General features: G+C 37.2%; 6 protein-coding genes across 10 annotated transcripts; 2 read left to right on the top strand and 4 right to left on the bottom strand.

The window, feature by feature from the left end:
- Positions 1 to 4,718: 4,718 nt before the first annotated feature.
- LOC139144538 (zinc finger FYVE domain-containing protein 26-like) lies at positions 4,719 to 57,164 on the bottom strand. 3 transcript variants are annotated; one of them, XM_070715236.1, is made up of 42 exons: positions 56,812 to 57,164; positions 52,807 to 52,888; positions 50,784 to 50,876; positions 49,813 to 50,463; positions 49,049 to 49,216; positions 47,736 to 47,824; positions 45,862 to 46,043; positions 43,420 to 44,631; positions 39,111 to 39,185; positions 38,024 to 38,199; positions 36,834 to 37,878; positions 36,131 to 36,233; positions 35,228 to 35,457; positions 34,194 to 34,429; positions 33,080 to 33,258; positions 32,324 to 32,409; positions 32,018 to 32,118; positions 31,479 to 31,571; positions 30,635 to 30,860; positions 28,978 to 29,900; positions 28,324 to 28,545; positions 27,306 to 27,371; positions 26,280 to 26,459; positions 24,724 to 24,819; positions 24,137 to 24,305; positions 23,108 to 23,332; positions 22,133 to 22,398; positions 21,552 to 21,691; positions 20,690 to 20,748; positions 20,007 to 20,221; positions 19,445 to 19,605; positions 18,646 to 18,822; positions 17,431 to 17,596; positions 15,887 to 15,982; positions 13,462 to 13,521; positions 12,481 to 12,627; positions 11,995 to 12,192; positions 10,683 to 10,945; positions 10,273 to 10,426; positions 9,428 to 9,487; positions 8,870 to 9,103; positions 4,719 to 8,405 (listed from the first exon to the last, which is right to left on the bottom strand). In XM_070715236.1, exons 1-42 carry the CDS (start codon positions 57,006 to 57,008, stop codon positions 8,181 to 8,183), a joined length of 9,726 nt encoding a protein of 3,241 aa, XP_070571337.1. In that variant the 5' UTR covers positions 57,009 to 57,164; the 3' UTR covers positions 4,719 to 8,180. The 3 variants fall into 3 exon arrangements, with proteins under 3 accessions (XP_070571337.1, XP_070571339.1, XP_070571338.1); XM_070715238.1 differs by lacking the exon at positions 23,108 to 23,332; XM_070715237.1 differs by lacking the exon at positions 39,111 to 39,185.
- A 37,898-nt stretch (positions 57,165 to 95,062) lies between these two features.
- Positions 95,063 to 117,949, bottom strand: LOC139144544 (cholesterol 24-hydroxylase-like). 2 transcript variants are annotated; one of them, XM_070715246.1, is made up of 14 exons: positions 117,639 to 117,949; positions 116,109 to 116,186; positions 113,865 to 113,946; positions 113,426 to 113,586; positions 111,634 to 111,772; positions 110,780 to 110,893; positions 109,967 to 110,123; positions 109,651 to 109,719; positions 109,062 to 109,134; positions 107,935 to 108,019; positions 106,955 to 107,065; positions 98,635 to 98,723; positions 98,111 to 98,177; positions 95,063 to 98,002 (listed from the first exon to the last, which is right to left on the bottom strand). In XM_070715246.1, exons 1-14 carry the CDS (start codon positions 117,779 to 117,781, stop codon positions 97,847 to 97,849), a joined length of 1,524 nt encoding a protein of 507 aa, XP_070571347.1. In that variant the 5' UTR covers positions 117,782 to 117,949; the 3' UTR covers positions 95,063 to 97,846. The 2 variants fall into 2 exon arrangements, with proteins under 2 accessions (XP_070571347.1, XP_070571349.1); XM_070715248.1 differs by having other exon boundaries at positions 113,426 to 113,512; positions 117,639 to 117,942.
- Positions 117,950 to 118,178: 229 nt separating this feature from the next.
- Positions 118,179 to 125,235, top strand: LOC139144562 (tetratricopeptide repeat protein 9C-like). The gene is made up of 4 exons (XM_070715272.1): positions 118,179 to 118,311; positions 122,718 to 123,120; positions 123,392 to 123,580; positions 124,718 to 125,235. The coding sequence occupies exons 2-4, from the start codon at positions 122,790 to 122,792 to the stop codon at positions 124,834 to 124,836; spliced, it is 639 nt and encodes a 212-aa protein (XP_070571373.1). The 5' UTR covers positions 118,179 to 118,311; positions 122,718 to 122,789; the 3' UTR covers positions 124,837 to 125,235.
- Positions 125,236 to 128,497: 3,262 nt separating this feature from the next.
- LOC139144294 (Fanconi anemia group M protein-like) lies at positions 128,498 to 175,712 on the bottom strand. Its single transcript, XM_070714980.1, has 21 exons — positions 174,917 to 175,712; positions 165,030 to 165,202; positions 164,494 to 164,571; positions 163,758 to 163,916; positions 161,545 to 161,676; positions 160,263 to 160,626; positions 155,788 to 155,972; positions 154,682 to 154,888; positions 152,600 to 152,828; positions 152,074 to 152,225; positions 147,704 to 150,389; positions 141,500 to 141,678; positions 140,597 to 140,782; positions 140,236 to 140,404; positions 138,547 to 139,450; positions 136,324 to 136,582; positions 133,677 to 133,806; positions 131,293 to 131,372; positions 130,736 to 130,833; positions 130,237 to 130,331; positions 128,498 to 129,729 (listed from the first exon to the last, which is right to left on the bottom strand). The coding sequence occupies exons 1-15, from the start codon at positions 175,587 to 175,589 to the stop codon at positions 139,215 to 139,217; spliced, it is 5,808 nt and encodes a 1,935-aa protein (XP_070571081.1). The 5' UTR covers positions 175,590 to 175,712; the 3' UTR covers positions 128,498 to 129,729; positions 130,237 to 130,331; positions 130,736 to 130,833; positions 131,293 to 131,372; positions 133,677 to 133,806; positions 136,324 to 136,582; positions 138,547 to 139,214.
- A 2,062-nt stretch (positions 175,713 to 177,774) lies between these two features.
- LOC139144559 (serine/threonine-protein phosphatase PP1-beta catalytic subunit) lies at positions 177,775 to 199,167 on the bottom strand. Its single transcript, XM_070715269.1, has 9 exons — positions 199,084 to 199,167; positions 198,783 to 198,897; positions 198,360 to 198,491; positions 194,758 to 194,988; positions 192,021 to 192,125; positions 184,441 to 184,512; positions 183,626 to 183,777; positions 182,050 to 182,184; positions 177,775 to 181,301 (listed from the first exon to the last, which is right to left on the bottom strand). Exons 2-9 carry the CDS (start codon positions 198,835 to 198,837, stop codon positions 181,203 to 181,205), a joined length of 981 nt encoding a protein of 326 aa, XP_070571370.1. The 5' UTR covers positions 198,838 to 198,897; positions 199,084 to 199,167; the 3' UTR covers positions 177,775 to 181,202.
- A 21,629-nt stretch (positions 199,168 to 220,796) lies between these two features.
- Positions 220,797 to 237,922, top strand: LOC139144293 (protein starmaker-like). 2 transcript variants are annotated; one of them, XM_070714979.1, is made up of 11 exons: positions 220,797 to 221,119; positions 222,818 to 223,243; positions 224,139 to 224,323; positions 224,906 to 224,936; positions 225,429 to 225,515; positions 225,789 to 225,915; positions 226,559 to 226,589; positions 230,499 to 230,607; positions 231,243 to 231,351; positions 232,187 to 232,293; positions 234,490 to 237,922. In XM_070714979.1, the coding sequence occupies exons 2-11, from the start codon at positions 222,844 to 222,846 to the stop codon at positions 234,696 to 234,698; spliced, it is 1,395 nt and encodes a 464-aa protein (XP_070571080.1). In that variant the 5' UTR covers positions 220,797 to 221,119; positions 222,818 to 222,843; the 3' UTR covers positions 234,699 to 237,922. The 2 variants fall into 2 exon arrangements, with proteins under 2 accessions (XP_070571080.1, XP_070571079.1); XM_070714978.1 differs by having other exon boundaries at positions 220,805 to 221,132.
- The last annotated feature ends 6,911 nt before the right edge of the window (positions 237,923 to 244,833 follow it).

Below are 244,833 nucleotides of genomic sequence, written 5' to 3'. Positions count from 1 at the left end.
ATCTTTTGAGACAATTACAGTGAGCAGCAGTTTGAATCTTCAGGGTTGCCAATGTTTTTACGGATTTTATTTACATTATTTTCCCAATACTTTCGTACCTTGATTGTAATGAGTGCAAGACAGCCGAGCGGCCACAGCCATGCTTTGGGTGCTGCTCACTGTATGTCTCAAAAGCCACCTGCATGATTTCTGTTTGCACAGTTATTAATAAAATTCATGTTTCACCATTCAATGACAGACAAGTGGTTTAAGTATACAGCAGAGCTGAGCAGCCACAGCCATGCACTGCACTGATGGGCACTGTTCACTGGATGTCTCAAAAGCTGTCAGCACGATTTCTGTTTGCACAGTTATTATTAAAATGCATGTTTCAACATTAAAAATACAGACAAGTGATTTTAAAATTCGCTGTGCGCCTATGCTTTGGTCAACATTTCCAGAAAGCACTTTTCTCACTTGGTTCTCAGAGATGAGTTTATTCAGAATTGTTCAAATGAATGTGAATATTCAAGGGCCAGTTTTCTCCTCTTTGTTGAAAAGATCATTTTCTCAATGAGCATCAATAAGATTCAAAGTTGGTGTGTAGATTTGTGGGAATGACTTTGTTCAGGTGCTTACTGGTTTTCATAAATTTATTAGGATTGGTTTTCTCCTTTTTGGCTAAAAATTTTCTGTGAACTAAATGTCGAGACTTGCCAGGTGCCTTAGTAATGATCTCACTCTGAGATGTTCAATCCATGCAGAATAAATGTGTTTAGTTTTTACTGCCAATTTGGTAATTTTTTGTTGAACAACGTCTTCTGGGGAAACCATGCACTGAATAAATTTACAGCGATTACAGATATTCATCCATTTTACCTGAAAAATTTTTCAGTAAAGAAATTTGCATACGTAAGTGTTAAACATCAACTCTTTTTTAATCAAAAGTCAGTGTTAATTTGTTAAAAAATCATCAGTAGAGTGACTGGATGAGACTGGCCCTCCGATTCCTTAACAATGGTGTTGACGTGACGAAAACTCTGAAAGTGAATGCTCGAAATCGAAGGCTATAAAGTGGGGCTCAGTTAGTGATAAGTTGTACAAATTCACCTTAATTATGCAACAGTTGTGCACATTTATGTTTGTGAACAAGGTAATGGCAACAAAAAACTGAAGTTTACAAACACACTTTGTCAAACGTCAGAGGGGACGCCATCTTGGCCGCAATGAGAGATTGCATGAATTGAAATGGTTGTATTTCAAAGTGAATGTTGTGAAGACAAGGAAGTCAAGATGAGTGCAAAAATTTTCCAGAAACATCTTTTTTCTTCCGAGAAACTGCTGACGAAATTTTACTTTGAAATGTCTATGACTTTTGGCATTGTTTTCCAAGAAGGGAAGGAATGGCCATGCGGGCAAATTGTTACCTTAGACACTTTTCTACTGGTTCTATGCTCTAAACAGGCTTAGCTATGCAGCTCAAATTAGCACCCACGGTTTTCCCAAAGCAGGAAGTAAGGGTTCACAATAGTGCCATACTTGATCAACATGCTTTTTCACCTGTGCACACCCGTTGACCAGAAACAATGGCTTGTATCCATGATACTGGAAACACAAAGGTCAGCGTGAGAACAATCTTCTATTTTCTTTCACTGGACTTATCTACCTATACAATATTCTCAGGGAAATAATTTGGAACTATAAATGCACCTTTCACTGGACTCATTATTTTACAGTTAGTCATCTTTCAGCCATTTAAACCATATTGGGTCCGATTTTTGGTCACACTGTCTCATTATTCCTCATTACAATATTCTCAGGGAAAGAATTTGGAAACTTTGATTTTCCAAAGGCTGCCAAATTGTGATTATGCTAATTAGCCAAATTATTTTTCCAGATTTGGACTTTATACCAACACTTTCAACAGGTACCATCAAGATTTTGGCAAAAGAATTCAGTTTTAAAAATCGTCCGGTCACCCTGTCATCAGTAACCTGTTTCAATTGTCTCCCTATTTCATTTTGTGGCATTGCAGTATAAACTGATTCTGTTTTTCCTATGAGAATTTCTTAATTCTCCAGGCAATTCCTCCACGCACACCTTCCCCTCCACCCATAAATAATGATAGCTCCCTCAGATTGCTTCATAGTTGGGCAACGTTTGTTCATTTTTTTGTACCTAGAATATTCAGTATTTGATAAATGCACTGAATTTATCACAATTCGTGTGGCCCTGCCTGGGAAGACACTATGCTACTTTAATCCAGAAATTGTGTGTGGAATACCAGGGTGGAATATGACCAGTTCTGAGAAAGTAGCCAGGAGATGAAATTGTCTAAACATTATACAAGACTACTTTATTACTAATTACAGTGGTTTAGAGAAGGTACAATGTTGGTTTAGATTCCAGTCCAATGATGTGAAGTATCTCTGTTGAAGATAGAAATGATTTGGAAAGGCGTCGAGGTATTCCCGTTGATAGAGCAGTTTTGGTGGGAAAAGTGAATGAGTGATGAGAAAGGTACATGATGAACCTACCTCCAAACCACAGGATCGAAATAACTTTCAAAAGGGGACGTTGCGTGGGTCCATACACGCAAAACTAAAATCTGATTCTGATTCTTACTTTAATGAAGCCAGTATCAATTTCAGCATCAGATACAACACGGCCCGTTATTTTCATTTTGTTTTGAGAAAGTTAATCTTTTATGCCTCATGGGCAAGGATGCATTTCATTCTAAAAAAGGATCTGCATAAAAAATTGCTGCAAATGCAAAGGGTGGGTGGCATTAGCACAGGCATGGTAGTTGTTGCTGTGGTTCCGTAGCCCTACTAGTACCACTTCCTGGCTGGTTGTTTTGGGGAGTGGGACAACAACCAGCCAGGGAGTGGTAGGGCTATACGGAACCGCAGAAAAGGTAGTTTATAAAAGTGTATTTCATGCTGTGAGAATAATGCTATATGAGCAGATAAACTGGGAAATGGCAGTATTATCGTCGCCTATATATGTATTGAGCGACGGAATCACGGTCAGTTTCCGAACGTTTTGACTAAAATTATAGGTCTTCTCGATCAGTGCACAGTCTAGAAGAGTCACTAGTCTTTTCTGCTAAACATACAGACATTACATTGACTAGTATCTAATGTGACATTAGATGGATGGATGGATGGATAAAAGCTAAAATACCATGGGATACAACATAATGGGAAGTGTTATTCAGACAAAATCCAATAATATGAAGTTTGGAAGGGAACCCTCACCGATATTTTAGGCCTCAAGACTTGCAAACTGTTGCTTCAAATTTGCTGGAAGCTTTGCAGTAAATTAGCAGCAAATTAGTTCCAATCATGTTACCAACATTTCATTAGTTGGCACTTCTCAGTGGCCTGAACATAGTGTGTTGGATTTGATTAAGAAACTGGAAAGGGTGGTTTACCCATCTGTTTGAACTGTTTATGCCTTTATTTTGGAAATTAGTTGATTCGCTTATTTATAATCTTCAACAATAACAAACTCAGGGTTCAAATATGTACACAGAAGTTGTGCAGACATGGCCAATGATATGATTGAGCATGAATAGCTGACAAATCTTAAGGCAGACTGTAGGAAGCACAGACATCACACATTTTATCCAAGCAAGTTCTGAAATACTAGCTTCACAAGAATCAGAGGTGAATGCAAATAAAGTTATTGTTATAAAGACAACAGAGAAGCAAAATGTTAAATTCAATTTGTCAGTGGTAAAGTTGTCAAACAGAATAGAGAAATGTTTCTGATGAAAGCACCAAACAGGAATGGAACTAATTCGGGATAAATGGATGGTGAAGTAATGCCGATTTACTTCTATAAATGTAATCTCATCTGCTTTTCTTCTTACATTACACACTTGAGTTCTTCTTTACATACAACTACAGTCACTCGCCTTACAGAGTACAGTGTACCTGTGTTACATTCTGCAGCTGGCAGTGCAGGGCAAATTTTCGGCTTTAACTCTGTGTGAGCTGGCTTCAGCAAGGAACAGGAGGAACCGGTATGTGGCTGGTGTGTCCCTAGTTGCCCCCAAGTCAAAACAATTAACCTACCCGACAGCTTTTGTCACAGGGCTCTAGCTAACTGGTTCCATAATGCGTTGCCCACTGTGTTATACAAGGTGTACGTCACTCATAATTAAATGGGGGGGGGGGGGGGGGGGGGGGGAGATTATGGTTCATCACTTCCAATTTTGCAACTCAGAAACCAGTCATCATGTTGGACAGGTCTATGCCAAGAATAAATTGGATGGATTTCTGCACACTGTGTTCTGAGTACTTTTGTCCTATTTTATAGAGATGGAGACGGATGTTTCTCTCAAAGTGAATAATACTGATAAAATATCAGACAAATAGTTGTCTTACATATAATTGACTGTTTGCTGCTGCTGGCAGTGTACACCTAAACTTACAGCTCACTAGTTACTTTGATTTCATTTCAAAAACATACGAGTAAAGCTAAACATGTCTAATTGTCTGGTAAACACCTGTACCATGGGGTTCATATTGTCAATGTATTGTTCTATTTCACAATACTGTTACATGTATTAGGTATTGACTTCCATTTTATGATTTATGTCTCAGCGTAAGCTTTAATATCGGATACAATGTTAATATGAAATATGAGAGGTACATACTAGGCTAGTCAAAGGCTATTTACTTTTCAAATGACAACATTCTTGTTCACAAAAAACTAACAATATGAGAAAATTGGTTATTTACTTATTTATTCCACTAATGCCTCTTTAATTCAGAATTTGAAGCAAATTACAAAAGAAGGGTATCAAGTGATCTTGCCATAACAGCCAAGGTTTAAGACTCAACTCACTTGTAAATTCCTAAAGAGCTGTGTTTGCTTGTCCATAATCACAGCTGTTCATTTATCAGGATGTGATATGCAGTTTTATTGGATACATATCAAAATACTTATGCATGTGAAAGATTTATCTGTCATGATATGTGCTATTAACAAATAGTAATGATGGAAACAAATAGACATAGACACAGGAAAAGGAAAAATATTCTTTTCATCTCAAATTCAATCAGAATCAAGACAGACAGTCATTGCTAAGGCATATTGATATATTTAAATATATTTGCAGATTGGTATGGGAATTATCATCTCTTTGCTTTCCTCAATTATCCTATTCTGTATGTTTCTTGTTTGTGCCCAATTCTAAAGTTACCATAGAAACAACCAATTCAATTATGTAAAACAGTGTGTGAACTACAACATCACTTATTGGCCTTTTTGAAATCAAAATTCAAAAAATTCTTCTGCAGAAAATAAGCTAACTGAAAGTATAGTCTTAACCCATAAGTATTCATTATCACTGGTGAGAGTAACTTGTCTTAACCTTTAAGATCAACGCCAAAATGTAAATATTTGAACTTGGGAAACAAAACTGCCAAGAACAGTGTAACGATGGAAACATACATCTTAGAATTATGTACAATGTTTCTTTTGTCTTCAAATTGTTATAAATTTCACCTTAAATCATATCATATGACATATGCAAACTATATACATTATCATGGTGCTAGTGCCATTATCTTTGATTGTGTCAGCTGAAACCATTCAGCTGGGTGGTTGTTCTTGTACAAACACTGAGTGCATTGACTACACACAAAAAAAATGCTGCTTGTGTTCAGTAACACTTCCATTACAGCATGGCTCATAGTCTTACTTGCTTCAACAAGTCAATTTCATCGTTTGGCCGATTGAATTCACCAAAGTTACAGGTACTATCTCAAAAACTCATCGTTGATGACACAGTCCCCACTTGTTAATGGGTACTTTGATACCTGTCCTCAGAGAGGATAGAGTCATCTTCATTAATTAGGTCTGTGATAAAAATACTGCGATACAGATGGTGCTCAATGGCCAAGAATGAGTTCCATGGTGATGAAATCATAAAACCAATGTAGGCAACCATCCTAAAGTTCATAAAATGAGTCAACTAGGAATTAATCAACAGGATGTTGTAAAACACTTTTGCATACAATCCTAACACTTAACAGATTATCACTGTTACCATATTTCTTGATGCAGTATTTACAACACTATGAGATCAACATCTGTATCAAGGTTCATCAAATTTGACGTTGTATTAATTTGTGGCTATATCACTCTAATTAGGAAAGTTCATTACTTATGCAATTAAAAATTAATGAAAATGACACTGATAAATGTCTTTTTCAATGTTAAAGCAATGTGAGCTTAACATCTGTACAAAATTTCATGAATTTGATGCAGTATTTCTTGACATATCAGCCTACTTACGAAACTTCAATAATTGACATGTTACTGCTACATGACGTGAAACAAATTGACGAGCATATGTATGAAATAGGTCAATGTCCTTGTACCAACTTTGAATGATACTGGTGGAAATATGTCTGAGTTATGGCTCTGTACATTCGAAAATTGTAACAAAATCACAGCCATGCAGCGATATTTGATCTTACTGTTTAAAAAATCAACACGTATATGTATAACATAAGTCAAAGTCCATGTACCAACTTCGAATAAGATCAGTTGAGACTTGCCAGAGTATGGCTCTCGACATGAAACAACCATAACAAAATTGCTACCATGTGGCCATATTGGACCATCTCGTGAAACAAATCGACATACATATGTATAAATAAGTCAATGTCCTTGTACCAACTTTGAATAAATTTGCTTGATACAAGTCTGAGTTATGGTTCCGGACATGAAAAATTCAGAAAAAAATGGCACCACTGCGGCCATATTGGATTGTATCACAAAACAAATCAATGTGCATATGTATGACATAGGTCAATGTCCTTGTACTATGTTTCAATGAAATCCGTGAATAAAATCAGTTGAGATGTGCCCAAGTTTTGGCTAAGGACATGAAAAAATTGTAACAAAATGGCTGCCATGCAGCCATATTGGATCATATCTGAAGCAAATTGACGTACATATGTTTGACATAGGTTAATATCCTTGTACCAACTTTGAATAAAATCGGTTGAGATATACCTGAGAATTATGGCTCTGTACATGAAAAAATCGTAACAAAATGGCCGCACGGCAGCCATATTGGATCGTATCACATAACAAATTGACATGCATATGTATGACATTAGTCAATCTCCTTGTACCAACTTTGAATAAATTCGCTTGATACATGTCTGAGTATTATGGCTCTGTACATGAAAACATCGTAATAAAATGGCTGCCTGGCAGCCATATTGGATCGTATCACAAAACGAATCGATGTACATATGTATGACATGGGTCAACGTCCTTGTACCAACTTTGAATAAAATGGGTTGAGATATGCCTGAGTTATGGCTCCTTACATGAAAAAATCGTAATAAATTGGCCGCCTGGCGGCCATATTGGATCGTATCACCAAAACAATCAATGTACATATCTATGACATTGGTCGATGTCCTTGTACCAACTTTGAATAAAATCGGTCGAAACATGTCTGAGTTATGGCTCTTTACATGAAAAAATCGTAATAAAATGGCCGCCTGGCGGCCATATTGGATCGTATCACAAAACAAATCGACGTGCATCTGTATGACATATGAAGTAATCCTTGTACCAAGTTTGAATGAAATCGCTCTTTGCATCTCTGAGATATCTGCGTGAACGGACGGACGCACGCACGTACAGACGGACGCACGCACGCATGGACATGACCAAACCTATAAGTCCCCCCGGACGGTGTCCGTGGGGACTATCTCAAAAACTGGCCATGGAGACTTTTCTTGGTGGTAAAGTGATTGCATAGACTTGAAGAGATTTTGCAATATTGCAACACTGGTAGAAAAATGCATTGGAAATCTACCTTCCACAGGGTCATCCAAAACTTTTAATAGCAAAGTAATTTTCAATACAAGTACCTGTGAAAAACAAATAGACTGTTTTCTGCAGTATCCACTTTGAACTTGAAATCCTCTGTCATTCTGACACATTCCTTCTCTATGGATTCCTCTACAAGCTTTACTGTACAGACATGTTCTAATCAAGGTCTGGGTTATGACCTTGTAACAAAACTCTACCTTTCACAAAAATGTTTTTTTTTGTAACAAGTCACAAATCAGTCACTTCTGTGTTCTTGCGTAACTCTGCATCTGTGTTTCTGCCTAACTGTGCACATTCACTGTCCACTCGAGCATCTCTTTCCTCAACTAAGGTTTTTGTTTTGATGCTCTTAGCAAAAGTTGTTGTTGTTCTAATTCTTGCTGACGTTTTTGTTCTTGTGATTGTAACCATCTATCACAGATATTTCTGACAGCTCCTTGTCCCATTTTTTGAGCTGCTGAGGATATTCTCCTGACATCGTCAACTCTCTCTCCTTGCACAGCGATCAGATAGGCAGACTTCAACTTGCCACATAAAATGTATGCATTGATCTGAAAGAACACCATACCATCATACTTGGTTAACCCTTTGAGCGCCAAAGTCAATTTTTGTCACCTTTATAAAATGTGCCCCAGTCAATTTTTTTCAGATTTTTGTCAAAATTTTGGTGAAAAACTGTAGCCAATGAAATGTGATGACCATTTGATCTAAAATTATTTAAAAAGTTACCGAAAAATTCATAAAAATTGGTAAAATGTTACACTGAAATTTTGGTGGGAAAAATTACAGCACTCAAAGGTTTAATGTCAACATCCAGGCATGTTGTAATATCTTACACTCAAAAACTTTGTCATTGAGTAAATTTTTGAAAACTGAATGATTCTACCATCCTTTCCTAGAATGAAGAAAACATGAACTCTGTGATCAATATAGAGTATTCAGGTACTTCTAAAATGTTGATAATATCACTTGATAGCTGACAAAGAGACCTAAAAATGCAATTAGCTCTACATACCTTGCTTGTGTCACTTTTCAACAACTTGATGAAATTATCAACTTCTTTTGTTTCAGAAGATTCATCTACAATGACACTGATACTTGAAGAGATAACAGCATCACACATCTGATCATCTGATAGGCCAGTTTCTTTGATACATTGATGCAGCTGACGGATTTCTTTATATTTGTGTCTTTGGGCTAACTGCTTGCTGGTATGGGAGTATACTGATATGGCTGGTAGCCGGAAATCCTTTGAATGAAAAAAAAAATATTCTGGTTTGAGTTGAATGCTGGTTTTGTATTAAGTATACAAAAATGAGTATAGTGTGATTTAGCAAAAGATAGCAATATAGGATAGGTCATCAATACTCACTGAGGAAAGTCATAACAACAAAATCAAATCAAATCATGAAAGCTGTGATGTAGTAATCTAAATGACTTCTGTATGTCTGTGTAAGATGTTTGTTTTCTACGAACCAGCAATTCAATAATATGCAACATAATTAATCCTTTTCTATTGTCTGCAAAATACATTCATGAAAATTTTAGAAATGTGGTTTAGTAAGATTCTCACCTGGATGATTTTAAAGGCAAGCTGAAAACCTTCAGAAATGGAACTACTACTAAGTAATATCTGCAATGAACATAGGATTCAAATGAGATTAAAAGTCAGTAATCAGTTCCATCTATCAGATTTTTTGAAACAGATCAATAGAAGTTATTGGATAACAAAACATTTCTAAACTCTTCTTTACTACTGATAAATCACAAATTGACAATTCATGGACAACAACATAACTGATGGTATGATTCCCACATAACACAGTTCTGCAGTAATGTACCAAGACTGCTACAATGCCATGTCCAAATATTTATAAAATAATGTTAAATTGTGCTCCAAGTTGATGGATATTGAGTCAGTATTGGAAAGTAGGATGGCCAGTCACACATCTTTACAAATCTATACATACACTTTAAATCATTTTTTGATATCGCTCATAAAAACCTTTAGAAAACGGGTCTTTTTCACAAAATTTTGGCCAGAACTCTGCTAATTGGTCAAGTTCAACAGCATTATTGATTACAGAGTTGTATACTGAAGTGGAAGAGGATTTGATTTCTCAACATCTAAGACTCAAACAGCATTAAAAGATTCACTAAATAGGATAGAACATCTACAATGGCTTCTTTCACATTTTGCTTGTCTAACGTTGTATATGAGTAAATAGTTCTGAATATGGCAAACTTGAAAGATAATTTGTCTATACGCTATATACAATATACATGTACAAAAATTGATATGTCAGATACATTTGTGCATTTATCATGGCATATCAAAGAACAAAGTTTGAGAATAAAGTAATTCACAGAAACCACTGTCAACAAGATGTGATTTCATCAGAATACTATGATACATACCATGCTGACAACTTCTGCCTTGATCTTACTATTACCAAACAATGTTGGTAATTGTTTCTTTGGAGATAACAGTTGATTAATTCCAGCTTTACTTGTCAAACAGCGATGAAGATACTTTGTCACTTCAATCTGTAGTGTGATAGTGTTTATATGCCTGCCAAAGAAATAAAAAACAGTAAACAATTGTATCAATACATGATAAGTGTGTAGATAATGCTAGTAAGAACAAGATCAGTTACAACCTTTAATGTTTTCATTTTTGTCGTGGAAACACTTATTCATAATAGAGTGCTCTATGTCTACTTTACAGTAACTAATTTTAACATCTAGGGAATGTTTAACTCAAAATCATCACAAATGTCATTCATGACACAGGGCTACTTTAATTGGTGACAATACATTGTACTCACTTGCTGAGTTCAGATGGCGACAGTACCAATCTCATTCCCGTTGTTTGTTCAGTCTTTGTAAGACCTCCAGCAACCTCAGCTGCAGTTTTACTTCCACCAAGCATGGCAGGTCGTTGTACCATTCCCCATTTCTTCTCATCCAACACCTCCTTCATATGTGTCTTTGCATTGTTTAAATGATTTAATCTATCAAATAATTCTGCATATGACGTGGCACCACTTTGGAAAAACTTGATACAAGTCATGGCTGCACGGATGTAATCCTGCCAGGAACAACAAAGTTTGTGTAAGTCGATATACACAAGTCATCGTAAATTACACAGTCCCCACATGTATTTTATTATGGTATTTACTTAGATGTAACTGAACTGTAGTCAAAATAATGCATCAATCAGAATGTGTGAATGGTAAACAAAGCTATAAACATCATAGCACCTTGTATTTGTGCCAAGTTTAAATGAAATTGGTTTTGGTATATTTAACTAATGGCTCCAGCCTGACAAAATTTAAAATGGCCGCCCAGTGGCCATATTGAATCCTATCAAATGACAATTGACATTGAATCTGTGTGTAGTTTTGTTTCAATGTTGATTCACTAATCCAACTACAGTGATGATCATGCACAGCATGAAAGGGAAGTGTAACATAAGAAACATCAACATGTACAAGGAAATTCAAAGCACGAGTCATTAACTCATTCATTTAGGATTTACAATGAAGAGGTGTTACAGTATTGCTGCCAGGAATTTTAGATCAGGGGACACTGTGTCTCACTACCATTTATTTTTGGGGACATTTTGTACATTTTGGGGACAACGAGCACTTCTCAATCAAATTTTACATTTTTTCGTAATACATTAGTTTCACTGAACAAATTTCAAGCTATTGGGACCGCGTCGCTATGCTTGAATTTCAGGCAATTTTGAGCAACAGTATTCTATATCTGCTACAAATCAGAGCTCAGGCGGACTACAGTGAAGCAAAGTATGTTATCAAGTGCAGCATTTTAATTACTTTTAATCATATAGCCAGCTCCGAAAGTATGTTGTGTAAGCCTCACAATAATTATGCAAAACAAAGATCATCGTCAGTAACAGATATTACTTGTAGACTACACCCATCACAGTCAACTCACGAATGTGCCCAAGGTGACCGGCAGTACGCTAGAGCGCAGGACAATGGGTTCCGCTTTGGGGACATTGTCGCAAGGGCGCGTCCTGGCGGCAACACTGGTTTTATGGCAGAAACATAAGTTAACAGACAAGACTTGATGCTTTGTATCATGATTGTATCTAATGGCGCAGTTTCTTACCTTCATGAATATCTGGAAATGATAGAGTACATGGTTGTAAGATTTTTTGATGAGATATCTGCATGAAGCATTGAGGTAATTATTCCATTTCTCCAGACTTGGATCATAGATTAACATCTGTTCTTGTAACTGTGACAAATCACCACCTTTGATACTGGGTAACAATAATCCTTCTATGAAGATCTCCGTTGAACATTGCTGCAACATAATTCAAAGGAAAAGACACTGAACTTAAAGGTATACTGTCACCTGTTCCAATTTTGCCACAGTTACCATGGAAAGAGAAAATCTAACCAATCACAGATTTTAAGCAGGTGGCCACTTTTTAAAAACAGCGCCCTCACATGGGCATTCTGAATACCAAGGAACGCCCCTTTGACCATATATGGGCATATTTAGATTACAGGTGACTGTATACCTTTAACGTTATTCACAAAATGAATTTCTAATGTTGTATGGTCTACTAATGACTGGAACTAGTCTTACCTGTTCAACAATGTACTGGACTGCCTTGGGTAGAAAATTGTGTTTTTTGTAAAATTCAACGATAGAAAGATGTGAACCGTAGGATTTTAGATAATACAAACATTCTTCTAGTTGTGCTGCATCAAGTTTCCTGTTGATCAACATACCCTAAAAATAATAGGTCAAAGTATTTTGGTCAAAATAATGTACAATTTATGATAAAATCAATATTAATCTTTAGTATAAACAAAATCCCAAATTAGTTTAATCTGCATGTAACTTATCAAATTCTCATTTATTCTGGAAATTTCTTTGATACATTAAAATTCTGTACCAGTGTCATCTTCCATGTTGGTAACATCTGACAGATCGTCTGACTTGGGATTAGGTAACAAGTTTGTTCACACCAAATAGGAAATTTTTGTTGGAGTTCAATTATATACTTTCATTTTGCATGGCCTGGCCTGGCGTGAACTATCATTGACTTGGTTTTCAAGTTCCCTAATTTGCTATTAAATGTATTCAGATAGACTTCAATCTCAAAGAATTATATACCAGTATGTTTGCTATAAGTACACAAAATTATAAACAGTTGGTGAAGGACCATATGTATACTTGTGTATCTTTCTATGATGTTTTTAAACATAGTTTGTCACATGCTGAGTTCAACAAGGCATTGAGCTGATTGATATCTACAGTACAGTAGCTGTTATTCACACCATTGATCACCTTTATACTTCCAAAGGTTTTTCATAGCACTGATTTAGGGGAAGAACTGCTCATTACTGAAAAAGTATTTGCAGCAGAATATTATTGCAGATTGATAATAGCATCATATCTAGATACAAAAATAAACATTTTAACAGGAAGAAACTTTACTTCAATGAGTTTTAAAAAACAGAGAGAGAGAGAGAGAGACAAAGTATATGTGAAAAGAAATGTCAATTCATTCTCAAACAACATTCTAACAATTTTCTCATAATCTTTAGGAGATTAGCTTACCTTGGCTGGATCACTGATCAACTCTTTCATGGATTTCAGAGGTGCCAGTAAAGACTCAGCCTGTAAAAGAACAGCAACAGCATACATCATCAATCAAAGAAAGGCTTAGAAACAAAATAAAATAAGGCAGATCTCTCATGGTAGTTCACTTTAGAACAGCACATTTATATAAATATGGGATAGATCTGTTATGAAAGAGATCAAATGAGTAATCACGTGTTAAGATGAGGAAATATAATAACACGCCACATGCTCATTCTAAGTTACAATTCACCAGAACAAAGTCATTTAATGACAATATAGATAAGTCTAGTGCCCATTGGCTTGCAAAAAGTATCGTCAAAGGAATATTTTGATTGTGTGACCATGTGCAGAGTGTAGTCTGCAGCTTTGAGACAATGGCAGACGGTTAGAGTGAGTTGAGTGACCAGCCTGCAAAGTTAAAGCAGGATTTTCCATTCCAACACTCAGGAATTGGAAGAGCTCATTGAACACGAAATTTAAGAGCAAAAGAAGAAATTTAGGATATTTTTGCTTCTTTTTTTAATTTACTAGAAACTTGTACTTCTTTGACAGTTATGGAAAACTCATTGGGTTTACTTCTCACAATGTATTGTTACAGAGTATACATGTATGCCAAAGCACATTAAAAACAATGAGCATATGAAGCTTATTTATAGTTGTTATCTCTTCTTCAGAATCTCTATTTCTTTCGACAAAAATAATTTCAACCAAATTTCAATTAGAGCTAGAAAGCATTTGCAAGCAAAAGCGAAGTTCCAGAGACCAGAGCAGCGGAAGAAACAAGAGAATGTGTGACAAAGATAGGTGCAGAATGAAAGAGTGCTTTGGATTTTAATATTCAGGGGTGATAGCATTAGCAGTAAACACCATAGGCCTAATACAACTAAAAGCAAGGCAGTCCGGGGAATTACAGTCCACAGATTACAAATGCCTACATGTAGCCTACGGTAAAAACGCAACAGATACATACGGGGGCGACAACGCACGGAAATGTTTATCAGACAACATTCTCCCGAGCCAGAGCAATAACTTTCGCTCCACTGACCTACGCAAAAATCAATCGCTTGACAGGTAGTGCTGAGTTGTTGCCGTAAAGAGGCATGTGATTTACGACGATGATCAGACGAGAGGAAACATCGGACCTAGGCCGTTGAAATTGAGCCACATGCATTTTCATTTGATTAAAAGCACAGACTAAAACAATTTTCATTGCTATGTCGCTGTTTTCACAAGATACTGACCGTTTGATCTTGGAAAGTTGAGTTGCTTTTACGTGCAGCCAACGCATGCCGGTGCATGACAGACAGTACGTTCACTATGAATGCCTAGCTCTGCATGGCAGGGCTGTGTGTCACCGGCGTTAAACGGCTTCCCACCACAGCCCCGCAGACTTATATAGGAAAAACCGCTGGTGGCTCCTCAGAAATACGGCGGGCAGTTTCTCCGCCAAAACAGCCGATTTTGAGTCCAAATTTTGCATTGATCATCGTTTTCGAGCACACCCACCTCGCCTAGGTACACGATGTGCCCAGCCGCGCTTGTAAACTTAGGGAAAGGCTACTTTTCTCTCTATGTGCGAGCGAAGCGATCGATACGGTGCCATTGTTAATGTGCCATTCAACCCATGAGCATTCGGGCGAAACAGTATAGCGCCACGTACGGCGAGTATTTAGAGAAAAATAAAATCAAAAAGCAACAAAAAACAAAGCGAAAGAAAACTAGAATTATTAATAACTGAACGCAATATGATAGTTGAGCAATGCCAAATAAAAAATAAATAAATAAACAAACAAGAAATGCCCGTAAAACCCATCCGAGCTGAGCGATGACGTCATAAGCGTGTCGCAATGCATTCTGGATAATTAAGGTAAAATTTGTGTATAGCATGTCCTATGGTAGTAAAACCGGAAATAGTGAAAGAAAGAAAGAAAGAAAGAAAGAAAGAAAGATAGAAAGAAAGAAAGAAAGAAAGAAAGAAAGAAGGAAAGTGAGCAAAAACTAACAGTTCCAGAGCTGGTCTCTGGAACTAATTATTTGGAAATATGAAATAAATCCACAAAAGTGTTGATCACGATTTCAGATTTGTTACTAAATATAGCTGCACGCGTGCAACTTTCGGACAACACTGCCTAAAATTCGGACAAACTTTGTTGTTGCATGTGTGGCTGTTTGTTGCAGCGTGTAGTCTGAGCCATAAAATACCATGAACTAGTGTGACTTTTAGTAACTATTGTAACGCTAGCAGGTTTTATGTTTGTCGTTTATGCGGAAAATGCAGACAAATATTTATTTATGAATATTAATGAGAGAAAAACATGACGTCATTTGCGATCAGTGCTATTAATAACCATATACTGAAAAGGCAGCCAAGTTGATGATTGAAATGAACTGTAAAACATACCAAAGGCATATCAGATCTTGGTGCTCCTTCCAAGAAACTGATTATTTCAACCAGCAATGGTGAAGGTTTCTGCTGTTGATTTCTGTCCGATGGAGTCTGTAAATAAATACACAGATGAAAAATAATGAGCTGTACTCTTACCCAGATCTCAGAAATTAACCCTTTCACTACCAAGGTCAATTTTTGTCTCCTTATAAAAAATAGTGCAGACAATTTTTTTCAGTTCCTGACTTCTTTTTCAGATTTCCCTGAACTTTTGATCAAAAACAGTAGCCTATGAAAAGTTGTATCCATTTGGTCCAAAATTATCAAAAGAATTGAAGAAAAAGTTATGAAAATCGGTAAAATGTTGCACAAAAACTTTGGTGGGAAAAATTACAACACTGAAACGGTTATTATGGATATTACTACCGGTATACACTAGGAGTACAGAGACTTATAAAACACTGTCTGAATTTTCAAAATTAAAATCAAATGATAGAACATACTATGAAGCTTGATAATATAGTAAAATCGTGGAAAACTTTTAAAAGATGTAAAAACTGCAACTGTAAAAGAGATGAAACTACGGTCCTGGGAAAAACAATGGATAAAAATGGTGCCCCTTATGGATAAAAAACACTGGGTGTCAGGAGATTAAAACAATAGACATTTCAGGTTTGACAAAATTCACTGACAAAGGGTCAAACCATAGTTATATTTCTTAATATAATTTGGCATTTCACAAATTAGGCAGTGTTTATGTGTTCCTGATTACAAGAAGGTTCAGTGATGCAATATTTTGGCTGTTGAGAAAAACTCTGGCAAGACTTTTCTATGAAATGGGCAAAGGAAATAGATTTTCAGATTAGAAAAATAATGTGTTCTGCATATGATGGTATGATAAAAACCCTAGGTCACTTTTAGGTGCATGGTAATGAAAGTGATTAGGATTGTAGATATCAGAAACAATATGCAAAAAAAAAAGTCTAAATTGAAAATTCCTTTCATATCGTTTTTTTAAAGCTTCATTGCTCTGCCATGTCATGCACCATACATAGAATGAACAGCGTGTTTGGATTTGACTGACTAACATTGATTACATATTCATAGCTCCAATTATCAGTGGTACTCAAAGAATTATTTCCAAATATTACGATAAACTCTATTTATCTTGATCAAATGCAACAAAAAATAAATTCATCATTTGTTTTCGTTGTCTACAACTAAAACACAATGCATGTTGACACTCTGACAATATTACAAAGCACATTAGTATGTATAAAGAAAAGATGTTGTTAACCTGATATTGAGAAATTTGATATCCTACCTACGTCTACGAACACTATACAAATATAAACCTGCAGCATTTTGGTTGAGTTCACCTCTTTAAGAAATTGTCACTAAAGAAATTTGAGATTCTGCATAACTTCAAACAAAAAGTAAAACTAGAACATGACTTGCCTACAGTTATACAGTATGCTCGGTCATCTTATCAGTTTACCAGGCTGATTATTAGACAACATGACATGAAAAAATCTTGAGAAGTAAACTTGACAGATTACCTTCAAACATCTACTGAATTTTTCTCTGGCTTGTTGATATTCGGCTGCCTTCAGATGGGCAGTTCCCCAAGCTGACCAAACTGCAGTGCTGTCTAAACCACATTTTGTAGATACTTCCATTGCAAGATCTAATCTCTCCTCTTGCAGTAATTTATCTCGGATACGTCTAAAACAAAACCACATTAATGTATTAGTAGTTTCAATATGATGTACATTGTAAAGAATGAATATTACTGGGTGAAGTATTCAATTCTCAAAATAGAGTCATGCTTTCCCGTTAGAATTACATGAAAACTTACTTTAGTTTATGGGAAGGTTGTTTATTAGCTTTATCTCAAAACAAATTGCTTAGCTTGAAAAAACTTACAAAAGAAAAAAAGGAACAGCACATGTAAATTGTCACAGTCAACACAAACTAATGGTGAAAACCAGGAATTGAAAACTGCAGCTTTAATGAGGGAATGTGGACTGCAGTTTTAAACAGGGACTGAAGATTGTACCTTTAAAAACTCTATACAATGTTTGAATAAACACATACACATATTAACCCTTTGAGCGCCAAAGTCAATTTTTTTCACCTTTAGAAAATATACTCCAGTCATTTTTTTTCCAGGTTTTTGTCAAAATTTAAAAATAACTGTAGCCAATGAAACGTGATTAGCCAATGAAACGTGATGTCCATTTGGTCCAAAATTATCAAAAAATTTCAGAAAAATTCATAAAAATTGCGGAGGCATCATGGGCCAGTGGCTAGAGCAGTGGACTCACGATCAAAGGATGGCGAGTTCGAGCCCCGGCATGGCTGTGGTGTTGTGTCCTTGGGCAAGGCACTTTATTCCTCATTGCTTCTCCCACCCAGGAGTGATGGGTACCTGGTAGGACAGTGGTTGTTATGTGTGTGTTTAGCTCTGCTGCGCTTATTGGCTGCACATGTGAGCTGTTGCTTGCTCCCCAGGGAGTTGAGTGGTATCATATTAGGTCCAATGACCAGGGGTAATAATAATTGTAAAAGCGCCTTGATCACATGTAGTATTGTGGATATGTGCGCTATATAAGAACCCAATATTATTATTATTATTATTAAAATGTGGCTGTAAAATCTTGGTGGGAAAAATTAGAGCATTTAAAGGGTTAAGACTGTTCTGGATGTTCAAACGATTTATAAAGTTATTAAGATAGCGGTACACAGTCAGAGTGACTCTGTGTTAAACTTACCTTGCAGAATCACTTTTTATTAGTTCTTCAATGGTTGGAATGTTTTTATAATTTGCAGACAGCATCAGAGTCAGTATATCCACACGACTTAGATATGTATCACATAATGCCACACCTGAACTCTCACCACATTTCATATATCGCACTTTGGCATTCAATAATAATGTCTGTATCATGCTGCAATAAAGAAAACAATACCAGATAATATTGGTTAGCAAAGTTTATGATTTTTTAGTTTTTTATCTATTCAATTGTTGAATTTTTTATGCACCACTTTAAACAGAATATTATGTGTGTGGGGCACTGCAAAAGGTCAATGTTATGGAATTGGATTTCTCTACATTTGCTGTGGAGAAAAAACAATTCAGAACCTATGGTATTTCTTTACTTTGCAATAAATTAAAAATTGTAAATGTGATTCATGATATTGTTCATTTACACTGTAAATCAATAGTTCAACATTTAAACAGTTGACAAATTCAAACACTATAACTGAAAATACCACATTTTGAATTCACTTTGATGAACAGCGTGAAATAAAGCCAGTTTAAGTGTAAAGTCTTCCAAGTGTCTGAAGAGTGAGTGCCTCATCTAAGAAAAATTAAAATAATTCATTATCATGATGTTCACTTTAGAAATACCATAGCAATGATTTTGAACTCAGTGGTTTCTGCTGCGTAGTTATATTAATCCTGAGTGAGTGCAAGGGTTTCCTATGACTGTGACACTCAAAAGCTGACGGAGATTTGTATCTGTATCTGTAATTCAAATGAAAAAATACAAGACAACTTCTAATTACCTAATGACAAGGTTATAATCCACTTCAGGGTTTGGAATACCTGGTCTAATTGGTTTCAGATACGCAGACACATCTCGACAAAGTTCTAAAATTTGCTTGGCACATTTCAATGGTTGACTATGCAGATCCAATATGGACATACATAGAGACGTACTGGGAGCCTGAAATGAAAATGAAATTTAGCTATGAGTGGAAACATAGTCATTGTGCATGATAATACAGTAATCCCTCGCTCTAACGACCACCAGTAGTATGAATTATCGGTTATAACGTATGTATAATGTGTCCCCTGAGAAGGCTAGTCTGGATTTGAATTCCCTCATTTGAACAAACACCTCAGTTTAACGAACGTTTTCTGTCCCCAAGCATGGTCGTTTACTGTAACTATGTTGGCAATAAAAATTAAGTCCAAAATACTGTTTAAAAGTATTTCAATTTCCTTTAATGGTGTAATGAAGAAAGTTGTCACACAAGCTGACACATGACAGCAGACAACCCGACTATGAATGCATGACTTCATAATTCTACATTGGTTATTACCATGCTACCATACATAAATTACCTGTTCATAATAGAAGTCATCTCTAATTGTATCATTGTAAATATCATCTGATGTCAACTTCCATTGTTGCCGTGGTTTCAATTCAGCATACCAGTCGTCAGGTTCCATCAACTCCGGAATTTCCGTGGCAGCTATTGGAGTAGCACCACTACCAGTGCCATGACTGGACAGGTTTGGTGTTAGTATCTTTGGACTTCGATTTGAAAAGAATGTACCTGATAGATACAAGAATTATCATCATCATCATTATTATTTAATGGTATGATCATTTTTGAAGTGAAATTCAAAATATATTAACAGCAAACACAGAAAGAGAAAGAATCTTTCCACTCAAGATTATTGGTTTATGAAAGAAATGTCATTTGTTTTCTGAAGAATCTCTTCACAGTCAAACTCACAATGTTGAATGAAATACAATGGCTTGTTTGTAAAGATATCAAACACGCTAACTATTTTTCTAAAGTTTTAGTTACTTTCTAAATCTTCTATTTGCATTACACACATTTCGAACACTGATGGAATTCACTATGTAAAACAATAAAAAGTGGAGAAATTTCAACAGAGAGATGTTTCCATGGTTATTATTATTATAAATTTCTTTTGTATTCAACTGAAAATATTATAAGCTGCCCTGAATGGCAAAATACATTGTGAAAGAATAAGTCAGTGTAGAAAATCCAAACCTGATAATCTTTCTTGCAATTTTTGCTCCAAAACTTCTGGTGATACTCCGTAACTGGACCTATGAAAATATTGAAATTTAGAGGAAATAAAAGACTTTCGAGAGAAAATTACACATGTAATATATGAATCATATCAGGCATATGTATACAACACATGCTTTGATTTGATTCATTTTCTGTAAGAATTGTTGTTGCTGTGACAAAATAACTGGATATTTTGATAAGATTCATTTGGATATACCAGTAACCAGCTTGTGTCAGCCATATTGTCTTTTTCAGTTCTTTCATACAGTTTGTTGTTTACCTGGTGTAGGTTATTTTTAATGTGTATTGCTTGGGTTTTATCCGAAATAAACTTCAACAATAATTCAATAATGCCAATATCAATGTACACAATGACATGACCTTTACTGTTTTAACCCTTTGAGCGCCAAAGTCAATTTTCGTCACCTTTAGAAAATATACTCCAGTCAATTTTTTTCAGATTTTTGTCAAAATTTTGATAACAAACTGTAGCCAATGAAATGTGATCAACACTTGGTCCAAAATTATCAAAAAATTATAGCAAATTCATAAAAATTGGTAACAATGTTGCACTAAAATTTTGGTGGGAAATTATTACAGCACTAATGTTTTAACATGGGATACTGATATCAGAACCAAATTTTTGTTGAAAGTGTTTGAAAGATGCAGCAACATACAATGTGGCAAATTGAATACAAAGGTAATGTACTTGTTCATTTAGCTTTTAGCACTCCATTGTAGACTATCTATTGATACAATAGTGTACTTGAGAAACAGTGAAGTGAGCTTTACAGGATGTTTAGAATACAGAACAACAACAAAGGTTGATATAACTTACTTTTTTGTTATGAATTGATCATAGCAATCATCACAAATCCTGACTGGGATATCACCATAACCACGGACTATTGAGGTTCTTTCAGAACATGAGGCACATACAACTCGACCACATCGACGACAATGATGACGACGATTGAACTGAATGACAGAAATATGGGAATAATCAATCTTTTATAAAATGCAATTGATGAAAGAAAAATAAGTTGTGGCTGACATGATGGTAAATAGGTCTTTACATTTTTTGATGTACACGTAATACATCTAGAAAGTTGATATAATCCCAGATAATGATTTTGATGATGAAAAGTTGATTCAAAAGCTAAGCATATGATACTGCTATGATATGCAACGTAAAATCTTGCAATAGAATATGTCAACAACTTGAAAAAAGTACTATGGCATTTATTCATACAATATCTGGGAAAAACATAACTTTCATTGTTGGATTGGACGTTACTGTTACAACACTCATAGACAACATACCACTTATTTTCTTGATAAATAATAATTTGGTTCAACTGTTTTTAATTGGATTCCAGAAGATTGATTTACAGTCTGTGATAACCACTTCAAACTTACCATACTAAATCTCTCCACTTTACACACCATACAGTGAGAAGCAGCACTATCAGGCACCCAATCATTTTGACTTGGTGGAACTAAAGGTAAATCTTTGACTCGTCTATCTCCAGTCATCTCTGATGGTATCTGTACGCTAGATCTTTTACTGACAGATCCAATGGGACTTGCGTTAAGACTGCTTCTTTTACTGAGTGAACCACTGGGACTTACTTTACCATCAGCTGAACCCACTGATTTCACATAACTCAGTGGGGGACTTCTTCCTACACGTACATGAATACAGCAGTCACAAAGCCATGCAAAATTACACCCAATGAAAAATACATTTTTACAAAATACCAGAAAACCGGAAAGTTTTGTTTTGTATATAATGATAAACAACTCATAAACCATTCACTTGTGATAAAAAGTAAAGTCGACACAACTATTACACAATTTACAAAATATTTATTACTATGAGGGATCTCTCTCTGTCGTTAAGACATGTATTGTTAGAGTGACATACCACCAAAGCAACCAGCACACCAGGTGATTTTGACGAGTTCACAGTATATACCCAGTATGCATGAGTGATAGTGAGTGCATATATGGAGTGAACTAGTCAAAACCAAGTGGTATTCCCATTGCTGAGGTGGTTTATTTCCATTTGCCATCATGATATAAGAGTATTGAAATACTGGTTTGAAAGATCACAAAATGATTTTTACTCTAGCTACTGTTACAGCTTGCATGTGTTCCAACTATGCTACATCATGAACATAGCACAGTTATTTTCACATCTCAACCAGTCAGATGGCTCTATTTCCATGATCAAAATACAAGTATGATATAATAAAAAAATAACAAATGCATGAGTACATGCAGCAATCAAAAGTAAGAAAGCGTTTTTAGCATGAAAGAATAAAGGGGGATGGCATAGGTCAATGACCTTAAATCAGGACAGTTCAAAGGTCAAAATGTATGAAGCAGTACCTCGACCATCTGGTGCTTTGCGAATGACCTTTGGAGTTGAAAATGTTGTGATGTTGGAAGCAGTTGATACACCTGATGATGTGATTGGTTTAATTGATGTCACAGGTGTTGTGACAGCAATGGATGAAGTGAACAATGATTGAATAGAAATAGATTGTTCCAGTGTACTCAGTATGCTGGACTGTGGAGTGGAAGCCATGCTCTGCATTAATGTGCTTTCCAGATCTGTATGCAAAAATTACATGAATAAATTATAACCATTACTTTACATGTACTGTTAACAAACTCATCATAAATATGAGCAGAGCTGAATTTGTTCATTGATACATAAAAGCAAGTCATAGCTGCAAATACTGCATACCCAACACAAATGATCATTTGGTATTATCATTGTTATATGGCAATATTACACTTTGGCATTGCATTGATGAATAACACAATTAATGTTATTTTTAGCATGGACACTCATTGATCTGAATTAACCATGGCCCTGACTAGAAATCACAAGAGGTCATCAAATCTTTCACTCATATTTTTACAAAGCAGATGGGAAGTAGCCATGGAAACATGCAATCCTCAAGTATCCATTTTAATGTCAACATTTTTCAGTTTGTATGACTTTAGAAACCCTTGACTATAATAAAGGAACAAGTGAATAATATGGATTGATGTAATCTCCACTTATACAATTGATTAATTTTTTAGGTTTTGGATTATGGGAGCAGATACAGGTAAATGCTAAACTCTGCCTGATAAAATATTTTCCTGAACTGAAGGAATTTTGCAATGAAAGAGTAAATCCTTCATTTTTGTCCCATATACAGTCACAGCCAGTAATAATTTCCAATCAAGCTGACTTAGAAAATATGATTATCATTCCTTATCAATTCCTTGCTAAAAATCATCACCAAGTCTTTCTGCTTTTGAATTAACTCCACTACTTTTGACTCTTTCTGCAGTGTATGACTTGATCTTTTCAATGATTATTCACAGACTGCATTCAAGATGGGGGATTATTAAATTTCCTACCTGAGAAGTCTTCTTGCTGTTGTTGTACAACAGGGAATTCCAATGCTTTTGCTGCATAGCTCAACACTAACTCATCTAACACATCAACTGAACATCTATCAACTGTCACCCCATTTGGATTTCTGATTTCTTTCTTCAATGTCTCAATTACTTTCTCTGCTAATTCAACCTAGAATCAATGGAATTGAAATCAGCAGTCACCTTCCTAGACAATTGTAACTTTTCTTAAGTCACAGGTAGATTTGTTGAAACTGTTTAACAAATATTGTAATGCCAATTATCAATTAAAGGTGGGCTCTATTCAAAGTTAAAGGTCTTATCATTTTCTGATTTTTACACATGTTGTGCTCTGATCAGTTGTGACGACAAAGTTCATGAGAAACAAGGGTTCCCGTCTTACTTTCAAGTTTGACAGTAGATATTTCATGACAGTATGAGTAAAATATTCATATGTCAAGGAATCACAGATCTTCATAATATGAAGGACATCACAAAACAATACAATAGGAAATAGAAGACAGTAGTCCTTGACAATGAACAAAAGCCTGGCATAGAGCACCATATCTGTATTTAAAATAATGTGTTACCTTCATGTTCATGAAAAGTTGTTCCAATATCAACTGTGGCTTTGATATTAAATCTTTGTAATCTTGTTGTGTTGATTCTGGAAGACATAGCAGTGCCTAAAACACACAAAACAATCAATGTTCAATGTTCATGTACTGATATGAGGATGATGTACAGTAAAGACCATTAACCTGAATCTCTTATTAGTTTATTGACATCAAGATATCTTGAAAATTTCTAAAAATACACGTATTCTTTGAATTCTAGCCATTAAACGTAGCTTGCGGGTAACGCGAATATTCGTACTGCGCTTCGTATCTGCGCACGCGTACGAACGTTCTTTCTGCAAGCGTTCTTTCCGGAAGTGGTCTTTTTGTCGCGATATAGCATATAATTACTTTGAGGTGCGACTTTCAAATTTGGTTTGTCAAAAGAGTTCACCCCAAGATAGCAATTTTGTGTAACAGGCCCGTTTTAAGTGTGACAAATAAGGGATTATTCGCAGTATTTGAGTGACCTAAACTTTATTTCATACCTATTAAAGCAAATTTTGAATATCATATTAAACAGGGATCTGTCGCTAGAGGGCGCTTCAGTGTAGCATTTTTTTGTATTAAAAAAGCCCATATCTTAAAAAATTGTGCGGTGACCCCCATTTTTTTCGTTAGATTCGCAATCCATATATTGTTGGGCTTAATTTACGAGAGTTTAAAGAAAACGTAGATTTCAGATCATGACATTTGTAATGAAAATATCACAATTTGGCCAAACTTTGCTCTTTTTATAAAAGCACTATTCATGGAAACGTTGCTATAATGTCTGATATTTTCAAATGCAGATCACAAAACTAATACAATACAATACGGGGACATGTGTTGTATAAAATCTGTTAAATTGTTTTTACTATATTTCAGTTTTATTATTTAATAACACTAGATAATCGAATAATACAACATTTTAACCAATTTCAGCTAAATGTTTTCGCGGGACAACATAAAGGGCGCCATATCTCCAAAATTTGCATGGGGACCCCATCTTTTTTTCTCATTTTTTAACATTTCATCTCATCCTAGACATCTCCTGAAAGTTTCAGAAAAATCCTGATTAACGTCACTGTTACCCGCATTCCACCTTAAATGAAATCGCCTCTGTGCTTCATTACAACAACAATCCTCTGTGACACAATGGGCAAGTCAATTTAACAGTTTCATTTCAATTACTTCCTGCAATTTTTAAATAATGGTGTTATTACAAATAAAAAGATATTATTACAACATCTAAGCTGAGGACATAAACTACTGTCTGTTCAAATGAATGAAAATGTTGTTTCTGTGAGAATTCAATTTCATACACTGATATGCACAACGTCCACCTTTTTTGATACATACATGTATTTTGCATGCAAGTGGCTGTATATTTCTTGTTCAATTATCATGTTCAACCTTACACATGGAGTTTTGGTCTTCACAGCAATCTAGTAATATGAACTTCCTTTTCTCTGATGATGAAGTAACTGTTTTAACTTCAGGTAATATCCAAGCTCAGGAATTTCACTTCATTTAATGGGAAGACTTACCTTAGCACCAAGATTTACGGACTGTATTTCTTCAAGTTGTTGTATTGAGAATTGAGATTTGAGTTGTGTCAGCATGTACTGAGATAGAAACACTGTAGATTGGAAATTCTCATTCAGACTTGGTAACGCTGCTTCACAGACATTCTGACATTGCTTATCATCAGAGATTTCTTCCAGTATCTGGGAAATAAAATCCATTTTTGATAAATAAAGTAACTGGTGAAATTTGTACTATCGTGTTTACTTGTCCTCTCAGATGACTCCTACCTGCACAGTTCCTGTATTTCATTCATAAAGTTATCACAGAATGAAGACTTTGAAACCTGCCAATAGTGTTTATTCATTTTTTAAATAAAACCTTCGATGTCCTCTTTACAACCAGATGACTCATAAACTAGTAAAATGATCCGATAACTTGAGTCTCTTGAGGTCAGGTAGTAGCAGGTTTGATTTTCTGATCACAGGACTCTCACTATTCATGTGATTAAATTATTGAAATGTGACAATATCTAATTCTATCTCATATAATTATTAATTTCTCTGTGGTTGAAATTCATACAACATCAAGCTTGAGACTGAACACCACTGCAACAGTTTCTATACTGTGGTTTCCATATCAGTGGGGACACTTGAAAATGTAACTACAGAATAAGTTGGATACTGGTCTGTCTTACCGTACCAGTAATTTCACAATTAATTTTTGATTTGTCACTTCGGACATACTCACATAATGGGGATTTCAGAGAACGATTCATAAACAGTAAATACTAAATACTATATTGTTAGCAATAGTATTGCATCACAACCTTCACAAACTTCAAATAATATGGAATTACACTCTATCTGTTGACTTTTACACAGTACAAAAATTTTAATTGGGTCACTGCATAATAAATGACTTTTTCATTTTGTTACATACTAACTTCTATGATTGAACATAGCTGGGTTCTGTACATGGAACAAAATGACAGTGTTCAAGCCTAGAAAGCAGTCATTTTAAGAAAAGAAACAGCACATACTACCTACCTGGTAAGCCTTCATAATATTGTTGTGATCCGAGAGAATATGAATCAGAAATTTCTCTTCAATTGTCTGAAATAATCAGAGATATCAAAATTTGCAACATATCATAATGAGTTCAACATTTTATTTTGTCTGTAGACTTATATCTGATTAGGGCTGGTATGGACTCCCTAAATATAACACTTTACCAGCTATGCAGCAGCCATGATTAAAAGTCTTCAAATGTACAGTTATACAGTTCATTTGAACTCTAAGTGATCAGCCTAGAGATTGGTGTTATGATTGAACTGGTAAAAGCTCTGACTGTTTTGTAAAAGGCATCAGCATTGCCTTTGTTATGTTTTATCAAACTGCTGTTCTTTAAAGTCATATTGAAACAATTGTTCTGTATTTCCTTTGGAACTGGAAATAGGGAAATCATTTCACAACAATTTTAGACCAAAAATCCACTAAATTAAAGGATTAAATAACAAAGGCCATTATTACTATACCATAAACCATTAATGAATTATACAATGTATCTTGCAAAGATCATTCACTGTTCATGTTAACCTTTACAACACTGATAATGCTATCATCTATTGCTATAAAAGAACAATATCTACACAATACTTCAAAATGTTATTGATTAAAAATGCAACATTATTAGACCTCCATAGAGGTTAATCATAGAATAGCAAGCAAAATTTACAGTATACATCGTGTTAACTTAACCTTCTCATTCCTAAACCCCTATACAGGAGTCAATCTGGTAAGTTATCAGAAAGTCAGATCTGAAAGGGTTAAGGGTTGGAACACGTAGGTAAACTGCTTGTTTGCAAACTATAAGGGTATTTTCTATCCATCAACACATTACCAGCAATTGTTGCCTTGGTAAACTGTCTGAAATTCCAGTAAAGGGATTGACAAAACCTGGTAATATCACCACTTTTATTTAACCATCTTGAACAGAATGCACTGCATATACAGAGTATATATGACCATTGCAAATACCTGTAGACAATATAACTGTAGCAAATACCTGTTTGAGGCTGTCTGGTACTCTGTGACTTTGAGCCCATTGCCTGGCAACGTTGAATTCTTGACAACTGATTAGAACATCCATGACTCTGTCAGGGTTATTCTTCATCTCCATGGCAACAAAGCACCATTTTGTTCTGGTAGAGGTCTGTGGTTCATCTCTGAGAGTCAATGTCAATTCAAAGGCATCGTCCAAATTTATCTTACTAGTGCACTCCAAAACCTACAATGAAAGGTCACAATCAACATTACAGTATTCACTCTTCTCAACCTTGTTCTCTTTGTTCAGTTATGTGACTAAAGATCTCTTTCAAAACAATACTGCAGGTCATTTATCCTTAAGATTCAATATAGATCACAGATTTCTCAACTGAAACCAACAATGTCTGATTCAAAATTACACAACGCTACAGAATATGTAAAAATGGTGATTGTTCTCTTGTCAAATAATTTGTCTGAATACATTTTGACTTTTTTAACTGTAGTGACACATGCTTTAAGCAAATAAACTATTAGCAAAACTTTCTGATGCCTTAACTGTACAATGTGATTGGAAGAAACAGTTTTACCACAAAAACAGAAAGCTCAACAAAACAGAAATAGACAACATTTATCGTTGACAAAATGAATTCTCAAGGAAACAGAGTTGAATTACCTTTTGATAAACTCTCATCTCCTTCACTTTCTTCTGAACTGCATCACTTAGAGATTTGTTTGTTGGTGGATAAGCCAGTCCTTGCTCCAGTAAGTGTACACAAACATCTACAGGCCAAGATTTAAGACAAGCTAACACTGTATGTGCATAAAGATCCCTATCTGTTAATCTCAGAAGATACTTCCAGTTGTCATTTTGTTCTGCTGATGTACCTGTACCAGCACAACAAAGGATGAAATCTTTCAGAACAGTTTGTTCAGTTAGGTTACTCTCTTGATGACAAACTGACTGCAAAAGTTCCACAGCGTCTGTCCATCTCTTGGTACACAGCAATTGATTCATGGTGTGTGACATCAACGTCTTCAGTTCATTTGCCTCCAAACCAGACAAGACACATCTACCAATGTCCTTTTTCCACATTTCTGAGAATGGATTGCATGAAGGGCCTACTTTCATTTCATCACTCACTGTGATCAATGTTGCCATGTAAGTCTTTATGTACCTCTGTATGACAGGGTATTTCTCCACCATCATTAGCATTTTGTCCAGCATTGTCTCTTCATTTCTTTTTTCAATGCCCATTCCATTCTCTCTCTCTTTACTTTCAGATGAAGTACTTGCTTGCTTGAAGCTTTCAGTTTTTGATGAAAGCAAAGAGACCAGTGATGCCACAAAAGTAGACTTTCTCTTCAAGTATGTCATCATTGCATCTGTCATTTTGTACAACGGCATTACACTTGGTTTTCCAATTTCAACAGGTGTGATGTTCCTTGGCAATGATGAGTGTCTTCTGCGTCTAATGCTTGAACTGACCACATCATCACTTGCATTGTCATCAAGAAGATATCCATACTTGTAGTTGTAAGGTTCTATCTTGATTTGAAAGGTGGCAGGTCTAATTGGTTCTTCCTCTTGCTGTAAGCCTGTTATTAGAAAAACAACAATGATGTAACAGGTGAACACTCTATCCTAACCAGGCCTAAAAACATAAAGTGAAAAACAATTCATAAAATCTCAATTAATAAAATGATATTAATGGGATGAGTTCAGTGAATTTTGAACTTACTAAATTTATTATACTTGAAAAAAATGTGTTAGACAAATACTATTATAATTTCAAACTAGAATACCGTTATATCAACTTAAGAGTACATGTACTTTGTTTCAGTCTCTCTGCTGAGATGTTTTGAAATATCATTATTATTGACAACAATGCCCAGTTAAAGAGACCAAGGCTTTTCATAGAAATAAAGTTGCACACTGCTAGCTCAGTGGCTATGAGGTATTCCAAATAGAAAATTGCTATTGCTGTTGCTTTGGTAAATCACATCTAGCTTCTATATGAATATGGCAAATTAAGCATACAAAGGTTTCCTATATCAGTTCTTTAACCCCTTTCAACACTATACTTTAGAATGGCCTTATCATTTGCTATGTACAAGTTAGACAAATATGAAAGCTATCATGGCAAATCAATGTCTTAGTAACATCCACATCAGTCTGGGCCATTGTTCTGCAAGCATGTCATAGTTCAGCTTCTTCAACACATTATCAGTGCAAAGCAAAAAACAAAGTAGACAACACAGCTTCTTTGACTCTTTGAGATTCAAAATTTCAATCTGTGTAGTTTTCCATGGTTTATGAGCACATACTGTACCTGAAAACAGACTCCTCCGTGCCACCTTGGGACTGATTTCATAGTTGATTTGTTCAGCTGTACTACTAAACATCAATGCATCTAGCTTAGACCTCAACTCTGTACTTGTGTATGGTGAGATGAAATTCAACAAGCCTTCATTCAGTAGATTACTATCTATGTTATCAGTTTCACCCATTGTAACAAAGTCTCCACAGTACCAATACAGTAATTCTGGTATGCACACCTATAGAGACAGCATAGCATTGATATTGGTAGGAAAAACAAAATTACTAGTATATTATTTATCTGCAATATATTGAGACCTTCCTTGAATGGAGTTTCAACTCTAGCAATTGCCAAAAGTGTAGAGTTATTTTAACTAGGATACTTTAGAATGATATACATTTTTACGAAATTTCACAATCACAAATGCAACATGAATATTTGAAACAGGTTAAGATTTCATGTAAATCTTTGGTATGTTTACTTTCTAATCTCCAATTTAAGTATGAATTGCACATGACAGTCAGTAATAGCCTTTGAACTGGTAACAGTTTTCTAAAACAATGAGTATTGACATTTACATTGACAAAGGTTTAATGATTGTGCTTTGTAAAATTCTGTTTTGAATTTTGATTTTACAATAAAAATGCTTTGTTGATGGATCCACTTGCATTCAAATTCAAAGCCATGACAAATGGTACAATGTGTCTGATTTCTTCATGCCATGTAATCGGTGAATGTAATGTCTTCATAAAAGTAGTAGATCATGTTGTGTATACTAGCATATACACACAAATTAAGAATTATTAGCACTGCTAAGGAGGATTAAGCATTTAGGTATAAAATCTTGAATACTGACCTGCTGTTTATCAAGATTTACAGAGACATTCACATTCATGTATGCTGACATAGACTGTGACAACTGCTCTTGTAACTGTCTGGGTTTCAACACCTGTGAAAATTACAAGTTTATAATTACAGTCAATCTACTGTAGTTTATCCATTCTATTTAAAACTCTAATGCTCCTCTGTGGTTCATTTTTTAATGTTCATGTAGTTTACTTGTTTTTTATAATCAGCTGTCATACAAACTTGAGTTTACTGGAAAATGCTATAGATATATTACAATGATAATTTGTCAATTGACAATTTTCACCATGGTACAACCATCACTTCACCATTTGCTGTAATAGGGCTTCCCTTCCACTCTGCTGCTGACAAGCAAACAAACTGTCTTTACCAAACAACTCTAGGGGAAGTATATTTTCCCAATGAGATGTACACACAAAGATATAGATCAAGTTACTCCAAATCCTTGATGTATCCATGGTTCACAAAGAATTGGAAGGAAACTGTACACTTTGAGTCACATATTATGTTAATTGTGTGTACGTGTACCTTGACAGTTGGTGATGAGACTGTTCCAGAATTGATTACAAATAACAACCTTGCATCCAATGGTGGAATATAGGAATTCCATGGATCACTCTCTTCTAAGACTGAAAAATCAAGAGGAAAACATTTTCAGTCTGTTCAGAGAAAGTGACTGCATTATTAAGACTTGTAAAGTTGAAGACCAACCAATCCTAGCTGTAAGTGAGATAACGTACGTTGGATTTCAGACCATTTCAACAGACACCAGAAAGTAATTATTAAAATGATGAAAAATGAATTTTGAAACAGCAATGCACAAATTATACTTACTGTGTATCCTGCTTCTTAAAATGTTGTCAAATGTACTTGGAGGAGGAAGACCATTTCTGAGGAATACAAATCTCAAATCCAAGGCACTGAATAGTTGGAAATATAAACAATGAAATACACACATTATTGAGTTGATTCAGTGTTTTCAAGTAACTGTCACCAGGTTTCTTCACTCTGCAAACATGAATTCCCTTTGTTGTACCAATCACTCTTGGGATATGCAAATTGTCACCAAAATTCCCAACCATTTTTAACAGAAACCTATGCAAAAACACTTGTAATGTAGGTATCCATGTGATGTTACAATGATCTACTACCTAAAGTATGTTGAGATACCACACTGTTGAGCTTATGAACTCTGCCTGTACATGTGTAGACTGCATTGTTAATATTGACGAGTGAATTCTGGTTGGGACATACCGAGTTCAAATGAAAACAATACCAATGCATTTTACACACACAACACACAGACACTGTGTTGACAGACTACCGGTAAATAGTTGGTCTTTCACAACATGGTATTGGGATTAGAACAGGAACTTGTAATTGACATACAAAAAAAAATTGTAAAAAATTCATCAAGAGTTACAGCTATTGGTCCTTTACAACTGCAAATTTCCAAAATGATTTCAGCAATTTCAATGCAGCATTGTATCCCTGGCTGTGTTTAATTATTATTATTGTTACTGGCACAGATTAAAGGTGTTCCTGTGACAAGTACTTAGACCAGCAGAGAGTAGAAAACAACAACCTTACCTGACAGTTCCTAGCTGTCCAATTTGATATGATATCTTAGACATGTAAGTCAGTCTATCTAGAGTTGATGATGAGGTGTGGTATGGCAGAGGTAACTCTTGGGATTGTGTCAAATTCAAATCCATTTCTGTACCTTTACTTATCGATGAGTGCCTTGAATGATGTGGTACAAAACTTTCCTGCAGAATAATGGACAGTGGGTGAATGAGTTTAAACAGGAACTTCCCCTATAAAAGCTGGATTATCATGAGTCTATGCAAATGTAAAAAGCCACGCTACTGATCAGACGTGCCGTGTTTGGTCCCAGAATCCCATATTTTTGTCATGTTTCAGGCATTCATTGTTATTGAATCTTGCATATGATGTCTGTGAATATATAGCGACTACACTTGAGTCGAAAATAAACTGAAGAAATGTTCCGTTTTTTGTCGGAGAACGCGTATGTTTCAAAATGTGTTCCCTCTACGACCATTTGACCCCTCTTTGCATATGTCACGAAAGTGTCCATCATGATTATTCAAATTTATCATATGGTCAAAGCAATGCTATGATAATTAAAAAATTCCTGCCCAGTGTATGCAAATGGCTGCGTCATCAGTAATCCCCTATTGTGCGCCCATGGTCCTGTAAGTTCCTATTTAAGTACAATCTTCAGTCAAAAAATTTGTCAGGTTAAAGGTTGATGTTGAATATTGTTTCAATGATCAAGAAAATGTGGCTTTTCTTCTGTGAAAGCCTGAAACAAACATTCCATGTGTGTATGAATGCAATGAGCAGACATGACATGCAAAATTTACATGTGGTCCATAAGGACAGTTATTACAGTACATACATTATAAATTGCGGATATTTTGACAAACATCTGTGTGTGAAGACAAACAGAGTTCTTATTACTTCAATGTTGTTACTTTATCATCCTAGCTATTGTCTTCAACTAGATTGCTTCTTCAATGGGATATTGAACTTTAGACTCAAAGGGAAAAACAAGTTACATATCACTTGGGTCATCTGACAAGTAAGTTGTTCAATTCTTCAATCACAAGTTTATGATAAAGTTGTAACAAAAACAAAACCTTTGAGACCTGTGTCTAAAAGCAATGAAGAGTTGACTGACCTGTTGGTTGTTCTGTGTGTATCTCTGAATGTGAAACAATGAGGCATGGATAATCATCATGTTGAATACATTGGTATAGAAACATATCTTCTCATTTCTGTTTTGTAGTTGTTTCAGATCCACATTTACCAATGCGTGTGTTGCATTGACAATGTCTTTGTATTCTTCTGATTTCACAGCATGGATAGCACTTGTCATGTCAAAGATACCATCAGCACCAGCATGTTGACTGTGCACTGGTAAGAAGAAAAGGTCAATCTTAAAGAGGCAATGTCCTTTTGTAACATCTTTGGAAAATGTTATTATAACACCAATAGTCTTTATTTAACTTTGTGCATATGCACAGATCCCACAAAGTTGATAAATGATCAACGAAGTTTTCAGAGAAGTTTGCAATTCAACAGTCCACTGTATTTTAAGTTCCCAACATTGAGCATACATCTGAAACACTAATTATTGGAAACTTGTAGCTACTATGACAGCGCATCTTCAGAGTAAGTCTACTCAAATTTGGAAATGGTTGAGAGACATCTGATTTGGAGGGCAATGCCCTGAAACCATCTTTTTTCAGTTTTATACAATTCACTCAGAGTGCTAGGATGGACTACTGTTTGTGTTTATAGAAAATGCTTCAAGCAGACAACTTGAACTTTTACTTTCACAAATCATTCCACATAGCTGAATGCTTGCATGGAGCCTACTTGGAAATATGACATTTGATGGCAGTGAAAAAGATGAGTTTCCATGATTGGAAAAATACTCTTCCAGTGTTCAGAGTAACAAATATTACAATATCAGTGTCCATGGGTCAAGAATCAATAGGCAACTTTTCCTCCGTACTGTTTGATTTTAAGTAACTTTGATGATGTGAACAAGTCTCTTTACAACAATTTTCAAGATTATACAATAATACTTTTTGTAATACACTAAAAACAGCTCCTGTGGAATACTAATAGGGATACCATTACCATTGAACTTCATCTCAGAACATGTCTCTGTCATTCATATAAAAATAATAATTGACCAAAAGTTACCTCTCATTAAATTCAACATTCTGTTCAACAGTTCACTGGCAATAATTTCAGGATTTCTCCTGTCATTAATATTTCCAGTTCTGTTCAATACCAATCTTCCACATGGATCCAAATCTAAATCTTCACTCAGTGATGGTTGAGTAAGCTGTTGGATTGGAATGCTTGGAGCACAGATTTGAACGACAATGTGAACCAGATTCAGCTTCAACTGGCTGGCAACATTTTCAAGCCTGAAAAGTTAAAAGAAACAATAAGATACCTTTCATGGTCACGCTAGAAGGCTACATTACGGTATGTGAATGTGGTATGTCCTCATCAAAGAAACAATTTCTCTCCCAAAGGAATCCTAAACCCTAAATGAAATGTCATTGATAAGTGTTTTTATATAGTGACAGACACCAGAAGGGATGAAAATGAAAACGCCATACATTCAGATAGACAAACATACACACTCTACACTATGGAATTGTGTTTATAGAACTGTACTATTGGAACATTTGGCAAGCGCTTTGCCATACTAGAGTTGTCACTTTTTTTGTCATCTACTTCACTTCTACTGTCACAGCTAAGTAAGCAAGTAATGTACAAACGTTTACATTGATTTTGCATTGACGTCCATGTACTTAATTATTTGATTGAATAAATGGAATTTTAAAACAATACATGGAATTTTATAAACAAACCATTGTATTTCCCTGTTATCTAAAGAACCTCACTTTCAGCAGTAACATTCTGTTTGTTGAGGAGCAATTTTAGCATCCGTGTGACTACTTTACCACACTCAGAGTGAGTTCATGACCAATTAGAATGACCCATTGACATACTTCAGGCTCCATACTTTGCATAATGTTCAATCGACTACATGGGAGACAAAGCTAGCATAGAAGTCCTGTACAGTATTACCTTGTTGGTGGTATATGTTGCTCAAATATCATCTTGCCAAGTGTACTTGTAAGCCCTCCATTCAACACTCTGAATGGATTTGGAGATTTCACGCCGGCTGAACCTGTGAATGTAGTGAAAACAGAGACAGAACTCAGCATTGTTATCCAAGTCTATATTTGGCAAATGAGTGTTTTTAATAATACTTCTGTTACAGATACTTCTCTTCAAATTTTGTTGTTACAGTGGTGGAGTTGTGAAATACAACAAAGTTAGATAACTCACAAACATTTCATGAAAGTCATGAAGTTTGCTGTAAAAATGAAATCATGCCTGGCTGACACTTTTGATATGTGAAAATGGGGGAAGGGAACTACTTAAAGGCCTGTGTAAGGCGTTAGATGTCTAGTCTGGAAATTTCTTTACCAGACTACAATGTCAATGGAAAACATAGCTATGACACCTCCATAATCCTCTTACACACTAGAACAAACTGATCCTGTGGATCAAGTCTCAGGCCTTTATAGAACAGAAGTTGCATATTTTAGGAAAGACAATTATGAACAGTGTAGTCTTGCATGATTCAGCCATTAATCTCCATGACTATGAAAGAGGAAAGACCAAAAAGAGGATCTGTACACACATCAATACATGTCAGCATTACAATTAGGAAAGATAGTGACTGATTCATCCTATGTAGTGATAATTCAAAGAACACACTTACCAGCAATGACATTAGCACTGTCCATTAACAGAGATGCTAAGACATCAACATGATGATATAAACTTGTCAGATAATCTGCTTTGTTGCTGTCATTTCTGCCACTATCTTGGTCTCTCAGTATTCTGACAAAAGCCATAGTTTTGTTTCTACCATAGATTTGGATCAGCTGTTTCATCGTCTGTCTCACCAATGTTCTATTCACAGACTGTCCAGCTGTAATCACAGAAGATTTCTTTAATCTCTCCACACCATTTGGATCGTCAGTATTTCCTGTCACTACATCATCTCCAGGACCACAGTAGTCCATCAGTATTGTCTCCAGTTTCTGCATAGCTCTGTCTTGTTCTATAGCACTGTTCAAGTGTGTCTTGAGACTTTCTGCATAGACAGGAAGTGTACCTGTGGTCATTACATCCAGTATGCTCCTTCTGTAAAACTTCTGAAGAAGTGATGAGCGAATGGTTGTACTGGTATCATGAGTACTTTGAGCAATCAAATCACACAGTTGCTGCATGATAACCATTGGACCTTTCAAGATTTTACTTTCTTTTCTGACGTTTGCTGAGTTTGTATCTTGTTTGCCAATTCCAGGGATCTGTCCACCTTGAAGTGACTTTGAACCCATCATTTGCAGTTTATCTGTGCTCATTTGAAGCAGATCTTTGCACACATCCCAATTGTTACTTGACGTACAAGCTAGATCCAATATAACCAATGCCGGAACTTCCTGGTTAGTGGCAAACCTCTCCAGCAGAGCATCACAGCTCCTCCGATTTTCTTTGGTTGTGATGACTGGTAGCTGTGATGTACTGAGTAGTTCATCCACTATGCTTGTTACTGATGAAGATGCCATCCCTGACGCAGCAACATTAGCAATGGCACTGAGATTTGATCTGACCAGTGATGTTCTATTTACTACTTTCTCACTTGTGGTTGGCTTCTTGGGTTCCAGAATTTCAATTTTTTTCATAGCAATGTCAAGGTGTTGAGCAAATGAAACCTCTACAACCTCACTCTCATCTTCTATCTTCAGTAACTTTGTTACCTAGGTGACAAGTCAAGAAAAGGTTGATAAATGTTCATATAAATGCCAATCAGATATGTCTGAGTAAATGTTAATGTATGCTGTCAAATGATAGCAAAGCGAAATTGTCCCAAATTGTTTGGTAGGTTCACCATTGTATTCCTACCTGAGTGGCTTGGGTGAAGTTAGTTTTTCTCAAACTCATTCTCAGCAGTGTTTCCGGAGATGAAAGCATTCTGGATATAATACCAGAATTTGATTTCTGAAGACTTCTGCGACTGCCTCGCCTTCGATGTCGTCTTTTCTTTCTTCTTCTTCTATCTCTGCTACTGACACTGGCATCTGATACCAACAAACAATAATCATACTCTGTTGAACCATATCACTATTACTCTATAATTATAGTCAATTCATTTCACCACAGACCTACAATTATTGTCCATTTATTGTTTTTTACATATTTTAGTACCGGTACATCCAAATAGACATTTAGTGAGATTATCAATTACAGTGAACATTACAGTCCTATAAAGTTATTTTTATAGAATAATACAGTTTTACACAATATTGACACCTTACTTTAACACAGTATACTGGTATGTACAATGTACTGGTAGTTACAAAGTACAAATTTTGAATTACATGTTGAAGTTATAAAGTGCAACAATAACTACAGATTATAATGGCTAAACTGGTATGTAGTAACTTTGAAATTTACTTTCATATATGTATGACAAGAAATTCAATCAAACACACAAATGTGTACTTTACTCCAATCTGCCATCTATGAACCCAGCATTATTTTTGTGATTTGAATGGTTTCAGCAGGAGCTTCATTTGTATCTGTTTACAACGTGATTGTTATGACTGTATCATGATCCACATCATTGTGTTAAACACTGTCCCTATAGATCCATCACCAGTGAACACAATGGGTTAAAATCCACAGTACATGTGCAGTAGTGAACTTTTCATGTCAACCATTCACACTGATTCAGGTACTGAACAATGTCCAGTACATAAGTCTCACATGATCATGAAAAGCAATACAGTTTAACTAGAAAGTGAATGTTTGGGATCAGTAATATACCAGCAGTTACTGATACAGTATATAACTATATCAAATAGCAAAGTGAATGGTTTCCAAGAATGAAATGACATCTTGTATGTGCAGACTATCATGATTTAAAGCTGTGGTGCTCATCATGCAGTATTGGCAAAATTCAAAAATAAATGATGATACGCAATGTTACCTGATGGTGGAAGTTCTAGACTCCGTTGTGAGCTAGTTGTATGTGAACCGCTCTCAACACCTGAACTATCCCACACTGTAGTAATGACAAGGCAAACACACAAACAACAAAATAAAGCAACAATTCAAAAAGAGGAAGGGGAAAAAGTCAAAATCAGAATCAGAAATCTTGAGTCATGTGACCTATTATTTGGATTATGATGGTCACTGATATCCCCATCTGATTCTTTATGATTACAAATGACAGATTATCAATTCATACAAAGACAGGTAAATCACAGGAATTTGCTGTATAGACAGACAGAAATTTACAAGAACACATCATTTAGACATGGAGACTATCATTGACCTAAGTTTGATTTATGAAACACTGATCTCAGGGAAAACACATTTTCTTTTTCAAATGTTCAAAATTTCTTGCATGTTTTGCATGTAAAATTTTGGATCCAAATCAAAATGAATGTTGGCTTCACATCTGCTGTGATGAAATTTTCTCTTTTTTTTCTTTAGTTGATTCATAGAAAATTTCAAATATTAAATAAACATAAAACAATTTGTTTGAAAACAGTCATTACAGATTATTATTTGTTGATAATTTTCTAAAATTTTACTCTGAATAAGAGAGTCACATCGGTATTAGGAAATGCAAATATTTCCAATGTTAGTGACAAGCTTTCAAGTATTTCTTATTCAGAGTATGATATTTAGTTACCAGGGTTCGAAATTCAAAATTTTACTTGGTGGTCCACTTGGACCACCAAGTTTGAATTTTGGTGGTCCATTACAGCAGATAAGTGGTCCACCACATTTTAGTCAGTGTCACTGCCAGATTCATCAGGTGCTTCACGTGGACCATACGGCTGAACAGCTGGTCGTCTTCTTCCAGCATTCCACCAGGCCTGGATTACAGGCTGGGGATTAAATAGGGGTAATGGCGGACCTGTTAATTTGATCCTCATTAGTTTATCGAGAGTTTCTGTTCTTAAATTACATCGCCAGTCTGTCTTGATTTTACCCATTATGGAAAATCCTCGTTCACACTCACTTGTGTGGATGGGAATTAACAAGATAATTTTCACTACAGTGAGTATATTTTTAAGAGAGTCTGGCTGTTGCCGTAGTAGCCGTTGCCAAAAGGCATGATAGGTCAGTGCTGGTTGATTTACTAGAACATCCCTAGTGGTCAGTTTCAATTCTGTCCATTCTATCGGAATGTCATTTGTGTCACATTGTTCTCTATTCAGAAGTTCCTCAAAATGTGCAATTAAGTTCTGTAACTCCACATTTCCATACTGATTCAAAGCATTGATATCATCAACTGGCCAGTTCCTTGGATCAAATATTCTACTGTTATTCATGACTTCATTGTTTTCAAATGGTTGGTACCTTGCCTCTAACTGTTCAATCGTATTTTGGATGAGTACAACTTTGTCACCATTTACTGCTTCATCATACTGTTCTCTTGGAAGTGTAGCACCTCTCTCAGCAACTAATTGGATACCTTTGAAGGTGACATTTACACCATCTTCATCCACTGTCACAAGACCATCAAATTCGATTTCTCGGGGACCAGGATTGGTAATTAGATCCCGCAAACAAGCTACTGCCACTCTGAAACACGTCTGCACTGTTTCAACTGATGTAGTGTTTTTTTGAAATGTCAGTGAGAGACGACTTAGTACTCTATATACATCCATCAGAACGTACAAAGATTTCACAAACCGGTATGACTTTAGGTGTCGCACGAAACCTCTAGCCTTATTCTTGGCATCAGTTGACTGGCCCGTAAGTACAACTTGTTCGAGATGGGTAACCATTTGTAGGTAATCCTTCACAACGTTGATGATAGCGCGTTCATGGTGTCCGATCCACCGTGTCCCTATCACATTGGATGGTTTGTATACTCGCTCATTCATCGTTTCTCCGCACAATTGAAGACCCGTCCAGTTTAATGGCGAGTTTGTGTAGAATTTATAAATGTTAACAAAGAAATCTTCAATGTCTTTAAAATACCGACACTTATTCAGAGCGGTTTTAATTGCTAGTTCGAGCCGATGTGCTACACAGTGGACTGATATCAAATGAGGAACGTCATTACAAATGAGTGAAGCAACTCCGCGTCGATGTCCAAAATTAACCGCAGCTCCATCTGCTCCGAAGCCAACTATTTTATTTCTCCATTGTTGTTGATCTAGATCAAGTTTCTGGTTAAAAGCAGTATCAATGGACCTGAGAATTCCTTCACTGTTTGCACGCGCGAGTTGTTGTAGTGAAAAATATACTGTGACTGGAAGACCATCATCAATCAAACGTAGATACATGATCTCTTCGTCAATGACAGCGACATCTGTTGCAGAGTCAATCAAAATAGAAAACAAACTGCTGCCATGTAATTTCCGCTTCAGTTCTTCTCGCTGCATCTCGATATATAGTGAATAAATGTCATAGCTTGTTTGTCATTCCTGTATGTTTCACCGAGGTTGACGTCGTTACATTCTTGAAGTTCGCACAGTCGGGGAAGTCGGTAAATGGTCGTTCAGCTATGGCCAAGTAATATGCAGTACGGAAAAGTTTTTCTAATTTTACGATCTTTCCTTTTCCGCATTGATCATGCACTTTTCCATCGGAGTACTCTCGTTATCAGCCAAATTACGTACCGCATTAGCACCAGCAGCCTTCTTATGACTCTCGCTTTTCTCGTGTTGATACAACGTATTTACACGGAAATTCGTGCATCCACGATAAAATGCATTTCCTGTGTCACGGCCGTACTCACGGCAGTAAGAGCAATACATAGAACCATGTTCGGAATCATACTCAAGCCATGGCCGACCAATTTTCCAATTTGGAGCAAATTTTTTGCTGACTTTTTTTTTCTTTGCCGGTGAATCAATCGTCACAGACTCACCGTGGTCGTCTTTCGTGTTCTGAATTTGTTTTTTAGATGTCGTACTTGGTGTTTCAACTTTGCTTGATGACTCTTGGGCTTCATTTGACGATTTCGAAGTAGCTGTTTCGGAACTCTGACTGGAAGTACCGGGAGAAACATCGGGGTTGTCCTTAGCCGCCGTCTTCTTAAAACCAAACTTGAATAAAGTATTCATACTTTGCATTTCAAACAATAGTTTGACACCATAGAAGACTAGGTCGCGAGGTCGTGTATAGACTATTGCTGTATTGTATTCAACTGCCCTTTGAACACGTGCTAGACTTTTAGATTATGAATATTCACAAGCTATGTTTTAACCAATCAAAAGCACGGATCAACGTGACGTCTACAAAATAATTATAAATTCAAATTATTTACCCTACAGTTTCTAGACTTCCATTCCATATAGCTAACATGATTACTGGTTTTGATTTCCGTGCATCATGAAACCGTCTCTAGCCAGCTCCTCTGTCATGTACACGCTACAACTGCGACGGGTGAGAACGGAAAGATTGATCGATCGCCAACCCAAACCTTCTCATCGGCGACGGCACATTACTTATCAGAAAAAAATGGTGGTCCATGTGGACCACTAAAATTCAAATTTGGTGGTCCAAAGTGAAAAAGTAGTGGTCTTTGGACGCAAAACCACCATTATTTCGAACCCTGGTTACAATAAGATAGAAGACCTTTGGTATTGGATTGATTTCAACTGATGGTTACATTAGTAGTGATAATGAAATGGACCATATAATTGGCATCGGAATCTCAGACACAAATCATATCATGCCTGAAATTTGATTTAGCTATTTTAGTATGATGGTTATGAAAAATTTAAAATTTTAGATCAATGTAATGTAGTTTATGATTCTTTGTGATAAATTATTGGTTGTGGTGATCTGAACTGCGCACAGTCAATACTTTCTAATAGCTGTATATATCAGTAAGCCATGGGAATGGTCACACATACAATGTACTGTACTTGATTTATGGCAAAGCATGGACAAATGAATGAAATGAAGGCTTTTGCTGCATTGCAGAGGTCGACAAAAACCATCTCACCAATATAGTGATGTCATCATCTCTTCATTGCATTTTACGAGTACCGATATGTACACAAATACTGAACATCAATTATGTGGAAAAATAGCTCTGATAGATATATGTTGATTGTTTTTTTTGAGTAAACATTACAAATTAAACAAACAAATGAAACCGAAGTACTACAGGAGTTTGCAAATACTGGAGTTACACAAACCCTTACTTCATTTTAAGAAATCATATCTTGGAACACAACTGAAGATAATACTTTACAATAATGTGCAATAACCTCATAGTAAGATACCATGGCAAGAACACATTACAGAACACAGATACTTACCAGAAGAACTTCTGCCTTTCAAGTCACCAGACATTCTTCTTCTCCTTCTCTTTGACAATCTGTCTTCTCCATCTGAATCACCATAGTAACTGAGATCATCATCATCAGTGTAGCTATCATAGATGTCCTCTATAAGTTTTGTTTCTTGTTGTTGTTGTTGTTGTTGTTGTTGCATTGATGTTTGTGACACTAACTGATACCTCCATTGTGCTTCATTGATGTATTGACTCAGCTTTGCCAGTCTTTGCTGGAAAGTATTAGTTGACACTGAACTACGTATGTAATTTGTCAGATCTGATTGGTTTTCTGTTTGTCCATCTCTAGCACTGCTTTCTGTCGATGACTGTCCCTTCTGAACATACTTTGCTGTACTCAATTCTATCAAGCATTCCTTCAGCATGCGTAATACATCTCCTGTAACTTGGCTATTGCTGATGTAACCTGTTTTAATTTCCCAGGTCAATGAACTCCTTCCACTCGCATTGTCAGATTTCAATTTATCAGTACCTGAATCAGTATGAATGGTTGGCATGACAACAGGTGTCTTCTTGATGAAGTCATCATTTGTACTTGGATGAAGATGAGCAGACACAGTGACATCAGGTAACTCACTACTTTCAACAGCATCACTGTTTATCTCCATAGATCTTTCTAATACCGGTGTCATTGGACAGTCTACAATCTCACCACTGGATCTAACTTGTCTGGGATATACATCTATGTGATCTTCTTCACGTTCACTTCCACTCTCTGAATGTATAGGAGAGTTATCTCTAATGTCAGAGTGTTTGATGAACAACAAGGAAAATATATTTTCCAGTGTTTCAACCCTGTATGTCAGTGGATAGAGTTGTGATAAATGTTGTTTGACAGAGTCAAGTCTCTTATTGACCTCTTCATTATAGAGCTGTGTTGGTGCATTACTTTCTTGCGATTCATCTTGTCTGCTGGAAACATCAACACAAAGTGATGGATCATCTCTGGCTTCTGGTTGGTCATGGAAAACATCATTTCTACCATGGGTACAAGTTTTTGTGAAATCCTGTTTGCATAGGTGGATGACATCCATGATAAGTTTCAAGGAGCAGAAGCTTCTATAGATCATAGTATCACGTTCTTGTTCAATGGACAGTTGTCGTGTTTTATTATTGTCTTGCATTGGTGCAAACCTAACAGATTTTTTCTCCTTGTTCTCCTCACTACCTTTCACATCTGTAAATGGATCAAAAGTTAAGACGTTGGTCACAAACAGAAAAATTGACAGAATTGTAAAAGGAGGCTCATTGTTTTGATATGGTGATATTTTGAAAATGTCTGTAACATTATGTGATCAAAGATGTACAATTCATAATTTTTTCAAGCCATAGAAGTCTATGGAGTACAGTATGTGTATCATTGTGTCAAGAAATGATTACTAATGGGCTGCTAGTCTGTGATGCCATGCAGATCCCATCAAAAATAAAATTTCAAAAGTATCACGGAAAATACTCATGTAATCTGTTGAGTTAGTACATTGTATTGCATTTGATACTCCAAATCATTTCACGACTGAAAGGTTTTGGATGCCTGTTGGTAAAATGTGTTTCTTTATACCGGTATGTCCATTTATATGTACTGATAAAATACCCATCATCTCACAAATAACAAACATTACATAGTGTATCTTCATTGCATGATGTACGGGGTAAGTCTAAATTGCACTGTGAAGTACAAATGACTATGACTACAGAAAGACTATCTGTCATATTTATAGCAGAAATGTCAAATCTCATCAGATGATATCAACAACATGTAATGGCAGTTACCGTATGCTCTATTGAAGTAAATGTCAACGTTTCAAGTTTCACTAACACTCTCATTACAATAAAATACAGTATCTTTTACAGTTAACAATTTTTTATTTGCTGTTTACCCATTTTTGTCTTTTACTAAAAATTCTATATGCACGTAATATTTCATGAGCATGACATCTGGGAAATAAAAGAATATTTTTTATAGTATACTTTCACTGGGCAGTCATATAAACATGTTTTAAAGTTTTAAAATTAAGCTGTGTATGTAAAACTAATGGTCAAGACATAGAAACTAGTTTTGATAAATTGTCCAATTGCTGTTTTGCTGTGCCATAATTTCACGGACTCCTTGCATTTATGTAGTGTGTTTAAGTTGCATGCTTGACTTGGAATTGTTTCATTGTTTTTATGACATGAAATTCCATTTATTGCCATAAGATAGCATTGCAGTAATGATCATAAAAGTTACCAGTAGTACATGAGACATTCAACCAAACTTCTGATTGCACTTGTGTTTGGTTTTGTGCTTTGCTGAAATTTTAAACATTCTTTCATACAAAACTAAATACTTCAATAAATTATGATTCTATAAAGAGAATGTGTTATGAAGGTGGTTTAACTCTGAGCTTTACAAATGACAGGTACTTACCATGTACAGCTGGAAGTACTGGCCTTTCACTCAGGATATCAAGGACTAATTTCTGATCTAAGTCTGCTAAGTAAAGGGATTGATGTAACACATAGAGAACAGAATGTGACTCCAAACCATGGAACATGTGACTGGCTCTTTGATGTAGAGTGTTAGACATCTCATTGGCAGTAGATAATGGCCTATGATGAAACACAATAAAAAACTCCAGTCAGTTGAAGTTAGTGCCAGTCAGTTGAGGAATAAGCCAGTCATTTGAGAAGTATGCATGTCAGTTGAGGTTAGTGCCAATCAGTTGAGGTGTGTGCCAGTCAGTTGAGGTGTGTGCCAGTCAGTTGAGGTGAGTGCCGGTCTGTTGAGGTGTGTGCCAGTCAGTTGAGGTGTGTGCCAGTCAGTTGAGGTGTGTGCCAGTCTGTTGAGGTGTGTGCCAGTCTGCTGAGGTGAGTGCCAGTCAGTTGAGGTGTGTGCCAGTCAGTTGAGGTGAGTGCCGGTCTGTTGAGGTGTGTGCCAGTCAGTTGAGGTGTGTGCCAGTCAGTTGAGGTGTGTGCCAGTCTGCTGAGGTGTGTGCCAGTCAGTTGAGATGTATGCATGTCAATTGAGGCTAGTGCCAATCAGTTGAGGTGTGTGCCAGTCTGCTGAGGTGAGTGCCAGTCTGTTGAGGTGTGTGCCAGTCAGTTGAGGTGAGTGCCAGTCTGTTGCGGTGTGTGCCAGTCTGCTGAGGTGTGTGACAGTCGGTTGAGGTGAGTGCCAGTCTGTTGAGGTGAGTGCCAGTCAGTTGAGGTGAGTGCCAGTCTGTTGAGGTGAGTGCCAGTCTGTTGAGGTGAGTGCCAGTCTGTTGTGGTGAGTGCCAGTCTGTTGAGGTGTGTGCCAGTCTGTTGAGGTGAGTGCCAGTCTGTTGAGGTGAGTGACAGTCTGTTGCGGTGTGTGCCAGTCTGCTGAGGTGTGTGACAGTCGGTTGAGGTGAGTGCCAGTCTGTTGAGGTGAGTGACAGTCTGTTGCGGTGTGTGCCAGTCTGCTGAGGTGTGTGACAGTCGGTTGAGGTGAGTGCCAGTCTGTTGAGGTGAGTGCCAGTCTGTTGTGGTGAGTGCCAGTCTGTTGCGGTGTGTGCCAGTCTGTTGAGGTGAGTGCCAGTCTGTTGTGGTGAGTGCCAGTCTGTTGCGGTGTGTGCCAGTCTGTTGAGGTGAGTGACAGTCTGTTGAGGTGAGTGCCAGTCTGTTGCGGTGTGTGCTGTTTCTATTCCAAGTCATCAAAAATCAATGAGAATCACCATCACTTTGTCAATCACCATCACTTTGTTTAAATCATGGCTGATTGATCCCTGCAATGGTATTGATGAATGCAAACAAGGTAAAGAGCACATGTAAATGTGTAAAGTAAAGATGAAACAACCATTGCTGATTCACTTTCTAAATACCAAATATGAGATGGGATATTGAACAGAATATTGCTGGTATATAGATATAAAAAAGTGAAAATATGTGTTGGTTGGAACCCAATTTGAATGAAATTGCTAGACGAAAGATAGATAACCATTCTTGATTTGTCATTTTGAAATGTGGAAAGTAAACTCTTAATAAAAAAGAGTTTACATCAGCATCAGAATCAAAACCACCTCTGCATGATCAAATTCAGTGGGTTACTGATAGGAAAGTACCTTATGTAATTTGGAACATCAAACAAGTGAAGACGTTTTACTGTCATAAAAATAATAATGATGTCAAAAAAGTGATAAAGTGATAATTTCGGATAATGGCGGGCACTCAGTTAAGGACTGAGTTTCAATTTAACTAGTGTAGTAGGTTTGCTGAAAGGATTGTGTCTTCAAGCTTCTGTTGTATACTGAACTGTAATAAAAACTTATCAAGTATACTTACTGTGCCTTCTGTAGACACCATTGCACTAGTTGAACTTGATAAGCAAGTTTATTACATGCTTGTTCAAATAATGGTTGAGTTTTTATATCCTGTAAAAGAAAAACAATGGCATTTGAACTCTTGATGACTTGTTTATTATGACTTTTTTTACAGAATAAGAATAAAAGGAAACATTGAAAGATTTCTTAGGTCAATAAAATCAGATTTATAATCCAGAATCGCATTTGAAAGCTCTTAGATGTTTCAAGGTTATTTAATGATACTGAGGCAAAAGGAAACATTTACCAGTGTTAAGGTTTCGTAAGATGTGTAAAATACTTACAACCTTTGTATGTAATGTAAATAAATCAACAGTGATAGAAATACTGTGAACTTTACCACAGTTCTACAAGACATGCTACAATGTTGTTATGAAATTAATGATAACCATTCTGTTAAACCCAGTGCCAGTTCTATAATACCTAGATAAATAATTTGGCACAATCAATGGGTAAAATATAATAACAAAGAGTCATTCCTCAAGGAATGGATTGATTCTGCAATTACACACATGTAGCAAGTTTATTGGTCACTGCAGACTACTTGACAGGTGTTCGCACCATTAACACACTGATTAATTGTTTAGTAACTGATGGCAAGAAATCGTTGTGTGAGTTGACAAGGAAGGGATCACTGTTTGAAGATATTTTTACCATTCAATAAAACCATAAATGGATAAAGAATGAGGAACAATTTAGCAACATACCAGAGGACCTTGACACATTAACAATAAAGAATGAAAATACACAGTGTTGAAACTTCAATGGGTTGTAAATCAGTCACTGCAGGCAATGGATTAAAACTGGAATTGATTAAAACTGGAATTCAAATGGACCATGGTACAAACACAACCACATGCACAAATGTGCATAAAAATATATGATTTTGTATTTCCGTATGTGTTTGTAGACACAGGTTACTTTGTACCGCCATCATGTGGTCTCTTAAGATCTTGGGTGTACTGAGTATGTAGAATGCTGCACATCCTTTTTATTCCAAATAGGTATGATTCACATTAACATAATTCTGACTTTAATCATCACCGCAACGTAACTGCATTTTTAATAATACCTCACAAGCTTTGTCAAGGCAATTTCAAGAAGTTTATATCTGTGAACAATTTAAATCATCAAATACAAGAATCGTATGAAGTTATTGCATACCATTTCCATTCAGGTAAACAGACAGACATACATACTACAAGCATAATGAATATAAAAAATACATCAGTTACATCATACAATCCCATTATAATACATGTTGATCCAACTTACTTGATTTACCCACAATGCATCTAGAAGCTGAGTTGCTGTTACACAGTTGAAGCAGTAGTTCCATCCAAACAACAACACTAATGGTTTCAATGGTTTGAAATCTGATGGTTCCAATAGCGACTTCAAGTCATCAAATAATCCTTCTTTGATCAGCTCCAAGGCAGTTTCCTGGTGACAAACAGATGAACAACATGGAATCTTTGGGTTGTTTGTTTGTTCTTATGAGTTGGATTAATTGCATCAGAATACAAGTGAATGATACAATTATTGAATTAAATTGCATGTTACCAATGTTGTAAAGTCATCAGTTTGTATGAAAATGTTATTTTTCCTAAGGCAAATCAATTCCCCTGAACTAGGCTGAAATATACAATCAGTATATGGAATGTAAATTTCAAGGAATATGCTGACATGATCTTTCCTGTACATTAGGGGAAGACTGCATTAACTTGCATGGTACCTGAAACCCGAGTCCTTGCCAGGCCAACTCGGGTGACAAACAGAAGACTTTTAATCCCCCAAGGTGTGAATGTTCCATTGTTATGTTTATCTAATCCAGCTGGTGCTATTGTAGTGTCATTGTAAGAAAGGCAGGTCTGTGAAATTGATCCTCTAGAGAAGTAGGGTATTCGTAAGTTAATGGAGCTTTCCCGTAATGATTCTGGTTTGTGTTGTTACAGACATTCCAAATAAGCTTAAATTGAATACAAAGCTATCATCACGAAATTAGTTTTCCATATCATCAATACCTGGTTATTACTTACCACTGTACTTTCTAACATGTGACTCTCTGACTTGACACACATATGAAACATATCCTTCCATGCATTTGTACGATTTTCACATTGAGATAATTGTAAATTCACTCTGACATCCTCCTTCACAGATGGCCTGCCACTTGTCTTCAGCAAGTCTGACCTGAATTCATTCTGTACCAGACAATACTGCTGCATCAGAAAGCTTGTATCTCTTCCAAGAAGAGCTGAATAGATATCCTGCTCTTCAATTATTTGATGGTTTTGGATCAGGGTTGAAATTTCCCAGAAAAGTCTCTGGATTTGAAGACTATTCATATCCTGTGTTGGATCAAATAACATCAGAGTCTGGCACAAATGATTTGAAGTCACATTTACTTCAGTTGATGAGGTATCTTTGCTATCACATTGACTTTTCAAAGCTGCCAAATCTTCAGTGATGGAATCTACATATAACTGTTGCAGAGCTGTATTGTTTTCCAGATGGTCCACATTTTTCTTAGTGAGGTAGTTGATGATTGTGTGTGCTAACACTGGATCTCTCTGCAGTGTTTTCTTCAGCACAACCAGACTAGCTGCAGTTAATGACGGAATATCTCCCACTGACTTGCTACTACCATCTTCACATGCAAGCACGTGATTATGGTAGTTGTACAGACCCTACAAATACATACAAAGATAGACATTAATCTCCTGAGCTTTGTCTAAATACCTTCATCTACCTCTAAATATGTTAGGATTTGTGCCACTTTATTTGCAAGATTTTTCACTCCGCTACGAAAACATCTCCATAGCTGGCAAACGATTTTTTGAACCAAAATTGTTTTGTTGTTGAAATTCTAGTCATAGCTTTCAAACAGGCCTGAAGTGGTTTATGGTAAATGTATGCTAATGTTTGTCATCGTTCTGATGAAAAAACAATTTATAAATGTGTGAATAATTACATGTAAAAGGTGAACAATTCACTGACCAAGACTTACCTTCAGAGCTTCAGACGTTATATCTTCATGACACAAACAGAACAAAAGAAGTCGGAACTCAACATCTTTGTGTATCAGCTTTGGAAGGACATCCTAAAAGGTATGACAAAAATACAAATGTCATTCACTGAAAGACAAGTCATCGTTGATGACGCAGTCCCCACTTGTTAATGGGTGCTTTGATTACAGGTCCTCAGAGAGGATAGAGTCCTCTTCATTAGGTCTGTGATAAAAATACTTTTGAATAAATTCGCTTGATACATGTCTGAGTTGTAGTTCAGGACATGAAAAAATCGTAATAAAATGGCCACATGGTGGCCATATTGGATCAAATCACAAAACAAATCAATGTGCATATGTATGACATAGGTCAATGTCCTTGTACCAACTTTGATTAAAATCGGTTGAAATATGCCTGAGTTATGCCTCTGTATATGAAAACATCGTAATAAAATGGCCGCCTAGCGGCCATATTGGATTGTATCACAAAACAAATCGACGTGCATATCTATGAAATTGGTCAATGTCCTTGTACCAACGTTGAATAAAATCGGTTGAAACATGTCTGAGTTGTGGCTCTGTACATGAAAAAATCGTAATAAAATGGCCGCCTGGCGGCCATATTGGATTGTATCACAAAACAAATTAACATGCATATGTATGACATTGGTCAATCTCCTTGTACCAACTTTGAATAAATTTGTTTGATACATGTCCGAGTTATGGTTGTGGACATGATAAAACGTAATAAAATGGCCACATGGTGGCAATATTGGATCGTATCACATAACAAGTCAATGTGCATGTGTATGACATAGGTCGATGTTCTTGTACCAAGTTTGAATAAAATTGGTTGAGATATGCCTGAGTTATGGCTCTGTACATGAAAAAATCGTAACAAAATGGCCGCACGGCGGCCATATTGGATCGTATCACAAAACAAATTGATGTGCATAGCTATGACATTGGTCAATGTCCTTGTACCAACTTTGAATAAAATCTGTAGAAACATGCCTGAGTAATGGCTCTGTACATGAAAAAATTGTAATAAAATGGCCGCCTGGCGGCCATATTTGATCGTATCACAAAATGAATTGACGTGCATATGTATGACATAGGTCAATGCCCTTGTACAAACTTTGAATAAAATCGGTTGAGATATGCCTGAGTTATGGCTCTGTACATGAAAAAATCGTAACAAAATGGCCGCACGGCGGCCATATTGGATCGTATCAAAAAAAGAATTGACGTGCATTTCTATGACATTGGTCTATGTCCTTGTACCAACTTTGAATAAAATCAGTTGAAACATGCCTGAATTATGGCTCTGTATATTAAAAAATCGTAATAAAATGGCCGCCTGGCAGCCATATTGGATCGTATCACAAAACGAATCGATGTGCATCTGTATGACATATGAAGTAATCCTTGTACCCATTTTGAATGAAATGGCTTCAGGCATCGCTGAGATATCTGCGTGAACGGACGGACGGACGGACGCACAGACGCACGCACGCACGCACACACGGACATGACCAAACCTATAAGTCCCCCGGGACATGTCCGTGGGGACTAAAAATATTAAAGAAAGTATTCTTACACTTAATTCTGACTCATGGCATTTTCTTGAAATTTTTAATGCTTGATCTGTAATAATCACTATCAGCTGAAATCCCCGACAAACTTTTTTTGGATATTATTTGCAATACGTATTAAAGATACCTAGGATTGGTAGAACTAAAGTTATTGCAGTCTTATCAACTTTGACTACATGTATTCTTATTAGTTACATCGGTCAGACTATTAAGAACTTACTTCCCAGAAGTTCTCTTCTTCCTCTGGATGTAATTTCATATAATTGTGTTTACACTCTGTTTGAGAATACAATTGCTTGATGTCAAATCTGATTGGAAATATAAATTTGGCTTTTGAAGAATTTCTATTGCTCATTGAACTGCAATTTAGTGCTGTGGTCCATCACAGCTGACACAAATTGTTTGAATAAATTTAACATCACATGTACCTTAGTTGTTCCAATTCTTTCATATTCTTGCAAACATAACCATGACAAGTGGTTAGGTGACAGCAAACTGAAAGAACCATAACTGAAATACAAACATGTACATCATGTAGGGCTAATATAGCAGCAAACTTTTAGCTCTTTGGTGAGGCGGTCAGTGAGTTTTGGTTTTTGTGACCTCACTCACCAGTAGCCCTACAATGCCAAAGGTGCTATAAATTGGAAAATAAGTGCTACACCAGTGTAGTGCACCTACAATATGCAAATACCAGACGTGTTCAACTCAAAGCGACACACACATGATGATTCCTTTTGGCAATGATCTTTGTCCAGTGCAATCGCTGTGTCTCAGGTGATTTTTAACCCCCCTCCCCATTGACAAGGTTAATCACGGTAGTGTAGACGATTCTGGAGTATTCTTTTTTGATGGATAGGTGAAATGATACACAGTAGAACGAGTACATTTGGTACCTTGAGTACACTACACTGATGTCGTGCTCATTTTCCAGTCTATAGGGCCTTTTGCATTGTAGAACTACTGGTGAGCGAGGTCGCAATAACCAATTCTCACCACCTCACCATAGAGCTACAAGTTTGCAGCTAGGGATAATACATCTAGGTTTGGATGTCAATGACTCTGTGTGTGTAGCTGAGCAATAAAATGAAGTGCACTGCAATGAAAGACTTAAACATTTTCTAAAACTTTCCCTTTCGAAATCAAGAATAAAAATCAGGGGGTCACTTTGCAAGTTTTGTTACACAAAGTGTTACATCTGAAATTAAAAATGGAGCCGTCCATGTGCCCATGCTCCAATGGAGAAGTTACATATTTTTCTCTTTTCACAAAAGTCGGCCAGTAAATACTTTATGTACTCTATTAGCTTCAAAATGAGCCCTCGCAAGTGATAGACTAAAAAGGTATTGTAAAAATTTGAGAATTACAGTCAACTTGCACTTTTTCAAACCCGCCCTGAACCAACTCGCCCGATTCCAACTCGCCCGATACCAACTCGCCTGACGCCAACTCGCCCGATGCCAACTTGCCCGTTGTTTTGAGATGGGGTGTAGTTGTAGATTCCATGTACGCTAACCCGATGGCCCAAGGCCAGCTATTTTCATATCATGCCGGGCCAGTAACTTGTGAAAGACGGTCCTGCTGTTCCTAAAGACGTGAGCCAGTATAACTGCAGTAACTATCCCTATACGTAAAGAAGCCGAACGAAATTTATTTTTTTCAAGAGATTTGCAAAACGTGAAATTGGCAAATAAAAAGTTTTCCGTGTTGGCACATATTTTTAAGCCACACCTGTGGTTCTCAATGTTAGAAATATTTGTTGCACAGGCGCTCCTTAGCTGGGTAGTCTGCTAAGTAGATGATTTTCGGATCGATTTATTGATCCCGTAGTCGATATGCCCGGCACTGCAACCTAAATACTCACATGTCACCGCGCTCGGTCTCAAAACACGGCCGATTTCTTCAAGATGATGCGAGTAACACTTTCATAAGCGTGATTATCGAGGAGATGGTGAAATTTGTGATCCAACTAGGTATATGGGAGTGTAGTTCTGAATGTTTTGTGTGAGCGCATGGCCAGTTGTCAAATCAGATGGTGTGTTTTTAGAGTGATTCTGTTGCACACCTTGTGAGTATTTAGATTGCAGTGGCGGGCACATCGACTACAGGATCAATAAATCGATTTGAAGATCGATCTACTTAGCAGACTACCCAGCTAAGGAGTGCCTGTGATTTGTTGTTAGAAATAAAACGTTTTATAAGTACCAGGTACTCATTAAATTGCAAAATAGTATTATGCGAGTTGGCATCGGGCGAGTTGGTATCGGGCGAGTTAGAATCGGGCGAGTTGGTTCTGGGCGGGTTGGAAACAGTGCGAGTTGACTGATACCCAAATTTGAGAGGCCGTTTATCTGTCCCCGAGGCGCACCTTAGGGGAGAACCATTTGATTTCGGGGGGGGGGGGGATATGGAAGATTTTGAGAAAAAAAAAATTGTCACCAGGTGCAATAGAAAAAAAAAATCGATCCTGCCATGGCCTGAGAAAAAAAATTGTCGTAACAGACAGAAGTGAAAAAAAAAATTGTCACAATGCACAAGAAATGCGCAAAATTTGGAAACCTTATTCTCATGTATTCTTTGTTGGCGCGCCGCCATAGGCGGTGCAAATGTTTTTACCACAAGCAATTCTTATGTTTTTTCCAAGCACTTATGATATAAGCATGCACTACATAGGTCTACTTTACACCTCAGTGCACTCAATGTTTTCCTTCCCTTTTCTGACTTAAGAAATCATATTTCAGGATTTCTGTTGCAATATCCCAATGGCATAGGCACTATCTAAAGGGGACTATTTGACTTCTGTAAATTGTGAAAATTTGAAACACAAGACAGGAGTCAATAAACTAGTGTTAAAACTAATATATTATTTTCTCAATATAAATTGTCCGTTCCTGTATATATTTATTTGTCTTCATTCTCTGGCAAACAACACTACAACCATTTTCAGTAATAGAGCGCAAAACCACTGCAGTGAACTGCAATAAAACTGCTTACACTAATTAGTTTCAGCTGTAGCAGTGGCCACTCTGGTGTTGAACAAGGCTACTTGATACAGACAAAAAGTCTGCTTGTACAAAGGCAAAACTAGCTCTGTCTGAGGCTCAAGTTGTAAATGAGAGTTTACGATTGGCACCCTGTGTTCAAGATTAAGATACAATGTAACATTACCATGCACTGGTCCATGTACAAATCTTTTTTTATTTCAACTTCCCCAGACAAACTGTCTGCATGGGACATACAATGTTGTTGACTTTGCCAGCTGGCCACAGCTGAAACTAATTAGTGTGAGCAGTTTTATTGCAGTTCACTGCAGTGGCTTCGCGCTCTATTACTGAAAATGGTTGTATTTTTCACAAAGTGCATTGTCATTGTTTGGATGTTGAATATTGTGACTCAAACACTGATCACGCAAAAAATGTAAAAAATATCAGTGTTCAATGTCATTTTCAAACAGTTTTACCGAGTGCAAAATAAACTGAAACTCCTCTCAGAATTTAAACACATCAATTTCTCAAAATTTCCAATACGAGAGGGGGAACCGCCTCTCGTGCTCTCCCCCTTGGGGTGTTCTAACTGTTTCACTTATCAAAAAACAATTAAAAACACCTCTCAGATTGCACCAGACTGCACCATAGCATACATCAATATCTTAAAAATTTCCATGCAAGATAGGGGAAAGCCCCTGTAACACTTTCCCCCTAAGTCTCTCGCGTGTTCTCCCTCCGTTCTTTCAAATTCTGCCCGGTCAGATATCCTAGTGAAAACCCTGTCATAATACCCATCCAAATTAAACAATATATTATATGGTTAGATACTGGTTATAGCGTGAGCTTTTACATCTCTATTTTATTGTGACTTTGAATTTCATTTTGATGGGTTCACACCTTTTATGAACCATCATGAGATAACTGACGATAGTCTAGCAGAGTACATCAGGATTTGAAAGGTCTTTACTGTTGCTGTATTTTGTAAATTTTACAATTACATGTATTAGTATTTAACTTTTCTAAGTGTGGGGCGGGGGGGGGGGGAGGGGTCAGTCAAAATTTCAGAGTTAGAGAGGGAGATTACTCAAATTCATCATAGTTGGCGGGGGCGGGGGGGGGGGGGTCACTGAAATTTCAGAGTTTCAGGCAGTAAATAATGACGGCTCCCTTATATACAACGAATTATAAACTTGATGACCAATAAAAAAATTTGCACTGCTAATCCATTTGAAAAAAAAAATTGATGCAGGTCTGACAGTAGAAAAAAATAAATTGCTGTAACTTTGACAGGAAAAAAAAGATTTGCTCCCATACCCACTTCCTCCATATGCCCCCCCCCCAATCAAATGGTTCTCCCCTTAACAGCTACAAACCATTGTCAATTGCCATTGAAAGATCATAACGCGCTAGCAGACACACAACACTAAGTAATAATAAAATGAATACCTGCATGCATATGGACATTCTATAACAGTCTTCAGAATATCTTTCACATTGGTTAATCTTAGTCCTTTCGTCTGCTCTGTCAATTGTGTAACGCACGAACTAGCCAACTCCCACTGTCCAAGGCTCAAGTTGTTGCAGAAAAATAGGAAACACTGTTCAGTCGAAACGACCGCCTCGTTTCCAAAAGGATGAGACATTTTCTTTACATCAGAAATATACGTGAATATCGCAGTACATCCGGCAATACTGAAAAGTCTGGGAAATCGGAAAAATTAAGGACAGAACCACAGACAAGAGTCGCGCAACACTTGTTTTGCAGCTGCCGTTACAGTTAGTCATCTGATAGCAGTGGTAGTTGTACAGAAACCGATTCGGATTCTATTCTTATCTGTTCTTTGAACTCTTTGAACTCGTAAGGGGATCTACAGGAAAAAAATGGTTAAAGCTTGCTATCAAACATGTAAAATGTACATCTTAGTCTATGGAGTCTCTTATATATTATAAGAGTATCTGTTATCTGCTTGCGAAATATCCTGATGCAGCAAGAACTTGAATCTCAAGCTGTAACTGTAATAACCTTTGACCCCTGACCTTAGTGGGTCAGAAATAAACAAGGGGGCGTTACTGCGACGTGATAGAAGCGAGATACACGTTTACAGGAGACGTATTTGATTTTCTTGGGAGATGAAGGGGAAAATTAGAAGAGAAAAAAATAACTTAATCCTGTATGGCTTGAGGACAGTTGTTCCAACTGGCGGATGTAAAATGAAAATAAATTCAACCGATCAATTTCTACACAATAAGCTTATACATCGAGATGCATTACAAGAGTTTAAATTAAGTTAAAAATTATCGCTGCAATCTTTAGTACTTTAAAGTGCAATATAACACATATTTAATATAAAAAATGTGCTGCAATCAGCAAACTGGGAAATCTGATTGTCTCATGTTCTCTGGAGGCATCATAGCTGTGGGTCCATAGCTGTGGTGTTTTCAGACGTGATTCCTGCCTTTTACGGGCCGGTTTTGACTTTTCCGATTTTTAACCCCGCCACCACCATTTTGTCACCATTTTGCTTTATCAAGTGGTCTAAAATGTATGGCTTCCGAGTTGAAATTAAATAAAGTTTCCGTGTGACAAAAAGTGTGTTCTCCGTAATTTAGCCTCAGGCCCACGTGTTTAATTGACAATTGAATTGCTGACATCGCTTGCTAAAGTCCAATCGCCCGTTTTATAATAAACAACAAATGAAATCTTGTTCGCGATCTCAATATTTCACGTTTTCGAGGCTCAAACTGACAAGAAATTGAATTAGAGAGCATAACAAACAAAATCGCAGCTTAAAAGAGACAACAATACTTCTTTTATTTATATTGCTTATTGTCTCCTTTATCGACATCGATAGCCCTGTGGCACATTGTGTACGCAAAGCGGTCACAGAAAACGAGGAAGCTTCCCAAACAAGCACGTTCGAAGCGATCGTGGCCCGGTGATATTTTTCCCCTTTTTAGCTCACGTGTGTAAACACGTGGGCTAATGTCATAGCGATGTCTGTCTGTCTGTCTGTCTGTCTGTCTGTCTGTCTGTGTTAGTGTGTGTGTGTGTGTGTGTGTGTGTGTGTCTGTCTGTCTGTCTGTCTGTCTGTCTGTCTGTCTGTTTACACGATAACTCAAAAACGCCTGAACGGATTCAAGTCAGATTTGGTACACAGGTACCATGCTACTTGCAAGAACTGATTAGATTTTGGTTAGTGTGGCTTGCATATTAATGAAGTTATGCAATATTGTTTTTTTCCGTACAATGGTTTCCCTATGGAGACGGTAATGACAGTGTAGACATATATCAAGAAATACTGCACAAAATTTCATGAAACTTTTCACAGATGACAATCTAAGAACATTATGATGATACTGTGAGTGTCATGTCAATTATCTTCTCATTTGCATATTTGATGAAGTTTTGTTATTAGTGAGATAACTCTTAAATTCCTGCACCAAACTTGATGATACTTGCAACAAATATTATATTTCTTAATCGACAACATATTTGTTAAGTTTGGTGGTATGACCTTTCAACAATCTATCGGCATACCAATGGGTACAAATTATGCACCACTTCTTGCTGACTTATTTCTCTATTCATATGAAGCAGAGTTCCTAAATCTCTCTACAAAGCAGGGTCTAAAAAACTTGCAAGGCGTTTTAACAACACGCACAGATATATTGATGATCTGATTAGTCTAAACAATCCAGACATATCAAATTACGTACATCATATATACCCTGATGAATTGGAAATCAAAGAAACAACTGAGAGTAGGAACTCAGCTTCATATCTTTATCTGTTCCATGGTACTAATGGGCTACACACTAAGCAGTATGACAAAAGGGATGATTTCGATTTTGAAATCATAAATTATCCCCACTTATCAAGTAATATTCCATCTGCACCTGCTTATGGTGTGTATGTGTCTCAACTTCTCAGATATTGTAGGGCTTGTGATTCCTACGCGGATTTTCAAATGAGACTTAGTTTATTAGTATTAAAACTAGTGAGACAGGGATGTACATCCAAAAGACTCGTGAGGACTCTCAAAAAGTTATACGGTCGATATGATGACATTGTGGCCAAATATGACACCTCGGTCACTCAAATGATTAGCGACAGCATTCCCGGCTTTGACTTATAACAGTGATTCATATACTGTATCACTTCATACAATATTTAGACAATTTTTGGACCAATCCTGACGGGTGTAGCATGCTAGCAGGGTACGCTTACCCATTCCGGACACCTGGTACCACCACAAACTATCAGTGGTTCAGGATGGTCCTACTTAATTTGTAAATCTCAAATGTCCCATGGACCTGGTAATGTATTACCTTGAATGAAAATGATTATTGGACCAGTTTAATGTCATATTGATGGCGTGAGCTTTACAATTATAACAAATTGTGTCTCAACCGCCCTTTAATTTTTATCCTTTTTCGATTGCTATCTCTAATGGTTCTTAAAATTTTCCGTTAGAGGTATAACTTCTCACTATATGCTATTTTTACTTCAAATAAACCTTTCCTTGTTTTATTATTGTCACTACACGTAAACATGATCTCTGTACTTTGTATGGTAAGGAGTCAGAATCTCAATTTCATTTATTCTGTTACTGTGGCATAGCAAAAATGTTTTGGAACAGATTTACTGGTTGGTGGCAAGGCGCCACATCAGAGAGACTCAATTTACCATACAAGGATATCATTTTTTTGAAATTATATATTCAGTGGTATACTTAATTATTGCATTATTTGGATAAACACTTTATTTTCAGATGTTGTAGACAAAATAAGAGTCTTCCATTTTTTTTCTGTTTTCTGTTCATTTATGAAGTTAAATCAAAGAATGAAATCGAAAAGACTATCGCTAACAAAAACAATAGTGTACGTTCGCGTAACAAACGCTGGTCTATACTAAGAAATCGTTGAGAAATACCTAATTAATATTGACATATGCCTGATACTTTCTTACAGTCGATGTTACTTATAATACATCGTGTTTTTTGTTGATACTCCTGTAAACTTCATTTCTCTTGTATTCCGTTTTTTTTCTCGACTATGTAATTGTCTGGACTTTCATGATAATAGCAATAAATAAATAAAAAAGAATTATTATTATTACTACTACTATTATTATTATTAGAATTACCACGCTATCGTCGTTACAATCAACTGTATCTATGATAACCAAAGCATTAAACTTTACAGAGATGTTGGTAGGCAAATGTAAATTTATCTGACTGGTCATTTAATATACGTTTCTTATCTAATAAGAAGTTTCACTTCTTTTATGTTACAGATTTTTTTCCCAATAATTTCTAATCACGACGATACTTCTAGCAAGATGCCGAGAAGATATCCATGTGGAGATTGCCGACGTGAGACCGAGGGCACTATTGCTATATACTGCGAGGGTTGTCTGAAGTGGTTTCACCAACAATGCCAACGAATTACAAGGAGTGACTTCTCTACTCTTCGCCGCATGTCACTTGGTTATTTGTGTAGGAGCTGTAACATCACAACGGGTGGATACTATGACTTCTATGCGGCATGTCAACGACTAAAAGGTTCAGATCAAGGGAAGATAGCACAATCTGTTACACGAGAGAAAATATTCGCAAGAGTGGCAGATGTACTAAAGCACAACTATGCTGACACAACCCATTCCTACGGTAATGGTCGCGGCTTGACTGAAGATGCAATTGCTAAGAGGATACTAGATCTATGCGGCGGACTTCGAGGGAAAATACCAGTCACAGTAAAGGGTGATGGGAGCTGCTTGTTCAACTCAGTTTCAGTGTTAATGAGCAGATCGGAGCGCCTAGCTGATGAGCTGCGTGTAAAGACCACCATAGAACTGTTTGAAAATGAACGCTATATTACCGACAAAAGAACAGTGATTCAGTTTGGGATGCACTGAACCCATCTTATGAAGAGGCGAAGCTGATGTGTGCTAATGGTGACTATCCGCACAGTCGTTTGGAGAGCTATTCAGCGCTGGGACTATTCGCCCCATAGACGAGTGTGCAGAAGCGGGGGTATTTCTCGCTTCTGCACACTCGTCTATGGGGCGAATAGTCCCAGCGCTGAATAGCTCTCCAAACGACTGTGCTATCCGTCTGGATGGACAATCCATGCACTTGCAACAGTTGTGGGGAGACCCATAACCCCGGTATATCCACCAATGAATGGTTTGCTAGATCCAGCTGTATAATGCCTTAGCCAGACCTTTAGACCAAGAACTCAGTACAAGTCTTCAAAGCCTATAAACATCATGTGGTCACTGTGTGGTAGCACCGGAGAGAAGCGGGGGATCTGGACGCCCGCCCGTCCCCCTCATGGATGAGGTACCTGAAGAGATCATAGAGATTGACACCTCCGATGAAAAAGACACGAAAGTCACATCCAAGAGAAGAACAAAAAAGAGACAGCAAATTGATGTTGAAGTTTCCAGAAGCAAGCGTCCAAATACAAGCAATGTTAAGAAAGAAGAAGATAAGACCATTAACGAGAAAGACACACGGACAACACCAGAACTAGCAAACGTGAATATTAGTATATCAACGATTTCTACCAGCAACGCAATCCAACCACCAATAACATCCAGTCCAATGTTTATCAAGAAGACCCACCAGAAGTCAATCTGACACCGATTTCTGATACTCTGTCACACGGGGACAAATCGTCAACGTCATCATTATCATTGTCAACATTACATAAGAGTGCCGCTGAAACCACAAAACGAAACCGAAATGATCCCCGCACACCCACAAAAATGGAGAAATTATTGAATGGACGTTTTTTAGAAGTACGAGAACTCTACAGAGTACTAACCGAAGATGCGACCCCAACCTACAATAGCATACCGCAAGGTTTGTAGCAGAATGCTTATTTCACCATTGAAAACACAGCCAATAAAGAGAGACGAGGGAGAGGACAGAAAAGTCAATTCCCTGATGATTGCGGCACCTGGGACACTAAATCATCATCGACCAAGAAGACTGAATTCATAAAGCGTGATGGGGAACTGGTGTTTATCGAAAAGAGAAAAGGAGTCTATGTCACGAATAAAACAGTTTTGCAACCACAACCGGATGAATCAAACATCATAGTTATGCGATGTTTTTATGCAACACCGAAAAGGGACACCAACTTTAAGAAACGGGTATCGTGGTTAGACTCTGGAAATAATGTTGCTGTGGTGGAATATATTGGGAACTATCCAGAAGATTTATGTATACATGGGAATAGTAAGAAAGCACGCGGCGAATATGTACGAGCAAGCCAAAAGACAAAAGAAAAAATCACTCAGGCCGTGAATTCTGGCAAACAGCCGAGGCAAATTTACGCAGAAATGGTACTGGACGACTCAACATCTGCACCTAGGGACTTGAAACAAGTTCAAAACATGAAGTACAAAACCGAACAAAACAGAAAGCGGAAAGACAATGGAAGCAGACACAGACGTAATATTGCTGATGAGATTTTGGAACTGTTAAGTGAAGTCAACAACAACCCCTACATCCAAGAAATCATACATTCCAAAGGACAATCTTCTTCCAAGTGCCGACCACCATCAATAATATTGTACAGATATGAGCAGATGACAGATTTACAGATCCATTTTGACAAACAGGGTTCAAAAGACACAGTATTAGGCATAGACAGAACTTTTAATTTAGGGCCATGCTGCGTAACACTGACGGTATTCAAGTACAAGAAATTGCTCCGCAAGACAACTCAAGAACCACCGATCATGTTGGGACCAGTATTCCTAGATTGGGACGCCACATTCTATACGTACAGTAGATTCCTGTCACACATCCAGTCCAAACTACAGGACGTCGATGACCTGGAAATTGAAGTGGGGCAGGATGTACTCATAGGTTCAGACGAAGAACAAGCACTAGTCAAAGCAATTAAACTTAGTTTTCCAACAGCAACACTAATGTTATGTACAAGGCACCTAGAAGAAAATTCGAGGCGGCATATTGAAAGAGAAAAAACCAATCAAAAGCTGAAAAGGAAGATTTTAGATGAAATATTTGGGAAGAATGGTCTCGCGAATCTCGACGACTCGTACAGGTTTGAAGAGATGTGTCAGAAAATAACAACGACCTACGACAAAGAACTGCCACTATTCACCAAGTATTTTGACGACAAACTGAAGCAGGCACTGCATAACGTACATCTTTAAACCAGCCAAGAACAAACATAGTGTATCGCTCGGATGGACTAATAACAACTGCGAGTCCATGAACAACATTCTGAAATAAACGACCAATTGGAAACCACAAAAAATCATGGACCTAGTTGAAAAACTACACGGCATCGTCAAGCTTCAACTAAAAGATATGCGTCGCGCGCTTCACGGAGAAGGAAATTATGAACTGACTCGAATAATGCAGAGACATCGCGTAACTACAATGGCATGGAAAGCAAAGACGGAAGATGAAAAACAGAAACTATTCACCACATTTATGATGAGCAAGCTGAGAGAATCCACTGATCGATGTATCGTGTCTTCTGACGGCAAACTGAAGATACCGAAAACAAGTTCAGTAGCAAAGAAACCAGGCCAGAAGACAAGACCGAGACGTGCTACCAGTAGGAAATGATGGGAAATGTACCAGTACCAGAGGAGAGTTGAATTGGAGACTGGGTGGTTTCAAATGAATGTTTTATTTACCCAACTTGGAGATTGCTTTTTTGTATTTACTTCTCGATTTCTATTTTTCTATGCTCTGTTTTTATGTGTATTTATTTATGTACTGACCAACTGTCGTGTTTTTTTTGTGTACAAGTATAAAATGGTGAAATTAAGAAAATAAAAAAAATAAAAACTAAAAGAAATAAAAAATAAACTTCAAATTGTCGGTCGTTTTGTGGCACTTGTCGTATTGACAACAGCATTGAAGAAGGAGAATGAAATAATCCGTGACAAAACGCGGCCAATCTGTTTATCGCAACGAAATTTTAATAAAGGAATTCGAAAACAGATTCTTTGTGGATTTTCATGCTAAGCTAAAATCTGTCGCATATTGAAATATACCCTATTTCCTTTTTTCCATTTTCAATATCAATTTATCATTTAGAAATAAGCATTATGGTGCTACTGCGTGGCAGAAAAATCCGTGGCACTTTGCGGCCACTCCATTTTCTAATTTAGGTATTCCATTAGAAAATAGATATTAGGCAAATAATCAATTTTTAAATGTGTCTTCACGTTGATCAAGCGCATTTTGATCCTTTTTGAAATGAACAAATTCTCAACGGTGGTGAAAATATGAGAAATTGGTAAAAACCCTTGTGAGGATGGTACTTTGCGGCCAATCAGTATTTCATTTGTAAACGTCATCGTAAATGCTTGTTATCTTAGAAACGTGCCGATTTTCATTTATGTTAATTAACTCTGTGCAGTGAGTAGTAAAGAAAGAGTGGACAACTGGGATGAAGTAAGAATTTTACACCCCATTTTATTCATTTATTTACATGAAGCGAAGGAAAATTTAACCATCCATGTAACTAAAGTATGACCCTGACCTATATACGAACTCACGCACGCGCAGCAGTGCATTGTTCTGAACTAAGCAGGGAAATTCCCTGCTGAGCATGTTTATACACGTTCCGAAGGTGGAAGGTGGGAAATTCCGTGTGAGTCATCACCATCAAACTAGCCTATATAAAGGAGCCCCGTTGTCAGTCCGGCCGGCGGTCGCGGAGTCTAGCTGATGTTGAACACGAAGTTCCTATCGGTGCGAACTTGTTCACCCGATAGATAAAATTTTAGTAATTTCCTCTGAACTTAAAATGTGACGGAAGACCATTACTTCAAATAATATGAGACGTTTCAGATGAATGGTACTGATATCTAAAGTGTTCACTCTTTTATCTCTACGTACAAATGTAGTTCCTAAGTCGTTCTCTATTCTATTCCCACCAACAAAACATTCAATACTCATTTCCCCTCCCCGATCTTTATCGATACTTATGATAATATCACAAGTTGTTCTGTTATCTGTTTTCATAGCATAATATCCAACCAAATCGTCAAATTCATCTCCAGTAGCTAACTTTACACATCTAATGAGAACTGTACCATGTTGAAGTATTTTCATATTATCAGTCATCTGTTGATTTACTGTCTGTAAAGTTAATTCAGCTGCCTTGTCACCAACACTTTTAAGACCCAGTTTCTTTAAAGTTGTGTCCCAAAATAATCTAACTGGAACTCCGCTAGCTGTATACGAGCAATAATTCTCCCCCTCGTTTATCCACCTTCTTAGTGTATTATCTGCCTTCATTATTGTATTAAGAGGACTAATTTTAAGATGAATTGGTATACCAAGAAGTGCAATGTATGGATTTGTAGGAGTAAGCCAACTACGAAAATCTAACAATTTATATTTGTTTACATTGCTATCAAAATAAATCACATTCGGAGTTCCTGGTGGTTCAGCAACACCTCCTGCAATTTCACTATCCAATATATCTAAGATGTTACGCGGCACATTATAAGGCATGAATTTCTGACTAGCCGAATCCCATGTCAGAGCAAAAGGAGTAGAATCATTCGAAGCCTTTGTGGCGTCAATTACAGTTTCATCAATGTCTTTAAGTTCGGAAAATTCTACAGCATGTTCGTGGGGTGGCGCCGCGGCATTGGCTAAAACGAAATATTTTCGCGGTCTTTATAACGAAGGACGTAATCCTTATTATGATTAGCAGCCATCTTAGTATTATTGTTAACTTTAACATCACTCAGATCTTCGAGCTCGAGATTTTGCATACGAATTGTACCTAGACCGAAGCCACTTGGATCAGTCATACTCCGTAGGGACCTATATACAGTGAAAATTAAAATAATACCTTGTAATATACAATACACAGTCATGGCTTCAGCTATAGGAATGACAGTTCTCGGTGCTGTATTAAATGCAACGGCATTCACAGGAGGAAATATTATCGGACAAAAGCTTTCTGGGAATGGTGAGGCTCTTATTGAAGAGAAAGTCCGACATGATAAAGCATTAGAAAAATTTGAACATGATCGCAACGCTGGTCAGAAAAAAGATTACTACAGGCTGACTGGGAAAGAGAAAATCAGGCAAAGGACGCACATGCTGCGGCAGAATTAAGAGATACAGATGCAGAAATACTGGAAGAAGCAGAAGCGGTGCAAAGCAACTCTACGTCAAGTCCAGCGCAAGCGTTAGCGCAATTCTCAGATTATTATCAACCAGCCCTGAGCAAAAGAAATATGAGATGATCTATATTGCTGGAGGATTAGTCGTGGGATGGTTTATGTTACACCGGTAGGGGGCTCCTTCGGAACGCTTCAGAACGACTACAATAATTCAATACAAAAGCTAATTGGCCAGTTATTGAAATCGATCATGTTCCCATCCTGATCTGTTATCCAGATACGCATTGAATTCATGTAATCTCCCCCTTTTCTCAATGGCATAGAAATTGCTCCGTTTTTAAAATCGTAAGTAACCTTTTCACTTATTTCTCTCGTATCCCGGATGGGAAGTATTTGTAAACAGTTCGATACTTTCCCCTGTATGTATCCTCCGGAGGCACCCGAACCAAATGAAACATAATTTCCAGTAACATCGACTACATCTGAATGAACTATATATTTAGTGACTGTTAAGAAATCCACTTTCTTCGGACTAATAGTACTTTTTATAACTGGGTTGTCCTCAGGTTTATCTGAAAAACCAACGACGTTGGCAAAGCTACCTGTAGCATTGAAATAAACTTTAACATCTTTAGCCAAAGTTAGATAAACATGGTTTGTCGGCAGATGTTTTTCAAAATTAATTTTTTGCTTCAACCCGATTGCTTTGTTTAACGTATCGATATTGTAGTTACCTGGACGTATTGATTTAGTCTTCTTCGGTTGGTCACCTTCTTGATATTTTATTACATTATTCGTCGATGTTATGTTATGCCATGAATTATATAGTCCACACTCTAGCAGTCTTATCTTCGTAAACTGTGTCGTGTCAATGCAAGGGTAAAAATTAACAGTGACTGGTTCACCTGTTTGGCTTTCAATCCAAATGATCATTGTTGTACGTTGTATATATTACTAAGTATAAGTGTTCGATGAATATTATTACACAGTATAAGGTTCTGCAGGAATAATATTTTTCTGTTCAAGGAGATCTTTGGTCGCAACCGCGGCAGCAGTCGCACCGCCTAATTTTGCTAAGCGAGTTAAATTTGGACGACTTGGATCGCCAACCTCTATTTTCAGAAATTTGCTGGAGATCATTAGATATCCCATCGCAAGTCCTGCGATTACAATACCATCGTACATTGTGTTTACAACTGTTTTAATATCCATGATTGCTGACTAGTATATAAATAAAAAATAAAAATAAAAAATATGGGGAGTTAATCCATCTCATACAATGTAGAGGAGCTGGGAACACCCCCCTCCCCTCCCCCTCCCCCCCCCTCCTGTCGGAACTGTTCCAGATGGAGCTGCTACGTGCTCTGTTTTTTTTCGCTTTCTGGGGAGGATCTTTCCGATCTGGACTCGATCGATTAACGGGACAGGGGGTATGCCGAGCACGCCCCCAATATAACCCTAATGCAGTCAATGAAACTCCCACAATTCCTAAAACAAGATAACATTTATTATACCAGTGTGAATTATTATCACACTGTTCTTTCATTGTAGGCGGTAGGTCTGCTACCGCATCGCTATCCCCCCCCTCCCTCTCCATTGCTTTTAGTTTCTTCTCCTTGTTTTTCCTGTTCCATTCCGCTAATTTCTTGCCCGCAGCAACTCTCCCTGGATGCTTCGGCGGTAACGACACTTTCTCTATGTTGCGCTGTGTCGGAGTCGTTGTTTCCGTTTCCGGTGTGGGCTCCGTCGGCGGGGCCGGAGTCGTTTGCTGAGTCGGCGAAGTTGAATCCATTTATTTCAGGTACTATATTAAACCCGATTTTTTTAAAATTTAAATGTTTACCCGTAATTAAACCGGTGGAAATAGAGCAATCAGGGGCCCCCATGTGTACGCTATCCGTCCTGATAATCGTTTTATTTCACTGTTTAGAATAAAATCCTTTTTAAGATCAGTGGCATAGTTATCTCGATCATCGATTGGAACTACTTGACTGATTGCACGGGCTCCTAGATCTATGAAACTTTGAGTGATGGTATCACTTATAAGAGAACTGTATTTCGCTTCATAGACTTTAAAGGCTCGTGTTATGAATTCATCTTTCCACGTTTCCACTTCTCTAACTGTAAACTCCTTACCAAAAAATAACTTACTTTGACCACTTGCGATGACACAGAGTATTTTTTCACGTTTCGTCTCTATTATGGATCGAGCGTCCGACGCTGCGGTTGACCCTTCGGAATGCGCTGTTGTATTTGCCGCTGCCGATGACTTTATTAAATTCTCCATTGTTTGCAGTATGTTATCTATTCTTAGTAAAAAATAAAAAATTCGTTTAAACCTGAATCCGAAATAAAGTATTAACATAGTCTGGAATGTTAGTACCCCTAACAGAACCGTACCGATAGGGATTCCGACAGGGATTCCGGGAAAATTCTCCTCCATTTAAATCTATCTGTATATAGAAACACGAATAATGAGTACAGACCTATTCCCAGTTGCTTTTCAATTGAATAAGACGAGCGTACCGACAGTACAGCATGCTGATACCCCCCCTTCCAAACCGAATGGAGGAATAAAACCTATTCTCATGGACTTAGAAATATATGTAACGCCGACAGAAAAATTTACTTTTCATCCTCGGGATGTGTTCAAAGATAACGTAATCACTCATCGATCAGCGAAAGAAAGTAATGTCTGGCTGGGCGGACCAAACATGAAATACTGGGACCAGCAACTGAATTTCGCTGTATGGTGCAGCACGACTGGTTGTGGTATATCATTCGCCCATCTCTTCGGTTCCGAAGGGGGGATTTTCCTCCGCAAATACGATCATTCTGCCGTTTCCATGTATACTTTACAATACGTCGGATCCTTCACGAAATGGGCGTTGCACTTCCAGACGATACCCCCACCTTCAAAGCGGGCGACAATCCGTACAATCTCGTCCAATATGAACTTCTATGTACAGAATTTGGAAATATAAGTCCAACGAAGTCCGACTTTCGTTATCGAAAAGGTCAAATAAGGGTCTTGGTTATGGATATGAATATTACACTAATCGTGGCCCTGTTCGACAGCCAAAAGCGATATACAACGGTCGGGACTTTTTCCTCTCCTCCGACGGAGGCGTTTTCTATACACATACCATTTTTGGAAAGAAAAAACATGTACTGCCCGACAAAGACAGACCACACTATTATTTCTTCCGAAATGATGGATCGGAGGGACAATACAATAGTTTCATTCCTCTGACAGGAGACTCGGGACTAACAAAGGCCGGTCTCGCTCGCCTCAATGAAAGCCTTGAAGCCTACGTATATTGCATACTCGGCGCACAAGCAAATATTCGCAGTACCATAGTGGGTGATACTGGCAGTGCACAGCAAGTCCGAAAAGAATTCGGTGTTCTCCTCGAAGATGAAATTCGTAATACCGACAAAGTAATTAGTTATAGGCGATATCAAGACACAATAATGAATACTGGTGTCAAACTTGATATGGCAGTCTCACCCAATTTACTTCTCTTACCGTCTGAGATGGTCATCCTTTCGGGCCCGGCAATCTCGGGTTATAATAATGAATTGCAATACGCTACAGAATCTATGTCCTTCGGGGTGAACGGTGATATAAACACGGAAGTTCGAGAAAGTGCTGTACATGAGATGGAAGGAGGAGGGGATCCCGTGAAGTGGCAGGACGATCCCGGAGAGTCACCTCACAATGACACGACTCGGATTCGGTCCCCTCCCCTCCCCTCCCCGGAACGGGCAGCAGCCGTGACCAGCGTAGACCCTATTCACGAATATGGTAAAATTGGTTTGTTATCTTTAGCAATATTCATTACTATTGTAGGTACTGGAATAAAGTCACTAACTATATAGATCCAGAGGAAATGTCAATATACGTAACCCCACCATTCAACATGATTATAACTGGACCGACATATTCTGGCAAAACAGAATTTATGTTGGACCTCCTCACCGGTCCGTACTTAAGGAAATTCGAATATGTGATATTCATTTGCCCAACATTCATGAATAATAAAGCGTATAATAGAAGATTCATTTTTCACCGATGATAATGTGTTTATATTTCCAGTCGGACTCGATGCAGTGGATGATACATTAACCTACGTGCATAAAGAATGGGCTGGACGAACACTTTAATAATCCTCGATGACTGCGCCTCGTCCAAAGATATGAAGAAGCGCAGTAACGTTTTAGTCCAACTTGGTTTCAGCGCAAGGCACGACGGATTATCTGTCTGGGTTCTGACTCAACAATATACTAGTATTAGTAAACCATTCAGGGAAAACATACAGATGTTAGTACTATTTTACACACCGAACAAGATAGACAACAAAACTATTATAAAAGAATATGGAATGGAGGTGTCAGAACGGGAAGCCGTGGCCTAATCAAGCAATTGAAAAGTAGGCCATTCAGTAAACTAGTATTTCGTTTACGGCATCCGTATAGTATGAGATTTATAGAGGGTCCGGTGGCCGCCGATTTTGGTACTATATAGATGCCCTCCGTACGACATAAAATTTTTCGTATAATATAGCAATTATGGAAGCTGAAGCCGAAGGTGACAACACCGAAGGTACTCTTAGAGAATTATATTACAACCCGAAAACTGGTTTTGGAGGTGTACAAAATTGTATGACGCAGCACGGGCCAGCAGGACTCCACGTTACCAAGAAAGAGGTGCAGGACTGGTTAAAAACTCAGCTAACTTATAATCTACATAAACCGGTACCTCGTACTCGTGGGGTGCCTTCCGGGGCGCCGACGCGTTTTTGTAACATCGATAGACTCTCAATGGCAAGCGGATCTCGTGGAATTCCCTCCCCCATTCGCAAAAGAGAATCGTAACATTCGATACATGCTAACAGTAATCGATGTGCTCAGTAAATATGCATGGGCCAGGCCAATACAGTCAAAAACGGCTGATGATACGTTACAGGCGCTACAAGACGTGATTAAGAAATCCGGGAGAAGGCCCGACAAACTTCAGACAGATGAGGGGCGGGAATTTACGAACCGAAAAATGCAGGGGTGGTTGGAGGAGTCGGGAATTCACTGGTTTCACACCTACAGTGACAAAAAAGCTAGCGTTGTTGAACGTTTTAATCGAACCCTCAAGACGATGATGTGGAAATACTTTACATATAAACAGACACGAGAATGGCTTTCTATTCTACCCCACCTTCTTGAGAATTACAATAACACCATACACGGAAGTATCAAAATGAAACCCAGGGACGTAACAGAGGACAACGATTGGCAGGCATTTTATACACTATTCGGTCCTGAGTTGGCAGCCGGGGGAGCCAACCCTGAATTCAAGCCGGGAGAACGGGTTCGAATTACAAAATACAAGACCACTTTTAAGAAAGGGTATTTACCAAATTGGACAGAGGAGATTTTCGTGGTTTCAAAAGTTGTGTACGCAGCTGGACTAGGAACGCCACCAGTTTACAAAATAAAAGATCTGAATGGAGAGGAAATACTTGGCACTTTCTACTCCGATGAACTTCAGAGCGCACCTTCAGAACGCGACGAGCTGTACAGAGTAGAACGAATTTTGAAGACGAAAAAAATTAGAGGAAAGAAATATTATCTGATAAAATGGAAAGGTTATCCAGAAAGTTTCAATAGTTGGGAGCCAGAGGAAAATGTTATTAGTACTACGTAAGTACTTCGTAAGTTCCTGTGCTGGTACTTGTCAAGTACTACGTAAGTTCCTGTGCTGGTACTTGTCAAGTACTACGAAGTACTAACGTAAGTATTTACGAAAGTTATTCAATAAGTACCATGGAAAAAGTCTTAATTTCTTGAAAGCCGAAAGTGTCAGTTTACCACCCCACTTCCACCCCCACCTGGCCAAGTATTTATCATGTACTGTCGTAAGTAATGTTCACTTATTGCATCTTTTTCGGCCGTATGTGGATGAGGTGGTACCCCCTCAGTTCCTCCGGAGGCACATATTAAGTTTGCAAGATCTTCAAAACGACTTCTCATGTTACCACAGTCCGTTCTTTCGAGTCCCCTTTTCAGCTTTATCTATAAGTTCTGGTTGAAGTATAATGTACACAACTGACATAAGCCATAGACAAGTAACTTCAAAGTCCGGTGTTACAGAACCGTAGGGTTTCATAATGTCAAGTGCTCGTAGGTCAAACGAAGCATTATAAGCACACACAGATTCACAAGCGTTAAGAAGTTTGTGTAGGTTCTTTAGTGAGACTCGAGGTTGTTCTAGTTGTTCTTGACCAGGTGGGAAGTACGCTTTTTCAAGTTCCTCCTCCTTGAAACCGTCTATTAAAAATCCTGGCTGCCGCTATCGCGTGAGCTGCCCCATGCAATTCCAAAGTCAAAAGCTCGTGGATATTCTACTGGTCCGACTGTCTCGGTATCAATTGTTGGATTAAGTATATTCTTGAGAACGAGGGGGGTAAGAGCGTTCCGAATTACCAAACATGGAAGTCTGTAGTCGTGGCAAATTTCTAAGAAAGTCTGTTTGAACTTGTTGTGAATCTCTTCTAGTTCTTCTAAGGCGGTACCGTATTTCGTACGACCTGGCTCGAGTCAACACATTCCGCCTGCAATAATCCCAGGCATATCTTTGAATATGATAATGAAACTGGGTAAATGGTCAAATGCTCTAGAAACAATCTTTTTTTCTTCCCACTCCGTGGAAACGCCCCGGATTCTAGAAAAAGTTAGATGTTGAATTATGGAAGAGTCACAAATAATGTATTGTTCTGAAGGGAGGGGGGAGGAGGAAACTTCCTCCCTCCTCCTCCCAGCCTGACATTGTAAACTAAGAGTATGTTCTATAAACTGTTCTGAAAATCGGCAATCGAAACGTGGCGCCCATTATAAAAGTCGGCAATGTTGCTGGAAAAACTAGTGTCAAATTCTGGTACGTGAGTCACCGTAGCAACTCCCTCCGCCAAATTTACTGCATCGTAACTCTTACCACTTCCAGTTGGTCCATTTATGAATATGTATGACATTTTGGGATACTATATCATAGAATTTTTTTAAAAATTTTTTTTATTAAGATATATACGATAAGACAATGACAATCCTTTCTATTTCAGATGCAATAAAAATACTTGAAACCGGAGAAAACATCAAAATTGATGATGGAGGCAAATTAGTATTTGGTGAATATGTAGATCCTTTCATATACGTAGACAGTGAGCTAGAAGTAGTTTTCAACATCGGACCTAAATATGGTTCGGGAGGAGATCCAGCTACATGCGATGGGGTGTGTGTCCGTTGGCAACCGAGTCTTCAAAAGTTTACTGATTTAATAATATTCCGTACCCTAGGTGAAAGTTTCGATGCATCTACTGCTAAAAGTTATGCTCTAAGCCTGGCCGCTCACTCCAAGAATCCTATCGGAACGAATTCCTGCGGATTTTACAATCCATCTAAAGTGTATCAGAAGCGAGGGAGCGAGGGGCCTCAGCCAGTGGCGTATTTTAAATTTCAGTTTAAAAGAGGGAGGAGGTCACGATTTCGCTACATGTATTGATATGGTTCAAGAAATTGACTGCGGTTTTAAAACAGTGAGTCCGTTACTACCAGTCCGAGAAAATCCTGCTATTGTACCTCGTAATATCCGAAAAGGTAGTAAGATAGAATTCTTAGCATTTAAACCGCGCTTAAGTAAGCGTGCTCTTTCTTTCACTGTTGAGAGATTAATATTTTGTGCTGCGCCTAATAAACCAGAAATTCAAGATGCGGAAGAACTAGTCGACTTAGAAAGATTAGGTGAGATATATAAACAAATAAATGCTGCCAAAAATATTATAGTGGATTTTGATGACCTATCATAGAATAATTATTTTTTTCATTTTAAAAATTTTTAGGATAGTATATATCATAAAGATTATTATGTCCCGTCAATTACATACAGCATTCAAGGGAGCAGTTTTACGAAAAGAATTTCCTGAAGTCAAGCGAGTCAAGGATATCGGGGAGCTGGTGGATATTGAAGGTATGGTCAAAGGGGCGGGAAAGATGTACTCTGTTTATACCGAAATGGAAGTCAAATTATCGGATCCGAAAACTGGTAATACACAACCGCGTTCATTGTATGTTAAATTAAATGATACATACACAAAAGATGTAAGAGGATCGGGATCGGATGTGGGGCAACAATTAATAGATCGCTACGATCGTATGCTTGATACAATTGAAAATGTTGAGGGTTCTGGTCTCGTTCTCGAGGAGATACTTAATTTTGAAGTAATTCTAGTAGAAGTTTTACTCGGGGCTGGGGCTCCTACGGGAACGGAACGAGTCCAACTTCCCAGATGGTTAAAAAATAAGCATTGTGTTAGCGATCTGGTGCTACCTTCGGGCAGCGAGAACTGTTTTCAATACGCCATCGTAGCAAGTTTAAAGTTGGCCGACCCCGAGTTTCGTGAAAAGAAATGTGGTCAGGTAAGGAGAAAATGGAATACGTACGCCCCATTTATGGCTGACTACTGTTGGGAGGGAATACCCACGCCCACGCCCGCCGATCTGACTGTATTCAGACGCTTCGAGCAGCAAAATCCAGGCATCAAACTTCAAGTATTTCAGATCTACGAAAATGATCCCGCTCCCCCGTCCGACATAACTGTGTTATATAGTGCCCCTGGCGGAGCCCTGACGGAACCGTTCCGATAGGGGAAGGTGAAGCCCGTTCCGAAGGTGATAGGAATCAAATAGCAAATATCTTACTGATAGTTGGCGAAGACGGCGGCCGTTCTCACTTCGTACCAATTACTGCGGAAAATCGCCTTCGTAATTCTCGTACTAATCGAAAGAATGAGCGCAGACGGAAGTGTATTTGTATGGTTTGTAAAAGAGGTTTTAAGTCAACAGAAGAATTAGAAAAACATCAGGTATACTGTGGAACAGACACTGCCCAGCCAGATTTTCCTAAGGAAGTGTGTCAATTTGAAGGACATCGGAAGAAGGTTCCTTCTCCCTACGTCGTCTATGCAGATACTGAGGCAATTATTGAGAAGGGGACCGGTCGACACATTCCAATTTGTCTTTCGTATGTTATGGTGGAACGGGGGTGGGGAAGTTCCTCTTCGGAACGAGGCCCGGCCGACCCACTGTTTATGGTAAAAGAACATTCACAGGTCTCTCCTGTGTTACAGACTTTCTAAAGGATATGAAAGAACGGGCCGAGTATTATTCTAAATCGTATTATTGGAAAATAATACCGATGAGGGATCCTTCTAATTACCGGCGCGACGGATGTGATCCAGTCTGTATTGCATGTGGAGAGCCGGCAGGATACCGAGTAGTGAAGGAGGAGGCGACCTTCTATTGCGAAGGATGCCGGCCGTCGAGAACCATTCCTATATACTTTCACAACCTCAAGGGATACGATGGTTCTTTTATTTTGAAAGAATTACATGAAATCGACGCCGGAGGGGGACCAGAGCCTAAAATCATAGCTAAGACGAGCAATGGAGGAATTATGGGTCTCTCGAAAACATTTATTTTTCACGCCTCAATTGTTGTTGCCGGAGGGAAGAGGGAGATAAAGAAACGTTTCTTTTCTATAAAGTTTATGGACAGTGCTCAGCTGATGATGGGGTCATTGGCGAAGTTGGCAAAAACTGTGCCGGACCACGGATGGACGGCAGTACCACTTACGTACCCGGACATTCAAAGGGCGAAAGGTTTCTTCCCGTACGAATATTTAGACTCGGTTGACAGATTAGAAGAGGGTGAACTCCCGGAGAGGGGGGAATTTTATAGCGAATTGACGGAAGAGGGGATTTCAGAGTCCGATTACGAACATGCTTTGCGAGTATGGGACGAAGTTGGATGTAAGACGATTCGTGATTATATGGAATTCTATTGTGAGACTGACGTTCTACTTCTTGCAAATATATTTGAAAATTTTCGTGACACATGTTTAGAAGCATATAAGTTAGATCCGGCCCACTATATGTCAGCGCCCGGCTTGACATGGGATGCTATGTTACTTTACACAGGTAATAAGTTTGGGCTCATTCAAGATGCTGAGCAGATGACTTTCGTACAACGGGGAATACGAGGAGGTATCAGCCAGTGTAATATTCATTATTTACAGACAAATCATCCTGCTTACGCCGCCGGCGGGAATTACGATCCGGAGAAGCCGGTGACCGAAATAAAATATCTCGATGCAAACAATCTCTACGGCTGGGCAATGAGTCAGGCAATGCCTACGGGCGGACTTCATTGGATGACGATGGAAGAGTGGGAGGAATGGGAAGAAGGGGCCCGAGGCGGAGCGGGGGGCGGAGCGGGGGGCGGAGCTGGCGGAGCGTGGGGACCTGGCGCCACCTTTCCACCAAGTTTTCTAGAAGTAGACTTAGAATACCCAGCCGAATTACATGAAGAACACAGCGATTTGCCATTAGCACCGCATCACTATGAATTTCCGAGGCAGGGCGGTCGACTGATTACAAGTGTGATGGATAGAGAGTCCTATGTCTTACACTACAAGTTGCTGGAATTCTATCTTCGGATGGGAATGAGATTGAAAAAGATTTATCGGGTGCTTGCTTTCGATGAAGCTCCATGTCTCGCGAAATATATGACTTTAACACTAAAATGAGGGCAAAGGGGAGGACAGATTTCGAAAAGAATTCTATAAGCTGATGAATAATGCAATGTTCGGTAAGACAATAGAAGATGTTCGAAAGTACAGAGACTTTAAATTTGTTTCGGACTGGAACGGCACGGATAGTGGACGTAAAAAGATTCAGAAGTATAATCCAAAGATGAAACATATAACTTTCATAACTTCCGAAGAGGATGGCGATTCCTGCGACAGTGCCCTACTGGAACTGAAAACGGATGAGCATAGATATGTAAAACCAGTTTTCATCGGCGCCGCAGTACTGGAACTTTCTAAGCTGCTTATGTATGAGACGCATTACAATTACTTTCGGGCCCAGTTCCCTGGAATACGATTAGCCTACATGGATACTGACAGTTTTGTTTACAGTGTACCAATACCCTCCCCGACGTAACTTTCAATGATATAGTCCGAGAAGATGTTGAAAAGAATGGTGAGAAGTCTATATATGATACTAGTGGGATGAGTGGACCCAACTTTCCGAAGATTAATAAAAAAGTGATAGGTAAATTTAAAGATGAGTTGAATGGTGAACCTATTCTTGATTTTGTCGGCATACGCTCGAAAGTGTATGCTTTTCGAACTCCAACTTCGGAGACGAAAAAAAATAAAGGGGTGAAAGATGTTTGTGTTAGAAAACATTTAAACTTTGAAGATTATAAAGATCTATTTGAAACTGGGAAGGAGCCGGAGCCGGCACAATTTGTACAGTTTGTACGGAAAAAGGCTGGAGAAATCCGTAGTGAAAAGCGTAGTAAAATCATGATGGCGCCAAATGATATCAAACGTGTGCAGTTATACAATCCAGACACGGGCGAATGGCTGGCAGAAACATGGCCGATAGGACGGACGACGGGTTTAAAATTGTAAAGACTTTAATCTACTATTTTCAATAGAGACCAGGGCATCACTGATAACATAAATGTGGGCAAATATATTATCATTGTGAGCGTCATCTCCAACCCACGCGGTATCTTTCTTCAGGATCTCAAGTTGAATTCCGTCCTTTGTGTTCATTACTTTTAAACCATTTCCATGAAACTCAATATCTTTAAAACTACGCAGATCGATAAACAGACAGAATTTATTCTTCAAATAATCGGCCTCATCTATATCAATTTCACACCAATCTTTATCTTCAGCAAAATACCGTCGCACCTCTCGCCAAAATTGTCTTGGTAACATCTTCTGAGCGTACACTTTATTTGCAATGCCTTCGATTGATACAGACACAGATTCAATGGAGGGGTTAAAGAAAAGTTCACTGTTCAGTTCTGACTGATTCTGATTTTTAGTGAAGAGTATAGCGATACCTCTAATGCTACGTCGTGGTACATTTATATTTTCATTGATAACCGTGTCCGATTCTTTGAATGGGATTGTTCTAAAATAATGTATATGCTCGTAAAGGTAACTTTTTCCCACTGTTGTAATAACCAGCAGTTGACCTCGCGAGATCGAGGTCAAAAATTGTCTCGTATTCCATTTGAATGTTTTTTAATTTATAATTGGTTGTAATCAGTTTATTACTAACAATTAATTGGGGGGCGGGTGCCAACGTAATTTCCCATTCAATATGACTCCCTAACGCTTTTGGATATGCAACTCCATGACCTGTTATGAGGGGATGAGTGAGACGATAGCATATTTTGTTTTATATGTGTCGAAAAGTAAATTATCACCCACGACGGCGGCATCTGCATCGGCCGCGCCACTTCTCAATTTTCTTAGATTTTCGTTCTGAATTCCGTACAGTGTCATGTTCGATCTCTCCTTTTTATGTTTGAAGAGATCACGATAGCATTCAATGAGGTTATATTTACTCAAATCGGAAAGTGCCTGGCCCTCAAATGTGAGTTTCATACGCTCCACCAAATTTTTTGCAACATTTTGTACTACACGGGTAGTTCCACCTCCCATTACTTCGAGATCAAAAACCAGGTCGAAAGTATCTGGAACTAAGAGTACTCCGCTTTCTAACTTTGGACATCGTATGATAAGTGTCTGGCCTGGATCTGCCTCACTTGGATTATGAGCAATCACATGATGAGTTCTTTCTGACTTCGTTCCATTCGGTATTCGGTTGGTGAAAGTCGGTGATAATGTTCTATCGTACCCCATTTTCGTGTAATGTATATAGTAGAAGAAAAAAAGAAAATTAATCACATCTTAAGTTTCACTTCGTGTATATAATGACTTAGAAGAAAAAATTCAAATCACATCTTTACATAAATATTTCCGTCTGACTGAAAGATAAATCGATTACCTGTGTCGCGAATCAATCGAAGAACCCAATATTCTTGGAGATGATGAGCCTCTTGGTCATCCTCAGTATCCTGGAATACAGCTATGAATTCTAGTCGCTTAAAGAAGTTAGTCTTTTGACATTCCTTCACGAAAGCTAATATGTTATGATAAAGATTATCATCTTTGAGTCGGACACCTGGATTTGCTCGAAGTATATGTCGATTTACCCGCCGGAGTTTGCACCATTCCAATTCGACAGAGAAAACCAAACAGGTCTTTATTTTTAGAAAGAAACTTTGCAATATTCTTTTCACCAAACATGTTGATGCCATATTAGTACATAATTTTATTTATAATGACTAATGTTAAACCAGTTAAAAATATCCATAGCTGTTCTCCAACAAATCCGACCACCGATCCTGCTGTTTTTAATAGAAAACTGACGAGGGAACCGATTAGACCGGGTATTGCAGCAGCACTTTTTGCGGCCAAGGTTTTTAACCATTCACCAAATTGCTTTACAATTTCTTTCGCTTTTGTATATACTTTGGGCGGACCTGAACCAGACCCGCCAGTTCCTCCTCCCCCTCCTCCCCCTGCTCCCGCTCCTCCTTTAGTTACAGCCAGGGCAATTGTTGATATTGTCATTCCAAAGGCAGTAAGTAATGCAGCGATTGTTATACCATTTCGTTTAAATAACTCTGTTAGCTTCAGCCTGAGTGACAATTCTGGATCGGAAATTACATCACGAAGAGACCTAGTCGACGCCAGACTTTCACGTGCCTCACTGATCTTACCATTTTCGTATTCAATTCGATTGTCAATTTTAGCTTCTCTTGTTATGAGTTCAGCTAGTAGTTTCTCGGCTTTTGCTTTTGCTTGGGTGTGTTCTACAGGAATTTCCTTTAACTGTTTTTCAACTTCTCTTTTCTCTAGCCTTATTTTAACTTTTTCATTGTTAAGCTCGCCAAGACGCATATTCGCAATCCTTAATTCATCATTAATAGCTCTATATTCTGGGTTTAGATTGTTCCATTGTTCGATTTTATTTTCAAAAGCTTGTATTTTATCTGCATTACCAGAAGCATCTTGCCGTAACTCTGTCAGTTTATCTTTGTATACACCCATGTCTTCTGGCGTCATCTTCTCAGCTGGTATTTTATCATCTATCACATCTTTAGAATGCAATTCACGACTCACATTTTCGGGCTCTGCGCTAGAGCGCGCCCCCTAATACTTCTCTCATAAATTCATGTCCTCCTTTTTCTCTCATTAATGTGGACAGCTTATAAAATCCACCTCCTCTATCTTTAGACAGCTTGAGGTTTTTATAATACAGCTTTCCATCCCTAACCTCAGATTCCGTAGCCAATACATTTAGTGCATCCGGATCAGTAATTTTATTATAGTCTAAGAATTGTCTAACCTTATATATTTTGCTTCCTACTCTAAGTTCATCCAAACGACCCACCTGCGGGCTATCGCGTGAGCCAGCCTGGGAAGAATCGGCTTCTGTAAAGGTATCATCATCATAGGAAAAAGTTGTTTCAGCAGTAACATCGTCATCGTCATTTACATTTGCATCATTGATATCCTGGAGTGCTATATTTTCTTCTCCTCCTTCTGCCATATTGTATTTCTATATTACTACAATTATTTTTTATCCCCCCTTACATATACAGTAAAAAATGCACATCTCAGTTGTTGAAAGCGTTGAACAGTTGGCTGATTACATAGAAAGAACAAGTGCTGCATATCGACGAAGTTATAAATTAATGGGTCGAATTGATATGGCTCTTAATATTACTAAGGGAATTCTTGTAAGCTCTGCTGTAATAGCAGCAATTCCAACAGTTCCGGTACTGTTAGCCTTAACTCCTATACCTGGCGTTGTTATTGATGTAATACAAGGAAAAACGGGTGTATCAAAGAGACGAGAGAAATATAAACATTATTATGTTCAATATAAACAGCTGCTTACACAAATACAAGAAAAAGGCGCAACCCTTCGGAACGAGGAGGCTCCGGAGTCAGAACTTATTCAGGACATATTTCATCAGGCGCTAGAAATACAAAAACAAGAAGGATTTAGTCCACCTCTGGAAAGATATTTAAGACATTATGGATTGAATGGATATGAAAGTTAGTTCGCCCCGATAGGAACTTCGTGTTCAACATCAGCTAGACTCCGCGACCGGCCGGCCGGACTGACAACGGGGCTCCTTTATATAGGCTAGTTTGATGGTGATGACTCACACGGAATTTCCCACCTTCCCACCTTCGGAACGTGTATAAACATGCTCAGCAGGGAATTTCCCGCTTAGTTCAGAACAATGCACTGCTGCGCGTGCGTGAGTTCGTATATAGGTCAGGGTCATACTTTAGTTACATGGATGGTTAATTTTTCCTTCGCTTCATGTAAATAAATGAATAAAATGGGGTGTAAAATTCTTACTTCATCCCAGTTGTCCACTCTTTCTTTACTACTGCAGTGCGGTGTTCACCTTTCAAATCATCAAGTGGGAATTGGCGACTGCAACCTTATTTCCAATTTGCCATTTTCCGATTCCGATTTCCTATTTGAGTTTAGGTGTGGTCTATGCTAAGAAGAGGCGGAGCATGAGATGAGTTATCATGGCATCTAAATTGATACATGTTAGCTGTGGAAACGCAGCTATCTGTTGGCAGGGTAGCATGCGCCACTATGCGGGTAATACCTTTTTATGACCCGCATAGCGACACATGCTACCCCGCCAACATTGCAACAGGTAGCTGTGTTTCCACAGCTAGATACATGTCTAAGCATTCCCGTGAATATTACGATTAGGCTAATCATAATTCAGTTCACCACCTAATTACGAATCAGCCTGTTCTTGTACGTTTTTTGGAAGTATTTCTGACAGAAATGAAAGGATTGACATGATTTAATTATTCATTTTCTCCAATGTTGTAGCATTGCGTGCTGGTACAGCTACTCCGGTGGCAAAATTAGTTGTATTCAACCACAGAAAGTTGTCTATCCAGAAATATCATGCCAGTCAAGTCAACATCCAGACTGTTAAGTTGTTCAACCTCAGTTCAACGTTCAACCGTTGTTTTTCGAAATTGAGTTGCCAACACACATCTGTGATAATCTGCTGAGCGGTAACATCAGCCGACCACAAAAAATCTAAGCTTACTCTACGAAGTTCATGAAGTTGGAACATGAACATTGTCGGGGGGTTGAGGTCAGATTTAGAGTCAAAACAATGGCACGATCACCAGATCTAAACATTCCATGCTTGCTGATATGCACGCATTCTCATATTACCTCGTTAAATAAAACATAATTCTCCGATGAAGACGTCGCATTACAATTTAATTTACATGTAATATATGTACAGTGTCTTAGAGCAGTTGATTCCACAGGCTCTTGATTCAATGCAAGCGAACCGTCGACGTCAGCCTTCAATGATACAATAGCATCGGTGACGGCTGGTGGTTGGCCTGCACTAGAGCATGTGGCTGATTTGCTTACACCTCTGCGTGGCAGGGTTGTGTGTTACTGGCGTTATACGGCCGCGGCCTGTGGTGGGAGGCCATATAACGCGGGGAACACACTGCACTGTCATGCAGAGCTAATTCGCTTATAACTTTCACTTTGACCATACTCGCCACAGGCACTGCCATGGTTGACAGCACTTTTCAACTACGTCGGCGCCTGTAATGCTTGCGGCGCGCACAGCCACTGAGGTATATAATTTTTGGTGTAGGACAGGTCTAGCAAATGAAAGGAAAGTAGCAAAACGTTTAACCATGGAGCTAGAAATGGACAAGCTCCAAGGTTTAACAAAACATTCAACGCGCAGAGTATGTCACAAACTTTTGTGATTTGTTGGGTATCCCTCTGTACAAACGCCGTGAAATTCGCTTCACTGCTGATGACCATTCATAATGTTGCTACCTACTATTTGGTTGGAGGGAGAAAGCACGTTAGACAGTGACCGAAAATTCAATTCAATTAAAAAAACATTGGCAGAGGAAAGTATAATTTTGTTGAAATATTTAAGTGATATGTCAATCGTCACCTTGTCACTGTTTGGTTCAATCTGATTGGCTGTTTCGAGATGTCCATCATTTATGTCAGGGGGAATTCTAATAGACCACGCCTGAACTCAAATAGAAATTGGGATTTTGGATCGAATTTGCAGTTTGCTTTTCAACATGACATATGGCCATTCGGACATTGATAAAGTGAAATGCGATTTGACAAACGACTTTCGGAAAGTTAAAAGGAAAATAAATAGGTATTAGTTAAACAGAATTTTGAAAAAGATAGGATTTTCAAATTTCGAATGAAGCTTTCCCAGCAAAATTCTGATTGGCCGCAATGTACCATCCTTACAAGGCATTTTACTTATTTCTCACTCTTTAACTTTAGGCAAAATCTAATATAATTAAGAAAGGGCCAAATGCGCTTCATCTGCTCGCCTCAAATAATTGAAACTTGATAATTACCCTTCATTCTATTTTTTAATTCAATACCTAAATTAGAAAATGAAGTGGCCGCAAAGTGCCACGGATTCAGAAAGCGGCCAATCGCCCTGTCCAGTTTATTATCAGGCTGGCGTAAATTGAAAAAAGGAAATGCAGGCTATTTCCTATTTTCAATTTGGTGCAGACATGCGCAATGACTTGTACTGCCGCCAACCCAGACAGCAAAGGGAGTCCGACGTAATTAAATGATTACATTGTAACAAAAATGTATCACGTTTATCCCGCGAAATTGAACAGATTTTGACGTCACGATACACTGACCCTTTTGGTACGTGTCGACGTAATTAGCTCGAAACGAGAGAAGGCAGATCAAAAATGTTATCCCCCTTCTAACTTGAATGACCGTCTAAGGCACGTGATCTTTGCCCCTCAACGGCCCGCCAAACTAATTTTAGTTCAGGCATTGCATGCACGAAAGGTAATAACACCGCTATACAATAAAAAATGGACCCCGAAATCGGACACTCTTGAAACGAAACAACGTTTCGTTAGGGACGGACCATTAGATCTTGGGAGGGGGGTGGTCAAAAACAGAAAAAAAAATTTTCAGAGCAAAAAGTTAGGAAAAAAAAAATCTTCAAACTAGTTTGCAAAATAAAAAAAAAATAAATCAGAAGACAAAGGCGTAAAAAAAAAATCTGCAAAAGTCTTTAAAATTTTGAATTTTTTTAGATTTTACCGACAGAAAGCAACTTTCTGTATTTTTTAGTACATCCTCCAGGCACATTTTTAATTGTAATTTATACATTTAGAGTGACTGTATCCCTTATACTGGAAGTTGTGATTATCTTAGCTTTTCAGGACTTTTGTATTCTGATCACTTGAAAATTATGAAATTATAGAGCCTGTTTTCTACTTGTTTCCTGCGTACAAACCAAGCAGGTACACTAGGTAAACATTGAAACTATGGTATGGTTGTCAAGACTGAAAGTTGTATTTGCCTTTTAAGATCAAGGTAAACAGATGCAGGCCACATCAGTTTCATTTTTTCACAGCATTTTATTGCAATGATGAATGCAAGAATGGGTGAACAAGTAGAAACACGTCAATAGTAATAAACAACATATCAAGTCATTATGTATTATTTTGCTTTTAAAAAGGCATTTTCAATTCTTTTTTCTCAAAAAACAGCCTCAAAAAACAACAGCAACACATGGTTTAACATTCAACAATACACTACGTAGAATGCCATCTATCCAACAAATCCCAACACAAAAAACACAAAAAGGTTGAACTTTGAAAGTTTCTCGATAGCAAATACTGAATAATCTGCATGAATAATCGTTTTTGTGTAGCAAATTTCAAAGAAATTGGACAAGCCCTTTCAGAGAATACAGATTTTTTACCATGAATGGCATAAATTGTCCTAAAAAGACAAATATTGAAATTTCAACACATCTATACACATCCAATCAATTTGGACATGCTGCTACAGCGAAATAGATGTTTTGATCAAAAAAGTGCATCAATTGCTCTAAAAACACCCCCTCCTGACCCCCCCCCACAAAAATACTCCCAAGTGCCACCAAATAACACCATTTTAATCTCTTTTTTTCAAAAGCTCCAACAGCAGGAGGGGGAAACCCCCTCCTGACCACCCCCCCCCCCCCGCAAAAATACTCCCCAAGTGCCACCAAATAACACCATTTTAATCTCTATTTTTCAAAAGCTCCAACAGCAGGAGGGGGACACCCCCCTCCTGACCTCCCCCCGCAAAAATACTCCCCAAGTGCCACCAAATAACACCATTTTAATCTCTATTTTTCAAAAGCTCCAACGGCAGGAGGGGGACACCCCCTCCTGACCACTCCCCGCAAAAATACTCCCCAAGTGCCATCAAATAACACCATTTAAATCTCTATTTTTCAAAAGTTCCAACGGCAGGAGGGGGACACCCCCTCCTGGCCTCCCCCCGCAAAAATACTCCCCAAGTGCCACCAAATAACACCATTTTAATCTCTATTTTTCAAAAGCTCCAACAGCAGGAGGGGGACAGCCCCTCCTGACCTCCCCCCGCAAAAATACTCCCCAAGTGCCACCAAATAACACCATTTTAATCTCTATTTTTCAAAAGCTCCAACAGCAGCAGGGGACACCCCTCTCCTGACCCCCCCCCCCCCCCCCCCCCCCCGTGACCGCTTCGTGGCCGCTTGTGGTGCTTGGCACCAAATCTTGCCCCTCTTTATCTTCAAACAGCGACGAACTAAAAAAAAAAATTATAAATCTGAAAATTTACTCTGAAAAAAAAAATTTGCACAGCTAATCTCAATGGAAAAAAAAAAATTTCAGAAATTTACAATAGCAAAAAAAAAATTTTCACAATTTCATTGTGACCACCCCCCCTCCCAAGATCTAATGGTCCATCCCTTATAAAGTTTGTTGAGACTGTCGACAGTCGTTTGTGCGCCATTTCGTCGCTGCAGTTGCGCTGGATCCGGCTGAGTCAAAGGGTCGATGTCTGGGCGCAAGTCTTCGACATTTGCTGGCATTCCCCCGGTGGCGACACTCTCAGAGAGCATGGGCATCCATGCTCATTCTACAAACTTCAAGATACCCCTAATCTGGGATTTTTAACAAAAACGACCCCCTTATTTTGAGGAATACGGGAGAAAATGCGACCAAAAGTACTCCCTTACTTACGCAATCAAGGAGAGGGAGATGTAATGTTAGAGTCAGGTCAATGCTGAATTATTGTTTTCACATAATTCACACATCAGAGTCTGAAAGAAACTGTCAACTTTGGAACAGGATTGTCAAACTCATAAAATTCATTAGAATTCGAATTACAGTTTTAAACCCGATCAAAGCATAGGAAAAGCACGATGAAACTTTTGGTGAAGTTTGAGTGTCTGATAGGTATTTCCTGGGATATTTCAAACCTTTCTTAAGTCAGGTTTTTGGAAAAGTACCCCTTTTTTCGATTTCACGGACCCGTGATAGGGAATAAAAACACTCCCCTCCCCTTGATTTTAGGACCACGCATGGATACCCATTTCCCTCGACAGTGACACCACCGGGGGCATTCCTGACTCGCGCCTCCGGCGCTACGATTGCGGTCCCAGTCCCCGGCCCCACCCAACCCCGTATGTGCGAGAGACAATACAATAATAGAAAAGAAAAGGCACAAGGGACTGTCGATAGTCTAAGTTTTGTTTGCCCCGTTCCAACCAGGCCCTGACAACAGGTTGGCACTTTGACAAATTGTACCAAAAAGAAAACATCTCTCCCAGGCATTTGTTTGGTCTGATAAATTTATTGACTCGTACATCATGTACATAGCGGACCTTTTTGGCATATGCGATGCTCTTTTTTAAACCCGGAACACGGTCTTAGCACTCACAGAAAAAGCTGGGTACTTAATATGCTTGTTACGCAAAATTTCAAACACTCCTTACTTGGATCTGGGGTTTTCAAGAAAAAAGACACACTTATAATAGTGCGAAATATAGGAGAAATATAAACCAGAAAAAAAGTACCTAATTAATTAAGAGTCAGTGAAATAATTACAGATACAGTTACAACCATGTCAATGACCAATGACATTGTCTTGACACATCAGTGTAATCTTTGTTGTTGTCTAACAGCTGATCAACCACCACTATTACAGTCTGGGGCAACAAGACAACTTTTGGGAAAAGAGTGGTCATGATGATGCCCTTATTAAAATAGTCACATTTTCACATCACCGCTGAAATGGTTGTACGTGTAAGAACATTGTTTACCAGATTTCAAAGTGTTATTCCAATCTCTTCATGGATAAACTTTTGCAAAAAGTACATGTTTTCACGGGCCTAGATGATGAACAAAAAATCCCGCTTTTCCATGATTTTGAGAACACGCTTGAGTATCCAAATTTCCATTAGAGAACCACAATCAGGTTTATAACCCCTTTGTGAAGAGCAAATCTGGCACCAAATACGAATCCACTTCCGGGCTGATGATTCGATGAGTGTACTATACAGTCACAGTCCCTCCGAGGGGCTGTGTTACAGTGTAACAATTACGGTGTGACGCACCGTCTCTGACGTCTGCGTTAGCGACGCAGCATGCCACTGCGCATGTCTGCACCAAATTGGAGATAGGAAACAGCCTGTATTTCCTATTTTCAATTTACGTCGGGCTGGTGAGTGAACAAGGCTTCGCGTTGGCCGCAATCTGCTAGCCGGAATTACCATTATGCTTATTTCGAAATCATGCGCTTATATTAGAAATAGGAAATAGAAATATGAGTATATTTCAATATTCAATAGATTTTAGCCTACAAGAAAAATCGACAAAAAATCTATTTTCAAATTTCTTTATTACAATTTCGTTGTGGTAAACAGATTGGCCGCGTTTTGTCACGGATTTGAAATGTTTATATTCACCAGAATAGTAGAAAATGACATTTCAGAACCAAGACATCGAAAAAGAATGGTTTTAATTCAACTTGTCGGTCACTTGTCGGTCCTTAATAATGAGGCCAAAAGACCTGCTTCAATACGCGATTTACTTGTCGGCTGATATTTCCTTCTCTTCCTTCAATGCCGTTGTCAATAGCGTTTATATTCACCAGAATAGTAGCAAATGACATTTTAGAACCAAGACATCGAAAAAGAATGGTTTTAATTCAACTTGTCGGTCACTTGTCGGTCCTTCATAGTAAGGCCAAAAGACCTGCTTCAATACGCGATTTACTTGTCGGCTGATATTTTGTTCTCTTTCTTCAATACCGTCGATAATAGCGTTTATATTCACCAGAATAGTAGAAAATGACATTTCAGAACCAAGACATCGAAAAAGAATGGTTTTAATTCAACTTGTCGGTCACTTGTCGGTCCTTCATAGTAAGGCTGAAAGACCTGCTTCAATACGCGATTTACTTGTCGGCTGATATTTTGTTCTCTTTCTTCAATGCCGTTGCGTTGTCAATAGCGTAAAATTCACCAGAATAGTAGAAAATGACATTTCAGAACCAAGACATCGAAAAAGAATGGTTTTAGTTCAACTTGTCGGTCACCTGTCGGTCCTTCATAGTAAGGCTAAAAGACCTGCTTCAATACGCGATTTACTTGTCGGCTGATATTTCGTTCTCTTTCTTCAGTGCCGTTGTCAATAGCGTTTATATTCACCAGAATAGTAGAAAAAGACATTTCAGAACCAAGACATCGAAAAAGAATGGTTTTAATTCAACTTGTCGGTCACTTGTCGGTCCTTCATAGCTAAAAGACCTGCTTCAATACGCGATTTACCTGTCGGCTGATATTTCGTTCTCTTTCTTCAATGCCGTTGTCAATAGCGTTTAAAATATTCACCAGAATAGTAGAAAAAGACATTTCAGAACCAAGACATCGAAAAAGAATGGTTTTAATTTAACTTGTCGGTCACTTGTCGGTCCTTGTCGGTCATTTGTCGGTCCTTGTCGGTGCTTGTCGGTGTTTAGTATGTCCGGTTTTGAGCCATGCCTCTCCCACAGGCGTACGGAATGTTTCCTAGATCGTCGTCGGATGGGAAGTGACGGACACTGCATGCACTGTGAGGCCGAAGGCCGAACCTCGGTACTGTATAACAATACAAGGTATGACGCGGAAAAATCGACCGGTGGCCCGAAACAAACGATATAAAGCATCTACCTCAAAAAAATTACATCGTCCGGTCGGAAATACCTTCAAACTTTCAAATCTTTACTCTGGTTACAGAATTCTTTCAAATCTGCCAGTTATGGGCGATAATTGACTGTCCGGCGAATACTCGCACTTGCATTGCCACTCCGCCATTTTGAATAGCTGTTTTACTCCCGAAAGCCTTTGGGAGTGGACGAGTGACCCCGTGACCCCATAACAGCTAAATTCAACCGTTAACCGTTAGGTAAATTTCATACTGTCAGTGAATACAACTTCAGCTATCAGGCAACAAGGCAATCAACGCAAACCATGGGAAAGTTTATGCTTGTGAATCCCGCCATCTGACATTTGTAAACAAACTCTTCACGGGGTCACTCGTCCACTCGCAAAGGCTTTTGGGAGTAAAACAGCTATTCAAAATGGCGGAGTGGCAATGCAAGTGCGAGTATTCGCCGGACAGTCAATTATCGCCCATAACTGGCAGATTTGAAAGAATTCTGTAACCAGAGTAAAGATTTGAAAGTTTGAAGGTATTTCCGACCGGACGATGTAATTTTTTTGAGGTAGATGCTTTATATCGTTTGTTTCGGGCCACCGGTCGATTTTTCCGCGTCATACCTTGTATTGTTATACAGTACCGAGGTTCGGCCTTCGGCCTCACAGTGCATGCAGTGTCCGTCACTTCCCATCCGACGACGATCTAGGAAACATTCCGTACGCCTGTGGCCTCTCCCAAACGTGCACCGGCCAGGACATTTTTGCGCGGCGGGGCGCCGACGCGTCTCCCGGGCAGAGCTGGGCGCCGACGCGTCTCCCGGGCAGAGCTGTGCGCCCTGCCCGGCCACTGTAAGCGTTGCCTCAAGTGGCACCTCCGACTAAAAGACAAAGTTTTGAGCCGTGCCTCTCCCCAATTCCAGCCAGGGCAAGTCCCGGCCAGGCAAAACCGTTTGGCCGCATGAACGGCAAGAACCTCGCCTCTTTCAAGCAGTTTCCGTGGGCCGCAAATAACCGTCCGTCAATGAGGGGAAGCAGTATATTTATATTTATATATATTATTCGTGGCCCCTTTGAATAGTTCCCCTCCCTCATATCTCTTTTCACCTCTGAGGGGGCACACGAAAAATCACCGGCTTTCCAACGGCCCGATACAAGCGCAAAATAAGTCCCGGCCAGGCAAAACCGGGGGCCTGCATGAACTGCAAGACTGCACCACTTTCGAGCAGTTTCCGTGGTCCGCAAATAACCGTCCGTCAATGAGGGGAATGTATATATATTATTCATGGCCCCATTGAAAAGTCCCCCTCTCTCATATTCTCTTCGCACCTTTGAGGGGGCACAGTCACCATTTTCAGGGGTACGACACCGCAGCCTACCGCTGGGGCAACTTATGGACACGATCATAATAACTTGCGATCAAATGCAAATTGTACACTGATGTCACCATTTTGCTTCATGAAGTGGTGTACGGCTTTCGAGTTGAAATAGTTTCCTAGTGTGACAAAAAGTGTGTTCTCCGTAATTTAGCCTTAGGCCCACGTGTTCAATTGACAGTTGAATTGCTGACATCACTTGCTAAAGTCCGATTGCCCGTTTTATAATAAACTACCAATGAAATCTTGTTCGCGATCTCAATATTTCACGTTTTCGATGCTCAAACTGCTAAGAAATTGAATCAGAGAGCATAAGAAACAAAGTTGCAGCTTAAAAGAGACAACAATACTTCTTTTATTTATATTGCTTTATATTGTCTCCTTTATCGACATGCTGATAGCCCGGTGGCACATTTTTGGTTTTGGGATGAGGTGATATTTAGGGCAAAGTGGCATGGGACGAAGTGGTACCGGTACTTGGGACGAGGTAGTTTTGGTGCGAAGTGTCTGCACCCCGTCAGCAATTTCGTATTTACATTCCTTTTGAACAGGGAGTAAAATAAAAACCGATCTATTTCTATACTAATGGTATATATTAATGACACTTCATCAGTGTAATATCTGCTACCACTGAAAGTCTTATTGATGAATAGATTTAACTTGCCAAAAAGTAACAAGGTGCTCAAGTAACGTAATAGTTTGCAGTCATTCACATATGAATGAGTCAGACTGCAGTCTCGCCAGCGATCTTATGTAAGTTACTTGCCTTGTGATACTGAGGTCATCTTGTAGGGAAGGAAGCTTCAAGGATAAAGATTCTAGCCCGTGATCTCTTGATCTCAATACATTAGGTGCTTAACCAATAAATTTTCAGAGATGGGATGACAGAAGGAGGGGGAGGAAGAATGGAATCTTTGGTGTAAAAGTGGCTGTAAAAACATTTTGAAAACAATATTCACATGAATTTTGGTATATGTATATGCAGCATTGTGGAAGGCAAAAGTTTTTGCATAATGACATTCTGATTACCTGCCTCCAAGATCTAAAAGCACAGTACCTCCCTAAACCCTAGGCAGGCCAAAAGGCCAATGCTAATTGCCTCATGGCTTCAGTAACTGCAGCCACAAAGGGAAACAATATCATGTCAGCGAGTGTGTAAGTGTCTTTCACCATATTTATGAAGCTGATAATTTACAATTTAGCTTAATCAGTTTAAGTTTGTGGAACACAGGGATCATTATCTGAGAGGTGTATGGACATTTAAGTCTTTAAGATGTGGCTTAAATTATGAAAAGTTAATATTTCAACACATAAAATTAGAAACATTTCCCTTCATGATTTTGCAATTGCCTTGATAATTAGGAAAACATGTTGAACAAGTCATCGTTGATGACACAGTCCCCGCTTGTCCATTTTGTTATAATCTTTGGTGTCTAGGTAGCTGTGGAATGACATTGATGCAACGGGTGCATCAGGCCTGTGACTTGCATAATAAAGTAATCTGAGGAACGTTCAATAAAAGACTCATCTCTGCCGGTGTTGACCACTAAAGGAACTTTTGATTACATCACACATAACGATGCCCTCACTGCCTCTAGTGTCATGACAGCACATACTATACACATGGTTTGGTGGAATTTTCGAAATGGTATGGGATCGGGTATGTTGTTGTAATCAGCCATTTTGGATCATATAATGAAACAAATTAATGTGCACAAGAATGCAGCCATATCACGTTTAAACAAAATCAGTCCATTGAAGGACAGTGACCTATGTTTATAAAATTGAAATCAAATGGCTGTCTATTGACCATATGGATCGTAGCACAAAATTAGTAGACATGCATAAGTATGCCATAGTACTTTATCTTTGTACCAAGTCTCAACAACATTGGATAAGGAATATTTGCATATGATTAAGCCTCAAAGACATGAAAAAATCCAAAAATGACAATCTGGCAGCCATATTGGAACATGTCACGAAGTAAATTGACATGTATACATGTATGTGTGCCATAGTGCTTGATCTTTGTGCCAAGTTTGGACAAAATGGGTTTAATGACCTTTGAATTATGCTTCAGAGACATGCAAAATTCCAACAAAATGGCAGTTCTGCAGCCATATTGGATCCTATCGCAAGGTTAATTGATACATGCAACTGTATGCCATAGTGCTTTGCCTTTGTGCCAAGTTTGAACAAAATCAGTTCAAGGATGTTTGAGTTATGGTTCAGAGACATGAGAAAATCGCAAAATAATGGACGCCTGTCGGCCATATTGGATCATATCATGAAATAAAGTGGCGTTCATATGAAGGGCATAATGTTTTGCTTTTGTGCCAAATTTGAACAGAATCGGTTCAAGGATGTCTGAGTTATGGTCCAAAGACATGAAAAATCGCAACAGAATGGCTGCCTCACGCCTATATTGGATTGTATCGCAAAATAATTTTACATGCACATGAAGGCCATAGTGTTATGCCTTTGTGCCAAGTTTTAACAGAATCTGTTCAAGGATGTCTGAGTTATGATCCAAAAACATAAAAGATCCTAACAAAATGGCCGCCTCACGCCCATATTGGATCGTATCGCAATATAATTTGACAAGCATATGTAGGCCATAGTGTTATGCCTTTGTGCAAAGTTTGAACAGAATTGGTTTAAGGATATTTGAGTTATGGTTCAAAGACATGAAAAAATTGCAAACAAAATGGCCGCCTCGCGCCCATATTGGATCGTATCGTGATATAATTTAATATGGATATAAAAGCCATAGTGTTATGCCTTTGTGCCAAGTTTGAACAGAATCTGTTCAAGGATGTTTGAGTTATGGTCCAAAGACATGAAAAATCGCAACAAAATGGCCGCCTCGCGGCCATATTGGATCGTATCACAAAATAAATCGACGTGCATCTGTAGGTCATAGTGCTATGCATTTGTGCTGAGTTTGAACGAAATTGGTTCAGCAGTGTCTGAGAAACTGTTGATGACGGACGGACGGACGGACGGACGGACGGACGCACAGACGGGACCCAATCTATAAGTCCCCGCCGGACTTCGTCCGCGGGGACTAAAAAGACACAAAAATACACATTTTGTTCTTAGTTGTATTGTTTTGAGATTTTCCTTCCCATTCTTTGTCAAAACTGATTTTTTTAAAATTAAAAAAGGTTTCAAAATTAGATTTATTTCCAAGACATGAACTCATTCAAATGTGTTCAAAGACCATGAAAATGCATATCATCAATAAACTTTGGAATCAACTTCTTGTTTTTGGTCAAAACATCTTCCCTGAAACTGCATGCTTGTCTACTAGATCAGATTATATGGAAATTTACATTTTAAAAGTTGGAGACAATTTTCTGTTTTGGTTACCAGTCATCTTCTCTGAAACAATTTATTGTTGTTGTAAGGAACTGTAGGACAGTGGTTAAGGTACCAATCTCATTATCAGAGGATGATGAGTCTGAGACCCAGTGAGTCCAGAGTAACAGACACATTGTTGGAGGAAGGGGAGTTTGAGACTCGAACACAGTATTGTGCCCTTGAGTGAAGCACTTTACTCCTCATTGCACTATTGGATAGTGGGTAATGGGTACATAATCCTGTAATTGGGTATTTTCCTGTTGGCTGATGATTTGAATAAAAAAATGTATAAAAATATTGGATGGTTTGCAATCGTATGTTGGTTTACTATTCATAAAGATAAAAAAAACCTTGGTCGATTTCATTCTGATTTGTTGATAATCACTACTTACATGATTTGGGATATTTTGACATCTATCAAACATTTTTCTGAAACTGCTTGTCCAACAGCCAGCTTTCACATTTGGTCTGTGGATGCTGAAGATTTGTGTTTTGCCATTTTGTCATTCTGGATTGACAAAATCTGTTTTCAGAAATATCTTAAAGTTTATTTTTTGAATTTATTCTGTTTTGATATTTGTGTGTCTAAAGACATTGTCAGATGCCATGGAATGATATTCTAGAACTTTAAAAATACTATTTAATATGATAATTCTAAGACATCCTGGGACAAAAGTTTAGGAGTTATAGATTTTCATTTGCCAAGTCTTTTTAATGTCATGGAAAGTCCTTCAGAATATTTAAGTTTGTTTCAAACATGAAATATTAAACAAAAGACTTCACTACATGAATGATTTTATTTGTTGATATATAAAGTACTTTTCCTATAATTCAGTAAATTTTGTTTTACATTTTGAATCAAGCTTTTGTCTGCAAACAGAATTATGCCTCTGAACAGCAAGCTACCGGTAGCTGCTAATAAGCAACACCAGTATTCTGAGCATGGTATGGACAGAGTTTATTAAAACTCTTGAAAAAATCACTGCACAAATGAGTTAATACATAAACATATGAAATTATCTCCAAGAAAAGTAAACATCATCTTCAAGAAGGAACATGGATACCATTCTGTCATTACAACAATTCACTTTATTTTCTCTTTTAATATGTGTTAGGTGACATTCTGTGAGGGGATGGGACGAACTCACTGGAACTTGAAAATTCGTTACCATGGTGAAAAGAGACTTTGAAAACTTAGGGTGGGTGTAGGGGTATCTGAAATGTTGGATCTTAATATGAAGGATCAAAATTAAATCAGCAGTTTTCACTTCCAATATCATTTTCATTTGCCATGAGTGAAATGCTACTGCACTGTGTTAGTGCACTCTACACTGAAGGAAAATGGCTGACACTTGGTAATTCATGGAGATTTTAACTGCTAGGTTCAATCTAGTCATCCATTCATTAATATCGCAAGTGAAAATGTTTCCAATATCTTGGTTTGTTCAATGCATATGCCAAAGCTGAAAAGTTTTGATAAAATGTCACAGTACTTGCTTTAAACAATTCCAGTTTCACTGACCTTGACCGCATAATATGAGGTTGATGGAATGAATAGATTTTCCAATGTCATACAAGGAAGTACTTTCAAATTTTACCTGTCATGACAGGGGACTTAAAAATATTCAGTTCAAAACTCATAAAATCGTCCCACATACTACCACTTTTTTGGAAACACTGCTTTGTACATGATAAATTCAAGCAAACTTCCACAACACTGCCTAGACTCAATCCATTTGCTGTGCCTGCCAATATTAGCTTTCTGGCCCAACACCTGCAGAGAGTTCAAGAGGAAATTTGCATTGCATCGCCAGACATATTGTGACTACAAGTTTTCTGGATTAAAGCTTAGTTGATATGAATATTCATGACCACAGCACACAGCTTGTAAACATTCACATAGTACCTAAATTAAAGTACAAATTAAACCAGTATAACCTGAGTTCATTTCTAAAAAAGCAAAGACAGTATGATTTGTTACACGCCTCACATGTTTTTCTATGTGTGTATAAAGGTACACAAGTTGACAGAAGACTTTCTTGAGACAAGACAAATATTACAGTTCTACAGTAGCCATTGTTGATCAAAATCAACTGCATATTTTTCAAATCTGGCACTCATTGCCCTGAACAGATTGCAATGTAGATTTTAAATCTTAAACACAAAAGTTTGAAAGTGTAAAGTTTAAACTTAACAAGACTGAATACTCTATTTTCAGCACTGATATTCATAAAATTTTTCAGTAGGAACTGAAACATACATCAGGTGATTGGAGCAAGACACAGTCACTGTGGTAACAGAGCTTCACTTTACCATTTGCCCCTTAGTTGAAATAAAGTATTGGAACTCTTTATCAACTTAAAGAAACTGTAGCTGTTGTCCTAGCCAAACTGTTAAATCAAAGACTACTCTTTCTCCATTTTGGGTTAAATTACAATGTGCGTTTTGCACAAGATTGTTTTATCACATCAATCAGTTGGTTCACAAAACAACTCATATCTTTTACACCTCAAAATGTATTTACAAATAAACAGTGAACGGTGTCACAAAGCACCTTCAGTTTTAAGGGTTTTATTTGTGTCTTTATTACATGCAAATAACTTCCCTTGATAATCTGCCAGCCTAGGATCACTGTACCAGTCATTATATTTCACAAAGAAATATTTTGGCAACAGAACTGCTAGTAACAGCAAATGGTGTCAATACAGCATGTCTAGTATCTCAAATCCGTCTTTTGGCTTTCATCCATAGATACTAGATACAAAGATACTAGACTACAATACAGTATGCTAAAGCTATAAATACAATATTACACCAAACATATGAAACTTTTGGGCGAAAATGTATATCAAAAATATTTACAATCCATTTAATAATCTGTTACGAAAAGTTGTGGGTGATTATGATAGGCAATCAGACATGGGAATATAAAGACTTACCGTCAAAACCCAATCAATTCGACCAGAAAAAAATAATTACGATTTGAAAAACGTCGAATTAATAGGGTGGTCGAATTGATCGGGTTTTTAATGTAAAATATGTAAATAAAATCTAATACAGTGAATGTGATGTAGTTGATTATTGGTGATTTATTTCTCTGACCTCAATGTGGTGGAATTATTGTGGTGATTCTGAGAGAAACTGCTGATTGCATTCACTCCTCGTATGCAAAAATGCACTACCCAGAGAGGGCTCGTTGTACCGCTACAAGTGCCGGTGCAATACTCTGTACAACTCAATGAAGACAGTGTAGGATTGTATTGCAGTCATCTTAGTCAAATTATTTAACACAAAAAGTAACACTAAAAATGCATTATAACTTTCTGAAATTACTTTTATACAATCACCAACTTGAGCAAAGTCTAGGAAATAAACACAAAGCTGCTAATGATAAATAAATTGTGACAAATACAATGATCAAACTATTCCCTGAAAGATAATTCACATTTGTACTCTTAAGAAAATTTCACTTATCCAACACTTTTTGGGTGCAGAAGTTTTGCTGTGGATGGTAAGTTGCATATCACTGTGGATGATATGTTGTGTATTGCTCTGTTTAATTTCAACAGGCAGCTACCCTGTCTCTTGGTCTAATAGTTACCATGACACCATCTTTTGGTTTCAAGGTTGCTCTTTCCAGTAGTTCAAATGATTGGCCTGGTACCAGCTTGAAATCAAACTCATAAAGCAATTTTGCCATCACAACCTTGGCTTCCATCTGAGAATAAAGAAATAAATAGAGTGATAGTAGAAAGACAGAAAAATACAGTCTACAAATTGTATATCGTTATTTGAAAATAAATTTAGTACATATTCTCACACTTACCTGAGACAAGTGTTGACCAATACAAACTCTTGGGCCAAGTGAGAATGGAAAATATGTGAACATGGGTCTGGTAAAACAAAACAAAAATTACATTAGTTCTGATCTCAAGGCACAAAAAAACATAAATCTGTGCCATTTGATAAAGAATCATCGAATTGTGTCAGCTTATTTTTACTTTGACCATATCTTGATCAAGTTTGAAGTTTGTGGAAATCTTCATCTTTCAGTAATGACTTCAGTGATCACAAAGTGAACAAGATTTGTTCATAGATGGTCAAAACAATGGCCAAAAGAAAGGTTTTGACAGAGGCAATCTTTGGTGAAACCAGGCTAGCTTATTATTGCAACTATGTAACATTCTATTGAATTCTCTGCCCTGAACCTACAGATATGGATAGAGCATTAGTGCTTACTAAAGTAATTAAAATCAAATGGACAAAACCAGTGAAAAACTAAACAACTTTTGGATGACAATATTTCTATTTTCAGAATGAATTAGATTTCTACAAATGTAATTACTTTACCTTTCTCTGTCTGGTGCAAATCTGTCTGGATCAAACTGTAAGGCATTTTCATAGTATTCTTCCATTCTACACATCTGAAATGTATTCACCTAACCAAAAAAAATCCAAATTATTAATGACAAATTATTTCAATCTGAACATGTCAACTGAAAAAGCTATCAGTATTTAAGGACAGTGGACACCTATATGATAACCAATGTTTCACTCCAAGAATTGTGTGTATGTGAAATAGTCACTGAATATTGTATGAACCCTCACATCAAAACAGTAAACAATGAGTTGAAGAAGTAAATGAACACATATAAAACCAAAACGTTGTCCTTGTTGTCTCATAAACCAATACTTGCTTTCAGATTATCTTTTCATTGACTCATTTGTAAATGTTATAGGCAATGGATGTGATATATTGCAACCCTATCATTCATTTAGTAATAAATACAATTATATCATACCAGTATATTGATGGTGCAAATACAGCGATCTGATTGGTCGAGACACGACAAGAACTGTGGTATATTGGCAATATACACAGCTGGCATGCGCACTGGCTCTCGGCTTGAGAAAAAGTCCTTTTATGACGTCCCATGCCAGAATTTCAATATACTGTTATGATATATAGCAATAAATCACACCCAGCGACGGTATACCACTCGATTTTGACCATTTCACTTCATATACGCACTTGCTATCGCTCATGCATATATGTCGTGAACTGGTCAAATCTCGTGGTATACCATCGCTGGGTGTGCTTTATTGCTTAAATATATACCATCAGTGCCAGTCTAAATGAGACAAAAGTCTGTCAGAGAATAGAACAGAAACATAGAAATCTGGTTGGACCAGCTAGAACACATCAAATTATTGGGTTTTTAACCTGTGACCAGCTAAGTGTGTGGATATTGTATGGTGTCCAATCCATGCCAAAATTACTACTTTGATTTTACAACACAACATGCCATTCCGAATTCTATTTTACAATTCAACATGCTATTTCACAACACAACATGCCATTCCAAATCCTATTTTACAACTCAACATGCTATTTCACAACACAACATGCACTTCCAAATCCTATTTTACAACTCAACATGCTCTTCCCAATTTCATTTGACAACACATCATGCACTTCCAAATCCTATTTTACAACTCAACATGCTCTTCCCAATTTCATTTGACAACACATCATGCACTTCCAAATCCTATTTTACAACTCAACATGCTCTTCCCAATTTCATTTGACAACACATCATGCACTTCCAAATCCTATTTTACAACTCAACATGCTCTTCCCAATTTCATTTGACAACACATCATGCACTTCCAAATCCTATTTTACAACTCAACATGCTCTTCCCAATTTCATTTGACAACACATCATGCACTTCCAAATCCTATTTTACAACTCAACATGCTCTTCCCAATTTCATTTGACAACACATCATGCACTTCCAAATCCTATTTTACAACTCAACATGCTCTTCCCAATTTCATTTGACAACACATCATGCACTTCCAAATCCTATTTCACAATTCAACATCCCATTCGAAAGCTAGCTCTGCGGAGCAGGGCAGTGTTACTGGCTATCGAACAAGATTCAAAATGGCGGACGCGAAATGGTCCCCTCGCACAGAGAGAGAAATGCGAACTTTGCACAAGTCTAAAAACGCAGCTTAGCACATTGTGTATCTAAACAAGATGAGCGTGCTCGAAAACTAGGATCGATCACGATTTTAAATTAAAAATTGGCTGTTTTTGGAAAAGAAACTGCGCGTTAAAATCAGCAGTTTTGTCTATTGTGCACCGTGCGTGGGAGGCTTATCGTGAAAGCGGCTCATGTGAAAGACCAGGCAAGATTCACCCTCAATCATAAGTATCCGCTGACCTCCCTCCGAGCTCAGACATTATCTCCGTTCTGTGACGGAGCAGGTCGTACAATTTTCATAGATCATTGCGCATGCTAAGTAGACATTGCCAATATAATCTACAAGATTTTTTCGCTTTACCTTGTAAAAGAACCTGTTTTTACGGGGGTACCAGTCAACTCGCACTTTTTCCAACCCGCCCAGAACCAACTCGCCTGATTCCAACTCGCCCGATACCAACTCGCCCGATTCCAACTCGCCCAATACCAACTCGCCCGATATTATTTTGCAATTTTATGAGTACCTGGTACGCTAGGTCTGCATGGCAGGGCTGTGTGTTTACCGGCGTTATACGGAGGCCGTATAACGCCGGTAAACACACAGACCTGCCATGCAGAGCTACTGGTACGCTTGCTGCGAATCGGTAGCCTTTGCCACTCGGGTAGCTTGGTTATTGCATGGAGGTAGGAAGAGAGTGGAAGAACATATCAAAGAGTGGCAGGGCTCGTTTTCGCAGCAACTGGTACGCATAAAACGTTTTATTTCTAACAAGAAATATTTGTAACATAGAGAACCACAGGTGCGGCTTGAAATATGTGCCAACACGGAAAACTTTTTATTTGCGAATTTCACGTTTTGCAAATCTCTTGAAAGAATAAATTTCGTTCGGCTTCTTTACGTATAGGGATAGTTACTGCGTACTGGCTCACTTCTTTAGGAACAGCAGGACCGTCTTTCACGAGTTACTGGCCTGGCATGACATGAAAATAGCTGGCCTCGGGCCATCGGGTTAGCGTACATGGAATCTACAACACCCTATCTCAAAACAACGGGCGAGTTGGTATCGGGCGAGTTTGAATCGGGCGAGTTGGTTCTGGGCGGGTTGGAAAAAGTGCGAGTTGACTGTAATTCTGTTTTACTTTACCAACCCTTGGAAGCTGAGGAAAAACCCTGTCGCCAAATAGAAAACTTTCCCCTGAAAGGAATTTATTTATTTTCCTACAACCAAATACCTAATCAGTGATATTTTAAAAGTTGTACGTTACGGTCAAAAAGCAGAGAGGAAATTCTTCCGTACTGATTTCCTGCATTATTATTATTATTATTATTATTATTATTATTATTATTATTATTATTATTTTGTGGTTTCCAAAGCTTACATAAAACGAAAAAGACTAACATTTTGACAGGACAGGAAACGCCAGCTGGTGTTGCTAAACACATATTTTCCGCTGCAAAAAGTTTTAATATTTTATTAAAGCTCGGCAGACAGACACTTTATGAAGTTCACAAGCTTAATTTTCAATTTTGATAAGGGGGTCAAAATTATCTCAATGGCAATTAAGCAAATATTTACAACGAAAACATCACGAGATTTCTAAAAGTTAACAGTATTTGCGAATAGAGGTCACTTTCGCAATTTCCAAAGTTATTTTGTGAACACTTGTCAAGGAAGTGTTCGAAGATTAAAGAAAACTCCTCCACGGCTTTCATTTCATTCTCTCCATTGTACAACATACATGTGACGCAAATAGATACCAACTTTTCGATGCTGCTCGTGGAATTATGAGATAAAAAAGTTGACACAAGAATACCTTGAAAAGATTACAGTAGCGTGTAGTTGTGACACGAAAATAGTTTGCAGCAATCTGTACTATCTGACCGCACCAGCTATGCGTGTAACAAAATTATTTAATTATCTCAGAACTGAGTAACCTGCACTATAGCGTTAAACTCCTTTTGTTAAGAAACGACGAAATCATCTCAATTCCAAGCATTCTTCAATATGCTCACGGCTATCTATGTCTTCAGTTTCACTTTGCTGCAATCTGCATAGCTGTGATATCGCAGCGGTACTTGCATAGGGGAAAGAAATCAGTCCCCTGGGGTGGAAGGGAGGTTTTTGTGCAACGGTTTACCTTATTTTATTTTATTAATTTGACTGTGATATTTCAAATAAAGTTCAAGTCCAAACCGTCTGACTGCTTTCTTTATTACTACAAGTAATATTTGTTAATTTTGACTGTGGTATTTCAAATACAGATTTCGACTCCACACCGTCTGACTGCTTTATATATTACCGAGAAGTCCTTATCTCCTCTCCAACTTGTGTATACGCCACTGTAATTGCTCCGAAAACATTGCCAACTTGCTAATCCGCTGTCGGTATCAGCGGATTAAGTGATTGAGTCAACACCACAGCCGTCCAACACGCATATTTCAAATATCGTGTGGGAGGGCTGTGGTGTTGACTTAATAAGCTAATCCGCTGATACGCTCAGTCATTAACAAGTTGGCAATGTTTGTGCAGCAATTAGAGTGGTATGTGTACTGGTTGAAGAGGAGATAAGGAATTGGAAACACAGTCAGACAGTTTGGAGTCGAAAGCTTTATTTGAAATATCACAGTCAAAATTAATAAAATCAAATATTAAAGGTAAACCGTTGCACAAAGAAAACCTCCTCCCCACCCAGGGGACTTTCATCTGCCCCCTGTGGTACTTGTGGCGTGTATCGAACGCGCTCGGGTCATTGAGGTCATCGCCACTGTGGTGATGACCTCAATGACCCGAGCGCGTTCGATACACGCCATACCGCTGCGATATCACAGCTATACAATCTGCAATATCCGACAATCTATGACTCGGCTCCGAGTAACCTTCACTAACGTTAAAACTCCGTCTAGGCTAAAATATTACCAATCCGTATCAGTCTGCAGCATCCTCCAATACACTCAGGACTCTATGAAAGTCCACACATAAGAAAAGTCAATCACTTTGCAGCTATCTGCAAAGGTACAAAAATTATTAGTCTCAGCTCAGAGCAAACTGCACTGACGTTAAACTCCGTCAAGGATGAGAAATTACTGATCTATCTCAGGCCGTAGCATTCTCCAATACACTTAGGACTCTGGGATCAAAGTCCACAGATATGAAAAGTCAATCACTTTGCAGCCATCTGCAATATCGGACAAGCTTTGTATAGTACAAAATAAAATAATGTCTCAGCTCAGAGCAAACTGCACCAAGGTTAAAACTCCGACAATGAAAACAAATTTCAAATCGCAGTCTGTTGCATCTACAATAAACTCAAAACTGTATCTACAGTCCATACATACGAAAAGTCAATAGTTTGAAGCCATCTGCAATATCTGACACGCTATGTATAGTACAGAAATTATAAAATGTCTCAGCTCGGAGCAAACCGCACCAAGGTAACAATCCCGACCATGTAAAGAAATTTCAAATCTATGTCAGTCCGTTGCATCCACAATAAACTCAGAACTCTATCAGTGACGTCTGGCGGTTCGCCTGCAATGAGTCGAGAGCCTGTGGGCAAAACCACTGGTTGCAACGCGGTTACTCCACCGAAAACAATCGGTTTTTTTCACCCAAAATTGTGATCAATCTCCTATTTTGAGCACGCTCAACTTGTTTGGATGCACGATGAGCTAAGCTGTGCTTTTGAACTTACACAAAGCCCACTTTCATCTCTCTATGCGATGGGACCATATCCGTATCAGATGCGCCATATAGTAAATCTCGGTCTTTCACGATAAGCCTCCCACGCACGGTGCACAATAGACAAAACTGCTGATTTTAACGCGCAGTTTCTTTTCCAAAAACAGCCAATTTTTAATTTAAAATCGTGATCGATCCTAGTTTTCGAGCACGCTCATCTTGTTTAGATACACAATGTGCTAAGCTGCGTTTTTAGACTTGTGCAAAGTTCGCATTTCTCTCTCTGTGCGAGGGGACCATTTCGCGTCCGCCATTTGAATCTTGTTCGATAGCCAGTAACACTGCCCTGCTCCGCAGAGCTAGCTTTCGAATGGGATGTTGAATTGTGAAATAGGATTTGGAAGTGCATGATGTGTTGTCAAATGAAATTGAAAGAGCATGTTGAGTTGTAAAATAGGATTTGGAAGTCCATGATGTGTTGTCAAATGAAATTGGGAAGAGCATGTTGAGTTGTAAAATAGGATTTGGAAGTGCATGATGTGTTGTCAAATGAAATTGGGAAGAGCATGTTGAGTTGTAAAATAGGATTTGGAAGTGCATGATGTGTTGTCAAATGAAATTGGGAAGAGCATGTTGAGTTGTAAAATAGGATTTGGAAGTGCATGATGTGTTGTCAAATGAAATTGGGAAGAGCATGTTGAGTTGTAAAATAGGATTTGGAAGTGCATGATGTGTTGTCAAATGAAATTGGGAAGAGCATGTTGAGTTGTAAAATAGGATTTGGAAGTGCATGTTGTGTTGTGAAATAGCATGTTGAGTTGTAAAATAGGATTTGGAATGGCATGTTGTGTTGTGAAATAGCATGTTGAATTGTAAAATAGAATTCGGAATGGCATGTTGTGTTGTGAAATAGCATGTTGAATTGTAAAATAGAATTCGGAATGGCATGTTGTGTTGTAAAATCAAAGTAGTAATTTTGGCATGGATTGGACACCATAGTGTGTGGATATTGATATGTATCGGTATCAATCTTACACAAATAAATGGAAATCAGCATTGAAAATGGCAATAATATCGAATCTATGCATTTCAAGTCAACAAGTGAGTGATGGTTGTTGCAACTGTTTCTAAGAGAAGGACATGAAGATGATGAACATCACAAAAAATGTGTGGAAAAATTAGATATGTAAAGTGCTTATAGGCTATGCCTCAAACAACTAACCTGAAAATTACTTTTAAGATATATTTAAGCAGTTCTGTACAAATATAGCATCATGTATTATACACTACATTCAGATAGTCTAAGAGGTAAACTTGTTAGTAAATATTTTACCAAGAGCAATATTCCAATTGTCTTTCTTGACTTTTCAAGTTCACAAGATGTTTTCTCATCATCCCGGTTAAAAACCTATTTTTAGAGGTTATAAATGGTGCACTCAGGTATTTAGTTGTGGATATTAAGAGCTCTGGAGTGAAAATTAGCATATTTGGCAGGAAATAGTAACCTAGTGAAGTGAGGTGATTAGTTCACCCAAATATACTAACTTTCACCCGAGAAGTCTTATATCCACAACCAAATACCTGAGTGCACGGTTTATAATCTCATTATAATATGCTTAACTTAAATACAAGTGGATAATGTTGTTATTTAGGACCAAAGTTGGAACGAGAGTTCAAGAGCCAAGCCTCAACACAAACTCTGAAAAGAAAGTTCCAGAACATGCGCGCGTGCACAGTTGATTACCTACAATACGGTTCCGCAACGCAGCAATATTGCGATTACACATCGAACTTGAAGAATTTTAATTGAAAAAATGCTCAACTTAAAAATTGTGTTGTTGTTGCATCACTATCACTACTTATACAAACTCTTCATTTGTGGGTTCATCGAGCTGCACCAGACTGAAATTTAACTATCAAAATCAATCTCAAGCCGTACACTTGTTTGACATTATGGCGTGTTGAGCTCTCAAGCTGGAGTTCGAAATTTTCGCGAGCTCAAAAGTGTGATGCAGTGCTGAGGTCTTCTTGTTGAGAATAAAAACCCTGCTCTAGCCAATCAGATTGCCAGATTCCAGCTAAGCATATTATAATATGTATTCTAAACTATGATTTTAAAGCCCACATTGCTGACTTATGATATCATGGCATATCAAACACTCTCACATTAATGCCACATTGACTCAAGTTTTATAATTTTGATTTCAAGGGGCACTGCACCCAACACAACGTATTTTGCTCACAAATCACTTTTCTGAAAACATCAATTCAATTTTAATTAATCTGTGAACCCAAAATTAAATTATTGGTTGAGTACACCTTTAGCTTGTCACACAGTTAGTAAGTTTCTTGATAAAGAAGTGTTAATTTGTGGAATTGTACGCAGATCACCCAATTTCCTGACTTCTCTTTTCTCCCAATTTTAAGATTTCCAAAGAATTTAACTCCATTGTGGCTGGAACAAATTTTCTGACATTTTCACATTATTTTCTTTAAATACTATATAACAAAACCACAATTTTGTTTGGCAATAAACTTCTTACATTCTGAATAAGAGGCATTTTAATTTTGCTAATCATGTTGTTTATCATGTTTTAAGTGTCAGTCTTTCAACCCATGCCATTTTAGAACAAGGATAGATAAGGATAGATAATCAAAAATAAAATAGTAATTTTTTCTACAAATACTCTTCTTTTAAGTTAAATATTACATTTTAGAAAATAGTGTTAAGTTTTTGACTTAAATTATTATTTATAATTAATACCAAAATTGAGGCTTTTTACCCCAAATATACACCTTCTCCATCCTTTGAATAAACTATTGCTACCATAGTACATTTAAGATTCTCTGCTTTATGAAACTATACTGTATGAGGGGGTTTCCTTGTCATCTAAGATGAGAAATATTCCTTTGAAAAAAACTCTGTTGGCAACTAGAATTCCACCTTAAAGTAAATCATGTTTTTTCAGTGTGATTTGGAGTAAATGAAATGCTTACTGTAACTTCAGTACCAGCTGGTAAATGATATCCTAAATAAGTGACATCATTAGACAGAATACGAGTGGCTGCAAATACTGGTGGGTACAAACGAAGAGTTTCTTTCAACACCTGTCATGTGACGGCAGAGAAAAAATTGATTAGAATATATATCTATGAGAGAAATTCCAGGACAAATAATGTATGCATCAGCATTTTACCTGGCACAACAACATCAAGAAGAACATCCGTTTAATTTGAAAAAGTCTTTACAGTATTTCTTGTAGTAGTGTGTTTTATCAAGTAAATTATTTTAATATTTAAGTCATAGCAATATAAGTTTGTACAAAATACATTGAAAATCCAAGCTGTAATGATAGTTGTAAAGACCATTTCTGGTGTGTCTATGGTTACTGGTTTCACAAACCATGGTACCACTGGTGACAGCTATACCGTTGACCAATGAAATTATTGGTTTTATTTAAATCAACATAAAATAATACAAAATTATTAAAACCTCTGCGTATACAAATGTGGGCAGTATTTACGATGTCTCTTTCTGAACACCTTGCAAAGAAAAACTTAAAGGCCTGTGTTGGTGCCAGATTATCTCATCAGAAAAATTACTTACTGGATTACAATTTTAATGGATAACAAAAGGCTATCACACCTCCATAACCCTCTTATATACTAAAACAAAGGCCATCCCAGGGATCGCCAAAAGTGCCTTTAACCACTGTACAAAGTTAGGCAGAGGGGAAGACTCATTCCATTTTACTGAGTCTATAGGCAGGACTATTGTGTGTTCCTAATCCAAATCTCTATGACAATCAACCTCTACTTCTTTTCTAGCATCAGTTTGAATTTCAGAATTTGTGATGACATGGTGCATACACACTTAAAATAGTTGCAACAAGAAGAATACATCATATAAAACGCTGTCAATTTTTCAATGGAGTGACAATACTCCTGGTAGCATTAGCAATGCAATATTGACCCACCTGCCCTAAATACTGCAAACTGTTGAGGTCTTCAAATGTCACATGGTTCTTACTTTGCAAAATGCAATCCACTTCTTTGCGTATTCTATGAAAAAAGGCAAATGATAATTAAAGTTACTAGCACTTGTTAAAGGGGTGATTAACAATAAACAGCTGACAGCAGTCACTGTGCCTCTCAATCAATTGTCCCAGTTCCATTGCAAACTAATCGTCCGTAAAGTGATGACCATGAACTGTAAATTTGTATGTGATGTTTCCATATGCCTATAGTTCTCATGTGTAATTGGATAATTGTATAAGTATGATGTCTCTCCACTACATCTATGGTAGTCTTAGTTGAATATACGACACACTGCATAACACCTCCTAAAAAAGGGACACAGATTAGAACAAAAATAACTTGGTATCACTTGAGGAGTATTTAGAGAATGGATAAAACTATGGTATGATTGTATCATGTTTCTGATGAACTTCATAAGTATGTGAGTGTGTTCATAAGATACAGAGTTGAAGTAAGACTATTGTATTGTATCAATATACTGAAAACCAATGGAAGTCCTAGATACAGAGTTGAAGTAAGACTATTGTATTGTATCAATATACTGAAAACCAATGGAAGTCCTAGATACAGAGTTGAAGTAAGACTATTGTATTGTATCAATATACTGAAAACCAATGGAAGTCCTAACATGAGTTAAATTTGCAAACGATGACATTGTATACAAACAGAGGGCTTTTTGAGAATCTGATATCTGGTCTTCTCAACATGTTCAATGGACAACAACAGGAAACCAAATGTACAATAAATGTACAAAGGTTTCATGTAAAGTACTCGGGTACTGGTATGAAAGACAGCTACACGGTGGAATGTTTATTGTTTATCTTAACTTGATATTTTACTTACTTTACAAATAAAGTTTTACAAATTATTTAAGATTCTGTTCAGACAAAACTTAGATTTTCAGTTTAACAACCCTTAAGTTTGAAACAATAGAATAACATGGGTACGGAATCTCGTAAACATTTGTTAGCGAATTGCACATTGTTCAGTAACTGAACTGATTAGTTATATTTTGTTTTCATGACTAAAGTATTTGTCATGTCAGGCTTTAAAAACTATACCATACCTTGCTAATACTTCAGGATGTTTACAAATTTCAATGAGAGCAAAAGACAGCTGATTGGCTGTTGTTTCCATTCCTGACAAAAAATAAAACACTTTATCACTCTCTGAGGATATTTCTTTACAACACAGAAGGCAGACACCATCGTTTGAGGGCTTTTTAGATAGCAAACATTGAGGTATTATAAAATCAATTGACTTTATTACTTTTCAATGACTTTGATAGTTTTCAACTACTATCAACTCCTATCAGTAAAGATGGAGACATGCAATTCAACCACTTTAGTGACAGTCTGCACACTTTGAAAATTTTCCTTCTAGAATAAGGATAAAAAAGAACACAAACTGAAAATAATATAAGTGGTTTATTTTTACATTTATATTCCAAAACGATCATGAGGATCAAATTGCTGTAAAACTAGAGCTAAACCATAGACCCTAAAAAAGTTTAGGGTCTATGACTAAACTTATCATGTTGTGTGAAATTAGACCAAATGTTATTGACACATTTCACATGAAATATTTTACCACCTTTTGTTAAATACAGGCAAACAGGACAGAAAGTCTGATTGCTTCAAAGTGTGATGACTTACCAGCAATAAATATTGTAACAAACTGATCAACCATTTCTTCAATCTGAACTTGTATGTCATCATCTTCGTCTACAAAAATTTGAATCAAAAGATATTTTACATACTTTGAAATGGACATTACAATAATACAATATCATATCTACAAATACCAAGAAATAAAAATACAAACACTGAGATTAAAGAAATAAATTACAAAAAGCAGCATTCTGTTAGAGTGGCAATGTCAGAGATTTGCTGTCTCGGAGTTGTCACACATACGTTGAACTTTTACATATTTTGTTCTTAAGAATGGAAGATGTTGAGAAATAAAACTTACTAGTTGACTTGATGATGTAAGTCAAGATATCTTGACGTGGAGTGCTACCTGAGTTTATTGCTTGGATTCGTTCTTCAACACATTTATTACCAGTATTTCGTAATAACTCACACGCTGCTCTGACTTGCTTCCGAAATGATGCAGCAAAAGGATTTATCTGAAGACGACATCAGTACAGAAGATAATCTAGATTTTACCACAAGGAACAGTCTAACTTGAATGCAAGGTAATTGGGCATTTGTTGAAGTTCATGCATCATAAATAAATATTGCCATTTCATTATAACATTTTGATTAGAACTCTTGCAAATGCAAAAATTAAAGTTCAATCAATTAGATGTAAAAGCTCACAAGATACTATAAGAATTGCATCAGTATGGTGAACACTTGAGATATAAGAAAATGTTTATTTGATTTACTTTAATTTACTTCTTTTGATTTTTAATTCCATTGTCAGGTTTTTGTATTGGAAACATCCCTTAAACAGATGCAAAGGAAACTTGTAGTAGGAACATACAGACAAACAAAGTAAGCTGTGAAGAGGTCATATAAGAACAGGTGTTTTTACACTATACTAGTAATCTGCATAGGAAACATACTTTATGGCCTTTATGAAAATAGCCATTTGAAAAAATATTTCCCATAAAAACTCTACAATGGGCTTGGATCTTGTGCATAATAGAAACTAGTGTGTTTGTAATAGTGAGTAGATTTACCTGATCATAATACAAATCATGTAAGCTATCGTGCTATATAGTTTACAATATGATGAAGGTAGAAACAGTGCTATGTTTTATGAAGACAAGCAGACTACCTGATCATGTGGATTGCGAATAAGATGAGCTACTGCATTGAATGTTGATGATATGGCCTTGGATAATGGTTGATTTGCATCACACACTGCTCCTAAATCAATGTCAAATGCAACCTAGAACAAAAATCATCAAGAAATACACACAGAATTCAAGAACAGCATCAGAGTTCAGTTGCAAATATTAGATAGCTTGACATACTCAGTGTTTCAAGCAAGTGGTATACGGACTATGCTGAAGTGAAACAAGTTCTATACGGACTATGCTGAAGTGAAACTACGTTACTGTACATGTGTTCCTGTTATGTAATTATCATGCAGTATTCTGTTGATTACTGCACTGTAGAAATGTAGAATATTGCATTGAACTAAATGAAGTGTTTTGACTATTTCCACACTTGAGATAGTGTTGTTTACACTTTGATAGCTTTACAACTAAGATCAGAGGTCAATAATCCTTGAGAAATGCTAAATCTTGTTCACTACATGAAAGTTATTGCTTAGTTTTGTGACAGTTCTAATTAAATTTTAATATCAATTACAATGATTTTGTTTTGATACGGTATTTCAAAAATGAACTATCTAATTCTGACTGTCAGAAATTGACAAATTGATTTCATTAGCACAGCAATGTACAGAACTCATCCGAAATTGAGTGTACACAATTTATTCATAATATTATGTTAAAAACATTGTTTTAGCAGCAAACTTACAAAAATGCTGACTGCATTGTCAACAAAATGTTCCCTTATCTTGATAAATATAATAGGAACTATACAGTAAAACCAATTTTCCACAAATGTGGTCACATGAACCCTTCATAGTCACAATAAGTAATATATAGAATATGAAATTACCTTTGCAATAATGTCCATGGTAAGACGTTCAAACAAATCCAGCATCTTAAACTGTGTAGTCTGGTCAGTTTTATTTGACATGAAGTCCAGCAGGACATCACAACTCTCATTGAACTGAGACATAAACTCCATTAGAAACCTACAAATGTAAATATACCCATTGTTTTCTTATCTTATTTAATACACATATCAACTGGCAAACCCACTAACAGATCTAAGAAACTAAAAAGAACGACATCACAAGACAAATATACAAGACAACCACAAAAAAAATAATACATCACATGAAATAGAAAATGCACAAATCAACAGACAGTACTATTAAAATGACCGGATAAAAACAGTTTAAAACTATACAGTGTAGAAAAAATATCTATATTACATTGGAATAAATATCATTAAAGGATAGCGTCAATGGCACTTGGCTCACATTTGGTTCGATGTGGCAGGCCAGAGTGAGTATACTTAACTAAGTTTACCCCAGGGAACATCCATACCAAGTCTCCAAGCAATTGGACGAGCGATTTCAGAGAAATTATTTTTTGACCCAACATGGGAAAAAATTACCCCAAAAATACTCACATTTGTATTCATAAAGTGCTCATATTTGGTTTAAATTGGTCCATTCAATTCAAGAAATATTTAAACCAGAAAAACAAGAATGACAAAAGTTAAAAAGGTTTCAACACTGTCCCTCTTAGTTTGAGCAGGTCTGCGAATATGTAACAGTTCATGAACAATGACAGGCAATGACATATAAGCTGTTTCGGTTACTGCCACCACTCCTACACATAATAGGTACACTGCATACAAACAAGTTAGAGATCATAGAAGCTCTTACTCAGATGTGTAGGCTGTTTCAGTTACTACCACCACTCCTGCACATTTGCAGGATTTCCCCTTTTTCTTACCTCATTTGCATATTTTTGACACTGACAAGTTCATTTGAACACCGTCACATCTCAAGCCCTAGGTCTACCTGTACACCAAATACTAAGATGGTAAATGTGGCGGTTTGGCAGCTTTTGCATAGGACCGACATACATCCGCACATACATACATACATACGGTACATACATACGGTACATACATACATACAAACATACATACACACATACATACATACATTCATACACATACCGTACATACATACAGATGCCATCGACTCACCATATAAGCTCTTTTTGGTATTTATATACATACCAAATATGAGCTAAAATTACAAATATGAAATTTCACCACAATTTGAAGACACTGAACTTAGTGTTAAAAAATAAAATGGTGGGCTCTTTCTGCGCCACACAACGATCGAGCTTTATTAAAATCAGGAGAGATTCAAAGCAGAGGACAATGTTTGATCAGTAACATCTGTAAGAGCATACTGTACCTTAAAAAGACCCCCTGTATAATGATTTTTGAATCCTGGCGTCATTCCTCTTAGATCTCATGGAGATAAGGAGGATTCGTTGTGATATCGCACATGATGTTGACTTCTTTGTATACTTTATGAATGAAGCCTGATCACACAAATAATTTGATATTTATGCGCAAGGCGTAATGTAAGTAAAGCCTCAAAATTTAAGGTTTTTCCTACCCTTGGCATTGGTTATAAATTGGTTATTACCCAACATTGCCTGTTCCTTGCGTCGTATTATCATTCATGTCATTTGTGGTGTGTCAGACACTCGACTTCATCTCGTGTCTGACGCAGCACAAATGACATTCCTGCTGATACAACACAGGAACAGGCGATATTGGGTAATAACCTCTAAGTAGAATTGATAATACTTACTTTCTATTAAAGGCTGGATTCAATGCATTTCTCTTCCTAGTCCACTGTGAATGATCTATCTCTGATATTAATCCATAACCCATGTACCTACTCCCAAACAAAAATTGAAATGATCTGTAAGCTTTTGGAGGTTTTGTATGGTTACCAGTTACCATGACTTCCTGCAAGAAATCAGTTTACATTAAAACGGTATGTTACCATTCAGATAAAGGATTTGACCAACCTGTCATAACAGGCAACTAACATGTACTGAATGGGTGTTGATTGTGCTATAAAAATGATACAAACTTTTTAGGCCATTCACAAAAGATTAATTTCAGCAAAATCACTTTTAAAAAAAATTTATTGGTACTTGTTTATTAAACTGAGTCAGTTATTCTCTTTGAGTTCCACTATCAGAAATGTGTATGTACAATATCCGATTTTAAAAAAACATTACCTTAGCAACATCTGGGTGTGCAGAAAACACAATGGGCCTGTGCATGAGAAATATGATAAGTATTGGTCCGCATTCTGCATGCCTGTAATATGGACAGAACACAGAATAAACCAGAAGCACACACTAACCAATATGGCTGCATATGAAAAAAACTATCCAAACCATCACTATTTTATTTAAGTTGTCTAATATGCAAAATTTGTGAATCTTTACATATTATTTTGATCATGGACAACCATGAGTAGTAACAATAATTGTACACATGGGACTACCTAGTTACTAGTAAAATGGTGATTGCCAAGAAACAAATACACATCACCAAATCAACTAACAAATTTTCATTGTACACCAGGTAGACAATAAATATGTACCAGATGACATTTTCAGAATGGATACATATATATTGTCATTAGTTATCACAGCATGCAGCTGCAGGTCTGAAGGCAATGGTGACGCATACAAATTTGACTGCTGCAGTTGAAAGAGTTGGCTAAAAAAACATTGTACAGGTTGTATAATGTTTGACAAGAACACTTAACATTATAAAAATTAATGAAAAATTGCATTGATATATTGGAAACAGCACTACCAAAACATTTTGGGTCCCATTGCCAAAATAACTTGGGGTTGGAAAAAATGGGGCAATAAAAGTTCAGTATCGAAACAAACAGTGACAAGAGTTTTGACTTTTGGCATTTTCTTTAAATAAAGGAAAATTAAATACCTCCTTAAAACACCAATCATGTACTCAATGTTGATAAACGATATTGCTGTCATTAACCGAGGTTACTAGTGTTTACAATGTCTGTCAGAGCAGACAGTCACTAATAACTCTACACATATAAGTATTGCAGTACAAATATTGGATATTTTACTTTTCCATTAAACTAATATTTCTGATATTTCTGATTTTATTAAAAGTAATGTTGAAAGATACAACCTTCGAAGACTGCTTTTTCAGGCAATTTTAATATGCCAATCTAGTGCAGAGATTTTGCTAAGGGAGGTAAGCAAGTAAATGTTGCCGGGGTTCCCTGTGGTATATCAATGCGATCTGATTAGGGATCAACAGCTAGAAGAGTTGCCAGGGTTCACTGTGGTATATCAATGAGATCTGATTTGGGATCAACAGCTAGAAGAGTTGCCAGGGTTCCCTGTGGTATATCAATGAGATCTGATTTGGGATCAACGGCTAGAAGAGTTGCCAAGGTTCCCTGTGGTATATCAATGAGATCTGATTTGGGATCAACAGCTAGAAGAGTTGCCAGGGTTCCCTGTGGTATATCAATGAGATCTGATTTGGGATCAACGGCTAGAAGAGTTGCCAGGGTTCCCTGTGGTATATCAATGAGATCTGATTTGGGATCAACAGCTAGAAGAGTTGCCAGGGTTCCCTGTGGTATATCAATGAGATCTGATTTGGGATCAACAGCTAGAAGAGTTGCCGGGGTTCCCTGTGGTATATCAATGCGATCTGATTAGGGATCAACGGCTAGAAGAGTTGCCAGGGTTCCCTGTGGTATATCAATGAGATCTGATTTGGGATCAACGGCTAGAAGAGTTGCCAGGGTTCCCTGTGGTATATCAATGAGATCTGATTTGGGATCAACAGCTAGAAGAGTTGCCAGGGTTCCAAAATCAGTTATCAATGTTTCCTAACCTTAGAAAAAACACTGTTACCCTGAATTCTTAAGTTAGAATGTGCCTCGGGGACAGATAGTCTGACTCTCAATTTCTACAATTTTTTTTCTGATCTACCACTTTTGGAGGCTCATTTTAAAGCTCTTGGAGAGAGGAAAACTTCCATTGTCATAGTTTTTAAAAAATCCAAGATTTAAGTTTTCCCCCATGGAGTTAACACAAGAATGGTGGCCATTTTGAATTTCAAATATCACAAAATGTTGGGTATTTTGTTTCGCTAGTTCAAAACTTTGCATAGTGACCCCCTATTTTTATTGTTGACTTAGTAAGAGAATGGTTGAAAGTTTCACTTGAGTCTTTAGTATACTACCTTATACAACACTGACAAAAAATAATGTCCTACGACAGGGATCTTTGTGAGACTTTAATGGATAGCTGTTATTTTCACAAAATCTAAATCTTTGTTGTACATGTATTGACTCTATTTTTTAAACTCTGAGAACTCAAAGCACATGACATGCCAGATTTTATCACATGCAGCATATATTTTGGATGTATATGATATGAAAAGTCTCTCAATAAGAATAAAGACCATCAATTTACCAGTCACGGAAAAGATCCATCAAAGTGCGACCACTGTCATCATATTTCTTCAAAGTTGGAATGTGGCCTAGGAAAAAACTAAAAAGCAAAAACACATGAATTCTGCTTGTGCTTGTAGTAGGAATGTGAACACAGTTTAACAAAAAGTCACTGAAATTTGACACAGGTACAGGTATGATAGTGTCTTCACTTTGTGCACAGACTGTGATACAGGTTATTAATTAATTCAATAAAGCAACCACTCTACACTAACATAGGATTACCGTTGCAATATACCTATAGAAGCTGTAGTTGCATAATTTATTTGCATTACATTTCTGACTTCAGCCTGAGACGTTGTCTTACAAAGTTTCGTGTTAGTGACCACAATTTAGAAATTGAGCTAGGTAGGAAAAAATCTCCTAAAATTCCCTTACATGAGAGAATTTGTCGTAGATGTAATATGAATGAGTTAGATGATGAATGGCATCTAGTTTTTTCTTGTACTAATTTTATAACATTTATACAATAGTTGTGAAATTACAGATGACGGACTCCCTGATGTTTACAAGAGAAAGCTGTTATCATCAATATCATGAGTTACAATGCATTACCATTAGCAGTTTTCCTGAAAAATACAATCGCTTCCTCCAGTGACTCTGCCCAAGTTGGTAATTAGATACTTTGCAAAGTTGTTTACTCATGTATGTTCATTGTTGCATTTATTACATTCACTGATGCAATTCAGTAATGTAATTATGTAATTTTTCCCACTCTGTACTAAGAGTACTGTACCTTACAACACTCTCTGATAGTTTATGTTGAGTACTAATAAAATGTTAAAATGTTAAAATTTAAAACACTGATGCACATTTGTGAAGTATTATTCATTCTAGCTACTTTTCAGAAAGGGAAAGGGTGGATATACTAGAATAAATGCAGCTCTGCCAGCAATTGTTGAAAGGCATTTATTGAAATTGCAGATTCATACCAACCAAAGTACAAGGATGCAAGGTCACATAAGGTCATGGAACAGTACTGGTATATTCATTATCTATGCTCCAAACTGCAATAATGATAATTAATCATTCATGTTTCACAATAGACTAGTAAACATATGTGACAAAACAAATAATGGAAGCAGCCTTTATTCTTCTCAGGTATTTATATCGCTCTGTCAATCAAAACAAAAGCAAATATCTCTTGTGAAAAAATGGTCAACAAAAGTAGGAAGAACATGGGGATGCATACGCTCTTCTTACTTTTTAAATTGTGCCATATCTTGGAATGGGCGAAAAAATGCATACCATTTTAACGACCACCCAAGTGACCCATTCTGTGACCCGATACCAGTAATATGGCACATACACATCACTCGCACGGTAAATTGCTACTGAGCGGTGAGCTTGCTGAGGCCTGACTGGAGCCCACTACTGAATGTGCACTGCTTCTTAAAAAAACTTAAAGTTGAAGATAAATAGGTGATCTTTGTATTGCAGTGGAATAGTATAATCATAGATGCGTTGCAAAATTGGGTAAACAGAACAGTACCTCTGTCTCTTCGGCGACGGCACGTGAGAGTATCTCTTGTGTTCACGGTGTGTGTAGATAGCATAGCACACGACGGTAACAAACGTAGTTACAGCTAGTGCTATTCCGCAGTAAACAATCAGCGGTGCGGTGATCAAAGCCATTTCTGTCACGATGTAACGACATGAAGTATGATGATATGATTAAGTAATCAGCTGTTGACACAAAACGGAAGCCCATGCATTTGACATTCGCAACAGGTCTCCTCGGACCTTATGTTTCAGCTTCTGAGATATGCGACAGTTGCTTTGTCGATTGACCTATTGACCGGCAGAGGTGACCTAGGTTGTTGATCTCGCCTCGAGGTCATTGGGCCGACGCGCGCATGAACTCAGGGGATGAAACGCCAAGCTCATTTGGTGAAGAAGTTATCTTCATGTTTGAATTTGTTGATGCATAGTTTATGAATGAGGCCGTGCAAACGCAGGTCATTGAATGCAACATGATTCTCCAAACTTGAAAGCAACATGAATTTTCCCCGGGAATTTTCAACAGCCAGCCCGCAGATCGCGTACTTTCAATAATTTGCCGTAGAGGGCATAGACGGTAAAGATGGCAGCGTACGGGGGATAGCTCACATGTAACACAGAGTACAGCACTATTCACGCTATTGCTTGCTACGAACCTAAAACAGGTGGGTGTTATTCAATCACAATGCCTCGTAGTTCGTATGTATTAGTGGCTCAAACCAATGATTGTGTCTTGATTAACTTAGGCAGCGAAATGAAATGTGTCACAACACACATGCGTCATGTTCCATGAATTGGCCAGTCACTTCATCATCATCATCATCATCATCATCATCATAAAGTTATAAAACACTAGGTGATGTAGCTTATTAGGTAATGTTTTCCCGACACATTTGTATGGGGGAAACGGGTGCCCTGATCTGTGTTACAGCAGAATCACACAGTAAACGAGTGTTAAAAAACTACAAATTAAAACTGCTATTCCCATGGCAATATACCCCAGTAGTTAGTACTCCTCACAGAACACCACCAAGACAGCATCACCTCCTGCAGTGGCCTTTACTTTGAAATGTGACTGAATGGTGCAGACTGATTACAGCTCCTTGTGCAATGTTTGGCACCTCAATTGCCTATCTCTCATATGGCATTAAGAGTACGTGTGCTAGCACAAGCACTCACTCATGCAAGAATCCAACATGCATCTACAGTACAGGCAGGCTTTCTATAAATGCTAAAATGATCAGCTGAGATGACTGGAACAAAAGGACAAAGGACTGACATTACAAAAACAGGCCATGAATGGTGATGGAACAGAAATGGGGGAGCAATCTCTGTTTGCTGTTAAGTAATAAAGATCTAAAGCAGAGCTGCTTACATCCGACAACTTTGGTGTCAGCTTCAGTTACTGAAAGCATATAAGGGAGCGTTCAGTTTTTACGGCCTGGGGGGGGCCTGGCAAAATCTTGTCGCCGGTGTTCAAAAAAATATAGACCCCCCCTGCATTTTTCGTGAAAAAAAGATGACCCCCCCCCCCTTTGTCAGACGAAAAAATTTGATGACACCCCCCCCCCCCCCCCCCCCCCCGCTGAAAAATAACCAAAACCCATATGTCAAATTTACCCGCATGGTTTGGATTTGAACTATGGTACGCGGTGCACTTTATTCGTGTAGCAGAGATGCCAGTGCACAAACTTCTCAGCCACATCCATTGAAACGTCTGTTAATTAGGACGACTGTAAGGCAATTTTTAACTTCATTTCCATAGACAACTTATGTCCATGGACATTGTATAAAGTAAACTTTATTGGAGTGGTTCGCCAAAGGCAGCCCTCCGGTTAAGAGGGTCATGGGCCATTATGTAAAGTCAACTTTATTCTTGTGGGCCACCAAGGTGGCCCGCCGGTAAAGAGGGTCATCATGGCTATTGCATAAAGTAAACTTTACTGGACAGGGCTGCTGAAGGCGTGCGGCCATTAAGATTGCCATGGGGTATTACATTAAGTCAATTTATCGTAGTGGGCCGCCGGAGGTGGCCCGCCGGTAAAGAGGGTAGATCATGGCTATTGCATAAAGTAAACTTTACTGGACAGGGCTGCTGAAGGCGTGCGGCCATTAAGATTGCCATGGGGTATTACATTAAGTCAATTTATCGTAGTGGGCCGCCGGAGGTGGCCCGCCGGTAAAGAGGGTAGATCATGGCCATCGCATGAAGTAAACCTAATTGGAGTGGGCCGCCAAAGGCGTCTACCCGTTAAGAGGGTCATGGGTAATACATAATGTATATTTATTGAAGTGGGCCGCCGAAGGCGGCCCGCCGGTAAAGAGGGTCGATCATGGCCATGGCATAAAGTGAACTTTATTGTTGGTATTATGTTTTGAAAATGTGATGACCCCCCCCTTTCCTACCAGTGAAAAAGCAATGACCCCCCCTTTGCGGATTCCAAAATTATGATGACCCCCCCTGGATTTTGCCGCCCCCCCCCCCCCCCCCGGCCGTAAAAACTGAACGGTCCCTAATGATCCCAGACCGGTACCTCAACCCAGAGATGGTAAAAGAAAAGACGTGACAAATTGTTGGAGGGATTTCGTCACAGCTTGACAAAGGCAAAGTCACAGTAGACATCTCCCTTGACTACTCTAAGGCAATTGATACAATCACTCGTGAAAATTTTTCTTTCCAAGCTTGCGCACTACAGTATCCGGGGACTTAATTCCTTTACAGTGGTTTAAAAATTATTTACACGATAGATCTCAATTTGTCTTTGCAAAAAATCATATTTCATCACACCTTAATGTTACATGTGGAATACCATAAGGGGTCTGTCCATCTACCCTGTTCTTATAGTTCATTAAAGACATTGCTCATTTGACTACAATTACTTCAATTTTAGGTTCATGTTGTTCGCAGATGATACCAATTTATTCCATACATTCCTTATAAACCAATTTAAGATAAATTTGAAAACTGCTGACATGCACCTAAATTCTGAGGTAGACTGGTACAGAGCTAACAAACTTACTGTAAAGCATCTTAAAACAAATTACAGTGTACATACTTTTCAGAATCATGGTAAAAATATTTCTACAAATGGTACTCTTCATATTAACAATACGGTTATCAATGAGGTTGAAGTTACATCTTTTGTAGGTATATTTATTGATAGACATCTTAAGTGGTCAAAACACATTCAGTGTTTTTACTAAGGTTTGGGAATATTGGTAAATGATTTGGGAACCCCGGTAACATTTATATAATTCTGCTATCCCCTAATCTGATTGCATTGATATACCAAGGGGAATTCAGGTAAAATGACTAGGGGACCCCAGTAACATTTACAAAACACTGACATTTTGAAATTATAGTTTCTATTAATTATTAGAAACAAGGTTGGCATTCTGTTCAAATTAATACAATTTTTATTGTGTGAAATTCTTGTTCTACTGTTCAAAACTTTCATTCAACTACTATCACAATGCTCTAGAAGTCTGGGGATCAACATATCCCTCACAATCTCATATCGCAATTGTATCTTTCTTTCACAAAAAATGGCAGTCAGAGCTATTACTTTAAGTGATTTCACAGCAATCTCAGCTTATCTGTTCAAACAGATACATATTTACAAATTACGTAAATTGTATATCGGTACATTCATGTATGATTTCATCAATAACAAGTCATCGTTGATGACACAGTCCCCACTTGTTAATGGGTACTTTAATTACAAGTCCTCGGAGAGGATAGAGTCCTCTTCATTAATTAGGTCTGTGATTAAAAATACTGCGATACAGATGGGGCTTAATGGCTGAGAATGAGTTCCATGGTGGTGAAAACATAAAACCAATGTAGGCCGCCATCCTAATTACAAAAGGTCATTAAATGAGTCAATTAGTAATTAATCAACAGGATGTTGCCAAACATTTTTGGATCCTATCATAACACTGATAGATTATCGCCGGTACCATATTTTATAAAGTTTGATGCAGTGCTTCTGGACATTCACCGTAAAAACAAAAGTTCATCATGTAAATGCAAATAAGCAATTAATTTCAACGATACTGCTAAGTGTCATTGAATTGTATTTACAACACGATGAGATCAACATCTGTACCAAGTTTCATCAAATTTGATGCATTATTTCTTGACATATCAGCCTAATTACGAAAATTCAATAATTGACATGATACTGCTACACGTCGTGAAACAAATTGATGTGTATATTTATGACATAGGTAAATGTCCTTGTACCAACTTTGAATGATATTAGTGGAAATATGTCTGAGTTATGGCTCTGTACATGAAAAAAATGTAACTAAATGGCCACCAGGCAGCCATATTGCATCGGATTATGAAACCAATTGAAATGCATATCTATTACATAATACGACAATACATCGATGTCATCGGTTGATACATGTCTGCATTATGGCTGCAGACATGAAAAACTCTTTAACATAATGGCCGCCACTCAGCCAATGTATTTGAAGGAAACCTTTATGTCCCAAGTGTCAATACATCCATGGGTAAATTCTCAATATCTTATTCAGGTTGTATGTATTGGAATACATTACCAGTAAACAAATCAATGTCAAAACCAACCACAGTTCTGTCAGGCACTCCCTTAAAGCTCTTCTCACACAAGATTAGTTTATAAGTATTTATTTACCAAGTTAACCAATGTTACTCAACTCTTTATTTATTTTCTAACTTATCAGTCCAGTTACGTTTTGTTAGGCTGCCCTCCAACTACCGGTACTTGAGATTTTTGTACTTTTTCAACTTAAGGTGACTTTGGGAACAGACTTGACTAGCATTTGCTATTTTCCGTCTACCCTTCATCACAGCACAGATGTATATTTATTTCTGATCTGTAAAATATCATGACAAGAGTTTTACAACAAAGAGATATTATAAATGTAATATGGATCTCATCCCTTGTACATATTTTATAAATATACCTAATATGAATAATAAAAATCATTCTTGAGGCAGTACTTTGAGATAGAAATGCCATAGTATTATGAATTTGAGATGCTGGGTTAACTCTATTTTCTCTTGATTTTCATGAACTAGATTTGAACACATCAACGGTGGAAAAGAAAGAGATAGATTATAAGCAGTATTTGAAAAAAAACAGACAGAAAGATGGCAGAAGGAGGTGATGTTACTGACAACATTAAGGGTAATGAGTCATTGGCAATGAAGACTAAAATGAGCATCAGTGATAGGATATCAACCGCAGAAAACTACAAACAAGACGGAAATAAATGTTACAAGGAGAAAAAATACAGAGCCGCCATCGGGAAATATCACAGAGGATTGTTATATTTAAGAGAACTTGAAGATCAAAGGAATAGAGTTGCTAGTTTAATTGGTGGCATTCCAGAAAGTGACGGTTCAAATGTCACTGGTTTGTCTGAAGAACAAAAACAAGAAGCCAGTAAAGTACGAATGGATTTGTACAACAATCTTGCCGGTATGTATCATGCAATGGTATTATGTATGTCTTGTCAAAAGTTGAGGTGTGCTTACTGCATGGAAAATGGTGCCTGCTGCTAACTTTGATGAATAGATGTGATTATGATATATACTGATTATTTATTCATCAAACTATGGCAGTTCCTTCCTGTCAAAATAACATTCATCCAATTATTTCCTACATTTGGAGTTGAACAAGCTCTAGCCTAGCATTGCGATACTAAATCTGTAATCAGTATGTAGTAAACCAGTAAATCTTCTTTCCACAGCGTGTCTTTTACAAGTATCCAATCCTAATTATGAGAAGATAATCCATTATTGTGACTGTGTACTGTCACAGCAGCCGGACAATGTCAAGGCTTTATATCGGCGTGGTATGGCTCTGTATCACACAAAGGCATATGATGATTCAAGAGATTGTCTTCTACAAGCAAAAGGTCTTTGTACTGGCAAGATAGGTAAAGTATCATACTTAACGTAGTAGCCTCGAAAGTGGAAGACTTAAAACTTTTGCTCTAACTTTCCTCAAGGAATCTTTCAATCATTCTCTTTCAAAATCAAGAATAAAAATAGGGGGTCACCGTGCAAATTTTGGTACTAGAGAAACAAATTACCCAAGATTTACCGATATTAAAAATTCAAAATGGCCGCCATCCCTGTGTTAACTCTATGGAGAAAAATAAAAATTTTCGAATTTCGAAAAAACTAAGCCGGTGAAAAGTTTTCTTTCACCAAGAGCTTTAAAATGAACCCCCACATGTGGTATATCAGAAGAGAATTGTAAAAGTTTGAGAGTCCGAATGTCTGTCCCCGAGGTGCGTTCTACCTTAAAGCACCAGCAGCTGTAAAACTTTTGGTAATTTTTTTTTCACATTTTTCTTGCGTATGACAAATACAGTTTCTTGTTCTACTCTCCAACTGTTACAAACTGTTTAGATACACAGTATTTATCTTGTCAACTGGGCTTCTACACGGATAGATGACAGTGTTATTGTCAACAATACAGTGCATTTTACATATACACACACTGTGTTGACAAGCTGAATAGTTTGTTTTTCAACATGATTTCAGGAGTAGAACAAGAATTTGCTGTCACATACAAAGCAAAAAAGTGAAAAATTCCTCAAAAGCTATAGCCAATGGCCTTTTAATACAATGATATTATTGTGTTAAACTTGTCATTTGCCCAGTATGGATGTACATTTTGGCAAATATTTTGAAAAATTCCTCAAAAGCTATAGCCAATGGCCTTTTAATTCTATGATATAATTGCATTGAGCTTGTCATTTGCCCAGTATGGATGTACATTTTGACAAATATTTGCTAGTCATAATGATAGTTGATATCAGCTATACTGAAAGTCTATCATAATTTACAAGTGGAGTATTAATCTTTCATGCGTTTAAGAGGTGAAATCAGTTTTTACTGACAAGTTCTTAAATGTGAGGAGTTATGTTGAATTTCACTGTGAATCTGAATCTGAATCTGGCCAAATCTGACACTTCTCATATCAGCATTTTTGGACTTGTGAAAAAATGAAATATGTACTCTTAATTCAGTGTAATGATTTTTCATCACTGTTTTTTTTTCAACAGATCCCAACATCAAAAGATACTTAGAAATGTGTAAAGAAGCCATTGCAAAACATGAAGCACAAGAGAAATCTATCTACCGAGGAATGTTTGATAAGTTTGCTGAAGATAAACAAGAATGACTTGTAAGATTGATGAAGTTTCTCTACACCATTGGGCCAATGCCTTGTAGTGAATCATTGTTTACAATAAAGTATAACAATAAAGAACATGTTGTTTGTTGTACAAAATTATCATGTTGATATCATCAGAGTGTCTAGTCTCCTGTGTCTTCCAAATAATGTGCAGTCCAAGCAATACGGGCAGTGATATCAAAAATGCCAAGTATGAACTCTGATAGCTACAATTGCAAAATTGTCTGCTGTGTTTTGATCAGGCAGCAAACACTGGCAAGGGATCAACTCAGAAAATTTATGAGGAATGTGAAGTTTGTATTGTCAGAAATTAAAAATCACAGTCACTGTGTTGTCTTTGATGTATGTTCTTCATTTAATAAAAGAAATCTGAAAAATGAAACAATATATTAGGTTGTGCAATTGTTTTATGGTCGTGTGAAGATAAGAATGGACAGTGAAATTGATCCAAATGTTATCACACTTGTGTAATTGGTTTGTAAAGTTGTTCCAAAACTTGCTGCAGTATCACTACTTGTAATTAACTTGAGGCAAAGAACAGACGGATGATAGTGTTGTTTCACAGCAGGCTTCAGCTGTAATTGCTGAAGTAAAGCAATAAAACCTGTCGGCCGGTAGGAAGTTATTAGTGTCTATGTGTGGGATGAATGTTTCCTACAAGTGTACACACACTTGTATTTCAGTAGTGGCCATAGCCAAGTATATGTTCAAAGTCGAGTTCTCGTACTATTCCCAAGCACGGATAGTGCCCGTCTTCATTTCTGAGGATGACTTTCACAGCATGTCTTACGCTGATGACTTGCCAATGCCGGTCACCGCTGATATCTGTCGAAATGACTTTCCATCCACGTACATTTCGAGAACTTTCTCACGTACTGCTTCTGGCGTATGTACACCTCTTTTCCCGCGGATCATGATTTTTTTGCACAAAGAACTTCGTACAGTGCGAAGACAACAAGAGTCTAATGACAACTAGACACTGACTTGGCTGTGACACTCAGGGCGGCGGTAAGGAATGTAATATGATTCTGCGTATGTGAAGTGCACCGCAAAGTGTACTCCCATGGTGTGTGTTTATTAGGGGTCCATAAAAGCTCTCTGATTTTCACCGCAATTATAACAAGTCAGTGCAACATCTAAGGCAAGTTTTGAAACAACTTTACAAACCAATTACACAAGTGTGATAACATTTAGATCAATTTCACTGTCCATTCTTATCTTCACACAACAGTAAATACAAACTTGTGTCATACAACTTTCATACTGGATTCCTTGCTGTGTAAACAGGATATTTGATCATAAATATATCACATAACATCATATTTGATCATAAATATATCACATAACATCATATTTGCACACAATCACATGCAGCATTGTGTGGTTTTAGTACCATCACCCATTGCATCAAATGCTGTCACTGAAAGTTAACTTGAAATGTGTTGAAACTGTTGTTATTGGGGAGAGGGAAGTGATGGCAAACATTATTATAGTGGGAATTTTCCCTCTTGTATTATCAGCTGTGTTGGTAATTTTTATCATGTTACTCCACTTCCCAGCATGCAATGCCTTTGAATTGGCTTAGAATACTTCATGCAGAGGTTCACTAGGAAAAAAGCAATTGGAGAGCCTTTCTACTGGGAGACTGCCAGGGAAAACATGTGGATGGCAGGAAAACATTTCCAATTTGCAGGTGCAAGCAAATTCCACTTTCCTCTCCCAGTGTTATTTGTACACATACAAACACCTTGCATTTTAAAATTACTACCATATATTTACACATACAAACACCTTGCATTTTAAAATTACTACCATATATTTACACATACAAACACCTTGCCTTTAAAATTACTACCATATATTTACACATACAAACACCTTGCATTTTAAAATTACTACCATATATTTACACATACAAACACCTTGCATTTTAAAATTACTACCATATATTTACACATACAAACACCTTGCATTTTAAAATTACTACCATATATTTACACATACAAACACCTTGCATTTTAAAATTACTACCATATATTTACACATACAAACACCTTGCATTTTAAAATTACTACCATATATTTACACATACAAACACCTTGCATTTTAAAATTACTACCATATATTTACACATACAAACACCTTGCATTTTAAAATTACTACCATATATTTACACATACAAACACCTTGCATTTTAAAATTACTACCATATATTTACACATACAAACACCTTGCATTTTAAAATTACTACCATATATTTACACATACAAACACCTTGCATTTTAAAATTACTACCATATTTTTACACATACAAACACCTTGCATTTTAAAATTACTACCATATATTTACACATACAAACACCTTGCATTTTAAAATTACTACCATATATTTACACATACAAACACCTTGCATTTTAAAATTACTACCATATTTTTACACATACAAACACCTTGCATTTTAAAATTACTACCATATATTTACACATACAAACACCTTGCATTTTAAAATTACTACCATATATTTACACATACAAACACCTTGCATTTTAAAATTACTACCATATATTTACACATACAAAACCTTGCATTTTAAAATTACTACCATATTTTTACACATACAAACACCTTGCATTTTAAAATTACTACCATATATTTACACATACAAACACCTTGCATTTTAAAATTACTACCATATATTTACACATACAAACACCTTGCATTTTAAAATTACTACCATATATTTACACATACAAACACCTTGCCTTTAAAATTACTACCATATATTTACACATACAAACACCTTGCATTTTAAAATTACTACCATATATTTACACATACAAACACCTTGCATTTTAAAATTACTACCATATATTACACATACAAACACCTTGCATTTTAAAATTACTACCATATATTTACACATACAAACACCTTGCATTTTAAAATTACTACCATATATTTACACATACAAAAACCTTGCATTTTAATTCTGCTTGGCCACTTTGGGGATGTATAAATAAAAAAGCCTCTAGTCACACTTTTTCAAAATAGACTCCGCCTTTCAAGATACTTGCTGATCAGGTTGTAAGACAATTAAGAACATGTCATTCTTGACATTTTTAACAATCTTTATCAAGACTGCTCTCCAGTACTGTGTATCTATCAAACTGTCTTCAGTGACTTGAGTTTCCTTGGAGTATATTGTCAATACAAAGCAGCAAACCATCTGCCATACTGCTGTGTCTGTGGGTTTCCTTGATCAGCTGGAAGTTCAATGGTAAGTAACTGTAGTGAATTATCATGAACTTGATCCTGATCAAAGTAACCTATCATGTGTATAGGTGCTGACCTTGGTCTGGCAACTATGAATGAACAGGTTTAAAGAGCTTACAATGAGAATGAGTCCTCAGTATTTGGTCATTTATGACAGCAAATATCACTGACAATCATCAACTACATCATGAACACTCACAAACCTAATATCAAAGGAAACATTGGTAATTTTTTTAAATCGAGAGAAATCAGTCTGAATTCAGGTACCTTGCAAGCACCTCATCCATAAACTGATCAACAAATCTCAAAAGACAGACCAATATGTTATGTTTGGCTTGTGATGATAGATGTAGCATTGCACAACACAGACAATAGATATTAAACAATTATTAATTTATTCAAATAAAACTGATAACATATTCAGTGCATGGCTATATCTTAATCACATAAATTTCCAATACTTATTGTTCAGCCTACCATAGTGGAAAATCTTGGATACAAATGTTACAACACAAGCAGTGTATGCTGTATGTAGCTGTGTTCTGAACATAGGCAGTGATGGACTTTGTAAATACAGTACATGTATAATGCTTTATAAATAGTTCACAATATCCATTTTCATAAGATCATTATGAATTTTCTCAACATTGTCTTTTCCGCACTGAACCAAAGCTAGTAAATGAAAGCAAATGTGAATAGTTTCTTTTAGTGATTTCAGAATCTTACAGAAGTTGTTCTTTAATGTAACAGGATTGAAATCTGCATCAACTGTGTGTTTCCATAGCAATAGCTCTTCGTCATGTTCTGTATGATAATTCTAAACCTCAAATTATTTCATGAATGTGAGATCTTGTGTGCATTACATGGATAATGATCTACAAATGAATACACAGATAACACACAAACACACAGTCAATCTTTTGGTCAAACCGTTTGCCTTCATTATCAAGTCATACCTATGTCATCATGCTACTGATGTATTACAATACAAATACTTCTACTCTGAGGAAAAGAATGCATCAAAGATTTTATTTATCTTTTGATAATCACGATGATATGTCATCCAAGGCCACTAGTTTGAAAGTTTTGAGTAAAATGAGAAAACCAAAAGTACAAATGTTTTCACTGCTGTATGTTGGTATCTTAGCTTTTTATGTAAATGTTAATTACAGCTATTCCAATGTTAATTCCATAGTATTATCCAAACTTCTTATCAACATTATTACCATACCGAACCATGAAACTTATATCAACAACAAAAATTTGAGGGCCGTCCATGATTGTCACCGTAGAGGAAAAAAATTAAAGATTTACAAACAGAAATTATATTGCCCCATTCCCATTTGCAATATGTAGATTGCACAGTATATATTTTTTTCTCACGATATTTTCTGTCAAAAGTCAAATTTCACACAATAGATGACACCATCAGTAGAATACACTGACACTATATTGTCTACTCTGGTAATGACCACTTCATTGTTGTTCATATCCATGTTCTACTTGATAGCTAACATCTGTGCATCAAAGACATGACTGATATACTGATGGATTTCTTTGGCTTTGCTCTCTCCTATCCCAAGAACTTGTTGCAGTCTCTCTGGTGAACTGAAAATACACAATACGGGTACTTGGAATCCAATAGTATGCAAAGTTAGTCACATTCAGAAGTCATGCATTCCTATTCTTTTGTGTACTTGAAGTTGTACAACAACAAGAGACACTAAACAAGCAAACAGTAAAGCTAATGTTAAAGCTGATCTTGTGTCATCTGACTCCTGTCAATGTTGTCGACTTTGCCAGCTGGCTACAGCTGAAACTAATTAGTGTAAGCAGTTTTATTGCAGTTCACTGCAGTGGCTTCGCTGTCTAATAATGAAAATGCTTGTATTTCAATTAGAAAGTCTAATGTTAAATATCGGTCAATATCATCATGAGGTCCTGATCCGGTCATGTTGTATCTGTCTGTTTGGAACTGTATATTGCAAACATTACAGAGATCACGACAACAAACACTTCTTTACTGACTACAGAGACCCTTCATAGTAGTCTAGCAAGTCCAGTCTACAAACCATCGTTTCTAATCTACCAGGTTTCATCTTTACTATTCCTTACCTTTGAATCATATCGGCCACTGATGTAAATGACTTCAGCATGACAAGAGCTGTGACATAACTGACTCTAGGAATGGATGTGTACCATTTCAAAATCTAGAGACAATAATTAAAGATAACCATAGTGACTGAATTTAAAAGTCATTTACTATCAATACCGTCATACATAAAACTATGAACTTCTTGAAACCAACATGAAGCAAAGATTTCTTCTCTGGCGATATCTCTGAGAAGTCAAGGATTTCTAATGTCAGTGATAGGTCAAAGTTGCCTCTGATTATTCAAGAAACATTAATAGTTATTTTAGTGATTGTTACAAAGTTTTTTCTTCTCAAGCTTTGCAAGCATACAAGGTTTAGAAGAAAGCTGGACTTGCCGTATATCTTGTTGTACATACATGTACTTGCCACATCAGTTCTATCATCAGCATATAAAGTGTGACAGGACTATTCCATACACATGGAAGTTGGTGAGAATTATTTATTCTAGCAGTATTTTACCTGTTCAGTTAATGGATTCATCTCAGGAATTCCAATCACAGCATTGCCTTTCCTTTGTTCAAGTTTAACAAGATCTGCTATTATATCAGCACTTTCATCTGTAAGAGATACATACCATGCAAATACATAAACTTGTTGCTAGAGGATACAATTGAGTTCTACAAATCATGTAAAAAACCCACTAGTCTATATTGATAAATTGATACAGAGAAAACTTACACAGAGAAGTGTTTTTCATTGGCATTCAGATCCTGATGATAAGAAGTGAAAGTCATGTCCTGAGGTGAAACGTAGCATAGACTTCCATATTGTCGCAGTTTTGTACACTAACGTTTACTCCTACTAATGAGTACTTGCATTATGTGGATCATGACATTTCCTGTGACCTTTCCCAGGACAAAGTTGATGACAAACTCTTTGTACTACAACATAAAACTCGTAAAGGCTGGAGATTTTTACAACTGACAATCTGGCAAATTTCAAGTATGATGCATCAGAGTAACTAGTAAGCTGGTAAACTGTACTTAGCATTTTGAATGCATTAAAATGACACTGACCTTGGGATTCACTGAATATGACCTTGATATGCGTCTTGGTCAATGCTGCTAGTGTACTGTCAATGTACTTGTTCCTTATGCTGTTAAAATGTGATAAAAGATTGTAAACTGATGTCACAATTTCTGATCAATTTACAATTGGACAGAATGTTCATGTAAGGAAGGATGTATTAGTATATCAGTGTGGTAGAATGATAAGACTGCTAGGCAGTATGTTCAGCTGTGTATATGTGCAGCGAAAGGTTCATCACTGCAAATGTTAGCATGGAGGAATAACATCCACTAGACGTGTACACTAAATCTGCTTATAAATCCTGTGCCTGTTTGCCAATACCCTGTTCAAGGAACATACATAATTAGGAAACATTGCGTAACAAACTTTGGGGATTAATACGTATGTATAAGTATAAAAAATTGCAAATGAAAATTTTAGCAATCTTTAAACACAAAGATATGATTATCTCAAAACCATACCGTATACACTCTGAGTTCCAAAACCGAGTTGGACTTGCAAGTCTGAGTACTCGGACTTGCATACTCTAAGTAAAACTGCTTACTCTGACTTGTATACTCCGAGTACATGGTCTACTCAGACTTGAATATGCCCAGTAATACGTGTTCCTATAAATGCATATATTGTCATGCTGGACAAGAAACAATCTGTTGAAAAAAAGTATTTTATTACTCACAGAGTTTACGGCTAGCGCGGATCGATATGTCGAAAATCTGCTCTTTTGAAAAAAAGAATTTCATTTTCACGATGTCTTGTAATCTGTTGCGCAATGTACATATTTAACCACGGTCGGGACCACAGTCCCTCCACAAGGAGGGACTGTGATTTTACCCTCAGAAGAAAGCTGCTGTCACGGCCGGCAGCGAAGTTTTTTGAAAGATGACTTAGACGTAACATTTACAGTAAAACCAATAAACTTCAGGCAAGTCCAGCCAGTTACTCAGTTTGATATCGCACAGTTCCATTAGCGAAATCAATGCATGACATCACAGGTCAAGTCAGGTCATTATTTACAACCAAGTGGTCACTCGCACTCGGTTCATACCATACATGAGCGCACTGTGCTCATTTTATTTGAAAAATTATTAGTTTAATTGTTTTAGCAAGACATAAATATGCCTAAAATGCTTGGGCAAGTCTATCATGGCCTCGCCACGCTAGCAACCCAAGGCCATGACGTCACAGGTCGACAGGTTATTCGATAATGGCGTCCGTATTCTAATAACTCGCCGTAATGCATCGGGGTGATCATGAAACGTTGTTCACTTGTTGTGCCCAATTCAAGTCATGTATCAAATCAGGATCTGATCCGGTAATGAAACGAAAAGACAAGACAAACTCATGATTTGCGTGACGGTAGCTACACTTGACAACACAATGACTTGAGCGTGTTGTACAAGATACACAGATTAGAAGATCACGTTATAATAACATTGTAAAAACTCTTTTCTCTGAGCGACTGGAAGTTCATGTACTGTATAAGATGTTTGCAAATTTTTATCATAAGATCGAATATTTCCTGTGTTTTTCCAGCATTGTTTTTCTGTAAGCAGGTATTCAACTCCCAGTAGGTCATGTACTCGGAGTATACAAGTCCGAGTAGGCCATGTACTTGGAGTATACAAGTCCGAGTAAGCAGTTTTACTTGGAGTATGCAAGTCCGAGTACTCGGACTTGTAAGTCCAACTCGGTTTTGGAACTCGGAGTATGCTGTTGAAGGCACTCTTACATACCTCAAAGCTCTTAATGTTGAAAAAATGGAATAGTTTTTTTTTTCACTTTTATGGCAATTACAATTCACCAGGATTTAAGTTTGTGTGTGTACCGAGAATTTGAAATAATCAATGATTTCCAGCAAAGACTGCAATTAATAATGGTGTGGGTGAACATACTGTACCCTTCTATCACTGCATTGTGATTGATTATCAGTGATAAACCTTGATTTTACCTGATGTGTTGTTATTCCAAATTCTGATGGAATTTACCCAAAAGTTTGGTGTTAAAAACACAAAAGATTGTGAAATTAAAGCATTATTACACACATGGTATGCGTGGATGTCATGTCAGCACGTTTTGTCTTCAATTACGGGAGGACATTGGCAAAAGAGTATATTTTTCCCAAGCTGTCTCAGACCTTGGAGAACATAACCATCAAACTTTACACACCAACTAACATCTCAAGCTAATTCTCTTGAAAATCTAGACAACTTGAATCTTAAATGTCTTTTCACGTATTAGTATTTACATCATGGTATCTCTTGAAGAAAATAGTAACCTTTACAGCAGTTATCATGTAAATGATAAGTGACTAGCTGCCATGAAATTTATTACAAATTGTTTTTGAGACAATAAAAGACAATTGTTTACTTACATCTGTTTGGGTCTATCATCCTTTGGTTTGATTCTGTCTTTTTCAATGATGAGACATGGTCTGTCATACAACTCACAAAGATGACGGAGTCTGTCTACTAGCTTGGCTCTGTTCGCACCATTAGCAAAATCTGTCAAAGACAATGAATGAGACTTAAACAACACAGATTGTCTGGGTCTAGTTTCAGTTTGTACAACTCCTTAATCACAATAACGGGTCACTAACACAGATGATGTGGGGATGCAGCCTCTTTTTATTTTTTTGCACTCAGAAGTTCAAACTACTGACAAGGAAATGATATAGGCAGGGATGTTCATATGTCACAGTACTGCACACTGCTTGTATGTGATCCAACAGGAAGCAGGGATGTTCATATGTAACAGTAGTTCTGACCACAGACAGTGACTGCCTGTATGGGTGATCCCACAGACAGTGACTGCCTGTATGGGTGATCCCACAGACAGTGACTGCCTGTATGTGATCCCACAGACAGTGACTGTCTGTATGTAATCCCACAGACAGTGACTGCCTGTATTGGTGATCCCACAGACAGTGACTGCCTGTATGTGATTCCACAGACAGTGACTGCCTGTATGTGATCCCACAGACAGGTGACTGCCTGTATGTGATCCCACAGACAGTGACTGCCTGTATGTGATCCCACAGACAGTGACTGCCTGTATGTGATCCCACAGACAGTGACTGCCTGTATGTGATCCCACAGACAGTGACTGCCTGTATGTGATCCCACAGACAGTGACTGCCTGTATGTGATCCCACAGACAGTGACTGCCTGTATGTGATCCCACAGACAGTGACTGCCTGTATGTGATCCCATAGACAGTGACTGCCTGTATGTGATCCCACAGACAGTGACTGCCTGTATGTGATCTCACAGACACTGACTGTCTGTATGTGATCCCACAGACACTGACTGTCTGTATGTGATCCCATAGACAGTGACTGCCTGTATGTGATCCCACAGACAGTGACTGCCTGTATGTGATCCCATAGACAGTGACTGCCTGTATGTGATCCCATAGACAGTGACTGCCTGTATGTGATCCCACAGACAGTGACTGCCTGTATGTGATCCCACAGTGACTGGCTGTATGTGATCCCACACTGACTGTCTGTATGTGATCCCACAGACAGTGACTGCCTGTATGTGATCCCACAGACAGTGACTGCCTGTATGTGATCCCACAGACAGTGACTGCCTGTATGTGATCCCACAGACAGTGACTGCCTGTATGTGATCCCACAGTGACTGGCTGTATGTGATCCCACACTGACTGTCTGTATGTGATCCCACAGACAGTGACTGCCTGTATGTGATCCCACAGACAGTGACTGTCTGTATGTGATCACACAGACACTGACTGCCTGTATGTGATCCTTCAGACACTGACTGCCTGTATGTGATCTCACAGACAATGACATTATCTGCTATATACTGAACATGTTCAAGGTTATATATTAATATTTTTCTGGCTACATGAACATGAGCTGATGCAGCTAGTCTAGATTGATGCACTTGAGGACGAGGGAAAAAACGTTTCTTTTTCAGAGTTTACTAAGGTGTTGTAGTACTGAGAAGAATGCTATATATGAAGTGTGTAAGGATCGAATATGTAAATTTTGAAAACATTGACAACAACTTTTACATGGATGGGCAGAACTTTGGAACTTAAACGGGAAATTACAGGACCTTTGGCGCACAATAAGGGGATTACTGATGACACAGCCATTTACATACACTGGGCAGAAGTTTTTGAATTCTCATAGCATCGCTTTAACTGTATGATAAATTTTAATTATCAAGTTGGGTGCTTTCGTGACGTATGCAAAGAGGGGTCAAATGGTCATACAGGGAACAAATTTTGAAACATATGCGTTCTCCGACAAAAAATGGATCATTTTTTTCATTTTATTTTCGACTCAAGTTTGGTCGCTAGATGTTCACGGGCATCATATGGAAGATTCAATGACAATGAACACCTAAAATTTGGCATAATTATGGGATTTTGGCACCAAACACGACACTCAAGATCAGTAGTGTGGCTTTTTTACATTTGCATAGATTTATGATAATCCAGCTTTTACAGGGGAAGTTCCTGTTTAAAACAAATGATTCTGACAAACAACTTTCTAAGTCAGCATAATTGCTGAAAGCTAACCCATAAATGACCTGTCATTGTAATCTACAATGCATCAGAGAGGAACTCTTGATGCCAGAGGTCCAGCATGCATGTGAACTTGTCCTCCCCTCAGGTTCTCTAGCATTAGAAAAAGATATTGAATACTCAAGTTTGTGTCTTTGCTTGCAAAGCAAAGTATTGACAGCACTGTGAATTCTCCACTGCAAGCCAGATTTCTTACCATTTCCTATCATTAGCCTTACTCAAAAAGACATTGATTTCAAAATATTTTAATAAGACAAGACTACGTAATTTGTTGGCAAGATACACCAAGTTAGCTGACTTGAGTTAATGTATGAAGCATGGAGCTAATGTGCCTCCATGAATGACATGACTCCTCTTAGCTCTGCTTACCAAATGAATTTAGATGCCGTACGTACTGTTTATTACTTGAGTCTTCCCTTTTAAAAAGATGACAAAACCAATATGACTCACACAATACTCACCTGACCAAGCTTTCCTTTCCACACCAATCCTTTGACTGACAATAAAATCACATCCACTGAGCTGACACACTGTTACATTCAATTGATGTTTCAATCTCAATGTGGACACAATATTGGACGATGAGATTTCCCTGGAATCAACTAACACGACAGGTTTACTTCCATTGGCAATGGAATCTACTGCTATAGTGGTTGTACCGCCAGGAGTAATGGACTTTGCCTGTACCATTAACTTGCTTCTACCAACGACAGCTTCATTCTGTATAAAAACAATGACAAGGTATCAATTAAAAATCACAATTTCTGTCTCATGGTACATGTAAACCATCAGAAAAATATTTTGGTAGTCTACATGAAGAAAATGATGACCATTACAAAATCAATTCAAACGCCATTATCTGCCACTAAACCTTCCCTTTAAAATTTTGAGAGAAGTCTGAAATGTCAGGGAGTTATTACAAATTGGAATGTGTTATTGTCAAAAAAATTAATTCCAGTCCTGTACAACATTGGCTTCCACTGTGAAGTTAATGTTATACTGTTACAGACTGCAAACTTCAGTCTATTAAAGACCCAAAATTTGTCCAACCTCAAGGTACCTCCAACTACCTCAGATATTCATTGCAATCTGCAAATTGAACGATGCCTCAACAACATTTGCTTGTGGCAGAATAGGCAAGAAATTGAACTGTTTTGTTCTTTTTAAATTTCCTCCCATTTTCAAAATCGTGCCATGTTGTGTGAAAAACATAATTTTTTTTGTCAAAGTGGACTGAATCCCTTTCCCATCCTTTCAGTGGGTTGCACCATGTTGTATTTGTAAAGATTCAAATGTGTACATGCACCATTTATGCTGTTTATCATGTAGTTTATGGAGGCCATATTTGGGTGCAGCACCCGTTTATTATTTGTATTTCTGAAACCTTCCCATGCAGTCCCACTCAGTAGATAATTATACTTGAGTAAACAGCATCTCTGAGCTAGAACATTTCTATGAACTAATTTAATCTTATTTAATAATTTAATCTAATCTAATCTAAATATAAAATCATGAAAATATGGCAGAAAGTTGCAGCTCATATTCCTTTAAAAACCTTAGAAAATTTTTTCAGCTGTGATGAAGGAACTTTGGATCAATCTATTTCAAAAGGCTGTGAATATTTTGGTGATTGTTTCAAAATCGTTCATGGTACCAACATTTCGATTTGCTGGTCTGAATATGAAAAGCTAGTGCTTTTCCCAAATTTTGATATAAACTGGATCATTAAAGGTATATCAAAATTGGAGCCATAACATAAAGCAGAGAATATTGTTATGCACAAATCACAAGTAAGAACTGAGATCAGCAAGTAACCACTTTGCCATTCTACTACATGGAGTTCTAAATTATTTACAAAGTTGAGTTTTTCATTTGCATAAATTTGTTCTTGCATATCAGCATCATAACCATACTTACAAAATATAGCTAACAATGAGTAAATTTTTAAAACATGCTGAACTCATTTGCATTTCCAACTGGCAACCTCATCTGTAAGTTTCACTCCCATGTACCTTCCATTCACAAATACATCACATCAAAGACATCCATATTTTTTTTATATTAAACATTCAGTTGAGCAAACTTTGCTCAGAATTAGCCTTAACTGATAAGATAGACCATGAAAGTTTTGAAATACTGACAAAACTCAACAATGGCTGAAAGTTTCTTTAGATATAGTCAGCCATACTGGTACTGTATTTGTTATAGGGTTTGTCTTGGCATTATGAACAGAGTCATGTCAAGTTGTAGTAGAAATAACACTACACATCCTAAAATATTTGCTGATATTTCCAACCTTGACAAATCACTAATTTAAGGTCGGACTTACATGATATACTTACACTGTGCGTGTGGCAGACACATATGCCTATACCATACCAACACTGTGCCTGTCACAGGCACAGATACTGAGATAGCTATACCATACCAACACTGTGCCTGTCACAGGCACAGATAGCTATACCATACCAACACTGTGCCTGTGGCAGACACATATGCCTACATGTACACCATACCAACACTGTGCCTGTCACAGGCACAGATAGCTATACCATACCAACACTGTGCCTGTCACAGGCACAGGTAGCTATACCATACCACACTGTCCCTGTCACAGGCACAGGTAGCTACACAATACCAACACTGTGCCTGTCACAGGCACAGATAACTATACCAGTCAATACCTTTTGATTGAGTAGACCATGAGCATGATGAGTGGCTGAAGTTAAGCCGGGCTGTAGTGACACCATTGATGGACTCAATTCTGTTGTTGTATTCTTGACCACACAGTCACTACGTCTTTTAGTCTCTTCCAATTTTCTCTTGAACAGCAATTGTTTTTCTCTTTGTCTCTTCAGTCTCTCTTCTCTCTGACGTTGTTGTGGACAGATAGTTCCATCAAGACCAATATTGCCAGACTCTCTTAGTAAACTCTTCCTATTCATGAGATCTGTGTTTGTCTTCAAAGCTTGCCTTTCACTAGTTTGTTTCACAGTTGAGATCCTTTTACTGCTGTCATTGTATCCAGTCTGTGGTGTATCAAACACTTGACATGTCTGCAGTTGTGTTTTCTGATGTTGATTTGTCACAGCAGTGTTTGTAAAATGTTTGTTGTTGGTATGTTGTATCTTTGGTTTGGAAAACTGATCGTTAACAGCAGATAAATCATCATCACTATCCATTATTATGACAATTTCTTCATCACTTGATGAATCACAGGAGATAATCCTTCTTCGTGGTCTGTTTCCTGATTTTTCTTTACATGTTACTTTCTGCTGATTTGATCCATACAGTCTCCTGCCACGAGTTCTTCGCTTTCCATCTAGAATATTATCTAGATTTATAGTGTGTTCTAGTGCATCAAATCTATTACTGTTGTCATGGAAACTCTCTTCATCGTCTTCATTACTATTGATACAAAAGCTATCTTCCTCATAGCTTTGATCTTGGACAGGTTCTTGTGAGAATATCTCCATGTCATCATTACATGCTGTTTGTAAACCATTTTGTATCTACTGGCAACAGGACCAGCTGCCATTGACTTCCCTCTCTCTTGATGTAACGACTGTGCATAAATCTGTCTCATATCTGAAGAGGCACAGATAAATCAGTTATTGTTTATGTGTATGTACATGTAATTATAAATACACTTTTGGTTTTTTTACCAGAGTTTTACACAAGTTGTAAAGTCTGGAGATATTTTTATTTGTTGTATGAAATGCTTATACTGATTTACAGCATGACCCAGCCCAATAAAGCCCAATTTAGTAGAAAGAGACTTGATATTATATCTGATACTTCAGGACACTGATGGGGTAATAAAAATATTCCGACATGATACATTAAAATTTTCAAGTATACACACTTCTTTATAGAATTGTAATTAACAGTCTTACATTCATCATGCATTTGACAACTGCATGTGTGCACGCATTACAATACAGATTCAAAGATGCTCGTTTCTATTTGTTTATGATTCAATTTGACATTTTTTATTGATCTAATGAGCACAAAAAGCAAGCAAGGGTACAACAGGAAGACATAAGTGCACAGTGACAAAAACAGGAAATTATACGAACATCACAAAATGAAGGGAAAGAAGAAGTTCCTAACTTTTAAAACTAATTGTACTTTTCACAATAGACAATCAAACATTAACATTCTAGGTACAAATGTTGCATTTTGTGTTCTTTCCAATTTTTTTGCAAAAAAGTACTTCTTTCATATCAACCAAAAAGACATGTTGGCTTTCAACAAAAGAATGCATCAGCAAACAACCATTGAACTTGACAACAAAGGAAATCGTCAGGTTAGAAGTTATAACAAAATTACTTGAACTTTGGATACAGGACATGAAGAGTGTTATCACTTACTTGTACAATCTGGTGAAATCTGTGTTGCATCATTGATAAATTCTTCCAATGAAGTATCAATTTCATCTGATTCACCATTTTCATCAGATGAATACTCCTCAATATCATCAGATACCTCCGCTTCTTCATCTAGAAAACCACGGACTACTTCAGTGTCGTGATGTTTTCTCTGATAATGAGATACATAATGGATATGTAATATTAATTTCATCAGCAGGATTTGTATTGAAGACATAAAACCATTCTTATATTAAGATTCAAAGGCTGATATGAAAACTATCTGTTAGAATTATCTTGGTCTCATTTCTGCTACAGCTACAGTGACATTATCACTTGATATTATCAAATAACTATACATTACCTTGGCTTTCTTACTGATTTTATTCCCTTTTGAAAATTCACTTGAATGGCGTTTTCTTTCATGGCCAGTACCATCCTTGGTGGCAGCATATTGGTTGTAATCCTTTGGTGATGGGCGTTTGTCAGATTTGGCATTGACAGGATCTACAAACTCATCTTCACTATCAATGACAGCAGAGAATAATGGCTGAAAACAAATTATAAGTTATTTGGTAAGTTTCAATTCTTGAGACAAGTATTCATATATTTCATCAGCTGGTCAGTAAATGTAGTTACATGTAGCATTCAACACACTCAGAGGAATTTTGAAATGACAAATGACTCAGACAATGCATCATGGTTACTACATTTACCAAGCAATGTAAACATGACATCGAGACATTTACAAAAAACATTGAAAGAGTCTGATATAAGCATAGTAGTTCTATCAATGTTATACCTGGAGAGCACCACTGTACACTGAGATAGTGGCTGGATGGCTATGAATATTGAAAATTAAACTTCTATCAATCTTTCTTTCCCAGTTTGTAACGGTACAAAGGCCAGCCTTAAGCAAATATTTAGAACTAATGATACAATTTTGCATTCTACATGCACAGGGTATACAGAACAAAAGTATGGCTAAAATGAATGAATTAGTGTAATCAATCAGTGATAAACAGTCTCAGATGGACTGTGGATGATATTGCAAAGTAAACTTCTAAATATGCACAAGCTTCCTGTAGTTTTACAACACAGTACAAAATTCTTGTTTAAGATCAAGCAAACACGGTTTGGGAATTTGTAATATTTCTGTGTTGATATATCAATGGAAACTTCAGTGAGATGACTTAGAATAACCATGGTAACATTTACTACCTTAACATATTCAATAAAACCTCTAAACATAAAATAGAACATTTACTGTGATAGGTGTTCGTTTAGTGCGTTGTTTCTTGTCAACACTGGATGCACCATTCAATGGTTTCCTAGCAACAGTGGGAGTGTCAGGCGACCATAAAACATTGGCTTTTTTCTTCTTTCTTGGACCGACAATGCTGTCATCCGAGTCACTATCAAATGATTTACTGGTCGTTGGTGTTTCTGTGTGAAAAAATACACTTTAATACATGAACTAAGCAAGTTTTATAGGTGAAGAGAGACACATCAATTCATACGGTAATTGTTTATCACTGGCAATCTATTGCTTTGAAGTAATGGGACACAGAACATCTCTGTCGAGCTGTGATGGGACAGCTGTCAGTGACAAAAATATACATGACCAATGTTGTAATCATTGGTTTGGAAGCTGATGAATGCTGTCACTCATTGCAATGTGAACTATTTGTTATGCTGGTTATGTGTCATTATGGGGTTATGCCCTGCATTTCTTGCCCTCCAAAATTTACCAATGACAGAAGATGAAACTCTTGATAACAACAGAACCACACACATAACATAACAAAGATGATGATATCAAGCTGTTGCAAAGATTGAATTTTAGAGCTGTGTGATTTTCTGATTGATTTACTGAAGGATAACTCTGTCTGTACAAATGCTGTCACACTGGCTCCATGGTATATGAACTGTCGTATTTTCCCCAACGCCTACATAAATATTTAATGTGTAAATATCAACATCAAAGTTTATTGTACTTGGGCCTCAGCCCAAGTACATTTGTTTTCATTCCGTGGGAAAAAACTCTGTAAGGTATAACCATTTCTGGCTGAGACCAGGGAGGGCAAAATGTCTTGGCTTCATCTTTCTTGGCATAATAAATGGCGTAATGATGTTAACTGAATGGAACTGCTGCTCTCAGCCAGTCTTGAATAAGTGAGATGTGAATATTAATACTTCTCTATCTGAGTTTTTGCCATAAAATCTTCTGAATATAATCAAATGTGCATCGAGATGCAACAATTAATGCACCCTCCGTTTCCTAGGCGATGGCACGACCCTTGCTACACCCACTGGACGAGCCAAAGTGGGAGGGGTAATTTCAGTTTGGTCGAACAAGAGGGCTTGAGACCAGAATTTAACACTTAAACTTGAAACATGTTTAATCGATGACAAGATGTGGACTACTGTTAATCAAAGTAAGAGTGTGAAAGGAAAGGTTTTATATCCGGACACAATGAAAAACATTACGACTGGAAACTGTACCCCCAGTTGAGAATAGTAATGCCCACAGCGATGGAGAACACTTATCCTTGAGCTGAGAAAACCAGACCATCATTTCGAAATAGAGCTGCAGATTCGAGAAGCTCGTTCAAAATAGCTAGGTACACCCCATAAAGGGGTGGTTTCGAGTTTTGAGGGCAAATTTCGCCTCCTTCATATAGAAATCGTACGTTTGTTTTTCCAGGAGAACACACCATTTGACACAAAATTTGCATGTAAAGGGGTCGCCAGTAAGCACGTGGTCAAATCTGGCATAAGAAACAATATGAAATGTTGGGTAAAGCCAGTCCAAATAAACTGATTTGAACTTTTGTGTTTTGTAATTTATACCACTGCAGTAACATTACCTTTTTTTGACAACATCACACAATGTAATACGTTTTGAAACTGAATACTCCGACGTATTCTGTGTCTCCTTGCTAAAAAATACGGTATGCCGATTACCATGTAAGGAGATGATGACGTCAAGACAGATTTGTAGTGCGTTTGGTCCTGGATGGTGCACGAAGTTTTGTCAAGGTAGCTTGTGTTTTTATTTCCTAAATGGGAGAGATTAGGGTCGATCTAAACGAAGGCCGAAGAATGTTATGATACTCTAAGCGAGCTGAACTCTAACGCGAATGGTTGGATAATTTGGAGGATGTCTAGAATGATCTCGTCTCATTAAGATTATTTGGCGGTCAGTATTGAATTTCAACTGCGTCACAAGTTTGCGAAATGAGTATTCCGTCGAACGGTCAACGAAGGATATTTTAGAAATCTGGAGACATGGCACATCGCATTTTTATTTTAGTATTTTATATTTTACAAAAGATTTAAGAAGCAATGATTTTGTCGAAAATTCTGAAAAAAATACAGGAAGATTTGATCGCGAACACATTTTCACTTGGGGTCAACTAGCCCTGCGTACGATGCTGTGTGTTCCGCTACAGCTAATCGCCCCGCTCACCACAGCCCTGCAAAGACCCGTACGTATAGGGTGGGTGACTTCAAATCCATTTTGGGACTTGACGTAAAAAGCCAAATTACTGCCGAAATTCAGCGTTCTTGGGCCCAAGTCGTATCCCAGCCTACCTCAGCTACTCGATCGCTTCCAAAAATGACAGTCTTTTATTCACTTCTCGTAAATAACCGTCGATGTCGGCAACTCTCTCGCTAGCCCTGCGTACGATGCTGTGTGTTAGCTGTAGCACGTAGCATCGTACGCAGGGCTAGGGGTCAACATGGGGTCGCAGCCATGTTGCCTCAAAACTTATTTCTGTCTGCACTCAAAACTCAAAAATGTCGGATATGAACCTGAAAAATCGATGCAATTTTGTCAAACTTTGGCGAAATTTCAGCCTATAGACAAAATTTCATCCAGGTAAGGTAAATTTACTGAAATTTAATCGACAAATAATTCTGAGCTTGAACGTGACAGCTCGCCTTCTCCCGGAAGTCAAGCATCTGTAACCTCCACAAATGTAATAATCTCCACAAATGTAATATCAACCACAATTGTAATAAAATGCACCAAAAAATGTAATATCGCCCATAAATGTAACAAAAATCAACCATAAATGTAATAAAAACACCACCACAAATGTAATAAATGGTAACCATAAATGTAATAAAAAAATCACCCATAAATGTAATACTTGTCAACCATAAATGTAATAAATCTATTTTGTCGTTGTAATTGAGGAATTAGCCCTTAAATATTGATCTATGTAATAAGGAAAGCAACCCCACACATTATTCATTTCTTAACTATTTGCGTTTAGTGTGTTTTGCATATTTGAAAGTGTATTTTACGTTTCCCTGTTTTGTGTACAGAACTGACTGGCCATGGCTAGACACAGCTGTAATCTGAGTGTAAGTGCAGTCTCTACTCCAGAGTGGGGAAGACTGTATAACACAACGATCCTTTAACGCCGTTTTTTCGAAAATTGCCGTACTTTCTTAATCAATCTCCTCAAATTCGTCTTCCGTGGATAAATTGTGTGGAATAATCGATAGATTGTCTGTATTCCTATGTTGTCCCACTTGAAGTTTGTTCCTTCACTAGGGATGCCAGGATGTCTAATTTTGTTCTACTGTGTTCAAGGTAGTGTTCGTATTGTTTTTTACTAGATTGAAATATATGTTCTCGTCAACATGTTTTGTGTCGTAAGTTTCTGTTATAAGGTTTTATATTTCTCTGTTATTTATTCTGAGTCATCTGTCATAAACTTTGTGTGGTATCACTGGTTGACAAGTTATTTTGACGCTTCCTTATTATGTACTTCCATTATCTAACGATTTGATCAGTACCTCGCCGTTTTCTGATAGCGTTCTCAAAGTATTCTATTCTACCCAGTTTCAGGAAAGTATGCAATAACATTACACTAGTCTTATTAAAGTTATTTTTACTCTCAGGGCATTGATAAACAGATGATCACATACGCAAGTTCAAGTTTATTACATTTATGGTTGAGTTTTATTACATTTATGGTTAATTTGTTTATTACATTTGTGGTTGCGGGTTGTTACATTAATGATTGACTGTTTTATTACATTTGTGGTTGATTTTATTACAATTGTTGTTGATATTACATTTGTGGAGATTATTACATTTGTGGAGGTTACAGCATCCAGCTGCCCATATGACCAGGTTTATGAGATTGTTTTCAAGCGACGGTGGCAGACCGTACGGGGCTCTGGATATGAACCTACCGCCGGTGTAGCTGTAATAACTGTTGCATTGTTTTTAGTGCCCACGGACGAAGTCCTGGGGGAGTTATAGGTTTGGTCATGTCGAGTCCGTCCGTCAGTCCGTTCACGCAGATATCTCAGACATGCCCAGGTCAATTTCTTTCAAACTTTGCACAAGAATAGTACCCAACCCCATACAGATGCACGTCGATTTGTTTCACAATGCGATCGAATTTGGCCGTGTTAGAGGACTTTTTAGTTTACACCTCCATAGACTCCATGTATAAGGCAGTTCTCCATAGACTCCCATGTATAAGGCCAAGAAAAATAAAAATTTAGTTTCTCATCGTATTCATATTGCCTAAAGGATGCAGTGACACAGTTTTTGTCCCCACGGATAAAGTCCAGGGGGCTTATAGATTGGGTCATATCCGTCCGTGATCCATCAGTGACTGCATCGGTTCACGCAGATATCTCAGACATTTTGACAAAATATCATGTGACCTTGGTGACCTTTGACCTCAATATACATTATTGTTCATAACTCAGTAACCACAAGTGCTAAACCTTTCATATTTGGTATGATGGGACACCTTATGACGCCACATATTGTACACCATTAATTATGCGCATATCTAATTTTGAGCGAGCCAATAGAGCTAGAGGTCTGATTTTTGGTATATAGGGATAAGTTAACAATATAATTTGTTTGACAAAACGTCACGTGACCTCAATGACCTTTGACCTCAAATATACATATTTGTCCACAACTCAGTAACCACAAGTGCTACACCCTTCATATTTGGTATGATAGGACACCTTATGACACCATATATTGTACCTCATTAATTATGCGCATATCTTATTTTGAGCGAGCCAATAGAGCTAGAGGTCTGATTTTTGGTATATAGGGATAAGTTAGCAATATAATTTGTTTGACAAAACGTCACGTGACCTCAATGACCTTTGACCTCAAATATACATATTTGTCCACAACTCAGTAACCACAAGTGCTACACCCTTCATATTTGGTATGATAAGACACCTTATGACACCACATATTGTACCTCATTAATTATGCACATATCTAATTTTGAGCGAGCCAATAGAGCTAGAGGTCTGATTTTTGGTATATAGGAATAACTTAGCAATACAATTATTTTGACAAAATGTCACGTGACCTCAATGACCTTTGACCTCAAATATAGATATTTGTCCACAACTCAGTAACCACAAGTGCTACACCCTTCATATTTGGTATGATGGGACACCTTATGACACCACATATTGTACCTCATTAATTATGCGCATATCTAATTCTGAGCAAGCCAATAGAGCTGGATGTCCGATTTTTGGTATATAGGGATAACTATAGGGTAGAAATCTAAATATGCCCATCTAAATATTAGACATCTACCATCGAGAACAAAAGAAATTTGCTGTAATTTGAATATTTAAGGAGTTTAAGCAATTTCCACTATAAATAAAGAACCCCTGCCTCAAACTCCACAAAAGTTGCTAGACATATTTTGCCGTTGTCATGCCATTGCTTCGTTTAATAACCACCTAATCAAATGCCTAATTGACAGGAGGAAATTCAAGACCATATTTGAATAGTAGTATATACTGTCCTCAAAATTACTCTATCACGGCCCAAGTACTCATTGCCTTCAGCAATACTGCCTTGTTTTCCATGTTTTTGGTGAAGTTTGAGAGATTTACCACATTTACCTCTGCTTAACATTCCTATTCTTTTATTATTATATTTTGAGAAGCAGATAGGATATAACAGCCAGAACTACTGAGTGCATATGAAGACAGCTAATACAAAGAAACCTACAAATGGTATGTCACATGCTGCATATTAAGTATTTCATGAGTGCATAGTGGTGTATACCATCATGTCATACACCTTTGACATAGCACTAATCTTTAAGTGTTTTACCTACAGTGTAAACTGTTTTACATCATGAGTTCTGGAGCTACAGAGTGTAGATGTTTGGTCAATCATTTCACAGTGACAGAGCCCCCTTGTTGTGATCAGCAAACCACTGCACAGCTAGTAAAGCTGTTCATGGTTATTGGTGACTGAATTTTAAAACTTGATTCTTAAAACTACAATGTCAAGATCAAGTTTATTGCTTGACCTTGACTCATTGTAAATCGAATGATGATAGTATTTATTTAACAGAAGTATTTTTCACATTTAGTATTTCTAAAACATTGCAGAGGAAACCATTATTAAATAAAATGATTTGCACAAATTTTTTCTTACTTGTGATTTCTATTGGACTGATTACAGACTCTACTCTGCTGGGCAACACTCTTCCTAATGGAGTACTGGATTTGTTTCTGCTGTTAACAGGAGACACAGCCATTCCTGTACATGGTGTGTTGGGAGAATCTTTCATCACTGTATGCACATCAGGTGTTTTGGAAAGAGAACTTGCTGTAAATAATGGAGAGCCAATGGGTGAACTGCTCTTTCTTCTCTTGTAACTGTCTGACTTCAGTTTGTCAACTGTGGGAGAGTAACTCTTTCTTTTCAATATACTTCTATGTTGCAAACTTATATTGGATTGTTCATTTTCAAAGTTGCCAACACTCAGTGCTGCAAAACCACCTGTTGGTGATTTCTTGGAGTTCAAAGGTCGCTTGCTCTGTTTGTCAGATTTCAGTTGTTGGTTATTTGTCAGTACACTTGTATTTTCTGGTGAAGTGTTTAAACTGATCCAGTGTTGGCGTGACGATGACTTCACATGACCTTTCCTTAATGAGTCATTTTGTTTCACAGGAGGTTGAGTATGAGTAGCATTAGTAAATTGTAGCTGTTTGTATTTATTGGTAGAGCAAACAGAATGAAGTGGTAACTTCTTAGCCTTGTTCATTGTTTTCGTTATCCCAGTGGAGCTTTTCAACCAGATTGACTGAGAAGGCTTGTTACTTGGTGATGGAGGTACAACATCCACCAATTCATTGTGTTCTTCATCTAAATGGCTAAAATCAAACTTCAGATCAAAGTTTGGTTCAAAGCCATCTAGAGTCTGATGTTCTCTATAATACACTTCTTTTCTGGCAGTGCTTGCATAACATTCCATTCCTGAATGTGATGGTCCAATTGTCATACATGTACTTTCCATGTTATTCTTTACACATTTACTGTAAGTCTGTTGACTCAATGGGCAGTTTTGATCTTTGCTTTGGATATTAACTGAGTTGTCATTGTTACAACAATCTTTCCTGTCAGTATTCTTGTACTTAAGTTCACCAACACCACTGTCCTTCACATTGTCAGGTATAGGTTGACTCCTTGATTCAGACGTGTTTGCTGGAGGAATATCCTCACTATTACATTTACCAGGGGTCCATGAGACTGATGAATTCCTATTTTTGATTTGGTGTTCAGTTTGTTCAACTTTATCAACTTGTATCTGGCTTTTTGACACACACAGTGAGTCCATTGTCTTTTCTTGCCAGTCTTTTCCAAATTGCTCAGTATCTCCAACATGATCTTTGTCAAGCTCAGCAACTTTCACAGTGCTCTCCATATCTTCTGAAGATTCTGCAAGTTTTACTGTAACCTGAGGAGTTAGAATATCTACACAATCTGGCTCATCATTATCTTCCACATCAATGTCAAACATATCTCCATCTTCATCAATTTGACTGATCCTATCTTCGTCCTTGCTATTATCTTTAGAGTCAACTTTCACTTTAGAAATGAAGACTTCTTTAGAAAACTCTTTTTCATCGCAATCGAATTTTAAATTCTCACAAATTTGATTTGAACTTGGTACAGCTTGTGTCATTGTCTTCTTCAAAGTGTCTGTGGGATTCTGGAATTTCTCTCCAAAGTTTTCTTTTTTCAAATCTACCGGTACATCCTCCTCCTCCTCCTCTAGCTCCTTGGCATGGTTGTTGCTTTCATTAGTCAACTCATCATCTTCCATTTCTGAGCCATTCCTAAATCCTGGCAGAGTTGATTCTGGGAAATCTAAATCTTCTAGATCACTCAGTGAATCTAGTGATGGAGGCACAGCTACCACAAAACCATCTTTATCATTCACCGGCACTGAGTTATGTTTAGAGTTTCTTTGAGAAAATGATGGGAAGATTGACGACAGATCCAAATCACTGCTGGACAGTCCTTTCACATTCTCATCTTGGTCATTGATCTTACGTCTCTGTCTATCAGTGGATGTGTTGTTATCATTTTTACTCTCAGCACCAATCTCAATGTCAATCTTTGAGTCTGACCTTCTTCTATCACTTTCATCTCCTTTCCATTTCAGAGGTGAAGTTTCATTATCTCTTTCCTTCATCTGATGAGCAGTGTCATCATTAGATATCTTCTTATTTTCTTTTCTTTTTACTTGTTCATCACTGATATTACATCTATCGATTTCAAAATCACTCTGTGTATCAGTTATGATGGGTGTTACACAGACTGCTTTGTTTCCAGCTTTTTTACTCCTTGACTTTTTCTTTTTATCACTATTACATTTCTTCTCTTTTTTATCCTTCATTTTTCCAAACTCCAAATCAGTGTTGCTTACATTCTTCTTTCCTGTTTCTATAGTTCTCTTCATCTCAGCATCTGGTAAATCATCATCACTGTCTGACGAATCCAAAATCACACACGCTCTCTTCTTCAGCTTTTTACCACTCTGCGCTTCCTTTGCATTGCCTTTGCTGTCACTTGGGTTATCTGCAATGTAGTACTGTTCAATTCCATATTTCTTTTGTTTTCCTGGTTGTACAACATCATCCATGTTCAAATATGCCATCATTTCTAGACCATAGTTGTCTTCATCACCCATTTGTTGTTGCAATTCAATAAACTCCATTAATTCCACAAAGTTACAGCACTGCTTTGAGTGAGCTATCAGTTTGGTTGCTTGTTTGGTATTTTGCCATTCTTTCCACTCGGTCAATGATAATTCATTTCTAACATTTCCAACCTGTACAAAATTAAACACATGTAATATCATTGACAGGAACAAACTGAGTGTATTGATTTTGACAAACTGAGAAATATAAATCAATCTACATCATGATGAATTGATGTCTCATGATCAGCAGACAATCAATTGTTCTGAGTACCGTTTGAAATGATCATAACCAATCAATTACAACTGATATGGTCACGGTGTGTCAATGACATTAAATTGATATGATCATAGTGAATCAATAACCAATCATCATTGATATGATCATAACACACAGAACATACTAGTATATAAACTTCAATAATGAGACAGAGTGCTTTCATAGAAAACCAAATGAGTTGACAACAGCATTGACTAACGGCAACAGACCCATTAACTCACAAACACTGTGAGTCAGCTCAGAAATTTCTTAACATTTCTGTGTCAGCCCTTTCTTGAGTCAGTCACATGTCAATGGTTCTATTCAGGAATTAAAAAGGAGGTGCGGTGTTCTACAGACTCAGTGCACAAAAGTGATCACATGATTACAGTACAAACAAAACAATGGGTACAAACACATACATCACATGATTACAGTACAAACAAAACAATGGGTACAAACACATACATCACATGATTACAGTACAAACAAAACAATGGGTACAAACACATACATCACATGATTACAGTACAAACAAAACAATGGGTACAAACACATATGGAAATACACGTATATCTATGAGTGGTTCGTGGTTTTGTTTCTACAGTGATCCATTAAAATTCTTGGTTTAACCCATTCAGCTTAATCCTCTATCTACCAGGCTCCATAAACAAACCACAGAACATGCAAAAGAGAGGAATAAACAGCATATTGCACAGTAAGTGAGGCTACCCACAATTCCCCTTGATTTGTTCACTCAGATATTTTTTGCTAAAGGCTTTCTCAATTTTATCAGTTTCTTAACAATTTTTAACTTACAATTTAAGTTCAGGATTATTTGTGAAAACTATGTTCCAAAATTATTGATTATGTTTAAAATTCAAGAGTAAATTGAATGATAAGGTGATGTTTGGAGGTGCTAAAAATTGCACACTTGTCAAGATAAAGTTATCAGCAACTAAGATGGTCTCATCATACCACCTGTCAGACATGCAAATTTCCTTCGTTACGAACATTAAAAAAAATCAATACCCTTTCTTTTGCCAACACAGATGCAACTTATTCCCTTAGTTTCCTTGAAAATATTGTGTATGGCTGTCAAAAATCTATGTCGACAAAATTACAATATTGCTATCTCCTCCGCGGAAATGAGGTTGATCTTCTCATTATTCACAGTGAGAAATCAGAAAATTATGATGATCAGAACTATGTTGCCAGAATTTTGAAATACGGACCGAGTTGTTCTGTGTACAGAAGAAATTTGCTTCAGTTCAGTGAATGATCTCTGTGTGTACAGATCATGGAGAATTGTGGGTAGCCTCACTTACTGTGTACTGGCTGTTACATGACAGTAGCAACGACAAACCGACATACATGAAGAGATGACACTACATGACATCAAAGAAGAATAGTACAGGTACTTTTCTGTCATAGTCATAGGTGGCCCATCTCTCAACATTCTCTTTCATAAAACTAAGCAGTACCTAATATCACAACAGGGAGATCTCTTTTAGATGTACTGCTAGAAATAGACTATAATGCTCAACTTTGCCCTACCTTTTTGCTGTCTTCATTAGATCCAGCTGCCAGACAGGTGATCTTTCCCCTGGTTGGTAACTGTTTGACTGTTTCACTGACTTTGTAGTGATCATTCCAGTACTGTAATTCTTCCTCTGAGAGAAAGCCATTCTCTTTGATCATCTTCCTTCCTGAAATCCATCAAACTCATTGTAAAAATTTGCAATTAAGCTGAAACATACACGATCCATGTACAAATGAAACCAGAACCAACTTCACTACACTTTTCATACTGGCTTGAGATCAGTCTCTGTACAGATGCTGATCTCCTGTCAGAGTCTAGATGGCCATAATATTTCAAGTTGAACTTCTCTAGGTTTATCCTAGTTCAAAAGTGTCTCAAAATGGTGGAATTGAGTCATTTCTCATTCATGCATTGCTATTGACAAGTTGAAGAAATCAAACCACAAGCAAGCAAGTGCCATTCTCACTGATAACACTGAACTATGGTGTATAATCTTGACACTGACATCAGAACTAACATATTATCAAATCAACAACATACCTTTAGCAAAGAGAGCTTTAACACTGCCACCACTTGTTCTCTTTTTCTCCATAGATTTCTTCTTTGCACTTTTGCTTTGATATTTATCCATTGTAATATGCATCTTATGTACAACAGGGTTAATCCCATGAGGAATCATGCGTGGATTGTGAGGATAGAGTTGCAAAGACTTATTACCCTTCATTGCACGATGAATGCTCTTTTTGTTTAACTGGCTCTGGTTGTAAATCTATGGAAAGAGATTAGACAAAGTATTTTAAACTGATAAAACATTGTTTTATAGGTGTGAATTTGCATGCCTTACTTGGTGACCACTACCTATTTGACTTACAGATTGATATATGGCGGGTGACACATGTGGGGCAGGATGCGCTTACTATTTTTGAAACACCTGACATCACTTCTTTGCCTTTTGCCCAGAGGTCCATATATCTTTCTTTCATGAATTTGATTTTTTTGTGTGTACCGGTGCTTTACTGTCTGTTCTGTGCTGTTCTGTGTCTATATTTATAACTAGTGTATTACGAATTTTGGTCTAGTGTTATGGATTACGGATAGGTATGATTGCGATTATTTTGCATGCATTTCATATCGTTCTTAACCCTTTTCCTGCCAAATCGGTGAAAATCGGGCCGGTTTTTGGTACCCAATGTAGCTATCCCTTGTGCGTTTAGGGGTCATCCGAGGACAGGTTTTCTGACAAGGAACACCTTTTCCCCTTGACATGGGTTCGCAGGGAGTCGAATGACAGGGAAGGTGGAGAAACCTTTCTGCCAGTCCCCTACACCCGAGGGGGGCTGGTTTTTTTTTTATCTCTTTTGAGCGGACTTGGCAGGAATGCATAGTGACGTTTTCTGGCGGAGTTGGACATACTTGGCTCCCGGGCACTTTGCAGATTGCTGCCAACTTGACCAACTCGGCAATGCTAATCTAAAAGGCTACTGCTTGCAAACAATTTTTCAGATAGTGCCAATGGTGCGAGACGAAAGTCATTTATTGAGTTGTGATTGACTGAAAATGAGAATGTATTTTTGACGGGATGGCTCGACTTGTTCCTCCGATGGAACGGGTATGAATGACTCGGCAATACCATTATAAACTGGTGTCCGACGTATTAAGCTGGGCTTCAGTTCTGCAAGTTCAAGCCAGGCAATGTTCTTCACCGCCCTTGGCCGTGCCATTCAGCGGACATGGCTTTGGATTATTTATTCCATTGTTTGCAGTATTAGCTTTGGCTTGCAGGCAAATTTAACGGGTTGCCGAGGACTTGATTGCTACGTACGCTTTAGCATACAGAGAATTTTAGAAGGGACATGAGGTCAATGGTACACGGTTACCACCTGTACTGAGCAGGGACTGCTTTTGTTATGCAAAGCAGGATGGAGGGCGAAATTTTTGCAAGGGTGTTCTGAGAGTTACGGGAGGCCAGAATCGGCCAGAATTGGCCCATCCGGCAGGATAACACAGCCAAGACAGTAAAAACCCATACCTAACCGAGGACCGCACAACTGACTTGGTAATAAACAGTAACACTTCTAAGTTAACTCTGAAATGAACTGGCCAAACTACGTACACGCTTTCCTTTAAGGGCAAAGCTAAGTTGTTAGGACTACCGCTAATCAAAACCGTGTGAATTGTGCGATTCTGCCTGGTCGTTAAAAGTACGTGGCCAAGTGACACAACCCAGGAGAAAAAGGATAGGTTTACCCCTAGCACTAACCCCTGGGTCTTCTACTGACCTAAGAGGGAGGTGATGTTTCCCTGCAGTGGACGTGCGTAACAGCGAACGAGCTTTACTTCCGCAAAGGTGAGCATGAGACGGCGATGAAAGTGCACGTCCCCCGGGGCAATCAAAGCCGAAGACCTCGTTATATTTCCTGCATCGGCCCACGGGCAGGTGCAGGTGTTGAGGGATTTTATTAATGTCTTTGTTTTATCATGATGGTCACGGACATTGCAAGTGCTTATATATATAATATACAAAGTATTCATGAATTTGATTAAATTTACAACTTTCTGGAATTTACTCTTCATGATAACAATATTGGGAGAATTCAGTGAAGAAAAAAGACTTTTACTAACCGATTCTTCTTTGCCCTCTGTGACTAGCATTACGATTCGACCTTGACGTTTTCTGCCAGTACGACCCATTCTCTGTACTAATCGTATTGGACTCTTGTGAGCATCATAACAGATGATAAGATCAACATCACCAATGTCAAGACCTTCTTCTCCAACACAAGTTGATACCAATGTGTTATAACCACCTTGACGAAATGCTTTCACAACCTAAGAGACATATTAATGTACACAATTGAACACAATTTGCTAAAAGTTGCAAATGCATGGACAAAATTCAGCAGTTTTCTCCACCTCATACCACTCATCACACAATTTCATTTTGGGTGTGACATTTTTCATTTCATCAGCTATGCTATACAAAGTAATACTACTATTGTACTGTTACTTTCATTGAGTCAACAAAAATACTTTCATTGAGTCAACAAAAATATTAATTTCATACAGTGATTAGAATCAAGTAGCTACTCTTACAAACAAAACATAAAAACAAAAAATTTTGGTATCTTCACAAATTATTTCTAGGCCAAGAATCAAGTCAAGGCACATTGTTATGAATTGATAAACTAAGGATGACCGTACAAATTATTGTATCAAACCTTTTTTGGCAAAAGTTTTGTTGTGGTGCAAAAAGAAATGCAATACTTCTCAGAGTAATGTAACATGCTTATATATGAGAAATGTGATCTCATGATTATTGGAGTCAAAAATGCTTTGTATTTTTAAAAATTCAGGAATGTGATTGCATTTCGGGTAGCTGGTATGGACCTCCTTGCAACTGCCAAATAAATACATGTACTACAATACAACAGTCATACAATTGAAGGATTTTGAGTTGTATTAATTTTATACCCAGATGGTATTGTAATTTTGGCAACCTTGATGTATTAATATAATAATATTGTTAAGTTTACATTAATGGGATTGGTATATTTCAGTCAGATCTAATGATATATCTTGAATATGTTGATGATGTGATGCTATAGGTAAAGATCAAGTCAAATGATTAGGTTTGAAGAAGTGACAATAAGTTACTGACTGAACAAATTATACATAACTTTCTAAACAACCACTGACATGACAGTCTAACAATCAAACATCTGACTTACCCTGAGTTGTTCCTTCTGGGAAAAGCCTTTGGTATTTTTACCAGCTGATGCCTGTCCTATAAAACTCATGACCTGTACTGTTGTCTGATGTTGATTCAACATGTCTGTTATTTCTTGAACACTGTCTCTGTATTGTGAAAATATCATAATACGTGTACTAACACCATCTTCTTCACCAGTGTTAGCTGGGGAACAAATGATGACAACATGCAAAATTTTTAACAACTGAATTTTCAAAAACATAAAACGTAAGTCATCTGTGTTATCAAAAATTATTTATTATATATATGATTTTCTTTTGTTTATAACAAGAAGTGGTTAAATATGACAATACACAAGATTTAAATTTGGATTAAAATAACGACCTGTTGGATGAATTTACATGGATTTTCTATGACAGTACAGAGTTTACTTTCTGTAGGACTTCACATTTCTAAGCTCTAGACAGGTCACAGATACATAGGGAACTGAATATTCATGAGGTATAAGTGATGTAACACAGAGTTATCTGTGTTGTATGACTTTAAAATACAACTGCTCCATAGTGCTGTTTGCAGTTACAGATTTGTCGCTAAATACAACTGAACAAGCATGACATCAGACACTGTTGCATTGAAATGCAATAGTTATTGTTGCAGCTTGTAGTCTGAGCTGTTAATGTTTTTGTGATCATTGTAGCTGTTGTTGGATACTTAATTTCCAGATATTTGATTTAACCCTTTGCACCCTGATCCCCTGGTACTCTATGACGTCATCGGACATTTCTGTCCGAGCCGGGTTCAAAGGGTTAAACTCGCAGACAAACTTTTGCATTTTAACGAGAACATTGATTTCATTTGTGGACATTCCACTCCGCCCTATTTCTACATGTAGGATCATGAATTCATGAGAGACACATTGTAATTTCTGAAACACTACATGCCATAAATATGTTTCCTGAATGCATTCACAGAGATGTTTAAGATAAATAAAAGTTGTTTCTTACATTTTTTGAAACTTGCAGTAAACTAACTTTCATATACATGTATCTCTACCAAGATGGCAACAAAATTTTGAAAAGTGGCAAAACCTGCATTAAAATCAGCCAATGTTATTGCACATTGTCAATCTTATATATAAAAAATAGGGCCAAAGTCCCTGAAGCTACTATAGACATGGATAAAAAAATTAAGTATTTCCTGACTGTATGAAATTATCTCACTTAGGTGATCCTAGGGACCTGTAAACCAAATATTAAAGCTGTCTGACCAGCGTTTTGAAAGAACAAGCAACTAAACAGTTGACAGAGCTCTGCTGTGTTATGTAGAGAATAACCTTTTGTGACACATCATGTATTGATGAAGAAGGTGGATATCTTTGATTAACATTGTAAGAGAGTTCTGTTGAATAAGTTTAGACTGTACATACTCAGAGAAAGCACACTGAAGAGACAAATGTTTGAAACTTAAGAAGTTCAAGGTCATCAAAAGCATCATGTAACTTTCATTGCACTGTTTACACAGATTGCATAATTGCTATAAATAGCACATGAGGAATCTTACAGCCCAGCTTTACCATAAAAACCCTATCACTTTGACCACTCTTTTAATTGACCACTCTATTTTTTTCCTCAAAAAAAAGTAATTTTATTTTATCCTTACCAAGTCAACCATAAATGGAAATTAGAACTTTCTCTATCTCTATCTCTATCTCTATTGACTATTTTGAGCAATTTCTTTTAGATAACATACAGGGCACAATAAATGACGGTTCAGAATATGTCAAAGTTGGGATTCAGGAAAGTTGTCTTTACATGTTTTAATCCTCCAAGATGGTAAACATTTCACTATGAACTGTCAAAAAAAGTTGAACTTTCTGATAATTCTACACTAAAATTATTTTGGCTTTGACGATTTCCTAATTAATTCAATTATTTAAAATCATATTAATTATTTTTTTCTGGGTGAATTGATAGGGTTTATACTGTACAAGAATTACATACAATGTAAGTCAAATTTTGACCAAAAATAACAAAAAAATTCCTTAAAAATACACATTTGCATATTTCATCACAATTTGAACAAGTCTAAGTTGGGTTACCCCTAGGGACCTGTATACCAAATAACAAAGCTGTCTGACCAGCGGTTATGAAGAAGAAGATTTTTTACCAAAAACACCTTTTTTGGCATTAATTTGCCTATTTTCAACAATATCAAAAAATAGCGTCAATGACACTGTAGCTCCCATCCTGGACTATTTAGTGTTTGTTCTCTGGTCAGATATTTGAACATGTGTGAAAGGGATAAAGTGCATGAAGTGAAAATACTTAAATGAAATGTACTGGAGACAGTGAAATATGTTTAATGTAATTATTCAGAATATAAAATGGAAAAAATACAGAATTAGATATATCGAATACTGTGATACAACCATTAACTCAAGTCATTTACAATGACATAGTCCCCACTTGTAATAGGAGTATTAGTCTTGATGGGGCAGGAAAATGTGGTCATTAAGAAGTATCACTGGAGTGTATATGTTGAGATCTATGGGCACATAGGTCTATGTCGTTGTTCCCAATTTGAAACACATGAGGCATGTCTAAGTTATGGTTCTAAATCGGGAAAAAAGATCAGACCTCTAGCAGTATTGGCCAGCCAAGAAATACATATGCGCATTATAAATGAGGTACAAGATGTGACATCTTAAGGTCTAATATCCTATCAAAATTGGAGGGTATAGAACTTGTGGTTACTGAAATATGCATATATATGTATAATCAAGGTCAAAGGTCATCGAGGTCACATGACATTTTGAAAAAAAAAATTATATTGCTAATTAATCCCTATATGCCAAAAAATCAGATCTCTAGATGTGTACATAATTAATGAGGTAAAGCGTGTGTTGTCATAAGGTCTCCCATCCTACTAAATACAAAGGACATAGCACTTGTGGTTACTTATTTATTGACATAAACATATATTTTAGGTGAAAGGTCATCGAGGTCACATGACATTTGGTCAAAAAATTTCTCTCCTATAGTTATCCCTATATACCAAAAATCAGACATCCAGCTCTATTGGCTCGCTCAGAATGAGATATGCGCATAATTATTGAGGTACAGTATGTGGCGTCATAAGGTGTCCAATCATACCAAACATGAAGGCTGTAGCACTTGTGGTTACTGAGTTATGGACAAATATGTATATTTGAGGTCAAAGGTCACCGAGGTCACGTGACATTTTGTCAAAAAAATTGTTTTGCTAAGTTATCCCTATATACCAAAATTTAGACCTCTAGCTCTATTGGCTCGCTCAAAATTAGATATGTGCATAATTAATGAGGTACAATATGTGGCGTCATAAGCTGTCCCATCATACCATATATGAAGGGTGGTAGCACTTGTGGTTACTGAGTTATGGACAAATATGTATATTTGAGATCAAAGGTCATCAAGGTCACATGACATTTTGTCAAAATATCCGAGATATCTGCGTGAACGGATGGACTCACGGATGGACGAACAGACGGACATGACCCAATCTATAAGCTCACTGGACTTCATCCGTGGGGACTAAAAATTGTGTCACTGCATCCTTTTTGCAATATGAATACGATGAGAAACTAAATTTTTATTTTTTGTGGCCTTATACATGGGAGTCTATGGAGATCTTCCTTATACATGGGAGTCTATGGACGTGTAAACTAAAAATATGCAAATTTCACCACGATTTGCCCAAATTTGGGAAAGGTCACTCCTATGCACTTCCATACCAAGTTTCAAATCAATCGGACTTGTGGTTTCAGAGCAGGAGATTTTTTGACCAAAAATGGGAGAAAATTACAAAAAAATTCATGAAAAATAGCAAGTCCAAGATACTGACCAAAGATGTGCACAATCATTTCATGTCAGCCCAAAGTACTTACATGCTAATTTTTCATGTAATCTGCTCAGTGGTTATTGAGTTTTTTCAATTTTGACTGTTTTTACATTTTTTCACTTAATTTGCATATTTTTGGCAATGACAACTTCATTTGAACAAAATCTCATCTACAGCCCATCATCCATGTACACACCAAATATCAAGATGAAATGTACAGCGGTTTTGGAGTTTTTGATGTTGACGGACAGACATACAGACATACAGACATACAGACATACAGACATTTTCCTAGCCTATAAGAATAGCTTCCATTGCCATATATACATATGGCTATGGGAGCTAAAAATTAAAAAAAATAGTTTCTCAAAATCATATTTTTCATCTACACAACAAATATCAAATCAGTAAGTACTGCGGTTCTCAAGATATTTGAGTGGACGGACGCCTCACAAACGGACATACATACATACATACATACATACATACATACATACATACATACATACATACATACATACATACAGACTGACGCCGGACGCCGGACGGATACCCATCCCAATAGCTTCTATAGACTATAGTCTATAGTATATATAAAAAATCACCAGCACTCACCTGATTTGTGGAAATGTTCCAGAACAACTTCTCTGAGTTTACCCATCTTAGGATGACTTATAACAAACGGCTTGTTTGTTGGTTTCACTGATGTCTTTCCAGGTGTTGAAAATAATCCACTCACATTAACACTCTGGTTGCTGTCATCTTGGTATTTATCTCTCAAAGTGTCTAATAATGAAATAAAGTCTGGGTTTCTACTGAGTTCAGATCTTGCCCTTGATGAGCCTTTGGATCCATCTATCATACTTTGAAGGAATGAATAGAGTGATCGCATACCATGTTGTAGCAGTAATTCATATCCATGATATAAACTGATACTCATAGCAAAGTCACCCTCTACCATGCCTTGTTGAGCCTTCCCCTGATAAAACAAAAATGAAAAATAAAGCTTACATTTAACAATGAAAATAAATTTGAATTTAGTCTTTGTATTTCTGCTTGTAAGCCATTTCTATGTGCCTCTACTTTCTTTCTCCAATTGTGTTGTTGATGAGATGATGCTAGATTGCCAATTAATCATTGTCTCTATACTCTCCTCTCTCCACACCATGCTACTGAGCAGGAGATGCATGCCATTGTAGAAATCCCTGTGAGCACTGGCCAAAAGTCACCAGAGGTTTTGCTAACATCAAAATGTCGTTCCAAATTGTTTGACAAGCAATGTCAATCTCAGAATCATTGACCGGAACGGACACAACAAAATGAAGTGCTCTTTTGTGTTGACAGTTACTCTGACATTCACAATCACTTGCTCCTGTTAGCCAAAAGACACATCTATGCCATGAACATGAAACAGAGTAAACCATTCTTTTATGTTGCAAGTGAAATTCAACTACCATCTAGAGTACGAAATAGCTCTGGAAAAAGACAAATTAGAGAGACACTGCAGCAAATGGATTTCAATTTTACACACAATTGTAGATAACTAAGCACTGTTACTTCAATTATTTACTTTAAGTTACTGTTACTAAAGAAAATGTTACCAATAAAACAACTTAAATACAAAAAAAAAACATCAAAATGTCACAACACAAAGGTGTTTATGCTGGCCTATCTGTTCATATGTACTTCACTTACCAAAGTTGGGTTGCAGTTATTTTTTCCACTGGCATTTAAAAAAGAACACTGCTGTACCAGCATGGTTACTCAAGTGGAAACTCAAGTACAGTGGAAACACTCATGTACATGTACCTTACTGTCACCTTCCTGACTTTTCTTTGGTTTTTGTCACATTGAACTAGCAGAGTAAAACTATTAGAGACAACATTAGAAAACAAACCTGAATGTTAGTTGGGGGATTACAGCGAAAATCTTCTCTGGCTTTCAGTATCATAAACTTGGATAAACTTGTCACTTCTCGCTTGTAAAGAACTCTCCTTTGAATCAGCCTGTTAACATATATGGATAGGATCTACAGAAAGAGACACAAATGTTATTGTTTTTCTGTTCCTACCTTAAAAAACCCATAACGCAAACTTTTGATGATTTTTTCATTATTTTTATTTTGTACGTCCATTGCAAGTTCTTATTCTACTTCCAAACAGGTTCAGATGAATGTTATCAACATACATGTAGCATCTACAGGACATTGTGTATTTCTTCTTCTGAAGACTTACAAGACCACACAGTTTTTTGCATATTACATTTTAATGAAAGAGAAAAGTGTTTGTACATTTTAGGTTCTTATGAAATATATTACAAACACTATGTTTCCCCCAGCAGCTGCAAGTAAAAACAATGACAACAGTGTTTTATGAAATATTTAGTTCATTCATGCTATATTGCACTTTCCAGAGTGTGTTGTTTTGCAATAAAGTGTTATTAAAGTGTTATTATTATGATGTCAATAACCTCATGTCTACTAATGATAGTCTGGCTTAACCTTTGTGCATATACATTGAAAGTTGTAATCAACTTGACATCTATATGAAAGAGACTGTTTTTGAAAGTCATGCTCTATGTGTGTACCATCAGTTATCAATATTTTTCAATGGCTTCAATTGTTGGTTTATTTATTATTTGATCGATCAATCATGGTCAAGGTGATTCACACTGAAATCATCTAACTCCATTGATGTGCGAATGTAGGGATTTTGTGAATACATGGTTGCAATCTGAATGATTTTATCATAGGGTAAAGGAGGCAGTCCCCTGGGGTGGGGAAGGGGTGGGATTCTTTGTGCACAGGTTTATTTCACTAATTTTGACTGTGATATTTCAAGTAAAGATTTCGACTACAAACCGCCTGACAGCTTCCTCTATTTAATACTACAGATAATTTTATTAATTTTGACTGCCATATTTCAAATAAAGATTTTGACTCCAAACCGTCTGACTGCTTCGTTATTACCTACAATTCCTTATCGCCTCTCCAACCTGTGTACATACCATTTTAATTGTTCCACAAATGTTGCCAACTTGCTAATGGGCTGTCCGTATCAGCGGATTAATTGATTGAGTCAAAACCACAGCCGTCCACAACACACAGTAAAATAATAATAATAAAATAAACCCGTGGAAAAAGAACCCCACCCCAGGGGACTGCCTCCTTTACCCTGTATTTTACCTTGATCATTACGTTTACTATCAGGTACACGAGGAAAATAATTGTTTAAGCCTACATTTACTCTGCAGTAATTGGAAATGATACTCATTTATCTTTGAGGTCCTGTTATCAATTTATGTTCAAATTGTTACATTAAATGTCTGGTGCTATTTCAGACAAGTTGATGAGAGTAGAGTAATTTCCACATTTACCAAAGAAGATGTTTTCTGTCGTAACATATGTTGAGACTGTCAGTGTTAACTCCTTGCAAAATAACTTGCTGCTCCAACTGTACAATCCTTTGCACTTTGGCTTCTAACAATACAATTGTGGAAAGTTCAAGAATTCCTCATGGGATTGTAAACGTAGTGTGTTGTTTCTTCATGGCCTTGTAAATATACTTTTCAAATATACTTTACAATTTTACATTTCAATATAGTAAACATGAACATATCTTGATATCTACACCTGGTGTCGCACTTAAGGTAGAACGCACCTCGAAAGTGAAAGACTTTAACTTTTGCTCTAACTTTCCTCAAGGGATCTTCAGTCATTCTCTTTCAAAATCAAGAATAAAAATAGGGGGTCACCGCGCAAATTTTTGTACTAGAGAAACAAATTACCCAAGATTTACCGATATTGGAAATTCAAAATGGCCGCTATTCCTGTGTTAACTCTATGGAGAAAAATAAAAATTTTCGAATTTCGAAAAACTTTGCCGATGAAAAGTTTTCTTTCACCAAGAGCTTTAAAATGAACCCCCACATGTGGTATATCAGAAGAGAATTGTAAAAGTTTGAGAGTCCGAATGTCTGTCCCCGAGGTGCGTTCTACCTTAATACCAGAACTCTCAATTGCTGAGTCTATCATACAAACTCTTTCCTATTCATCATTCAATGGCAGTAGCATATCATGTGTCATGTGTAGTTGTAAAGTTTCAGACATACCTGGACGTATCGATCTTTGATTTCCTTAATTTCTTCATCAAGTTTGACAACCATTTTTTCTACTTTCCTTTCATGCACATAAGGTTGGATGTCAATGGACTCTTCTGATCGTATTTCAACATGTGAAATCAACAGATTATTCAGTACTTGTTGTACTCCCTGCAAAACAACAAAACATATATATCTTCTTTCACATGAAAATGAAAGAAAAGACATCTGAGAACTAGGACTACTTCATCAGAATTGACCACTAAAGCCTATGACAGTGACAAAGACAGACATGGATGATACATCAAAACTTCAATCATTCTATTTTTAAACAAAATCAATAAAAGAACAATCACGCAAACAAAACATGTATTTTTAGTTGTGCACAACATACTTGTATGTAGCATGCAAAGAGACCATTCATAAAACAAGACACGACTCAAACATTAGCAATTTGTTGTCTCAATGCTGGTTTCCTGAGACACCACCTAGACTACGACCTATCCTCTGAATTAAGTAAAGAAGGAAATATCTCACTTGGACTCAGAGTATCCAAGATGTCCACAGTTAGGAATTATCAGTAGGTTTTTTTGTACACAGAGCCTGGGTTTCAATTGGTAATGATAAAACTACATATTCACACAACATAGATGTATGGTACACTGTACATGTACTTAAACATCTCAACAAAACAGAAAATACCATCGCCTTACAATATTCCATTTCAATACAGTATACATGAACATACCTTGATATCTCCACCTGGTGTTGCACTTAATGCCAGAACTCTAAATTGTTGAGTATATCGGACAAGCTCTCTCACCACCTTTAGGACAGATAACAAGAACACACTGGTCATTCCAATTCTTTTATTATGTGTACAGACTGAATGCTAAGGCAATGGTGTCCAAGAGATGGATACTTGTCACAAATAAAACCTAAATTGCCACAAAAAAAAATTTGCATACTATAAAAAAAAATGACAAATGAAAGGTTAAGCATTCAGGGACACAAATCTGTAATCAGTGGGCATAATTGGAACACACCTTATGGCTTCCATTGGCATTGAACACAAACATTTTTCTAACTGAAAAAATTATTTTACATACACCTTTTGGTTCAATGAAACTTCAACTGAAGGTTTTTTGTTTGATGTACAGTAACTCTTATGCTTCACTGATCATTTTATGATTATCTTTCAATGATGCCATGTATGTGTATATACAGCATTACAGATGTGACACTTATCATGACAAGTTAAATTCTATCAGTAGTATCACTAACCTGACAATAGGCATGATTTCCAAGGGCTTTATGAGCCTCATCAATAACAAGGCATTTAACGTCAGTGCTAGGACATGCACCACGACTTAGATCATTCATCATGACTTGTGGAGTTAAAAAGAAAACTCTCTTCTCTTTCCAAGCCCTGAGTCTTTCCGTAGGTGGCATACTTCCTGATGGCAAAAAATGATGGAAAAAATAGCGCCAATGGCACTTGATCACAACTGGCACATTGTGAAACTACTCATAATTAATGAGGTACAATATGTGGCGTCATGCGGTGTCCCATCATACCATATATGAAGGGTGTAGCACTTGTGGTTACTGAGTTATGGACAAATATGTATATTTCAGGTCAAATGTCACTGAGGTCATGTGACATTTTGTCAAAAAAAATTGAATTGCTAAGTCATCCCTATATACCAAAAATCAGACCTAGCTCTATTGGCTCGCTCAAAATTAGATATGCACATAATTAATGAGGTACAATATGTGGCGTCATAAGGTGTCCCATCATACCATATATGAAGGGTGTAGCACTTGTGGTTACTGAGTTATGGACAAATATGTATATTTGAGGTCAAAGGTCACCGAGGTCACGGGAGATTTTGTCAAAATATTTGATATATCTGCGTGACCGGAGGGACATGACCAAATCCATAAGGCCCTGGACTAAAAACTGTGTCACTGAATCCTTTTTGCAATATGAATATGATGAGAAACTAAATTTTTATTTTACTTGCCCTATACATGGGATTCTATAGACAGCTGACTTATACATGGTAGTCTATGGTTGTGTAAACTAAAATGTCCTCTAACATGGCCAAATCGACGTGCATCTGTATGGGGTAGGGTACTATCCTTGTGCAAAGTTTGAAAGAAATTGACCTGGGCATGTCTGAGATATCTGCGTGAACAGACGGACGGATGCACACACGGACGCAGGCACACACACACGGACATGACCAAACCTATAAGTCCCCCCGGACGGTGTCCGTGGAGACTAATTAGACAGACCACGAAGTCAATGAGCAACATACAGCTGAAAGACTATTTTTCACATTGCGATTTTAAGCCCATTTTTATGAGAAAAGGGACATGTATATGTATATGGAGAAAACAGCAGAAGACATATTTGTAAATTGTTTGTTAAGTGACAATCATATATGCATCTCTTGAAATTTTGTGGTTATAAGGTATAACAGTAGTGTAAGAATAATGAGGTTAGAATAAGTTAGTAAAGCTAAGTTGACAGTAATTAAGATTACAAAATTATACACTAAGCTGAGGAAATCTGAATGAAATAAATGTTGAAAAGTAGCAAAGTCATGGTCATCTTTTGTCTAATACCTTGTGTAAGTTCATGAACTTTACATAAATCTTGCTATAGATTTGTTGCTAATGGGCAATAACTGTGTTTCAGATCATTTGAGAGCAATCCATCCATGACAGGTTTAAATTGTTATATACTTCTATTTAAAGGAGAGAAACATCTCAAATAATTTTTTCCCTGTAATTTCCTGTGAGAACACATGGACATGCGTAGGACTCTATGCTGGTGCTACCTTGCAACTTGTCATGGCATTGTATAACCTGTTCACCCCAATTTCCTGTAGACAGGTCCACACTCACCATTGATAACAATGGGTTTGGGCCATACCATGGTAGTGAAAGACTGTAACATGTGAGGTCATGGATACTTAATCTCTGGAATGTCAAAGTCTGTATATTGTATATTGCTTAGGGTCATCTCAAAAGTGAGAATCTAAACTATGAAATATGTTTTTTTCATTGCTTTTGATACCCAAAAGAGCATAGAAATCTCTTATACTTTGAATCAGCCATCCTGCATATTTCTAACATTCATCAAAACCTCATTTCTGTTCCACAACTCATAAAACAGTCCACAATGCAGGATTGGTGTACATTCCAAAACTACATGTATGAAATCAATTAGTTAAAAAGGGGGGTTAGAAATTTCCCAAAACTATATAACCTCCGCTCCATTTGGCTCCATTTTTCTGAATTGGAACCTTGGAACCAGTCTATGTATCGGTACCAAATATCAACGCAGTCTGTTCAGCAGTTTTTGACTTTTTGTCGTTTACGGAAATGGACGACATCAAACACCGGTTGAAACCACCTCTATATTACAACTTCCAGTTGTGATAAAAAGGTGATTTTTGTTCTTCAAATATGGATGACCAATTGAACAATGACAGAAGAAACAAGTCATCGTTGATGACACAGTCCCCACTTGTTAATGGGTACTTTGATTACAGGTCCTCAGAGAGGATAGAGTCCTCTTCATTAGGTCTGTGATAAAAATACTTTTGAATAAATTCGCTTGATACATGTGTGAGTTGTAGTTCAGGACATGGAAAAATCGTAATAAAATGGCCACACGGTGGCCATATTGGATCGTATCACAAAACAAATATATGTGCATATGTATGACATAGGTCAATGTCCTTGTAGCAAATTTGATTAAATTGGTTGAGATATGCCTGAGTTATGGCTTGTACATGAAAAAATCATAACAAAATTGCCGCACAGCAGCCATATTGGATCGTATCACAAAACAAATTAATGTGCATATGTATGACATTGGTGAATCTCCTTGTACCAACTTTGAATAAATTCACTTGATACATGTCTGAGTTATGGTTCTGGACATGAAAAAATGTGATAAAATGGCCACACGGCGGCCATATTGGATCGTATCACATAACAAATCAATGTGCATGTGCATGACATAGGTCAATATCCTTGTACCAAGTTTGAATAAAATCGGTTGAGTTATGCCTGAGTTATGGCTCTGTACATGAAAAAATCGTAACAAAATGGCCGCCTTGCGGCCATATTGGATCGTATCACAAAACAAATTGACGTGCATATCTATGGCATTGGTCAATGTCCTTGTACCAACTTTGAATAAAATCGGTTGAGACATGTCTGAGTTATGGCTCTGTACATGAAAAAATCGTGATAAAATGGCCGCCTGGCGGCCATATTGGATCGTATCACAAAAAAAATTGATGTGCATATCTATGACATTGGTCAATGTCCTTGTACCAACTTTGAATAAAATCAGTTGAAACATGCCTGAGTTATGGCTCTGTACATGAAAAAATCGTAATAAAATGGCCGCCTGGCAGCCATATTGGATCGCATCACAAAACAAATCGACGTGCATCTGTATGACATATGAAGTAATCCTTGTACCAAGTTTGAATGAAATCGCTCCAGGCATCTCTGAGATATCTGCGTGAACGGACGGACGCACGGACGGACGCACGGACGGACGCACGCACGCACGGACATGACCAAACCTATAAGTCCCCCCGGACGGTGTCCGTGGGGACTAAAAACTACAGAGCATTTCAAGTACATGTATATACTGAGCTTTGCTCAGATTACAAAAATAAGGCTGTTTGATTTCATAGTGACAAGAGGATTGTGTTGTTCAGTCTCTTGGTTTATTTTCTTCCCTCATATTGAACTGTACATCACATGCTTTCTGAAATTTCCCAAGTTCAAATCCTTCACTGCTGTTTCCATATAGACATTTCACACTGGACAGGTACATGTAATAGTGTACCAGTGTTCTCCCCAGGATTATTTTACAATAGGGCGAAGACGTGGTGCAAAGCACCACAAGCGACCGCGTAAGTGGTCGCGGGGGGAGGTCAGGAGGGGGGTGTCCCCCTTGCCGTTGGAGCTTTTGAAAAACAGAGATTAAAATGGTGTTATATGGTGGCACTTGGCGAGTATTTTTTCAGATTTTTTCGTATAAAAAACTCAAAGGAAAAGAAATCTGAAACAGTGTTCCATTACTTTTATCCCAAGTTCATTGATTTCAATGAAGATAACATTTTTTGAAAATGAAAACATAGCGACAGACATACATTTTTATTCATCAATGTCAAAATTATTACCATAACACTCACGTGTTCTCTGCCTGATACACTTCCGGCCGAGCTTAAAAATTGGTCGTTTTGCTTTGGGAAGGAATACACAAGCGAAATTAAACCTTCTATAAAAATTCAGTGCACTCTGCTCCTTGGCATGTTTACTCAGCCAAGTCAGTTCCTTAATGCACGGTCACTATGGAGCACCGTGGTTAACGTTACGGCCTGCGAGCCATGCAAATATGGCTGCTATTGATGAGCTGCACATGGGCTTATGATCTTGGATGACATCACAAACTCGCGAGATTTGCAAGATAGATGAGAATTACGTTTGCAGCATGTGGGATCGACGCTCATGCTTGCCTTTTGCCTGTAAAGCACTGTCAACTTTTTTCCTCCCGTACATTTTATTGCTTTATTTTTCAAAAAAATAAATCTTTTTCATTTCTGGCAAGGGGGTGCTCGGAATTTACAAGAGGGCGCCACGCCCCTGTTACCTTATTCAGGGAGAACACTGTGTACAGTATGTATTTAGGGATTATTACGTAAAGTTTGGGCGATACCGTGTCGTACTCAAGAGATGTGTCCATATTTTGACGAGTTGCGCAGCAACAAGTCAAAATGTGAACACATCACAAGAATATGACACGGTATCACCTAAACTTCGTGTAATAACCCCTTTATCATACATGCATACTTTGGTTATGACTGTATGACTGTTCCGAAATAAGTGACAAAATCAACTGAAATACACCTTGCTTGCTCCTCGCTGTACTGATAAAAAGTTGGTTGCTAGGGAGTGATGACAACTGTATCACTTCATGATATTATTCCACTGTTTGGTCATTCCACTTCAAGGGAGGGTTTATGGCACACTTTTAAAGCAAACAATTTAAATATTAAGATGTCAACACAGGTTTTAACAGTTTGTAGAAGAAGTACACGATAAGCTGTAAACGTGAAGTGAGTACACGATAAGCTGTAGCCGGTAGCGTTGTAAAGTAACTAGTATGGATTTTGTTGCTGGACAAATAAAACATATCAAGGGTATTTACATCGTCTGCTCGTATATATTCGTTACTGGCTTGCCTAAATAGAAATAAACTTCTTTTAACAACCTAAGTGAAGGTTTGACTTTCCCTAGTATCTTACATTGTATCCGAAACCCACATGGGTACCACCATACACAATCATGACCTGTGAATCTCAATGACAGGTACAAATCGGAAATAAAAGGTGCATCTTGTTTGTCGCGAGTATTTTCAGTGCAGTTGGATTTTTGTGGCTCATTTATAGCTGTGAAGGATGTAATTCACTACCCAGATACTTAAACTTGACAACAGGAAATTTGTCGTATAGCGGTTCTATCATGATACACTGTCAACAGGCAGGGAACGTACTGAAGTCACGCACACCAGCGAAGGACACGCGTACAGTTAGCTGTAAGTAGTTCAGTTACAGTGAAAATATAATTCGTATTTTAACATGTTAAAATACGGATAGTTTTTCAATCGGATTCGAACCCACAACATACGGCATCAGTCGCCTAGCTGAGAGGCCACAGACAGAACCATTCGGCTAAATCTCCACTCCCAAAAAAATACAGGTTCATATCAGTACCGTCTAAACAATAGGAGAATGGCAATACAGGCATAGCATGTATGATAATTATATGTATCTTCAATAGAACAGGCCATCATACACAAATATTCAATCTTCAATCTAAAATTTTTAAGTTTTGAATTTTAACATTTATATGTACGACATACAATATCAGAGAGTTCCATTTATAAACAGAGTATGAATTTACAATTAATGTGAGTGCCTCTTTATGTCATGCTTGGTCCATGTCCAAACAAGACTTTTCCATGATAATAATTCCATCTCAGAGAAGGAAACTTTCTGTTTTTGTTCTGGATATTTCAATGCCAGATTGGTTCCAAGTCTGTGTGCATATAAATATCAAAGCACAATATATTGAAGGAATGAAGTTCAGCAGACTGTTGTGCTTAGTGGTAGGGTGGTACGCCTTGTCCCAGCCAGTAACTGCTGCCAAGAAAGCCAGGCGACTGGGGGCCTACTAATACTACACTTCCATGTCACCTCTTTTCTGTTTTTGTTCTGCACATTGAACATTTAAAGTCCAAAAAATGCCTAAACATGCCACAAACACCATTGCATATGATTCTTAAAAGCTAATACTGCTACAACAAAACCTTACAACATACATCCGATTAATACACTGGCCATTAATTTAAAACGCCTCTGAAACGGCTCTGGTCCAATACTGCCTCAACCCTTTCCTGCCAAGTCGGTGAAAATCCGCTTGAAATTCGGTGTAGCCAGAATCTAAGCACTGGTGACCGTTATTCTACCAACCCGGTGGAAATCGGACCCTTTTTGGGTACCCCCTTTCCTGCCAAGTCGACGGCACTACGTTTTGCTATCCCCTGTGCGTTTAGGGGTCATCCGAGGAGAGGTTTTCTGACAAGGAACGCCTTTTCCCCTCGAAATGGGTTTGCAGGGAGTCGATAGACAGGGAAAGGTGCAGAAACCTGTCTGCCAGTCCCCCACACCAAGGGGGGTGGGTTTTTTTTATCGCTTTTTAGCGGACTTGGCAGGATAGCATGGTGACGTTTTCTGGTGGAGTTGGACGTACTTGGCTGCTTGGCACTATACAGATTGTGCCGAACTTGACCAACTTGGCAATGCTAATCTAGAAGGCTACCTCTTGCAAACGACTTGGCAGATGGTGCCGATGGTGCGAGACGAAAGTCACTTATTCAGTGTGCGTGACTGAAAATGAGAACGTATTTTGATGGGACGGCTCGACTTGTTCCTCCGATGGAACGGATATGAACGACTCGGAAATACCATTACAAACTGGTGTCCGACGTACTAAGCTGGGCTTCAGCTCTGCAAGTTCAAGCCAGGCAACGTCCTTCACCGCCTTGGCCGTGCCATTCAATGGACGTGGCTTTGGATTTTTTATTTATTCCATCGTCCGAAGTATTGGCTCTGGTTTGCAGGCAAACGTATCCTCTTGCCGACGCATTGGTAACTACGTACGCTGTTTGCGTACGGAGAATTCAAAAGGTGACATGAGGTCAATGCTACGGGGATACCGCCTGCACTTAGCAGGGACTGCTTTTGTTATGCAAACCAGCTAGTAGTACAATGGCCGCCAGGCATGTGGACACGTCGATGGCTAGAACAATGGAAGCATATTGCGTTGTACCCGTGCATCGCAAAAGTGAGACTGACGACTTGGGTGTAGTGACTGGTTATCACTGGTTAGCTGCAGCCCAAGCCATGACGGTACAAACCCGTACCTGACTGAGGACCACTCGATTAAGTCGGTAATGAACGGTAACACTCGTAAGCCAACTCCCAAATGAGCTGGCTAAACTACGTGGAGCTGTGCTTCAATGGCTCAGCCATGTCGTTAATACAACGGCAAAAACGTAGTTTTTGTGCTACACTGCCAAGTCGTTGAAGGTACGTATTCAATTGACCCTACCCTGGGGAAACAGGACAGGTTTGCCGGTGCTGCCGCACCCCTAGCACGACCCCAAGGGTCTCTGACTAACAGACGAGTGAGGTGATGTTTGTGCCTAGCGGACGTGCGCAATACTGAAGGAGTTTATTTCAGAAAAAATAAACATGAAATGGCAATAAAATGACGCACTCCCAGGGGCAAACAAAGCCGGTGACCTCAATTTTTTTCTGCAGTAACCCTTGAGCTCCTTCCCCTGTCTACGGGCATGTAGAAATTATCGAAGTCTAACACGTATAAGTACAGCTAAAACTACCCTGAAAATGGGCGATTTCTGCCAAAATGCCTGGCAGGATAACGTGCAGGAGAGCCAATCTTTTGCAGGCACATATTATGGGGCGGTTTTGTACTGACTTGGCAGGATAACGGACAAGGGCGCTCGGCAGGAAAAGGGTTAAAAAGTTACGTGTGGATGCTACCAAGTGGTTCTGAAACGTTTCAAATTTGAAATGGTTTAGCTGACTTGACCTGAACGGTGTAGGGATTAATTCTATCTGCAACTCGCTGTGTGGACGGACTGAGCCGCTTCAGAACAGTCTTAAACACTCTCATTCGATAGGTATTTGTAACATAAACAACAACCAACATTCACCGAATGAACAGAGCACTACATCTTGTGGCAAAAATTGATCTGATGAAGAGATCAGTCTGCTTATCTCCCTCTGGATGGACAAAAGTATATAGAGAATGCTGAATGTGGAGACAGCCTCGCTTACAAAAAAGAATTTGCCGAAAGGGCTCTACAAAAGGGTTTACACAAATAGTTGATCAGTGCCACCACAAGATGAAGGCACTGCAACTTAAGTACAAACAAGTTGTTGACAGCAACAGGCGGAGCATCGGTACAACCATGGAGGTACCTCCGTGATACGACATCGTTCATGTCAGCCATCTTGTTATGATGCACCGTATGCTTTGTCATATCTTTTGGCTTAAACACCAACACAAAGACTTTTAAAATTTTGTGTGTGTGGACACAAGCGGACTCAAACTATTAATCCCTGTGTTTGCAAATAACAAATAGTGTCACAGAAACGTTTCAAATTTTTTCTTGTTTTAACGTAGTAACAGTACTAATTATCAAATAAATAAAAAAAATAAACAAAAGATATATTGTACCACCATAATATGGAATGGAAGTGGCTATTTACACCAAAAGCCACACGAATAAGAAATCTAAATTTCTTATTCACCCCGCAGGTTCAAACCAATTAGAAAGCGGTTTATATGCACCAAATGAAAATGCAGCTTTCAAACATACTGTACAACCAAATCTGCTTAGTTTAACATGCTCTGTGAACTATTTTTGCTGTGCTTGGGCCAAGTGGTGCATGGTACAAATGGTATAGCAAGTGGTCTTGCTCCCGTCTTGGGTGTGTTTTATCTTGGTATTGCATTCACTTCATGGACAACCATGAACCCTCCATCCCTCCCAGTCCCTCCCTCCCTCCCTCCTCCCAGACCCTTCGCTCAAGCCCCATTTTGCTCCGTTTCTCCAGCCCTCACCTTTTGTTCAGATGGCCTGAACATCGTGAGAACAAAATAAATTGAAAAAAAAGATCGTCCCATGCAATGTACAGCACAAGCAATGATCTCATATCAATGCAGCTACGCTGACAAAAATAAAGAACAATAAAAAAGTTTGGCCTGTGCCACTAAAGCATGCATTTATATAAGCTGGACTATGGAGCCTGCCTGTAGATCATTCTACTACATAGAAAGATATGCACGTCCTACCCTTACAAACATTGTAGTTGGTGGTCTCAGAGATATGCACTATGGATGAGGAAAAGAGGGAAATTTGGACTGTTTAATGCCATTGCCAATAGCTATGATACACCAAGGCTAGAAACATATTTTAATGTCATAATCATATTTGGTTGGATTGCACAAAGATCGTGAAAATATAATCGATTAAAAGAGTCATCTTGTGTCACAGGTAGTGAGTCAAGTCAACTAGTGTAAGCTCTGATACTTCGGCAACACTTGAGTGCCACTGAGACTGTCAGAACTTCTTTTGGGGCTTTTAGTTGCCAAGCTTTCTGGGCAAGTAAAACTTTCGACATTGTTCTCCCTGGAACTTTACAGCACAAATCAATTTTATCTTTTGTGCATGTCTCTGATCCTTGTTGGGGGATCACGGAATTTGTTGCAGGGAGAATCACTATACTATTCCTTTTTTCTTATGAACCCCGCCGCGGGGTGAATTATACATTCAGTCCTTATCCAACCCATGGTAGGCTTCATAAGAAATTTACTTTCCTTACTTGGACTGCTGCGGGACGAATAAAAAATTTAGATTCCAGGCTTATTCGCATCGCTGCAGGTGAATAAGAATTTTACTTTTCTTATCTGCACCGCTGCGGTGTGAATATCATCTTCCTTACAGCATATAATATACACATTGAAATGAGTTGTACCTGTCATTTCTGCCGTGTGATCCTGAGGTATTCCCATGATGTTGTAGCAGGCCTCTATTTGTTGAGCAACTAGAGGTTTCGTAGGAGCCATGAAAGCTATTTTCCCTTGTGCATACCAACGGTAGAAATTATACATAACAACAGCTGCAATGAATGTTTTTCCTAAACCTGTCGGTAGAGTAACCATGGTGTTTTTGAAAAGAGCTTGTTGAACGATGTTGTACTGGTAGTCTCTGATTGGATAATTGGTTGGATATATCCATAAATTGCCAGCCGAATGATCAAATCCTGCGATGCCATCATCATTAGCAGCGCTCGAGCCCGCATCACTTCCTCTGTAATGCGTAGACGATCCAGCTGTCGACATACTGTTTGAGATTTGGCCGTAAGAATTCCACTCCTGCCCTGTGGAGATCTGGTCCATTTCCATAGCAGCTGCAGCAGCAAGTAATTCATCGTCATTAAAATCAGCAAGCAATTCATCTTCATTAAAATCTCCATCTCCATCAATTCTTTGGTCATTGGAAGTGCGTGATTGCTCACCATCGTTCATTTGATCACTTCCGGTACCAGACCCGCTAAGTACAGCACCAACACGTTCACTCGCAGAGGCACTGTTGGCGCGACCCCAACTTTGAAATAAAGTTGTCTGTTTTGCTGCCCGTCCACTCATCTTGCTACAGTTTTTTATGCACCGGAACAGATGAATCCTCCACCTTGTCAACCTGTGGGCGAGACATCAGAGCTGTCACGAGCACGGAGCACGAGATACACCACGTCGTAAACAAACTTGAAAATGGCGGTGATCCTATCATGTGTTCAGAGTAGTCACGTGGCTACACTGTGAGGGCGCTTTATATATAGCGCTCTGACAGCAGTACCGGCATCAATTTGTGGCACAGGGGAGCCTGGAAAATAAACATAAATAAATAGTAAATAAACAAACAAACAAACAAATGAGATGCATAGTACAAACAAGCAAACAAACATACAATGTCGTAGAACATTGAATAAATAACATACAAACAAATTAACAAACAAATGTATACACAAGCAAATTTATACATATATATATATATATATATATATATATATATATATATATATATATATATATATATATATATATATATATATAATCCGATGATCGCTACAGAGAGCACATGTAGCATGAAACTCTGAGTAACGCCTAAGTCCTGTGTTCTACCTGTTATTATTTTTTACTGTATATATATATACTTACTTTACTTTATTGCTCAACCACACCCTCAAGGAGTGTGGTAAGGCAAAAATTACAAAACTCAGCAAACACTGGATGAAGCTGCTGCTGGGGGAGGAACTAACGTACAAGAAATAAATTTGGCAATAGGTAGTTTGTTTTCGTGAGTAAAGATATACATGAACTTTTCTCTATCATTCAAATCAAGAAAGCCAGGATCATACAAACTAGACTAAATAGACTATTTCGATATGCTCTGTATTTTGGACATTCTATTACAAAGTGAAATTCATCCTCAACTAAAGACTTACAATGCTTGCAGAATCTTTCATTTGCAGGAACTTTTGGAATTGACCTTCTCCCCATCTCTATTTGTAGGTTGTGATCCGAAATTCTTAGTTTTGTCAGCCACCCTCCTACAGGTAAAGATCTTTTTCCTCTTTCACAGTCATACAAATTGTTGGACTTCTGTTTTTATGTAATGTAGGAGTAACGTGACTTGACATTCCATGTTAATGGTGACATAAATTTGAACTTCAAAAGAAATTACTTTGAAATCATCATCTCCATACACAGAGGAAACAAATCACAGTCTAATAAACACCATCAATGACATGGAGTTTACCCACCCTCTCTTGAAAACTTGAATAATAAAGAAAGTACATCACAGTTAATACATAGCTAATGTAATGGGGCTTTAAAACACAACAAAAAGCTTGTTTGGCTTCACATATAATAAAGGTCAAACTTCAAAAGTGTCAGGCTTTCTACCACTCACAGTAACAAGTGCATCCCCTTCTCCTCCAAAGTAATCTAAAAAATAAATCAACAGAGCTAGTTTCACAGGTTACTGTAATAGTGACATAAAATATCACACCTGGTTGATGTTTCTTGATATCTTGCTTTCCAAGCAACCAGGGGTAAACAAACAGCAACCAGGGGTAAACAAACAGCAAATGCACTAAATTTTGTGATGGAACTTTTTAATCTACAGTGATTATGTTAAATATTTTGTAATCATGCAAATTAAGACAAATTTAGTTTGAGTGTCATTTTCTGCTTTCCTTTCACTGTTAAAATCTAATCTCATGACAAGTGATGTATGTTACCCTCAGCACTTAGATTCAATAAATTATCAGCACTTGAACAACTATTCTTTGACTGCCTGTAAATTAAATAATTGCATGGTTATAGCTGTTACAATATTTATAAGTGTACATTTCCAAAGAGATCATATAGAATAGCAATTGCAGTATGATGGTAATAGTTCTGTTACTGGTTCAATGATGCAGTGCATGTTAGGGTATACACAGCGCATCTCACTCATAGAACATAGTGGCAGGTTTACACCCTAACCTACATTTTCATTTTGAATGCATACAAAATACGTGGAATTTTTTGGCATTGCACATTTGTGTCATTCTTGTATAACAGTCAGTATGTTTTACCGATAGTTGCTTTGAGTGTGTATATGGTGTTTGATACAGCTACAATGCATTATGGGATAACTGGGAAAAGGTGCATCAAGTCTGATAATACAGACTGTGAAATCAACATTTACATTGTAAATGAAGTACAGACATACACTGTCACTTTATCAAATGTTGACTTACACAATATATAGGAAGACAGGACATCATTAAAAAGCAAACTTTTCATTTATTTATCTATGGCATTCAAAACTACAACACTTTTATTGAAAGTGAAGTCTGACTAAAATAAAAGCACTCCAAAATCTAACACTGGCTACATTAGTACAGAACTATATGCCATGTTAACAACTGTTGCTAATATGCAAGTGGAAAAGTGTAATTCTTCATCAACTTTTACTATAATTTGAAGTTGTTGTGTCCGTTGCACAAACTTTTTACATGATTAGAGGGTGAGAGACTTGATCAAGCTATCATAAACACTTGAGGAAAAGTTTATACAGGACTTAGAAACACTGGCACTGTATGAACGGCAATGTCACATTACTTATGACAGAAAAACTTCAATAACAACTTAATTGGAGATACTGTACCAGTGAATTTGGATAAAACAGTCTGAATAACAAACTCTATTTCCACAGTCACTGCTACTTTCTCAAAACTTTATGTATTCTTATCTAAAGAATAAATGGCAACAAAATGATCAACTTCAAAACAGACACTAACAATAATATCCATCTGTCACATTATAACAACCTTTCCTTTGTCATAACGGCAAAAATTTAATCAATAATATCTACAATAACTTTAAAGAGTAATATTTAAGTTTGTGACACCTTGATCAAGTCAAATTATAAATGTAGGGTACTTCAATTGTTTTGATCTTTGTTCATCAACACAACTCCAAGAGTGTGCTGGGATAATTGACACTTCCCTTTACAGTGCCATCATTCTAATACTAGCTTATTATTTCTCTGAATGTAAAATATGTTGATAACTTGCCATGTCTACGATTTGACAGTTGAAATAAATACGCATAAGATGAAACTTGATTTGGAACAACATAATTAAATGGTACGATATCTTTCATTTTTTTCAGATGGTAAACAATCATTATCACTCTTTCATAACAGAACACCCATATAATTGACATACATTTTGGAGCAGTATGCTGTAATTGCCATGGGATACTGAATACTCATCTAACAAGAAGATTGGCATGTAAACTTTCAAGTTATGGACCTATTTTCTTTTCCAGACTCATCTTATCAAAGTGATAGACTAAGAACTACTGTGTCTTTAAATAACTACTATAATACAAAGTTTTGTAGTGATGAAGTGCACTGGTGTCTTGGATTTGGAAGGCGCGATCCTTTTCCAGAGTTCACAGTATGTTGTGTTATATTCTTTCAAGCATAGAGAAGATGAACTAGAAATGGAAAGTTTAAGAAATCACAAAGGAATCAATGTCATGAATATATGCCATGTGAAAATTCATTCAACACAAAGCACTACGTGAGCATTTCTGCTAAAACAATGTAACAGTGAAAATGAGAGACAATATCCACGTAGCATACTGGCTGAACATTGATTTCATTGGGTATTGACTACTCTTGAAAGGTGTGTGCATCAAGTCTTTAGTTCACATCTGAACCTTTCCAAATCAAATCATGCTATGTTACATAAACTGTGGTACAAGTAATCCTATTGAGAGGTGAGATGTCTCACTGTAGCATACCAATATACTGAGAAACAAAAATCACAAACTGCGTAAACATTGACAAAATACTCTACAAATCACAATTTGTTTAAATATGTACAAGAAAACGCTTTATTTTAACATGATTACATAGTAAAAGGTTTAATGATGCTCTGTCTTTTTCAAATTTTGAAAACTGTGATCCAAGTTGGAAGTCAGATTACTGGTTCAATGAAATACACACTGTATTAGGCAGGTGAGGTGGATTAGAAAAAAGACAATGTGAGATAATTTCATCATGTCAAATACTTGGTGCAACAACTGGATTAACCAGTAATCCGTGGTGCTCTTTGTTACTTCTTTATCAAAAGACTTCTTCAGTAAAACTTGCAACGAGAATGCCAACAACCCAATCAACATAAAAATTGAATTTTTAAAGTTTCTTACCAGCAACACTAGAATGATCATTGATCCATACAATTGTTAAACTCTGGTCTTATGCTATCAGCTATCATCTACACGGCACTGCACTGCATGATTTTGTTAGTTTTCCTTTTTTTTAAAATCAACACTCATTATATTTTATACAAATGGATTATTGGCAAGCAATGGAAATTTTCAAAAGCACCAGCATACTTACAAAAATATGTGCAGAGAAAAATAAAATATTCTGTAATAAGATTACAAACCACCTGGAAAGGAGCAATTTGCAAAATGTAGCATTGCAAACACTGTATCAGATTAGATCCAAGGTCATTTACAAAACCTATCACTTGTTACACTGAACACAGCTATGTGTTTATGCAATTACAGTAATTTTGAAATCTTCAGACAAAGTACATAATAATGTTAATGAGCAGTACAATGGTGTAGTATTAATCAAGGATGCAGTGTCTCTTATTTATTGCGAAATCTTGAATAGCGTGACATGATAATTCAAGATTAAAACAATCTGCCATTGATAATGTTCCCCTTGAGAAGTATCAAGTTCACATGAAAGACAACAGCACTGTATAATGGTACACTATGCTATATTCAACTATGGAGATATTTATTTGAGAAACTGAACCTCATTCCATGAATTGCAACTGACAACCTTTTGATTAGAAACACTGCATATACATGTACACTACAAAAAGAATTCTGTAAAAACCTATTTAATCCTGCAATCATTTCAACTGAAGAACAGTCATACCATTCTACAGTAAAGAGAGCAAGTTAATAGGCTACTGTTGTAGGGGTTTCATTGAGCACACTCTAGACTTAGTGCTAATCTTTTACCAAAACAATGAAAATACCACTGCACAACTAATACAATGCATGTACATGGTTAAATAGTCTGGATTTCTTTTCATTTCTCACATGTGAAAGTAGTTTCAAAAGTTATTGTTTAAAACTCACTTAAGTGTCACTTAAATGAACTCACTTTTTTCCTAGAAAAGTTGAAATAATTTGCCTCATTTTTTCTATGAGACGAGGGCCCCCTTCCATTTTGGACACATACAATGAGATGTTGGATGGCAGACTTTTTACGATCAAACACAAGACCCCTTATCTGTACAATACCAGATTCTACATTCACAACCTACACACTTTTTACACCATACAAAACTTATATATGCAATTGATAAAAAAAATATTAATTTAAGGCTGATCCGAAATAGGACTTTTTTGAAATGTGGTAAATTCCTGACCCCTATAAACAGTTAGATGTTTTCCTGAGAACACAGTCATAAGAAAATAATTTGCCTCACAGTTGCAGGTTTCCCAGATAATCCTGAACGCCTCTGCTGTTATCTCAGATTGGAGACTGTATTGTGAAACCAGTGATATGAGAGTATGGCAATGTGTTCTGAGGTGAGTCAGGGATTTGTGCCAAATTGCTACAAATGTAATAGAAAGATGTTGCCAGAGAAAAAAACAATGGAAACATTAGCTTCATTTCTTCTTGGCAGGTCCACGAGGCGGTGTAACAGGACGACCTGAATTGAGACCACCATACTGGTATTTTGCCTTTTTCTCTGATGGTTTGAGAATCTGCAGAGACAAAGTAGTACAGGCATTGTTAGCAATTTGTACAATGAAAATATAATATCTTATGTAAATACTCATCATGGCAATATCATCAGTCTCACTCCTAACTACAATCCTGATCAACTGATATATGTCAAACACAAATTAAAATTGTTTGTACAGAGAAATATCATTAAAACACTACAATCTAAGAAATCTCATTAATGGTATATCCCTGTCATTTCCAAGAAATAATTTACTAATTAGCATTTGAACAAGTGATATCACAACTCTTTCTCTACAAATAAATGCAATCAAATAATTTATTTCTGGCAGACAAACGCAGGGCAAAGAGCAAGGGTCAACGCAGTAACTATGGTAACATCATTCCAGTATTTTCAAAGTCCTGTTACTCACATATTATCTGTTCAATGATATATCTTTGTAATAACACAGAAATAACTAACATCAGTCAGCAAGAAAATCTCATGCATAAGAGGGGTAATATTTCACAACCCACATCCTATTACATGAACTCTTAATCTCTCAGGAATGGTAAAAATATCAACATTACAGAAGAGTTCCTATTAGAATCTGTCCTTCATATGGAGATGTCCTAATTATAGAGGTATCTGTGACAGCAATTTTCATCAAAAACTATGATGAAGTAGAATTATCAAGTGAAAATGTACTGTATTGATGTTTAGGCATATGTGGTAACTTTTATTTCATGACAGATTATTTTCAATATTGAATGAATGAGAAAGAATACCTGGAATGAACACATCAATGTTTCATCCACACTCATCATTCCACCTGCATTATCAAATTCTCCACAGTAATTTGGAGCTGAAAATAATGTCACCAACTGTCTCTTGGCAAAAAATTCATAACCGTCTTCAACAACCTGAAAAAGATCCATAATATGTTTTCAGTAACCTTGAAGTCTCAAACAATAAACAGTGCCCTGGGGACAATATCATTTTGAAAGTATATCTTTCATTGCAGTTATTTTACATGACCCCCTACAAAACTGTCTTGTTTTATGAAATACTGGATATTTTCAGTATTGTTTAATGATTGGTTGGATGCAATGGATCTTGGGGTAATGTCCGTTACTTCAAAAATTGTGTTGTGAAGGATATCCAAATTGTAACATTATCTTTATTATTTAATAAATGACATTAGAGCAGCATACAGACATCAGTGGGACAGTTGGAAGGTTACAAGATCCAAACACAATGATGTCAATTGTAAATTGTTAATCACTAGTGCTTTCTGAATTCTGAAAAAGTTACCAGAATAAGTGGAAAAATTGCAAATCTTATGTTCAATTCAATGGCTTATCTGGTTAGGTGCCTATCTGGATCTCATAGTCAGGTATATATATATTACTGTTATTTCACTTTACTTTCCACTCAACACTGAAACCTGATGTCACTATGTGACATTTTACTTCCTTCTATATCATTAATCAATTCAGGTAGAGTATATATAGCAGAGTTTCATTGCATGGATACTAGTATTACCATGGCTGGATCCATATGGTGCATTTTGATAACAAGTGAGTATAGATAGTCTTGTGTGGATCAAAAGGCCAGCTACTGGTCATTGAACCACTGTACATACATATACCTAGCCCTGGTACCTGTTTTGACATTTTTATCTTACTTCTGTAATCTATTCCAGTCAGATTGGCCTAGTTTCCAGTACGCTCTTGATGGTATCTTGATAACATACCCCATTTTCCTATGCAAGTATGATATTACTAGTATACAATCCAATTTCAAATATCTCCTGCACCTCTATTGTACCCATCATTTTACAGTACCAATAGTACATTATAATATGCTCAATGGGTTTAAGTATTTGCAGTACATTACAATACTGACATACCTGATGTGCTCAATTGTACCTATCATTTTAACCCTTTGACTGCTGCAGTTTTTCTCACCAAAATTTTAATTCAATTTTTTTTAACTTTTCAGTAAGTTTTTTCATAATTTTGGACCAAATGGATATCACATTTCATCGGCTACAGCTTTATTTTCAACATTTTGGCAAAATCAGAAAAAAAATGGCAGTAGTATATTTTATTAAGGTGACAAAAATTGACTTTGCCGCTCAAAGAATTAAAGTACTAGTAGTACACTATAGCACTGACATACCTGAAATGCTCTATTGTACCTAAAATTTTACAGTACAAGTGGTATATGATAATATCAGATGTGCTCTATTATACCTATCATTTTCAGTATTAATAGTACATTGTAATACTGATAATATCAGATGTGCTCTATTATACCTATCATTTTCAGTACAAGTAGTATATGATAGTACTGACATACCTGATGTGCTCTGCAAATCAAATCCAAATCATGTCGATTGAGAAATTTGGCGACAACATCAGAACCAAATGTGAAAGACACACCACGATCATTTTCACCCCAGCCTGATACATCTTTGTCTGGATCTGACCATAGCAAATCACACAGTAAACCTGGAAGACAAGCAAAATCATAAAAACATTCAGATCTGATACATACAGATATCAGTATCTGACATCAGATATCTAAAGAGATGTTCATGTTGATCACTCTTACTTCAACATGTTGTTTTCTTCGTCATTGCAGAAGGGAATATTGAATATAAAACAGCTACTTTGATTGGTATTTTGTTTGTTCCATGCTTTCTGTAGCCAGTAAAATGAACTGTTACTTTCATTAAAATAGATGGTGTTTTTTCTATCTCCTAATTCCTATGTCTCACTTTATAATCTCATCTGTGGACATAACTGTGTGACTCAGTAAGTTGTTTAGTCTTCCAGCCATCGCAGAATGTCAATATTAAGGCCTAGCCAACTATGCCATCATCTGAAAACTGTCATCCATAAAACCTGACTAATATCATTACTTTCCCAAAACCTCAATGGTTTTACTGACAGACAAAATTATCAACCTTATCAGCCAAGAAATGGTTTACATTTTAATTTTCTAAGTATACTTCAGATAAGACTTGGCCATGAGAAGATATTGAGTGTCTTATGTGAACCTATTAATTGTTAATCTATTACCCTGAAGATTATTCATTGCCATGAACCAATTAACATACCACAGAAATTGTGATTCAAAAAGTACATTTAGTTTGTAATTATCTATCTCACCTGTATCAGGGACATCTGTGGGTCTCATGATGCGCCGGATTTGTTCCATGGACTGAAGATCTGGAGACAAACCTGAAAATGTAAACATAAACATTTTGTGTCTTGATAAAGTCTGAATGTTTTGCCGTGATAGAAAATGAATAATGGACCATTTACAATCAATTCAAAACAATGCATGCAAGGTTGTGAAATGCAGCAACTGAAATTCATTCAGTTTGGTAATGGCTTCCATTTGCTGTTTCAATTCTCTATGCCCCTTCATAACAATGTGCACTCTTGCATATTACATCCTCATTTTTCACATATCTGTGTTACCTCTAACATTAAAACAGAGGTGAAATGAGGAAGTGAGTTGAGATTGGTACAACATTACTGGTCCAGAAAGTAATAAATTCTGTCACCTTTCTAACATTAATTCACACTATATTTTTCCGAAAAATGTAATTATAAAACAATGTTGCACTGGATAGATTTCTACCAAATATAATCCTCTTTGGAATACTTTACACTTTATGGATAATAACAATAAGGAAAAAGTCATGAAAAATTAAACTTATACACCCTCACATACATGTACTGGTATGTACATACACACAGGTCATACATTTGCATAGTTATTGCTGTACACCAGCCATAATATCTGTATAGGCTGACTTTGCCTACCGCCAACTACAGAGAATCAACATAGAATGTCCATAACAACTCTGGAATGGAACATTATTTATGGTATGCCAGGACTTGTAAATATTCTCTTATGAACTTCCCATCCATTAATTAATTATGAGTGCATGCTATTATTTTTTGCCAATGTATCAGTTTATCAGTAACCCTCTACTCATTCAATGATATAGCCTAATAGTTATACACTTGCAACAAGCCATTCTGTAGCAGTCATAGGGAAACTGAAATATCTCTGACCTTGGAATATAGCTGTAATATTATACCTCTATTTGAATAAAGTGTGTTGAATTGGGCAGACTAGAACACTAGCAGAAGACAATATATCACATTGAACAACTGATAACTCTTTGAAATGGACTGTCATATGGGTTACATACATTTATGCTGTTGTCACTGACACATGACATAGCACATCAAAATCTGCTGCTGTCAAATGGTTAAATTGACATGTTCTTACATATAATATGAAACGTTTACCACAAGTTGTTTAGCCAAGCATTCTGATAAGATTGCTAAAGCAGTTCTCTGCCTTCACAGAACATATCATCACATCTCAGTTATATCACTACTTTTTGTCAAAAGCCAAGCTCATAATATTCACATTAGTGAAATCTAAGTAGAAGCATGTTAAGAAGATGTACATTTACTACTGAGTTGGTTTACTCTGTCTCCTGATCACCAGTAACAAAGAACAGCTTTAATAGAAATTGCAATATATATACACTTTGGACTTTACAGATGACCTCTTGTTTCAATACAATGGCCTATCAATTTCTATAAATGCCCAAATATTTTGCCATTTTCTAAGCCAAGTACTTAAATCACAGTGAATTACACTTAGTTGAATTACAGTAATTATGTTTTATCTGGACTTGAATATTTAGAATTTACAGAGTAGCTTCATTAGCAGGTATTCAACATGGCTGAACTGGATCAAAGGAGGATCCATTGTAACCTTATACATAAACTGCTAGATGCATTTAATTGTTCCACTTCTCTGAAAGAAATACAATCTTATCTACAGTTCAAACTCTGTGAACTTTACATCACATAAGATACACATAAAGTGGCTCAAGGCTATTAAAAAGATAGACGTTTTATCTGTCATATCTGTCACAGTTTTATCTCTGTTCATAACTTCAGTTGACCTGGCTATTTCTGACAATTGAAACTGTTCACTGTGGTTTGGTATTAGCCTGGCTCCATTTCCATATGTGTACCATTCTAGTTGTATCTGTGTGTGTGTGTGTGTGTGTGTGTGTGTGTGTCTGTGTCTGTGAGCTTGTTTACAACTTGTGCCATGTGAGATGATCAAGCTAAAAATTGTTACAATCCAGGTTAAGGTCCTGAACCATCTTTTTGTAACTTGTTCATCCCACTCTCCAGTATGCATTCTATATTTACCATTCAAAACAAGGGCTGGGCTAACAATGGAAGTCCAAGGCTTAATATCTTTTTGCTAACTGAATTGGTATCGCAGGTTGCATTCAAATTCAATAGAAACACACATTACAATTCAAGGACACATTTTCAATGACCTTTCTTCAGACATTGTCCTCTCTCCATAGAGGACATCACATACAGTACAATGCCTGACCCTAAATTGGCCACCTGTCTAATCTAACAGTTGAGTTAGCAACCATGACAAATGGCTGTTTCAATTTTTTTTTTTTATCTAGAATATAATTGTGCTGTTCAAGATTTGAGAATGATTTCAACAAAACTAAGGTACACAATACACATTCATACCACTGTTCAGTTTCACAGCTATAAACAACCTTATGCAATTAATAATAAATGTAATTTTGACACTGCTGTGCATGATCTGCACATGATCTGTGCATGATCTAATCTGAAATCATGGGGTCAGATAAAGTTCATGGAAATTTCATGGCAAACTTTCATGTCTTAATTTATCAATATTTTGTCTGTTAGCCAAAACACATTTATTATAGGTGCTGCCAACTAACTAGATGTAGATTCCATAAGGCTAAGCTTTCAAATACAAAAGAGTACAACATTAATAATATTGTTATACACCTTTTTAATCCAATTTACCAGAAAAAACGTCCAAATTATGAGATTTTTAGGATGCCTGTCACATAGTGCATTGAGCGATTGCAAGCAGACTGGGAACATTTTCAGCACGTCCACTAAGTGCACAAGACGACTTGGAAATTTCAACCCTCACAGTGCAGTGCATGTGACAGAAATTGTAAGTCAGCAGTATTATTCACTGCATGAAGTACTTAAGGTTTCAAAGTATATTTTTTGTAAAAAATGTAACTAAATTCTTCATTTTTCTCATGTTGTCGTAAAGGTGTTATGAGGTCAAAGGTCAAATAGCATCCAATCACACCTAAAATAATTCTACACCACATCAAAGTTATTTGTGTGTCTCTGTGTCCTCTGATACCGAAACTTACTGTACGACAAAAGTCCATAGGTTACAGATGAAAGTGTATAATAATGGATACAATTTCACTTCTGTTTTGACATGACTCTGTTTGGTATACGTTGCTTGGGCTGAGCATTATCAGTTCATCAATATATTGATGTGCCTTTTTAACCCTTTGAGTGCCAAAGTCAATCTTTGTCGCCTTTATAAAATGAAACCCAGTCATTTTTTTATCAGATTTTTTCTAAAATTTTGATAAAAAACTGTAGTCAATGAAATTTTATGTCAATTTGTTCCAAAATTATCAAACAACTACAGAAAAATTCATAAAAATTTGTAAAATGTTGTACTCAAATTTTGGTGGGAAAAAATTACAGCACTCAAAGGGTTAAAGAAAAACCTTGCTAATCCACAAGATGACAAGCTATTGTATCAGCTCATGAACCCATATGTAATTGACAATTAAAAAACCACAGGTCATGGAGCTTGTGTCCAGTGTTTTCTCCAAGGTAGGCAATTGAAAGATTTTTCCTCCTATTCTACTCAGTTCCTTGAAAAAGATTCCAGGGGCAACTTGGCAGAAGTCTAGTGAAAAACTGCCCAATACAAATCTAAGTTCCCCTTATACAGTATGTATTTTGTATCTAATGACAATAAAGCTCATTACTTCATTATTTGTCCATGAACAGAGCAAAATTTCAGAAAATGCAGTCATTTTCAATGTCAATTTTACCCATGCATGTCTAACTTTGATCAGTATGTTATCAGAATGTATGACCAAAGATGACAATGACATTCTAGCTATCACCTGTTCTATACAGCTAATGTTTATGATAGTAACACTATGGAGATAACCAACATGATGACAATTGAAAAGACCAATGGCTAGCAGAATACCTTTAAATGACAAAAAAACAAAGTCAGTCTAGGTGGATGTGAGATGATTTATAAGTTCTGTTGTGATGCCCGTTTTGGCAAAAAGCTAACATCTTGTACTGTAAGATTTCTGATGAAATCCAATGCAACTAACATCAGAGTTGTCTCTGATTTTGCATGTAAAACATCAGCCAAATGATTACTACTACTTTGAAATCACTCACTCAACATTCTGATTGTAGGCCTGCCACTTTTTGAACTTTGTGATATTGAAGTCCTAAAAATATGGCAAAATAAGAGATTTTGGAATATTCCAAGGGGCTGTAAGTCAATAACTAACACTATGAAAGGAAACTGCAGTTTGTTGATGACCAAGTTTAACGAATGAAATAAGTTAAACTAGTGATCAGTGCATACATTGCTCTATTTACATATTGAAAAACATGATTTTTTTCCTAATTGGTCTAATTCACAAAAAAATCTCCAACTGTACAACATAATCATTGAAAAACTGTATGAAATTAATTGACTGCAACATAAGCTTATGAATATGGCAAAATAAAGCACCCCTTGAAATTAAATTCCTCTCCTCGAGTTTAACCAAGGGTGGAGTTTAATTCCTTCTACATGTGAACAGCTGTAGAACAGCACACATTATGAAAGAATGCTTTGGACTTAGAAATATGATACAGCAAACTGTCATGTGTGACACTTCACTCAAATGTAGTCTTTCATACGTAATACTTTTATCATTGTATTATGCTTTGGACTTTGATTAGCAGCCAATCCTGAAGTTTGGAAACATAGCAACTAGAACATTTCCTCACTAATTCCGCATTTTATAAAGTAACTACACATATCCATAAATCAACAACTTACAGGGCTTTTCTCGTTTGATTATTATTCAGGTCTTTCACAACAGAAAATTTCTTGTGTGTATAGCTTATCAGAGCTCAAGCAGGAAGAACACACGTAGGTCAAACTCTCACAGTACCTTTAGACCATGAAACAATACAAAACAACAAAAATTCAATGCAATTCATAGAAATAATAAATACATCTATGTAGTCTTTACCTACAGTAATTTTCATGAAACATTAAAAATTTCAAACTTCACTAAAATGGGTAGTTGTCAGTATTGGTGTCTACTCTATCCACCATTATCAGTATCGGTGTCTACTCTATCCACCATACTTATCAGTATTTTATCAATCAATTTAATCTGTCAGGACTCAAACTAAAAGGATAAGGTTTACACAGTAGGTAACTTTATACTGATTGGACATTACAACATAAGTAAAATATCAACATGTTTCAAGATGTAAACATTTGCAAAAAATCATTAATCATTTGACCCCTGGTTTTCATATCAGGGATCTATCTTAAGCTTAAGCAGTAGCTTTGAACTTAAAAAGCCTTAAAGGTTTACTTTGCTGGGTTTTTGACATGCTACATACATTTTCTGGCAAGAGTATCACTGCAAAGATGATTTTGATAAAATAAAGTACTGAAACTAGAATATTAACTGTTATACCTAAATTAATATATTTTAGAATTACCTGATCCAATTCTACTACTTGTTTAGTAATACAATCCTTCTCTATATAAATCATTTGCAGGAAAGTTGAAATGGAAATACCAATACAGGAACTGAAGGATTATTATTTGGTCTGTATAATGTATGTCAAAATTCAAACCATGGAAACCTCAAGCAATATTAAAAAATTTCTTATAAATCATGGTTTAGTAATTAATTATTGTTTAACAACAAACATTAGAATTACATATTTTACATTATTACCTAGATGGAAATCTGTTTCATTAAGTTTACGTACTGCAAATGTAATAGCATGCCTGTTTGACTTGTAAAGAATTGAAAAATTGATGCAAATATATTCTGTAGGTTAAGCCCTGAATCACAGAAGTTACACTTGGCTGAATTTAGCAGAATATGGTAGTCTTTGTAATGAAATAATGTTACAGTGTCATTTACGATGACATTCCAATGGTTATACCAACCCCTAAAATTCATGCAAAATATTCCTAAAAAATAGAAGACTTAAAAATTGCTCAATTGACAAACCAATGGTTGTGATATAAACACTTGTTACGTGTATCAATCACGTACAGCTATGCAGCCTGACACCAAATGACAGGTGTCATAACATTACATTCTATAGAAATACAGTTATGTAAAGTGAGCATTCACTGTACAGCATTTTTAACTCATTGGCTGTTTTGCAATAGGATTAATTTTTGCTAGTTTCATAACTCTTTATGATCACAATTATTTACATGGTAAATAAATTCACCTTATTATTCCAATTCGGTGAATATTTCCCATGCTAGTTGAACATTCATCATGCATGCAAGTCATTTAACCAGCCGCAACCACTGAGACACAAGTTATCAAGACTATCACTGTATAAAAATATTGCAACATCACTTATTCTACATTGATATTATTGCATGATCTTGATGAGAAAACAAAATTTTATCAAACTGTCTGTTATAAAAACAAGAGTGTGCCCGATACAATTACCACAAGTACTGAGGTCACATACTGCAAGTGACGCTATACACATCAACATCACGTCTGTTTGGCAAGGTTGCAAAACTAAAACAATGCATTTGGAAATAATGATTTGTCAAATTGTACAAAGACTTCTCAAAATTATAATCTCAAATAATATGGAATTGGTATTTTTGCAAGGTAGGATAGTAATTACTGGGAGATCATTAACAATATCTTCTTGATTAAACAATCACTAAACATGGAAGTTTGTCTATGCAGAACATAATGCAATGGCCAAGTCTTTGAGGAAATTCACACTTTATTGTGGTAGAGCAATCATGGTGTTTGAGTTAGCCCAATAGAGTCACATTTGTTTTATACTGTACGATATTTGTTTACAAAACTTTTATCAAAGTGAGATCTGACATTTTCAATACAGAAAGGATATCATCATCATTGAGAAATCCAACCTAAGTTCATTTATGCCTTACAACATGGCTCATCCTCATTAATCATTTTTCCAGATCTTGAAGGCCTGATACAATATTAGGAAGTTATGTAGCCACTTAAACACTGGTCGTGAACGTCTAAAGGAGTCATTTAAAATATTACTTTTCCAGTCCTAAAAATTTCACTTTGTTTTGTTTTGTTTACTCAAAGTTTAAAATGTAGAGATTACAATTTACAATATTAAGTCAAGAGGGTCATTCACTGCTTACATGTACCGTAAGACAAAAAACCCAAATACACACTGTCATGAAAAATGATTGTGCCTGTAAAAACTTGCAAAAAATGTCAAAAAAATTTCAAGATTTACAGTAATTTATGTTTGTATCCTGTGTTATTATCCTTTAAAATATCAAGTGAGCATTAAAATGTTCCTTCCAAAAAATAATTTAAAGAGAGGGTATCGTCATGAACAACTCAATTACACAAAACAGTTTTTCCAAATGCTTGATAGTATCAATGATGAAAGAGATTAAGTTTTTAAAGAACTCTGTCATATCATGACAGAAAACTTACAAACACAGCATGCAATGCTTACACACAACTACAGAATTGAATTATTGATATTGGTCGAGAGTTACTTAGAGAATCGATGATACTTACCTCCATGACAACAGAAGATCTTTTCATCTACAATAGCTGCTATTGGTAGGCAATTGAAACAGTCTGTGAATGTCTTCCATAGCTTGATGGTGTACCGTCTCTTACCTGTCGAAATTATGAATAACTAATATTACTTCAAAAGTTACTGTCTTCATCTGATCAAAGACAATCTACCACTGATCTCATAACCTGACCATGGGACACTGTGCTATCAGTCATATATCCTGCATCTAGCCTTACAACTTGACCAATACTGTACTGAGATAACTGATCAAACAACCTGGCCTACATGTATGGACAATTTGCCACTGGTTGGATAGCTTGGCCAAAGACACACCCACCTACATGTATGGTCAAATCACTTCTGAAAAAATATCCTTTGTTAACGCTTCACACTTTCATTTTGATGTGCTTATATTACATCATTGAAACAATTATACGTTATTTATATTGTGATACTATGAAATTAACAAAAACCCATAATAACCATTATGATACAAGATAGCTATTAGCAGAATGTTCTGATGTAGAATGACTTAACCATTATTGATGGTGTTCTAATACACATAGATAACAATGTAGCTGAGTTGGTTCCATTAGTAAAAAGGGTAAATGGTTTTACAATAATTGTGTATACTATTTGGGTTTGGTAGATTAGGAATTTCATATAATGGTATAACAATTCGGCAACAAAACAAAATGTATGGCTGGTTTCAAAGTCTACTGAAATGTTACAAGTTTGCAAAAAATAAAATCGTATACTTCCACCTTAATATCTACAACACACTAAACAATATTTCTACCAAAAGTTTCATGGGTATTTTGCAAATCTATCACTTATTGTTGTAAACCTTCAACAAGAGAATAAATAAAAGATTTACACTAAATCACAGACTATTCGCTTTTGTGATTGCTCTACATAAAATAATACTCTGAATGAGAACAGAATGCACTGAAAATGACAGGTGAAGATCAGGATGAAATCAAGAGATTGGCAAGTCTTGAAATATTTAGAGTATTGCTTACAATAAAACGCAATTGAAAGATACCAAAAATTGCTCTTGATCAAAGATGTTGCAGCTAGTTGGATTATGGTGAACCTTAAAAAAAATTCATATGTTGTTCTTGCAGTATGAAACTAGAATTTGTCAGTTAATGGGACAATATGAGAAGACAAGAACCACATGGACTCACTAGCTACTGTGATTAAATGATGTTGAAACTGACAGTTAACTAATAAAATGTTTAGATTTTTCCCATGAAAGAGGATAATAATTTGAAATCTTCACAACAGTGCAGCAAGATCTATTTTAAATTTATTTCACAGCAGCAACTATCATTTATATTCTCCAAACACAATTAAGACTGTTGACAGGCAGTGCAGAAGCATGTAACCTAAATTGCTATCTGGGGTCATGACCTATTATAGTGCTGATAACACACAAGACTTCATGTCTTTGTGGAGATTTTTGTCATGGCTAGATGGAGTACAGTTGTTGTCTACATAATGGATTTGCAATGGAATTCTAAGCCATATAAAAGCTTGATAAGGTACACTGCGGCAATATTTTACAAGTGGTATAACCACTTGCATCTGTGTTTTGTGTATGGCGATTTGACGTCATCAGTGTGTGGCTATACCACTTGTAAAATGATGCCTACACTGCAATCTTATTTGCCATATGGCTCCTAAAAATGTAGAAAACCCCGCTTTTTTTAATTTACAATTGGCAGATATGAAATTTCTCTATGAAGGAATGCCTGTCATTACCTCAGTATAAAATGAAGTACAAAGTTATCTATCAGTTGCACATGACACTAAATATTAGCAATTCTCTATGTAAGAATAACAAGCTGTGAAATGATAGCCAAGACATGCACATGTCAATTTAACTAATCAAAAGCAGTCAATAGTTTCAGACAGAAAGAGTGGATAACATATTGAAGCTGTGCATTACATGTATAGTCATTAGAAAATGTACCAGTAAGTTCCTCTGGAGAAATAGTTGCTAGGTGTTTGATATGTTATGTCACTTTCCAACAAAAAGTATATCAAAAGTACCCTTTTTTAAAAACAAACTACAAAACAATGATTTAAGCTGGACCAATGCCAATCTCTCAACATGAAACATACAAACTATCGGTCCCTTGACAATTTAACCACACAAAGAATCTCTATGCATGCAAACAAAACTACTCTGATTCATGGCCATATTACAGACTATTGATACTTTTCTGAAGCCTCCAAAATTAGCTGATTTTAATTGCTGTTTAGCCACACACTTATACATATTACAATTTTTCAAAGTGAAATAAACATGTCAGTTATATCAGAATTTTATGACTTCATGATAAAAACTTTTCAACCTGGATGGTTTTCATCACATTTTGCCTGTTTTGGTGCTATTGAAAACAAGCAAATTCCATTTCCAGCCCCTTGGTTCTATACACTTTCAGAAAATATTCTGGTACACATATCATGTGATTTTCTGAATTTTTACTGAAGATGTTTGTTAATCTATCAAGGCACAATCAAAACACTTTCTACGTAATGTTATACATTTCGACTTCTGCACTGATTGGTGACAAGCTTGATACACTTGTCAACACCTGGCACTTCACTATAAGGTCTACTTTTAGTAATTGTAGAATTACTGAACACACAGCTGAATCTAATTTGTAGGTGAATTTTGCAAAAACACACACATGGCAATGGAATACATAAGAAAATACTTACACTCATCATAGAAACCATAGATACGATTAATACTTGCACATTCATGGTTGCCTCTGAGTAAGAAGAAATTCTCTGGATATTTAATTTTGTAAGCTAATAACAGACATATGGTTTCAAGTGACTGTTTGCCTCTGTCAACATAATCACCCAGGAACAAGTAATTGGCTTCTGGCGGGAATCCTCCATACTCAAAAAGTCTGAGAAGATCTGTGTATTGTCCATGTATGTCTCCTGTCAGAGGAAATAAAAACATTGACAGAAATAGATTAGTCCTTCACTTTCTATCTACCTGAAATACAGATGTTATAAAAAGACCAGCGATACACAACAACAAATGCAAGAATCAGGAACTGGTCTTACAATCATATCAATCCAATATTCTAATAAACCCTGAAATTTTTATTTCAAATGATACAGGAATTTCAATTACTATCTGCAATATACAGAAGAGCATTGCCACAATCTAAAATTACAATTGGGTTTGGTTATCTTCTACATTTTCAGTAAGACCTGTGAAAATCTTCAGACTGTGAAAGACATTGAAAAACCACTGAATTAACCCTTTTCCTGCCAAGTTCGTATTTCACCATCAGGTCAAGTTGGTTAAAACTAGTAAAGCAAAACATGTCCCATATGATGCATTTTAACAAAGACTTAAAGATTTGAAGGTCCCTGAAGACAGAGATACTGCAAACATGGCTTTTACAGACTAAAGCTGCTATACCAAGCCAAGTGAATGAAAATACATATGGTTTTGGGTAAATGCCATTTTTTACTGACTTGGCAGATGGGGAGTGATACTGTCTGGCAGGTAAAGGGATATATAACAACATTTATCAATCAGAGCAAGTTGTGAGCATATAACTATTTCACCTGAACATAAAGAACATATATTATTACTTTTGTGGAATAAGAGATAAGGAAATACATATTTCACTGGGTTTGAAGTATGATGAATTTCTAGTGACGTTCCTTTAACACAACAATAGTATTTTTCATTAATCAAATTGTGAGCCATAGACAGTTACACAACAAACTGGTTACATTTTCCTCTTCATTGTACCTTAATATATTTATATATATTTTAAGATTTATCTCATCACAACACTACATTCTACAAATATAGAAATTCATGTATTAATTGACAGTCATCCCTGGTCAATATATCAGTGTTCGAAATAATCGGTGGCAATGGTGGCATTTGCCACCAAAAACTGTCAATCTACCACCAAAATTTTTTTCTGGTGGCATTTTTCTGCCACTAAATTTTGGGTCATCATGTCATCGATCCTACGGCTTGAATGAAGGAACACGCGTTGTCTGACGGCGGAAAAACTCATTAACAAAAAAAAAACCAAACCAATTGCGACATTTTGGCATGAATGAAAACATAGCGTGAATCCGAACTTGTGATTGGCTAATCTCCATATCGATGACAGCAGCTTTTGTACACTTGACATGATGTTGCCCTCTGTTATAGCCGCATACCCGGTATGCAGTCATACGGCACAAGATAAAGCATGTTGTGACTTTTTAAAAACAAAGCAAAACCGCAGCCTGCGTGATTTAAATAATAAATACTTGCAATTCATTGGCCAGTACAGGGCTCAAAAATTCCTATCGCCTGACGCCCGTGGCTAGTGAATTTTGCGTTCGGGCAAGTAAAATCAATATGCTTCCCGTCCGATGGGCAAGTGCACCAGTAGTTGAATTAAACTAAGCTCTGGACAATTCAAGCTTGAAAACGTATTTCATTAGGTCTGTACACGCCTAGTACAATCATTGTAAGTCCTTCAACTCTGAGAAGTTTTTTCTGAAAACCCTTGAAAATCCGCCCGACATTGCAAAATAATCGTTCTTGCTGTTGTAAAACACAAAAAGTCGTAAAAATAGAGTTTTGCGACATGCTTTCTCCGACGACACGGAGTGACCTAACTGTTTTCTATGTGTGCCGTAAAGTGGTATGTTCTTGACAGTGGTTTGCCATGTGTATGAGTCATATGACAGTCGATCGGCTTCACGCGATAGTGTAATTGCTCCATGTGCTTGGTAAATAGATGTAAACTTATTCGAAGCCATGGATCTCGGCAAAGCTTACTGTTCAACGTAAATCAACACCCAGTTGAAAAAGTACAAGTTTACATCGTAGTCGAAACGGGCTCAGTCGACCAAGGAGGCCACATATTGCAGCTACGTAGTGCGTGAGATGCACACAGTTTCAAATTACGTGACCTTGGTTGTTAGGGATCAGCCCTCACTTACAGAAAACAGATCTGCATTGAAGAGTAACAAAAACGAAACTTGAATCTGCTTTCTTCACGAATACATTTATCAAAATAAAATGTGAAAGACTGCTGTGCTCAGTGAGCAAACATGTAAACAGGTAAAAGGGTTGCAGATGTACATGTGCGTATGCATTGGCAGATAAACACTAGCAGGGCAGTTGTTTGTGATCTCAGCTTGATAATAAAGAGCAGCAGCCAGCCATGCACATTGTAAATCACACAATCTTATTACTCTTATGCAAAGATTTTAATTATTTGGATTAGAGTGTGGAAAAATTCCAAATTCACAGATGTTTTGTAGATGGCCAAATCTACAGAAAAGACTCAAGTATTCTCACATTTCTTCTGCGACATTTCAGATTGGTAATAGTCCTCATTTTAACAAGATGAAGTTCATGTTTGAATCTGTTTTTTCCCTCTTTGAATTCACTTCATGTGGCCAAACTCTTGCTCTCTGTTACAAATTACTGGTACAGTTATTAGAAATTTAGGGCAAGTAATTTTTCCTCTCGGGCAAGTAAAAATGAAATTCACGTGTCCCACGGTTAGTAAGTTTGAAAATTTTTTCGAGGCCTGCACTATGGGTTGACTTTTTGTGATGTGTACTCACCATATTTTCAAGAATTTATAAATTAGAATGAGTATATGGCAATGACAAAATGTTGTATTATACCGATCACATGATGTGTTAAACTGCCACCAGATATTTCATAATTGCCACCTGATTTCATATCCGGTGGCAAACTTTTGCCACAAGAAATAAAAAAGTATTTCTATCCCTGTATATATACAGATGTGCTGTTTGGGATCAGTCACACTGAGCTGTGACAATGTAAACTTTTTTCAGATGTCCTCGATCAAGATGGTTAGGATAGCTGATCACGCACAAGTGTCAAAATTTCGGAACAAAATTACTCGATATATGTTAAAACCAGATTCTTTTCATTTTGGATTATTATGCTATGGAGGAAAATAAACTGGAGAATCTCCTCCATATGCGAAATGACAGCTGTTATAAACAATACTTGCGTAACAGCTGTCTTCAACATACGTATCATTCCGATCAACATGCCACGGAAGGTATTTGACGTACATTGCCCCTCACCGATCTTGACCCGCAATGCGTTGCATGTCACTAGTTTGCACAACAACTGACGCCTATATTTCCGGGTGACTATTAAATTCAGGCATATTCACACTATTGTCTTGATCAGCCGTTATTGAATGGAAATACCACTATTTTAACTCACGTACATATCATAAACATGCCGGATTACAAGGTGAAGGAATGGAGGAATAAATAAGTACATTTCTTACCGCAAATTTTAAGTGGAGCTTCCAACTCCAGGAGGATGGGCTGACTCAGAAATATTTCACGTGCTTTCAGACATAACCCTCGAACTTCTGCTTCAGTAAGCTGTACTTGTTTACCGGGTTTGCATCCTCTCACTGCAAAGATAACATTTATACATCAATATGCATCTAGAGGAGTACCGAATAACGAATATGTGTTTACTAATGCACTAAAATCTTCGAAAATATTTCTCAACGTCCACATTCCTGGGTCCGGTATTTTCTGGGCTGGACATCGCAATGGCTTCTATACACAGGCATCGGATTGTTGTTTCGATGCCACAATCAGCTGACATTGTCCACTCGAGTGAAAACGTGTGATTTAAAAGCTTGCAATTTTAAAACTTCGGTGCTTACGAGAATTGAGCTAAGTTTCTGTAATCTCACCTTCTAAAAGCTGGGTGATTATCCTGTCGATGTTCAGGTCGCCTTCCGCCGCCATTTTGGTTTGCTCTATTTGACGTCACGGTTGTCAGCCATTAGTTGCCTTATTTAGCAATCGCTAGGGACGAAGTAAATTCACAAATATTCAGGGGGTGTAGAGAATAGCATTGATTCATTTGAAGTAGGAAAAGGCCATCGCTTGCCAGATAAACCATCAAAAAGAATATTAATATGCATTTATATAAGTTTTGTACAAAGACTCTTCTTTTAAAACACCAAGACATGGTGATATTTTAAAATCAACCTCTCTACATCCCTATTCTTGAAATTAGAATGGTCCGCCAGTGCGACCCGAAAAGACTTGCACTTTGCTGATACTGCTGCAGCGCCAGTGCGGTGAACGCAATTCACGCAAGGGACGGACCAATAGATCTTGGGAGGGGGGTGGTCAAAAACAGAAAAAAAAAATTTTCAGAGCAGAAAGTTAGGAAAAAAAAAAATCTTCAAACTAGTTTGCAAAATAAAAAAAAAAATAAATAAGAAGACAAAGGCGTAAAAAAAATCTGCAAAAGTCTTTAAAATTTTGATTTTTTTTTAGATTTTACCGACAGGAAGCAACTTTCTGTATTTTTTAGTACATCCTCCAGGCACATTTTTAATTTTAATTTATACATTTAGAGTGACTGTATCCCTTATATTGGAAGTTGTAATTATCTTATCTTTTCAGGACTTTTGTATTCTGATCACTTGAAAATTATGAAATTATAGAGCCTGTTTTCTACTTGTTTCCTGCGTACAAACCAAGCAGGTACACTAGGTAAAACATTGAAACTATGGTATGGTTGTCAAGACAGAAAGTTGTATTTGCCTTTTAAGATCAAGGTAAACAGATGCAGGCCACATCAGTTTCATTTTTTTCACAGCATTTTTTTGCAATGATGAATGCAAGAATGGGTGAACAAGTAGAAACACGTCAATAATGATAAAACAACATATCAAGTCATTATGTATTATTTTGCTTTTAAAAAGGCAATTTCAATTCTTTTTTCTCAAAAGACAGCCTCAAAAAACAACAGCAACACATGTTTCAACATTCAACAATACACTACGTAGAATGCCATCTATCCAACAAATCCCAACACAAAAACACACAAAAGGGTTGAACTTTGAAAGTTTCTCGATAGCAAATACTGAATAAATCTGCATGAATAATCGTTTGTGTGTAGCAATTTCAAAGAAATTGGACAAGCCTTTCAGAGAATACAGATTTTTTGACCATGAATGACATAAATTGCCCTAAAAAGACAAAAATTGAAATTTCAACACATCTATACACATCCAATCAATTTGGACATGCTGCTACAGAGAAATAGATGTTTTGCTCAAAAAAGGGCAACAATTGCTCTAAAAACACAAATATGCAAATTTAACTATATTATTTAGCTTATTTTAGCTTCTCACCTTCTCAAAATCAATTGTAAATCATGAGATATGCATGATGTTTGGTGGGGTGAATGTAGGCATTTCACCACGCAGTAGAAGGGAAGCCAGGAAACCAAAATAGTCAATTTTCAAAACTATAGGAAGCTACTGAGGAGCAGAAGACCATGTTTCAGAGGAAGATGTGTAATCCGAAAAAAATGCTCCCAAAGTGCCACCAAATAACACCATTTTTATCTCTATTTTTCAAAAGCTCCAACAGCAGGAGGGGGACACCCCCTCCTGACCACCCCCCCAAAAAAATACTCCCCAAGTGCCATCAAATAACACCATTTTAATCTCTATTTTTCAAAAGCTCCAACGGCAGGAGGGGGACACCCCCTCCTGACCACCCCCCGCAAAAAATACTCCCCAAGTGCCACCAAATAACACCATTTAATCTCTATTTTTCAAAAGCTCCAACAGCAGCAGGGGGACACCCCTCTCCTGACCTCCCCCCCCCTGACCGCTTGCGTGGCCGCTTGTGGTGCTTGGCACAACATCTTTGCCCTCTTTCTCTTCAGACAGCGCCGAACTAAAAAAAAATTATAAATCTGAAAGTTTAATCTGAAAAAAAAAATTTGCACAGCTAATCTCAATTGGAAAAAAAAAATTTCAGAAATTTACAATAGTAAAAAAAAATTTTCACAATTTCATTGTGACCACCCCCCCTCCCAAGGTCTATGGTCCATCCCCAAGTGAAACCCTGACAATGCGCGCGCAGACACCATCGAGTTCCCCCCCCCCCCCCCCCCCCCCTCTTTAGCATAACATAATTTACAGTGGATTGCAAGATTGGCATGTAAACAAAACCCATACAACACACGTGCACAGCACTAGAGTTGAATATACACCGTACCTGAAGGGTATCTATAGGTATGGCTTCGAGGGACTGTGGTAAAAGTGTTTCTTGGTAGTCGGTGACTAAGGATTTGAAAGACTACAAAGCATAGAGGCAGTAGAATACTGAAATTACACAATCCAATTACTTGAGGGACGGTGGTTGGGGTGTCCTCCAGATGCAGAAGAATTTTGAATATTACATGTTTTTGAGTGTTTGAAACATTTTTCAAGAAGACTCAAATATATCAGACACAAAACGATGTCCCATCATTATCTTGTCAAAAGAGATAAATGAATGTCCCATTAGGAAAAATTTCTATTTCTAGGTCCATGGATCCCTATCCATGGACCTAGGTCCATGGATTCCTATCCATGGACCTAGAAATAGAAATTTCTATTTCTAGGTCCATGGATAGGGCTGTATCAGGCAATTCATGTAGAAATGTAAGAAAACATTCATGCAGTATTGTCATTTTCTTGAAATTCTCACAAAAGACTTTGAATAAAAGTCAGTCTGAATATCATATTCAAAAAGTGGTGTCGCCATGCTCCATTTCAAGATAAAATGCAAAGATTGGTCTTTTCTGTACAAAAGACCTTGCAGAAAATGCTGACTCAGCTGTTTTTCTTGGTGCCTTTGATAAACATATCACAGTGTAACATCATCAACTTGTGAGCGACACTCATTGTCTTTATACTATCTAACAGTTATTTGTAAAGGATTTTTTACGAACTCTACACTGTAGGAAATAATAATACTCCAGTCTTAATCAGCACCGTACATGTTGAAGGGCTGCAATTTATTCTTAAAGCGACTAAAACTAAATAAAATAAAAGGATATGGCATGTTTCTATTAGATGTATCTCAAAAAGCAAGATGGAACACTACTCTTTCTCATCATTTTTCTTATCTACTCACTGTACCCTATACAGTATATACAAGATTCAGAAAAATGCCCAGGGTTACCGTACTGACAACTTTTAGCTGTGTGTTTTGCTGAAATTAAAGGAAATGACGAAAAAGTAAGCATGTCTTCTGTTGGAAAAGCACAGGGCGACACGCTGTTATTTCTACATCATACACATATTGAAAATAATCGTTGCAAGTATAGCAAGTCTATCACTGGTAAATTTTACAAGTTCAGTTAAAATCCCGTCAAGTTCATTATGCTTTCCCCTTTGCAAGATTCCAATTGCCTAATATCATTCATTGTAAGCATATATACGACAAGAATGCTCTCCATTTGACAAATTTACTGTTCTTCGACTAATGACTATTGCTCTCTGTCCTGACAGAACCAAAATTCTTTAAAGTGGGCATTGCCTCATGTTGACTATATGTCTCTGTGTCCAGTGGCTCCTCCTGTATTCTACAAGAGGCACAGTGCACTTGAGGCCATCTATTCTACATGTTTCCGAAACTGAATCTCATTCTTATCAATCAAGTTATAAGCAAGGTCATCAGCCCTAGATGTACGTTGGTTATTCTCACAACAACGCGATACTATTTGCTAGATACCATTTCCAGCAACTCACATGGCTGTCATAATACAATCGAGATCAAAGTGTGAAAAGCTGCTAATATTTGTTTGCAACAGACAAAGGAAAGTGGGGTGATGAATGAAAATCGTGGAGAATTGAAATATTACTTTAATACTAGATAAGCATTTCTGGATGAATTGCGATGAACACCACAGATTGGTGTATGAGAATATAACCGTGAATCATCAATCCTGTCATTTTCAAAATATAAATTTCATATGTCCAATATTTGGCTAAATCGAGGATGTAGCTAATGGCCGACGTCAAATAGCTGGTCTGTCTTGACTCTAGATAAGCTATATATCAAAGAAATAGGTGTTCGAACTCTCTCTCTCTCTCTCTCTCTCTCTCGACCTCTCGACCTCTCGACCTCTCGACCTCTTGCAGGAAATAATATAATAATATAATAATAATATTTATTTCTTACACGCACTACACATACGTCTCAGTGCGATTTACATATTTTAAAAGAAACAAACAAATACTAAAAACCAGCAATGGCAATAAAAGAAAAACGAAAATAAACAATGTCAAAATCTGTCAGCACCTGTACCATTCTCGTACAATAAACAAAAGACGGTGATAAAAAATTTAAAAAGTTAATTAATTATAAAAAATGAAATAAAACAAAAGACGGTGATAAAAAAATTATGAAAGCAGTAGAATGAATTAAAAAGTCCCAGTTAAAAAGTCCCAGTTAAAAAGTCCCAGTTAAAAACCATACAGAAGATGATCCTAAAAACTCAATCACCAATAGAACTGATTAAAAAGATGAGTTTTTAAAAGACGTTTAAAACAGTCCACAGATCTGGCGTTGCGAATCACTGGCGGCAGCGAATTCCACAGAGCAGGTGCACAAACAGAGAATGCTCTCTGCCCATATGCCTTATTAAAGTTTCCATGAGGTGGCACCAACCGCAAAGAGTCAGCTGATCTGAGATCTCTGACTGGGGTGTAAATTTCAAGTAAATCAATTAAATAAAGTGGTGCGAAGCGATGAATGGTTTTATAGGTGGTTAACAAAATTTTGAATTTGATGCGAGCATCAACCGGCAGCCAGTGCAGATCAATGAGAACAGGTGTGATGTGATCGAATTTCCGAGTCCGGGAGACGAGACGAGCCGCAGCATTTTGAAGTGATTGTAGGCGATCCAGCTGAGTCTTATTAACACCATACAGGAGACTATTACAATAATCAAGCTGAGACGTAATGAATGCATGAACCATCTTTTCCGTTGTAGGTTTGTCCAATAATGGGCGGATCTTGCCAATTCTAGATAGTGCGTAGAAACCTTTCCTGCAGACATGGCTAATATGATCAGAAGCAGAACCGTCGTTGTTGAGCTTAACACCTAGATTTCGAACTGAAGTGGACGGGGCAATATCAACCTCGCCTATCCAAAGGCTGGAAATTTTCACCGCATCTGATCTCAGGCGTGACGAAAACTGAATCACCTCTGTCTTATTGTCGTTGAGAATCAACATATTGGATCTCATCCACCTGCGAATTTCATCTACGCATAGCTCAAGAGAAACTTGAACTTCATCAGGTCTCTTGCACACGATATAAATCTGCGAGTCATCCGCATACAACATATAGTTGAAGTCATGCTTGACAATGATGTCTTCAAGTGGCGCTGTATACAGTGTAAAGAGAATTGGTCCCAAAACCGAACCTTGGGGGACGCCATACGTCATATTTGTACTGGGTGATGTAAATGAGTCTGTCTTAACACGCTGATTACGACTGTTGAGATAGGATCCGAACCATGATAGAGCTTTACCAGTGATGCCAAAATGGAATTGAAGTCTGTGAAGGAGTACATCATGGTCAACCGTACCGAAGGCAGCAGACAAGTCCAACATAACAAGGAGAACATCTTTCTTTTCGTTGAGAGCGAGCATGATGTCATTATGGACACGCAGAAGGGCAGTCTCTGTGCTATGGTGAGCGCGATACGCACTTTGGAACTTGGTTAACAGTGAATGGTTAGCCAGGTGAATGTTCAATTGCGAAGCAACAACCCGTTCAAGTAATTTCGATAGAAATGGCAGATTTGACACAGGTCGGTAGTTCTTCAGACTGTTTGGATCAAGGTCCGGGTTTTTCAGCAATGGTCGAATGATCGCAGATTTGAAATGACTGGGAACGACACCAAATGTTAGTGATGCATTAAAAAGATGCGTAATGAACGGTGCGAGAACACAGGCGAATTTCTTGATATAGTTTGTCGGGAGAATGTCCAGATCGCATGATTTTGGAGCTGCCGCTCAATAAGAGTACGAACCTGATGCACGGACACCTCACTGAAAGTTGGTAAAGTATGAGATGGTAAGCCGTAAACGTCGTTTTCTTTCCAGAATTCTTCACTAGAAGACTTCAGAAAGTGATAGTATGGTCGAAGAAGATCAAGAATATTGCTTATTTATTAAACTGTTGTTTTTAACAAGCTAGATGTTTGAAAGTACACGTATTGGAATTTACACTACAGCCATCGTATCTGCAATTCTAGTTAGAATCACTCTCTTCTGTTAATCAAATACCATCAAATTTCATTCTGAATAAACTGAATCCTTGGTTTTCGTTTTCATCTGTCAACTTAAAGTACTTCAAACTGGAGTTGCTCGAGAGGGACCACATTATATTAAGCATTTCAGACTAAAAATTGTGATGATTTGTTGAGTCCAATCAAACTAAACATGTTAAATAATAATATGCCCAATAAAAATATGAGAAAGGTGGAATTTCCCAAACTCAACCTAGCCTCCTGATATTATAAATTTCCAGCCTCTCAATGTACCCTTACTTTTCTTAAATTCAAATTCTAGGCGAAACAAATGAGATCAGAGGTGCGAGTGTAATTTTCCGCACACTGATATCCAGAATGTCCAAACTATCGGTGACATAAAATATTCGGCCAATCATTTTTTTACCCTGAAATCAGAGAATGAAAGTCGAAATATGGGCAAATTTCATGATTTCATCGGTTCACTTGACCATTTACATTAAAATTGGACCAAATTTCGATCTTGAATTTGCTCTGTTAACATTCTATTTCTGAATTAAGAATGACACATTGAATCCGTGACATTATTCAGCCAACCTTATTTTTAACAAATAAATGCAAATAGAAATTACGAATGGGGTAAAATGCTAAATTGTGGTTAGCTTTCCCGAGTACAAATAGCGACTTTACTGACGAAACCTCCAGTAGTGCAATGTTATCAGCAAATCGCAGGTTCTGTCAAGACCGTGACTTGGTTTGACCACTCAGGAGCAGTACGAAACTTTTTTAAGCTTCTATCACCACTGCCTTCAACTGCCTCAGGGAAGGTATTAAAATTCCGGAACAACCATGCCACTCCCACACGTCAATCGGCATTTCCGCCATTAATTTTTACTGACTCATTGAAAGTTAAATTTTGTTTAAAAAAGAAAATCTATCTGAATTGATGCTTGGCAGGTATAGATATCACCATCTGCAGCAAATGTAGATGTTTTTGTACGGGGAATTTTCAACCTCTTTTCCGGCATACCTGTCCCCGACAGCCAAGTCAATGCAGTTCCAATCGTCCCACTTACATGTAAGTACGGGAAATTGGTGACCCCTAAATTAGCAAACCTGTCATCCAATCGCCGCCATCCAACATTCAAATACCCGTACTTGTGCTACCGAAGATTTTCAGTCTTTTACCGGACAATCAGTCACCCTGCTCCTGCGCTGACATCCTAATTCACGCTCTTTATGTTCGGAAAATTGTCAGCTCTTTATCCGCGCGGATACACCTGTCGCCAATTACCGCCGCTTAACTTTCTAGTCATCGCAAAATTTAGTGGTCGGTATTGTCATATTTTAACCGTGTACATTTGACGCCGAATTCATGATATACAACAACATACATCCGTACTGTCAACACTCAGGAGTAGTACGAGAATTTCTTAAGTTTCTATCAGCATGGCCGTCAACTGCCTCCGGGAAGATATTAAAATCTCCGTACTAGCGTGCCACTTCAACACATCAATAGGCATGTCCAACGTTTCATTCTTGCTGACTCATTGAATGGTAAATTTCGTTAAGAAAAGAAAATCAATCTGAATTTGTGTTAGGCAGGTATAGATAGTACTATCTGCGGCAAATGTAGACGCGGAATAAAATTTGTATATTTTTGTCTTTCTGACGGGAGGTTGGTAGTACTGCAGTGGCACACTTTACGGCTTCTGCCAGTATATGACTATAGAAATTCCCGCACTTTCCATATGGGAGATAGTCATCAGGTTATCGGGCACTTATCGCAAGCTGCCGGCTCAGAGTCATTCAATTTCACGGGCCTTAGGTACGACAGATTGTCAATCCTTTTTCGGGTAAAGCTTTCGCTGACTGCCCGCTGAAGGTTATTTTAATCAACATTCTTTGACAAGGATACTGTCAAGCCTTTTCCGGGCACACCTGTGGTCTGCTGCCGGTTGACAGCGATTCAAATCTACGTACTTTTTGTACGGGTTATTTTAAACCTCTCCGGCATACCTGTCTTCGACAGCCAAGTCAATGCAGTTCCAATCGTCCCACTTACATGTAAATACGGGAAATTTGTGGCCCTTTATTAGCACACCTGTCGTCCAATCGCCGTCCCTCGACATTCAAATACCTGTACTTGAGGTACCGAAAATTGTCTGTCTTTTAGCGGACAATCACTTACCCTTCTCCCACCACCTGACATCCTATACACCTGTCGCCAATTCCCGCCGCCTAACTTTCTAGTCCTCGCAAAATTTAGTAGTCGGTATTGCAAACTTTAACCGAGCACTCCGGAACCGAACGAGACTTTCTTAAGTTTCTATCAGCACGGCCGTCAACTGCCTCCGGGAAGATATTAAAATCCCCGTAGAACCTAGCCCTGCATGGCAGGGCTGTGTTTTACCGGCGTTATACGGCGTTATACAGCAGGTTACCGGGCACTTAAACAGTGTTGTCCTTATATTTATTCGTTAAAAAAGAAAGTTAATCTAAATTGATGTTTTGCAGGTATAGATATTACGATCTTCGGCAAACGTAGATGCACAAGAAAAAATTGTGCATTTTTTTCTTTATTTACTCTTCTGATGGGAGGCAGTGACAGTGACAGCTCTGACTATGATATATTTAAGAAGAGTTTGGGTCATAGGACACTCAATTGACAGTGAAACATACATGTTCTTGTACACAAGATCAGGCCAGAGAGCATCACATAGAAGACTTTGATACTTAACAGTTACCGTGGATTTTTGAATTTTGACATATGGGAAGTAGAGAATAATCAAATATCAGCGGAAAAATGGGGTCACCATTGTTACGTGCAGAGAAAACGAACAAAAGGGTGAACTCAGCAGTTAACGTTTAAACAAAATTTATTACGAAAATAAAACTAATTGCTAAGTTAGGGATAGAATACAAGCTTTAAAGTGTACAGACTACTTATCTCAGCTGGGACGGCAAAGCTCCAGTCTCAGAGTTGTAACAGTCAGTCGGATGAATGAACAGTCCTTTGGTTTGCAGGCTTGAAGCTACACAAAGTCCACAGTATAAATCCAGCGTTGACAGTGAAGGTCTTGAAAAGTCTTGAGAATGACTACTGCTGGAGTTTATAGTAACACACAAGAGACACGATCCCAAAAGTCTGACTGGAAGCTGTGCACGTCCCTTTTATAAAGGCATATAAGAACAATCTAGAACTTTATTGACATGCTAATTACTGTTCTAAAATTATCTCCCTTACACAACTAATCAACTTTCCAGAACATTCCAAACATGACTAATTGAATTCAAGGTTGTGAGGTCATCAAGGGCAGTGACCTTGAGAATGTTCTAGACTAATTGAACTCAGGTCATGATGAGTGTGGGGGAAATGACCTACATAACACACCCCCTCTTCAAAAAAGAAAATTTTTCAATGAAAAATCTTTCTTTTACAAAATGTAATCTTAAAAGTGTGAACAACAATAAGTTCTAAATACGAGAGAGACAGTCTGCAATTAAATTGTCTCTGCCTTTGATATGTCTAATGTCAAGATTAAACTCCTGTAACATTAAACTCCATCTTAGCAATCTCTGATTTTTGCCTTTGAATTTCTGCAGAAAAACAAGAGGGTTGTGATCAATATAAACCACTATTGGCTGATTTGAAGAAGTAACATAAACTTCAAAATGCTGTAAAGCTAATATCAAAGATACACTCTTTTTCAATTGTAGAGTAGTTTCTCTGGGATTTGTTAAATTTGCGTGAAAAATAGCAAACAGGATGACCTATCCCATGACTATCCTCTTTGCAATAAAACAGCAGCAGCAGCCATATCACTAGCATCTACAGCTAATTTGAATGGCAAACTGAAATCTGGTGCAGACAAGACTGGAGCACTTTGCAGTATGGCTTTAAGTGTATCAAATGCCTGTTGGCATTGCTCTGACCAAACAAACTTTACTTTCTTTTTAAGTAAGTTAGTCAAAGGCTCAGTAATTGTGGAGAAATTTGGACAGAATTTTCTGTAGTAACCAGCCATACCGAGAAAGCGCATCAGTTGTCGTTTGCAGTTTGGTATGGGAAAACTTGAAATGGCACTGATTTTGGCATCAACAGGTTTTACCTCACCCTGTCCTACAGTATGTCCGAGGTAAGTTACCCTAGCCCAACCAAACTCAGATTTGGCAAGGTTGACAGTCAACATTGCTTTGCTCAGTCTCTCAAAGAACTTCCGCATGAGCTTGATGTGTTCCTCCCAGGTGTCACTATACAGGACGACGTCGTCACGTAAGCTGCACATCCGTCTAGCCCGGATATGACGTCGTTGATCATCCGTTGGAACGTTGCCGGAGAGTTCTTCATTCCGAATGGCATCACTTTGTACTGGAACAATCCGTCTGGTGTAACAAAGGCGGATATTTCACGAGCACGATCCGTCAGAGGGACTTGCCAAAATCCCTTCAGTAGGTCAAATTTTGTCACATACTTGGCTTTTCCCACTCGGTCGATGCAGTCATCAATCCTCGGGATTGGGAAAGTGTCTGTCTTTGTTAAAGTGTTGACCTTCCTAAAGTCCGTGCACATACGATAACTGTGATCTGATTTGGGAACAAGTATGCACGGCGAACTCCAGTTACTTTTACTGGGTTCAATAAAGTCATTGTCCAGCAGGTATTTGACTTCTTCCTGGAGATATTTTGCTTTTGTTGGATTCAGTCTGTATGGATGTTGTTTTACAGGCTTACTGTCCCCAACATCAACGTCGTGATAGATGACGTTTGTCCTCGTTGGAACATCTTGAAACAGGTGTTTATATTCGTGAGCAGTTCTTTCACCTGTTGTTGTTGTTCTGGCTGGAGGTGTGCCAACTTTGTAGACTCCAGCTTCTCCAGGATTTCTGAGTTCTGAAGCTTGACCGAGCCCAGCTTTGAGTTTAGAGTATTTTCACTCAAGTCAGTTTCAGTATCACTATCTTCATAATGGCCAGAACTGACGGTACTGACAGGCTGAGTTATAGTAGGATTATCCCTATCCAAATATGGCTTAAGCATATTTATGTGACATAGCTGTTTTTGTTTTCGCCTGTCAGGTGTTATTATGATGTAATTTAAATCACTCAATTTCTTATCAATTAGATATGGCCCAAAGTAACGAGCATGGAATGGTTTGCCAGGAACCGGAAGTAGAACAAGAACCTTTTGACCTGGTTCAAACTTCCGTTTTGAGGTGTTTTTATCGTATTTGATTTTCATTGACTGCTGAGATGACTCAAGATTTTCTCTGGCTAATTCACATGCTTTAGAGAGTTTTGTACGAAAATCTGACACATATTGCAAAATATTCAGACAATCATCATCGTCTGATAGGAATTTCTCTTTAACGAGCTTAAGTGGGCCACGGACTGTATGTCCAAATACAAGCTCAAATGGGCTAAAACCAAGAGACTCCTGAATTGACTCTCTAACAGCAAAGAGCAAAAAATGAATTCCTTCATCCCACTGCTTCTCTGTGTCAAAACAGTAGGTCCTAATCATGTTTTTCAAAGTTTGATGAAATCGCTCAAGAGCACCCTGACTTTCTGGATGATAGGTGGATGACCTATACTGTTTCATGCCTAGCTGATCCATGACTTGTAAAAAAATTCCAGACATAAAGTTGGAGCGTTGATCGGACTGGACACATTTAGGGAGGCCAAATAAAGTGAAAAATTTGACTAAAGCTCTCACTATAGTCTTTGTCTTTATATTTCTCAGTGGTATGGCTTCGGGGAACCGAGTTGATGTACACATCAACATGTACTTATTTCCTGATCTTGTTTTTGGTAGGGGCCCAACACAGTCTATTAGTATCCTACTAAATGGTTCTTGAAATGCAGGAATTGGCTGTAAAGGGGCCTTTGGAATGGTCTGATTTGGCTTTCCTACCATTTGACATGTGTGACAAGTTTTACAGAAATGTGCTACATCCTGCCTGAGATTAGGCCAATAAAAGTGACTGAGAATTTTATGATAAGTTTTCCTGACTCCTAAGTGACCAGCCCAGGGGTTTCATGGGCCAGGCGCAATATTTCAGCATGGTAGGGCTTTGGAACCACAATTTGATGTTTTATAGCCCAATCGTCATCAACCAAAACATCTGGAGGTCTCCATTTACGCATGAGAATACCAGATTTTGTATAATAGGAAACAGAGCTATCTGAAGTTTTACCTTCATCATCTACCCTGTCAAACAAAGACAAAATATCTGGGTCTTTGTGTTGTTCTGCAATGAGATTTGATCTAGAAAATGTCTGACTTTGGTCAGCAGAAGTTTTACTGGAAGTTTCAAATCCACGAGGGATAACGGAATGCTCCGTGTCAAACACCTGACTGAGAAAGGTGTCATTTAAGTCAACATCTGTGACATTATTTTTGAGAGTATTTTGATTCTCAGAAGTTTTCTTTGACATGGCTCGAGTAATAGCACATGAAGGAAATAAATCGGGTATCTCTTGTTCAATTGGCTCTGGATCCTGATCTAAAGTAGGATTATCAGTCACAAGTGGATTAGTAATGACCTTGTCCCCAGCAAGGTCGTTTCCAAGAAGAAGGTGAATCCCTTCAAAAGGCAAAAAAGGCCTAATACCTAAAGTCACAGGTCCAGAAACAAAGTCCGAAGACAAATAGACATTATGGAGAGGAACAGGAATGTAGTCATTACAATCTACCCCTTAATAAGAACTTAGAACCTGAAAATGACTTTTCAGAAAACGGCAGGGTATCTGCCAACAAAAGAGACTGGGAAGCCCCGGTATCTCTTAAAATTTTGACAGGGGTAGCGGAAGAAGAAAATCACTAGAAAGTGATATAAAACCATCATGAATAAATGGTTCGAAAATACCCATAATGCTATCTTGAGAAGAATTGACCTTGACCTCATTAATTGGGGATAAGAGGGGTTTAACCTCAGAAAATGTGTTGCACACATTATTAGACTCTAATTGAGTTGATGAAGAAATAAAGCCGGTGGGCTTAGATCCACTTTGACCACTTTGACCTTCACGTTTTCTTTTCAATTTGAAACACTCTGACATTAAATGGCCGTCTTTCTTGCAATAATTACAAGAAAGTGTACCGAACTGTTGTCAGAAGGAGATTGAGACTTGGGATCTGATGATGTGGGAGTGTTACTTTTTTTTGGTTATTTTTTGTTTTTGAGTGTTACTTGAATTTGTGAACTGTTGTCATTTGATTTCCTACTCTCCTTTGAAAAATTCTTGGATGAAAAGGAGGAGTTAAATTTACCTGCATTGTTTCTGTATGAAAAGGACTGGGATGGTTTGCTGAGAAAGGAAGATTTGTGGGTCAATGAATAATCATCGGCCAAACGTGCAGCAACCTCCAATGTATCTGCCTTTTGTTCATTGATAAACGTCTTGATTTTACTGTGAATGTACCTTTTAAATTCCTCAATCAAAACAAGCTGTCGTAATTTTTCGTAATTCTGACTGACCTTTTCAGAAGAACACCAACGATCAAACAGTTGTTCTTTTGTTCGAGCAAATTCAACATAAGTTTGATCCTTCGCCTTCTCACAATCCCTATATTTCTGACGGTAAGCTTCAGGCACCAACTCATAGCCCTTGAGAATAAATTCCTTCACAGAATCATAATTTGAAGCCTGCTCTACTGACAACTGAATGTAAATTTATCTGGCTTTACCCACCAAAGCACTCTGCAAAAGCATAGACCAGGACTCCTTAGGCCAATTCAGACTCTGAGCAATTTTCTCAAAATGAAGGAATATTTATCAACATCCTTTTCTTGGAAGGGGGAACTAACCTGAAATGCTTAGTGATGTCAAACTTGTCTGAAGGGAAGAATTTTCCTGACTGTCCAAGCTCTAAACGTTTTATTTCTACCTGCAATCGCTGTTCTTCTAATCGCAATTCTTTTTCTTTCTGTCTTTCTTCCATTTCTAACTGCATTTGTATTTTTTCCTTTTCTAATGCCTGTCTCTCTTTTTCCATTTGTAATTCTTTTTCTTTCATTTGTAATTCTTTTTCTTTCTGTCTTTCTTCCATTGCTAACTTTTCACGTGCCAAATCTGCCTGTATTTCTAACTCTAATTTCTGAGTTCAAAGGAAGACTCAGGTTCATAATCTTTAAGGCAGACTCCTCAAAATGGCCTGCATTAACTAAATGTTTTGCAATCTTGAACTGTATTTCTCGCTTGCGCATAGATCTTTTGACATCTACTTTAAGGAAATTTGCCAGTGCTATGAGGTTGTCTTTTCTGAGGGAATTAAATGTGTTCTGATCAAGGTCATCCATAAATTCGTCTGGTTTAAATTCCGCCATGATTGAATTTCGCTGAGTTCACAGTATACAGTAGTTTTGAAAAGGCTGTCAAAATGTTGTCAAACGGCTCAAAATATCCGTCTCCCGGACGAGCCCCCAATTTTGTTACGTGCAGAGAAAACGAACAAAAGGGTGAACTCAGCAGTTAACGTTTAAACAAAATTTATTACGAAAATAAAACTAATTGCTAAGTTAGGGATAGAATACAAGCTTTAAAGTGTACAGACTACTTATCTCAGCTGGGACGGCAAAGCTCCAGTCTCAGAGTTGTAACAGTCAGTCGGATGAATGAACAGTCCTTTGGTTTGCAGGCTTGAAGCTACACAAAGTCCACAGTATAAATCCAGCGTTGACAGTGAAGGTCTTGAAAAGTCTTGAGAATGACTACTGCTGGAGTTTATAGTAACACACAAGAGACACGATCCCAAAAGTCTGACTGGAAGCTGTGCACGTCCCTTTTATAAAGGCATATAAGAACAATCTAGAACTTTTATTGACATGCTAATTACTGTTCTAAAATTATCTCCCTTACACAACTAATCAACTTTCCAGAACATTCCAAACATGACTAATTGAATTCAAGGTTGTGAGGTCATCAAGGGCAGTGACCTTGAGAATGTTCTAGACTAATTGAACTCAGGTCATGATGAGTGTGGGGGAAATGACCTACATAACACCATGCTTGATTTAATTCAAATGTACGATGAAAATTCAGAGTTCATTTCAAATCACTTATTCAGTATAAAACCATCATTTGAAGTTCATGCAGTGAATGAAATTTTCTTATCTCATCATACAATAAACACAAAGGTAAACTTTTGAACAGTAAAGACACTTATTTAAGTGAAAAAATGCGTGACTAAATGAAATAATTTATTATACCAGATTTGCCATTATTACGCCCAAATTTCTGAGATTAAAACATTTATTTGATGGGATATTTAAATTTAACCTTCCAGTATTGTCAATTTTGTATAACATTTATAAGAAGCATATAAGTTGTATATGTCTTGCACTTTTGAAAAAAATATTTTATCGGTAGGTCAATGTAGTCAGTTTTTCACACATTGATAAAATGTAGACAGGAATTCACAATTTGCATACTCCCTCATGATAATTGTCATTTTGTGTACTGTTCAGCTGGTGCCATTCACCTGGCCAGAGTTGGATAAACTCAAGTCTGCTTAGACTGATAAATCTAAAAAGTCTTCTGATGCATTTAAAAATGAATAAATTTAAGAACTTGCCTTAGGAATATGGCTCTACAAGCTGTTGATAATAGGTAGTGTCGAAAATTTGCGTGCAGAAGTATGCAATAAATGTTTATTTTTATTCTGCATGCATTCCGAGTCCTTATAAATATGCGGCTATAGGATAATTGGGGGGGACTTGAAAAGTTTTAATCATATAGACGGGGGGAAGGCTTGAAAATTTGTCAGGATGTTGAGGGGGATCTGAAAAAAAATTTCATTAGCAATTCCTCCAGCGCCCCCCCCCCCCCCCCCACCATTTTTTTAAACGCGGCCATACGATGGCTTCATTGTTAAATATTAGTGTTTCTGATTTCCAGATCTTTCAGTGGTTAAAATTGTGAACTTTTGTCAATTTTAAGCTTCATAGTTTCTTTTAAAAAGTTTAACTTTGATCACGAAATCAAAGTTTTAGCAGATACCGGTATGTCCACAACCATAAGGCTTATGTAAATACGCAAACGAAAAATACAAGGTCTTCCGGCATCTTGCTGAGCAACTTTTTTTTTTTGAAAAATATAAATTTATTTCCACATAGTCACAATTAAAACAAATCTACATAACTGTGAATGCATTAAAATTACAATGGGTCTTGTCTGAAAACAAAAAACCAAATAATTGGCTGTTTAATTATAAAGATCAACATATGAATGCATTTAGGATGCATTCTTCTCCTTCAAGTCTTACAAGGCTTGAAAACTTTGTGATAAAATCCTCAGTTTTGTTCATCATCTTATAAGTGAAATACAATGTATTCATCCATGAGGAGAGATAACATTTCAATTGCATGTCATAGGATTGAAGGGAAACTTTAATCCCATCAAGAGTAACCAAATTTTGAATATTCCAAACTGTATATTTTACAAAGGAAGTAATACAGTAAATAATGTCAGATGTTGCATTATCATCATTTTTGATTCCTGCAATTGCTAATCTTTTGATATTCATATTATTATCAAAGTTGTGTTTTCAGACAAAGAAAGAAATACATTTCTGCCAGATTTCTTTAACATATTTACACTCAAATAAGATGTGTTTCAGTGTTTCTTCTTGGCCACAAATATGGCATTTCCCATCACTTAAATTGAAAGTTTTGGCCAAGCTTCCTGTGACTAGGCCTCGATGGAAAATCTTCCAATTTAAACCATTTACTGAATTGCTGACAATTCCTGTTGAATTAAGACGGCTGAATAGAGTAGCTTTGTAACTGTCAGTGAGACTTAGATTCTTAACCCATTTTTGACCAACCTGACCTTTGACTTGGTTTTGACATCACTTTTTGTCAGACCATAATTCTCTAAGTCTAAAATATCATAGTTGTCTTCATTTTGGAGGTTTGAAGAGATGATTTGTTTCCAGGAATCTGGAATAGCATTGAGGAGTGTTTCATACTCTGTCTTGATTTCCTCTTGCACATGTCTATTTGTACCTCCTCTAATTTTTGTAATTTTTTCCCATTGTTGAAGCCAGTCATTTCTGTCATCATTTCAGATGTCCGTAAGCCTCAAAATTCCACTCTTTGACCATTTTTCATAAAAGAGGACACTTCCTTCATTCTTAATATTGTCATTATACCACAGAACTTCTCTAAGAAGATTCTGTTTTGGTAGATTCACTCTTGTAAGTCTAAGTGACTTCCAGGTATTTAACATATCCCCATACACCATTGGGGTTAGTTTGTTGTTGACTTTGAAATTGAGATGGAGGTTGTGATAATCACTATTCAGTTTATTGTCATAATTCGCTATGAAATTCTTTGATAAGCTGGCCCATTTAGGGGTCCCTTTATCTGGATTTTTCTCAAATAATATGTAAGCATAATTGGAGTGCATTAATTTTTTCTTCAATGTCGACAACTTTTTTGCCACAGTCATCATATCTTTGAATGAAAATGCCCCTTTTTAAAACTTCTCGTTTGCCTCTCCAAATAAAATTCCATAATTTACGATACTATTTGCTTCATTAATAATTTCCTTAGGTACGTGATCAAATGATGCCAGGTACCATAATTTTGATGCAGCCAGAGCGCAGTGGTCGTCGCGCTGCGCAGCCTCCTGAGGGGTCCTCCTCTGTTGTAAACAAATCCAAGAACGCCGCACATGTTACGGGTTGATTGTAATGTTTGCGATATTGCCGCCTGTTAAAATGGCGGCTGATCTGTCATACCAAGCATACCAACTAACCAAATGTAACACGCGATAAAAGGTCAATTAATCTAAGTTAAATATCTGCTGAATATTGAACAATAATTGCACGCTGGATTGAGATCACATTTGCTCATGATTTTCTTGAATCAGTTGAATGGGGCTCGGCTACTGTTATCGCTCGAGCCATAGAGCTAGACGTACGCATGTACGCATGTATATGCCGACAGACTATCAACGACCGGGCTCTAGTTTTCGACATCGCTAGCAAGGACGAGAGCTTTCATTTCAAGAGGCCCGACGGGAGTACAAAGACAACAACCCAAACTACAGAAATCTACAGCTGGCAGAGCAATGCCTGCTGCAGCAAGAAGCATCTCTGCATCTGTTCCGTTCCGTGGTCTGTATGAACAGTCCGGGTTATGTCTATAGAGAGGATAGTACGATTGACCAATCAGCGAACCTGCCGCCGCCAACGTCATGAATACGTAACCATGCAAACCTTGGCTCGTACATTGCAACGAGTTTGGAACTTTTCGGCTTGATTTCGCCCTTTATTTTTAGGTACCGTTCAGTTTTTACGGCCGGGGGGGGGGCCGGCAAATCCAGGGGGGGGTCATCAAAATTTTGGAATCCGCAAAGGGGGGGTCATCGCTTTTTCACTGGTAAGAAAGGGGGGGTCACCACATTTTCAAAAACATAATACCAACAATAAAGTTCACTTTATGCCATTGCATGATCGACCCTCTTTACCGGCGGGCCGCCTTCGGCGGCCCACTACAATAAATATACATTATGTATTACCCATGACCTCTTAACGGGCAGACGCCTTTGGTGGCCCACTCCAATTAGGTTTACTTCATGCAATGGCCATGATCGACCCTCTTTACCGGCGGGCCGCCTGCGGCGGCCCACTCCAATAAATTGACTTTATGTAATACCCCACGGCAATCTTAATGGCCGTGCGCCTTCAGCAGCCCTGTCCAGTAAAGTCTACTTTATGCAATAGCCATGATCGACCCTCTTTACCGGTGGTACCGGTGGCCCACTAGAATAAAGTTGACTTTACGTAATGGCCCATGACCCTCTTAACCGAAGGCTGCCTTTGGCGAACCACTCCAATAAAGTTCACTTTATACAATGTCCATGGACATGAGTTGTCTATTGAACTGAAGTTAAAAATTGCATTACAGTCGTCCTAATTAACAGACGTTTCAATGGATGTGGCTGAGAAGTTTGTGCACTGGCATCTCTGCTACACGAATAAAGTGCGCGGCGTACCGGAGTTCAAATCCAAACCATGCGGGTAAATTTGACGTATGGGTTTTAGTTATTTTTAAGCGGGGGGGGGGGGGTCATCAATTTTTTTCGTCTGACAAAGGGGGGGGGTCATCTTTTTTTCACGAAAAATGCAGGGGGGTCATCATTTTTTGAACAACCGGCGACAAGATTTTGCCGGCCCCCCCCAGCCGTAAAAACTGAACGCTCCCTTAGCACTGGGTAGTTTTTAGTTGTAGACGTTACGCACAATGTTCAGTGCGGCCGAGATGGTGACCAACACAAGTGGTTAGTACATTGAAAATTACTTATTTGGATGAATTTCCTGGCCGGGTACGGCTCTTAGAAATCAGCATTTGACCCTTGTAAATCTACAGTAAGTTATTTGTCGCCAAATATCGCCTATTTTTGGTCAAATTTCAATTTAACCTTGCCATCTGCAGTATGCAGAATTTTTCAAGCTTTACAAAGATGGGTCAACTGTTTTAGTCGGTCATCGGAGCACGATGGAGCACGATTTTTTCGATCACCATGCGTTTCCCGGTACGATTGACCCTTCGCTCAGAAAAACGCGCGCCGGATCAATCGCCGAGAAGTTAACCAAAAGCTGGAAAAGAGAACGAAAAACGTCCAATAACTCTTTGTCGAATATGGTCAAGGGTAAAGAAACTCAGAAAACTATTCCTGAAGAAATCTTACAATTTTTAACACGGTAGAACGTTGCCAATCGACTGGAGCTAAGATACTTCCGGGTAGCCAACAGTCTCACTCGATCGGTGGATCTGTCAGGTCATATCGCGATCTGAACAAAATAATCGCAATCATACCAATCCATAATCCAATAACACTAGGTCAAAATTTGTAAGACAATAGTTGTAAAGATAGACACAAAACAGCACAGAACAGACAGTAAATAGACGGTACAAACAAAGTCAAATTCATGAAAGAAAGATATATGGACCTCTGGCCAAAAGACCAAGAAGTGATGTCAGGTGTTTCGAAAATAGTAAGCGCATCCTGCCCCACATGTGGCACCCGCCATATATCAATCTGTAAGTCAGATAGGTGAACCAACGTAAGCTTTGACCCTTGTTACATATACAGTACGTGATTGGTTCTTGCCTTAATTTCATTACATATACGGTACGCCATTGGCTCTTCCCTACTATCCTCTATATGGACATAACCCGGACTGATGAACGTCCGTGTCAAACTGGGTATATGGCGCGCTACACTCGGCTGTGGAGAATCCAACTCAACTACAAAGTTTACCCCGTTTGGGGGTGCAAACGAGAATTCCGAGTACGGGTATCAAGTCAAGCGAAGGACCTTTCATAGGTCTTCTTGTTATGTGGGGGTTATCTCACTTGAAAGAGGATTCAGACCTACCCGGCAATCAGGAGGTACAACAACGAAGTTTGCCCATCACCGGTAGGCCTACACCAGCTAGCGGTTGGATCACTGCCATGACCGTGCACAGGACCGGGGCACAGGATCTCTCGATACGTCTATGCACGGTGTAGCCATGCAATTTTCCTGCCAAATGCCGCGAAAACCCTCTCGTTTTGTCTATTGTTTCCTGTCATTTTACTATTTCTTACCACGTAATACTAGGAGAAGTAAGACATGGTGATCAACAGTTGGTTGTGGGCCAAGTCGTCGCGGGCCGGTACGTTGTGGGACCGGATTCTCTATATCCGTGTACGTCAACGCGGTGACCGTCTCCCAACAACATCTCCCGTGTCCTGCTCTGGCTTGCCGATCATGGTCTTGAGTGTAGTTTTTGTGTTAGGCATTGTGCTTGTTGCTGGTCTACATACATGTATATAGGCAATGTTGATCATTTTAGTTATGTACAACCAACCAACGTGATCGCGCGCGATCAAAGCTTTTTGTACACTGTGTCTGCTTGCAGTAAACTCAGCGACATAATGTGCTGAGTGTAGTGTCCCAATGTTCATAGCTCTACACGAGTTTATAGATAGAAATACACCACTGAAGTTCGTTTCCGATCTTAATATTTTACTATTGCATGATGTTGAGTCTTACAAAGGCCTTAACAAAGTGGGGGACTGCTCCCATCTCACTCCTATTGAAGTTGAGAAGACTTATCTTTACAAAAATGTATGTTTATCAACAAAAAAATCACGCACGCGCAGCGCGACGACCACTGCGCTTTAAACATAGACAGTAGAGGGGGAAGATCCCCCCCGTACTGTCTATGCTTTAAACGACAGATTTCTAGTATTCCAGATCTTAAGACAATTCGTAAATTTTTCCATCACTGTTTTCCAGTTTTCTGTAGATGTGTTACTGTTTCCAAACCCAACTCCCAAGATCTGTAAAACCTTGTTTGAAAAATCGATCCCTTCCACTGAATCAGTGCGTGTGTTGAGCATTAGATCAGGGCGCCCTCTTGTGGAAAAAAGTCTTCTTTTTTTTTTAAGAGAGCCACTGCAATCAGGTGGAACAGACATTGAATTGATAAAAGGATTTGAAAAACTAATTGATCATATTTGATGAAATAACTCTTAAAGGCATTCCGACGAGTTGATTCCAAAATTTCAACACAAATTCGGCTAGAGATGCATTATTGTGTTCATTTCGGCGAAACGGAAACTTAGCGTCGTAACGAACAAACGAACCAACAAACCAGCTGTCGCTCACTCACAACAGCTGCTGTACCGTCTTGAAATTTTCTGGAAAGCAACAAGAAATTGTTAAACCCGTCAGTGTTTTTTATGTAAATGGTCGGCCATCAACGCTAAGTGTAATCAAAGGATGGATGACCCACCTTCATAACCAGTGTATTTACTATCGTTGTCCTGACAACAGTTCCGACGCTTCAGTGTGTGAATTTTCAGTTAAACTTGTGAAACTTGTTCAACGTAACGTCGCGTCGTCTGATCCTTATGATCTGAGGGATCATATTCTGCCTCAATGGTGTGATTTTAATACAACGCCTCACAGTGAGTACCTCAGGTAAAATGATTATGAACACAATCACCTGTGTTTAGTTACAACTCGTGTACAATTCTCAGTTATGGGTTCAGAGTCGAAGATGTGTAAGCCTATACCAGATGCTGATACTATATCCCTGTCGTGTACCTTTCGAAATCTTGTTCCCAAACATCCAGTATGCTTTGCTGTGAGTATGTTCAAATTTGCTTCTGCCACTTGCAATAATGAAGAAAGGAGGTCAGGTAGCCAACAATTCTCACAACCTACCCATAGTATACACACCAGACATTGAAGAAGGGTTGCTGTGCAATAATTGTATCCTTATGATGGGCCTGGTGCTATGTAGGTGGACATAGTCGTGGTCGAAGGACCATGATATATACCAACTACAGCCTACCAGGGCCATACGATAACTAGCATTGTATAAACTACGATAATTGTAGTTGAGCTTGTAGTTAGATAGGATGATTAAATTGCACGGACGTCTTCAAAGATCCTACTAATTATTGCCCGTTGCTGCCTGTCACTGTCCGTCAGGAAATTAAGCTTCCGATAACTGAAATCAGTCAATATCTCAATACCAAAGGCCACTACTATTTATTGAAAGCTAGAGTCTTGTTTTACTCACAACGCCAGAGTCCTATCTCAGAGCTGTCATCAATTTCTATAATTGGAGCGCAAATTTCCCTACAGGCAGTGACAGGCAGTGTTCATGTCCAATACGATCCTACGATCAGTGTCGCTACTTATTCGAAAATCAAAGTTTTTGACGTCTGGGACGACTATTTTGTTTGGTTTTATAGAGAATAATGGTCTGTGGTTTTGGGATATCAACTGATTACAGCAATTTGAAGGCTAATTTCCTGATGGGTAGAGGTCAGACATCAGGTAGTAAGTGCAGTGGTAATGCATGTGCGATCACATGATTAACGTTGCTACTTGTTCGAAAATCAACATTTTCAGGTCTGGGGCTATTATTTCATTTGTTTTTATATAAAGAGTAGTGGTCTTTGGTATTGAGATATAGACTGATTACAGTAATTGAAAGATTAATTTCTTGATGGGCAGTGACTGTCAGTAATTAGTAGGACCCCATCTTCCATATCCTTCAAGCAACCATGGACAATCCTTGTCTACAATTATCATAGCTACAAGATTATTCCTCCTGACCCCATCTGTGATAGCCATACCAGCCCACTTTCCTCACTCTATGTGAATATCAAGTGATTTTTCTTTCACAAAGGTACATCATCATACTCAGAATGTTGTGATTTTTGTTTACTGCAACAAGCCTGACAAGTCTGACTTGGTAACATACATGTAGGCTAGATACTCACTGTCTATGACGTGGTACCCATCTTTCTAATTTGACAACATTATACCGGTACATATTTCTGCAATCAGCATGATGATTGTATTTTACTGTTTTGATAGCTTGTACCACATCATAAGACAGTCTTTTTTTCCTAAGGGAAGTATCACTAAGCTTGTAAATGTTTTCATTGTTCCCAAATCATTTTCTGGGACTTCTCATTGGTTATGAAAAAGTAACAAAAATTGTATCACACCACCGTGAAAATCAACCAATACCTTCCTGTGTCACTTCATCTCAGCTGAAAAACACTATAAATGACAACACAAATCATACTCCTCAGTTCAGAGCCATAGCACACTTTTAAGTGAGTTATTACTTGAACTCTTTTCAGAGTGTAATCTGTAAAACTAGTAAACAATGGAGGAGAGTTTAAAGTCTCTACAGTCTGATCAAACACACATGGTATCACAAGAAAAATCAAATGAACAGAGTACTAAGGTGAAAGATGCAGAAGAGATGCCAGCACAACAAGACAAAGATGAGCATGTAAATGACAATGAAGACACTGGGTCAAAGATAGATGATGAGAAAAGAGAAGAGAAAGATGAGAAGGCTGGAGGTGATGGGATGGAGATCAATGGAAAACCAGTCACAGAAACACCACTCAGCAACAAAGATGGAAGTGGAGATAATGAAATGATAAGCAGTGAATCCAAAGAAAAGACTACAACTTCTGGTGTTGATGGTGACAGTGATGAAAGCAAGACTGACAAGAAAGATGATGATACAGAGAAGACACCTGACAATGATGATGATGGTAAGGAGAAATTATATTGTAGTGCCACAGCTCTTCTGGTTTTTTACTACAAATATAACAACACTTCTTTACACAATGCATCACTTTGTGTAAGTTCTACAAAATACCCTTGACTATGTTATGCATGCAATTGATATTATATTCATAAAAGCAATATAAAATTGTAATTTATTGACAGCTATGACCAGTAACTTCCTCACTGGATTATATCGCCCTCTATTGATTTGATTGAAATCAAAGAGTGAGTCAATGTATCAAGAATGACTCCATCTTGCATTTTCATTTGCTGAAACAAAAAGATTTTCATATTTTGATAGTTGCAGTGAACTGGTTGTAGTATTTTCAACTAAATTTTCTGTATATTTAATAAGGCAGACAAGATTTTGCTATAATTAATTGTTGAGGATGTGACCACAGTTGAACACAGTCTACATAATTACAATCTTTCATAGAATCAAAGTCAATAAATTGAATACGTATACATGTACATGTGATTATGGTTAAGTCTTGCACGGCTGATTGAAAAAGAGCATAACTGATTATGGTTAACGAGTTGTACACTGTTTATCAAATGACTCAGTCAGTGTATCAACAAATGAAAATGAATTGCAAATTGTGCATGTCTTCAGTTTGTATCATAACAATATGATACAGTGGTGGAGCTGTGGGGCAAGCAGTAGAAACATAAAGAGTAACTTGTAAATGTTAAATGGTCAAATACATGTACAGCAATAAGAATAACCTTGAAATGATCCTCAGAAATTTCCTTGCTTGAAAGAACTGTTACTTCACCTTGAACATTAAATTGTTAAAAATCAAGATGCAAGTCTGAAAGACTGGTCTGTGTGTCAGTATAACTGTACATTAACTTCATTAACATTTTTGCCCTACACAGCATTTGACACAGACTTCAGCAATCCAGAGTCTCTTGATGGACCCGGCAGAAGTAAACTGTTTGAAAGAGCAAGGCAGTTTGAACAGAAAGGCAAGAAAGATCATGCATTAAACTGTTATTTAGGATGTCTTACTGGTCTGTCAGCAAGCAATCAATTCCCAATGCTTCCACAGTGTCTTCATCAAGTAAGTTCAAAGGTCATATCTCACAATAAAACATTATTTTAAAAGACATGTTACCATTTACATGCTGCAATTACCCATTTTGGTCAAAGTTGATTTAAATTGCTACTAACCCTCATCCTTAATGGGATCACTGACTTGTCTATTTCTCATTCACTAAAACTTTTCTCATCAATTGTTCAGAGAAAATATTTCAGACTATGAGAGAAATGTAAATCTACACATTAATAATTGATGTGTCTACAAAGTGATTTCAGATGATTTTACAGCAAAAATATGGCTCTCTTGTAATCTAAGCTATGGAGTAATTATACAGCATGATGCAGTGTGAGGCATGCACCATGATCTTCTAGACTCCGTATCGATTAGAATGACAACACAATGTTGGACTATGGCTACTCAAAATTGTTAATGGTCATGAAATCTTGATTTTTTTTGGTTTTGTTCTTTTTTTTCTTGATTTATCATAATCTACCTTGATTTCAAGGTTAAATATTGACTGTTTGTATCAAACGCTTGAAACATTATACTCAAAGACAATTTTGCAAGTCAGTAATTATCGTATTTATCATGATTTTGTTCCAGATTGCTGATATATACTTTGAGAAAGAAGAATGTATCCTTGATTAACATTCCAGTACTATCTCTACAATTTCAGCATGGTTGAATTATGGTTGAAATAGATGTGTATTCAGGTTTCAGTTGTGAAAGAGGTTTAAAAAGAGTATGATGTGTGCTTGCAATTTTGATTGATTTGGTGATTGTCATTATCAAATTAATAGTTAAATCAGTAGTGGTAGTATTGCTGACATCTGTTGCAAGATATAATTGACAAATTCAAATTAATTATTTGATATATGTGATTACTACAAATGGTATGGTTATATCACAGTGGCTGTTTTAATAACAATATGGTGTACTGCATGTTTTTATTTTTTTTTAATAGATACCAGGACAAATCATACCACAGGGATTGTTTGATATATTCATACTGATTGATAGCGCAATTAAATTGGGAAGAACATTTTATTTCTTTGTAAGATTTTAAAAATAATTCATGTAGATTTTGTAACCCATTGACGAAATATCCTTGATGACTTTGAATCAGATGAGAAAGCTGTTCAGTTTATTCAGGCTGAAAAACTCTACTATGAGACTGCTTTGGTTGATGTGACTCAGCTAAAACAGAAATTTAGTAAGTATTTCATACAGTGTCAAAGTTCATACATGATACAAATGCTCACACATGATGTCAATGCATTCTTATCATATATTTCTTGATCTAGTCAGTGGATGTTATCAGTATGATAGTTCTCAATGCATACATTGTTTATTTCCTGGTTCTAAACCAACAAGTATTTGATGAGACCTCATCATATATGTTGCAGTTTTCAAAAAGTAATCATGCAAATGTGCAAATCATTTCATGTATAGAATTAAAATTTATCTTTTTTGCTGAAATTGACAGAAGAAAACCAAAGCAGTTCTGATGATGGAAAAGATAGCAATGATATAGATTCTAATGCAGACAGAGAAGAAGTATTAAAAGCAGAAGAATTCCAAAATTTATCCAAGTTGTGTCTCCAAGAAGGAAAGTAAGTGATAAAAATAGTAATGTATCTGCTAAAGCCATTTGGTCATATTACACTGTCTTTTATTTAAATATATTTTTTACTATAACCCAAATGGGATTCGAACCCCCACACACTCACGGCAACATCGCCTAGCTGCTAGGCCTCACACAAAACCAGTCAGCTACCATTTCCAACCATTTCCAAGTAAAGTCAGTGAAAGTTTTGCTTTATGTTACTGAACAGTGGTCATGATTATTGTAAACCATGTAGAGGGATTGGAGGATCAATCATAACATCAAAAGTCTAGTGGATTCAAAGGATTAAACCCAGAATAGGTAGCGATATTGGAATTGTTGTTTTAAAGAATAAAGAGATTTATGTATGTGTACTCCTTAGTTGTTGCAAATGAAAGTCATTCCCAAAATTGTTTGACTGTAAATTTCACAAAAAGATTTACAAACAAATTTACAATCTGTGCCAAAATTGTTGTACTATATAGACACATATAATACATGCACTGTACAAGTATACATGTGATATAAATATTATACTGTACCGGTATGCTGTATGATATAGTTTCAAGTAACTATTTATGATAGATGTTGAAAATGACTCAGTTCAGAGACACAACAGCATCATTCTTAAATTTTTACATTTTCAACAGTACGCAGCTTGCTCTAGAGTACTGTGGAAAGGTAAGAATGTTCCATCCATATTTTAATCATATTGCAGACAGAAAATTTAATGTTAGAAAATATGAATTAGTGGTATGTAGTGAGCATTTGGATTGTTTTTCCAAACCAACTCTGTTGTTCAAGTCTTGGTGTAAAGCTCAAAATCCCCAAAACAAAAGCATTTGTTTCTGGTTGTATTCTTTGTAGTGTCAACTATTTGATATAGATGAGATGTGCACCATAACCCTGTGGCAGTGAATGTGCAATATCAATGGCAAGTTTTACTGACACTATAGTAGCATGAAGATAGCACAATAGATATCAATGACTTGGATGTAGTTTGTTCCATGTAGTTTTACTTTGTTTTGGTTGGTTTTTTGTCCGTTGGGCCTTTGGCCCAAAGTACTAATGTGATGACGCGGCCTCTGTTGTTGCATACAGTGGGCCGTATGCTGTGGACGCAGGTATCTCAGAAACGCTTCAGTAACTTTTTCTGAAATATGGTCTGGTGGTCACTTTGGCATGTATCTCAAACGGTCTTTTTTCTTTTTTTGATTGAATCATTTTAAAGTCACTTTTTTAGCTTTTTTGTGAAAACCACTATTTTCAATTTTTCCTCAAAACCACTGATTTGATTATTGTGATATTTGGCATGGGTGTTCGTATAGTTGAAATGCCGTCAGAAATGTTCAAAATTTGGTGATACATGCCTTGTATTATTTTTAAACAATATTTTTATCCATTTTTATTTTATATTTACTTGATTTTGACTCGCTTTCGTTAAAGCTACCGTCTGCGCATGCGCACAACTCTAGGACAAAATCTGAGTTGAGAATCGAATCGGACGCCATCTTGTTTCTCGGTGTGGGCACATTTTTTACTTTGTGAACGTTTCACTGTGCATTTCAATATATTCTATAGTTATGACGTTGACAGTGATGCACTTTTGCGGCTGTCGTGTATTTTTTGGTACGAAAGGCGCCTTTGATCGACTGAAGAATGATGGTACCGGCAGGCATATCAGTTCTACTGAGGAAGTAATCCACTGGCCCGCATAGGTCAGGGACTCACTTAGGGGAGAACCACTTGATTTGTGGAGGGGGGTATGGAGGATTTTGAGAAAAAAAATTGTCACCAGGTGAAATAAAAGAAAAAAATAAGCCTGTAATGGCTTGAGAAAAAAAATTCTCAGAACAGACAGAAATAAGTAAAAAAGGAATTGTCATAATGCAGTTGAAATGAGCAAAATTTTGGAAATTCATTCTCATGTGTTCTTTGCTAGCATGCTGCCATAGGCAGCGCAAATGTTTTTACCACAAGCAATTCTCATGTGTTTTTTTTTCCCAGCACTTATGATATAAGCATTCACTACTTTACACCTCAGTGCACTCGATGTTTTCCTTCCCTTTTCTGACCCAAGAAATCATATTTCTGGATTTCTGTTGCAATATCTCAATGGTACAGGCAATATCTAGATGGGACTATTTGACTTCTGTACATTGTGAAAATTGAAAACACAAGACAGGAGTCAATAAACTAGTGTAAAAACCAATATATTATTCTCTCAACATAAATATGTTAGAAAGATTACAAGTTGTCAAAGAAAAATTGAGGAACAACAAATATAATGAAATACAATGTGTGAGCCTTGTTTCTCTGACCACAAAAGATAACATCTCCCCTGAGAACTTAAAAGGAATTGACTGTTATAAAGAAAAGCAGGTATAGTACTGATCACTGTTGATTTGCCAAAAAAGTGTTCTATAATTTAAAGTTGTATATATACTAGACTTTCCATTTTGTTTTCATTCGTTGGAATGTAAAATGAATATATAAAACCATCCTGTGATATGTGAAACACTGGCTTAAATTTGAAAAATTGCACTGCTACTCCATTTGATAAAAAAATTGATGCAGGTGTGACAGTTGAAATTAAAAAATGCTGTCTCTCTGACAAAAAAGTTCCCATACCCACTTCCTGCATACCCCCCCCCCGAAATCAAATGGGTCTCTCCTTAATATGCGCATGCGCATATAACAAGTTAGCGTTGTTTTGCAAGGACCAGCTCCTGGCAAGGACTTTGAAAAATCAAACCGACGCTGTCTTGTTTCTCGGTCTTGTGCGAATTTTGACGTTTTGAAGCTTTTAGCATTTATTTGATGATGTTTTGTAAATATGAAGTTCACGGTGATTGTATTTTTGTTGCTGTCATGTATTTTTTTGGCACGAAACGCTCCTTCGTTTAATACCGGCGAATCCATTGCTTTAGCGAGGCAATCCCACCGGCGGCCCGTTAGTAATAGCTGGGTGAGAGCGAGAGAATTCGCTCTGTCCTTCTACCTCCATGTCATAACAAACTAGCGTCGTTTTATGTTAATGTACTGTCCTTTCGAAACAGCGATAACTTTAAGTTTTCTGTTGCTTATTTTGGGTAATTTCGACAGTTGTGCATTGATTTTGACATCATTGTTGAAGACAGTGTGTGCTTTAGACTGTCGACAGTCCTCGTGCCTTCTTTTGACTGGATCCGGAGTCACTTGCGGTAGTAATCCAACGTAGGCGATCGAGCGCCGAAGGCGCAAGGTCGAGTGCCGAAGGCACGAGCTTGTATAAATACCGAAAGCTACGCGAGACCAAGCAGTACAAGCGACTGGCGAGAGTCTATGTGTGCTTATGTTGACCGATTTACGCGCACTTCAGAATCACGGCATAATCCGACATGGTAATTTGGCATGATCATCAGATCATAGCCTACATGATCCGAGATTGCACTTTAGCAAGGTCACGATAACTAATGTTGTTTGTTTCACTGTGGTTTAATACCTATAGGGCCTATTTCCACTAAAAGACTATTAGAATTTCCTCCTGGCTACTTTGAAATCGTGCACTGGCATGCATGTAGTTGTCAACATCACTATGCTTGAATGTAGTAGACTCTTACTATGAATATATCGACTGTCACTGCATATTGCATATGTGTGCAAGTCACTCCATATCATATCAAAAAATGTAGTATTGCGACGTTTGAGCTGCCACAAGCCAGAATTTACAGTGTATGAGAAAGTTATCTTACATGTAAAACTCACTTCTACTGTGAACAAAATGCAAGCTATGTTGCTTAACTATGGTGAATAACATAATATTTTGTACCTATCACCGTGTCAGAAAATCAGAAGGAAACAACCACTCAGACAAACTCTGGTCAGGATGATACTGTCCAATTTTAATATGTCTCTCGGCACACACTAGATACTCATGACTGTAAAACAACATTTCCATATAATTGTATATTCAGTTTTTATATTTAGTTTGCTTTTCACCATATTCTATGTCCTTCCCTGCACTACATAATTCAAAATTAAATATTGTTTTTGGCCTATACATACTTGAGGGGTAAGCTTATTTCGTCTCATACATTAAAGATGCACTGTTGACCTTCAGAGTCCAAACTTTTTATCGTTGTATTGATAGGTGTACACTCCAAATACTAAGTACAAGTGTGGTGAGTGTAACAAGCAAATGTTTTTTAGTCAATGGCCCAAATTTATTTTCTATTTGATGGACAATAAATACATGTGTAATCAATGCCAACAATCCAGTTTAAGTAATTTGGTTTAGATTAGCCATTGTCCATTATATTACAATAGTTTGTGGCTAAATTTTCTCCCCTTCTGTATCATATAAGTTCACCGTTTCCTGTTTTAGATATTGTTGATCCTATTGAGTTCCATCTCTTATTCTTGATTCACTTTCACATTAACTTTCATTTATGTCCAAACAATTTGACTTTTTGCCAGATTTCACATTTATGGCAAATAATAAACAGTAAGGAGGCACAAAGGACGTCGGTGCCCCCGGGCCCCATGTTTATCATTGTCATGGAGGGTCAGCATTTAACATTTCATGTATTTTATCTACCGATTATCCAGGCTACTAAAATACTACAGTCAGTATATGGTGAAAGTCATCAGAAGACAATTCAAGCCTTGGATCTCTTCACAGTCATATATGCAGAAGTTGGAAAGCAGCAATATGCAGGTATAGTCCAAAATGGTATCAACATTAAACTATAACATCTTTATCTTGTATATATCAGTGACTTGTAAAACCAGTGGTCCCAGTCTCCTTGACAACCACTGTTTGACCTGAACAAACAGCATCACATACTGCTAATATGACAGATTAGATCATGATAATGGAAATTTATGCTGAAGGATGGTTGCAGAAGCACCAAGATACATTGCAACTACTTGACAGAACATTATAGGACATTTTTCAATGTTTGTGTTTATTATAAGAAGCAAATTTTAACTGTGAATCACACATTTCTATCTGCCATGCCTCAACTATGGAATACATTACCCCTTGAACCCCTTGAAAAACATTGCTAATGTTATCCCAATGTACCAAAGGTAATGATCTTGCAGTAATTTTCCACTATTCAAGATATATGGTCATGGTCTGTGAAGCTAGAAACAAAGATGTCAAACAAACAGGGCTTGCAACTTTCTGGCAGGACAGGCAACTTTTGAAAGTTACCAACCCTGATGTCTGGCATGGAATCATGACAAATTTCAAAGACTGCATACATTTAAGTACTGGATTGAATTGTACAATCAAAGAAAATTTAATTCCAATATTTACTCTTTAGCTGTTCCATTAATTGTTTGTAGATGCCATGAAAAAGTTTGAAAAGGAAGAATCCAGGATGAGAGAAGAAAAAGCTGGATCTGCTAGCAAGGAATCAGAGAATACAGAGCAAGGCTCTTCCTTAAGATACAGGTAATCAATTACTTTGTAAATATGGACAGATTCCTGTCATCACTGGATTATGATGTTTCATGTGATGTAGAGTTTAGAGTCTTCATTGCAGACCCTCACTCACTGTACATTGATGGCTTGGAACTTGTGCTGTTATCATTATATACATATCAAAATTCATAATTAAAGTGTCAGTGAACAGATGGTTTCAGTTCTTTATTTGGTTTGTGATTGAACACCTCTATCCCATGATACACTGCATTTCTTCTCAATTGATCTCCACATATGGAGTGTTACTATCTCCACTGCTTAGTTTGGTTTTATCTGTTATTCAAATTGGGTGGTAAAAAGTCACTTGGGTAGCACACTTGTCATATTTCCTATAGAGTTTGCCCATTTTTGGTCTTGAAATGTCAAATAAACATGTACATTTACTTCCCTTGTTTTGAATTATTTTTTATTCCTATTCTACTTCATCTTAGACTAGGAAGAGCTTTAGACAAGTAAAATTAAATTTCTAAGTCATATTTCAAACATGATAGCATTACAATTCTCCATGTGGTCTTCCATGATCAGTCAAATACCACAGGTGATAATGTGCAACACACTAACTGCCATGAAGCCATAATCTTGTATTATCCTGTAGTAGAGATGGAATTCACTTGACTGTTCTCTGTGACAATGTGGACAAGGCTTATGTCTGAATCAAAAAACAGGCTAAAGAAAATTTGTAAACCTTATTTATAAATCTTCATGAAAGTGTAGCGTAGAGTGCTACTGTGTTTTTGAAAATATTCTTTGGCTCAAATAATGGGTGCACACTTTGAGAAAGTAGTGTACGTTCTTTATTGAACAGAGGGAAAGAAAAACTGCCAACAGAAGACACAGATAGAAGAGAAGGTGTAGAAAACCTAGCAGAACCTCAGGTTGAATTTGAACCACCTGAAGAAGATGAACAACATGGTGAGTTGTGAGATGATTTTAGAACAGCTTTGTTGGATGGTGTTATGGGTGAATATCAATGCAATAGAGAATTGTGGGATGGTTATTCTCTATAGTTTATGAGATACGACAATTGAACTTTGCTACATGTAATACCATGTGTATGGTGTCTCTTTATCATATATTGCATCTTTAATTGTTAACATTGAATGTACTGCAGTGACATTTATTGAACATGAAAAATATTTCTCTGTCTGGGAATTTTTTCTCACAACAACTGTGCAGTTGCTATAGCTGTAGTGTTTGACCAATTTCAACCTTTTTGATGATGTAAAAGTTGTGTATATCATAGTGTGAACTGCTATAGAGTTGTGACATCTTTAAATAAATCTCATTCATTGCACTTATTTGCTGTTCTTGAAAAGGCTAGTAATCATCTTAAGTTTTGTAATAAGTTTATTTCACACAAATAATAATTAACCATCTTAAAGTTTGATAGCAGCAGTGTAATAGTAGAGTCTGCTAACTAGGTGCACAATATAAAACATCAATGATATAATTTGAATACAAATGTTTTTAACAAAAATTTCTAACCAAGAAAGAATGACATCTTCACAGCATAACCTACACATACATGTATTACCTCAAAGAACCAATTCTGTTTCATGTCTTTGGACATGTTGTACCAATCAAATATATACTTGAAAAGAGACCTTTACATCTTAAATTATATGCAGCAGCCATGTTTATATATGTGACACACTTCAGTGTTAGGTGTACAATGTGTAAGAGATGGTATGAAGTAGAACTGTAGATTATTGTTTAAAATTATCCAAATGTCATTACACATGTGCAAACTTAAATCAATAACCTGACACCACAATGAAAAGTCAATGAACCACTGAGAGTGCAAAACCCTTTTGCAAAAATACTTAGTCATTTAACTGTTCTAGTATCGATATTAAACTTTCAGTCAAACATCAGACTATTTTCTGTGTAATATTACAAACGTTTCCGCATACCTGGTGTTACATTTTAGTGCTATCCACTCTACTACACTGATAAGGACAAACCATCAACAGTGGAGAGAAAGCCTCCTCTCCACTGTCAATGAACAAACCAAAGATTTCAAGAACTTCAACCAGCAAGATACTAAAAATGCAGGCTGTACAGTTTCTCACTTTTACATCTCAAAATATGTTCAGATCTTAAAGTCTGTTTAGAGGAATTGCTTTCCTTTTCCATATTAATGTATAAACATTGATGCAAGTCATTTTGATAAGGTAAACACTGTGAAAATCTCCTGATACCAAGTACTTTGCCATGAAATGAAACCCTACCTTACAGGATTGCCATTTTACTGTCTTCTACCCTTAACATGTTTGCCAATGGACAAATTCCAGGCAACAGTAATGATAATATGTATCACCATTTGAATATGTAATAGTGGAAATAACTTCATACTGCAGTTTATAAACTTCATAAGATAGTACAAGATAGTACATTTATCAACATGTTCATGTGGTAACTAAAAATAATAAAATCACAGACAGTTCTTGTCCCAGTATCTGACAACTGTCTTTATCTAATGAAGTTTCAAATGTTATTACATAACCAAAGTCTTCTCAATGATTACCTTGTGCAAAAGTGCAGAACAAATGTTGTTTTGAAAGGCCTGTTTTTAAGACAGGGTAAAGCCTGAAAATATCTCCTTGTAGCTGATCACACACCTACCTACAATATCACGGATTCAGAACTCAAATTTCATGAAATTTTGGTTTACCATTGTGAAGAGTTTGAAGTAGAGCAGTTGTAAGCTTTAACACACTACATTGCAAAGTAACTGGCACTCTGACAAAGACATTGTACATTTATCACACTATAAACATTTCACTTCATTGCTGTTACATTTTTCAATATTGCAAGCAATCTCAAATGGCAGTTTACTGGGTTACCATCAGATTTCACTTATTTTACAATATTTATGCAATATGACCAAGTTTCTTGACAATTTTAATCAAAAGCCGATAAAGTCTCTTACCAATAGCCTTTTCAGTGCATACATACAAAAACTCAGTGTTTCAACTTATTTTTCTGTTAGCAGGACAAGATTTAATCAATAAATCACGGAAAGCAAGACTACATTATCCTTAACATTCTCATTTCCATTGTGTGGAAAACTTTACTAATATTTTGTATATGTTTACCTTTTCACAGATGACTTCATAACAACCCTCCTGATGATGATAGCATTTTTCTTGCTGACAGTGATTTTAATGTTGTTGATATGCTATGTGTATTGCAGCTTTGCTGACAGATCACCAACCTGTGCCAATGTTAAGTCAGAACTTACTTATTTTTACATGAAACTTAAATACCATTATTATTACTATTTCAAATCCAACCAAGGTAACACGTATATGTAAACACCAATAAAACTTTCTTTCTTTCATTGTCAAGTCGCTTTGTTAGGTTAAAGTAGTAAAATTCTTTCTTTTGCATCCAGTAAAAAATTTGAAAGATTAGCATAAAAAACCATGCACAGAAATTTTATACATACAAATTTTATATTTACTTCATTGTTTCAATGCAATGTAAGTGTTCAGTCAAGAATCAAAATGTTTTTTCACCTTCTTTATATATACAATAATGTGACAATCTGTAAGCATGTAGGCAATTTAAGTACACCATACAAACTTTGTAAAAAATATTTATGGGCAGAAAACTTATGCAACTAAATCCTAGTCAGATACACTTTGAGGTTTTCCCTAAAAAACTCGAAAAAACCTACAAACACACAGATGCAAAACGAAGAATATAAGAACTTTGGTCATAGAGTGATAATAGAGAAGTTAAGGTTGTAATAACCAGTATTTGTAAGTGCTCCCAGCATGAATGTTTGATTTTTGTCATCTGAAACTATATATGTTGTACTCTGCTGCATGATGCTGGTTGCTTACTTGACTATTGTAACACTAAGAGTATTTGCTATATGGCAAAGTTACATTTGTCCATGTATATTAGAAGGCACATGTTTGTCAAGGGAACATCAGAAGTTTGCATGGATTTTTGAAGTTTATTTTTTTTAAACTCAGTCAATTATAAAAAAGAAAATACAGTACAATATACTGGTACAGCAAAATTATATGTATGGAAGTGTAAAGTTGTTGCTAGACTTTCTTTGAACAGTTCCTCGTTTTGTGTCTGGCTATACTTATGCATGCAAGACAGGCAAGAATGTTCAAATTATTTCAAGTTTTCAGTCAGTACTTACATATGAAAGTTTTAAACTTGCACTATTCAAGCTCCTTAATGTTGACAGGACAGATATATTGTTGTTGTTTATTTGTTTGTTTGTTTGATGTTGATGACCAGATACCATAGTGTTCACACATACAGTGTGTGCACCATTATATACAATTATAAATGCTCATCATAGTTTTATCAACGTATATGACTTTGCTACCCAAAACAAAGAATGTGATCCGTAAGATTGTGAGAACCAGGAATTTAAGCTATCTTGATAGGGACAGATAACACCAATGGATTGCAGACCACTGACTTCTATACACAATAATTGTTCCTCTACTCCATGGTTACTGTAGGGTGAGTAGCTGTGATATATGACTAACAGCTCATAGCATATCAAATCAGTCAGTTGAACTCAGCGTGTTATAGGATGTTGTAAACCAAATCACATGCAAGATTATGATATTTTGCTGTTTTCTCAGTGCATTCTTTGTAGTTTTATTAGAGTTTTGGAATCACAAAAAGTGTGGTAACAGAATTGTACAGATGTATGTGTCAAAGGTCACAGACAACCAATGAACTCTTATCTTTTGATTTATGTGATAATTAGTTATAAGTATGAATATGTCTGATGCAGTGAATGACATTGGTTGTGTTGTAGGTTACTGGTTAAGTTAACAAAATGTATCTTTTTGCATCACTTGTAGGATACCACTCACAGACTCATTGTGTTTTTCATAATCTATGCTTATTCATGGCACATATATGTTGATTGTGCTGGACAGTACAAGCAGTGTTTATTCAATACAATCCACAGTATGCCCAACACCAACCTATGTCCACATTATGCCCAACACCAACCTATGTCCATACACTGTAATGTGAATGCTAAGTGAAGACTGATTATGATGTATTCGAATACAATCTTACTGGAAAATCTAATGGTAAATGCTCTATACAATGCTTGGATCAACAGTGTTGAGTATTTGGACAGAGTAATTTGAATATGTTAATAACATTTCAGGGGATGAAACTGCCCTTCCTTGGTGTTGTGTCACCAAATAGTGAATGCTTGTGTATATTCAACTGAAACTTTCATGAAATGATTATCAAATATAAGTTGGCGTTTCTTTATGCATCAGTTTTAGTCTGCCAGAGCAGTGGTCAATGTAATAGCAATGTGTATCAGGAAGACAATATGTCAGGGTTTTCTTCATCTACCGTATTCTGTCTGTGATTGAAGTAGACTGGCATCAAGTTTTTGCATGGGGTTTATCGGTAGACTTGCCCCAAATCCTAAGAAAGTAAATTGATGAAATAAACATGGCAAAAGTATATCATGTTGATGGTGGTGTGATTGCAAAAACCCACAGAGCTGATAACCACCGCTTACACCTTAGCAAGATACAAAATGAAAGCAACCAGTATCAGGCAAAATTGTAGACAGATGCAAAGTGACTGATAAGCTTGTCTAGTGTCGAAGAGTAATTTTGTAAATGACTTGACTTCAATATACCATATACCAAGGGAAGCCAAAATTAGGAAAGGTTGTCTTTGTCATCCATACATGTGTCATTCTAGATTAGACACGTTGTTGTTGTGTTTTTCATGTTCTCTTGAAAAACTGTACTTAGAAGAAATGGAAGTTTGCTACCCATGGCAGAAAACATTAATCTGGTGGATAACATGTACTTTACAATTCTGAATGAAGACCTTGTTGAAGTCATCCTACTGTGTGAGAGAACTACTACCGCTTGTGAACATTCCTGTTTTGTTGTTTTTATGGCAGTAGTTGATCGCATGAGCTCAGAAAATTAAAATAAAATAAAAACAGCATCACTTTTGTTTGAGACTTATGATGATAAACAAATCTAAGATTATTTTGGCCAAATGTCTGCAGACAACAACCATACCATCATACAATCCAGGTTGAGAATTTAGTGATTGTGAAATATGCACATTCCATAGTTTGTTCAAGAATCTGTAAGGAAACGGTCAGTATAGTAAATTTGCACCTTTTTATACATTCTTATGTTAAGTTATAAACATCAACCTTGTTATTTCTTTGTTTTCAAGTTCAGCACATGATTTTTTACTGTAATGAAATGTTATAATTTATATTTTTCCTGATATGATAAAATTCAATAGAAAAATACACTGGATATTGGTAAATTTGTTGTTCTTTATGACTTTGTAATACAATTTCAAAATGTTCATCAAACAAATGTTTGCCAGATAAGAGAGACATGTATATCTTTGTTTTTGATGCGCAAAATAGTTTTAATGCTTTTATTTGTTAGTGATGGTATGGAATTGTAAATTTGATTTTTTACGACAATGAAATTATTATAATGTAAAATAAATAAGAAGCAATAAATTGAAGTTACATCTTTTTTGTCAAGGTCAAGCTCATTTTCATTATCTTCAATCTGATCAAATAGAATAGAGAGTCAACCTGATCACATGTTGTGGTACCTCACTGAAGACAATTCTCCACAAGGAAGGTTAGAAGATTGAACTGACCATCTCATGGTATGGTTTTGGTAGCAATGGTTTGATTGTTGATGACCAAACAAGACAGTGAAACTAATTCCAGCAGTTTTTGAATCTCAAGAAGAAAATCTGAAATGTTATTGATAAGCTCATCTTGAGATTGTCAGGATTTGGCTGAGAACCATTGCATGGAATGTGAATGGTGTTGAAATCTATCCACAACAAGTATCAAATGTCACTGAATATCACAGTTAAAACATTACAAAACACCTTTTTGCCAAGACTGTTAAGATTTACCTACAGTAGAACTGAAGGCTTAAATTTTCAGTCTGTCCGCAATCACTGTCATGTTACAAGTCATTGCTGAACTTTTAAGAGATGATTGAGGTAGGAGATTTTGAAAAAGTACCTCTGTGCAGTTTAATGGGCAGAAGGTGATATTGATGGGCTTGTAAAAGTGACTGATTGAGAAAGAGGTAAGGGCACTTTTCATACTGTGAAGCCATAGAGGGCACTGTTCATACAATGACATTTTCAGTTGAGCTGGTTTAAATGCACCAGAATGGGGAATTATTGCAGGAGTACAGTTAAACTACCGGTACATCTTATACTTGTGCATGCTCCAATTGATGTATTTCAATAATTGATAGCTTCATGTGTTCATGAAGTGAAGTCATTTGCAGACTTTCTCAGGAGAAATTATGTCAATAATAGATGATTCCTTTCAAAAGTTTTAAGAAAAATTCCTAAATTACCTAGCTCTGAGTGTGTGTGACAGTTGAATATTTTATGACACTGGAAAAAAGGAATCCACAATATTGTTTGAAAAATACCATGAAAAATACCAGAAGCCCAAGTTGAACTTACTGTCTCTGTAAATGGGTAAAAGAAACATCCTGTATTGTGTCTAGGTATTGCAAGGAATTTAGGTAACAAAGTATGGTATTAATGAGTGGATATGCAGGAGGCCAGACGCTGACTGTTGTCACAGGGGTGGGGAAATACATTAATATATTTCCTCTCTATATGCTGCTCATTGTATCATGTGTACCATGAATACCTCTTTAGTTAATTTGTGCCAGCCAAAGTGAAAAAAGTACCAAGGGAATTCGTTATGCTAGAATGTTTGAACAACTGGCATATGCAGGTTTGAAATTTGAAATTTTCAGTCCTCTCTCAATATCACATTCATATCATATCAGGGGCAGGCCTTCAGGCTGTATGAAGTTTCTCTCCACATGGAAAATGATTTGTTTAATTTCAGCCTCTTCAGGTCAAGTTTAAATATTCAAAATCAATTTATAAATCAAGGTAGGAAAAGATATCACTATGACAAACTCAGCTGTAACAGATACTCTGACAATGTATTCAGTTCAGAGAGAATCACCATATCTGTCTATTTATGTCTAATGGGACAAGTTCAGTGAGAATCACCATATCTGTCTATTTATGTCTAATGGGACAAGTTCAGTGAGAATCACCATATCCGTCTATTTATGTCTAATGGGACAAGTTCAGTAAGAATCACCATATCTGTCTATGTCTAATGGGACAAGTTCAGTGAAAATCACCATATCTGTCTATTTATGTCTATTGGACAAGTTCAGAGGTGATGGTAAAAATATATAGTCACTGAGCCAGCTAAAACAACCGGCTGCTTTAATTGATTTTTCCATACTAGCTACTTTTCTTCAAAAAGATGTATTTCTTCCTTACCATCCTACTCCATCACTCCACCCCAGTGTTGGTTCAACCTAACACTTTTCTGAAGTTTGCCATTTGAGCTTTAATAGCTACAGCCCTGAGACAAGCCAGTGAAAATCACATGACATTGTATACATGATTTAGAGGTCTTCAAATGATCAAGTCTACCAAAGTGCATTGTCTAGACCAATTTTTGTCACTGGTTGAATTGATAGTGACAGTCAACCTGACAGGAAAACGGTAAAAATTCTAATATTGGTTACTAGTATGATATGGCAGTCTTCATGACCGAGCATTGCTTGTTGTCAACAGTATAGATTTGTAGGTGTCCACGGCACATTGAAATTTCAACAGCAGGGGTTCTTGGTCTATTGGTCTTCTGTATGAAACAAAAGTTGATTGACAGAACTAACTAGTTTATTAAAGTATTAAAACAAATTTTCATACAGTTTTTCTCAAAGTATTGGGTGCTGTTAAGCACTTTGCTATTCAATGGAATCCCCCTAGGTGTTTTCAGTCTGAGAAAAATGTGTTTAAGTAGTACTGTATCACTTTAAATTAATATTATGGTCAAAAAAATGTGGACTTAAGTTTGTATTTGATGTCTTTAGAAGAACTAAAAATTGAAAGGGAAAAGATGGTTGCCACAGAGAAAAATAAGGCCAAAAATATTATGCAAGGATGGCTCTATAAACTGAAAATTGGCTTCAGAATATTCGCTAATTATGCAATATTTACTGATGTATTCCAGATGACTCCCTGAGAAATAAAAACTTTGTGTCAAATTCAACAGAGTACATTTAAAGAGAGTGGAAAAGAGTTGTTAGAATTTTGAAGTGAAATGGATCAGATGACATTGCTGTTTAAATCTGTCCTGGTAGTACTCCATTCCACACGCAAAAAGTGCTGAAATATAGCTGATTGGATTTCCAAAGGGCAAATTGGCTTTCTAGCCATGTACATTCCTCTATTAGGGTGATTGCAATATGTTGTAGGTACTGTGTTACTAGAGCTGTTACATTAGAAAGTGCCAAGAGAACAAAGAGAGGCCGGACATTGTGTATTCAGGTTGCGATAACATTAAGCTAAATCTCATACAGGAGTCCTTTGGACATGTAAGGTGCTGTCTTTGTAGGGATTATTGCAATAGTGCATTTTGTATAGCAGAAGTAATTGAAAATGGAATGGTTGTAATTTTGTACGGTGGTAAAGCGTCCGGAAAGCTTGGGTCCCTTGGATTTAATTTAGTTGGGCGAGTAAGATTGTCATCTCTCCAAGTTGTACATGTAGCGTTTTAATCCAGAATGACAGACTGCTACACAGATAATGACAATACATTTTACTTGTAACAAGAATTGCAATGGAGGCCATGCCCATGCTGAATGGCGGGTGGTCACTTTAACCTAGTTGCTTGAAATGAGTTTTCACAGACTCTGAGTTTTTTGAAGTGAGACCTTCTGATTTTGTTGCCAGTAATACCTGGACTTTCATTGATACGCAGTTCATTAAGTCTGAGTCAAGCACTTTCTTTCAAATCGAGAGTTGCTACCTCTTCAAACCACCACAAGAAGCCAGTTCTGTTGCATTTGGTGATCAGTTCAAAGACCCTAGGACTGCAACAGAACTATTAAAACATTTAATCTTGTGTCACTGCTACAGAATACCATGGCTGCTTTGAATTAAATTAAGTCTTTATGAACATGGAAATAAATATCCTAGATGTGTGTGCTGAATTACTTTGAAGCAATAACCCAATCTCATGGAGTTCCCTGGTGATGCAAAAATATCAGAAAATTTAATGTTGAAATAGTGTCATTTGATGCAGTGAAGAAAACTAAATTACATCTGACCTCCAATAGCGAAGCAAAAACGTTAGAGCTGTGTAGCAAATACATTTTATATTTCCATGTTTACAAAAACTAAATTTATACCAACTTAAACTCTTCCGGTGGTCTCTAGCAGTGAGATGCAACAAAGGCCAGCATATCACTGCAGGAGAATACAGAGACAGTTTGAAGGTAAATGCAGTGTTTGTAGTTTACTGCATTATTATTTGATTACCAGGCAGCTCAAAAGCATTGAATACATGAGGAGGTCTGGAGGGGGTCTTGCCCCCCTCCTGATCTTTTGAACATTTGACATTAAAATAATTTGTTCGTATTCAGAACACCTGACAATGCTTGTGTGCCCACCCCTGTTGATCATAATTTTTTGAGTGCCCACCTCCCAATCTTAATAAATAATGACAGCTCTCTTATAGAAGACACAATGCATAGAACAGATACAGTAGATGGATCTCTAGTTGTCTCATATACTTTAATTCAACCAAACATTCAGGTTAAATTGATGAAAATCAGAGAAATTTGTTAAAATCATGAAACTGCTAATTTATGTTTGGAAGATATACATGCACAATTGCTATATTCTAACAACAGTTACATTAAGTGGTATGTTCACTGTGTTTTTTGTAGAAAAAAGGACTTTGTCAAAAATTGTTTAATTTGTGCATTTGTGTCTTATGCAAATTAATATTGACTGTGATTTGCATATTAGAAGAACAGGTCAGAAAGTTGGCTGAAAAATGGACTAAAACCCGCCTAATAGAGTTTTTTACAATTGTTTTAAGGAAGTATGTGCGAGATTCTTTTTTACAAGTAAGTGTCAATTTTTTCGTATAACAGTGAAATTTTGTACGAACATTCTTACATTAATCTTATGGCTGAAATATACTTCTTTGTTGTTTGGTTGTAACAATGTACTTTCCTTATGTCAATAGTTCTCCTTAATCTGACTTTTACATTTCACTGTACATGATTGACCATTCCACCTGAGACATATGTGTCAATTATTATGAAGACGATTTCCAGTAGGCAAGACGTGGTTTTTTCAGTTAATTAGGTCTGTCAGGTTCATCTTTGAAAAGTGACACTACAGCATGCTACAAGAAATGCTCATTTGTGCTTATTTTAGGCTTCTGCCTCTATACAACACGGCCTGTAGAGGGCAATGTTCAGGTTAATGGCTTGTTTCACCTTTGGGATTTGACTTCGTGGGTTAGAGAGGAAAATCAGCGATTATTTTGAATGATACAGATGTCAGAGATATGGTTTCAATGCTCACTTTGCTCTATGGAAACTTCTCATGGTGTCAAGATTTTACGTCAACATCTTAAAGTCAAAGCACTGCAAATTTATATAATCAGCTCGGTCTGAGTTTTCTATCTTCAAGTGTATGGAACATGTAAAGTAGCTCAATTACCTGACGTGATGTGACATTTACCAAGCTTTGTGTGATATTTAGATACGAATTTTCACTCTTTCATATCAACATGACATGAAATTGTCCCAACGCTTGTATGTAGTATGACAGTTTCATTCAAATTCCAGATGTGTCTCTGCACTTTATATAATACACGACAGGATGGATTCCTAGAAATTCACAGGAATTATTTTGATTTTTTACATAAAAATTATTGAAACGCTGAGGTACAAGTAGTTTTACAAGAGCTCAGTAAAGATAAGAATGTCAATCCTTAAAGAAAACTCTGACAATGCTGTCCAGTGGTTCAAAAGACGAGTTTGCTGATTTTGTATTTTCGAACATAGAACGCATTCAAACCCTGATGTGGATGATTGAATTAGGTTTCACAAGTGACATCATCGACAAGGAGACACTAGACAGTTCATTTGCTGACTCCATTGACAAATATGTAACTTTTTTCTCAAATGTAACTTCAGTTCATTTTATGTCAAGGTACAAGATATATGACATTTGCCGCAGTGATAATCTTAGGAATTTAAAGAAATTAAAATAGTTCAACTAGTTGTTAGCGTTATTTTCTGATGGATGCCGCAATTTGATACAGAATGTAACTCTTCATGCATGGCACGTGATAATCTCTTGTTATTGATTTGCTGCCCGTCAGATCTACTTAGCATGCTGCCAGTCCAGCTGATCCAGTTTCGTTTGTAGATCAGTTTGGCAATCACACATGTCTTTGATGTATTTGAAGGAGGAAATATCACTTGGTCAGAGTTGAAAGCAAATCTAGTATATACCATGGCCATTTCATTTCAATAGCTGGTAATTATTGCTCCGATAACTGCCTTAATTTTAGCACGATCTGTCTTTTCTTGATCGAACTTGACCACTGCTGATGGTGGGTATGTTCTTTAGCAAGAACAACGTGACACAAGTCATACTCTACTATAAAAGGATATGGCAATGGCGATTATAAAACGTAAATGTTCAGTTTCGTTGGGGTTGATGACAACGGTAACACGTTAATTTTCATCGTGCTGGTAATATCAGGCGTTTGGGATTTTTTTTCAATTCTGTACGTTATCAACTTAGTGGCTCTCCTTGTCATGACGCAATAATAGAGACATCTCAGAGAGGCAGCTGAAACTTAAAAGAATGTTGTCCGGCGACGATTTCTCACAAACAGCCCAACTAGATGGTACAAGACCGAGAGAGAGGGGGAGCGAGGTTGAGAGAGGGGGGAGCAGTATCTTGACCCCACACATAGACAATCGTGTTTTATTGCGGTTCGAAAACTGCATGTGAAATCTTATATTGATATATAGAAATGATGATCGTGTTGGCACAGATCTTTACCATGACACAGAGGTTGGGTACTTACTTACATCTACAAATCCGTTCAAAGCACCGCCACACAGTGTTCCTCCTGCTATTGTATAGTGCATTTTCTTTGAACCATCATTCTGCGCTAGAAACATCAAAGGATGTAACTTAAATATCAATACTGACATTATCGGTGATGTCATGGCATATTGCGGCGAATTGAAAAGATAGCCTTTATATAAAATTACACGTTCGTTGTAGATGTAAGAGCAGTTAATTCCGTAATCCGGCCGAGTAGCCATTTGATTAAAGACTATTGCATTGGATTTCTCTTCCATATGGTACCATTATTTTGTCATTTTGCATTTAAATTGTACCACAATTTGCTGTGTACATGATCTGTACACACAAGTCTGTTCAGCATGCGTACAATTATCAGGGCACAATTCACTTAATGGAACCCTGAGTTGGTCACATGGTTTGCAAGTGTAGTGCAATGAGCGTGATTTTCGCTCTGATGTTACCTGAAAT

The sequence above is a fragment of the Ptychodera flava genome, chromosome 11, assembly GCF_041260155.1.
Source record: "Ptychodera flava strain L36383 chromosome 11, AS_Pfla_20210202, whole genome shotgun sequence".
Lineage (NCBI taxonomy): Eukaryota > Metazoa > Hemichordata > Enteropneusta > Ptychoderidae > Ptychodera > Ptychodera flava.
Note: the sequence above shows the minus strand (reverse complement) of the source record. Positions and strands in the feature narration are given on the sequence as shown.

Bases quoted from the DNA above. Each gene is read 5' to 3' on its own strand.
- LOC139144538 (XM_070715236.1), bottom strand. From the start codon at position 57,008: ATGTCTCATCCTTTTGGAAACGAGGCGGTCGTTTCGACTGAACAGTGT. The intron at 52,889-56,811 runs GTATTCATTTTA...TTTGTATTTCAG, and splicing joins GAATGTCCATATGCATGCAG to TTATGGTTCTTTCAGTTTGC. The intron at 9,104-9,427 runs GTGAGAATCTTA...TTTCATTCAAAG, and splicing joins TTGCCTTTAAAATCATCCAG to GATTTCCGGCTACCAGCCAT.
- LOC139144559 (XM_070715269.1), bottom strand. From the start codon at position 198,837: ATGGCGGCGGAAGGCGACCTGAACATCGACAGGATAATCACCCAGCTT. The intron at 184,513-192,020 runs GTAAGTATCATC...TTACATTTTCAG, and splicing joins GATCTTCTGTTGTCATGGAG to GTTTGTCTCCAGATCTTCAG. The intron at 183,778-184,440 runs GTGAGATAGATA...CTTGTCTTCCAG, and splicing joins CACAGATGTCCCTGATACAG to GTTTACTGTGTGATTTGCTA.
- LOC139144294 (XM_070714980.1), bottom strand. From the start codon at position 175,589: ATGAGTGGACGGGCAGCAAAACAGACAACTTTATTTCAAAGTTGGGGT. The intron at 163,917-164,493 runs GTATGTTCATGT...GTTGTTTTGCAG, and splicing joins CACCAGGTGGAGATATCAAG to GGAGTACAACAAGTACTGAA. The intron at 154,889-155,787 runs GTAAGTCAGATG...TATGTCTCTTAG, and splicing joins CCCAGAAGGAACAACTCAGG to GTTGTGAAAGCATTTCGTCA.
- LOC139144544 (XM_070715246.1), bottom strand. From the start codon at position 117,781: ATGGCTTTGATCACCGCACCGCTGATTGTTTACTGCGGAATAGCACTA. The intron at 110,894-111,633 runs GTAATTTCATAT...TTTTTGTTCTAG, and splicing joins CCATGGACATTATTGCAAAG to GTTGCATTTGACATTGATTT. The intron at 98,003-98,110 runs GTAAGTGTGAGA...CTTTATTCTCAG, and splicing joins TTGGTCAACACTTGTCTCAG to ATGGAAGCCAAGGTTGTGAT.
- LOC139144293 (XM_070714979.1), top strand. From the start codon at position 222,844: ATGGAGGAGAGTTTAAAGTCTCTACAGTCTGATCAAACACACATGGTA. The intron at 224,324-224,905 runs GTAAGTTCAAAG...ATTTTGTTCCAG, and splicing joins TTCCACAGTGTCTTCATCAA to ATTGCTGATATATACTTTGA. The intron at 231,352-232,186 runs GTAATCAATTAC...TTTATTGAACAG, and splicing joins GGCTCTTCCTTAAGATACAG to AGGGAAAGAAAAACTGCCAA.
- LOC139144562 (XM_070715272.1), top strand. From the start codon at position 122,790: ATGGCAGAAGGAGGTGATGTTACTGACAACATTAAGGGTAATGAGTCA. The intron at 123,121-123,391 runs GTATGTATCATG...TTCTTTCCACAG, and splicing joins TTTGTACAACAATCTTGCCG to CGTGTCTTTTACAAGTATCC. The intron at 123,581-124,717 runs GTAAAGTATCAT...TTTTTTCAACAG, and splicing joins TCTTTGTACTGGCAAGATAG to ATCCCAACATCAAAAGATAC.